The following is a 249,798-nucleotide window of genomic DNA, read 5'->3' as shown; positions in this document are numbered from 1 at the left end:
CGATCGCACTTTACCAGCATAAGCCAGTGACTTCACGTGGCCCCACAGAACCTCCACGACCTTGGAGGCCAATTGACAGGTTAATTTCTCGAAATCAATTTATCGCCAAAATTTTGATTTCAATAAATCGATGGTACGCCATCCTGTTTTAACCATCACCCCCGGATCAATGTCATCCATATTTTCAAACAAAAAATCATTGATTATGGTGCGGCAACGATCTCCATTGACCACGAGCTCCGGCATCATTTTTGAATATCCAACATAAGTGCTCGATAAATTGGTTATCTAGCCAGATCCAGTGTTTCCATTCGTCTCAGTGACCCCCAAATGACAGCAACTCCCTGGCAAGGGGATTTGGTTGATCAATTAGTTTTGACAGGTACGTTAAACTGGAGAGTTTATTCTCCTCGCGTATTATGGGGACATTGAGATCCCTATAGATTTTACTATTGCGAATGTACCATGGGGCACCTGTTATTGTACTGGGACCGAATTCGTGATCGAATGAACTACGTATCGAAAAATGATTTCGATATCGTAATTATAACAAAATGTACTAAATTTCATGCTCGATATCGAATGCCGTAATCCCAAATCAGAAAATTACGATCAAATTTACTCGATATCGAATGCGGTAATTCGGCCCCTGAACAGTTCTAACTGCTTTCTTTGCAATTTTTCAACGTTAGATGAGGAGGCTTTTCCCCATAGCTGAGTGCCGTATAGCCATACAGGTTTTACCATTGTCTTGTACAAAAGTACTTTGTACTCCAAGTCTAGAGTAGACCAATTAGCCAGTGCAACTGAACTGACTTTAATTTTGCTTCAATATGGTGGGTCCATGTTAAGCGGCGATCAAGATGGATACCAAGATATTTAACATGGCTCTGTGGAGGACAGTAAATGTAACGTAAGTAAACTTTGTTGAATTGACTTTTATTTTCCATTTGTCCAGCCATTCGCCACATGTGAGACTGGAATTGTTCCAAAGCTATTGAAGGGTTTCCTTGTATGCTTACAAAAGCAGTATCGTCCGTAAATGTTGATGTGTAAATCAGATCTACATTTGATTTCCAAAGTTAATTTGTATAATTTTATAGCGTAGTTCAAGCGTCAGTCAATTCATGATGATTTCCCAGATTATACTGATCGTAAATGTCAAAAAGTGAGTGCAGTATGACAGTTCCTTTTAACAGTTAACCCTTTCGTAAGTTCTAATACATAAAATTATGCATTTTAGTACAGGATGGTTATTTTAATCACAATTAGACTCATTTATATCTCCTTGAAAAGCGATGAAATTTTAGTTTTCTTTGTTGTTTATCTCCTAAAAAAAGTCTCAAATGCATATTTTAACTTATTGGCTACAAAGAGATCATAGATATTTTTACATGGCTTTCATAAACAATTTTTCATTTCGCGATCATAACTGGCATATCGAGGTATAAAGGAAAACCATGCAATTGAACTCATTTTAGAAACACTTTATCAATTTTGATCAGGATAACTCGAAAACATCCACTTCAGGCATTTTGTAATATGCTGAATAGAGTGACAATCAGTTGTATGGAAAAAAATTTTTGTTAAAATTTTGAAGAGTGCCGGGTGGAATATTGTGACACTAGGCCTAAATGTTAGGTGCTGAAAATTTGAGCCAAATCGGGCAACGATTTCTGGACGCGCATCGAGGTCAAAGTTCAGATATATGCAGAATTTTACTGTTAATATGGAATAAATAGGTGAAACTCGTTAACTTTCTGCATTGTTTTCTAGAAATATGTAGATTTATTTATATTAATGAATATTACATTAAAAAAAAATTTTGGAAATTAACCCTGTATCTCCTTTGGTTCAAAATGACCCAAAAACTGTATTATCGCCAAAATTAGAGAAAAATGCAAATTTTTCAGTTTTTGAAAAAAGTTTGCTACTAAATAAATACTTTTGCAATTGAATGCAAAAGAATCGAAATGTGTACGTAATTATCGTTGTAATAAGATATAAATGACAAAATTTGATTAAAAAATTTTAAAGTTATTACAAATTCGCCAGACCATTAACGTGTTTCAGGCCACATGAACAAAAAATTTAGGAAAAAAATTAAGATATTTCGAGAAAAATTAAAATAAAAGCTCATTTTTACTTAAAATATGTCCGTATTTACTTGTATATGAGTTTTTGTCTTCGTAGGATACCGTTAACCTATTTGCAGGTATGGCCAAAAAAATAATTTTTTTTAACGGCTGTTTCAAAACTCCATTTTCAAATTTTTAAAAATTTTGTTAAACAAATTTCAGATTTTTTCGATCATCACATTGGGGTTTATTGAGATCAAAATAGGGAATAAAAATATGAAAAAATTATGTCAATACCTCTTACAGTTTTTCCGTACCTGCGATTTAAATTTTGCGTTTTTCAAGAAAAACTAATTTTTTGTCCATATTTAGGCGAATGAGTCCAACTTCCTTACTGTTATACATTTTAAGTAAAACCTATTCATAATATTATAGTCCTTGTAATTCTAAATATGTTCTGAAAGTTTTACTAAAATCGGAAAACGATAACCTTTAAATCGTGAAGGTCAAAGGTCAAATTTTTCAATATTTGGAATTTCTAATGAAAAGATAGCGAAATGTTATATATTTTTGGGCCGATTTTCATGAAACTTGAGGAAAATATATATTAGGGTCTAGCATTTACAACAACAGTGCAAAAATGGATTTTAACCTTTAAGAGGACTTGGGGTCAAAATGGTTGTGTTTTTCGTGATTTTAAAAGTTGAGGGTAATTTGGACCCCAAGTGCTGCTAAGGGTTAATTTCCATTTTTGTGATGGTTTTTTAAATTCTGGACTTTATGTTATATTTTCCTTAATTTGCATTAAAATCGGGCCAAAAATATATAACATTTCGCTATTTTTTCATTAGAAATTCCAAATATTGAAAAATTTGACCTTTGACCTTCACGATTCAAAGGTTATCGTTTTCCGATTTCAGTAAAACTTTCAGAACGTATTTAAAATTACAAGGACTATAATATTATGAATAGGTTTTACTTAAAATGTATAACAGTAAGGAAAAATGGACTCATTCGCCTAAATATGGACAAAAAATTAGTTTTTCTTGAAAAACGCAAAATTTAAATCGCAGGTACGGAAAAACTGTAAGAGGTATTGACATAATTTTTTCATATTTTTATTCCCTATTTTGATCTCAATAAACCCCAATGTGATGATCGAAAAAATCTGAAATTTGTTTAACAAAATTTTTAAAAATTTGAAAATGGAGTTTTGAAACAGCCGTTAAAAAAAATTGGCCATACCTGCAAATAGGTTAATGGTATCTTACGAAGACAAAAACTCATATACAAGTAAATATGGACATATTTTAAGTAAAAATGAGCTTTTATTTTAATTTTTCTCGAAATATCTTAATTTTTTTCCTAAATTTTTTGTTCAAGTGGCCTGAATCACGTTAATGGTCTGGCGAATTTGTAATAACTTTAAAATTTTTTAATCAAATTTTGTCATTTATATCTCATTACAACGATAATTACGTACACATTTCGATTCTTTTGCATTCAATTGTAAAAGTATTTATTTAGTAGCAAAATTTTTTCAAAAACTGAAAAATTTGCATTTTTCTCTAATTTTGGCGATAATACAGTTTTTGGGTCATTTTGAACCAAAGGAGATACAGGGTTAATTTCCAAAAAATTTTTTTAATGTAATATTCATTAATATAAATAAATCTACATATTTCTAGAAAACAATGCAGAAAGTTAACGAGTTTCACCTATTTATTCCATATTAACAGTAAAATTTTGCATATATCTGAACTTTGACCTCGATGCGCGTCCAGAAATCGTTGTCCGATTTGGCTCAAATTTTCAGCACTTAACATTTAGGCCTAGTGTCACAATATTCCACCCGGCACTCTTTGAAATCTAAAAAAAAAAAATCGGCTGTCACTCTAATGCTGAAGCATTAAAAATCACATGATGCCAAATTCAGTGGGTTCGCCAATTTTATACATTTGAGCAGAACTGTGAATAAACACGACCATTTGCTTATATTGAATTTGGAAAGATAAACAGCTTCTTAATTTTCAGGTCATGATCAACAGATCATTAGAGATTGAGCCAAAACTAAAGGCATCAGCATGTTAATACTGTACAAGCTGTCGAAGAGGAGGAGACTCTCCCAACTATTCTTGCAATGTCCTGCTCTGACAAACGTGGAACCCCCTTCCTCTCAAGGATGAATCTTAGATCCATTCATCAGAGAACCTTGGAAACAACGGATGTTGAATAAGTATCTTGATGTTTACTTCTTGGGCATCACAATGATCAGTTTTGAATGAACCCAAGTGAGCTGCTTGATGAGTGGCTGTCCATTGGACCTGACCTAATGTTAAATGTAGTATTGGTACGAAGGAAAGACACAGACGCACTAATAAAGACGTCAGATAAATTAGGCCATATGCTTCTTGCCGTTGAACAGCAATTATTTAATTAATCTCAAAGGATTCGAGAGCAGATTTCCTCCTAGGTAGTAAGTCTGCAGTACAGTTACCAGATATACCTTCCGTATACTTAATAGAAACAGAGCCAGCTCAATATATATTCTCAAAGACATGCTCGTAACTGTTAGTGGAATCTCCCACCTGTAAACCAATATTAAAAAATCCCTCTGTTATGATAGTACAATTCAAGAGATCGTTAAAGTGATAGTCGATGTTTCCTAAAAAAAACTACGTTAAACAATTCATTACGGAAATATCTACAGAGTTCCTCCTGTCATATTTGCTATGTCATGGATATCGATTTCAAAAACGAAACGATTTGAAATCGAAAATGGATGTTCTGAATTTCTATTTTGTCCATTGTTTAAAACTTCATGTTGAATGCATGTGATTCGAATTTATCTCCAATCATGTCGAAATATATGTTTTATACCGGAGCAGACGACGATAAATTTCCTGAAATCCTTCTTGAAGCCAGTGAAATACAGTAGAATAGAATGGTGATTCGATTTATATTAAAATCATTGGAGATTTGGTTAAAAAAAACTGATATGATATGATTCACCAATTGGTTATGTGTTAAAATTGAAAATATGAAATTGGACGATCATTTGCGACCCCATAAAACTTATATACGAGGGCGAGTCAATAGCTTCGTGACCTTTTGAATTTCCCGCTTATAAACAGAAAAGGCATCACTACTCCTGTCAACAGGCATCTCTTAGTTGACTCTTGTTAAAATTTGAACAAGCTATGTCATTTACTTTTTTGTGTTTGATAGCCTTTGATAGCAGACTACCGCGTGACTTGAGGAGAAAAGTGAATTTCGTGTGATCATTAAGCATTATTTTTTGCAGAAACAAAACATCACTTACACCAAGGCTGAGCTTGATACATACTATGGGAACTCTGCACCCAACAAGTACGGAAGATGCAGAATGTTCTGTATGCCCAGTTGAGGTTTCTACGCCAGAAAAAATTCGCGATATGGTGTTGGTCGATCGGAGGAAGCCATATTTATCTCACATGGCTCAGTGGTTTCAATTTTGAATGATCACTTGGGTATGAGAAAGCTTTCATCATGATGGGTGCCGCGTATGCTCACAGTCGACCACAAAAACACAATCGTGTGCCAACTTTACAGGAGTGTTTGGCGTTATTCAACCACAATATGGAGGAGTTTTTGCCGTGGACGAAACATGGATCCACCACAACACACTAGAGACCAAACAGTATTCAAATAAGTGGGTTTATCGGGGTGAATCGGTCATAAATGCCTAGTGATTTGACTACAACAATGAATCTTATTTTTTGGAAGGGATAATCAAATTGTAGAAATTTTGGACAAAGTGTATAGAGCTCAAAGGAGTATATGTTAGAAAATAAAATAATTGTTTATTAAAAAAAACCTGTGTTTCATTCAAAAAGTCACGGACTTAATGACCCGCCCTCGTACATAACAAATATAGAATTCTGTTGGAAAAGTTTTTGTTAAAAAAAATAGAAGTGCTTAAGTTATCACTAGTTCCAGAACTGCCATTAAAGAATCATTAATATTTGATGGATTTGGGCGCTACGAACAAAGTCCACAATGAAAAAAGTCCCCAAACCACAAATGAATTAAAACCCCAAAATTGGGGGCTTAATTCATTATGAATTAAAACCCAAAAGTTCTAAATGAAATAAATCCCCAACCAAAGGAACTAAACCCCCAACCAAAATGAAAATGAAACTAAAAACTTTTTGCATTGCCGGACTTCGGCCGGGCGCAAAGGTTTTCTGGGGTGTATCAAAAACCGGCTTCGCCCAGAATGCGCAATGCAAAATAACTTCTCTGAGCGAAGCCAATTTTCGATACACCCCAGATGAGGAAACCTTTTGATAAACCCCAGAGTAATTTCATTATGAATTAAATCCCCAATTTTAGAAATGAAATAAATCCCCAAAAAATGAAAAACCCCTAAATTTCGTTGTTGGTTTTTTCTATATACAATTTTGGGGCCTTAATTCATTTGCGGTTTGGGGACTTAGTTCGTAGCGCCATGGATTTGAACATTATACAATATAATAATGACTCTCGAATGTGATCTTTTCTAAATTAAACCTTGAATGGTTCAAATGTAAGTGGAATATTGATTTGAATATTTGAGTGTAACTAAATGCATTTTGCATATTCCTTGATTAATAAATATTACAAAAATTCCTATTTCAATTAATTAATTTAATAATTTTTATATTCATTTTTTTAAAAAAACAATTAAAATTTATTTTGTTTTTCTAAAATTAAATTTAATTTAAATAACTTATTTTAGCCGACCAAAAACGCATTTTTTTATAAAATTATTTTTTATTAGCAAAATTTTTGACAAAAAAAAACGAAACAAACCAAAAAACACTTACACCCAAAAAAAGCAATGCTTAAATCTTTAAAAATTAACAAAAAAAATACAATAATTTATTAATTGATACAATGCTTATACAATATTTACAAAACCAACCAAAACAAAAAGAACTATTTCTAAACTAATTTTGTTAAAAAGAAAAGCAAAATCATAAATATATTTATTGAAAACAATACAATAATTGGCATTAATTAATGAAAAAAAACAAAAAAAATTATATAAATTATTATTGAAAAAAAGAAACAAAATTATAGCAAATGAAAAACAAAACATATTTAGTCATTAAATAAGTAAATACAACACATTAAGAAAAAAAAAGTATTATTGAAAAATTATAGCAAAAATAAAATAAAGTTTAAATGAAAATTATAGTGAAAAATAAAAAGCTAAGAGAAAATTAATAAAAAAAAATATATAAAAAACAAACAAGTGGGTAAATTTTATTTTAAAAAATCGTATTAGCAACTAGATCGTTTGAAGCAATAGATTTATTCCATATAAAGTTTTAGCTGTTTGAAAAAGTGATTTCAAAATTACTTTTAAGCTTTTTTTAAATATTTATATTAATTCATATAAACTTGTTTACTATTATACCGTTACTTATTTTTAAAAAAAAAAATATAAAAATTAATTGATTTGCTTTCATTATATAAATCTTTAACATATGGCAACTTTGTTGATCAAAGTTATTTCGCTCAAATAAATGATTAATTTTCTCTCTCCGAATTTATTTCCAATCCCTCTTTCTTCTCATTTTTTATCTCTACTTACTTATCTTTCTCATTCTCTTTTGTTATAAATAAATACTATAACCACGAATTATAATTAAATCAAAATTTAGTTGATGGTTTAATCAACATGTTTGTTTATTTTTGTTTTTTTCATATACTTAAGAAAATGCTCTGTTTATATTTTTGAGGTTGCCACTCTTACTAGGTTTGTTTTCAATACAATCAAAAATGTTTGATATTTAAGAATTTATTAATGTCATTTTAGTAAAAAGAACAACTACGCACATATTTTAAAATCGATACAATTTTATAAAAACTAGTTTTGTCTGATTAAATTAATTCAGTGACGTTCCTATAATATTAAACCGGAATGTTTATTTCATTATCGTTGTCATATTTAAGGTATTTATTAAAAATGTTCAAGAAATCGATTTTCTGTTAAACAATTTTCTGAATTAAATAGCAAATATTGCACGTGCCGGAATGACAAAAAAATTATTGAAAACATTTGTTTGGAAATTTGAAATTTACTTTAATAAAACATTCCGCTAACAAATGTTAGTATTGTTTACCTACTTTTATCGATATTAGAGTTAACTTGTTTATATAAAAATGTTAATGGGATTGTCTCTGAACGTTACCAACAAAACACACCTAATATTATTGGAAATAAAAAACATTTACCTTGAAGTTTTGCATAGTAAATTAAATATTTATCATTACTCTTTGTTAATCACACAATGCCGAGTCAAATCGTTCCAAGTCAATAGTAGAGTTGGGAACTTTTACAATTCAATCGGATTAACGATATGTAGGATGACCACTAGTTACATAAATAGCTACATGGCTAGTTATTTGGACATGTGCGTGACCTCATATTGATCCTACATATATATATCCTAATAGCTGGTCCGAAGTAGCCAACACAATGAATTCACATACCGGTTACATATAGCTAGTTACCTTACTAGCACCTTACGGTTTACTTGATTAACTAGCTAGTTTTTAATATGTACGGGTCTAAGCTGAAACTAATTGACCTCAAATAGTTAGTTAAAAAGACAGCTCCTAGACTATTCAACAACCGATTGCTTGTAAACAAACCTTCATCCAATTACTCTCCTATATACTATTACTTCTGGTTTGGTAAACTACACTCTACATTACTTAGAGACACTAAAGTGACAATTGACTTCACGCTACATTACCTGGGATGTATAAAGTAACTAATTGATTTCTCTCCGCACTACAAAGTTCACATGACAAAAATATATACATTGGAGTGATCAGATATTAGTGACAATTACTGCCTCTAACCCCCATTTTCGCAATATCTGATTATCGGTTTTCGTAACGATAAACCTCCAATTAACATTTTTTTTGTATGAGAACTGTCAGTTTATCGTCACAATAAAAAATAACCAGAGATTGAGAAATTGGGGGTAGGACTACTTGTAAAACTGCTGCAAATGATTCTGAAAGATAATGAACGATATACAGTAATCTTTCAGATATAATGGATTCATAAAGAATATATAATTAAATTAAAACGAGAAGTTTTTCTTTTTCTGCTCACCCCCATTAACACGAAGCCTGGTTATTCCTTAACTAATAGTTATACTGTCGGTTAAAATTATTTTTGTATGAAAACTGTCAGTATAACTATTAGTTAATACATAACCAGCTTTCGTGTTACTGGGGGTCAGTAGCTTAATTGTACATTTTACATGTGGTAGCCAACCAGATAAGGATACGCCGGGATGTCATTGTAACATCTTCATATTAATGTGCTTTGGGAACACGCCTCTTCTTAAAGTCATAATACATACAGAGAGCCTCAAAAGTGAGTTAAGTTTTTAATTTTTTTAAGATAATGAAAATCATTATAATCCGACTTAAATCTTTTTTTTTCAGAGCTGAATTTATTATTTAGCCCAATCTCCAACAAACCGAAACTTTTAAGTTTTAATCGGTGGATAGATTTTAGGATTTTCATTATATTAAAAAAAAATTAGCTGAAAAGCATTCACAATTAAAGTTATAAGTGCAAAAGTGGGGTTACCCCAAGCTATTTATTGGTATGCTCTGTGCAAAAACGATTATTTCAGCTCCATCTGCTTTAGAATTCTAAAAGGTAGCTTACCCCACTTTTGTATTGATATTTGTAATGTAAGGACTGAACAGCAACCAAAAACAAATTGTGAGTTACACCACTTTTGCGCTGATGGCCTGCCACAATTATGATATTGACAAAACTATGGAAACGTAAGTTTAAATTTTGCAAACATTTTCTGGCCCTTTAGTGACGCAAAATTTTGTTGGATATCCCTTGTTTTTATACACTTCGCCATGATAAAATTTGGAAAAAACTTTTTCTTAAAAAAATTAAAAACAATTCCGAAAATAAAATTTTTTTTTTTATAAAAAAATTTCGAAAAAAAAAATTAAAATTTTTTTTACCAAAAAATATTTAAAAAAAAAATTATTTTTAAGTACAATTTTGTGAAGGGTATCTAAGATTCGGTTCAGCTCTCTTACTTGTGTATTACTGTTTTTTATTCATAGCCAGAGCTAAATTCAATAAAATCTTAATTCGGAAATAAAAAAATGTCAGCCATTCATTCCATAAATCCATTCCCAAAATTCTTTCATCGTTGGATTAATACATAACAGAATTCACTCAACCTTTAAATGATTAAATGTGTATACCCAGCATCAATAAAAGTAGGAGGTATCTATATTGTCTTATAATATTCGGACTATAGCTGATTAAAGTCCCCATAGAAGAATATTACACTCTTACTTGTTATTAATTCAAATTTTATTCCAAATCGAATGAAAATATTTTTAATTCATATTCAGCCCAATTATGAATAAAAAATTCCGCGGGAGTTTGTTTACCGGGAGTTTTTACCCATTGAGTTTGAATATGAAAAATGTGAAAAGAGGAAAAGCTCCCGGGGAATTTGTATTCATAATTGGGCTGATTGTTCGTTTTAGTTTAAAATCATTTACAAAATTAATAAAAAAGTTGCCAATCTATTTGTAATAGATTTGAATTGAAGAAAAATTTAATCAGACAATAAACTTTATTAAGCTATTTTGAAATGGATTTGAATTAAAGAACATTTTAATGATTAAAAAAGAAATTAATTATAGGAATTAAGTCAAATCTCTCACCGCCGAACCATTACATCAAGTTTGGAAACAAGAATTAGTCCTAAATCTGAAAAATATGTTGGATTACAATATCGAATTCGATAGTTCGAATTCTAAGCGAAAGACAACTGATTCGTTCGCATATACATATATGAAGTTAGTGAAACCTAAAATTTGTTTTCTTTCGTTTAGAATGTGAACGAAATCTTTCATTCCATATTGTTAAGCAGTTAACTATTTAATCATTCAAGATTTCTTTAACTCAAATGAATTAACAAAAATGTAAGCATTTTATTCAAAAATGAATGAATTATATTCCAATAAAATACTTTGAATAAAGTTTAATGGAATAAACTGCTGACATTTTTTTTATTCTGAATTAAGATTGGAATGATTTAAGTTTAAATTGAATTAATTAGTTCAAATCTCTGTTACGTGCCCTGATCTCCAGAATTTTCATTGTCTAAAGTACTTCCAACATTATTTTAATTGTGGTCTTTACATAGAAAATACAACCTCATCATATGAGTGTACTTTGCGGGTACGCCTCTTCTGATCGAATGATAGCTTTTTGAAATCTGGAAATATTTGTTAATTTTAAAAAATTTAACAAATATAAGAATAATAAGAAAAGAGCTGGAATAACCGTTATATTTTATTTCAAAATTTACAAAATAGAAATTAAATGAGTAATAGGGTTGTGGAACTACCAGATCACAAAATTCCCAAATTCATAACAGAACTAATTTTTATTATATTTGTAACAAGGTTGTCTACCGATTCGAAATGGTTAAAATATAACGGTAACGCTAATTTGGACTATTTCGGTAACAATATTTTAGCGCTAACGGTAATTGCAGTTATTTCGGTAACGGTAGCTTAGCGGAAACGTTATTTGATGTTATTCAGGTAACGGCATTTTAATGATAACGGTCATTTCATCCTGAATTAAATTAACAATAAAATTTACAAAAACTAAAAATATGTTTGCAATAAACTCAATTATTGATATCACAAATTTGTATTTTTCTAATTTAAATTATTTACAGAATATATAGGTAACGTAATTGCAGTTTGAATAGTAAATTTATGTCGCTTTATTTGATATTTTAATAGTTTGTCACATTCTGTGTCAAATTAGTAGCTGGTTAGAAAATGTAATTTAAATCAAATAAACTAGCTAAGGGTGTTTAAAAAAATCTTATCAGAAAATTTCGTAGTTCAAGTTCCACTCGTAACAGAAAATAATATTATTTTTGTTAATTGGAGAAACATATTTATGAAATAAACTGTTATTTTATTGAGTATTTAAAAAATCTATTAAAATTCCAGACAAATTGGACCAACATAAAGGAATGTACAGAATCAATTTAAATTTAAATTAACTTACCTTCCATATATTCATAATTTTCTATACTCCATCCATAACTGGCAATAACATTTATCCAAAATGGGAATTGGATATCTCCATTAACAATCTGGCCACTCCATGATGAATGTTAAACATATGTTTATTTACTCCAACGTTAAAGTACTTTAGTTTTTTGTCAGTCTCACTAAACATGGCAACTATAACGGACGAGGAGTGGCAACAATATAAGGTACGATCGATCAGATATTTTTCACTGACTGGCACATGTATTTATTTGTCCAATTTGTATTTACATTTGAAATTATACAAGAAAACCGAAACACACTAAAATTCTTTATATAATTTGCAGCTAAAAAACAATAAAGTTTATACGGATGAAGCCGAAGAGGAGCGGAGACGTGCCATAGTGGCTCAGCGCAAGAAAATCATCGACGAGCATAATAAGAAGTTCAAAGATGGTGAGGTTGAATGGTCGGGACGTCTTAATTCCATGTCCGATTATACGGATGAAGAACGATCAAGAATGCATGGTTTTAGAATGACATGAAACTTCTGCGTACAACAGATAAGAAAACAAATTATTTTCTGACATTTGTGAACGAACATGTTTTTAGTGTATTTTTTGTAGTTAATTAAAGTCTAATTTTTATATGTATTCACTTACTTTAAAGAAAAACACTTTTAATTTTAATACAAATGTTTTATTTTTGTTTCTACTACTACTCTATTGTAATGAAGATGATAAAATGTAAACAATAATAAAGATTACTTAAATTTAACAGAGTTGGTGTGTGTGTGTCTTTTACATGTTGGCTGATGGCTGTTAAACTCACAGCCAACGAGTTGCTGTTAAGTGTTTACAGTGTGAAATTACATGATGAAGTCAATGTAAAAGTGATAATGTTAATTTACAGTAGCTAAACAACACAGCACTGTGGACACTAAACAGTGCGACAAATTCAATGCAGCATAAAATTATGTATTAGAAAAATTATTTTCATTTAAATTTATTTAAAATACACTTTGTACTTGTTTGTATGCATATGCTGCTTTATGTATGCATGTGTGTGTTCATTTATGTCTAAATTTATTTATTTGTTTGTTGTTTTCATTCTATTCATTAGAATTGTTTTTTTTTTATATATTTTCAAAATACTTGTTGTTGAATGACATTGGCAAGCAGCGACAACATATGGCACCCAGCTAATATTTCAAATTCATTATCTAAATATTTGCTTATACACAAATTAAAGTAAATACTCAATATAATGGTATTTAAGTACAATAGATAAAATAAATTGAAAAGCAAATATGAATGTTTTTATTTTGCCAGACAAAAGCCGGATTTATTTACAAGTCTCAATTTGATTCCAAAAAAAAAAATTATAAAACTTATTTATGGAGCGAATATTAATCATGTAGTGTTTTTAGCGGGTATAGCAAGTGAAAAATAAAAATTGTGTCAACCGGCTTTAAAAATTTTACCTTTTTCGACTCTGTACCGCAGAACCCATTTTTGATATAGGTATAGTATGATTTTGTGTATGAAAATAACTTTAAGCAATTGGTAAATTGGCAAGTGCGTAAATCAATCCAAAAACGAAAATGTTCGAAAAGATTTCCTTTCGAATTGAATTATGGAGTAACTCCTGTTCTGCAAAGAACTTACTAATTAGAAAACCCATTCCGCACAGAGAAACAAGCCGACGCACAGTGTTGCTAATATTGAAATAGCGGCCAAAAGTCTTTTTTTGCCGCCAATTTTTAATTTTAAATACTCATATTAAAGTTAACACCTGAGAACTCCAGAAGCCAAAAATTCAGGTCTCTATGTAAACATTTTCTATGTAAACAGGGTGATTCAATATGCACCTTTTTATTATCTGACTGAAAAGTAGGATTTTGTTATAAATTTTGAAAATTCAATCACTTATTTACAAAAGGGATTTTTATGAAGTAAACAGTTTTCGTTAACAAGCTTAAATTTCTCAACAATGTTGGTATAAACATAAAATTGAACAGAAATAACTTCAATATAGATATAAATCATACGAAATAATTTCATGGCGATCTGTCCATAATTAGTCATAGCTCCCATATAAGACCCGCTTCCGAAAATCACTTTAACGAGCATAAATCTATTAAAAATGTTGGTAGCTACACAAAATTCAACAGAAAAAACTTTCATGTTGACATAATTAGTCATAGCTCCGATATAAGGCCCTCTTCCGAAAACACTTTAATGACCATATCAATGGCTTTAGATAGAAAGGTTGTATCTCGTTTTTTTTACAAAATTTTTTTACATATTCTGGTAGACAAAACTCAAATAGACCTCCCTTAAAAAATTCAGTTTCCTATGTTGACGAATAACAGATTTACAGTAATTATAAAGAAGGCCTAACTCATTTAAAAAATCGTTTGAAAGAAAAACCCCTAATTCATTTAAAGTTGAATGCAAATTTTTTTTGGTTTATATTAAAACACACAACTTTTCTTAAAATATTTTTTTGATATATTACAAATTTTTAGTTGTTTTTTTTCAATTTCACTTTCTGATATTATTGAGTTTTTTCCTTGTCCTGCAAAGTAACTAAAAGTTGAGATACGACCTTTCTATATTAAGCCATCGATATATCTTTTAACAATGTTGGTATACACAACAAATTCAACACAAATAACTTTCATATAGACATAAATCACATGACCTAATTTCATGGCGATCAGTCCATAATTTGTTTAGCTCCCATATAAGGCCCGCTTCCGAAAATTATTCACGAAAATAAATTATTGAAATTTTAAAGAAAAATTATTTTGCTCATTTTCTTAGTTTAGAGTATTATTTGGTTAGATTGACCGACCATTTTTTTTTGTTATTATTATAACTCTACTACTATTTTATTTATTAAATTTTATTGGAAAATAAAATATTTCTAATAAAAAAACTTTTCTAAAAAAATAAAAATTTTATTTAAAATTTTTTAATTATTCGATAAAAAGATGGACGCAGAAATACTTTTATGTTCTACAATACAATAAATACTCAATTTTTTGTTATAAGAATCATATGCAAATTGCAAAAAAAAATGTCTTACTTAAATTAGGGATAATTATTCTTAACCCATAAATGCAGGATTTTTACTTTTATTTTTCTATAAATTACATATCAAATATTTATTTGATTTTTATTTAATATGTATATTTCCTATAGCTTTAATTTGATTTATAATTTCTTTAGCTGAGACTTATCGTAATCCATTTGATTTTGCTGAAGGAGAATCTAAATTAGTATCAAGCTTATTTTCGTCTAAAGTTAAGTGGAACTGGAATGTAGACAATTGGCAACAATATGCGTTTAAGGGTTAAGAAAATAACCATAAATTTTCTAGTCATCAAAAGTGAGTAAATACCAGTGAATTTTTTGATTTTTTTTTCAGAACCGAATCTGTTATTCAGCACAAACTCCAAGAACCCGAAACTCTTTGATTTTAATCGATGGAAAGATTTTAGGATTTTCATTATCTTAAAAAAATTTAAGCTGGGTGTAGATGAAAAATCGAGGTTGTCCTGTTTTTTTCCTTAGACATTTGTAGGCCGATTTTCTCGATTTTAAATAGCAATCGAATCGGGTTTATAGCGGATATATTGATGTATGTAGTAATTAATTTCAGCAGACATACATACTGTCAGACGGACATGGCTATATCGAATCCGCTATCTACAACGATAAAAATGGAATGACATACTTATATATACCCTTGCCACTCATAGTCAAGTGTATAAATAGATTGTTCAGTCATGGGAAATCCATGGAAATTAAGCCAAAAACAAGTAAGAGAGCTATATTCGGCTGTGCCGAATCTTATATACCCTTCACCAAGTTATACTTTAAAATACAAATTTTAAATATTTGTAGGTAACCAGATTAATTTTTTTCCAAATTTTTTTTTGATTTTTGGAATTTTTTTTTTCGAATTGTTATTTTAAATTTTTAAAAAATGTTGGTTTTTTAAATTTTTTTTTTGGTGAAAAAAAAATGTCGGGTTAAAAAATATTTTTTCCGATTTTGACCCAATGTAGGTGCAACTTACTATGGTCTTAAATACGTCTTTGAAATATCTATCATTAGATATCCATATTGTTATATTATAATGACAGATATAGGTCGAAAATCGAGATTGTCCTGATTTTTTCCTCATATCTCAGACCGATTTTGCTGATTTTAAATATTAAACTTCTCGAAAGCATGTCTGACAGAATCATTGAAGATTTGGATCCCGAAGATATCTGGGGTCATCAGAAAATTGATTTCAATAGACAGACATACGGACATGGCTTAATCGACTCCTCTATCTGTAAGGAATCAAAATATATACTCTATAGGGTCGGAAAATTATTTTGTGGAAATTACAAACGGAATGACAAACTTATTTATACCCTTCTCACGAAGGTGAAGGGTAAAACTTTTCAAATAATCGGTCAAAATTCATTTTATATTATAAGACTGTTACAGTTACAGAGCTTTTCAGATACTTGACATATATGTTGTTGCAATCTATGTGGGGTTATTTGAATTCCTCCTAAAACATGTATTTGTTAAAAGAACTAGTCCTATAGTCGGTAAACAGTATCTGGGACAACCTAACCTAAAAAACACATCTGGTTACTTTCACATTTAAACTGAAAATAACAAACTTCTAGGTATGAGAGACTAATAACGATCACTAATAACGATTTATTTTTTAATTTTATAAATAAATGAATGATCCTCCTTCTCCGCTATATCATTTTAAAGACAATATTTCCAGCTTTCAAATGAAACCAAAATTTATTAATTGTTACATAGTTTCCAAGTTAAAGTCAACAAAACTAATGACCTGTAAATGTGTACATTTATTTAGTATTTTATCTCTGCTTAAAAACTGTCACTTTTTCTGTTGTTATTGCTGAAATATTGATCAAAACAATGACAACTATATGCAAACATTGACATTATTTTTAAAACAATTCAAATCTATGATAATATGTTTATATTTTTGAACAAAAAAAAACTACTCAAGTTAAATTTTTAATTATGTTTATATCTTGAGGTCCGAATTTTCAAAGTGTAATTCGAATTTGTGCAGGTATTTTTTAAAAATAAATCAAGAAAAGCTATTTATAAAATATTTTCAAGGGGGTTAAATTGAATTGAATGTTTGAGACATATACATATGTATATAGTATGTTTATGTGTGAAAAAATATGTGGAAAAGTACCAATAAACATAAAATTGATTGTCAAAAACTTCTGTAAAAAAACCTAAGTATTGGAAATGTGTTAGTAAACATAAATAAATGGAAATATTATCTCTAAAATGATTAGTATATTTTGTAGTTATTATAGCTTCCGTATGTGTATATAGAAGAGTTTAAAACATGTTTATAAATAGTGTCTCGCCTATATTGGTCTACTTAATTCATTCTCGAATCCATTATTTTTAAATTTTTTCCTATTTGATATTAAAACTTTTCGGTTTTTGGCGGGGGGATTTATTGTTTCACCCCCTGGTACCGTGTTTGACTATTACTAGCTCCTATACTATGTAAAAAATCTCTGCGTTAAATTTGTTTCAATTGTTTTAAATGTACGTACTACTTTCGCAAGTCTAGTCCCGTGACTGAATATATCACTTTAATGGTCTAACATTTATCAATATTAAAATTCATTCACTAATTTGCCAAAATACATATACAATACTAAATTAATTTTAATCAAATTTTTCTTATCTCCGAAATTGGTTATTTACTATCACTATTAAGCAACTTAGTATTTGTGGACCCCAAAAAAGTACTAAAAACTTTTCAGTACTATTTAGCTATCTCCGATTTATATTGCAAATGCTCTAAACTAGAGTCAGACATAACAGTAAATATTAATATGATCGGTGTTATCACAACATAGAGCACAGTGTTGCTTTTAATTACACATGTCAACAAATAAAAAAACAAATTTTAGTGCGGAGAAACCGTTAGTGGTTTTGTATTAGGTGTGTATTGGTGACACCTATAATGATTTTAAATTTTTTCTCTACGTGCAGCTTTGGATCTACCTTCATTTTTCAATATTGGCTGTCATATTTTTATGGATATGGATAGCCTTATTTTGAAAGTTTAGCTTTTTTCGTGATATCAATTCGCGATACGTTGGTAAGAAGTGAACAAATAAATAAAACAAGCAAAATATAAATATTAGCGATACGCACTACAAAACAATTAAACAAATAAGAAAGTAAAACATTTTACTGAATAACAAGCAAGAAAGCGATTTTCGGCTGTACCGAATCTTATATACCATTCACAAAATTATACTTAAAAATATATTTTTACTAGCTGACCCTACAGACATTGATCTGTAGGGAGAGGGAAAAGGAGCTGTGATCACAGCTCCTTTTCTTGATTAAACGCCTATTGGCCAAGTTATTAGCGAATTTAGATATTTTGAATTTTTATATAAAAAATCGATTTTTGGTCAAAAATATGAGTGATCACCAGGGAAACCAAAATATGCAAATGCATTTTTTTTCTGGAGAGTCTAATGAGCACATGGATAAGATATTTACTCGTTTCAGAACTATTAAAGAATTTTGGCATCGATTTGTTAGTGCATATTTTTGCATATTTTACCCTTAAATGCATATTTTTGCATATATTTGTTTTAAGAGCATATTTATGTCATATTTTTGCGTTTTTAGAGCATATTTTACTGTTTAATAGCATATTTCGACTTTATCAAAAACAAATTTTGCCTTACTTATTTTTCGCTGTTGTGTTCCAGCTTTTTACTTCCTTTGTTTAAAATTCAAAATTGAAAAATAGATGGCTTTTCACCAAAAAAAAAATTAAAAAACAAACATTTTTTTTAAAAATTTAAAAATAAAAAAAAAACAATTCGAAAATTTTTTTTTTCCAAAAAATGAAAAAACTGAACAAAAATTTTTGTTCAGCTAAAAATATTTAAATTTTTTATTTTGAAGTATAATTTGGTGAAGGGTATATAAGATTCGGCACAGCCGAATATAGCTCTCTTTCTTGTTTTAATATAACATAAGCACTATTTTAATAATAGCTCCATCTAAATATCAAATTTTAGTTCTAATTCAAACTTAACCGTTCTAAGTGTTAAAGAAATATTGTCTTTTAAATTTGCTCCTATAACATCAGTTGATGTCGAAAAACCATTTTCTATGTATAAAAATGTTTTCAGATCCAATAGACAACGATTTTTATTTGAAAATTTAAGTCAACATTTTGTAATTTATTGCAATAATAACCTAATTGAAGAAGTGACTTCATATTTATATAAAATATCATCAAAAAATACCACTCGATGCCTTTTCATACCTTAAGTTCCTATAGTTTTTATGTTGTACTTATTTTTTGTTATACTTGTATTAGTTCATGTTATTTTTGTTTATTTTATGTTACTTTACCTTTTTAGAAATAAATTGTATTGATTTTTTTTAAATAAAAGTATATTTTTTGGTTAAAAATTATATAAAAGTTTGTTTTTTCAAAAGCATATTTTTTAAATTTTAAGAGCATATTTTAAAATTTTTACTGCATATTTAAAGCGCTTAAAACGCTTTTTTTAGAGCATATTTCCGGTTTCCCTGGTGATCACATTTGAGTTTTTATATAAAAAATCGATTTTTGTTAAGAACTATGAGTGATCACAGATTAGCGAATTTAGATATCTTGAGTTTTTATATAAAAAATCGATTTTTGGTCAGAAATATGAGTGCTCACAGATAGAGCTCCTTTTATTAAGTCAACGCTTTTTGGCCAAGTTGTTAGCGAATTTAGATATTTTGAGTTTTTATATAAAAAATCAATTTTTGTTAAGAAATATGAGTGATCACAGATCGAGCTCCTTTTCTTGATAAAACGCTTATTGGTCAAGTTATTAACGAATTTATATATTTTGAGTTTTTATATAAAAAATCGAATCGAGCTATTTTTTTTGATAAATCGCTTATTGGTCAAGTTATTAGCGAATTTAAATATTTTTTCCAAAAACTATTTTTGGTCAGAAATATGGGTGATCACCACTGTGGTGATGTAGGGTATAAATAGATTAGGGCCTAGTATTACATAGCATAAAATAAACACAGATTTCTCGGCTTTGCTTCACCTTAATTGGGAGCAGTATTTAATATTTTTTTGCATTAAACGATGTATTTTCCTTTTCAAAACATTAATCGTCCAATAACTCAATTGTGGATTTTTTGTTGCTTGACTGGTTTTTGAAATAAACAACATATGTAGGGTAAATTAGGTCTTTGTTCCGGGGCATTAAAAGGTTAGAGCTCCCTAAATCAAGACTTATAAAGTGGAAACTTATAATACTAATCGATCTTTAAATTCAAATGGAGGCAGTTGAATGATTCTTACAAAATAAATTGCTTTGTAAGAATTTGAGTTTGACCGATTTGGACAAAAGAATCAAAGTATCAAAAAATATCAAAAACTGTTATAAACACAATATTTCGCTCAACATTTCTCTCTCGGTATTAAAATTATTTAAAATTTTCTTAATTTGGAAAGATCTTTGAATCATTCTATTTTAAATTAATTTAAAAATTTGGGTTTAATTTTAACAAAGACATTTAAAATATTAAATCCTTTTGGATCCTTTTTCTTTTCTTTTTGGTTTTACGGTTTAAGATGTTGGAAGCAAAAAAACTTTTAAGACAATAATTCAACACCAAGATAAAGAAAGAATAATATGTATAATAAATGCAATATGTTTATATTTTTTGTGTATTTTATAAACATTTTTTTTTAGCTAACGGCCAACAAATTGTTCTGGCTCATTGTCTTTCGTTCCTTGGCAGTAAATTCCATATCCTTCAAGTTTGTTTTTTATTTTGTTCGACAGACATGTTTGACATGCCTTAAATCCTTTTTACTTAAATGTTGTTTTTTTTTGTTTGGTGTAGCCCTACATTGGGTGAGTTGAGTTCATGGAATAAAAAGAAGGTTGAGATTAGAGGCACATCACAAGGCGGAGGAAGCCTTCTCAGGATCAGTCCTTATTAAAGTAGAATTTCTTCCAAGTGATCTTCCTCGATATGCATATACATCAATATCGCAAACACTGTCCTTGACTAAACTGATGATTGAAAAAGGGAAACGGACACTGGCTTCTTAAATTTTTGTTAAATCTTTGATGAATTTAACCTTATGGTTTCTCTCCGATTTGCCGATCCTCGAAGAATCAGACAATTAAATATTGAGGCGTTGACTATTGACTATCGTGGACAGCATCAATCAAGGCTCTCAACTTCAACGTAATAAAATCAAAAAGTCTTCTCAATTGTATTTACTTCCTGCTCAACATAGACAACACCTTGTCGAGTTAGTAAGTGTTCGAGCAAAGGGACATTCATATTCCCATGGTTGCGGTATAGAACATGATTGATGAATAGGCGTTAAAAGAGACGAAATTCTGGCTCTCTCTGGGACGACTCTGGCCAAGAAATGTATGGAAGTAGAAGATTGAGGATCGCCGACTAAGATATCTTGGTTCTGGTTTTTAACTTATTGACAAACAATACCATAAACTCAATATACTTCCTATAAAATGTAAAGTTGAAAATAGAAACCAAAAGAGATGTTTAATGTTGTATGGTCATGTTGAATGGTCAATAATAAAATTGAATTGTCGTTGTTGCAGCTCTCTAATGTTCATTGTGTTTATAACCAGAATCCTTCAAACACCACATCAATATCTTGAAGGCTTTTTATATTATTCCAACGACCAACCCAACAAAATCTTATAATATTCTTTGAGTCCTTTACAAAATAAAAAAGAAAAAAAAATAAAGACAAATTGTAATTTATCCTTATTTTATTTATTTCTGCAAAACCTCAACTATTTCATCAAATTGTTTTTGTTGCAGATGGCTGTGTATTCAAAACATATGACAATTTACTCTTATATCCTTTATGTTTTTTTCCTTTCTCTTTTTTTTTGTCATTGTCATCAATATTTTATATGCAAATATATATATGTATATCAATCCTTTTTTATAATATTTTATGCTTAAAATACATAGAATTTTATTTTTTCTTATGTTGGATACTTTATTGTTATGGTGAATAAATATGGCACACAATTCATCTTTGAATGTCTTAGAAACTTGTATCTTGTTGAAGTAACATTTCTATTTTATTTCTTTTTGTAAAATTGTCAAAAATAAAGGATTCCGTTTGGATACATACATGTTTGTGTTGTTTTGATAGCTTATTGAATATTTATAAGCACCTTATTTTCTATACAATTGGTCAGATCAAAGTGTTTCAATTTCATTTCATTTTCTTTATTTTAATTTGTTTTCGTTTATGTTTTATGGTCATATGTTTGAATGCTTTTAAATTCACACGTTTTTATACAAGGGTATATATATATAAGTTTGTCATTCCGTTTGTAATTTATACATTTTTCATTTCCGGCCCTATAAAGTATATATATTCTGGATCCTTATAGATAGAGGAGTCGATTAAGCCATGTCCGTCTGTCTGTCTGTCTGTTGAAATCAATTTTCTGAAGACCCCTGATATCTTTGGGATGCAAATCTATATAAAAAAAATTAAATGTCGTTCGTTGGTAATTGCATCAGTAGAGAACGGCCAAACCGATTTAGACAATTTTTTTTTTAAATGTTGCTCATAGTCCAAGTTAGGTTTTTACGGAATGAAAAATTGACCATGCCCACTTTTTTCTATTTATCTAAAATCGGAAAAAGGCTGTACCGATTTAGCTAATTTTTTTGTTTAAATGTTCATAGTAATCCAATTTAAGTTTTTACTGAAAGAAAAGTCGATCACTCCAATTTTTTTTCGATATAGCTAAAATCGCAGAACGCCTGGACCGATTTAAGTAATTTTTTTAATGTTCGCAATAGTCCGCAAAAGTTTTTAAAGAAATAAAAATTGTCCACGTCTACTTATTAAATACATCTGCAAAATATGTACATAGATCTGTGATCACTCATATTTCAGACCAAAATTCGATTAACTACATATATTAAAACTCACTATATCTAAAACCGCTAATAACTTGGACAATAAGCCTTTAATCAAAAAAAGGAACTCGATTTGTGATTAATTATTTCTGGCCAAAAATCGATTTTTTATATAAAAACTCAAAATATCTAAATTCGCTAATAACTTGGCCAATAAGTGTTTAATCAAGAAAAGGAGTTCGATCTGTGATCACTCATATTTCTGACCAAAAATCAATTTTTTTTATAAAAACTCAAAATATCTAAAATCGCTAATAACTTGGAAAATAAGCGTTGAATCAAGAAAAGCAGCTCGAGCTGTGATCACTCATATTTCTGACCAAAAATCGATTTGTTTATATAAAAACTAACAATATCTAAGTTACATCTTCAATATCTATAATTAACCAGATCAATTTTGTTTTGGACATTTTCAACCGCATCTCGAAAAATGAGTGGATAAATGGACATACATATGTCATCGGCATAATCTTAGTCCTTGAAAGCCCCCGTCCTTATAAGCCACACTAATACCTCTCTTATGATGGCTTGTTGCTTTCCGGATCATAGCATTGATGACGCAGTTAAATAGGAGAAGATAAACTACAGTTTTTACTAAGATCTTGTCTTCAATAATTCTGTCAGACATGCTTTCGATAAGTTTGCTATTTAAAATCAGCAAAATCGGTCCACAAATGGCTGAGATATGAGGAAAAAATCAGGACAACCTCGATTTTTGACCTATTTTGACCTATGTATATCTGGATTACTAAGTCATTAATATAGACAATATGGATATCCAATGATAGATATTTCAAAGACCTTTGCAACGACGTATATAAGACCATAGTAAGTTGGACCTACAATGGGTAAAAATCGGAAAAAATATTTTTAACCCGAATTTTTTTTTCACAAAAAAAAAAAAAAATTTTAAATTTTAAAAAAAAAAAATTTAAAAACAATTCGAAAATTTTTTTTTCCAAAAAATGAAAAAACTGCAAAAAAAATTTTTGGTTCACCTAAAAATATTAAAAATTTTTATTTTGAAGTATAATTTGGTGAAGGGTATATAAGATTCGGCACAGCCGAATATAGCTCTCTTACTTGTTTTTGTATAATATTGATTGTTAGATATTGACCTGAAATTTTTTTGTAAGACCAAAAATTAACTTATCTAAACAAAACAATATAGCTCGGAATAAATGTGGATCAAATTGTTTCTAATATTTGCAATCCTATTAAAATTTATTAATGAAACTTAATGAAATTTTCAACGTTTTTTATGTTTGTCATTCTAAATAACAAGGTGTAAAAAACCTAAAAATTGGAGCGAAAATCCCAAAAATGGTATTTTTTACAATTTTGCCTATAGGGTCCACATTTCCTTCGCGGCTGGAAAAATATTTTGGGGATTAATAGGGAATACATCTATGTTTCCAAAGCTGCTTTTTGTTTTCTGATCCCAGCTTTGGGATTTTAGAACATGTGGCCCAAAGTTGAATTTTTGATAAAAAAAAATAGGTCAAATTCCGAAGGGCGTAGGGGCGACATATTCGAAAAATAGGACATATTTTTTATATAGAAATGTTCTTCGTAAAGATACCTTACAGAAAAACATAAAATTGTTATATCTTTTTAAATAAAGTTTTTTTTTTAATAAAAAAAGAGTTAAGTCACATTTTCGCCCAAAAAACAGAAAAAATCTACTATTTTTTTTTATTTTTAAATTGAAAATCGTTTATTTTTGGATTCATAATAGATATTGCTCTGAAATATTTTGTATATTATTGGTAATTTAGTTGTCTAACCAACACAAAAAATTCTACTCCATTGGGTCCAAAAGTACGCCAATATTTTCAAAAAAAGCGGGCCAAGGTATGGCAAAATTTTAAAATTTCAATTTTGAAATGTCTATAATTCGGAAATTATAAAAGATAAATAGCACACGCAAGCATGTTTTTACAAGACTTAGCCGCTTTCCAAATATATAAAAATCTTTGAAATTGGATGGGAAAGAAAAAAATGGCACGTTGAGCCCCTATAGCGCCGCCCCTGGAGCATTTGCAGATCCCATTTCAATAACATAAACTCGAATACTCTGCTCCACTGTGCAATGTTTGTCAGGCCATCACCGTCAACGGCGAGCGCTATATGTCGATGACTACCAACTTTTTTTTTTCTTCTTGGACCAGCCCTCAGGGGATGACCCCTACTCATGCAAAGCATTGTGTTGGAACTAGGAAATTAGGGAGGGAGAAAAGATGGATTAATATTTATGGACATTCAATTTGAAATTTCCTACATTGAAATACCAGGAAAAGAACATCAAAAGAACTAATTTTCCCTGTAGTGTGTTGTACGGTCCACATGCCAATCGAGCACAAAGAGATAAGTTCTTGATGAAAAACGCGTATTACATACAAATCTGGAACAAGTTCTCTAATTTCATCAGAACAAATTCCATTTTAGTACCGAAAGAACAATGAACCGTAGCCCACATTTCGCCGGTACTCCAGCCAATCAATAGAATTGGATACCCTAATGTTACCAATAATCACCTTGGCCATCTCCTGTACGCGGTCGAGAAGCTCTAAAATATATATATATAAATCTATAGATTTTAAAGTACCGGCTCATACATGGAAGCTGTATTCCATTTTCGGTCGGATATAGGTGGTGTAAATAGTGAGGAGATCAGATGGAGTGAAGTAATTCCTACATCTTTTCAGAATATCGAGACACTTGAATGCTTCTTTCGACACTTGAAAAATGTGTTTACACCACCGGACATCACATTGTATTTTCATGACCAGAACATCAGGAGCGACTGATTCCACAATTTTACAACATCAGGGAATCATTCATTTTTTGCCTCATTGTCCAAATATCCGACAGCCATGATCTATAACTAAATAAATGTGAATGGCAAATGATGCTGTCATCTGCAACATAATAGATGGGGTTGGAAGTTTGAAGTAAATGGTCATTTAGAAATATAAGGAATAGAGTAGGAGAAAAAACGTAGCCGTGCAATACTGAATCAGTATCCTGTTTGGCCAAAATGAACTCACAACCAAATCATTTATTTGCATGAACGAAGACGTTTAATCTACTGATGTTAATCTTCGACATATCCGTCAGGTCAAGCAAAAAGAGACAATCCAGCGTCTCGAACCTCCGATCTGTTAGCGTCGGACAATGGCACATAAGTTGCACAGCAGCCTCTTGCTCATTTTAGAAACTTCTACAGATGTTATGATGTCGTGGATTCAATCCAAACGAGCACTTATCACGCGGAATGTTCGTTAGAGTGATTGACCGATTTGTGTACCATCTCATTCGAGATTGATCACACAGCTAATCAATAATATGCTTACATCATAAAAGAGGTACACCGACAAATCAATGTGATTAACTGGTACAGCTGATTATCTGGTATGAAGCCATCGAGAACCAAATTGATTTTAGTACTGCTTGCCTATCAGTGTTGATCCAAATATCAACCTTATATAGCAGATAAAACCTTAATCCGTTCATGGCCGAAATCTTAGGCTATAAAACAATGCATTGGTTTGGAAGTCTGAACGACATAGTCCGAGCAATATAAGTGTTTCCATCCATGGGGAGATTTTGTCATTTCACGGTAAAGTCTACTTTGAAGTGAAGCTGTTAGTTAAGTAAGCAATATTGTCTGGGATTTCTCCCAGACTATCAAGCACAGAATACCCTTGAGCATGACAGAGTTGAGAGTAACACCTTTGGCTATGCTATAAGCATCATGACCAAAAAGACCTTTTGATGACTTTTAATCATAAGTATCGAAGTTCGAACGATAATTGGCTATCAGAAGAGCACCCCACAATACAAGTGCAATATATCGAATGGAATTGACCACCATTTCGAAGGGCCTTCTATAGTTCTTGTGGGCACTTCCCCAAGTCTTCCATATGGTCAGAAATATATGTGATCACAAATCGAGATCCTTTCCTTGTTTAAACGCTTATTGACCAAGTTATTAGCGAATTTAGATATTTTGAGTTTTTATATAAAAAATCGATTTTTGGTCAGAAATAAGAGTGATCACTGATCACAGATCGAGTTCCTTTTCTTGATTAAACGCTTATTGGCCATGTTACTAACGATTTTATATGTGAGTTTTTATATAAAAAAAATCGATTTTTGGCCAGAAATTTGAGCAATCACAAATCGAGCTCCTTTTCTTGATTAAAGGCTTATTGACCAAGTTATTAGCGAATTTAGATATTTTGAGTTTTTATATAAAAAATCGATTTTTTGCTAGAAATATGAGTGATCACAGATCGTGATCCTTTTCTTGATTAAAGGCTTATTGGCCAAGTTATTAGCGATTTTAGATATTGTGATTTATAATATAATTAATCGAATTTTGGTCTGAAATATGAGTGATCACAGATCGATGTATTTTGCAGATGTATTTAATAATTGGACGTATTAGTGGACGTGGACAATTTTTATTTCTGTAAAAACTTTTGCGGACTATTGCGAACATTTTTTCAGTAAAAACTTTTCTTTCAGTAAAAACTTAAATTGGATTACTATGAACATTTAGACAAAATATTAGCCAAATCGGTATAGTCGTTTTCCGATTTTAGATAAATCGAAAAAGTGGGCGTGGTTAATTTTTCATTCCGTAAAAATCTAATGAGCATCATTTATATAAAAAGAAAATTGTCTAAATCGGTTCGGCCGTTTTCTACTGATGCAATTATCAACGAACGACATTTCATTTTTATTTATATATGTAGATATAGGAAGCGTAATATTCCATATATTGATAAATATGTATTGCCACATTGATTTATTTTGGCTAAGGACAAATTTAGATGCTTGCTCTAGCTAAATTCTAGAAATTTGAAGACTAGTGACTTGATTGATAGCTTCAGGACAACAGATTTTATATTCATTATTAAGTCTTTAAGTGTTAGTAGAACCATATTATTCAAAGTGTTTTGAATTTTATGGTTTGATAACACTCGTCTTCAAAATGATGTTGAAGAATAAATATGATTTCAAAAGCAAAAAATCGTATTTATTTATTTACATACCAACTTTTATATATGAATGCATTAAAAAAAGCTGAAAAATTTAATTTGTTATTTGTAAGAATTACTTTAAAAACCAAAAGATCAGAACTAGTTTTGTTTATCCTTCAATACAATTTTCTTTTTCTTATAACTCGCACTTATTTATAACCTATTCTAGCATAATAATTGCTCTATCACATTTTAAATTCATATTCATCATTAAATTGACATGGTGGAAATAATTTTACCAACAATAGAAAATAAAATTGAAAGTTTTCAATACCAAACAAAAGGAGAAAAAGGACGAACAAATTAGCTCAATGATAATCTAAAAGTAGCAATGATATCTATCGTACATAAAAATACAAGTACTATAATAAAAATCACTTAATCGCTTCATTTAAAAACGCCCCTTTGGCACGTCAATACAAAACGGCAGCAACAGCAGCAGGAGTAACTACCACAACAGCAACGACCAAACACCAAAAAAAAAAAAAAAATCCAACCCATTTTCTATTTACCACAACAGCAACCAGAGAGAACTCAACAATTCATTCAACCAACCCACCCATTAAATCAAACAGCAACAACAACAAAAAAAATCATCTATATCATCATGCAACTTTACAGCTTCCAAACTCAGGCACACACAGTCATATACTCAAATCTATATAAACCCATTTTTAAACGAATGTACTTGAAAAGAGTGGCAAGAATCTTAAATGAGCGGGGGTGAGGAAGGTAGATGAAGAGCTGGAAAAAAGTTGGTTCTTAGAAGCAATTGTTTGTAATTTAACCCGTGCAAACCATATAATAGTCATTGCATCCAACAAGGAATGTTTTTTTTTGTGTGTGGGAGAGTGTGTGGAAAATCGACATTAAACTCACGCGATAAATTTTGACGATTCTGAGGATGTTTGTTAAACAGAGACGTAGTAAAAATAAATTTAAATGTAATAAGATTAAGAATTATCATTATTCATAACCGTTTAACCAGTTATTTGACATTACTGATCTCATTGATCGAGGTTATTTAAATGAGAGGTTCAGGACATTATATTTAAACTCCATAAAATTTGATTTTTCTGTCCTATATAAACAATACTTCAGCAGATAGTTTAATTTAAATATAAAACATTTGGAAACTATCTAGTAAAATCGCAGCATATGAATCTTAGGCGTTGGGACACTACTGAGGTCAATGTTATTCGGTTCCTTTAAATGACAATTGTCAAAATTTTCAGGATCTTGAGCTAGATGAGACAGACTTTCATTTTCTTCGTGAATGTTCGGTTCATTTTGTAACTTGGGAAAAGACATGCTCCATGACTCATCTGAGGTATCAGAAAATGATTTTATCAATATCATGGCTAACACATGCATGAGTTGCATCTAATACTTGACTTGGGAGTGGCCAGGAATGATTCCTTTCAAAACCTCCGGCCAGGTATTCCCTGGCAAATGGTTAAAATAACACCTCAGGACAGTAGGAGATAACTATCTGTGAAACTTAGCTTTTTTACCAACAGAGTGTCCCGAATGGCTTGATCACCATCTCAGGAAGTAGTAGGAAGAATATAAGTATAGCCTTCGAAAAACATATAATAAACGCCTGTCGGGAAGGCAGCTGGCAGCACCAGGATCGGATACGGAAGCCTAGTCAGCTAATTCGTCTTAAAATTAAATGATTACCGAAACCGAAACAAAACGATCAGATTTACTGATGACGACTTTTAGCATGAAGAGCCGTAACATGGAATGTTAGAACGCTAATGGAACAATCGCGTCTGGCTCAACTTTGCAAGGAGTTTATGAGCTACAAACGACTACTTCTACAAGCGAAATGAGATGGCCTGATACGGACGAACAATCAATAACAAATGGACTCCACGCATTATACTTTGGTAAGGCAGCCAACGAAAATAGAGCATCTGGAGTTGATTTTTTTCTCTCCAAGGAAGCACATAAAGCTCTTATTAGTATGAAACCCTATTCTGGCCGCATAATAGCAATAAGACTACGTACAGGTGGCAGACATCTCACATGCATCCAATGCTATGCGCCCATTAATGTTTCCGAGGTTGAAGTGATCCTCTTGGATCGTGCAATAACATCCACGAATCGTGGTGATATTCTGGAAGTAATGGGCGACTTTAAGCTCAAACCGGACCCAACAACACTGGTCTTGAAAGCATTATGGGGGTGCGTTGCTTAGGCAGGAGAACTGTTTGTGAACATGTGAGCGGAAAACAGTCTGGTCATAGAAGGCACTCTGTTTCCACACAAAACAAAGCACAAATTAGCCTCACCATTAGAGTGTCCCTTAGAATTAAATGTTTGAAATGTTGAAACGGTACCCGCTGAATACTTTCGCAATGACCTAAAATACTACCAAAATTTTTTGGTCAAATATCAAATTTTTCAATATTTGGAATTTCTAATGGAAAGATAGCGAAATGTTATATATTTTTGGGCCGATTTTGATGAAACTTAAGAAAAATATAACATCAAGTCCAGTATTTACAATAACAGCACAAAAATGGAAATTAAATTGAAATCCAACAAAACTAATTATTCCTACTTAAATCAGGATCATTTCATATAGTCTGTTATTCGTAGCCCTTTCCTCCACGTCTCTGTTAATGATGATGAGTGGTTTAAGGGCAAAAATGACTGACTGCTGAATGACTGAATGAATGGTTGAGTTTATGGCTGGCTGGCCGACTGACTGTATGGCTCTTTGGTTTGGTTTGCTGTGCCTGCAAATGTATAGATGTTGATGTCTCCGTGTGGTTACTGCAAAAACACGTGGTCCAGCTCACATGAAGGTATTAACGCGTAACAACGATGCATGATTAACCTTGAAGTGCACAAGAAAAACACAACACAATACAATACTCAACAGACACGAACATTTCATGTTGCTGATGATGGCGATGATGACGACGATGATGATGTTTGCGTTGGTGTCTAAAGGAAGTAAAGAAAAGGGATGCACATCTCTTACAAATCTCCAGAACTGATGTAATGCACTAAAACATGCAAACTGTGGTTTCACTTGCTGTCTTTACACTCAGCAGATAGAACAGTTTTAACTTAAATAGATTTCATGTACGAATATCTGTTACTTAGGTTGCAGATGGAGGATATCAGTGGGTGAAATGAAAATTAAGCTGAAATTTTGGATTACATTTTATAAAGACTTACAACCATTGATGCTAGGTTTGAACTAAATGAAGACCTTTGATTTAAGCTAATACTGAGCTATAAAATACCTGTAATTGAAGCTAATGCAAAGCTATCTAATCCCATTCAATTGAAGCTAATGTTGAGCTATACCAACAGCTGAGATTGGGCTATATATTGAATCTAATGTAGGACTATGAAAAGTTTCACTATATTTAGACCAACGATTAAAGATATTGTTGGAGTCAATAATGACCTACGATTGAAGCTAATCTTGGGTTATATGAAGATCAATGGATAATTTAGGACTATATAATGACCTACAATTAAAGCTGGTATTGGGTTATACAAAATCCTAATGCTAATGCAGTACTATATAAAGTCATACGATAATCTACGATTAAAGTCCTTGTTACACTATACAAGACCTACAATTGAAGCTAACCCAGGACAGGCGCGGATCTAGGGTGTTGAAAATAAATTTTTTCCCACTCCAAAATCAAAAGTTTTAATATCAAAAAAAGAAATGGTTGACCTGGATCCGTGCTTAACCTAGGACTATATAAAGCCAATGCAGAACTTTATAAAGACCTACGACTAAAGTTAATGTTGTATTACTTATATGAAGATCTACAATTGAAGCCAGAGTTGGATTTAAAGATCTATAGTTGAAGCTAATACCGGACTAATGACCAATGATTGAACTATATAAGGGCCAATGATTGAACTAATGTTGGAATTAGGGTTTTTATCCCGGGAGTTCCCGGGAATTTGCCAATTTTTCATTACCCGATTCCCGGGATTTTTAGTCGGGATTCCCGGGAATTTAAATCTGACGAAACTACAAAGAAAACAAGTTAGAACTCTTTTTTTTTTAAAAAAAAAGTGAAAAGTTTTTTTACAGTTTTTCGTTTATATCTCGGCAATAATAGACCACTTATTATTTATTTGGGGTTTTTCGAATGACCATTTAAAAAAGCATATGAAATACTGCACCATCTAGAAATAAAGGTGAATAATCTTCAATGTGAAGATTGACTGGTGCGAATTATTCCAGAAAACACCAGTAGAACAAAGGTCCCTACTTTTGATGGCGGCACACCATTTGGTATTTTCAAGTATAGAATCGATTTTGGCCTTGAAAGGAAACACAGCAATAGTCCTTGGTAGGAATGACAGATTTATAATGAGTGTGTTTTGCAGATGTTGTATTATAAAAATTCACCTTTGAATCCAATAAATTGGAAATTTTCGAGATCAACATAAATTTTATCTCTTAACTATTCAGTTAAATTTGTTGATAAAACTAAATGAAGTAAAAACCTTTTAACTCAATTTGTAGTAGATTTGAATCAACAAAAATTTAATCATTCAAAGTTTGAATAAATTCTGTTATTAATTAATTTCAAAATTAATTCAATTTAAATGAAGCTTTTGAAGAAAGCTAAAGAACTAGATATTGGGAATGAATTTATGAAATGATAGGCTAGCATTTTTTAATTACGGATTAAGATTTTGGTGAATTAAGCTCAAATTGAATTAATTACTACGAAGCTCTATATATAATGATTATAACACTAAGTTTTTATATGAAATTTTGCTATAATATTCATAGCTTACAGTATTATTATATTTCGGGAATAGCCGGGTACCCGGGAATCAAAAAAGGTCGGGAAATGGAAAACCCTAGTTGGAATCCTACAATTGTAGTTAATGTTGGACTATATAATCACTTACTATTGGATATAAGTTGGGCAATATATAGACCTGCAATTGAAGATAAAGCTGGACTATATACAGATCTAATATTGGACTATATAAAGACCTACGATTGAAACTAAAGTTGGGCTATATAAAGCTCTACAAATGAAACTAAAATTGGGCTATATAAAGACTTATGATTGAAGCTAAAGTTTGGTTATTTAAAAAATTAAATAAAGATATACGTCTAAAGCTAAACTTGAACTATATAAAGATCTACTCTCGAAGCAAATGTTGAGCTATTAAAGGCCTATAAACGAAGCTAAAGTTTTACTATATAAAAATTTACGATTGAAGCTAAAGTTGGGCTATATAAAAACGTACAATTAAAGCTAATGTTGGGTTATATATAGACCTTCGATAGAAGCTAAAGTTGTGCTATATAAAAACCTACGATTAAAGCAATAGTTGGGATATATAAAGACCTACAACTGAACCTAATGTTGGACTATATACAGACCTTTGATCGAGTCTAAAGTTGGACAATAAAAAACCCAAGATTGCAGCTAAAGTTGGGCTCTATAAAGGCCTACAATTGAAACTAATTTTGGACTAAATACAGAGCTACGATTAAAGTTAAAGTTGGCCTATAAAGATCTTTAATTGCAAATGACAAGTTTCTTCTTAATCGTTTCCTACATTTTACATCCTTTTCAATTTCAATACTTCCTTTATCCATTTTACATCTTCTATGTGTGTACGTTTTATTAGAGTTATATTCTGTTACTTTTCACATCCACTTAAGTTTGAGGTCAGTCACTTGAGTTCTCTAATGCGAAAAAGTTCATGCCATTAATGTCATGTTCTAAAAAGGGTTTTACATGCAGCTTTATTACATTCTTACATGTTGTGATGCGATGTGGCTTCCTTCTATGTGTATTTGATTTTAACCATCTACTCGTTTTCCATCTGTAGCCATCAAGCCAATTTTTAATTTTTTTTCTTTGTGTCATTTTAATGTCTAGTGTTCGTTTTTTTTGTTTCATTAATTTTTGTCATTTTGTTTGTCTAGTTGTTAACGAGTTTTTATGGACATTATTTAAGTATCCTGGGTTTTTTTCTATGTTTGTTGTCCGGAAAAAGAGGGTTTTTGTTGTAAGGATTTAAAATTAAATTATTAATGTCACGTTTTTTAAAAAGGAGTTTTTTGGGAAATGTGAAGGAAATATATTAGGAAGTATATGGAACTTTATGCCAAAAAGGAACTTAACTTTAATAAGCAAAAAACTTATATAATTATGAGAATGCCAGCATATTAATTCGTTTTGTCTATTAAACAAATTTGTTCCTCGCATTAGATATCGCTATATTTCCTTACAATTTTGTTTTCAGCTTGGAAATACGACCGAAGGGAATCCAACATTACGAGAATGACAAATCATAATTTCCAACAACATCGAATAATTGTTTAATAAGCTAATGTTGTACTATATAAGGATCTGCAATTAAAGCTTATGTTGGACTATATAAAGACCTACAATTAGAGAAAAAGTTTCACTATAAAAAGACCTACGAGAAAAGCTAATGTTTCACTATTTAAAGACCTACAATTAAAAGTTGGACTATATAACTCTAGAATTAAGGCTAAAGTTGAGCCACATAAAGAGCTACGATTAAAGCAAATTTTGGACTATATAAAGACCTACAATTAAGATTAAAGTTGAGCCACATAAAGACCTACAATTAAGATTAAAGTTGAGCCACATAAAGACCTACGATTGAAGCTAAAGTTTCACTATTTAAAGACCTACGATTGAAGCTAAAGTTTCACTATTTAAAGACCTACGATTGAAGCTAAAGTTTCACTATTTAAAGACCTACGATTAAAGCTAAAGTTTCACTATATAAAGACCTACGATTAAAACTAAAGTTTCACTATTTAAAGACCTACGATTAAAGCTAAAGTTTCACTATTTAAAGACCTACGATTAAAGCTAAAGTTTCACTATATAAAGACCTACGACTAAAGCTATAGTTTCACTATTTAAAGACCTACGATTAAAGCTAAAGTTTCACTATATAAAGGCCTACGATTAAAACTAAAGTTTCACTATATAAAGACCTACGATTAAAGCTAAAGTTTCACTATTTAAAAACCTACGATTAAAGCTAAAGTTTCACTATTTAAAGACCCACGATTAAAGCTAAAGTTTCACTATATGAAGACCTACGATTAAATCCACTGTAGGGCTAGGTTATGTTAACAGCCAGGCCTCTAGTAGAAGCAGGAAAGAGAACAGCTCACTTGGATAGAGATGAAAAGAGAAGAGGGAAGTCAGCTAGAGTAATGGATTAGAAGAAATGTATCTCTTTCCGTCCCCTCCTACACAAATGTGTAGGTAAATTTAACGTAATTTGTAGAGACATTTATATGTATATTTTGTACGATTTTTTCTTACTGTTTTAAATGTCTCAATATTATTTATTTCTTTTTCATTTTGTAATATGTTTTTGTGCGATTTACTTTAGTATTTTGTGTAAGGGATAGAGAAGAAGGTCAGAAGAGGAGAAGTAAGGAGATTAGTGTGCACTAGTCATTTGACGGATACTAGGTCACCCCGTGGAGATTCCCATGTCCGACGTGAGCACCCAATTGCTAATAAAGGCATTGATGCATTCTAACTTCTGAATACTACTGAAGGAACGATGTCCCAGAAACCTGATGCGTAGATCTCACAATGTCGAGCAATTACAAAGAATATGAAAAATGGTCTCATCCAGAAGTCAGATGTCGTTATAGGGCTGGCCAAATCATACTTAATTGTGAGCGTGTCAGGCCAAGGATATATGTTGACCGCTCTCGGTTTAGTCGGGGCCATATCATTCTGGTAATCATACAGGTAGGTTAACACCCCCATCTTGTCTGAGCCAGCTCATAGTAAAAGTACCAATGAGGACGATTGTTGATTGTCTCCCCTTCCTATTTAAGGATGTCCGGCATTCCTTGACTTTGTTCGATGTTGTGTACACACCTGTCATCAGCATCACAGTTGCCTAAAATATCTCCCTGTCCAAGTTCCCAAATTAGTACATCTGTACGAATGTCTCGCCATCTTATTTAAGGAAGCCCGGCATTCCTGTGATTATGTTCGATGCTGTGTTCACACCTGTCAGAGATTTTATTGTGGCTTGACTATCAGTATATATATGAATATCCTTGCCTGATATCTTGTTATAACTGAGCCAGTTAGCCTACCTTTTAATAGCCGATATTTCAGCTTGATAATACTTCATTCATTTGGAATTCTAAAAGATAACCGATTTCCGTATTCCTGAATGTAGACACCTCCGCCAACTCGATATCCCTTTCAAGAATTGTCCGTATAAACTGAGAGACTCGTTGTGTCAAGTGTCAAGAAGGTCTTTCCATTAATTCCATGTTAAATGGAATTGAGAAACCGAAGTTTCTCGAAAGGACGGGCCTGGGAGTGCAATAATCAATATTATCTACAAGATCCGGTATATTTCCGATTATAGTGGCATGGCAATATTTCATAGTGGTATGATCCATATTTCCATGCACCAATCCCATTTAGCCTGTGTTCCATTTTTCTGGCCATTAGTTTCACAGGGATCCAGTTTAATATTGTAAACAGCGAATTTGTTACAGTCGTCATTAGGGCTCGTGTTATCAGGATTGTCATTCTCCTTAATACTTTATCGAATAGCATTCAGAGACTTCATAGAATAATATCGGCTTGGTGATCGTATCAAATAGCCAATACACCTGGATCTATCTACAGACAGCATTTAATCGGAGTAGCGGGAAATAAGTATTTTTGTACTTCTTTGTGAACAATACAAGTTCGGTTTTGCTTGGGTTCACACTCAGTCCACTGTCAGTACTTCACCGACTTAGTCTCCAACCGCTATGATATCGTGCCCAAGTGAATACCAGAGACTACCATTGCTACGTCATCCGCATACGCTACTGTATTATAACTAGGGTTGCCAGCCTGGCTGGACTTGGCTGGATTGTCCAGCTTTTTTTATGCCTGTCCAGTTTCAAGCTAAAATTTCATTTGTCCAGCTAAATAGAAATTTTCGACATAATATCTATATTATTTATTACTTCATATTTACTTACTACTAAGAAGAAAGGAAAAAATAAATGCCAAAAAGTTTTAGGGGAATACGTTTCATATGGAATTTCTGATAATGACGACAATGAAGAAGAATATAAAAGTTAAGGATTATCAGAAGCATTTTTATATTTTATGCAAAACTTAATGAGGAATTTCATACAATATTTTAGCTCTTGAGAATGACTCTTGTACAGTTTTAGAGTTGCTCGATATAATGACCGTACTAATAAATAGCCTCAAAAGTAGAAAACAAATTTTTTGGCACCAAAGTTAACAGCATTTCGAAAAAAATGTTTCCTAATGAGCAAAAAACTTTAAGGGCCATTATTACAACTTGCCGTTATAGTTAAAGTTACCTTTAAGGGTACCTTTTTCTATTGATTAAAGTTACCTTTAACTATAACGGCAAGTTGTAATAATGGCCCTAAGACTGAAGTAGAAGACTTTTTAAAAACAGCGGTCAGCTATTTAGAAAATCGTTTTTTTAAAAAATAGCATTTTTAAATTTAAAAAAAAACATATTTTCTTGGGTAGTTTTACAAAAACTTCCGCAAAACCTTCAAATATCTGAAGAAATAGATAACGATAAACTATACATATATCGATTACTGCAGCCTTCGTGAAGTTTATAAACAAATACCAAGAGATTTGTCAAATGATATGGTCCTATATTTTTACCAAACGTGAAAGTAATGATTTTAAGAAAAGTTGTATGTATCGTATTTTCAATACCAGTAAGCATAGCTTTTTGTGAAAGACTTTTTACTACTTTAAACAATCTTTATACTAAATAAATATACCGAATGTCATTCGACCTGATTAGAGCTGAAATATTAATACGAACGAATTTAGAGGAAGTTTGTAAAGATTTTCAAAATGGTTTACAAACCTCTAAGTTGGGAATAGGCCAAAATCCGTAAGTTCAAAAACGAAATAAAGTGGCAGTGTTTTGTATTTAATAATATAAATATGTATATGACGGACTGAACCGAACAATTTTAGGCATAGTTAAATAAATTTTAAGGAATGCAATGAAAATATTTTATTGTGATTCTAAATTTTTAAATAACTGCTAAAAAAAACACTTTTTGTAAAAACTTGAAAAGCGACCAAGTGGGGGTTGTAACGCCCGTTTTCAAAGATTTTGAAACACCCTCAAAATTTTGAGTTATTTTGAAAAAACTGTTTTACGATAGGTCGTAGTTCTCACACATTTTTAGAACGAAAAAAACAGTTATGGTTATGGAAAGGCAAAAAATTAAGCTTTCATAAAATTTATGCATAAAATGTAAGAAAATTTTATATACACAGAAAAAAGTTTCAACATAAATATTATGGCGCATATTCATAAATCATAACTAAAGTCGGAACTAGTAAAACAGAAACTAAAAAATAGTTCATAGATAGTTGTAGATCTTATTCACAATTCATAACTAGCTTAGTTACTGCTTTGACATGTAGAGAAAACAAAATATCGATAATATTTCGATCGATATATACTGTAATTAATTAAAAGGCTTAGAAAACTATTAAAAAACTATTTTTGTTCTCTAAAAAGTACATACAAAATTTATAGTTGTAATTTGTATGTAAATCAATTAAAATAAGGGCATGTAAAATTAAATTTTTCAATAGAATGTTGTTGAGAAAAAAAAAACACATCTCTAGATTATTTTGTTTTTGTATACATGTATTAAAATGAAATCAATCAGCTGTTTTTTTGTAGTGTATTAGTAGTTGGCATTTAGTTACAACTTTACCCATGATTAAGTGCTAACTAATTGTGCTGAAAGTAACCAATTGTGAATAACTTAAATTGGTACTTAAAAAAGTTAACAATTGGTGATCGTTTATGAATATGCGCCTATGATTCGATTTCATTGATTTCAATTCATAACATTTATAAATAATTTCTTAAATAGTATGATATGTTTTGGCTTGAAAAATATAATTTTAATTTCATTTATATTTTTATGTTGTTCAAAAATGTTTGAAATTTTTCATGGAAAATTTTTAGTTTTTTTATGATTTTCAGCTACAAAATGAGACAATATGCGCGAAAATGATTAAATTGATTTAAGTGGATGAAATGCTTTTATGTTTATGAATGTTTTATTATGTTTAATGATAATTTTTAAGTTTCAGATATTCTTTATTTATCTTAAAATATTGGCAAATATATGAAATATACAGAAAGTCAGTTGATAAAGAAGAATTACGGTTGAAGCAACCAAACTATAGTTCCCCCTTCCAAAATTGTGTACCCACAACTGTAAAATTGGGTCACTAAGGTAGAATCATTCGATTGGCAACAAATTCGGTTGCTATCACGAATCTGTTTTCTCTGTGCATATATGTATGTTGATTACAATGGATAAAAATATATTTTAATAAAAATTATTTACACAAAACCAAAATTAATATTTTCTCAGTAATTTTTTTAATGTCCAGTTTTTTTTTGATTTGTCCAGCTTTTTAGACCCCTATGTCCAGCTTTTTGCAAATCTGAATCTGGCAACCCTAATTATAACCCTACAGACATACATTGCCGTCAAGGCTTTGGTTATCCTTATTAGAGTATTGGGTTTCCAGTATAGTTTACTGATCAGAATAACTGATCAGAATAACATACAAGTATTTACGCTGTCCGAGAGTCTTAGTTCAACTCCATTTAATCGGGGTAGCGGGAAATAAGTATTCTTGTACTTCCTTGTGAACAATACAAGTTCGGTTTTGCTTGGGTTCACACTCAGTCTACTCTCAGTACTCCACCGACTTAGTAAACTGAGTGTATTCTCCAACTGATGTGTTATCATGCCAAGTGGATCCCAGAGACTGCCACTGCTACGTCATCCTCATAGGCCACAGTCTTATAAACCATGAGATACAATTTTCTGAGCAGACAATTTACGGCCAGATTCCACAGAAGTAGTGATAATAAAGTGTCTTTCCCCTTTTCAGAGCGAATGATCATAAAAAAAGGTTCATGATCAACATAACAATTGCTTGGTCTAGACCGTGATCTTGTAGAGCTAATCATATAGTTGCAGATTATGCATTATTAAAGGCTCCTTCTATATCCCGAACGGCCACTAATGTAAAATTGAACAATGTAGAACTATATTAAGACCTAATGTCTTCATTTAAATGCCGAAATCCTATCAGGAATCAGGAAGTTTTTTATAATTTTGAAATTTTTAAATAAATATGCAATTTAACATCACAATTGGTCAAATTTGGATATTTTTTTTTAATGTTTATTTATTTATCGAATCTGCCTTACTTAGGCCTGACAATAAGTAATAAAATCTTATAACTAAAATTAAAACTAAATGCTCTCTGACGGGAGCTTTGATGTTCATATGGGCCACATCTTAGCGGGGTGGTAGATCGGCTCTACGAAGCCTTGATCTTGTTTGGGTCTGTGTGAGATGTCTTGCAAGCGGGTTCGGGTGGTTTCGCAATTTCATGATGTATTTCTCGCGGACATTCTTGAATTCATCTTTAACTAACGGTAGGTCTCTATGGATGTTTAAAGGTGCACCTGTAATTGTTCTAAGAATTCTCGATTGGGCCCTCTGTATAAGTTCAATACTGGAATTACTGGCCGTTCCCCACAATTGGATTCCATATGTCCAGATTGGTTTTAAAACACATTTATACAGGATGACTTTATAGTCAAGGCTTAATTTTCATGTGAAGTCTCATGGCTTCTATATGACGACGCCAAGTAAGTCGTCTATCCAAGTGAAAACCAAGGTATCTAACAGTATCTGTCTGTGGAATGTTTATGTTATTTAGTGTGATAGGTGGACAGTCACTCCTTCTGAGAGTAAATGTGATGAGTTTACTTTTGAGTTCATTTACTCGTATTCTCCAGTTATTCCACCATATCTCCACGAGTCTCAGATAATTGGCCGATTTCGTAGAAGCTACCTACGGATCTGCGAATGTTGATATGGTAAGTCTATCACACACAGGCAAGTCAGAAGTATATATCAAATAAAGTGTTGGTCCGAGAACACTTCCCTGTGGAACACCAGCTTTAATTTCATAATTTACTGTTACATTATCGCAATATTTCACTCTAAAAACTCGGTCTGATATGTATGACTCCAGCAATCGATGCGTACTTGGTGGCAGTAGACACTTAATTTTGTGAATTAACCCCTTATGCCACACCTTGTCGGAGGCCTGGGCGATGTCCAAAAAGATAGCACAGCAGTATTTTTTATTTTCAAAAGATTTTCTGATCTCTCCAGTCAATCGATTAACTTGTTCAATGGTTCCATGTTGTTCACGAAAACCAAATTGATGAACTGGGATAATATTTTGGTTATTTAATTATTGCATAATTTTACATTGCAATATTTTCTCAAATAACTGATATGCATGGCAGTAGACTTATAGGTCTGCATGAAGACGGCATTGTTAAATCTTTTCCTGGTTTAGGTATCATTATGATCTGAGCAATTTTCCAATTAGTTGGGAAAACGCCTAGTCTAATGATCGCAGAAAGCAATACAGATAGCACGATTATAGCTATATTCGGTTGGTTTTTAATCATGGATGGCGTAATTTTGTCATATCCTGGAAATATTTTTATATTTATGTTATTTTTGATAACTTTTCGAACGTCCTCGGGATATGATCTGATATGATCATCCGCTGTCTCATGAACAGGAGGATTTTCCAGTACAAAATCATTGTTGGGTGGATTTGGCTTAAATATCTACATTACGTAGGTGCTCGGCAAAAATTAATGCTTTGTCCTTAGCATTTCTTGCCCAATTACCGTCAGATTTTCTCAACGGAGTTTTTCCCTCTACCGGTGGTTTGATGTTACGTGTGGCTTTCCAAAGAGAAAAGTTCGTATGTTTAGTATTCGTCAAACTCTCAATGTATCTTCCACTCTCTTCTAGTCTCCAACCGCTATGATATCGTGCCCAAGTGAATACCAGAGACTACCATTGCTACGTCATCCGCATACGCTACTGTATTATAACTAGGGTTGCCAGCCTGGCTGGACTTGGCTGGATTGTCCAGCTTTTTTTATGCCTGTCCAGTTTCAAGCTAAAATTTCATTTGTCCAGCTAAATAGAAATTTTCGACATAATATCTATATTATTTATTACTTCATATTTACTTACTACTAAGAAGAAAGGAAAAAATAAATGCCAAAAAGTTTTAGGGGAATACGTTTCATATGGAATTTCTGATAATGACGACAATGAAGAAGAATATAAAAGTTAAGGATTATCAGAAGCATTTTTATATTTTATGCAAAACTTAATGAGGAATTTCATACAATATTTTAGCTCTTGAGAATGACTCTTGTACAGTTTTAGAGTTGCTCGATATAATGACCGTACTAATAAATAGCCTCAAAAGTAGAAAACAAATTTTTTGGCACCAAAGTTAACAGCATTTCGAAAAAAATGTTTCCTAATGAGCAAAAAACTTTAAGGGCCATTATTACAACTTGCCGTTATAGTTAAAGTTACCTTTAAGGGTACCTTTTTCTATTGATTAAAGTTACCTTTAACTATAACGGCAAGTTGTAATAATGGCCCTAAGACTGAAGTAGAAGACTTTTTAAAAACAGCGGTCAGCTATTTAGAAAATCGTTTTTTTAAAAAATAGCATTTTTAAATTTAAAAAAAAACATATTTTCTTGGGTAGTTTTACAAAAACTTCCGCAAAACCTTCAAATATCTGAAGAAATAGATAACGATAAACTATACATATATCGATTACTGCAGCCTTCGTGAAGTTTATAAACAAATACCAAGAGATTTGTCAAATGATATGGTCCTATATTTTTACCAAACGTGAAAGTAATGATTTTAAGAAAAGTTGTATGTATCGTATTTTCAATACCAGTAAGCATAGCTTTTTGTGAAAGACTTTTTACTACTTTAAACAATCTTTATACTAAATAAATATACCGAATGTCATTCGACCTGATTAGAGCTGAAATATTAATACGAACGAATTTAGAGGAAGTTTGTAAAGATTTTCAAAATGGTTTACAAACCTCTAAGTTGGGAATAGGCCAAAATCCGTAAGTTCAAAAACGAAATAAAGTGGCAGTGTTTTGTATTTAATAATATAAATATGTATATGACGGACTGAACCGAACAATTTTAGGCATAGTTAAATAAATTTTAAGGAATGCAATGAAAATATTTTATTGTGATTCTAAATTTTTAAATAACTGCTAAAAAAAACACTTTTTGTAAAAACTTGAAAAGCGACCAAGTGGGGGTTGTAACGCCCGTTTTCAAAGATTTTGAAACACCCTCAAAATTTTGAGTTATTTTGAAAAAACTGTTTTACGATAGGTCGTAGTTCTCACACATTTTTAGAACGAAAAAAACAGTTATGGTTATGGAAAGGCAAAAAATTAAGCTTTCATAAAATTTATGCATAAAATGTAAGAAAATTTTATATACACAGAAAAAAGTTTCAACATAAATATTATGGCGCATATTCATAAATCATAACTAAAGTCGGAACTAGTAAAACAGAAACTAAAAAATAGTTCATAGATAGTTGTAGATCTTATTCACAATTCATAACTAGCTTAGTTACTGCTTTGACATGTAGAGAAAACAAAATATCGATAATATTTCGATCGATATATACTGTAATTAATTAAAAGGCTTAGAAAACTATTAAAAAACTATTTTTGTTCTCTAAAAAGTACATACAAAATTTATAGTTGTAATTTGTATGTAAATCAATTAAAATAAGGGCATGTAAAATTAAATTTTTCAATAGAATGTTGTTGAGAAAAAAAAAACACATCTCTAGATTATTTTGTTTTTGTATACATGTATTAAAATGAAATCAATCAGCTGTTTTTTTGTAGTGTATTAGTAGTTGGCATTTAGTTACAACTTTACCCATGATTAAGTGCTAACTAATTGTGCTGAAAGTAACCAATTGTGAATAACTTAAATTGGTACTTAAAAAAGTTAACAATTGGTGATCGTTTATGAATATGCGCCTATGATTCGATTTCATTGATTTCAATTCATAACATTTATAAATAATTTCTTAAATAGTATGATATGTTTTGGCTTGAAAAATATAATTTTAATTTCATTTATATTTTTATGTTGTTCAAAAATGTTTGAAATTTTTCATGGAAAATTTTTAGTTTTTTTATGATTTTCAGCTACAAAATGAGACAATATGCGCGAAAATGATTAAATTGATTTAAGTGGATGAAATGCTTTTATGTTTATGAATGTTTTATTATGTTTAATGATAATTTTTAAGTTTCAGATATTCTTTATTTATCTTAAAATATTGGCAAATATATGAAATATACAGAAAGTCAGTTGATAAAGAAGAATTACGGTTGAAGCAACCAAACTATAGTTCCCCCTTCCAAAATTGTGTACCCACAACTGTAAAATTGGGTCACTAAGGTAGAATCATTCGATTGGCAACAAATTCGGTTGCTATCACGAATCTGTTTTCTCTGTGCATATATGTATGTTGATTACAATGGATAAAAATATATTTTAATAAAAATTATTTACACAAAACCAAAATTAATATTTTCTCAGTAATTTTTTTAATGTCCAGTTTTTTTTTGATTTGTCCAGCTTTTTAGACCCCTATGTCCAGCTTTTTGCAAATCTGAATCTGGCAACCCTAATTATAACCCTACAGACATACATTGCCGTCAAGGCTTTGGTTATCCTTATTAGAGTATTGGGTTTCCAGTATAGTTTACTGATCAGAATAACTGATCAGAATAACATACAAGTATTTACGCTGTCCGAGAGTCTTAGTTCAACTCCATTTAATCGGGGTAGCGGGAAATAAGTATTCTTGTACTTCCTTGTGAACAATACAAGTTCGGTTTTGCTTGGGTTCACACTCAGTCTACTCTCAGTACTCCACCGACTTAGTAAACTGAGTGTATTCTCCAACTGATGTGTTATCATGCCAAGTGGATCCCAGAGACTGCCACTGCTACGTCATCCTCATAGGCCACAGTCTTATAAACCATGAGATACAATTTTCTGAGCAGACAATTTACGGCCAGATTCCACAGAAGTAGTGATAATAAAGTGTCTTTCCCCTTTTCAGAGCGAATGATCATAAAAAAAGGTTCATGATCAACATAACAATTGCTTGGTCTAGACCGTGATCTTGTAGAGCTAATCATATAGTTGCAGATTATGCATTATTAAAGGCTCCTTCTATATCCCGAACGGCCACTAATGTAAAATTGAACAATGTAGAACTATATTAAGACCTAATGTCTTCATTTAAATGCCGAAATCCTATCAGGAATCAGGAAGTTTTTTATAATTTTGAAATTTTTAAATAAATATGCAATTTAACATCACAATTGGTCAAATTTGGATATTTTTTTTTAATGTTTATTTATTTATCGAATCTGCCTTACTTAGGCCTGACAATAAGTAATAAAATCTTATAACTAAAATTAAAACTAAATGCTCTCTGACGGGAGCTTTGATGTTCATATGGGCCACATCTTAGCGGGGTGGTAGATCGGCTCTACGAAGCCTTGATCTTGTTTGGGTCTGTGTGAGATGTCTTGCAAGCGGGTTCGGGTGGTTTCGCAATTTCATGATGTATTTCTCGCGGACATTCTTGAATTCATCTTTAACTAACGGTAGGTCTCTATGGATGTTTAAAGGTGCACCTGTAATTGTTCTAAGAATTCTCGATTGGGCCCTCTGTATAAGTTCAATACTGGAATTACTGGCCGTTCCCCACAATTGGATTCCATATGTCCAGATTGGTTTTAAAACACATTTATACAGGATGACTTTATAGTCAAGGCTTAATTTTCATGTGAAGTCTCATGGCTTCTATATGACGACGCCAAGTAAGTCGTCTATCCAAGTGAAAACCAAGGTATCTAACAGTATCTGTCTGTGGAATGTTTATGTTATTTAGTGTGATAGGTGGACAGTCACTCCTTCTGAGAGTAAATGTGATGAGTTTACTTTTGAGTTCATTTACTCGTATTCTCCAGTTATTCCACCATATCTCCACGAGTCTCAGATAATTGGCCGATTTCGTAGAAGCTACCTACGGATCTGCGAATGTTGATATGGTAAGTCTATCACACACAGGCAAGTCAGAAGTATATATCAAATAAAGTGTTGGTCCGAGAACACTTCCCTGTGGAACACCAGCTTTAATTTCATAATTTACTGTTACATTATCGCAATATTTCACTCTAAAAACTCGGTCTGATATGTATGACTCCAGCAATCGATGCGTACTTGGTGGCAGTAGACACTTAATTTTGTGAATTAACCCCTTATGCCACACCTTGTCGGAGGCCTGGGCGATGTCCAAAAAGATAGCACAGCAGTATTTTTTATTTTCAAAAGATTTTCTGATCTCTCCAGTCAATCGATTAACTTGTTCAATGGTTCCATGTTGTTCACGAAAACCAAATTGATGAACTGGGATAATATTTTGGTTATTTAATTATTGCATAATTTTACATTGCAATATTTTCTCAAATAACTGATATGCATGGCAGTAGACTTATAGGTCTGCATGAAGACGGCATTGTTAAATCTTTTCCTGGTTTAGGTATCATTATGATCTGAGCAATTTTCCAATTAGTTGGGAAAACGCCTAGTCTAATGATCGCAGAAAGCAATACAGATAGCACGATTATAGCTATATTCGGTTGGTTTTTAATCATGGATGGCGTAATTTTGTCATATCCTGGAAATATTTTTATATTTATGTTATTTTTGATAACTTTTCGAACGTCCTCGGGATATGATCTGATATGATCATCCGCTGTCTCATGAACAGGAGGATTTTCCAGTACAAAATCATTGTTGGGTGGATTTGGCTTAAATATCTACATTACGTAGGTGCTCGGCAAAAATTAATGCTTTGTCCTTAGCATTTCTTGCCCAATTACCGTCAGATTTTCTCAACGGAGTTTTTCCCTCTACCGGTGGTTTGATGTTACGTGTGGCTTTCCAAAGAGAAAAGTTCGTATGTTTAGTATTCGTCAAACTCTCAATGTATCTTCCACTCTCTTCAGTCTTCTAGTAGCGATGGACAGCCTCTGCTTTGCAGCAGGCGATCTATTTTGTTGCCACTCTCTTCTAAGCTTTCTCTTTTCGAGAAGCAATCGTTCAATATCTGAATTGGAAATATGCATTTTTGGCTTTTTAGAGATCTCGATCCTTGAATGATCCACGGCCGAAATAATTAATGACGTGAAGTCATTGGAATCTTCCTGTGATCAGTAGGCCAGTATGTTGGTTGGCCAGGGGATATGACATCCAAGCAATTCTTAGTGTCAACTTTGTAGAGCTGTCTTCCTCTAGGTTTAATTAGCCGTGAACCCCAGCATGTGTGTTTCGCATTGTAATCACCACATGCCAAGAAACGATCTCCTAAAGTTTCAAAGAATTCTTCAAATTTGTCCTTAGTCATCGAAAATCATGGGGGGCAATATATTGAACTCACTGTAAGATTTCCAAATAAACATTCCAGTCGTATGGAAGTTGCTTGACGAAATTTATTACTTTAAACGGATTTATGACAAGTGAAAAGGGTGTTCAGAGGACCCAATATATTAGAAGGCCCCAAAGGTGATCCAGCTCCATTGGATCCTGTTGGTCATTAAGGTAATGACGAGCCACCGGTATGTGTTAATTTATTTTGGAAATAATTCATTATCAATTGGCATCCTTATTTTTGCTATGGGATCCCAATAATATGTGATCCGGATGATATTCGATGGTTTTTTCATTCCAAAAGCTTTCATTGAAATCGTTATACAAAAAAGGACGAACACAATAGCAAATGATTAAAACAGAAATCCATATTGAAATTACTTCAACAGCCTGAATACTTGCTTTTACCCAAAACCGTTTATCAGAAAATCATTTATTTGAAATATAAAAACCAATTTAATGTTTAATATTTAATTTTTATTTACTAAATTTTATTATTGCACATTTTCATGTAGTTTATTTTTTGGTTTTAATACTAATACTATTTAATTACTTTAACATTTGTTGTATGTATTTAATATATTTTTTTGTCACTTATTTGAATACTAAAGTTAACATATTAAGAAGATTATTGTTTTATTATTATTATTAAATATATAGTCGTTATATTTCAATTTATACAAACTAGAATTATTAGTTAGTTTTATATTTTTAAATATTCATAAAGACAACAATTTGTGTTCAATTAATTTAAATTTTTGAATACGTAAAACAAAATAAAATAAATGTTCTAATAAATATTGTATAAATGTAGTTAAAAAAATATCAAAGCAATTTTTTACAAAACAAATCATAAACGCTAAAAAATAATACTGATATACTGTTAAATATACATATATATTTTGAAATTCAATTTAAATTCAAATTCACGAGAAATAAACGCTTAAAGCAAAGTTATTTTTTCATTATTTCTAAACTCAACGTCATCAAACATCATCATCATACCCATCATTATCATCATCGTTGTCCTTTTCTTTGCTAGTTTACCACAAATCATCCATCAAATAAACCGCGAAATATTTTTTATAATAAAAAAAATGAAGAAAAACAATTGCAAAACATACGCGTTTTTTTGTTTTATAACGAAAATACTTGATGGAATGAAAATTCTAAAAAAAATATTATATATTTTAAACAAAAACAAAGAGATTGTAAAAAAATAGCCAAAAGGATATAAAGATATTTCTAACGTTTTATCAAATCTAACCACAAACTACTGTCTATACGGTGGAAAAAATAAAAGGTAATAAAAAATGTAGCTAAATGGCGTAATGTTGGCAGCACAGGCATTAAAAGTTTGGAAGGGGGGGGGACCAAGGGTAGTTGTGGTTCTATTTGGATGAATGTATGTGGAAAATTGAAGGTAAACACAATTAGCAAACTCAATTTAGGAACTCCCTTTCCCTTGCTTTTAAAGGCAAATTTAATTACAATATTTTAAAGAAAACATAGGAAATTTTGGGTTAAGTTTCAGAATTCAGACTTCTAAGATTTGGAATACCACAATTACTTTTAACTATTTCTGCTTTATTAAAAACAAAATTTCTAAATTAAAATTCAATATTCTAACAGGAACGCTTTAATGTTCTTACTTTTTAAATATGACCTTTAATTTCCCTCAAATTTCTATTCATAATTATTACTTCTCCTGTTGTTGAATACCATTCAAGGCCCCCGAAATAGCTGAATTACCCCCCACACCAGCTGCCGTGGCTGTTGGTTCCATAGTATACATATCTCTTAACAATCTCGCTATTGGCACATTACCAATAGTTTCCTTAAAGAATAAACTTTCTATAGTACATGCTCGTATTGTTCTCAACGAGGGCAGCAGCAGCAATAAACGTCCAAATCGTGTAGCTTGTCTCGGATATCTCAGTCTAACATGATCGGTTAATATACACTGAGCTTGATCTTGTAACATTTCGACGGGCTGTATATCACACAGACCAGGTACATCGGGTGTAAATAAAGCTATGGCCTTCATACAACCCACTTCACTGCCATCCGGTGCTATCTGACGAAATCTTAAGAGTACATCTTGTATGGTTTTGATTTCCGCTTCGGTTTGATCGTCTTGTGGCAGACGCTCTTTGATCATGGGTGATTCGAAAATTGGAGCTAGATCAAGAGGGGTGATCCATTGGGCTAAGTTGAGGAGGAATAACTCTTTCCAAGATTCCTGAAAATAAAGAGAAAATAAGAAAATCAGTTAATAACAAGGAATCTTAAGACAAGTTCAAACGAAAATTTGTATTAATAGATCAGTTTTAAGAGTGTTTTAACTAAAAGGAAATGTGGAAAATTTCACTTCTCTGCTGACTTTGTCCCATTTAAAATTTCTCTGACTTTTATGGCGTTAAGTTCAAAGATATATATAAGCAGCTGATTTCGGTGTATCGGACATTTGAAAAAAGCCTGAATATTTAAAGTTATGGGGTTCCAGTAGCAGCTGTAAATTATTATTTATTAAAAACAGTGCGAAATCGTTCAAATCTGTCTGGTTATAACTTGGAAAAATCTCAGTGTTAGTAAAGCGACTTCACTTTAGATTACTTAGAGACACTAATGTCACTTCACGCTAGGTCACATAAGATATATACAAATATCACATACGTGTCACATGACCCAAAATATACAAATTGGAGTCAGCCAAGTGATCAGACATTACTGCCTATCAGAGCTGTAAATGAATCAATCATTTTTAAAATAATTCGCGAATTAATTCTTTTCGCACAAAAAAATTAATTGAATGAAATATGAGTCAATTCAAATGAATTTGGTAAAAATTGATTGCAATTCGTTTCCAATTCAAATGAATTTGTCAAAGTGAATTGCAATTCATTTGAATTGAATTCATTTTGAATTAATTCAAATGAATTAGAAAAAAGAATTAACAATTCATTTTCAACTCATTTGAATTGATTGAAATTTTAATTGATTTTGTAAATAAATCTACAGTAATCACTGTCGCACAGTGGTATGAGAATAAAAAAAGAGGGAAATAAATCTGTAACTTCTAAACCCTTACGCCGATTTGAATGAAATTTCACATACACAAAAAGAAAGTGTAAGTTTTGAATTTGGACCTCATGACCCCACCAGGAGCGGCACCAGGGGTTCCCAAAATAGGACACCTCGGGTATGTTCAATTTTTAAAATGATCCTATTTCTTCTATTACACATACAGAATCTCCTCGCCGAGCACTAGCTATCAATTATCTCTTATAGCTTAGGAGATATTTGCATTTGAAAATTTAATTTTCAACATTTTTATCCACCCTACACCAGTTTTTTGGTGACCGCGGTTCCAAATATTCTCCGATTTTATCCATTTTTCTTTTATAGGATTAACAATAGATCCACATATCAAATAAAGAAAGAAGTGTTTAAAAATCATGACTGAGTCCAAAGTTACATGCATTTGAATATAAAAAATTAAAAAAGGCGATTTTTCGCAATTTTTTGGGAAAAAAGTACTTTTATCTAAAAATTTTCTAAGAGGATGTATAATGAATTTGTACTTTTTGAAAAGCTAACTTTACGCCAAATATTTTAAATGAAAAAAACATTTATAATTTTTGATACCGACGGGAGCAGGTCCATTCAAAAAATGCTTATTTTTATGTAAAATTCAAATTTAGGGCAAAAATTCTCAAATCGCATACTCGATATCAAAATATAGTAACCTATATTAGATGGCCCAATAAGTTCTTAATTATTTTGTAAAGGGTTCCTATAACTCCGCCCCTATTATGGATATTATAGCCAAAAAACGAAAAAATCCCATTTTTGGGATTTTTCAAGATTTTTTAGGAATTGCGGGATACTTGATTACAAATTTCAAAATTTGTTTTTATTTTTCCATTTTAAATAGAAAAATCTACATAACTGTGAAATTTCATTAAAAAATATACATAAATACAAATTTTATTTCAATTTGAAAAATTTGTATCTATGCAAAATTCAATAAAAAACATTTTTTGTCATATTTTTCAAAAAAGTATTCCATGAATTTTTTAATTGTCAAAAGTTATATACATTTTTGAAAAGTAGACAAAATCCTCTATCCATTGATATATAACATGTCTACCTTATGTTTTTTACGTGTCAAATTAATTAGGGAAAACTTAACAACTCGCTGAGAATTTACCTAGCACTGTTATTTACATTCATAAAAATGTTATTATGTCGGCAACATGCGACATGTCGTTTTGTTATTCAACTAATTTTTTATGTAAAAGAAAGCAAGGATTACTCTTTCCCATAATATACTGGAATTGTCAGGTAGCGGAGGAATAGGAATTGTTAGGTATAGGCGAAAATCCTATCAAAATGGGAAATTTGTTTTTTTGCTAAAAGAAAATTAACTAGCAACTTTTTATTCATTTGAATTGCAATCCATTGTTCTAATTCATTTAAATGAATTCAAAATCAATTCAAATGGATTGGAACTTTCGTATCTTCTTTTTATCTCTGGCTCAAACCTATATAAATAACTCTTGAAACTAATCCGAAGATAAATTGATTATTTAAGAACTCTATAAAAATAAATGATTTACGAAATATATAATTGAACAATTCTCGATAAAAGATTTTTATAATCAAGGCGATCATCCATTCTTCTTATACACAAATCCAGTTATTAACCTCTTCAGACCTGAATTTGAACCGATTGATGTAGTAGATTTTTTATATATCGGCTGTGTCGTAAAGATATCTACAACTTAAAATAAAACAACGTACACAAATTTGTACCCAAGGTCTGAATAGGTTGGAGATTGGACCAATATTTTATATATTACTAGTTTACCGCCCCAGCTTCGACCGGTAGCTATTTACTAATGTTAATTCTTCAAGTTTCTCCAACCCTCATAGACCTGCCTGTTCTTATTTATTTGCTTCTATGACATTTGCCTCGTTTACAGTTAAATGAACGATAATGTTTAGCCACTGATTCCTATGATTGCCGACCATTGATGTAAATACATTCAATCCGGATTGTCATAGAATCCAATCATTGTCGGAATCGGTTTTGAAAACGACAGAAAAAGTACATTGGTCTCGTGCATTAAATTCTTTATCGATTAAACAAAAAATTACATTGGATTTCATAAGTCTTCGACAATGATTGGATTCTATGACAAACCCTAATGATTGATAATTTTTCAGAACAAATGGCTCGAAACAATCTTCTATAATAAACAAACAAAATTAATTCAACATTTTTAATATTTTCACTGAAAAGAAGATATTCCTTCCTTTCCGAACTGATACAAAACACATCTTGTTAAAGATCCCTATAATTAACACCAAAAAAAAACTTTTAAAGCTTTAACTGTTTAAAGTCATGAACAAAAAAAAAATCGAAAAGCGAACAAAAGCTTACCTGCAACAATAATATTTGATCACTCCTTGACAAGGTTTGAAATGGCATTAAACATTTCACCCAACGCACAGCCATGAACAACAAACGGGCCGTAGTCTCCTGCAACATTTCCCAGGACAACAAACGTGAATCCAAGCCAATTAATTGTTGTGGCAACGGTGGAAACAAAATGGAATTGTGTACTTGATATTGAATGATTTCCTGACATTTATCCGGACTAAGCAGCAATTCAATGAAACCATTTTGACGTGCAGCATACAAAGCAGCGGCAGCATGTGTATGCTGGCTATGTGAGGCTGTTGAGGAAGAGGAGGTAGTCGACGAAGAGGGTGGAGGTGGTGGTGGTGGTTGATGGCCTGGTGTTGTTGGCTGGCAAGTTGTAGGTGTTAGAGTAGCTGTGGCCTGTTGATGGGAAGAGTTGGGTGGTAGTGATGGTAGTGCTACTAAACCAATATGAGGGTTCGCTTGTAGGGATGCAATATTGTGCAGGGTTGTGGGTGACGAACGTTTTTGTATCTGTGTAAAGGCTGTCAGATGTAATGGTGATTGGGCCAAGCGAGTGGGCGAGGAGGAAGGTGAGGCATTGAGCAGGTTTAAATTACGATTGTTATATGATGAGTTGTTGTTATTATTATTGTTGTTGTGATGCTGGTGGAGGTGGTGATGATGGCTCAAACTAAGAGGACTATTTAAAATAATGGGCGAATGTGAGCTTGAAGTACGATTGGTGTCTGTGGGTGATAGGGGCTCTTGTGGTCCTGGTGAGTTGCTGGGCGACATGGGTGGTGGAGTAGCTGAAGGTGTTTCAGTTTCAACATTTACTCTAGGCGATTCACTGCCCAATGAAGAACGTCCACCTACCGATGATATTGATTGTATTGAAGCTGTTGGTGAGGGTGATGAATAGTTTTGATTCATGGTTTTATTATAAAACTCTAAACTGTTATTGCTGGCGGCACCAGCACTACCCGCTGAGGAGCCATCACCACGACTGTTGGTCAAATCATAGGTGGGTACTCCACTGTTTTGGTTATGATGATTAAGCGTGGATGCGGAAGATGTTGGCACTATATTGTTGGCAGAGCCTGCCAAGCCCGGCAATTTACTAGTAGCCTCGGCTATAAGATTGTGATGCATTTGAGGCAGTAAGTGTGGAGGAAAAGCCAAATGAGGCGGTGGCACATGTTGTCCTCCCCCGTTGGTATTGGGTCCCAGGCCAGGATGGTGGAAAGCTGTAGGATGGGGTGGTCCATGAAAACCAGCCGTTGGATGATGTGTAGAAATATGCGATGTATAATTAAAAGAAGCCGAGACATTTGTAACCAAAGATACCGGTAAGTGGGCTGCATGTGCATGATAGGGACCATGAGGATGGCCCGCCAAACCATTCAAATGATGATGATGGGCATGATGATGAGCCGGATGCTGATGATGCTGATGATGCAGCTGAGGATGTAGTTTTGGTTTTCGTGGTCCCCTTTCATGTTGTACCGCTAAAAGAACAAAACAAAATTTAAAGTAAAATTTCCATATGCTAAATTCTCATCTAGTCATCATTATTTTAAAATTAACTTATTTGTATAACTGTAGTATCATTTTATTTTATTTATTTATTTATGTTGTTAAAAAGTAGATTATCACAATTATCTACTTGAATAGATTTTCAAACACCCATAACAATTTGCCCTTTATTCCTCTTTATCTTTGTTCATAATAAGAAGAGGGTTGGTTGGTTGGTTGCATGTTTCTCAGTCATCGTCAGTATTTCTTTTAGCGCTGACTTTGCGCAAGTTGTAAGAAACCCCAGCAACAGCAAAAAAGTAGCAAAGTAGAAAATTTTCAAAGGAATTGCCAGCAAAGTTTGTTGAAGAAATCAAAATGGCGCTGAGGTTTGAGTTTTTGATTTATTCCCGGTGTATGTGGTGGTGGTACGTCTTGAAAAGGAAAAGTTTTTTTGTTTAATTTAATACTTTTTAATGTGTGATGTTTGAATTTGCATACGGGATGTTGTTAGTTAGTGTGCGAGAAGAATTTGTCAAGAAATTTACTTAATTTTTTGTGGGTTAGATAAATAAGAAACTTTGAAATCTTTTTGTTAAATAGAAAAAACACAAAAGATTTCAATTTGTTGTGGATGAGGAATGGAAAAATCTGCAGGAAAATTTAAGCGAATTCATGAAAGTAACTAAAAAAAGAAAGTAAAGTCGTTTAAGTCCATATTTTACCCTACATTTGATAACTTGTTTAGAAACAAAATGTATCAGATTGATATTTTTGCTCAATTTTTATAAACGAAGGAATAAACCACCAGATTTTTTCAAATTCGTATTAAAAGCTGAACAAATATGAGGAAAATAACACATCTTTCAAACGTAATATTGAAAAGTTCTCGATAAAAGTTTAATACGATCAAGGAGACCTATGAATATCTATCTTAGTTTATTGGGTCATAATTACCCTAAAAAAATTATTCGACAACTTTTTTTTAGATTTTTAAAGTTTGCCTTTGCAATTTTTATACCCTTCAACTTCGTAGAAGGCTATATATAAGTTTGTTATTCCGTTTGTAATTTCCACAATATAATTTTCCGACCCTATAAAGTATATATATTCTGGATCCTTATAGATAGCGGAGTCGACAGACAGTATGTCTGTCTGTTGAAATCAATTTTCTGAAGACCTCAGATATCTACGGGATCCAAATCTTCAATAATTCTGTCAGACATGCTTTCGATAAGTTTCCTATTTAAAGTCAGCAAAATCGGTCCACAAATGGCTGAGATATGAGGAAAAAACCAGGACAACCTCGATTTTTGACCTATATCTGGATTACTAAGTCATTAATATAGACAATATGGATATCTCATGATAGATATTTAAAAGACCTTTGCAACGACGTATATAAGACCATAGTAAGTTGGACATAGAATGAGTCAAAATCGGAAAAAATATTTTTAACCCGAATTTTTGTTTTTCACCAAAAATTTAAAAAACCAAAATTTTTTTTTAAAATTAAAAAAAAAAAATTTTAAATAACAATTCGAAAAAAAAAAATTCCAAAAAATGAAAAAAACAACTTTCGGAACAAATTAATTTTGTTTACCTAATATTTAAAATTTGTATTTTGAAGTATAATTTGGTGAAGTATAATTCGGAGCCACTACATGCAATTTTGACAAGGCTTGAAATGACATTAAAATCTCACTAAATGTTCAAACTGTAAGCCTATGACGGAATAATTTTTGAAAAGTTTAAGAAGTTTGATTTCCTGTATGGCTATGTATTCTAACTGGGTGTTTTAAGGTTGCATTTTCTGAAAGCTTAGATCATCAGCTATAATTCCTACAATGATTATTTTGTAATTGAATCTGTAGTTTATTATTATACCCCTCACCATGAGTGGGAGTTTGTTATTTTGTTTATAATTTCCACATTTTTCATTGGCGACCCGATAAAGTATATATATTTTGGATCGTTATATATAGCGGAGTCGATATAGCCTTGTCGGTCTCTCTGTTGAAATTAACGTTCCAAAGCCCCAAAATAACTTGTATACATGATTGATAAATCAAGATTATGCACAGCCGAATATAGCACTCTTACTGCTCCAATAAAAAACTAATAATAATAAAAAACCAATTGCTGAGGCGACTCAAGTATGATGTGCAGCATTACATACATCTACTGCTATACAGAAATATAAATTTTCAGAAAAATGCGACTTTGGGATGTGCACTTAGGACACAACATGTTCAACATTTTCAGCTAACACTAATCTATTGAAGTTTACAACTTCAGGGAAAACTTTATTTTATTTCAGCTTCGGTTCTTTTTTACGGATTTCGGTAAGGTGCATCATAACATTCTACTGTATAGATTAGACAAACCTAGCTTTTCACCTATAATCCTTAAATCCCACGTGGGGCTACCTAACACAAGGACAATTTCATAGTTTTTTTTATTATCTCAAGAACTGCCTGAAGCTGCCAGAAAATTATATCGGAATACCATTGACACGAGGAAACGAAGATTCTCCCATTCGTGAATGCCAGTGGAAGGGTCATCCAAACTACAATATTATGGATCAAAAAAGAAAGACCCGTGTCTCTCAGTTTTGTACTTTTTATTATTTTTGCAAAAAAGTGGTAATTTTCTCAGGCTCATAACTTGCAAACAGTTCGGAATTTTGATTTACTCTCTGAGGCAAAGTTGTAGCCCTTGTCATAAAGAAAAAAAATTGTGAACATATAAAATCAGATTTCAGCAGCTCATAATAGATAGAACCCTTTTGCTCCCACCAAATACAGAGCATTACCTCAGCGGCACATTTTTCAAATTAAAGAAAAAAAGCAAAACTTCCGCAAAATGATACTGTTGGTACAAAATTTGCAATTTTCGAAACAAAAAAAAATATTTTTTGTAAAAATTAAGTAAAATAAGTAAAAATTATATCAATTTCGTTGTCATTTCGTTATCAAGGTATTAATGATGGGAACCCAAATAATTTTTCTTTTACCAAAAAGTATATAAGCTTATGTACTTTTTTCAAACTTCTTAACATAGTATCTTTCTTTCATTTTTTACAAAATATATTTCTTTACTTTTTTCTATATAATTTAATATGCTCATTTCGCGCCCAGAAAACAAAAAATAAATGCCTTAAGACTTTTGAACAGATTTTTTTCTCGCCTTTTTTTTATTTGTCACGCTTACTTAAACCCTTAGTTAAAATTTTGATGAGTCAAAAGTTTTTTTCTGCAGAGTTTTTGTTAATATTTGCTACTTGTGAAGAATTCATTTAATTTTTTTTCCAACAGCTTTTACTTTTTGCTAACAAAGTCTGCTGATGTTTGCTCTTAATTGAAATGTTTGATCTTTAAAAGGCTTTGAGGCTTTTTTATGGCAACAAAAAAATAATAAAACTTTTTTTTTAAGGTTGAAATGTAAAAAGACTAATAATGTTTAAATTGAAATTAAAAGTTACTTAAAATTATTAGAAAATTAAATTTTATTTTTTAAAAATCTGAACAAAATTTTGGATAATTTTCAAAATTTTTTTAATTATTACAAGAAAAAACTGAATTTAACTTTACTAATCTTTAAATATTACCTTTGTTTCTGCTTACCACTTAAAAACTTCTTTCTAAACATGATCTGTGGAAAATTTTCTTAAATTTCTTCTTTCCACTTTTACCCCAAAAACCACAATTTTGTGTTGACACCACCACCATCACCATCATTCTTTAAGAGCATGAAAATCTTTAAGTTTCCATCTTAAGGGTAAAATTTACACATTGTTTTATAACAACAATAACAAAGTATTACCAGACAATATAGAAAGGCTTATAAGCCTAAATATATGCTATGCTTTACTAACTTGTATTTATTTACTAAACACTTTAGCAAGACTTTTGAGAATTTTGTGTTTTCATTTGTTTATATTCTAAGAAATAATTTGCCATATAAAGGACATTATGGCATTTTAACATTTTAACATAAAATATTTCATGTAAATAAAGACTTATAGAGAGAGATAATAAAGACAGTAAAAGTTTCCGAAGAATTTAAAGAAAACTAATTTAAAATAAAAGATGTTTGAAATTTATGCTTCAACGAATTTAGTTCAATTACTATTGCTTTTATTAAATAAATATGTCTTTAAAGTCAAATTATAAATGTTTTATAGAAAATTAATTTTAAAGCTAAAATAATTTCGTATTTATTTAAAGTAATTATTTATGGTTTTTTTTGCCTAAAAGTATGTACAAATTGATGCTTAACTTTTCAGCCTAAAAGTAGACTTTTTAATTGAAATTGTGTGCAATATTTATAAACTCCAAGTTGTTTATATTCGGTAAAACAATTCGTTTTAATTACAAAAACTCAAAAAAAAATTAAAATTTTTATTTTGAAGTATAATTTGGTGAAGGGTATATAAGATTCGGCACAGCCGAATATAGCTCTCTTACTTGTTTTTATTTTAGTTTTGTTTGCCTAAAAGTAGATACAAATTCATGTTTAACTTTTCAGCCTAAAAGTAGGCTTTTTAAGTGATATTTTGTAGAATCTTTCCAAGGAGTTTAATGTGGGTAAAACAATTCGTTGTGATAAATTTCAAATAATTTTCCAACACATTCCCCCTCCTTCAACTTAAAGCACACTTCTATAATTCTCATTTTTGTTACTGTTTTTGTAAAGGTGTGAATAATGTCAAGTGTTTTCTTTACATTTTGTCTACATATGATTACGTCAGACTATCAGTTACAAAAAATAAACATTTAAATCCCCTTCTCCAGAGTAGTTTCGTAAACATCAAACTCTTCCTGGCCTTTTGTTTAGTAACCCGTTTTCTTTACATACATCATACATATGACTATGACATACACGATTAGCAATGGATTAAAATGTCACCCCTCTCTATATGTATACCCATGGATGTGTGTGTGTGTCAACATTTGTAGTTGATTTCATGTGTATTTCCCTTTCCTCATTTTAATTACCCAAACAAATAAAAGTCACAATGATACGCCCTCTACATGTACAATGTTAATAAATGTATAGATCCTATATGTTGGCAAGGATGTCCCCTGAAAAAAGGATTGAAACTGTTCCGAAATTTTGTGAAAAACTTTAAGTTACAGGCCATAACTCTCCTAAATTTTAACCTAACACATTCTTGAAATATTCGATATATTTTAGAAATAAGTTTTAAAGGAGCACCCCTTATTTTTACACATATACATGTATAGCTCTATATGTACACTACAATATCCTTTAGTATTTGTCATAAAATGTGTATATTTGGTTGGTATAATGGTTATACAATCATCTGCGCACATGTGTTCCTGGTCCCACGTTCTGTTTAAATCATTTCTTAAGAATTTATTGTTGCGTTGAAGAAGAACAGGAACGAAACAAAAAAGAGGTTAAAAACTGCACAAAAGTTAAAAAAATGGTTTAATTAAGTAAAGGAGTTATTAATGCCAAACAAAAATTAATTCCAGCCGAAAATAAAGAACAGATTAAGAGATTTACACAACATTTGTTAAAAGAGTTTTCCATACAAAACATAATCAGACAATTTTGAAACTTGTTTTCCTATAGAAAACAATATTATGATTGTGAAGATGTTTTCTATAGAAAACTGCATCAGTTCAAGAAGATGTTTTCTATAGAAAACTGCATCAGTTCAAGAAGATGTTTTCTATAGAAAATTCATCAGTTCAAGAAGATGTTTTCTATAGAAAACTTCATCAGTTCATGAAGAGATTTTCTACAGAAAACTTCATTTGTTCGAGAAGACGTTTTCTATAGAAAACTTCATTTGTTCGAGAAGATGTTTTCTATAGAACACTTCATCTGTTCGAGAAGATGTTTTCTATAGAAAACTTCATCTGTTCGAGAAGATGTTTTCTATAGAAAACTTCATCTGTTCGAGAAGATGTTTTCTATAGAAAACTTCATCTGTTCGAGAAGATGTTTTCTATAGAAAACTTCATCTGTTCGAGAAGATGTTTTCTATAGAAAACTTCATCTGTTCGAGAAGATGTTTTCTATAGAAAACTTCATCTGTTCGAGAAGATGTTTTCTATAGAAAACTTCATCTGTTCGAGAAGATGTTTTCTATAGAAAACTTCATCTGTTCGAGAAGATGTTTTCTATAGAAAACTTCATCTGTTCGAGAAGATGTTTTCTATAGAAAACTTCATCTGTTCGAGAAGATGTTTTCTATAGAAAACTTCATCTGTTCGAGAAGATGTTTTCTATAGAAAACTTCATCTGTTCGAGAAGATGTTTTCTATAGAAAACTTCATCTGTTCGAGAAGATGTTTTCTATAGAAAACTTCATCTGTTCGAGAAGATGTTTTCTATAGAAAACTTCATCTGTTCGAGAAGATGTTTTCTATAGAAAACTTCATCTGTTCGAGAAGATGTTTTCTATAGAAAACTTCATCTGTTCGAGAAGATGTTTTCTATAGAAAACTTCATCTGTTCGAGAAGATGTTTTCTATAGAAAACTTCATCTGTTCGAGAAGATGTTTTCTATAGAAAACTTCATCTGTTCGAGAAGATGTTTTCTATAGAAAACTTCATCTGTTCGAGAAGATGTTTTCTATAGAAAACTTCATCTGTTCGAGAAGATGTTTTCTATAGAAAACTTCATCTGTTCGAGAAGATGTTTTCTATAGAAAACTTCATCTGTTCGAGAAGATGTTTTCTATAGAAAACTTCATTTGTTCGAGAAGATGTTTTCTATAGAAAACTTCATCTGTTCGAGAAGATGTTTTCTATAGAAAACTTCATCTGTTCGAGAAGATGTTTTCTATAGAAAACTTCATCTGTTCGAGAAGATGTTTTCTATAGAAAACTTCATCTGTTCGAGAAGATGTTTTCTATAGAAAACTTCATCTGTTCGAGACGATGTTTTCTATAGAAAACTTCATCTGTTCGAGACGATGTTTTCTATAGAAAACTTCATCTGTTCGAGACGATGTTTTCTATAGAAAACTTCATCTGTTCGAGAAGATGTTTTCTATAGAAAACTTCATCTGTTCGAGAAGATGTTTTCTATAGAAAACTTCATCTGTTCGAGAAGATGTTTTCTATAGAAAACTTCATCTGTTCGAGAAGATGTTTTCTATAGAAAACTTCATCTGTTCGAGAAGATGTTTTCTATAGAAAACTTCATCTGTTCGAGAAGATGTTTTCTATAGAAAACTTCATCTGTTCGAGAAGATGTTTTCTATAGAAAACTTCATCTGTTCGTGAAGATGTTTTCTATAGAAAACTTCATCTGTTCGAGAAGATGTTTTCTATAGAAAACTTCATCTGTTCGAGAAGATGTTTTCTATAGAAAACTTCATCTGTTCGAGAAGATGTTTTCTATAGAAAACTTCATCTGTTCGAGAAGATGTTTTCTATAGAAAACTTCATCTGTTCGAGAAGATGTTTTCTATAGAAAACTTCATCTGTTCGAGAAGATGTTTTCTATAGAAAACTTCATCTGTTCGAGAAGATGTTTTCTATAGAAAACTTCATCTGTTCGAGAAGATGTTTTCTATAGAAAACTTCATCTGTTCGAGAAGATGTTTTCTATAGAAAACTTCATCTGTTCGAGAAGATGTTTTTTATAGAAAACTTCATCTGTTCGAGAAGATGTTTTCTATAGAAAACTTCATCTGTTCGAGAAGATGTTTTCTATAGAAAACTTCATCTGTTCGAGAAGATGTTTTCTATAGAAAACTTCATCTGTTCGAGAAGATGTTTTCTATAGAAAACTTCATCTGTTCGAGAAGATGATTTCTATAGAAAACTTCATCTGTTCGAGAAGATGATTTCTATAGAAAACTTCATCTGTTCGAGAAGATGTTTTCTATAGAAAACTTCATCTGTTCGAGAAGATGTTTTCTATAGAAAACTTCATCTGTTCGAGAAGATGTTTTCTATAGAAAACTTCATCTGTTCGAGAAGATGTTTTCTATAGAAAACTTCATCTGTTCGAGAAGATGTTTTCTATAGAAAACTTCATCTGTTCGAGAAGATGTTTTCTATAGAAAACTTCATCAGTTCATGAAGAGGTTTTCTATAGAAAACTTCATCAGTTCATGAAGAGGTTTTCTATAGAAAACTTCATCAGTTCATGAAGAGGTTTTCTATAGAAAACTTCATCAGTTCATGAAGAGGTTTTCTATAGAAAACTTCATCAGTTCATGAAGAGGTTTTCTATAGAAAACTTCATCAGTTCATGAAGAGGTTTTCTATAGAAAACTTCATCAGTTCATGAAGAGGTTTTCTATAGAAAACTTCATCAGTTCATGAAGAGGTTTTCTATAGAAAACTTCATCTGTTGGAGAAGATGTTTTCTATAGAAAACTTCATCTGTTGGAGAAGATGTTTTCTATAGAAAACTTCATCTGTTGGAGAAGATGTTTTCTATAGAAAACTTCATCTGTTGGAGAAGATGTTTTCTATAGAAAACTTCATCTGTTGGAGAAGATGTTTTCTATAGAAAACTTCATCTGTTCGAGAAGATGTTTTCTATAGAAAACTTCATCCGTTCGAGAAGATGTTTTCTATAGAAAACTCCATTAGTTTCTAAAGATGTTTTCTATAGAAAACTTCATCTGTTCGAGATGATGTTTTCTATAGAAAACTTCATCTGTTCGAGAAGATGTTTTCTATAGAAAACTTCATCTGTTCGAGAAGATGTTTTCTATAGAAAACTTCATCTGTTCGAGAAGATGTTTTCTATAGAAAACTTCATCTGTTCGAGAAGATGTTTTCTATAGAAAACTTCATCTGTTCGAGAAGATGTTTTCTATAGAAAACTTCATCTGTTCGAGAAGATGTTTTCTATAGAAAACTTCATCTGTTCGAGAAGATGTTTTCTATAGAAAACTTCATCTGTTCGAGAAGATGTTTTCTATAGAAAACTTCATCTGTTCGAGAAGATGTTTTCTATAGAAAACTTCATCTGTTCGAGAAGATGTTTTCTATAGAAAACTTCATCTGTTCAAGAAGATGTTTTCTATAGAAAACTTCATCTGTTCGAGAAGATGTTTTCTATAGAAAACTTCATCTGTTCGAGAAGATGTTTTCTATAGAAAACTTCATCTGTTCGAGAAGATGTTTTCTATAGAAAACTTCATCTGTTCGAGAAGATGTTTTCTATAGAAAACTTCATCTGTTCGAGAAGATGTTTTCTATAGAAAACTTCATCTGTTCAAGTAGAGGTCTTTCATAGAAAACTTCATCAGTTCGAGAAGAGGTTTTCTATAGAAAACTCATCAGTTCGAGAAGAGGTTTTCTATAGAAAACTTCATCGGTTCGAAAAGATGTTTTCTATAGAAAACTTCATCTATTTGAGAAGATGTTTTCTATAGAAAACTTCATCTCTTTGAGAAAATGTTTTCCATAGAAAACTTCATCTCTTTGAGAAGATGTTTTCCATAGAAAACTTCATCTCTTTGAGAAGATGTTTTCCATAGAAAACTTCATCTCTTTGAGAAGATGTTTTCCATAGAAAACTTCATCACTTTGAGAAGATGTTTTCCATAGAAAACTTCATCTCTTTGAGAAGATGTTTTCCATAGAAAACTTCATCTCTTTGAGAAGATGTTTTCCATAGAAAACTTCATCTCTTTGAGAAGATGTTTTCCATAGAAAACTTCATCTCTTTGAGAAGATGTTTTCCATAGAAAACTTCATCTCTTTGAGAAGATGTTTTCTATAGAAAACTTCATCTCTTTGAAAATATAGAAAACTTCATTAATTTATAAAGAAGTTTTCTATATAAAGCTTCATTAGTTTCTAAAGAGGTTTTATATTTTATTAGTTTCTTAAGAAGTTTTCTATATGAAATATCGATGTGGTTTTCTTTGTGATTTTCTCTGACTTTTCAAGCTTTTAAACTTTATACAACTTTCTTTATTTTCTAAATATGAAAATAATGAACAACCAACATCTGTTTCATATTAATGATCATCATTTAAGAAAATACAAATTCATGACAAGCAACAGTTCAGTTCAGTCGTTTTCACATTCATTAATTTTCCAACCCCTCAAATAAAACTTCAATGTGTAGCGTTTTTCATTTAATGGCCCATGGATAAAACGCACCTTAACGAATCTCGACAAGTATTATTTGTAATTTTACGGTTAATATTTTTCAATTGTTTGTGTTTTATTATACGCGTATTGTAATAAACAATAAACAATTGTAATACAATTGTTATTAAGTATTTGCCTCATTGTTTGTTTTTTTTTTATCAGATAATTTTGTTTAAATAAATGTTTTCTTTTCATCATCATCTCAGCTTAATGATTTTACAGATATAAAGAAGTGTAACAACGCATTCAAATAAAAGATATATGTAACTATTACTCGTAAATACAAAATAAATAAATTCTTTATTTGATAATTATTTGTAACAACAGGAGATTTGAAAAAGTGTAGTAGCTACATTTTCATTTCACTGCAAGTGAAAACATCCCTCTTCGGCTTTCAGGTTTATTTTGGTTTTGTGTCTATTAAAGAAGGTATAAATTTTGATATTTTCAATTCAAAGAGTGTTTTGAGTAAAAAAATAAGTAACGAGTTAACGGGTGTGAATTTTCCCATCTGTATTTGTAGCTTTTATTTCTTTTGATTACAGTTTTGTGCATCAAAATTCTGGGAACAGAGTTGTTAAAGAAAGAGTTCTTTAAAATAGCATAGACACAAATTCTTAAATAATTAAATCAATTGGAAATTGACACCATAAAGAATATGTGCCATATCCACGATCTGTATGTTAAAATAATCTTTCCGAAGCCTCCAAATAACTTACAGACATGATAGATACATCAGCAATTTTTTAAATAGGAAAATAGGTCCACAAATGGCGGAGATATAAATAGAAAACTACGACTACCTCGATTTTTACCTGTTTTAATATTTATCTGAATTGGTAAGTCATTAACATATAAAATATTTATTTCTACAGATAGACAATTCCAACGACGTAAATAACGCCACAGAAATTCGTACCGACAATGGGTCAAAATCGGGAAAAATATATTTTCACCCAAAAACGTATTATCAACCAAAAATCAGTTTACTCCTAAAATGTTTTTTTTAGCAAAAATGCTTTTCAATCATTATCTTAAAGATAACTTTGGTGAAGGTTAGGTACCATGGCAGCCACTCATCAAGCAGCTCACTTGGGTCCCTTAAAAACTGATTCCATTGTGATACCCAAGAGATAAACACCAGGGTATTTATAATACGTCCATTGTCTTCGAGGTGAACCAAGCGGATTCTCTGATGAAGAAGTGGATTCGTCTTAAAAATCTTAGATTCCGAGGATACGTTCCCACAAGTTTGTCAGAGCCGGGCATTGGTAGAATAGGTGGGACACAGTCTCCTCCTCTTCTTGATTATGACAGCTTCTACAGTGGTTGTACCGTAGGCACAATTTTCTAGCATGTGTCTCAATTATACAGTGTCCTGTAATAAAGGAAACAATTAGCCATATTTGCTTGCGACGGATTTCCATAAGTAGATTCGTCCTCGACTTCGTTATAGCACAGGAGGGTTCATTGGTCCACCGGTTTTGTGCAGTCTCATATATTCTCTGCTGTACAACCATCTTGCATTTTACAAGGGAAATACCAGAAAAGGGATCGATCGCCTCTTACCCTGATTTCCAGGGACCAATATAAGCGTTATCCTAGAATGTCTCGCTGTCTCATTTAGGGATACCCGACATTTATCGGTTAACCCGCTATTCCGTTAATGGCAGCCTTGCTATCAGTAAATATACATATATCTCCAGATATTTTGGTCCCAAAATTCTCAATAAAGAAACCTCCACAAGTCTTATTAGCCGTTTTATGACATCGTCAGGAGAGAAGAGTCCGCGCAGTCATATATCCTTGTTCGGGATTATAATATGGAAATTCATGACGAAAAAGGTTTTGCGATGCAGCATATTTCCATAGTAATTCAGTATATTAGAGTGCTAAAGGTCCTTACCAGACCACGAAGAGCATACAGTCTCACAGCAGAATTGAAAGACATTTGTATCACCATCAGAACAACTGGTAACCACTGGAGAAATAGTAAAAAGTGCCTTAGAGGAGGTAGACCTTATAGCGCCTGCAATATGTAGTCCTTAAAACTCGTTCAAAGGCCTTCCGGTGAGTAGCATTCTCCAAGGCGTGCCACCAAACTAGTACTCCATAAAACAAGATGGGTTTAACAACTGCTTTCAAGATCCAATTGATATCCTTCGGCATAATACCCCAGTTAGTACCAATTGCCATTTTGCAAGCATATATGGCCACATAGGCCTTTTTAATCCTTTTCTGAATGTTGATATTCCAGGATAATATTTTATCTAGAATGATACCAAGGTACTTTGCAACTAGATATTGTATCCAGAAATTTACGAGATATTAATACCGCAACATCAGCATACGCGACTGTTTTGATCCTTCTGCTATCCATTTTTAGCAGCAGGGCATTCATAGCCATATTCCACAGAAGCGGTGATAGTACACCTCCCCGCGGGGTTGCACGATTGACTTGGTGACGGGTGTATTAGATTTGGCAGAACGAAATATAGTTCTCTTACTAGTTATAATTAAATAACTTATTTTTTTTAAATAAAACAAAAACGGTTTTGGATATCAATGAAATTCTTTATTCCTGTGAAAGTACGTTCGATTCCATTATGTATGGAACTCGATTTCTTTTGCATGGCCACCACGTTCACGCTTGCAGAAGTCCAGACGATGAATCCAATTTTCGACGGTTTTCAAGCATAATTCGGCCGATAATACTGAAATTTCAAGTTTGATATTCGTACGAAGTTTATCAATCGTCGCTGGCTTGTTGGCATAGACCATAGACTTGACGTAGCCCCACAGGAAATAGTCTAACGGCATCAAATCGACTGGACCATTTCGTGAGATAACACGTTCTCCAAACTTGGTTTCCAATAAATTGATTGTGACATTCGCTGTGTGGCTTGTGGCGCCGTCCAAGTCCATATCATCCAATTGGGGTCAAAAATATTCTGTTATCATTGAACGGTAGCGATTCCCATTCACAGTAACGTGCCGGTCTTGATCATCACGGAAGAAGTACGGCCCAATGACGCCGCCGGCCCATAAACCGCACCAAACCGTAATTTTTCGGGATGCAATGATGACTCATGGAGTACGTGTGGATTGCTGTCTGACCAATAACGTATATTGTGCTTATTGACGAAGCCATTCAGCCAGAAATGAGCCGAAGATGATTTTTCGATCAAAATCCGCTCTTAACGTTGAGGCCACTGACTCCGAATTTCGGTAGTAAATTTTAATAATTTCGACTCGTTGTTGGCTCGTATATCTTTCCATCATGAAATGGCAAACCCTACTGAAGAGAAATGTCAAAAGAGCGGCAAAAAATATGGCGTCGTTTGCTGTTCCTATCGGTATATTTTTGTAGCGTCCCTGTTGAAAAACCCTTTATATCTGAAGTATAAGGATCAATCACTGAAATTGGCGGTCCTTAGTACTGTTTCATTTATCCATTCATTTATTATTCATAACTCCTCTGTGAAATGATATTTGGTCTGACTTTTCCAATAAATTTTGTTAATGTTTGGCTCATATCCTTTAGATTCCCTTCCTTTAAATAACTGATACGGCTGCTAATGTTTATCTTACCAAACTGACATGTATTCCTGTCATTAATTTCTCTGCTTTAGTTTCTATAGCTCCTATAGAGTAATATTACTGTTGGTTTCCCTATAAAACACTATCCAGAAAACTATCGTTAAAACATACCCCACATTCTACCACCTCCATCTGACAGACCCACAACTCTTAGCATAAAATTCTGACATTTTTGCTTTTTGGTCTTTTGGTTGTATTGAAAACAATTTGTTTTGACATTGAGTAGAGAATTGCGTGTTCTTTCAGCATCATCATCATCATCCTGAAACATCCTTGCTGACCCCACTCTCTCTCTCTCTCTGTAATACTAATAATGATGCGTGGCTTTTTTCTTTTGTGTTCTTTAGTCTTTCGGGTTTTTCCTTTCTTGGTTTTTGTTTTTATTCATCCACGCTTAATTAATTGATTAGCTTTGCTAAATCGGTCAATATGGATTTTTGTGTGTGGGTTTTTTTTTCTTGACTAATTTTTGCCTTTATTTTTTCACCCTCCTGCTGAAGTAGTGAAAATTTGGAGCAAAAAATTCACAAGCATAATGAGCTGCTAATTAGATTTGAAATGTTTTTGTTTTCGGCTTTTTCTTTATTAATTTTGGGTCGTTTTTGTGCATAGTTTTTATATTTGTAAATTTAGCTTGAATTTGGTGTTTGTGTGAGAAATGTTGCAGATGATTACATAAATTTGTAACAAATTTTTGGGAACATTTTTGGAAAATTTGGTTTGTTGAGAAGTTTATAGATACAAACATGATTTGAGGTCTTATTGAACTAAACATAAAGTAATCAAAGTGAAATTTTGATTTTCATTGATTAAAAAGATGCAATTCAGAAATTGAGTGTTAAACATTTTCAAAACCTAAGAAATTATTGGCTGGATGACCTGAAAATCATGGATTTACAATAGATGGCGTATCTGGTTTTTGTTTTTAATAACTTATATGTCATTTTGAAAGGTAAATATCTCTCATTTATTCCCAGTTATGCCCGTAATTTCAACAAATAGATATCTATTAGTGCTTAGTTACTTATGGAGTAAAAATATTAGGTAATTTTAACCCGTAGATATTGATTTGAAATCAATGTCAAGTTACCGTTTAGGTAAATTTATCTACTGGTTATTTTACAACGTAGATACCTATTTGTTGAAATTACGGGCATTAGTTATTGAACATTACAGTATAAATAATAGGGTATTCATTCGACTAATGATCGTTCGATTAATCGAATAATTTCTAACGAATAATTATTCGAACAATCTAAAAATGGCCATTTTCGAATAACGAATAATTCGAACAATTTTATGTAGAATAATCGAATAAAACGAATAAATGTTCATATATATTTAAATTTATTAAATTGCTTAAAATTTTTCATAATTTCAAATTTAAATAAATAATAATGACTCACAAAAATTTTATTAGCCCAATTCACAATTGATGTCGTAGTGTTGTAGCGTTGTATGTCATAAATATTTTTCAAACAAATTTTTCGAAACAAAAACAAAACATTAATAAAAAAAATTACGACATACAACGATACAACGCTACGACACCAATTGTGAATTGGGCAATTGTTTCTGAAATTCAACAAATAACTAAAGACAAAGGGGCTTTTGATCACTGTATATGAGTGTTCCGATAGCTCCTTCTATAAATATATAAATATTACTGCAAGAAGTTACAATTCTAAAAACAAATCTTTCAAAATTTTTAACTTAGGACTTGAACCAATGAAAATAAAAGGTACGGAATAAAATATTTGTTATTTAGCTGGCGAAATATTTGAAGAATCGTAATTAATAATCAAAATTTTAACTTAGATTAAAGTGGAGTTGAATGTGATGGAGAATGTGATTTTGAAACGGTCGTCGAAAGTGATATTGAGGTTGACATTTATAATGATTACATTGAAATAGATGAAGGCCATGATCTTAAAATATATGTATATAAGTGATGTTATTAACCGAGTACGTAAGTAAGTGTTGCAAAATATTTAATAAATCGAATGATAAACACAAATATTGCAAACTAACGTTTTGTTGCAAGAAAAGCATGGGGTTCGTCTTATACATGATGTTGAACATGGTTGAACATCTTTGTCTAACATGGTAATCAACTTTTTGCGTATTTGTAAATGCGTCAATCATGCACTGCCTGACTTCAAAATAACCAAGTTCTTAAGACGTTTATATTGTATTTGAATTCAGGATCATGTCCAACTAGCTCAAATTTTGTAAAGCATAGCTCCAAACGGAAACTAAAGGGTTTGCTAGTCAATTGTTTTGTAGATTGTTCGGGAGTTAATCTGATCAGAATATTTTTGTTGAAAATTTAATAATGGACTTTGTTTTCGAATGTTTTTTACCATTATCAATACTTGAATTGTTAACTTAACGTCATTTGTTGTTTTTCTTTAACAATAAAAAATTAAAAAACCGAAATCAAAACTACATTCTTTACTTTTTTAAAAAAATTAAAATTATTCGAATAATTCTATTAATTTTAAACGTGTGATCGAATTATTCGAACAAATTAAAATCTCTTATTCGAATTATTCGTTTTATTCGAACAAGAGAAAAATCGAATAATTCGAATACCCTAATAAATAACGTTTATTTTTGCTTCGAAAATGTCGAATTTTGTGCCAACAAAGCGTTATATGCGGGAAGTTTTGCTTTAGAAGAACTCCGATTGCTCACCGAAGCTTATGGTGAGTGTGTTCCATCGGTTTCAATGTGCGAGAGATGGTTTGTTCGACCTGGTCAGCCAAAAAAGTTTAAAGTCCAAGAATTGGAGGCATTATTCCATGAAGATTGTTGGCATACTCTACAAGAGCTTGCAAAATCAAAAGCAGGAAAATTGGGTACCATATGAATTGAAGCCGTCCGACCTTGGTATATCTCAAATGCTGTTTGAACGCTATAAAAGAAAATTATTTTTGCACCGAATCATTTCTTGCTATGAAAATTGGATCCATTACGATTACCCGAAGCGATTACCATGAAGCTAAGAAAATTATCTGAACTTGGTGAAAGCAAAATTTTCTTATCTATTATGAGCTCTGATTCGTTTGAAGCGAGCAATGGGGTAATCATAATATTCCATCATGACAAGACTCGGCAACATGTTGCAATACCTGTTCAAAAGTATTTGGAATGAAGTTGGGAAGTACCCGCTTTATATTCCAGATCATGCACCGTAAAACTACTATTATTTTGGGTCGATCAAGAACGCTCTCTCTGGGATACTCTTTACATTGGAACAAAGCATCTGATATTGGCTTGATTCGATTTTGGTATAAAAAGTTGAGCAGTTATTTTGGCTCGGAATCCATATGTTGCCAGAAAGATGAGAAAAAGTCATAGCTAATAATGACCAATACTTTAAATAAATTTATATTGTACAAATGTTTCAAAATAAAAGCTAAACATTTAAAAAATCCAGCATTTTTAATTCATACACCAAAATAAAAATTCGAATTTCATCAAAAAAATAAATGTAATTCCGAAATTGAATGTTAAAGATTTTCAAAATTTAAGATATTAGTAAAATCCTCTCATATTCCCAAAGACAATATTCTGAAAATTCAACTCTTCCTGTAGAGAGTTTACAAATTTCAAAGAAATTTGACCAGTAGTTTAAAAGTTACAAAGTTATTAGCACAGTGCAAAGTTTGGTACAATTTACTTAGTTAAATTCTTTTATAACTTAATGACATATCAAACCTGATATATAATAATTCTACTGAAAAACCATGCAACAAATAAATAATTCTAACAAAATCAATCCTCTCCCTTCACCACCCACCTACACTCTATTATATCCAGATCAAATAATTAATCTTTCAATCTATAAATAGATTTTAAAACCATTTGAATTGAGCAGACATTAAACATCTTTATTAACTTAATCCCTGAAACTGTTTATCAAGATAATTTCACCCATCATTTGACATCACTTTTCAACCGTTGATGTAGTAATTGTATAACTTCTAAGAGTCCTCTTCTTCCACATATTTTACACTGCAAATCATTTACCAAAAGATACATTTAAATAAATCCTACTTATTTGAAAGCAAAAAAATAAACATAATAAAAATAACGCGTAAATCCTTAAAAAAGAAGGTAAACTACATACTGCAGAGAGATAGAGAGAAAGAGAGACATTTTTTAACAAATGCTTGTACAAATACCATTAAATGTGTCATCATAATTTGTTATGACCCCCACTTTCTGTTATTCGCCTTTTTAAAAATGTCAAAATACCATTTTTTATTTTTTTATACTGGCTGCTGTTGTAAAACTGTATAAAAAGAAGTTGTAACGTTCATATTGTTTGAAAGATGTTGATGATGTTGAGAATGCTATTAGCATAAAACCACTTGAATACCAAACATTTACCAACATTTATTATAAGCTCAAGAAATGTATGGAGACGTCGCGTAAAGTGACATTGGTTTGATGGTGGGGGTTTGAAGGGAATTGTATGACTAAGATGAATTTATGGTACCCTACATACAAGCCAAAAAATCGACCAAATTCGTGTGTATCCAACCTGATGCATTAAGATGTATCATAAGGTCTGATGATGTGTAGTTCCTGATATGCTTGATACTTCTAATATATGTTTGAGCAAGATTTTGTGCCTTATAGCACAAAGAGCTGGGCATAAGATGAAAATATGGTTCCTAATTTCCATAAACTCTTTTTAAAGAAAATCAAAGTCCGTTTGCATCTGTACCGACAATTCAATTTCCTGTTAATACTGACATAATCTTCGAAATCTCTTCTCCGTCTCTAATAAAAGTTTTATAGAGAGTTTCTTGTTATAAGCAATCCAAGTATATATAAGCAAGCCAAACACCCCAGGTTCGATCCCTGGCATAGGACGAAAAATTAAAATCATTATTTTCGAGTTTTTAAAATTAACCTCCTCCACTATACCAAATACACAGAGGGCGTTGATTCTAGGCAAATACAGATGGCAGCACCATTACCCTGGACCAGCTACAGCAGACCAATCATCTACTTAGCTGGAACAACAACCGATTAACGAAACTGACACAAGGCAATAATAACAATCGATTGAATCCTTATGGCAACATCATACATGTATCCGAAGACTCACTACAGCAGACCAATCATCTACTTAGCTGGAACAACAACCGTTTAAACTGATACAAAGAATAACAATGAATTTAATGGCAACATCGTACATGGATACGCACGATACTCCAATAATTAGGACAGTGCAATCTACATGGGAAATACGCGAAAAACAACTGCAACAATTCGTATAAGAGATGCTTCGTGGAAGCCAAATGCCCCCAAGTGGGGTAATGGAGAAAAAGAACAAAAATTACATCGTGCAACAGTCATTTGTATGCATGGACAGCTCGGTACATAAGTGAAAGTAGAGACCATTCATAATAACAACTGCTCCTTTTTCGCGAGCTCTCACAGATCGATAGATCATAAAGATTGTATTTTACAACCCAATAACGTATTTTTATTGCCATCAAACAACGTGTGTCGAGGTCTCAAGAAGAGATCAAAGTGCATCATAAATCTGTTCAATCATATTCAAAAGCGAATTTCTTTTAACGCAATTTTATGTCCCCTAAAAGATGGGGAGGTATGTTGATTTCGTCATTCACATAAAAATATTGGTGGTAGGCCCTTATAAAATTCTAAGTCTAGCTATTTCCATCCTTTTGAAAAAGCCTCATTTAACTAAAAATGTTCTGTTGATCAGAAATTTTCTGTATTTCTGATCAAAGATACTTCGTTCTTATTATTTCAGATAATATCGGCCAAAATGTTTACGAATGTCGTACATAGATCGAACGTCACTTTTTGCCGAATTCGGAAACCGAACCGAACGTTCAGTCGAATGGTGGCCTATTTTCATATAAACATGAGCCAATATTTCAAGACAATAGCTTTTCATTATGACGAAAATGAACTTTATAATTGTGGCGAATTAAATATTATCGATATTGTCAAATGGTCTATTCAAACTCTTGTTAGGTTTCAGTCAGAAATAATCAGAATAACAACGATATTTACTGAAATTGAGAGTCTAGGAACTGAACTGATTCACGCAAAAATTAATAGATTTTTAACAGAATGTATTGGGTGTATGACTTAAAACTGCGGGATTTTTTCAAATGTTATTCAAAGTATTGGCCATTGTTTACTGTGACCATTTCCCATCTTTCTGGAAACATATGGATTCCGAGCTAAAAGAACTGCTCATCTTTTCAGGCGAAGAACGAATCAAGACAATTTGAGATACTCTGTTCCAAAGTGAAACGTATCCCAGAGAGAGCATTCTGCATCGATCGAAACAAATAGTAAACGGGTGAGGCAAAACTTCCCAACCACTTCATTCTAAATATTATTTAACAAGTTGCGTTTTTCGGCCAATGTTTGCTTCAAACGAATCAGTTGCGTTCGTTATAGGTTCCTCGTGATGGTCTGTTCTGATTGCAGCAGCTGATAATAGATAAGACCCTTTTGCTCCCAACCAATACAGAGAATTACCTACGCGCCATGGATATTTGACTTTGGTATCGCTTCGACGGGTTGGCCTGGATTCATGTACTATCTCTTAAACTTCGGGTTATCATAATGGATTCATTTTTCATCGCCAGTAATGATTCGGTGCAAAAATTATATTCTTTTATAGCGTTCAAGCAACATTTCGGGTATGCAAAATCGTATTTCAACGTCTCTGGGCTTCAACTTGTATGGTACCCAATTTCTCTGCTTTTGGTTGAATACTGGGACAATTCTCCATTCAAAGGAATCAGTTGCATTCGGTACAGGTCTGGTCAGATTTCAGCAGCTCATTATAGATACGATCCTTTGCTTCCACCAAATACAGAGACTTACTTAAGCCCCATGGATATTTGGCTTTGGTATCGATATCGATCCTGGCTTCACGTACGATCTCTTACGCTTCGGGTTATCGTAATGGTTCCATTGTTCATCGCAAGTAATGATGCGGTGCAAAAATTATTTTCCTTTTATAGCGTTCAAGCAGCATTTCAGACAAACAAAATCGTATTTCAAGGTCTCTCGGCTTCAATTCATATTCCCTGCTTTTGGATGAATTCAGCTGCAGTTTTGCAATTGCTGCTTGAATAGCTCCCAATGATTTTGCAAGCTCTTGTTGAGTTTGAAAGCAATCTTCCTGAAGTAATGCCTTCAAACTTTTTCGGCTGGTCTGGGCAATCTTTGCCTTTCGTGTATGAAAATAACAAACCATATCTCTCACATTGAAACCGATGGAACACATTTACCATAAGCTTCAGTGAGCAATCGGTGTGCTTCAGTGGCACCTTTTTTCAAATTAAAGAAGTAAAGCAAAACATCCCGCATATGACGCTTTTCGAAATTTTGGAAGCAAAAAAACTTTGTTGTTTACACAAAGTGAGAATTAATGAGAGATATGTACCCTTTAAAATGACATATAAGTTATTAAAAACAAAAACCGCTTTCAAAAGAAGCGCAATATATTGTAAATCCCGCATTTTTAAGTCACCCGATATTAGAAATCATTAGATCTTATAGAACTTTTAATCAGCTTTTGATTTTTATTGATTTTTCACAAAAATTGATTTTGAACTCTATTAAATGTATGAGAATTTCAGATTTTGCTAAAAGATCTTTGTGGAATAAATGGAGTTATGAACTTTACAATTTAGTTTAAGAAATATAGCTAAGCACTATGTAATGCTGAAGGCAATTAATAGTCATTAAGCAAAATCCTACAAGTGTTGCAAACCCCACAAAGAACTCTACACTTCTATACCGCAAAAATTATGTACTCAAAAAAGTAACAAATCATAAATACCACGACAAAAAAAAAATAAAAAGAAAATATGTTCATCATGTTATATTTTCCCATAATAACTTATTTGCTTTGCATGTCAACGCAAGCCAAATAAAAAGGAAGTATGAGGTTTATGTTTCTACTGCTTCATACAGCTCCTGATGATGATGGGTATCAAGCAAATGCTTAAAATCTACATCACTTGCAATTGGTAACACAAACATCAGTCAACAAACAAACAATACTGACAGACAAATTTATAAAGGCGAACGAAGGAAAAACGCCATCTTTATCACTTTAATAAAGAAAGGAAAAAAATACAACCATCATATTTAACATACAATTTTTTTTTTCGTTTTTGCCACTTTTTTCCAACATTTTCTTTTCATTTTCATCATCAAAAAGTATGATTGTCATCATTATTCACTTGAATAAGCTTTAAAGCTTTTTCATTATATGTATAAGGATGTATGAATATAAGTATGTACTGTGAATTTGTAAGGATCCATCCACATTGCTTTTGGTTTGGTATTGGTTGGTGTAAGGCATTGAATATATTTTTAAACCAATAACAAATATACTGACAATTATATTCATTTAAACATGATTATTAAATGTCCTTTTGTTACATTTCCTTTTTATTGCTAGGACCTTTTTTATATATTTAATACAGCCTTTTCAACTTATTGTAAGACAGTTCTATTGTAAGCATCTTTGTGTAATTTTCATTATTGAATTATTTTGTTTTCGTTTTTAAGGAATCGGAAAATTAAAAGGTCACTAAACGTGGAGATTAATTATTTAATACAGTCTCCTTGTTTAAAGGCATAAAATAGCAACATTTTAAAAGATTATAAAACAGAAATTCGATCAAAGTTTTCAAAACTCTTTTGAATTTTGGTTGTACTATTATTTTCAATTGATTTTATTAAGCATTCAAATTCTTGTTCGTCTATTACTTACCAAAAACTTGGTGATGACTTACAATAGCCCCGATAGACTAGACGATATGGACTATTTAACTGAGGGTTGTGGGTTCTATTCCCACCAGAGACCTTGGGTGTATCTGCAGACAAGCAAAACGCTTCGCAGTTTATAAAAAATAATTATTGAATAATATACGTTTCAATGATTATTACATACCATACTCATTACTTTGAAGTAGTCTAATAATGAGTTCTATATTATGTGATACAGTTATAAAAGCTTATTTACTATTAGTTCATAAGTTCGTTACCCTATCGTACCATAGCACAGCACAGCAGAAAATTTATACAAATTTTTTAGTATGAAAAAGTGCAATATTTTTGATGGGCGGAGTTTTAAAGTGGCATATTTTTGAATCTAATTGAAATTTTTTTTGTAAGACCAAAAATTAACTTATGTAAACAAAAAAATATAATTCGGAATAAATGTGGATAAAATTTTTCCTAATATTTGCAATCCTATTAAAATTTTGATACAAATTTTAGTTTTAGAATCTCAATAAAAATGTAATATGTAAAAAAATCTTTATTTATTGACAAAACTCAATGAAATTTTCAACGTTTTTTAAAATTGACATTCTAAATAACAAAAAAAATTGTCAAAAGTTGAAAGGGAATCCCGCAATTCCTAATAATTGGAGCGAAAATCCCAAAAATGGTATTTTTTACAATTTTGTCCATAGGCTCCACATTTCCTTCGGATCTGGGAAAATATTTGGGGATAAATAGAGAGCACATCAGGGTTTCAAAATCTGCTTTCCGTTTTCTGATCCCAGCTTTGGAATTTTAAAACATGTGTCCCAAAATTTAAATTTTTATAAAAAAATAGGTCACATTCCGAAGGGTGTAGTGGCGACATATTCCAAAAATGGGACATGTTTTTTATACCAGAATGTTCTCCGTAAAGATACCTTACAGAAAAATATAAAATTGTTATATGTTCTTAAAGAAAGTGTATTTTTAATACAAAAAAGAGTTAAGTCACCTTTTCGGCCAAAAAACAGCAAAAATTAATAATTTTTTTAAAAAAAAAGGAGTGGCAAAATTTTAAAATATAAATTTAGAAATGCTTATAACTCAGAAATTATAAGAGATAAATAGCACACGCAAGCATGTTTTTTCAAGACCTAGACCGAGCGCTTTCCAAAAATATAAAAATATTTAAAATCGGATGGGAGACAAAAAAAATTGCACGTAAAAATTTTACATAGCGAAGGTACCCTACTTTGAGCCCCCATAGGGCCTCCCCTGGATAAGTTCTAGGGCCCATTTTAATAACTTAAACTCGAATACTCCTTGGCTACGCCCAAGTTAAATTTTATACCGATCGGACTAGCCGTTTAGAAATGCCAGATTTATTTCCAAAAAAATTTTGATTCTGCCCCACTGTGCATAGTAATAACAATAAAAGTTTATGGCTTCTGTGGGTTGTTACAATCAATCAGAGCTTTGAATTAATTAATTTAATTTGAGCTTAATTTACTAAAATCTTAATTAGCATTTCAAAAATGTTATGAATTCATTTCATAAATCCATTACCAAAATCGTATTCTTAAGCTTCATTCAAAGGCTTTAATTTAAATAGAATTCATTATTTCATATTTGAATCATTAAATTTTTGTTAATTCATATCTAATATAAATGGAATTAAATTATAACTTTTTAATTCAGTTGTTTTGTTTTTAATCATTTTTAAAATGAATTGAAAACAAGTAAGGCTGTGCCGAATCTAATATATCCTTCACCAAATTATACTTCAAAATACAAATTTTAAATATTTTTAGGTAAACAAAATTTTTTTTTTTTTCAAAGTTGTTTTTTCTTTGAATTGTTATTTTAAAAATTTTTTTTTTTGGTGAAAAAAAAATTTCGGGTTAAAAAATATTTTTTCCGATTTTGACCCATTGTAGGTCCAACTTACTATGATCTTATATACGACGTTGCAAAGGTCTTTGTAATATCAATCATTAGATATCCATATGACTTATTAATCCAGATATAGGTAAAAAATACGTCAAAAATAGAGGTTGTCCTGGTTTTTCCTCATATCTCAGCCATTTGTAAACCGCTTTTGCTGATTTTAAATAGGAAACTTCTCGAAAGCATGTCTGACAGAATTATTGAAGATTTGGACCCCGAAGATATCTGGGGTCTTCAGAAAATTGATTTCAACAGACAGACGGACTCCGCTATCTATAAGGATCCAGAATATATACATATATATACTTTATAGGGTCGGAAAATTATATTGTGGAAATTACAAACGGAATGACAAACTTATTTATACCCTTCTCACGAAGGTGAAGGGTATAAAAATTGACTTAAGTCTTTTTTTTAATAGATTTGAATTGAAGAAAAATTTAATCATTCAATACATTTTTAAAGCTATTTTGTAATGGATTTGAATTAAAGACAATTGGAATGATTCAATAAGGGCTTAATTCTATAAAGAATGAGTTATTAAAGGAATGATTTCATCATATTTGAAGTGGAATGGAATTAGGCCTATTCATTAACGAAATGGTTAAGAGATAACATTTAATTTGATTTCGAAAATGGAACTAAGAATTAATTCTTATTCTCTTACATTGTTATTTTCACCTTTTGTTCATAAAACACTATTGTTTGCTTATGGTTCTATTATGTTCATCCTTTTATTTTACTATTGTGTTAAAGATGGATCTTACTAAACGTCCTTATAAAAAAAAAAAAATATCAATTTGCTTAAAATTTCTGATGAATAATTTCTCGACTTCAACGATTCTGTAGACAGCACAGATGAAAGTATTGATAGCGATGACAGTGGTGCTGATTCCACTTATGTATGTTCCAAAGACGAAACACCATCTCCGAAAATACATGCCCGCGCTTCGTGCTTTGTGATTGAAATGATTTTTCCTACCGTTTTAAAATGGTTCCGGAGATAATATCATTTCACCTGTTACACCGGTCATTGGAGCTACCTTACCTTTGGAGATACCTAATTTCGTCCTGATAACTTCTACACGTCGAAGCCGCTGTTAGTCTATTTACGAACCAGAGTAAATTTATGGTTTGAGCACAATGAGAGATATTATGTTTTTGGTCATATTTCTTGTTGATCATGGAACAGCGAAATGAACAAAGAGCAGATATGATTTTAAGTAGAATATATGACCTCAATCCATGGAATTGATGTGAATACTGTATTATCGAAGGATAACAAATGTGTCCGCCCGTCATCGACATATGCAGGTATTGAACGTTTCAGGAGAACCAATCCTGGTGAACAACAATTCCTCTGTTGATAGAAAGCAGAAGAAATTAATCGAAATCAACCAATTATTCGAGAATAAAATGATCTTCAGGCAATAACATGATTAGGTTGTTCTACCATTTTTTGGACATGGTCTCTACAAAAGCATTCATTTTATCTGCACGCCGATGATGCCAATGCTTCCAAAAATATGTCCGATAAAGAACTGATTTTACAACTTCCAGATTTCCTTAAGGAAATATCTGCTAGACTTGTTTCCTTCAAAAATAAACGGTCGGTAGGACGACCATCTGCTCCAAATCTCGATGAGCTTTTATCACTACAGCCTGGCATATCAGGTGTTGGGAAAAGAGCTGATCATCAAGTTGCTGATGTTTGGTTCGATTGTTTGGGTGGGAAGAAACGACAAAAAGGTCGCATTTGGAACATACCATGTTCCAAATGCGACCTGCCTTTATTGTTTCGAAAATAATGTGTATTTTAACTTTTTTAACTGTTTCTTTTTTCGCCTGAAAATTAAAACTTACGGTGCTATAGACTATAGTTACTTGAAAAAAAAATTATTGGCTTCATCGGATAATTTGTATGGTCTTGCCGGTAAGAGGGTTAAATTTCAATTATGAATTGTCTTAGAAAAATCAAAATCTTGAGGAATAAGAGATCTTAAAATGATTTATATGATCTACATTTTGAAGGATTTCTTGCCATTTAAGTGTTTTTAAAGCTGTAAATTATAACATTATTTAAAAACTTTGAAATATGTAGCTTAAATTTAAAACTATCTGCAGCACAAAACCCTTTTCTATTTCCACCTCTCAACAACTCAAACACAAAATTTAAAGTTTTTCAGTTTTTCTCTACCATCTTCTTCCCCAGCGACAATCTCTGCATTCGTTGTGTCGTTGTTGTGGTATAAATTTTAATCCGCTTTTAATGTTGACACTGACACTTTACTTTTCCGATGTCACACACTTGTAGGCTGAAATGTCAAATTGGAAAAAAGCCATCACCACCCTTTTTTTCGTATTTTGATTTTTGCAGTCAGTTTGGGTGAGCAAAGCCAAAAAGAGTGCGTGAGAGTAAATGACTGAGTAAGTATGGATGTGTTGATGCAGGTGTAGGAAAATGTATGCACGAATGTGCTTCTGCAATTAAGAGTTTTCATGAGAATTTCACATGTTGAGGAGGATTAAAAACAAAATTTTTCATTATCATCAACATCAATATATGTAATTCTACATACGAGAGAATTGGAGTAGGAGAGGAGAAGTGTTTGTAATGTAAAGTAATATGTATGATACATTGTATATGTATAATTAAATGTCGGAAATACTGAGTCTCTGTTTTATTTTTTCCATTTGGCAAAGAGTTTGAGTACTTAGTTTAAACAATAAAGTATCTGACAGTGTTTATGGCTTAAACTTTTTGTTGTTTTTGTTTTGGAAAAAATATGATGGCACGAAGTGAATAAATATTTTAGTTCAGGTTTTATACAGATAATGCAAAAGTTATTACGAGGATTATGGATGTCAGGAGTTCATTAATTTTAAAATACAATACATACTTTTAATCAGGGGTCATATATGTATGAATACATACATATGTATAATGGATTCTGTTTTTTTATAATTTTTAAATACTTCCAAACGTTAATTCAAAATATATAAATATTTTTTACCCATCATTGGGATCAACACTAGTTACAAAATTAGTTTTGACGTGTCCTAGGAGGAAGCCAAGTGACCGTACATCAATTACAAACAGTAAACTTCACAAGAGTGAATCGACTGACAATCGACTCTCCAGTAGACTATAAAGTGACTACACTCTAGATTACTTAGAGACACTAAAGTGATGACTGACTTTAGCTGTATAAAGTAACCAATTGATTTCATAGTGCATTACGTGTCAAATGACCAAAAAATACAGTGCAAAAAAATACAGATAATACAATGAAATCTTTTCCAAATATTTTACTAATGAGTTAAAAATACAAAAAAAAACCTATATTCCGATATGACGAATCTTAAATAACTTCAACAAAGTATACACAAAGATAAAGATTGAAAGCAATTTTTATTAAAAGTAAATTTTGTTGGTAAAATATTTTTTACGAAACAGCAAATTCGGATAAAAAAAAATATTTTCCCCGGTTTCAATCCATAGGATATGTTAGGTTATGAAGGCAGCCGGTATTACCAGCTCAATTGCGTCCATGAATTGGCCCCTTTGTGATACCCAAAGGATCATGCTCAGGTCCTGAAGAGGTCCTTAACATGTCGGAATGAACGAATCCATCTACATCTAGATCAGTGGTACGCAAAAAGAGGCATTTAATTTGTGTGCTCTTTTGGGTAAAAAATAAAATATCCACAACAACATCAAGAAACTGAATGAATTGTGTGAATTTTTACGCTCTATTACGCTCTTTTGTTCACATTCGGGTTGTTTGACGAAAATCATCGTAACCTCAACAATATGAACGCCTACCATGGATCTAGATAGATCCGCTAGGCCGTGCAAAAAAGGACTACCTATTGTCGTAGTCCATGCTCTCGATAGAGCAGGGCAAAGACAGAGAAGATGTTCAACCGTTTCCTCCTCGTCCTCATCATGGCAACATCTACAGAAATCATATATGGAGTGTTCAGTCTCCTAGCATGCGCACCAATTAAGCAGTACCCAGTAAACACGGATATCAAAATTCGCAGCCGAGCCCGTTATAGCCCCGTGAGGGACATTGACCTATGATGTTCAAAAAAGTGCCATGTGAGACTCGATATCGAGCAATTTGTCAAACTAGACCATCTGAGCTGAGCAGATTCAAACAATTTACGCTGTGTGAGTGATGTACATCCGGATAGCGATAAACCAATCAATATCGATCTCGTCAGAATGCAGACGTGAGCCTTTTTTGATTAGTTCATCCGCAATAGTATTGCCAAGTACACCAGAGTGACTCGACACCCAGAATAACTCCAGGTTAGAATGTCTCGCAATCTCGTTAAGATCTGAATGTCGAATAGACACCAGAGATGGATTTGTTAGCATGCTTACTGACAGTACATCCAGTATACCGCTCTTTTGATGTCTGAAATCTCAGCTTGAATTAAACTGCATTGATGCTGTAGCCTGAAACACACCCTAAAAAAAGGGGAATATATAATATAGAAGTGCTCTTAAGGGTTAATTTCCATTTTGTACTGTTATTGTAAATACAAGACTTCATTTTATATTTTTCATAAGTTTCATCAAAATCGGCCCAAAAAAATATAACATTTCGCTATCTATCCATTAGAAATTCCAAATATTGAAAAATGTTACCTTTGACATTCACAATTTAAGGGTTAACGTTTTCCGATTTTAGGAAATCTTTCAGACTATATTTAAAATTACCTGGACTATAATATTGTTACGAAATTGTACTTGAATTCAAATATAACGATTTTAATGGCTGATTTAAAAGTAACATAATGCTTTCAAATAACAGTGCTGTAATAGCAAACTGTAACATATCTGTGGGCATTATTAAATAAAAGCTTTCAGTTGATTTGATCGTAAGTTGGCAACGCTGTATTCGATTTCGAATATTCAGTTAAAGAACATTGTAGAAAGTACACCACAGATGGCGTATGTATTAGAAACCTCTAGACAGTTAAAGAGCTTTCTAGATGGTAATGCAGTGTTATAAATAGTGGCAGAGGTTGCAGTCGTGAGTGAGTTTATCAGAGACGCTTTTCGAATAAACATCATCTGAGTGACTTAAAGTGTGTTGTGTTTTTCAAGTAAATTCGTGTACATTATAAATTGTGTCTGTAATTCTGAGAATTTATAAACCTGTATAAAAAACATTGAATGGCTATTTAATTCTGTTGTTGTTGTACATTTTAAATAAATAAAGAGTTGTTACAATTTTTAAACTACTAAACGGCTTTTATTTGCAATCAAAAGTATCCGGTTTATTTAAAGGAAATAAACCAGCGTTTTGAAAAGGTTAAAACGTAACAATATTCTGAACAGATTTTACATAAAATTAATAACAGTAAGGAAATTGGGCTCATTCGCCAAAATATGGCCAAAAAATTAGTTTTTCTCGAAAATCGCAAAATTTATATCGCAGGTACGGAAAAGCTATAGCAGGTATTGACATACTTTTTTCACATTTTTATTCCCTATTATGTTGTTAATAGATCCCCATGTGATGATAAAAAAATTCTGAAATTTGTTTAAAAAAATTTTTAAAAATTTGAAATTGGAGTTTTGAAACTGCAGTTAAAAAAATATTTTTTTTTGGTTATACTTGCGAATAGGTTAACTGTATCCTATGAAGATAAAAACTCATATACAAGTAAATATAGATATATTTTAAGTAAGAATAAACTTTTGTTTTAATATTTCTCAAATATTTTAATTTTGTTCCTACAATTCTTGTTCTAGTGGCCTGATACACGTTAATGGACTGGCGATTTTTTAATAACTTTAAAATTTTTTAATCAATTTTTGTCTTTTATATCTTATTAGAACGACAATTACGTACACATTTCGATTTTTTTAAATTAAATTGCAAAAGTAATTATTTAATGGCAAAAATTTAAAAAAAAAATTAAAAAAATGCATTTTTCCCCTTGTAAATGCACCTCAAAACTAAATCGAAAGTCGGCACGGGTTGCCCTTCTTAGAACAAGCTAAAAATATTTTTGGTGGTATTTTAGGTCATTACGAAAGTTTTCAGTGGGTACCGTTTCAACATTTCAAAAAATTTAATTCTAAGGGACACTCTAATACATACATATATAATTAGAATCATAACATTTTCATAAAATTACATTAAATTTATTTGCACTTTGTTAATTTAAAAATTTCTTATTTAAAATCGTTGTAAATAATACTAAAATTCTGCGTGATATTGTCATTCGCTTTAATCATCCCTAATAAACACGTGTAAAATACTCACGCACCACCACTCAGCCATTTAAACTCCCACAACATGCACTACAACAACTACTGAAACTACAACAAAATACAATTTTAAATTAAGTATTCGCCCCCTGGTCTACCACACAACACGTTAAAGCTTAAGAGAATGAGAGAGAACAGGAGTATATGATGGATGTGCGTTTGTATGGTTGGGTGTTAATGATGTTTGAGTCTATATGTCACAATATTATGTTGACACAAAATATCCTTCGGCAAAACATTAATAAATCATTCAAAAATGCACTTTCAGACTTTCATCATCAGCAACAATATGTGTATGAGTCGGTATATATGTATGTATGTAAATACCTATAAATAAATGTATAAATTTATGTATTTTTTTTTAATTACTAAGTACTTGTTATATTTAAACATCAACTGCAGCAGAAAAAAAAATCTGTTAATGAAAATATTTAATATTTATATATTTTTTGGACAAAATAAAAAAAAACTTTTAATAAAAATTTAATAAAACATTAAATAATTGTGTATTATTTAATGAAATTATAATCGTAACTAGACATAAATATTAAATAGCTAAAAGCCAAAATTCAATGTCAAAGTAAGTGATTTTTGTTTTCAAATAATTTTTTTTTGGTTTGGTTTGTTTGGTTGATTTTTTTTTTTTTGTGTTGCCTGCCATTGTTGATGTTGGCAATAAATATCAAAATGTTAAAAGAAAACGTGCCTTTTAGGAATTTTGTGGCTTTTGACTGTATTTGAGTATGTAGACAATAGTTTTTTTTCTGGTTTCCTTTTGTTGTTCCTTTTTTATGATTATTTTTATTGTTGTCGTTGAAGTTTTTGTTAGATTCTGTCATGTGTAACAACAAACTATTTATAGAACTGTGTAAACAAATATGTATGAGGTGACCACATATGGTTAATTCCATAGTAGAAAAATATAAGGTAGTTTCATTCTCTCTTTATTTTTTAAAATTCTACGTCTGACATACTTAAGGATTTTGACGTTTTCGTTAAAATAGTAATACCATATTAATTAAAAATTTTCCCATATATTCTTTGAAGTTTGTGAAAAAATTAATACATAATTTTCATTAATTTGAAGAATATTAAAAAAAATATAAAAAATATTTACTATCAAATTGGGATCAAAGGTAAGATTTTCATTTTCAAATATTTCAAAGCTAATTTGTGAACATTATTTTAAGATTTAACAAACATGAGTTGCATTTTCCCCAACTGCGAAAATACCACTTATTTTTGCAAAAATTCAAATGTAAATTTTTTTAAAGTCCCTACATTACCTAACAAACTACAACAGTGGCTGGATGTACGTAAAACTTGTCAGAGGGTGGATTATACAAACCAAACTCCAGTCTTTTGGAACGTTAAAATTATTTTTTTTTTAAATTTAATGAAAATTCTTTGTCAGGTAGCCCAAATTATATAGCGAATGTTAGGAATTGAATCATTAACTTCCAACACAACATACTTAATACATTTTTATTTAAATACTAAATTATAAATTACACATTTTTTGTAAAAAATTTCTCTAAAATAAAAATAATTTTTAGGAATGTGGCAACGCTTTTTATAATGCTCACAAAATAAGGAAACTTCAAAAAACCTTATTTGAAAAAAAAAAATTTTATTGAAACTACCTACCAAAGTATAACAAGTAGTCCAACTCTTTGACAGCAGTACCTAACTTTATACATGTGTTAGTGAAAAAGTACCTAAGTCTAAATATGTGTTAGTTACAAAAATGTATATGTGTTGGTGCCTTTTGAATTTTCACCAGACACACAGAGTTCCAAAAAAATGTTTAAATTTAAATTTATTTAAATTTTGTTCTATTTTCAATACCAAAAATTGAAACTCTGTTCTATATTTTAAAACCTACCACAAACAAAATAAAACATCAAAATTAATAAAAAAAAATATTTTTTAGTTTGTGCGAAATGGACGTGCTTCGGAAAAGAAAAAGTGCTAAATGTGTTGAAAAAAATTATAAAATAATGTGTATTAGTGAATTTACGCATATCATACTATATTTATTGGACAATTTGTAGTTAAAATTTCGAGACTTTTGATGTGTATAATTCTCTCACAAGGGTGTTGAATTTACACAGTACACGTATATGTGAGAGAGTAAATTTATAAAATAGAGAGTTGGACTACTTGGTATACTTTGCTACCTACTATATTTTTATCATGGTTAATTCTTCTTAATTGCGATAAGATTTTTATTCTGTTTATAATTTCTTTAATATTTAATTGCATTCCTATAATGTTTATAGAATATTTTATGAATCCTAATCCTAAAGAGAACTAATTATGGGAGTTTTAATTTAGACATATAAAGTTTTTAGATATCTTAAAGACAATAATTATCAAAATCATTCCACAAATGTTTGAGATATGTATCTTTTATATATATTTTTTTAATAAACATATTGCTACGTTTTTACTTTTTAAAGACGGTGGTTTATTTCCTTTAACTAAACCTGATTCTCCCAATTTCAAACAAAAGTGATCAGTAGTTTAAAATTTGTAACAATTATTTAAATTCTCTACGAGTTTTTAAGTTTTCCCTAATTAATTTGCCACATAAAAAACATAACCCCCTGTCTATACCTGATAAATTTTTATCATGATAAACGTCAAAATGGCTGTCAAGATACAAAATTATCAAGTATAGTCTCCATCAGTAGTTTAAAATTTGTAACAATTATTTAAATTCTCTACGAGTTTTTAAGTTTTCCCTAATTAATTTGCCACATAAAAAACATAACCCCCTGTCTATACCTGATAAATTTGTATCATGATAAACGTCAAAATGGCTGTCAAGATAAAAAATTATCAAGTATAGTCTCCATTTATTAGTATTATTGCTTCGTTATGACAATATTGTTAGTGCTTTTGTACAGACAACTTTGTCTTGACAACAAACGTCATTAATTGTTATGATCAGGGAAACCAAAATATGCAAATGCATGTTTTTTCTGGTGAGTCTAATGAGCACATGGATAAGATATTTACACGTTTCAGAACTATTTAAGAATTTTGGCATCGATTTGTTAGTGCATATTTTTGCATATTTTACCCTTAAATACCTATTTTTGCATATATTTGTTTTAAGAGCATATTTATGTCATATTTTGCGTTTTTAGAGCATATTTTACTGTTTAATAGCATATTTTGAGTTTATCAAAAACAAATTTTGTCTTACTTATTTTTCGCTGTTGTGTTACAGGTTTTTACTTCCTTTGTTTAAAATTCAAAATTGAAAAATAGATGGCTTTTCACCAAAAAAAAAAAATTTAAAAAACGGAAATTTTTTTTTTAAATTTAAAATAACAATTCGAAAAATTTTTTATCCAAAAAATGAAAAAAACTGAAAAAAAAATTTTGTTCACCTAAAAATATTTAAATTTTTTATTTTGAAGTATAATTAGATGAAGGGTATATAAGATTCGGCACAGCCGAATATAGCTCTCTTGTTTTAATATAAAATAAGCACTATTTTAATAATAGCTCCATCTAAATATCAAATTTTAGTTCTAATTCAAACTTAACCGTTCTAAGTGTTAATCAGTTGATGTCGAAAGAATATTTTCTATGTTTAAAAATGTTTTCAGATCCAATAGACAACGATTTTTATTTGAAAATTTAAGTAAATTTTTTTTGGTTAAAAATTATGTAAAAGTTTGTTTTTTTAAGAGCATATTTTTTAAATTTTAAGAGCATATTTTAAAGTTTTTACTGCATATTTAAAGCGCCTAAAACGCTTTTTTTAGAGCATATTTCCGGTTTCCCTGGTTATGATAAATATTTTTCAAGTATAGACAGGGGGTAACATAGTCATGTTATATATCAATGAATAGGGGGTTTTGTCTATTTTTCAAAAATATATATAACTTTTGACAGTTGAAAAATTCATGGAATACTTTTTTTAAAAATTTAACAAAAAATGCTTTTTATTGAGTTTTTGCAAAGATACAAATTTTTTAAATTGAAATTAAATTTTTATTTATGAATATTTTTTAATGAAACTTTACAGTTATATAGATTATTCTACTGAAAATTGAAAAATAAAAACAAATTTTTAAATTTATAATCAGGAATCCCTGAAGTGTTGAAAAATCTCAAAAGTGGGATTTTTTAGTTAATTGGCAATAATATCCATACCAGTTGTGGAGTTATCGGAACCGTCTACTAAATAATTAAGAACATATTTGGCCATCTTAAATGGGTTACTTTATTTTGATATCGATTATGCGATTTGAGAATTTTTGCCCTAAATTAGAATTTTACATAACAAATAGGCGTTTTTTGGATGGACCAAGTCTCCTCGGTATCAATAATTTTAAAATTTTTTTTCATTTTAAATATTTAAAGTAAAGTTATCTTTTCAAAAAGTATAAATTCCTAATACATCTTCTTAGACATTTTTTAGATAACTTAAAAAGAAAAAAAAGTAGGTTTTTTAACATATTTTATTTAGTTATTTATTTAGTTTAACATATACATACATTTGTTGTTAGTTTAATAAAATAAAACTGGAGAAAATCGGGAAATATTTGCAGCCGCTGTTATTAAAAATGTGGAGTAGGGTGGGTTAAAATTTTGAAAATTTTATTTTCAAATGCGAATATTACCTAAGTTATAATAGATAATTGATAGCTACACAAGGTTTTTTGTAGTGCTCGGCGTGGATATATGAAATAGGATTGTTTTAAAAATTGAACATAGCCTAGGTGTCCCACTTTGGAGACCCTTGACTGTATATATGAAATAGGAACACAGACGAAGAAGTATGATCGTTTTAAAAATTGAATATACCCGAAGTGTGCTACTATGGTGGGGCCCATGCTGTCAAAATTCAAAGCTTAATCAAGACAACATTTCTTCTTTTCGCATGTCAAATTTCATTCAAATCTGACAAAGAGCTTAGAAGTTATAGATTTATTTCCCTGTTTTTTTCATATACCGCCTACGCTATACTGATTCACTCACAACTCGCTGTTTCTATTTATATACACAGTGCCATCTTCTAGAAGTCTCATGAATAATCTAAATGAAATACGAGAATGTCCTATTTCTACAATGATCACGTAGAGCTCTTAAAGCTATTTCACAGTTTTCATACTTATAAACAATGTTAATAACAGCGTGTTATCTACATTGTTGATAAGTAGATGTTTCTACCGATGAAAATGTTTCTAAACATTATGAGTGTGATTTTGGAAACAGCCAGATCACAGAAATTTCAGAAACCCATTGTAGTTTATCTGTATTAATTCTATTCAGTTTTTCTGCAATCAAAATGATTTTAAACAAAACCCTTGATTTTCTAACTTCTTCGATTTTCCCAAATCCAAAAATCTATTAGAAAACTTATTTTTTTTTTTTAACTTATGGATATTAATTTCAGCAGGTCACCTTTAAATATTTACTTTCTGTGTTTTCAAAGTAAAAACCAACCTAGTTTTTTATGAGTGTGAGATACTTGTTCCTTTTGCTACCAAAAAAATAACAATATTTTTGCAAACAAAAAAAAAAAAGAAAACAAGCTCAAAAAAGGCAAAATTGTTACAAGGAAAATGGCTTATCACACCAACAAATAACAATACATGGTTTTCTTTTCAAACACTTCACTATGGAAGAAATTCTGAGTTTATTGAAAGATTTGTAACATATGTCAATGTCGTAGCTATTGTGAGGTAAAAAATTAGTTTGATATCACCGTATTTCAAAAGCCTCCTAATTATAACTTTTGCCTTCACTATAAATCTAATAAGGTTTTCTGAATCACAGAATTTATGTACCCGGAAAAAAGTATTCATTACCAAGTAATGCAAACGGTTCTTAGTAGTCATTGAAAAGTATGATATCCAGCAATTGCAGGTCATTACAAAATTTTTGCAAATTTTATACGATTAAATATTGCATGATTTTAGTATTATGACATTTAGAGATGTAATAGTTTGGAAAAACTCTAAGTGTAGGGTACTTAAATACCCATTGTAGCAATCAAAGTATGTTGTCATACATATATGACTCGGATATCTTTTATGTAATGTTTTCTAGTTGTTTTTTTTTTTTTGCAATGTTAATATCATGTTACAACATTGTTTTGTTTGTTCTTTTGTCAGAGTTTTCTTTTTTTCCCAATGTATTGCTTTCTGTAAACCATTGTGTAAATTTTTCCCCAATTATTTTTTTTGGTTTTGGGGGAAATGAATTCGTTATTAACAGGGCAAGTTTAACTATGACATACACAAATTCACAAACGGGAATGCATAGAAATATGCAGACAGTTTATATTTTTCGCAAATGTCGAATTTTGCTTTACTTCCTTATTTTGAAAAAAGAGCTTCTGATGAATGAGTTCCATCGACATAGATGACAACTAGATAGGTAACTGAGAGACGAAAACCTATGTCTGTTTTCAAAGTAATTTTTAAGTAATTTTTAAGCTTACTGCTTTTTGATGAAAAATCTTGCCCTGGATATTAAGGATTTCCTTTATATTTTATGTTATGTACTCATACATAGAACATTCGTAAATGATTTTATGTATGTGTAAAGTTTACAGAAGACATGTTCAAGTTTAATATTTTTTACACTGTGTAAAAATGCATACACACATATTTTATAATATTGATGAAAAAAAGCCAATACACACTATATATGAGACCATCAGTGCAAAAGTGGTGTAACCCACAATTTTTGTTGTGAGCCAACTTTTGGTATTCAAAAGCAGATGGAGCTGAAAAAATCGTAAAAGTGGTGTAAGTTACCCCTACCAATAAGTTCCAAAGTTACACAATTTTCACACAAGAGCAGCTGATTTATTAAATCCACAATAAATTCAAGTTTGCGAATCTAAATTGTCGCACATACTTATCAGAGTTGTGCAAGCAAATTTCCATATATTATAGTTCATTTGTGAGAGTGTAAAAATGCAGTTTTTTAGTAATTTTTTTATACCCATCACAAAAAAGCTGGTGGGAGTTTTTTGATTTTGTCATTTTGTTTGTAAAATATCCCACTATTTATTGGTGGTAGAACCAAAAGGTCCTTGTAAAATTCTAAGACGATCTAGTTATGTCCGTCTGTCTGTTGAAGCCACGATAGGGACTTTTTTTTTAAGGGGACGATATGTATCCAAAAATAGTTTGAATCGCTAAAAATTGTTCGATAAAAATATATGAAAACCTTTTGTTGGGACCACTAATCATATTTTGATCCTAATAACATTTAATATACTAAATAACTTTCATCATACTTTTGTCGGATATTGTTTTATATAATAATTGAAATGATTCAAACCATAGAGAATAGACATAGAGCGGAAACTTCTGTCAAAGACCTAACTCAGTTGTCAGAAACCTAAGTGATGAGAATGTATTAGTAGAAAAATATATGTGAAAACAAAAACAATATTCTTATGTGTGATTATTTTGAGTAATTTTTTTGTTTGAGTTTTTTTCTCTATGTGTCTCTATGATCCAAACATTTATAAATATCGGTTTATTTATTTAAAGATAAATCATTTGAAATTTAAAAAAATACAAATTGAAAATCAGACAAGTAAGAAAGTATAGTCAGTCACTCAAGTCCGACCATATAATACCCTACACTGAGTATATGAGCAAATCATTTTTATTTTAAAATTTCAATAACTTATTATGGGAGCTATGATAAATTATGGAGCGAACGACATGAAAATGATTTCTTAATTTTGTTAAATTTTTTATTTTGGATTCCAAAATTTGTATGAGATTTATGCTCATTATGGTATGGTCAATTATGGAATTATCCTCAAAAAAATTAAAATGTGATTTCTTTTTATATAAAACTTATTTGTGGTGAATTTTGTGTTGATACCTATATATATATATAAATCAGACATTTATGTAAAAAACGTCCTATTTCGGAAGGACAATTGTATGCAAAATAATGGATTGATTTCAAGCAGTTTCAATAGGCTTCGTTGTTTGTGCCAAATTTTATCGAAATATCTTCCAAATTGCAACCTGAACTATGCGCACAAGTTTTCAGAAAGTGATTGTGAGTCGATCGGTATAATTTAAGGTGGTTTTGAACTAATATTTTTAGGCGTTGCAAACATTATCACAAACCTAATATAAACAAGTAAGAGAGCTATACTGTTCCGAATCTTATATACCCTTTATATACTTCAAAATACAAATTTTAAATATTTTTAGGTAAACAAAATTTATTTTTTTTTCCAAAGTTGTATGAAAAATACAACTTTGGAAAAAAACATTTTGGAAACATTTTTTTTTCGAATTGTTATTTAAAATTTTTTTTTTTAATTTTAAAATTTTTTTTTTTGTTTTTTAAATAAAATTTTTTTTTTTTTGTGAAAAAAAAATTCGGGTTAAAAAATATTTTTTCCGATTTTGACCCATTGTAGGTCCAACATATAGACGTCGTTGCAAAGGTCTTTGAAATATGTATCATTAGATATCCATATTGTCTATATAAATGTCTTAGTAATCCAGACATATGTAGGTCAAAAATAGGTCAAAAATCGAGTTCCTGGTTTTTTCCTCATATCTCAGCCATTTGTGGATCGATTTTGCTGATTTTAAATAGGAAACTTCTCGAGCTGACAGAATTATTGAAGATTTGGATCCCGACGATATCTGGGGTCTTCAGAAAATTGATTTCAACAGACAGACAGACGGAAAATTATATTGTGGAAATTACAAACAGAATGACAAACTTATATACCCTTCTTACGAAGGTGAGGGGTATAAAAATTGTAGTTTTTGAGAACAACATTTTAAATAAAAACTTTTTTTCATTTAGTAAAATTTAGTGATCCCACTTTTTGATAACACGATTATCTGATCTGGCTTTTTCAAAATATTTTCCTCAAAATCCCAGTTTTTGATAAATTCATACCAAACATATGTCTCATAATGTTTCAATACCATATCATAAACGTTTTTATATATCGTTAGAAACTGTAAAGACATTGATGTATACCTATATTCTTCATCAGTAAATATGTTTTTACTTGTCTTATTTCTTCAATAACGATTTGACATTTCAATCGTTTTCAAAAACATTTAAATGCCATTTTCACCAGAAAAAATTGGAAGCCATCTAAAAAAAATATCTTTCATTAACCCCACGATATATAAACGTACGAAGATGGTAAACACTTTTCCACTTTCAAGATGGGATAATGCATGTAATCCGCTATTAGATTGTAGAAAATTTGCGTTACGTTGTTGTCAGATGCCTTTTAAGCTTAAATACAAATAAGGATACTCTCGAAACACACACGCACACATATATTTTACCACTCCAATTACTACTCTTTTATACAGTAAAAGTAAAATAGCACAAGTGGTGAACATAATTTTATAATACGGCTCTTTGTTTCATTCACTCTCTTTCGATGGCTCTCTACTCTAGTTTGCTCCTTTTCACCCACATGCACATTTAGAGCATTATTTAGTTTTTTTAAATGTGTTAAATTTCTCACGTATTTGACAGGATTCTTTTGTTATTTTGTTTTGTTTCCTCTTTTCATGGACTATTTATTTGAATGTTGTTGTTGTTGCTACTTAATATACATACATATGTATATGTTGCAGTGCGTGTATTTGTTTATAGTAAATTGTTTATGTACAATAGAATGTTTTTATTGTTGTTGTTGCTTTTGTATTTGTACTGGACCTAATCGCTTTTGTGTCTTTATGCTACATTTAATATTGGCTTAAAAGCTTTAAAGTTACCATTGTCTAACATTTAATGAAATATTTTTGAAATTATTCCAATAAATACGTTAAAGGCAAACATGTACTAAACACATAATACTCGTGCTAAACCAGAAAACTTGTGTTAAATCGATTGAGTTTTGTTGTTTTTTTTTTTTTTTTGGTATTTGAAAAAGGTCAACAAATAATAATTGAATATTTGCAATAATCCATGTCATGTTTGTTATTTTGATCCTTAATCATTAAAACAAAATGAATTTGGAATTTAGGTGATGACAAATTTGGAAAGGAAATTTTTTGCAAAAAAAACTGTTCTACATTTTTATAAAAAAACCTAAGAGCTTTAAGTTATGAAATAAATGTTATAGAAAAGTTGACACGATTGTACTTTTTTTGATACTACAAGGGCGGGTAAATAACTCCGTGACTTTTTGAACTGCTCCTGTCAAAAGGCATCTGTCAGTTGAACAATCAGAAAAAATCTATCATTCAAACCAAGGATATGCTAAGGTATAGGAACTGTGCACCATCAAGTTCAATTATAAAAAAGTGGTTTACTTCGTTGTGGCCGTACAAGCACGAAAGATGACGAACCTTCTGGACGCCCAGGTGAGGTCTCTTCAGCCGAAACTTTTGAAAAAATTCACGACATGGTGTTGGCCGAACGGAGATTGAAAGTGCGAAAGATTGTGGAAGCTATAGGCATTTCACATGTCCTAGTGGTTTCAATTTTGAATGATCACAGATGGTTGGTTTTGCGCCGTTCCACAACCGTGAACGAAACATGGATCTACCACAATAGACCAAACAACAGTGAAAACATTGGGTTTATCGGGGTAAATCGGCACCAAAGTAGGCCAAGGTCTGGGGTTGTCACCCAATAAAGTCATGGCGACCGTTTTTAGGCTGCGGTAATCCCCATTGACTACCTTCAAAAGGTTAAAACAATCAAAGGTTAAAACAACTCAGTATGTGGATTTAATGACCGCATTTGACCAAGAAAGTTGCGCACATGTCCAGTTTCATGTCAAAAATCCATGAATTGATTTAGCTCGAGTGAATACTTCTTCTTTCCAAACATGTAGAAATGGTTGGAAGGAAAGAGATTTGACTCCAACAATTAAATCATCTCACAAACAAATACCTATTTTGATGGACTCGACAAATCTTAATTATGCAAGGGATAAAATAATTGCCGAAACGTGGGATAAAGCTAATTTTGGTGAAGAAAAAAGTTTTGTGAAAAAAATTCGGTGAATGAATAATTAGGATTAAAAAATATTTTTTGCCGATTATGGCGTTATATTCGTCGTTAGATAGGTGTTGGAAATGCATTTCATTTGATATCCACTTTTTTAATGTTAAAGACATTGTAATCCAGATATTGGTAAAAAAAAAAATAATTAAAAAATCGATTTTAACCAGGACTAGGATTTAAACCAGGACTTAGCTATATTGTCTGGGGTAGCAAATGAAAAATGTGAAAATTACAAACGAATCCATCCTCCTAATATCCACTCTTAATAGATCCGCTAAACCGTACATAAAAGGACCACATTGACCTATGAAGGTCGTAAACGAGCCATGAAAGCCTCGATACCGAGCAATTTGTCAAACTAGATCATCTAAGCTGAGTGATTTACAACAAGAGAGCGATTTACCGACCAAATTATCAATCTAGTCGATACTATTGCCGAGTACCCCAGAGTGACTCGGCATCCAGAATAACTCCGGGTAAGAATGTCTCGCCATCTCGTTAAGAAACACCCGGCATTCATATACTAATCAGTTTGTCGAATGGACACCAGAGAGAGATTTAATAGCAGGTTTGTAGTCATTACAATTTTGGATATTCACACCAAATAACCTAGAACCTACAGTTATTTTGATAGAAAATTGTGTGTATAACAGTTTCTTTTATGGAATTTTACATACATAAGAGTTTTTTCTACAGAAAATGTTGTGTATAACAGTTTTCTATCTAGAATATTTTGTGTATAACAGTTCTTCTATTCTCTATTTTCTATAGAAAATTTTTTGTTTGAAATAGTTTTATATGGAAAATTGCATGTATAACAGTTTTCATTTAGACAATTATGTGTATAATAGTTCTTTTGATAGAAAATTATGTATATAACAATTTATTTATGGAACTTTATATTCATAACAGTTTTTTTATATAAAATATTGTGTATAACAGTTTTCTATATAGAACATTTTGTGTATAACAGTTTCTTGATAGAAAATTCTTTAAAATTGTATGTATAAAATTGTTTTCTATGGACAATTATGTGTATAACAGTTCTTTTGATGGAAAATTGTGTGTATGACAGTTTCTTTTATGGAAAATTGCATGCATTTTCTATAGAAAATATTGTGTATAACAGATTATTGATAGAAAATTCTCTGTAGATGCTTTTGATAGAAAATTGTTTGAATAACAGTTCCATTTATGAAATTTTGCTTAAATAATAGGTTTTATATAAAAAATATTGTTTATAACAGTTTTATATATAGAACATTTTGTGTATAACAGTTTCTTAATAAAAAAATTCTCTATTTTCTATAGAAAATATTGTGTATACAATTATTTTCTATGGAAAATTGAAACAGTTTTTATTTAGACAATTATGTGTATAACAGTTCTTTTATTAGAAAATTGTGTGTATAAAAACTTCTTTAATGGAATTTAGCATGAATATTAGTTTTTCTATAGAAAATTTTGTGTATAACAGTTTTCTACATAGAACATTTTGTGTATACATAATAGTTTCTTGATAGAAAATTCTCCATTTTCTATAGATAATTTTGTGTATAGAATTATTTACATTGGAAAATTGTATGTATAACAGTTTTTATTTAGACAATTATGTGTATAACAGTTCTTTTCATTGAAAATTGTATGTATAACAGTTTCTTTTATGAAAAATTGCGTGCATAACAGTTTTTTTATAGAAAATATTGTGTATAACAGTTTATGGATAGAAAATTCTCTGTTAATAGTTTATTTTAGGAAAAATTTCCAGAAGATTTTCTATAGACAATTCTTTTGATAGAAAATTGTGTGTATAACAGTTTCTTTTATGGAATATTGCTTATATAACAGTTTTATATAGAAAATATTGTGTATGACAGTTTTTCTTGATAGAAAATTCTCTCTTTTCTATAGAGAATTTTATGTATATACTTGTTTCTATGAAAAATAATATGTATAACAGTTATTCTATAGACGATTATGTGTATAACAGTTCTTTTGATAGACAATTGTGTGTATAACAGTTTCTTTTCTGGAAAAATGCATGCATAACAACTTTTTCTATAGAAAATATTGTATATAACAGTTTTATATATAGAACATTTTCTGTATAACAGTTTCTTGATAGAACATTCTCTGTATAATAGTTTATATTATGAAAATTTTCTGTATAACAGATTTTGGGTTCAATATTTTTGTGTATAACAAAATGGAAAATTGCCTGTAGTTTTTCTATTAAAATTGCGGATATAACATTTTTTCTAAAGAAATTCTTTTATATTCAAATAGCGAACACTCTCCCCATGTTTTTACACCATTCATTGACCATAAGGAGTATATGAATCTTGGGAAAGAGATTGAACATGAATGAATAAGTCATATTGACAACATATGAAAACCTATTTTAAACCGCCAGACGTAGGATTTGAAAGAATATTTGAAAACTTTTTAACATTTCTTTATTGCTTAAAATAATCTTAAAAATTTCGAAATATTCATTTGTCAAAAAATATGCCATTTTCCTTGAATATTAATATTTTTACCAAAATTGCCTTTGGCCTTTATTCAATTCCCACTCAGTTATTTAATCATTAACAATAGATACTTATTTTCTCATCATTATCCCTGTGGTTTGTAACATTTACATTTTTAATTACAGTCACCCAGAAACTCTCTCTATCATTCTCTCGCTTACCCAGTCCCAATCGAATATGTATTACAAATAATAGCAAACGCAATATACATATAACGTTGCTCATCTTTTACGTCTAATTAAAATGTTTTGCATAATTAATTCTATTTTCTTAAATAAAACAATGAAAATAATGTGATTTGTATGGTGTTTGTTATTTTAACACCCAACAGCAAAAACTTTTACTTTTACATTTTGAGTAATTTTTAGTTGCTGTTTTAAGGAGTGAGTAACAAAGTAACTTACCATCTTTGTTCATGGCAGATTGAAAACATTTTGCCAGCCGACATGCTCTACATTGATTGCGATGAGTTTTATCCACGGGACAGCGGCCCTTCATATCACCAGTTGCTTTACAAGTGTAAATGCGATTACGATGGATGCTGCGTTTAAAGAAACCGGAACAACCTGTAATGGAAATGTAATATCATTAACATTATTTATTTTTATAAGTGTTTTTATGGGATAATGAATTAATTATGGGATTTGTTTTGAGCGATAGCGAGTGTTGAGCAAATTTCACACATTTTAAATAATTACAGTGGGCTGGTTTCGAATACTTTTTCTGTAACAGCTAAGCCACATAGGGATAAACAGAATCTAAATCCTTAATATGAAATACTAGAGATAAACTATTTCCCCAAATAAACGAAACAAATAAGAGTCTTATATTCGGTTCTGCCGAATCTTTTATAACCATCCATAAATATGTAGTTTAGGCCTTCTATGGGGACTTGAATCAGTTATGGTCCGAACTATACATAATTTTATAGAGTTATTCATTACATAAAACTTTAAATGATTTATGTGGAAATTAATGTTAATATCATTTTATATTTATTGACAATCAAATATTTTTTATAGTGGGGTTATAGGTCAATTATGGCAATTTTTTATGTGCAATTTTTGAAATTTTTTTTAAATGTCAAGCGGGGCACCCGGTGGGTTAAACTATACCGTTATTTTGAAAATGGAGGAGGTTGCGTAACATATATTCGCGTAACTCAAAAACGATTTAGTTTATTGAAAAAAATTAAAAAACCGAAATTCCGCAATGAAATTTCCTTTAAGAAAAGCTTATTAATTATTAATCTTCGTCGTTTTAGAAGTAAACATTTTTTTGGCAACCACAAAATTATTGTTTAGCAAAATTTCAAAATTTTGGTTTTTTAAAACGGCATGAAAAATTGGAAAATGCTGTTAATATTTCCTAAGCGTATAGAAAATAAAGTTCCAAACAAAACAAGCACAAGCATTGTCGACTATTGCAGTACTAAACATAGAAAACAGTGCACGATATAGCTAATTACTACAAGTTATGTATCTTATCTTTTCTTTTGTTAATAAAATTAAAAGTTGTGGACAGATTTTAATCACATGTGTGAACAAAATGAGCTTTATTTAAAGGTAATTTTATTGCGGAATTTCGGTTTTTTCAGTTTATTCAAGATACCATTTTCGAAATAACGGTATATCTCGAAAATTCGAGCTAACCTAAAAAAACGGTTAGCACCATTGAATTCAGCGTACGTACCCGAATTAGTGTAACCCACTTGGTGCCTTTCTTGTGTCAATTTCGAGCACAGTGTTATTATAAGACAATTATTAATGTTCATGTTATTTTCTGAGGGGGACCTTGTTTGGGGACTAGAGACAAATCATCATACTAAAAGTATGATTTCACAGTACTTACAGACGGACGGACATAGCTAGATCGTCTTAGAATCTTATGGGTACACAAGATATATACATATACTCTTTGGTTCTACTACCCATAGTTCGATATGTTACAAACGGAATGACAAACCTTTTTTGATGGGGATATAAAAATATGCAGGGGTTCTCAGATAGCAATTGTTTTTTGTTGGAGTCCACAGAGTACGGAAATACTTATAGTTTTTCGTAATTCTTTTCGAATGATTACATTTCAAATCAGAATATATATAAACAAATTTAAATCAGTATTATTGTTATTATTTAATCTAAATATAAATATCCTTGGAATAATTCCTACTTAATTCCTGTAAGAAATTCCAATTTGTACTAAGGCCTACTGAATAAATATTTTTGTTTGTTTTCGTAACACATAGACAAAAATTTTGATCAGGACATTATTCCCACGGGAATATCTGATCATAGGGTCGCGACCTTTAACTTCGGTGTATTACCCCAATAGAGTTTCCCAGTAGGGATGAATGGGTTGGATCCGATCAACTGTTTGATGGGGGTGCAGTTTTTACTGATGGTTACAAGACCCAGCAGTTAGTCAATGTATCCCTTAAAGACAGTAATTGTCACAAATGTCTTATCACTTGGCTGATTCCAATTTATATATTTTGGTCATTTGACACGTGTGTGTACTTTGTAGTGTAGAGTGAAGACAATTGGTTATTTTATACATCCCAAGTAATCTAGCGTGAAGACAATTGACACTTAAGTGTCTCTAAGTAATCTGGAGTGTAGTCACTTTAAACGTTTTGTAAGTAATTCGTAAAAACTGATTTAATACAAATTGTGTTAATATAATTCTCATGCAGTTTATTTTTATTTTTGCTTAAGTATACTGATATCCCATGCAACATAGCATGAAGTCAATAGTCACTTTAGTGTCTCTTAGTAACCTATGGTGAAGTCACTTCAAATTTTTGTACTGCACTTTATTTTGCCCCCCAGAAACGTTGACTACTTTCGATCAGCTATCATATAGTCATATTGTAATCAAAAGGATCAATTGACCCCCTGCTTAGGACATGCACGTGTTAAAATAACTAGTCAAGTAGCTGATCAAGTAACCAGTTACAAAGCTAGTAAGATAACTGACGCTATATAACCATTATGTGAATCCAATGCGTTGCCTACTTTGAACCAGCTATTAGACAGTCGCATTGTAATCAAAAAGGGTCAATTGACCCCCTGCATAGGACATGCCCGTGTTAAAATGACGTGGCTATTGAAGTAACTAGCTCCCACCCTAAATGATAGGTAAAATCACTATTTTGGTACTGTCTCCTAGAACTGTTGGGGATGGACTTTGGTACAGAGGTCAACAGCGATATTAAATGGTCATATAGACTATATGACGTGGGGTCTGTAGTGAGTATTTATGTGGACAGTCAGGCGGCACTTAATGCTTTGAAATGTTATTTAATACATTCTAGCTTATTGGAAGACTGCAGGGGAAGAATTATTGGTACACTACTTAATCAGATTGTGTTGGGTACTAGGACACTGTAACATATAGGGAAATTAGGTAGCAGATGAACTGGCCAGACATGCCTCAGATCTAGACCATGGTACCAGGGAACGGGAAGTAAAACCTCCGATTTGTTACTACTACAGGCTAATATTTGAATAGTAGGACGGATTGTCAAGTGTCCAAAGATTTTTGGCCAAAACTGGATGCAAAGGCAACCAAAACACTAATTGGGTGGATAGGTGTATTTTCAGAATTCGACTAGGAGTGATAACTGGTCACTGCTCAATTGGGGCCATCGTAGTTAAATAAGATAATAGCACACAGATTTGTTGTAGGGTGTGTGGAGATGTAGAGGAGTTGGATACTGTGGATCATATAATGTGCAACTGCCCGAGACTACAGAGTCATAGATGTAAATAGCTAGGTAACAGATTTCTAGATGAACATGGGAGTGTTGCTGGCTGTAAATTGAGTAACATACTATGTTTTATCAGGGGAATAGGTTGGATATTTAATGGATATTCTACAGTGAATTCAAATCCGTAACCACTTTTTCCTTTTTATGCAGATTTCGATTTCTTTTTGTTATCTCTAACACACTACCTTTCTTCTTCTTTCTTTTTTTTATTTTTTTCAGGAAAGACATGCTTTTTCTTTTTATCGGACTCTTGAAGGGAATCATAATGGTATCCGAGTGGAAGTGCACACCCCTTCCAAACTAAACTAACAACTGAATTTATTGTAAATCAGAGCTACGAACGGAAGTATTGAGTATATAATACATTGATTTCCGATTTTTATAGATGCTCACGTCGTGAATTGTGCCATTTAGTGTAAAAATACGATTGTTAAAGTTTTAGCTCAATCGGACTTTCCCTTCCCGTGCCGAAAGTGCCACGAAGTTTTAAAATGACTACTACTTTTTCTCATTTTGACCTCACTTATTTTCTCAACTATTCAGGCATCTCTTGAACTTTACACCATTTTGAAACATCTGACATCTACTAGTTAATTGTTCATTACTAATCATGTATTACAGCAGAAAGTAAAAATCTGGGAATCCCAATTTTGGTTTTGACTTATAGAGAAATATTAATTTAAAGCAGGGAAGCGCAAAAAGAGAAATTGTAGTTAGTGTGCATGTATGGGTTAAAAATAAAAAATCGCAACAACATCAAGCAACAGAATGAAATATTTGTATTTTTACGCTATATTGTTTGCAACTAAATGAGTTATTTATTATTATTATCTTTCTGCACGGGAAGGCATAGTCCGATTGAGCTAAAACAATCGTAACAGTAAAAATAACAATTCTAGACGTGAGCACTTAAACATTTTAAGAAAAAAATTTTGCCCTTTCACAAAAACCACCATAATAATACATATTCTCTAATGTCTAGTTATTTGACTGGCAACAATTAATAGACTTTTAGACAATCTGGCACATATTTCTCTAACATTTTTTTATTATACTCTTTAGGAAGTGGTTGTTTTACTCATCAGAAGTAATCTATTGCAGAGTGTACAGTAAGTTTGAAATTTCATTTGAATATTACTTAAAGGACTAGCTGCTTTAGTTGAAATACAATTTTAATTGTTTTTTGTCTAAATTGCCACTCACTGTCCTCTATTTCTTCATTTCCCCTTAGCAATTAGTTATGTTCTGAACCATGGTACAAAAATATAGCTAAAAGTTTAAAGTTTTACTTATCCGAAATATTCTACTGTATGACAAATTTTAGTTCTAATCATAATTGTTAGTAAAAGGATGGTTAATTTACATTAACTCTGATTGAACTAATAAAAATAATTTTCCACTAAGATGAGATCAAAAACCATAAAATTTATTAATGCAATATATTTCTGAAAAAAATGTGCTCGTTTACTTTTGGAATGCATCACCAAATTGAAGATCAAGTCAGTTAAATGATCGCCTATAATATTTTTTTATTGGCTTTTAAAAATATATATACTGTCTGAATAACACTACGCAAAATTAATTATTTTTTGAATACTACTTACCATCACAACTGTAAATGCCATAATGTTTACCCGAACTGCGATCACCGCACACTTTGCAAGGTATATCCAAAAGGCGATCACCTACAATAGCAAAAGAAAACAAGCAAAAAGTTAAATAAGACTCATTTGTAAACCAAAAATTTATAAAAATATTTTAAAATATTACAAAAGTTCTCTAAACCTTTGTCTAATATGTTTAATACAATAAAACTAAAACATGCAAAAAACCCCTTTTCCACCTAAAACTGACGTCATATTTTGCTACTTCCTTTTGTCGCCATTTTAGCATCCTTTTTTTTTGCTTTGCTTTGCTAATCCTTGACAATTTTGCAAGCACGTAAAACATTTTAAAAACTTAATTCCTTTTTAAACATTCAACCAGGAAGAGACACTTGTCAAAACACTGGAACCACGCAAACCGGCAAAATCTTATGTCCGAATATAAACAATGACAATTGACATATTGTCTTTGTTTTTCCTCACTGATCCCTTCTATAGCTCAATGACGCGTGCTGGCAAATGTTTGCACCCTTGTTAAGAGTCGTGTGTTCCCAATTATACACTGAGGTGTTAGAATTTTGTTTTATTTGTTGCTTCCACTTTGTTGAGAGTGTTTGGGTGAAAAGGGGTGATGGTGGTGTGGTGAGTGTCCTTTTTTTCTGTGTGTGTGTTGGTCCTTCGCTTGCTTATGTTAACTGGTTTGCCAATATCTAATGCAGTCATTATTCAAGTGGCTTTTTCCTTTTTGTCTTCATCATTATTCCCTTTGTGGTTTTGTGATTTTTAAAAAGTTTTCTTTGTGTCTTTGTTGTTCTTTTGAAAAGTAAACTATTTCGTTTTCGATTTAAATTGTGTTTTTGTTTTTCTTTCTTGTTGTGAAATTGTGTGATTTGTTATTTTTATGACTATTTTGCATGTCAAGCTAGCATATTTTTTTAAAAATTATAAATTTTAAAATAATAGTTATTGTTTATTTAAGAAATCTGAATTTAAATTCTAAAATAGTTCTCAGGGGTTGGGTTCATGAATTTAAATAAAATTCTCATGGGAAATTGAAAACATAAACAGTAATTTCAATGTTATTTTTATATTTAACTTTGTATAATGTCTTTTAAATCTTGATTTAAATACTAAATATTGGTTTCAGTCTTTCTAGATTACATTACTGTCGATCAGTACATTTCGAAATCCTTGACAATCAGTTCGAACGTGTGAAACAATTTAAGAGTTTGGATCCGAGTAAATTTCTTAATATAAGAGGAGTTCAGTATTTGGTGCGACCAGAGCTGTAAAATAATGTTGAATAAATGTTTGAATCATTCATGTAACGAATTGTAATTATATAGTTTGGAGGGTATTAAGCGTTTGTGCTGGTATTTGCAACGCCCAAAAATATTAGTCTAACAGCCACCTTAAAGTTTACCGTTCGACTCAGAATCACTTTCTGAGTCAATTAAACGATGTCCGTCAGACTATCTGGATGGCTGTTCATGTAAAACTTGTGCGCAAAAACAGTCGCAATTTTGAAGATATTTCGCTCAAATTTTTCTGGGAAACTGGCTGAAATTTGTCCATTAATTCATTATATCCCCCATACGAATGTTCTCCAGAAATAAGACTTTATCGGTCATAAATGTTTAATTTATATAGGCATCTACAAATTTCGCTCCAAAATAGTTTTATATATACGGTAGTCATGCCATCTAATTTTATACTGATCGGTCCATAATTAAGACACACTTCCGAAAATCACTTCAACAAATATAAATATCATATAAAATTTTGGTATCCGAAATAGAAAAAAAGTTCATATAGAGGTAAATCGCGCGACCTAATTGCATCGCGATCGGTCCTTGATTAAACATAGCTCCCATATAAGGCCAACTTTCGAAAATTAATTTAACGAGCATAGAACTCTTAAAAATGATGGTATTCAAAATAAATTTAACAGAAAGAGGTTTCATATCGAAAGAAATCACGCAACCTAATTTCATGGCGATTTGTTCGTAATTGGTCAAAGCTCCCATACAAGGGCTGCTTCCGAAAATGACTGCAACGAGCATAAAACTCTTAAAAATGTTGGTATCCAAAAACAATTTTCAAATGTATTTCATGGCGATGGGTACATTATTGGTAGAAAGATTGATTTCTTTATGAAAACTCTCTTCATATAAAATTATACACATACAATAAGGATTAACACAAATCGATGTCGGAACATTTTTTTTTTTTGAGTACACCACCATTTGTCATAGACCTTATATTGGGCTTAAATATTAAAAAAATCTGTCTATAACAAAATAGATTTGAAAATTATATTCGGCTGTGCCGAATCTTAAGTCTCCTCCACCTAAATATAGCGAGAATTTCTCATCAATTACGTTATTTAGAAGAGTTTTATGGGTGTTATAGAGATTTTCGGAAATGGTCACATATGGCCCGATATTCGCCAAATTCACTGTGTATAATTTTATTTCGATATCGATATATTTAAAATATTTATAGAGGTTAATGTGTTTTTCGGAAGAGGACCTTATATGGGAGCTATTACCAATTACACAGGTCAACAGAAAAAAAAGCTTTACTAACCACTATATAGATTTGATGTATCATGGCTAAAATCCAAAAATGGTAAAATTTTTCAATTCTATGGATAGATTTTTTTTAAAAAATTTGTAAGTAAAATTATAAATTTTGTTAGACGTTTCTCCACATAATTAATGATAATGCAAAAAGGTTTAGTTCGATGTTATTAAAATAAAAATATGAAAGTTGAGATTTATATAAAATTTAATCCTTTTATATATTGCGTTTCAATTGGCGCATTAGTTTCGGAGTTATAATAACAAATTGAAGCAAAAAATATATTTTTTACGTTGAAATAGCAAATTTTTCTGTTTTAAAAACTCATGAAAAATCGAAAACGGCAGAAATGGTTTAGGTTTATTGCTTTATCGCAAAGCCACATATAATAGTTACAAAATGAGATATCGGTCATAAAAATCGATTGATTTTTTTTCGAATTTATTTATTCACAATTAAATGGATTCGCTCATTTTCACAAAATTTTAGTTTTTTGTTTGATATACATACATAAAATTGAGTAGTTAATATTCTTCTTTCTATTGAATGAATTTTGAAAACATTTTCCTCATACTACGTACAAATTTTCACATACAGTAGCCCAAGAAAGTCTATATACAGGAAAAATTATTATGTTACTTTAATTTAAAGCAGTTTTTTTTTAGTTTTTTTTATGAGATATATAATATTACATGTCTTATGTCGATTTTAGCAAAAAAAAATTCAAATAACGCCCAAAAGTTCGCCGTTATTTTAGTTATTGATTCTGAGTGAAATAGAGCAAAATTTATTCTCGATCACGCCTACTTTTGGTTGGGCGGGGCTATTAAGTTTCGTAATATTTTGAACATTAAAACCCAAAAAACCCAAAAAAAATGTCGTTATTTGACTCAGAATCAAAAATTCTAATAACGGTGACATTTTGGACGTGATAGGAAATGTTGCTACACCCGACTTAAGTGATGTTGTTTTAATTTTTTTTAGTGTGAATTTATTTTTTTAACAAATATATTTTATTACTTTTAACTTACAAATACAGCTTTCTACGAAAGAAATTTAATTTGAATTCCTGTATGTAGACTTTATTGGGCTACTGTATATATTGCTTTTCAATCGGCTCAGTAGTTTCGGAGTTATTACATCAAATTGAAGCAAACAATATATTTTTTTATATGAAAATAGCAATTTTTTTTTGTTTTAAGAAATCATGAAAAATCGAAAACGGCAGAATTTTTTAAGATTTATTGCGTTATCACAAAGCCACATGTAATAGGATCAAAATGAGATATGATCATAAAAATCAATGGATTCTCTTCGAATTTATTCGCAATGAAGTGAATTCGCTCATTTTCACAAAATTTTATGTGTTAAACAAGAATCCATCAATTTTTAAGATCAATATCTCATCATCAGGACAAAAAATATTTTGTGTTGGTTAAAATATTAGAAAATTTAAAAAAAACAAGTAAGGAAGTATGGTCGGTCAAGCCCGACCATATAATACCCTACACCAAGTAAATGAGTAAAAATATTTTTCTTTTAAAATTTCAATAATTTAAATTTTTGAGTGATTTTCGGAAGTGGGCCTTATATGGGGGCTATGACCAATTATGGACCGATCACCATGAAATTAGGTCGTGAGATTTATGTCTATATTAAAGTCAACTATGTTGAATTTTGTGTGTATACCAACATTTTTAAGCGATTTATGCACGTTAAAGTGATTTTCGGAAGCGGGTCTATATGGGAGCTATGACTAATTATGGACCGATCGTAACAAAATTTGGTGGCATGAATTTTGTATATATAAAACTTATTTGGAGCGAATTTTGTGTAGATACATAGATAAATTAAACATTTATGACCGATAAAGTCCAATTTCGAGGGGACATTTGTATGGGGGCTAGGTGAAATAATGGACCGATTTCAGCCAGTTTCAATAGGCTTGGTCCATGGGTAGAAAAAGTAATATGTACCAAATTTGATTCAAAATTTCAAAAGCTAAATAAGGTTCAAACCCTATACCGATTTTTCATATTTTTTAATGGAAATATTTAAATAATAAACGAACAAAATAATTTTGAAAGAGTTCACAACTAATTACATAGTAATATAACAAAATTGAGAAATTTTCGAAAAGTGGAGTTAGGTCTTTTAGCTTTTGACACATCCATATATAGATGATCAATTGTGCTGATCTGATGGAAGTATTTATAAGACATTTATGAGTATTTAAGTGATTTTCGGAAGTAGACTTTGTATGGGAGCTATAGACAGATATTCATAAAATATAGTAGTATAATTTTTGGATATAAATTACTGATATGTTTATAATGTTGGTTTGATATCAATATTTGTTAGGTATTTATAAAGGTTAATGTATTTTTCGTATGTGGTCCTTATATAGGACCTATGATCAATTATGGGCCGATCTTCATAATTGAAAAATTCGGTACAGCAGTTTGCATATATTTGAGAATTATTTATTCAAACTTTTACCTGATATTATTAAGTGATTTTTGCGTACATATTTAGGTGATTTTCGGAAGAGGACTTTATATGAGAGTATGGTCAAATATGGACCGATCTGAAACAAAATATGGTACATCGATTCCTTTTTGCTTTAAGTACCATAAAGCCATATTCCGTGAAAAAATGTGTATGAGGGATAGGAGAAATCATGGACCGATTCTTACCATTTTCCACAGAGTTCTGAAAAATTAATGAGTGAAAAAGTTCATGGTGTTCTCCGCAATGAATTTATCCAAAGTAACAAAAAACACATGAAAATTATTAAAATTGTTGGAGGTTGTCTAACATTTTACCGAACATGAAACACTAATTTCTCTGGTTATCTTCATCCAAATGCAAAACAATGTAATATCATTATATAATTTGTAGTACTTAGATGCAAAAAATTGATTTAAAAATGCAAAGTATTTCAAATTTAAATTTAATTTCTTTTATTTCAACTTAAAAATGAAGAAAAACATTCAGCATTTATGTTAAAAGAAAATACCGTCGGCTGTAGAATTTTTGGATAAAATACTGTTGTGTTATTATAAAATAATAAAGAAAAAATTCATGCAGATACTATGTATTAAAAATTGTATTATAATATTCTTTTTAATTTCTGTGCTAAAAATCTTATAAAATATCTTAAATTTATTTAATTAATAAAACAAATATAAAGAAAAATTTACTATAAACCGTCGGTGAATTTGAATACACACCACTTCCGGTACCCATCTTGCGCTGATGGAAATATTTAAAACTTAGGGTATCCAGGATGAACTAGTTATTTAAACAATTTTTACACTTAAAAACACTTTTTGTGTAATTAAATCAAGCACTTATTAACAATTATTTTTTTAAAAATTATTTTATTTTGTATATTATTTTAATTTAATATTTTTAGCTTTTTCTTTTTGATTTCAATAATTTCATAAGAATTTTTGGAATTTTTTTATAAATCAAAGAAACTTTTTTTTTCATTTGCACATTTTTTTAACCGTTTCCGTTAAATTTTTGCTTTATTTTAGTAAATTTTAGAGTTGCTTTGTTAAAAAAAGCTTTTATCCGTTTTTTGATGTTAACGTTACGATTTGTTTAGAGCTACAGAGACCACCAATTATAAAAGTGAAGCAGCCAGAGCCAAAATCCTAGTTTACGAGATGACGATAGTGAGGATGCTGTGCTGTCTGCTAAACGACTATTTGACAGCAGAGCAGCAAAACAAAATATAGAACAACAAAAAAATAAAATTCTATAACAAAAAAAATCTAAAGCCAAACCCACACTCTTGATGGTCCTCAGCAATCACCCCCTCTCATCAACAACCACCGCTCCAGATACACAGACACACACTCACACATTTAAGTAACAAGCTAACACACCACTACAACCACAAGATACTCAAAGCATGTTCTGTTCAGTTTAAGGATATCAAGGAGCTACACCAACAACAACAGCAGCAACTACCAGAAAGTGCGAAACAAACACCAAAAAAAAAAATCAAGAAAAAATAAACAAAAAAGTCGACAATTTCGAAAAGCCACAAAAATATTGAATATATGTAAGAATGTGTGTGTGTGTTTCAGATATAAAGGACCTGTGCGACAACATCTACTTACCACCCACTTTGGCTACAAAAAAAATCGCACCCTTACAACTTTACGACCTTTTTTCAGCTTCAACATACATTCACTCAGCCAACCGGAAAACGCCTCTTTTTTTCCCAGCAAGCCCACGTTGTTGTATTCAAAACGATTACAACAAATCAAACTTCCTGCCGCACTTACAAACTCATCATCACCGTCTTCTCTCCATTTTATATATTTTTTTTCTGTTCAGTTCTGTTCGCCAGCAGAGGTCAGGCTACAACGTTTCACTTACATTCATCTGCTAAAGAATTACTGTTGTATTTTTGGGTAGAAATGATGATGGCTTTTAGACAGAAATTCACCACAAAATGTCAAGTACGATGAAAAAGCTACTAATGTCATTCACTCACACTTCGTACTTCATCGTACATTCAACATTTGTAACAGACTCCTTCCTTATTTGTGTCCATGAGCTCATCCTAAAACACACACACTCTCACTCACTCATATATTTTATTATTTATATGCATGGGTGTGTGTGTGTGTTTGCTCCCATGTAAATGTGTTTGTGTAGTTATTTTTATTATTGTTGTATTTGTGCGCCTGATTCGGTAAATAAGCCAGACATTTTTTTGATTTTTTTTTCTCGTAATTTTGCTTCGCAGTTGGAGCCAAGCTGGATTACCAGTTGCAAAGTCAATTAACAGGGGCGTTACGCATTGAATTTATGCTTATTTTGACTATGGTAATTAATTAAACAACGTCACTGTCTCTGAAATAGGTTGATATGGTTGATATTTGACAGTGGGACTAGTTGGGTTAAATGGAGGATCACGAAATTAACTGTGTATAGAATACTAATTGAATTTGTAGAGGTCATATTCTCCCTATGATCTAGGAGTTAAGCTAATACTAATATTGGTTATCCATAGGTATATCTCAGATGTTTAGCAGATTTCGATTGTATTACCTATGTATATATTAAATGCTGTAATTGCTCTATCCCGAATAAACTGTGCAGTCCTTTAATCCTTTAGTTCACTACTAGTTGAGTTCACGAGTCAAGCTCATAATCCCATATCGTGAGAGATTAAAAACATCATTTCAATAAGTCCGCAATTTACCTGCTCTTAACTGAAAGGGCAATACTGCTTCTGTCAACAGGCATCTGTCAGTAGACTCCTGTAAACATTTAAACAAGCTGCGTCATTTAGTTTGTGTTTGAAAGCCATTGATAGGAGACTACCTCGTGACTTGAGCAGAAATTGGAAAAAAAAAAGAATTTCGTCTGCTCATTAAGCATTATTTTTAGCGGAAAAAATCTTCACTCAAAGCAAGGCTAAGCTTGATAAATACTATGGTAACTGCATTATCAATTTCAAAATAAAAGTTGTAGATGCTGAACGTTCTGGACGCCCAGTTGAGGTCTCTTCAACCGAAACAATTGAAAAACAAGTAAGAGTGCTATATTCGGCTGTGCCGAATCTTATATACCCTTCACCAAATTATACTTCAAAATTTTAAATATTTTTAGGTAAACAAAATTAATTTTTTTTTTGCAGTTGTTTTTTTAAATTTTTTTTTCGATTTTTATTTAAATTTTAAAAATTTTTTTTTTGGTGTGAAAAAAAAATTCGGGATAAAATTTTTTTTCCGATTTTGACCCATTGTAGGTCCAACTTACTATGGTCTTATATACGTCGTTGCAAATGTCTTTGAAATATCTATCATTAGATATCCATATTGTCTATATTAATGTCTTAGTAATCCAGATATAGGTCAAAAATAGAGGTTGTCTTGGTTTTTTCCTAATATCTCAGCCATTTGTGGACCGATTTTGCTGATTTTAAATAGCAAACTTCTCGAAAGCATGTCTGACAGAATTATTGAAGATTTGGATCCCTAAGTTATCTGGGGTCTTCAGAGAATTGATTTCAACAGACAGACGGACATGGCTTAATCGACTCCGCTATCTATAAGGATCCAGAATATATATACTTTATAGGGTCGGAAATGAAAAATGTAGAAATTACAAACGGAATGACAAACTTATATATACCCTTCTCATGAAGGTATAAAAACACGATATGGTGTTGACCGATCGGATATTGAAAGTGCGAGAGATTATGGAAGCCATAGGCATGGTTTCAATTGTTAATGATCGCTTGGGTATGAGAAAGTTTTCCGCAAGATGGCTGCCGCTTTTGCTCACAATCGGATGTACAAAACGGAACACACATGTGCAGTTTCCATGGGAAAAATCTATGAATTAGGCTATGAAATGCTCCCTCTTTGACCCAAGTGACTATTTCCTGTTTCCAAACCTGAAGAAATGGATCGGCGAAAAGATATTTGACTGCAACGATGCAATCATCTCACAAAAAATACCTATTTTGATGACCTCCACAAATCTTTTTGGAATTGATAAAAAAATTGGAGAAACCTTAGACAAAGTGCTCAAAGGAGACTATGTTGAAATTACACAAAGAGGACTGGTGGTATCTAAGAATACAATGTTCATTAAACAAACCCTTAAATATCCTAAGTCGCCATTTAAGGATAGTAATATCCCAGAAGTTATGCTGCTTGAAAGATCACAATTTCAAATAAACAATTCCTTAAATATACCAAGAGCACTTAAAACATCTGAGGTTTTCTCCTTGCCAGCGTTACAAATCGCTTTATCTGAGCCCATGTATAACGTTCCAATGGCGAACCAACGATGACTCAAACAGGGAATCGATATTATTTCTAAAATATCCATTAGAGTTACCAAATAATAGTTTTGGACCGGTTTATTTCAAAATATTTTATTTTAAAGATACACAGTGCCATAGTTATTTTATCATGTCATCATTGGACTGACTCGTAGAGTTCTAACTCTAGTATCTGTAACATTCACTTTCCTTAAACCGTATAAAACTCAACTCCTGCGATATTGCGTTTTCCTTATCCCAATGAACTTGAAACATTTTTAAGATCATATTTAGATATTTACATGTAGGAGTGTTGTATTCTGCTGTGCCGATTCTCTTATATCGACTACCTATATAATATTGGCACCCGATTTGGTTAATTTTATACGGACATTTAGTTTTGGTTGGACAGAAATTCTCCATTTTTCAATACCAAACATTTCTGATCAACAGAGAATATTTGGGAAAAATGTGAAGTGTACCTTATCTCCCTGTTAACATTGATTACTGCACTCCCTTAACCTTTATCGACATACGCTTCTCTGTATCGTTGGTGGGTGAGTTACATTCGTCTAGGGACACGTTTGTCATTTATATAGATAACTCCAAGTCTGCGGTTGGTATGGGTGGTGTTTTCTATATTCCCCATTTTCAGAAGGGGATGTGTTTCAGGATCAATGTAGTGTAATTCAAGCTGAAATTTCAGCGATCAAAAGGGCGGTACACTGGATGAAGTACTATAGGTTTTTTGGTGTGAATATCCGAATCTGTAATGACAGTAAACCTGCTATCAAATCCCTATCTGGTGTCTACTCGACATCCAGATTGGTACATGAATGCCGGGTATCTCTTAACGAGATGGCGAGATTATCTAACCTGGACTTATTCTGGGAGCCGGGTCACTCAGGTGTACATGGCAATGCTATTGCGGATGAATTGGCCAAAAGATTCTCACGTCTATCCTATTATCGCTATCCTGCTGTAAATCACTCATACAGCGTAAATAATTTGAGTCTGCTCAGCGCAGATGGTCTAACCTGACAACTTGATATTGAGGCTCACATGGCCCATTCTTGACCATTATAGGTCAATATCCCTCACGGGACTATCACGAACTACGTTGCGAGCTCTGATATCAGTGCTTACTGGGCACTGCTTGATTGCTGCGCATTCTAGGGGACTAAACACTCCATACAATGACTTCTGTAGAAGTTGCCATGATGAACGCGAGGAGGAAACGTTTGAACATCTCCTCTGTCATTGCCCTGCTCTATCGGGGGCTCGGACTGCGACAATATGTAGTAATTTTCTGCACGGCCAAAAGGATCTATCTACTGTGGATGTCAGGAATATAGATTCGTTCATTCGTGCGTCAGGTTGGTTCGGCACTGAACCCATTAATCTCGGTGAATTAATCCACCGCATCTGCCTTGAGGCTAAGTTTATTCTATATAATTTTGCTAACAAAATCAATGTCGGGAAAAGTTAAGTTTCCTCAATATATCAGACTCACAGATAAAAATCTAGATGCTTCATAAAAACATATTCTCTATCTATTAGGGTATTCGAATTATTCGATTTTTCTCTTGTTCGAATAAAACGAATGATTCGAATAAGAGATTTTAACTTGTTCGAATAATTCGATCACACGTTGAAAATTAATCGAATTATTCGAATAATTTAAATTTTTTTAAAAAAGTAAAGAATGAAGTTTTGATGTCGGCTTTTTAATATTTTATTGTTAAAGAAAAACAAAAACTAACGTTAATGTTAACAATTCAAGTATTGATAATGTTAAAAAACATTCGAAAACAAAGTCCATCATTAAATTTGCAACAGAAATATTCTGATCAGATTAACTCTCTTTAGTTTACGTTTTGGAGCTATGCTTAATACAATATACTCGTTTTAAATTGAGTAACTAATTCTTTAGTTTAATTCTTTTACTATTTTTAAATTATTTATAACAAATTGTATTATACATTAAGCTCTATCAACGTTGCCGAATCTTTGCTTAATAAAGTGGTCTTGGGGAATTACACAATAAAGGGAATCTGTCCAAAGTTTGAATTTTGATATCATTGTCAGTGAACGTGGCTAATTTGGCCTTCATCTAGTTCAATGTAGTCATTATAAATGTCATCCTCAATATCACTTTCGACGACCGTTTCAAAATCACATTCAACTCCACTTTAATCTAAGTTAAAATTTTGATTATTAATTGCGATTCTTCTAATATTTCGCCAGCTAAATAACAAATATTTTATTCCGTACCTTTTATTTTCATTGGTTCAAGTCCTAAGTTAAAATTTTTTAAAGATTTGTTTTAAGAATTGTAACTTCTTGCAGTAATATTTATATATTTATAGAAGGAGCTATCGGAACACTCACCTTTTGTCTTTAGTTATTTGTCGAATTTCAGAAACAATACAATTTTTGTGAGTCATTATTACTTATTTAAATTTGGAATTATGAAAAATTTTAAGCAATTTAATAAATTTAAAAATAATGAACATTTATTCCTTTTATTCGATTATTCTACATAGAATTGTTCGAATTGTTCGTTATTCGAAAATGGCCATTTTTAAATTGTTCGAATAATTATTCGTAATGAATACCCTACTATCTATATATTTAACATATTGTTACGTTTTAACCTTTTCAAAACGCTGGTTTATTTCCTTTAAATAAACCGGATACTTTTGATTGCAAATAAAAGCCGTTTAGTAATTTGAAAATTATAACAACTCTTTATTTATTTAAAATTTTCAACAACAGTCACTCAATGTTTTTTTTATACACGTTTATAAATTCTCAGAAATACAGACACTTTATAATGTATACGAATCCACTTGAAAAATACAGCACACTTCAAGGCACTCAATTGATGTTTATTCAAATAGCGTCTCTGATAAACTCACTCCCGACTGCAACCTCTGCCACTATTTATAACACTGCATTACCATCTAGAAAGCTCTATTTCTACAATGTTCTTTAACTGAATATTCGAATTCGACAGCGTTGCCAACTTACGATCAATGGTCAACTGAAAGCTTTTATTTAATAATGCCCACAGATATGTTACAGTTTGCTATTACAGCACTGTTATTTGAAAGCATTATGCTACTTTTAAATCAGCCCTTAAAATCATTATATTTGAATTCAAGTACAATTTCGTAACAATATGTGCTAAACGCTTTAAAAATTGTATAAACATGTTTAAAAACAGGATAATCGATTTTTGCTGAACATGACAAAATCAAAGCTATTTTATGTTCGATTCAAAATATTTGACATCTCTGACCACTGTAACCTTATTAAACCAAGATTTTCGTCTTGTATATAAAAGAAGAATAATGCATTAAAAAAATGAGCAGAGAAAAATACATAAAAAACGTATGTAGCAAACACAACACAAGTTTAAGAAGAGGCGTGACAAAAATTGCGATACATACCCCAAGATGAAAAGTAAATAAAGTCAAAATAGCACAAGAATCAAAAATATAAGTAGCTACAACTATGTACAAGAATAAAAAAAAAATATCATGGTTTATAGTTACATACATACTTCCTAAAAAAGAAAGAGGGTATTTTTTTTACTTTAACACGTTGACGCTCACCTCAAAATTGACGAATCCACCCAAAAACACACTTAAATTTTTTTGGTTATTATTTAATTTTAAAGGTGTTAGATGAAGATTTCATAATTTTATGATAAAATTTTGCATTTTCTAAAATTTTTTTATAAAAAAAGTTAGACGTCTATAGCCGTCATTTGTTTTTCATAATAACCATTTCTCTGATATACAAATTACGGCTTTAGACGTCCTGGTATTCAAAAATATTTTTTTGAAATAACTGAAAAAATTCATGATTTTTATTAATTTTAATTAAAGTTATTTCATCTTTACATAAAAAATAAAAAGTTCAGTTCTATATCTTTCTATTCATATTTAAATTTAATAAACTAACAAGTTTAATATGATTATGATAGTATTTATGTATATTTTATACAGATATGTGTTTACTAACAATAAAGTAAGTGATACGGCTCAAAGCTTTCGGGACATAAAGCTGGTTTTTCAGGACATGTTTTACACCTGTATTTTGTCTCTTTTCGGAATTTGTTTTTTGTGCAGTTCCTGCAACGGTAAAATGTGTTAGTTCTTTTATAGTTTTCTGGTGTCAGAATCTTCTCAATGTAATGTTGTTCAGATAATTTTAAAAAAGATGTGTTGGATGTCCTTTGTGGTCTGCCATATGACACATCAGCTGGTTACCATCTAAAATATGTTTTGGTAATCTTATAAGGGATTTTACAAGAGATTCCCTAAACTCAAGGAACTTTACATTTTTATGAAATTTTTTATACAAGTAATACGAATTCCAAACACATAAGTCTAAAATGTGAAAAATTATTACCAACGGATACTCTTTTTTGGAGAAGAATAATACGAGATAATTCGATCGCATCTATCAATGCCCAAATATGTATATCGTCACAAATAGGTAATAACTAAAACCTTCACTGATATTTAAAAAAATACAGTTAGAATTATCAACAAAACCATAAACAAACATTTACATTGTCCAAAAGTAAGTCAGACTCAAAGAGAGGCTAAAAATAATAAATAAATTATTGACGTCTATGCACGTCATTAAAATCTACAAGTACTCTTATAGCAACAAAATCATAAATCTAAAAATAAATGAAATAATATAACTGTAATATTTTCCTTTTAAAATAGTATTGAAGGAATTGGTAGAAAGCTAAATCACACAGATTTATAGTTAAAATATTGTTTTATAACTTTAAATATTTATAACGGTTATAGACGTCGTTTGCATATATTTGCACTCGGACACGACGTCTATAGACGTCATTTACGTCAACGTGTTAAGCCAAAGAAGCCTGCTGATAGGGGTTGATTTACTGACTCAAAGGAAATGACTTATTTGTTGTTGTTGCAAATGTCTTACATGTATTTGTATTAGTATAAATATCTAATTACAACTTATTTATGAAAACCAAGGAAACTCATACACACAGAAAACAGATTCGTATTCACAACCGAATTTGGCGCCAATCGAATTTTGTCGGTTGCAAGTACTATCATTCTATTCAGTTGCAATGACTGAATATATTTGTATATACAATATCCCTTTGCTGAATTAACGATACACACAACTGTTCGAAAATAATAATTCAGTGGTAAGGACTGAAAGTATCAGTTGGAACAATTAATATATTTTTTGTTTTGTCAAAATACATACACACATAATTTAATTATTTTTTTGTGACTCTTTATTCGTTTATACTAAAATTACATGTAAATATGCTACATATCTAATTATATCTAAACATAACACAAATAATACTAAATGATTCTTAAAATAAGAGGATCTTGCGAAGGTTGGAACAGGCCCGTATTTCGTTTTTTGTCCTATATATGAGTCGTCCATCACAGTAGGTACCAACATTGGAGACATGTTCAGGTTTCATTAGGCGCGAAGCAGCAAAGCATTTGATTTCTGCGTTTATGACAAGTGTTGAAGATACAGTCACGATTTTTTTCTCTGAAATAATGTTAAAAAAGCTATAGAGACATTTTAAATTTATGTACAAAAATGTATTTAGATGGACCTAATTAATAATGAAGAACTTACCTTCTCGTTTATAATTATTACTGGTTATTTCTTCTTGTACAATAAATTTAATTATTTTGATTATTCACTTTATTTTAATAATTCTTTTTATAAAATGACAAAAAACTTAAAAAATTTTCCATTGGTTGACAAACTAGTATACTTGTATATCATAATGGAATTTTTCGTTTGCAACCATCAATATGCTGAATATAATTCGGTAGTGTTTTCCGAATACATTAAATTAAGTTTAGTAAAGACACAAACCGGTGTTTTAAGGCTGCTTCAACCATATTTCAATTGCAATTATGGTTTTACGATTCTTATTACCGAAATTCAGTTAAATTTATAGTTATTTAATAACTACAATAAATATTCGATATATATTATTAAATTTTAATAATCATAACCGATTTCCAACAAATCTGTTTTCTGTGTGTATGTATCAAAAAGGCTTCTAAGAAGGAGGAGTTTAGGTACAAAAAACAGGCCTAATTATAATTAATAAATTAAAACAAACAGAATAAAACATTAATACAAATAGTATTTGTGTTTCTTTATTTTAAATCAATATTGCAAAATTTCTTAAATTTCACTATATCTTAACCCAACCTTTCAATTGATTTTTTAATATCTTACCATTGATTTTTTTCTATTTGTGCTCTTACTTCTTCCATGTGATGTAGCATAAAACTTTGCTGTGGTTATATTAACCAGTAAGGATGCAAAGTCATTTAAGGATCCACTTCACTCGTTATGCTCGTAAAAAACAACAAAAAAAAAGCTACAACAAAAAATATAGCTCCCATACAACAGCAGACATTCCAAAAAAGTATACAGATAACAAAAAGCCAATTCACTTCGCTCATTTCCCTAACATACTTCCAACTTCAGCCTGACACCCCCCCCCCCCAACCACACATACATATCCTGGCTGCCTTAATATCCCCATGCACACATTCCCATACCCTTTCCACAGTTCACCCAACTACACACATTTGATTGTATACCATTACAGTCAAACGAATTTGTGGCATCAAAAAGTCGCTTTTTTTATTATGGTTCTTAATATCTGGTTATACAAGGACTCATTCCATATTTTCATTTATGTATAGAGAGTGTTGTACTTACCAATACTCTGACACATTTGGGTAACAATGTATTGGTTGCAAAAACTCCACCCTTTTTGTAGCGTCCATTTTTTAAAAATTACCAGCATGCGCTCTAAATAGTGGTGAATAAGTTGAATGTGTTTTCTCTATGTTAGAAATGTCTCTTGACTTTTAGGCAGAGAGTGTGAGATGAAGGATGTGTTGAAATAACGGTAATGTTATATTACTGATAACAGCTGATTTGTTTTAACTTTTTGATTTGTTTGGTATTAAAGTCACGTGATTGACTTTTACATACATACTATGTACAGAGGGACAGTGGGTTAAATGAGTTATGTATATGGTGAAAAACATGAAATAGAACATCTTACATATATTGCTAAATATTAATTAGTTGGCTACTGATTTGAAACTATTAAAAGGACACGGTAAATAGCTTAACTCTGTGAATTTTATAAAAAATTAAATGAATATAATTAATAACGGAACTTTTGCCATTTAAATTAATATTTACTTTGTATGGGAAATGCAACGCCCACTAATCCCATTTTCGCTTATTTTCAGCGAATAAGAAATTGATTCCTAAAGAGTTTAAATAATTCTACAATTATAGTTCTTCAGATATTCGAAACTAACTATTTACTTTTTATGAGATATGCCACGCCCAATAATCCAATCCCACGAATTTCCAGCAAAACTATGTAAAATGATAAGAGAGCCATTCAGACACAGTTTGAAGAATCTGGCAATTATAGGTCTCAAAATATTTAGAAATAAATCTTTACTTCCCTGTTCCGATACTGCCCATTTTTATACCCTTCACCTTCGTGCGAAGGGTATATATAAGTTTGTCATTCCGTTTGTAATTTCTATATTTTTCATTTCAGAATCCTATAAAGTATATATATTGTGGATCCCTATAGATAGCGGAGTCGATTAAGCCATGTCCGCTGTCCGTCAGTTTGTTTTTTTAAATCAATTTTCTGAAGACCCCAGATATCTTCGGGATCTAAATCTACAATAATTCTGTCACATATGCTTTCGAGAAGTTTCCTATTTAAAATCAGCAAAATCGGTCCACAAATGGCTGAGATATGAGGAAAAAACCAGGACAGCCTCGATTTTTGACCTATTTTTGACCTATATCTGGATTACTAAGTCATTAATATAGACAATATGGATATCTAATTATAGATATTTCAAAGACCTTTGCAACGACGCATATAATAAGTTGGACCTACAATGGGTCAAAATCGGAAAAAATATTATTTAATCCGAATTTTTTTTCATCAAAAAAAAATTTAAAAAACAAAATTTTTTTTTTTAAATTTAATAAAAAAATTTTAACAAAAAATTAAAAAAAATGTTGTTTACCTAAAAATATTTAAAATTTGTATTTTGAAGTATAATTTGGTGAAGGGTATATAAGATTCGGCACAGCCGAATATAGCTCTCTTACTTGTTTGGTTAAACTTCGTGCAGTGATAAGAAGTTTCAGGACTTTCACAATTACAGTTCTTCAGATATTCGAAATTAATAATTTACATTGTATGGGAGGTGCACACCCACTAATCCAATACCACCTTTTTTCACCCAAATGTTAAGGTTGCTATTCGGACAACACCATTATAGTTCTTAAGATATTTAAAAATAACTATTTACTTTATATGGGAGGTGCAACACCCCCTGTTCTGGTCAATGCCATTTTTAGTTAAACTTCATGTAGTTATAAGAAATTGATTCGTATAAAGTTTTAAGACTGTGATAGTTCTGCAGATATCTGAAAATAACTATTCACTTTGTATGGGAGTACCATGCCCATTTATCCAATCATGTCCATTTGCAGCCAATTCTTGCGAAGTTTTGCGGCTTTTACAATTATAGTTAAGCAGATATTTAATAATAACTATTAACGTTGTATGGGATGTGCCACGCCCACTTAAAATTTTGAAATAAAAAGTACCCTATTGTTCTTTCCAGATACGGAGAAACTTACAGTAATTTCAAGAGCATCGGTCCCGTGGTTTAGCCATCCATAAAGCACAAATAAGCAAACAGACATACATTTATTTGTATATGTATATGGGGGATTTCATGTCATGACTTTTGAAATCGATATCTTCCGATCGCAATGATTGGATAGTAATTTAGACACAATTTTTCAACAAGGTGGTGCCACGCACATTTATCCAATCTTCCCCATTTACAGCCAAGCTGCATACAATACCTAAGTAAATCCCTCGAAATTTCGCGGCTTTCACAATTATAATTCACCTGATATCCATAATAACAATTTATTTTGTATTAGAGGCCACGCCCACTTAAAATTTCGAAAACAGGAGTAGCATATTGCTCCTTCCAGATATAGAGAAACTTACAGTAAACATTTCAAGAACATCGGTCTAGTGGTTCAGCCACCTATAAAGCCTAAATTGTAAACTCTGACAAAAATAGTGTATCAAAAATTCATCCTCCTCCTCACTGTAAGGACTCCCATTAGTCTTCTCATTTCAAAATATCTGATAGATATTTATCTAGATATTCTCATAATAATAAAAACAGCAGATTCATGTTCACTATCAGGATTATCAGATGTGATGATTTCTCGGCGATTTTCAAACGTAAGTGGGATCAAAATATAACTTTGGGCGATTTTTTGCAAATTTTAAGAACAGCTTTTTCTGTGAGTTCTATTCATATTTATAGGAAATATCATAAAAACCGATGGTATTTTCAGCGTTCCTGGACTAATGTTTCTTTAGAAGCGTATTTATACTCGATTTAATTTTTTTTATATAAATTATTCAATATGTAAAAATTGAATTCAATTCAATATGAACCATAGAGAATATTTGGGTACATTTTTATTCCCCTAGGACCTTCTCTCTATTGGTTTGAATAGTAAGTGTTGTATTATATAAATAAGGTTTTACCAACAGAGACCTGATGCAAGGATAAGCAAGTGCCCCATTTTTCCCATCTTCTTCTCTTCCAAACTACTGCAATATTTATAGTGTTCTCTTGTATATTCTAGATACTCCAATTGGATGTCTTGATTTGTTCGACATTTGTTTCATCCCACAATTTGTTTGTTTGTACTCTAACCTGGACACCTCATGCACTGGAAAATTGAGAATTGGAGAGACAATTTCAGAAGATTTTTATTTTTTTTGCTGTTATTCAGTTTAATAAAGTAATTTCATATCAAAGCAATACACAATTTCTTATTGAAGGAAATTGTATGCCGAATTCATATAACTGAACTCGTTCTCTATTGAGATAAAAAGTAGTTCTGGGTTGATTAACAACTAGCGCGCCTTTGTCATTATTTCTTTAGTGCAATCTAGCCCGTTTTTATTTGTTTGCATTCGACAATTTTTAGTTTCGCTCTGACTATTGTGTGCTGTAGATCTTGGTCTTTTAATTTGAAAAACCCTTGTAGAGACCATAGAAAACTCAACACTGATACTGGTGGAGTACCATTTATAACTCAAATTAGGAATTGTAAAGTACCAATTATGAATCAACATATGAACTGGTAGTCCTACCATTATCCGTCTTAATATAAATATGAAGATTTGAGCGTTCCAGCTTCATATATGAGGAGCCGCAGAACAAAAGGTACTTTTTTGAAAATTTAAAAATTTTGGGAAATTGATTTTTTCTAGAAGATTTTAACCAAAATATTATAAAAATACCAAAAAATCAATTTGTAAAAAATTTCGAAAAAGTACCATTTGTTCTGCGACTCCTCATACGCCAATAAAGCTCGACTAGGGACCCTGGCATTTTGAATATGCAGAAAATCGGTCAGGAAAGGACTGTGTTTGGTGTTATACACGGTGTTATATTACTTCTTCAAGTAAGCCAATTTATTGGTCGAATAAAGTAAATAAGTAAGTTCTTTCTCCTGTAAACCAGACATTAGGAACAATTTAAAAATTAACTAATACTCAGATAAGAGAGTATTAAATGATAAAGTGAGAATGCGGATTTCTATGCCCCTTGGAGTAGAGTAGAAAATATTGTTCGCTTAACACATTGATGAAATCCTTAATTGTTTTCAATGTGTTAAGATGTGTTGCTTTATTAGAAATATGTGTTTTTAACAACTTTTTAGTAGGACCAATGGGCATATTTAAAAATTATACAATTTAAGTAATTAAATGCCTTATATTAGTTTTTATTTAAGGCATTATGTTGAAATGAATGCAAAGAAGACACTTCTTTTTAAAACAAATACACGAATAAACGACAAAAAGTGTGTGCCAACATATTTCTTACTGCATAAAATCACAAAAAATTATACTGAAAAGCTTTACAAACATTAAGAACAAATTTTTATTTTCTTTATATTTTGGTGGAGGTTTTTTTTTTGCTAAATATGAAAAATAAAAATCTTTTCATTCTTTCTAAATTAAGGACAAAAACACAGGACATTAAAACAAATGATAAATCCCCAGCAAATAACAGATATAAAAAAGAACAGTTAACAAAAATTAATGGCCGTTTTTTTAGAAAAAAATAAATTTTTTAAAAACATTTAAATGTAGCTGAGCATTACAATTGTTTTGGTTTGAGCTTAGTTTTTTTTTTCAACATACACTCACAGAAAAATGTTAAATATTTTAAATATAATAGATAAAATGGGTTGAAATAGAAGAATTTAATAATCAAACAAGTAGGAGTGCTAAAATCGTGAAAAACTAATTTTGGTGAAAATAAAATTTTGTGGAAAACAAATTGTGCTAAAAAATAGGTGGAAAAATTGAGGTAGTCGTGGTTTTTGCTTATATATTCATGAGACTTCTAGAAGATGGCGCTGTATATATAAATAGTTATAGCGAGATGTGAGTAAGTCAGTGTATCGTAGGTGCTGTTAGAGTTAACATCTACCTTATTAACAGTGCGCTTTTAAAGTTTGTAATAAAATGTGTGTATTAAAAGAGAGTTAACAATTTCTTGGTGCTTTTATTTTCAATTCAAAAGAATACGATTTATTTAAAGGAATTAAACCACCGTTTTTAAAAGGTGAAAACTTAACATTATTAAACCTGCCAGCTGTTGTCGGACTTTACTAAAAAATCTGTTGTTTATAAAAATCTTACTATTTTTTGATTTCTGTTTCTTATTTTATAAATAACTCCTGAAGGCTGTGAGTGCCAACCACAGTTTAGTTTTTTTTTTTGTTGCAATTTTCTTATTATTTCAAATTTCCGAATAAGGGTGGAAAATAAATTCCTTAAGAATTTTTATAAACCTCTTTCTCTGAGTGTAATGGCTGCATATGAATGCGTTTAACACCAGCAACTGAACAAAAAAAATGCTTTATAAACAAAGAACAAATACAAAAATTCACAGCGAACAGTTAAAAAAATGTCACAAATATTTATTTAATGGATTTATAATGTTTCATATTCTAATTGCTGTGGATAACAAAACACTGATGGTTACGTGTCTTGGCAAAAATTTTAGAGTTTTAAATAAAAAAAAAACAAACAAAAAATATAATAAAAACAAAGTTATCATAACTAAATAAATTCATCATTTAAACCAATTTTATTTATATTTCAATATAGGTAGGTGGTAATATTATTACATATTGACAAATAAAATTCAAAACAACGTAACAACAAAAACCGATATCCAATAATTGATTAATAATGGTGAATAACTTCAACAAAATTCTATAAAAATTAAATCTTAAATCTCAAATGGTTTTAAGAGGTTTATATCTGAAATAGAGTTAACATCTAAAATGATGTTACGTTGTTTTGCATTTTAGCTAACGTAATTTGGAAATATGTACATATTATTCAATTTTATTCACGAAAAGAGAAAAAGAAATCAACTGTGAATCGCTCTTTGCCGCCCACGATCCAATGAGTAAAAACTGCATAATCCCCATTAGCCAGGGGCATCCATTTCAATTTCTCCATATCTATGCGCATACGATTCATTAACACATTTTCCTAAGTAAAATAAAAAATCATTATTTAATATAAAATTAATAGTTTGAAGCTTAAAACTGTAACCTAAATCTTGTTTTCCAAATATTTAAATTAACCCTCTAACCCGCAAACTTTATAAAGCTAAAAAAAAGTTGTCGAATAATTTTTAGGGTAATTATGGCAAAATAAGCTCAGAACAGCCATCAGAAACTAATTTGGAAATTAAGCTTAGTAACCAGGTGGAAAAAGGTGAAGAGTGCCTCAGGGTACTGTTGCCGGTTTAGGTGTAAAAACCAATAACAAAAAAATTTGTCGACCACATCATCTAAAAATTTTAATTCACAGGAATACATTCCAGCACATGTCCGGTACATACCAAATTTTCAAAAAGAAATTTCCATGTGAATTCTATTTAAAAAAAAATATATTTTTAATAAATCTCCGCATTACACTTTTAATAAAAAACAAGTAAGAGAGCTATATTCGCTGTGCTGTGTCGAATCTTATATACCCTTCACCAAATTATACTTCAAAATTTAAAATATTTTTAGGTAAACAAAATTTAATATTTTGTCCAGTTGTTTTTTTCATTTTTTTGAAAAATTTTTTTTCGATTTTTTTTAAAATTTTTTTTTAATTTTAATTTTTTTTTTTTTTTTTTAATTTTTTTTTTTTTTAAATTTAAATTTTAATTTTTTTTCCGATTTTGACCCATTGTAGGTCCAATTTACTATGGTCTTATATACGTCGTTGCAGATGTCTTTGAAATGTCAATCATTAGATATCCATATTGTCTATATTAATGTCTTAGTAATCCAGATATAGGTCAAAAATAGGTCAAAAATCGAGGTTGTCTTGGTTTTTTCCTTATATCTCAGCCATTTGTGGACCGATTTTGCTGATTTTAAATAGCAAAATTCTAGAAAGCATGTCTGACAGAATTATCTGGTGTCTTCAGAAAATTGATTTCAACAGACAGACAGACGGACATGGCTTAATCGACTCCGCTATCTATAAGGATCCAGAATATATATACTTTATAGGGTCGGAAATGAAAAATGTAGAAATTACAAACGGAATGACAAACTTATATATACCCTTCTCACGAAGTTGAAGGGTATAACAAGTAAAAGAGCTATATTCAGCTGTGTCGAGTCTTATATACGCTTCACCAAATTATACTTCAAAATAAAAATTTTAAATATTTTTAGGTAAACAAAAATTTTTTTTCCAAAGTTGTTTTTTTAATTTTTTGGAAAAAAAATTTTCGAATTGTTTTTTTAAAATTTAATTTTTTTTTTTAAATTTAAAAATTTTTTTTTTTCAATATATAGCGAAAAAAAAATTTTGTTGAAAAAAAATTCGGGTTAAAAAATATTTTTTCCGATTTTAACCCATTGTATGTCTAACTTACTGTGGTCTTATATACGTCGTTGCAAAGGTCTTTGAAATATCTATCATTAGATATCCATATTTTCTTTAATAACTTAGTAATCCATATATTGGTCAAAAATAGGTAAAAATCGAGGTTGTCCTGGTTTTTTCCTCATATCTCAGCCATTTGTAGACCGATTTTCTCGATTTTAAATAGCAATCGAGCCGGAAGAATTCCGGAGATATTGATGTATGAATCGTGTATATAAGTATTTGGGGGCTTCGGAAAGTTGATTTCAACAGACAGACAGACGGACATGACTCGACATGAATCGACTCCGCTATCTATAAGGATCCAGAATATACATATTTTATAGGGTCGGAAAATTATATTGTGGAAATTACAAACGGAATGACAAACTTATATATACCCTTCTCACGAAGGTGAAGGGTATAAAAAAGGTGAAGTCAGTATCGGTTTATTCAAATAAAATATGTTTTCATTTAGTCACTGACTACATTTGATTTGCTCTGCGTTAATTGCAGTTTTGTGTTGATCAGTTAAAAAGCTATAAATAAGTTAAATTAAATTAGTAAGCAACAAATGTTTTGGAATTTTTACAAGAATAAAATTGGTTTACAAAGTATTTTAAGTGAAAATTTACCAAAACAAAAAGTTATTGGTAAAAACACTACCAAATCCCGGAAGATCAGGAAAAGAAGAGCAGCTGAAACTGCTGCTGAACGCGAATCGCGTATTCAGAAAATCGGTAATGGGTATCTACGTCTAGAGACGCGATAATAGAAAGAGAATGCTAATCGCATCTTGTGGAAAATCGCGAAAGGTCATCTAAATGTAGAGCTGCTGAAACTAGGGCTTTTATCCCGGGAATTCCCGGTACAAATTTCCCGGGAATTTTGCCAATTTTTCACTAGAACTCTATTATTTTCACCAAAAAACACTGAAAAAACACTCGGTAATAATAGACCGCTTATTATTATTTATTTGGGGTTTTTCGTATGAAAATTTAAAAAGTGAATTAATTATTTATAGAATTTATTTCTTATTGAATTTTTTATTCAAATCCATAACAAAATAGCTTCAAAAATTTATTAAGTGATTAAATTCTTCTTCAATTCAAATCTAGTACAAAAAGGCTTAAGACAATTTTTTCAAGTAATTTTGTAAATCATTTGATTTAACAAAAATTTAATCATTAAAATTTTGAATAAATTCTATTATTAATTAACTTTAAAATTAATTCAGTTTAAACAAATCAAAAAAATTAAATATTAGGAATGGATTTATGGAATGAAAGGCTGACATTCTTTAATTACGGATTAAGATTTTAGTAAGCACAAATTATATTAATTAATTCGAAGCTCTGATATTTAATAATTATGAAACTAAGTTTTTATATAAAATTTGGCTATAATATTCCTTATATATTTCGGGAATAGTCGGGTACCCGGGAATGTGGAAAAAAATTTACCGATTCCCGGGAATCAAAAAATGTCGGGAAATTAAAAACCCTAGTTGAAACGTAAAGAGAACGCGGCGAATCACGGCTTCAGCAAATGCGTCGCAGTGCATCTGCATCGAGAGCTGCAGAGATACCCCAACAGCATATGAAAAGACTAGAAGCCAATTGCTCACGAATGGCTCGATCATGAGAAAGAATCGATTTAAAGTTGGCGACATTTCATTACAATAAGGATGATTGAAGCAATTTTGAATTTCACTAAGGAACGGGAAATTTGCTCTGCCACAAATTATTGAGCCGCTTCTTAGTTACATTTCCGGTGCCACTCCGATTTCCAAGCACTTCCTTTAAAATATCCGAAAATAAAACTCATGCTAAAAAAGTTCAAGGCCAAATGTACCACAGAATTGGATCGTTGCTCCCGTTACCCAATGATGATGCGGAGTTCCTTCAAATTTATTTCACTGGAAATGAAGCTACAGAAGCCGAACACCGTTGCGCAATCAGTTCTGAAGCAATGTTACACAGCAGCCTTATCCGACAGCTGATTTACATTTGGAAAATTCATGTTTTTCACACGATCAATTGCTCCCGAGTTGGCACACCAAATTATTTATATATTTTTACTCCAAATAAAAAAAGAAGAAAGATGTATTCATAAATATAATATCCCATTTGCCTTCAATACATTCGTTTCTCTTTTTTTTATAGATATCTGCAACAACTTTGTCATGAGACTACCACATCCGAAGTCATGTCGAGAGAGTCCGTGATTTAGTTTTGTACGACACTGTATATTAAGGTTGTAGGGCCAGCAACGCAGACCGTGTTCAGCTAGTCTAGGATAAAAGCTAAATTGGTTCCATATAAAGATCTACGGTTGAAATCATAAGCGTATCTAGGCTATTATTCCCTTCCCAAAATGAAAGTCACACTTTCCTCTTCATCTATGTTATATATTGTTAAAATTTCGTAATCTATTCAAAGTATACATTTAAAGAAATGTATTAACCCCCTTTCTATACCTGATAAATTTGTATCATGATAAACGTCAAAATGGTTGTCAAGATAAAAAATTATCAAGTATAGTCTCTATTTATTAGTAGTATTGCTTCGTTAGGACACAATTGTTAGTGCTTTTGCACTAACAATTTGTTGTCACAGTTGTTGTCGCAGACTTGACAACAAACGTCATTAATTGTTATGATAAATATTTGTCAAGTATAGACAGGGGGTAAGGAATATGAATTCGGCTATTGAAAAATATCAATACACTTACAAAAAATTTAAAAAAATAAGGCAGCAATTAAAATAAAGAAAAAATATTTGGGGTGAGCAGATGCGAGTCTGGGGGGGCTTTGATACCCCAGCCCTCCCCTATCTACTCCAATGGTTGAAGTTGAATTCTCTACGATTGAAGTTAAATTGCTTCTATATAAAGATCAACGAGTAAGGCTAAATTGGTTCTTTATAAAGTTAAAGCAAAATTGGTTCTACACACAGAAAACAGATTTGTTGGAAATCGGTTATGATTATTAAAATTTAATAATATATATCGAATATTTATTGTAGTTATTAAATAACTATAAATTTAACTGAATTTCGGTAATAAGAATCGTAAAACCATAATTGCAATTGAAATATGGTTGAAGCAGCCTTAAAACACCGGTTTGTGTCTTTACTAAACTTAATTTAATGTATTCGGAAAACACTACCGAATTATATTCAGCATATTGATGGTTGCAAACGAAAAATTCCATTATGATATACAAGTATACTAGTTTGTCAACCAATGGAAAATTTTTTAAGTTTTTTGTCATTTTATAAAAAGAATTATTAAAATAAAGTGAATAATCAAAATAATTAAATTTATTGTACAAGAAGAAATAACCAGTAATAATTATAAACGAGAAGGTAAGTTCTTCATTATTAATTAGGTCCATCTAAATACATTTTTGTACATAAATTTAAAATGTCTCTATAGCTTTTTTAACATTATTTCAGAGAAAAAAATCGTGACTGTATCTTCAACACTTGTCATAAACGCAGAAATCAAATGCTTTGCTGCTTCGCGCCTAATGAAACCTGAACATGTCTCCAATGTTGGTACCTACTGTGATGGACGACTCATATATAGGACAAAAAACGAAATACGGGCCTGTTCCAACCTTCGCAAGATCCTCTTATTTTAAGAATCATTTAGTATTATTTGTGTTATGTTTAGATATAATTAGATATGTAGCATATTTACATGTAATTTTAGTATAAACGAATAAAGAGTCACAAAAAAATAATTAAATTATGTGTGTATGTATTTTGACAAAACAAAAAATATATTAATTGTTCCAACTGATACTTTCAGTCCTTACCACTGAATTATTATTTTCGAACAGTTGTGTGTATCGTTAATTCAGCAAAGGGATATTGTATATACAAATATATTCAGTCATTGCAACTGAATAGAATGATAGTACTTGCAACCGACAAAATTCGATTGGCGCCAAATTCGGTTGTGAATACGAATCTGTTTTCTGTGTGTATATAAAAATGTATGATAGAAGCTAAATTGGTACTACATACGGATCAGCGATTGAATATACATAAACACGACAATAGAAGCTTAATAGGTTAGTCAAAACTAATGGATATTTGACCAGATATTTAATAACGGTAGCAAACCTAGGTTTTAAAACACATGTTTATTTTCCATCACATAATTTATCTGCACTTAATTTACTCACGCTTATAGGACAGGATCGATTTATGTTGGTATATTTTTCAATTTGTTTATATAAATAGTCAATCATGGGAAAACTTGAACGTTTCGCTAAAAATTTGCAACTTTCAAATGTAGTGTCTTGAAATAAATATGGATTGTATTTATTATTCGAACGTTTGTATAAGCCAACCTTACCCTGAAATTAAATTTTTTTTATAAAACAAAGAGCATTAATTTACACAAACTATTAATTGCCAATAAATGAAAATACTTACTACAAGTTTTGTAAGTTCATTAGCAAAAGTAATATTTATGGTTGTTTCCGATATCCAACGTGATATACGTTTATTAAAACATTTTGTAATATTGACAAAACTTGGATCCAGATTTTTACATTTTATTGAAGTTATATCTAAGTGACCACTAAATACCTTTAAAACGACAAAAGCAATTCAAATTATTTTTCATTTATTGTTGGTTAAATATTTATTTTATTATTCGTACATTTATTATAATGGAAATTATAATACAAAAACGCAAAATAGTTTTTTGAAAATTGTTTAATAGCATTTTAAAATATGTATAAGTTTACATTTCAAATGCTAAATATTGTGTTGAGCAAAGTATATGCTGTGATTTTAATTTGGCTTCATTAATTGGCCGTTCATTTTGGCTCAATTAAATCTATGAAATAATAATAATTTCACTGTATTAAAATAATTACTATTTTTATAATATGTAGGTATGTACGGGTATATGTCTGATACTTTAAATTGCTAAATTTAAATAATTGACTCTGGATGTAAAAACACAATAAGTGTACATTAGTGAGTGTGATTATTCGAATTTGTTTTCAAAAACCGAAATTCGGTTATCTAAAATAGTAAATAGCCTTAATGTCGGTTAAGGTTTATTGTCCAGCAAATGATGAATATGACAATAATAATGTCAAATATATATGCAACTCCTCCTCCAATACTTCTTCTCTAATAACCCGCATCGAACTAGACAATACACTACAGGTAATTTTACCCATTTTTGAGGCAAAAAGTAATTTTTTGAACTTTCATGAATTTATTTTTTGTTGTTGGTATTTGATAAAGAAAACATTAAAGCAAACAACTGCAAAATTTTGTTTTTGAGCAAGTCATTGTTTGTGAGCAAAGTGTTGAAATCAGTATATACAGTGCAATTTGTTCAAATTTTTAAGTTTATTTAAATAGTGAAAAAACAAACAGAAATTTAAATTAAATATGGCAAACATAAGTGATAGTAAGAGCTTAAAATTTTAAGAAAAATATTTTATAAAAACAAATGTTTTTGGCGAAAAAACTCATGCTTCTGACATAACCCATAATTTTATAATATTTTCTGAAAAATTAACTTTGGATAAACTTTTAAAAAGTTGGCCGAATTTGGCCGGGTTTAAACAATCAGAAACGTGTTAAATGTGGAATTTTGTGTTTAATTTGTCAATTTCATGTTGCACTTTTTGAGAAATATCATTTTTCGTAGGCAGCCTCCGCTTGCAAAATAACGAATTTGCGGAAGTTTGGTTGGATGAAGAAAAGAAAGAGGAGAAGAATGCTGCTGTTTTTTTTTTGAATAAGGAATAGGCTTAAGTGAAGGAAAACATATTTTTTTTGATGTTTTGGAAATAAAAATGGATCCGCCATTTTAAATTTGGAAAATTTTACCTCAGATTCGAAATCAGCAATCGTCAATACCTACGTATATCGATTTTCATGTAAATCAGAAGTCATTTTAAAATTTACGCCGCCATATTGGATCCACCATTTTGAATTTGAAAAGTTTTACCTCAGATTAGAAATTAGCAATCTTGAATACTCCTGTATACCAATTTTCATGTAAATCACAAAGAATTTTAAAATTTAAGCCGCCACATAGGATCCGCCATTTTGAATATGAAAAATTCTACCTCAGATTCAAAATCAGCAATCGTGAATACACCCGTATACCAATTTTCATGTAAATCAGAAAACATTTTAAAATTTAAGCCGCCACATAGGATCCGCCATTTTGAATTTGAAAAATTTTACCTCAGATTCGAAATCAGCAATCGTGAATACCCCCGTATACCGATTTTCATGTAAATCAGAAGTCATTTTAAAATTTACGCCGCCATATTGCATCCGCCATTTTGAATTTAAAAAATTCTAGCTCAGATTCGAAATTAGAAACCTTGAAAACCTCGTATACCGATTTTCATCTTGTTCAGTGTTTCCTTATAGTTTTGTCCACAAAAATGGGTAAAATTACCTATAGTGGATTGGAGGGACATTTAGTCAACTTAAAGAACTATGATTTAAGTAAAATTTAAACCAATTAAAGAACTACGATTGAAGGGAAATTTAAGAACTACGATTAAAGTAAAATTTAAACCAACTAAAGAACTACGATTTAATGGAAATTTAGTCAACATTAAGAACCACGATTGAAGGGAAATTTAGTCAACTTAAAGAAATACGATTGAAGGGAAATTTAGTCAACTTTAAGAACTTCGATTGAAGGGAAATTTAGTCAACTTAAAGAAATACGATTTGAGGGAAATTTAGTCGACTTAAAGGACTACGATTGAAGGGAAATTTAGACAACTTAAAGAACTACAATTGAAGGGAAATTTAGTCAACTAAAAGAACTACGATTAAAGTAAAATTGAAACCAATTAAAGAACTACGATTGAAGGAAAATTTAGTCGACTTAAAGAACTACGATTGAAGGGAAATTTAGTCGACTTAAAGAACTACGATTGAACGGAAATTTAATCGACTTAAAGAACTACGATTGAAGGGAAATTTAGTCAACTTAAAGAACTACGAATGAAGGGAAATTTAGTCAACTTAAAGAACTACGAATGAAGGGAAATTTAGTCAACTAAAAGAACTACTATTAAAGTAATATTTAAAGCCATTTAAGAACTACGATTGGAGGGAAATTTAGTCAACTTTAAGAACTACGATTGAAGGGAAATTTAGTCAACTTTAAGAACTACGATTGAAGGGAAATTTAGTCAACTAAGTGAACTACGATTGAAGGGAAATTTAGTCAACTTAAAGAACTACGATTGAAGTGTAGTCATCTTAAAGAACTACTAGACAACTTTAGAAATTTAAAGAACTACAATTGAAGGGAAAATTCGACAACTTACAGAACAACGATTGAACCGAAATTTTAACAACTTAAATAACCACGATTAAAGCAAAGTTTAGACAACTTTAAGAACTAAATTAAGAACTACGAATGAGGCAAACATTTTAAAACTTATAACCGGTCCACACTGTGAAACATTTGCTGCAAAACAAAAGAGGAATGAAAAATGTTGAGTATGTCATACACAATTATTCGTTCGTATTCGTACTGTACAGAAATGTCAAAAACTGAAAAGCAAAAACTTCACTGGGTGAAGTTCACAAATGTTTCTCAGTGTGGACCGGGACATAGAACTACGATTGATGCAACATTTTGACAAATTAAGGAAATAAATTTAAAATAAAACTACTCTGATTTAAAATTTTATTTAAAATTTTATCTAAAATTTATTACTTAACTATTTTTTAGAAAATTTACAAACTCTTTTCTTTAACTTAACTATACAGACTCTCTCAGCTTAGAATTTAAAAACTTATAAAATAATAAATGCTTGTAAATTTTTAATGAACAGAAAAACAACTTATTTTAAGTATAAAATGGCAGTCAAAAATTAAAACTTAACTGTTTTTCTTAGAAATAAACTTAGTTTTCTTAAACTAACAAACAATTTGGTATACAGAGATTCAAAATTTCAAAATTAAAATAAACATCTATTTAAAACAAACGGGACCAACTTGGAAACCAAAGGCTTGATTTTCTTTGCCATAGTCCGAGGGCAAAAAATCGTTAAGTGGCAAATAACTTAAACGTTTTGTTGTAAAAAGTAAAACGGTTGATCCCGAAGCATGCGTATTCTAGAAAAATGTATAAAAGGAAATTTATTATTTAGTAAAAATTATTAAAAATTACATTTATAATTTCGAAACTTACCGCACACTCATCTTTAACCACTTCCGGTTTAAGACCACCCTCCTCCACTGTTATTTCCATCTCATTATCACCCATAAATTTGAGCGCCTTTTCGAAATTATTGTGTGTACGATCATGCCAGGCCACTGAGTTGCGACAGTAGTACGTAAAGTTTTGATATGCTTCTTGTGATAAAAGTTTCAAGAAAGTCAATTGAACTACTCCTATGCCATCATAGCTTATTTTGGCACCACCCTGCATTTGCGAAAACCATTGTTTTTCATTGCCTAGGCGCATGGGCACCAGAGGTCTTTCCGATGTATGAACATCGGGATATATGCAGGTTTCTCCATTACTTGACATTTTACAATAAACCTTAATGGCATCGTCTGGCATACCGCCGTTAGGATCAATCCAATACCAATCGTCTTCAAACTGGGCATGTGCATAATACAAGTCGCGACAAGAACGACCAGGGTTATCTTGGGTGCCTGTGGGTTTCCGAATTTTATCCATTTCTTGGCGCATGCCATATATAGCATTGTACATATCCACTATTTTGTCAGAAGCCTCAGATGTTTCTAATTTCTTCTTTTTCTTGCGTTTTGTTTTCTTCTTATCTTCGTTGGATCTTGCCACAGGACTTGAAAATACACCCATTAGTTCATTTACATCATCATCGTCTTCAATTGCGGCTGATATGTCAACGTCTCTGCGACGTCTGGTTTCTGCTTTAGTAGTGGAATATTGTTGCATTTGGAATAATAGTTCGGGCGGTATCATGGGCGCTTCTGCGGGTGCTCCTGGTACACCAGGTGGGCCGGGCGGTCCTAATTCACCCTTATTGCCAGCTCGACCATCAACACCTTTGGGACCAGTTGGACCATGCATGCCCGGCAAACCAGGTGGCCCATCATTACCTTTATGACCAACAGGACCCAATGGACCTGGATCACCTTTGGGGCCTTCTGGTCCATGGGGTCCTCTGAAGCCTCGATCACCCTTTTCACCTTGTTCTCCTTTAATACCCGCCATACCAAGTTCACCACGATGGCCCTTTTGACCTCTTCTGCCTCTATCGCCTTTGGGTCCTGCCGGACCCGGTAAACCAACTTTACCTTCTTTACCCTCCGGTCCAGCAAGACCTGGTAAACCGATGTCTCCTACTATGCCTTGCGGTCCTCTAGCTCCACGTAGACCTTGTACGCCAGCAGGTCCTTGAGGACCGATCATGCCTAAAGGTCCTTCAGGACCTAAATCACCTTTATCACCCTTTTCTCCATGAGGCCCAGTTGGGCCTTGCATGCCAGAAGGTCCTTCAGGACCCTGTTTACCTGGTGGTCCTGTCTCTCCTATTCTACCTTCGGGACCTTGTTCACCTGGTGGTCCAAGTTCACCCGGTTTACCATCCTCACCTTCAGGACCAACATCGCCTTTAAGTCCCACCAAACCTGGCTCTCCTCTAGCACCAGGAAAACCTCTTGGACCTATATCACCTTTAGGACCCTCTGGACCAGCCACACCGGGTCTGCCTTGAGGACCTACAGGTCCCGATTTACCTTCTTCTCCTTTAGGCCCTGCAATACCTTTCTCTCCGGCACGTCCAGTTGGACCAACAGGACCCGGAGGTCCCTGAGGACCATCAGCTCCTGTTAAACCAGGAAGACCACGTGGTCCAGGTTTTCCTTGATGCCCAATTGCACCTGGAATTTTTACAAAATAGTATATACATTTACCATATTTACTTTTTAAGTTAGAATAACATTAATAACTACCTTTTGGTCCTCTGCGACCTTGATCACCAGGTGGACCTGGAGGCCCAACGGGGCCCATTAAGCCATCATCTCCTCTTTCACCTTTAACTCCAGCTGGACCGGGTAGACCTTGCAAACCGGTTTTTCCCATGAGACCAGGCAAGCCCTGTTTACCATCTTCGCCCTTAATACCACGGTGTCCTTGTTCGCCCGGTGGACCCTTTTCACCAGGAGATCCTGGTGGGCCAGATTCTCCTCTAGGACCTTGAGGTCCAGCGGGACCAGCAGGACCCTAATTAAAAGAAACAAATAATATAAAATTACACTATACTTTTCATAAATCTTACTTGTTCGCCTTGGTTTCCTTTCAGACCCTTTTCTCCAGGTATTCCAGCCTCTCCTTTGTCACCATCTTCACCTGGAGTGCCCATAGGGCCTGGTGGTCCTGGTAAACCTCTAAGTCCAGTTATTCCATCTCTACCCGCTGGACCTATAGGGCCTCTTTCACCAACTTCACCTTTAGCTCCTGGAGCTCCGGGATTTCCAGGATTACCTTGATTTCCTTGTGGTCCAGGTAGACCTAATTGACCAGGTACACCAGCTTGTCCTTTGTCGCCCGTTAAGCCAGGACCACCTGTCATACCTTGTTCGCCTTTTAAACCCGGAAGACCTGGTTGTCCTTGATGACCTCTCTCTCCTGGGAAACCTGGCAGACCGGTAGGGCCTTGGGGACCTTGATTACCCATAGGGCCTACTGGTCCTTGGGGACCTTCTTTACCAGATTCTCCCGGTATACCAGCTTCTCCAGGTTGTCCAGGTAAGCCTGGTATTCCAGGTTCTCCAATTGGCCCCATTTCTCCGGGAGCACCTCTTGGTCCAATAACACCCAGCTCTCCAATAGGTCCAGGTTTACCTGGTTCCCCCTATAATATAGATTCATAATGTAATATAAATTAGTTGACTGGGAAAAATACAAGATTTTTAACAACACTAATTTGGATTTTATTTTTAATGGTGAAAATCCTTTTTAAATTAAAAATGTAAAAAACTTATTTTTGCATTCAGGAATATAAACATTGAATGAAACTAAACTGTACATACATTTCATTATAATTTCCTTTACACGTAGCTCATATCTGATGTTAAAAATCATTTTAATTTTATTTATCTAAAAACAATAACATATACGCGGTCTCTGGTATTGAATTCGAATATTAACTCATATAGTGTAAAGGAAGATTTAAGTATAAGTTATAAAACAATTATAAACTTACTGGTTGACCTCTTTCACCGGGAGGACCATGTGGTCCAGTTTTACCATCAGATCCTGGTACACCTGGCATTCCAATAAAACCTCTAGGTCCTTCAGCGCCTTGTGGACCTCTTTCGCCTTGTATTCCTGGGGGACCAGGTTGACCACTGTCACCTTTGGGACCGGTGCTGCCATCATTACCACGTCTACCTCTAGATCCTCTAAAACCTCTGGGACCAGTTTCACCCCTCTCACCAGATGGACCTTGCGGACCTCTTTCGCCTTTAATACCAGCTGGCCCCGTAGCACCGGTGGCACCTTTGTCTCCTTTATCACCTGAAGGTCCAGGATAGCCTTGGAAACCTTGTGGGCCTTGTTTGCCTTTCTCCCCTGTCAAGCCTTGTGGACCAGTTTCACCTCTTGGGCCCTCAAAACCTTTCGGTCCCTCAGGGCCTTCGGGGCCAGGAGCTCCCGCAGCACCGGCTGTACCACGCTCTCCTGGTACACCCATATCACCTTTTTCTCCATCAATACCACGATCACCTGCATCACCTTTGTCTCCCGGAGGTCCTCGAAGACCATCATCACCTTTAGAGCCACGAGGTCCAGGAAAACCTACAGGACCTTGCACACCTTGTACGCCTTGATCACCTTTTGGTCCTGTTTGACCGGGAGTACCTGCTACACCTGGAGAGCCATCAGCTCCTGGCAAACCGGGTAAACCAGGTTTACCGCTTGGACCAGGTATGCCAGGTGGACCAGATTTTCCTAGAGGACCAGGAGATCCAATTGGTCCCTGTGAGCCTTGTTGTCCTGGTGCACCGGGTTGACCAGTTGGGCCAGTGTTACCTTTAGAACCTGTTTGACCTTCATTACCTTGAGGCCCCGGATTTCCAATAGGTCCGGGAAAACCACGTGGGCCAGGGAAACCTCTAGGGCCCTAAAATAAAAAGCTCAGTTTTACAATTTTCTAGAACACGTATACAATGATAAAACTTACCAATTCACCTGGCAGTCCAGGTAGTCCTGGAGGACCATCTTCACCAGGATGACCTTCTACACCTTGTTGACCTTTTTCACCTCTTTGTCCAGGACTTCCACGATGTCCTTTTTCTCCTGGTATGCCCATTGGACCAATGGGTCCTATTTCACCTTTAGGACCTTGAGAGCCTTGGGCACCACGTTCACCATCTCGCCCAGAACGGCCACGTCTGCCTTCCCGTCCCTGTGGGCCGTTGGGACCACGAAGGCCTCGTAAACCCTGTAGCAGATAAATATTCTAAATGTTAAATAAATATTTGGTGGAAATATGTTTTATATGACTTACTGGCTCACCAGCATCTCCAGGTTCGCCTTTTTGTCCTTGAGGGCCGGTTAGTCCAGGTGGACCAGACGGTCCGGTTAAACCTGCTGGACCTTCGGGGCCACGTAAAGCCATCTACAATATAAACATTATTAATTGGAAAACTCTGTTTACTTTCATAATTACAAAACCTACCATATGTTGAGAAATCATTTGTCGTAAAGCTTCAGCTTGTGGGTCAGGGCCCTTCTCATTACCACCACTGCCACCTGGAACTGTCTAAGAAAACAACAAAATTAACTTTGTTTAAATTTCAAATTACAAAAAAACTTACTGGCACCACAAAAACATGACCAGCGGGACCTTGAACTCCATCTGATCCTGGTAAACCATCACGGCCAGGTTCTCCTTTTGGGCCTCGATCACCTGGTGGACCTGGCAAACCTGTATAACCTCTAGGTCCTGGATAGCAAGGTGAACTACCAGCCTCAAAGGGCCTATCATATGTTGTGACATTAAAAGTTGTATTTCTATTAGTTGCTTCATTTCCCAAATCGATGGGATTGGTGAAATCTATTTCGCCAGAAAATTCTTCTTTCGATGATTTCTTAGATTTCTTTCGATCTTTTTTAGTTTTTCGAGTTTTTGTAGTTGTATCGTTATTTGGTAGCTGCTCGGCTCCCAATTCATCTGATCCCATAGTTGGATCTAACGTTTGTGTGCCTTCTTCACTTGTTAAAGGAGTTTCACTGAAATTTATTACACCTTCATAATCTCCATCAATGCCATAATCATTATCTGAAATTTCAGCTTCTTTTTTCGTGTCATTGGAGTGGTAAGAAGTACCAAATCCATTTGAGGCACCACCAGATAATCCAAAATCAGTTCTTGGCCTTAAAGGTGCTGCATTTGAAGCACCCGTTCCCAAAGAAAATCCTGTTTCTTTTGAAGTATCACCAATTATGCCTAAATCCAATGTCGGTTCTTGGTCAGCAGTTGACAGAGAACCATCGTTTGAAATATCACCTGCCAAACCAAATTCGTAGTTCGCAGACTTGCCATCCCCTGATGATCTGGAGCGTAAGGCATCTCCACTTAATGAACCGGAACTTGAAGAACTTGAATAACTTCTTGATCTAGAAGAGCCAGATGCATTTCCTCTACTTCCAGCTCGGCCATGCGAAAAACTTCTACTGCCCTTTGTACTGTCTTCGCCATAAAACGATTCATCTATACAGGGTGTCACATATTTTGTGCAAACTTCATAGCCAGCTTCCGGAGTATTCCATATGGACATCATCTGAACATCGCCCATAAAGAAACCATCATCATTACTCATTTGTACACCTGTCAAAATCAAACCATTTGTGGCAATTGAACTGCCCAAAGTACGATCCAATCGTCTTGTTACTTGCTTCGTACAATCCAAATTCAAAGTAGCCGAACTGCCCTTAACACTTAAACCAATACGATGCCATTTGTCATCAGTAATACCAATACCAAAATTAATATCATTGTGTTGATTAAAGCCCGCATCTATTTGTTCGTAACTAAATTGTATCTGTGGACCAATACTGAGCGATAGCACTTCTTCACTTTCTTCAGAATATATTGTGAATATGGGTGCTGATGTTTGACTGTTGCGATTGCTGCGTATAGCTAAAACTATAGAGAAATCTGTGGGAAAACCATCAGGAAAAATTTCCGATGTTTGCACCGTTAAGATGGCATCTTTGTCTACGTTGTAGGCGGGTGATTTATGCAGCTGATATGGATTTCTCTCCATGCCACACATGCCAGGAACTGCTGTTATACCCGGTGGTAACTCGGGAAAACCGAATTCTTTAATAAGATCAATTTGGTCTGCAAGGAGAAAGTATTATTTTATTAGATATATTAATAAATATGTAAAGGTTCTATAAGTAGGTATCATAAATAGGAATTAAATGAGAATATAAGTCCACAATGTTCAGTAAATTGTCCTGTAGTATCCTAAGACCGCTCTTTTCGATCGATAGAAGCATCTGAGATTTACCCCTGAATAGAGTAATAAACAGTTTCGACTATCTAACCCAGATAAATCACCCCATTGGCGAGCGAATTCTGAATCAAGCCAAGTATTTATCTTCTCTATAGCGCTATAACAGTAAAAGGTTCCGGTTCAATGAAACGGCGCTGGACCCGCTGTTGGCAAACAATCCATTGCACGTATGATCTGCGAACATTAGCGATCGAATTCTGATTCAAGCCAAGCATTAATCTTATCTCTAGCATACTCGATAGCGATATACCAGTAAAAGGTTTCGGTGCAATGAAACTGTGCAGGAGCCTCTGTTGGCCAAACAATCGTACCCTTCGTTTCCATTGCACATATGACTAGGCGAATAGAATATCCATTCGAATTATGATCGTTCTATAAATCGAAAAAATGTTACGATTAATTATTCAAGAATTTAAAACGTATTGTACCATTCTCGAATAATTCGAAAATCGTATGAAGATTAATCGAATACTTCTTATTTTTTTTATAATTTTCAATTTAAACAAGTAATAATCTATTATATGAAGTACACAGTAACTTGTTCCACTCAAAACAAATGGATTTCACTCAAATAATGATTTCCCATAAGAATAAAACCAAGTTTTTCTTAAAAACACTTAAAAAACAAGTGAGAGATTTATAGATAGCGATGTCCGTCCGTAAATTGAAACCAATTTTTCGAAGCTACCAAATAAGTTACATACATACATGATTGAAACATCAATATATGTATATGCAATAATCCCGCTTAGGTAGCTATTTCAATTCGGGTAAATCAACCAACATATGGAGAACAAATTAGATATAACCAACGCATCGCTTTACTTCTTTAATTAGAAAACAAGTGCCGTTGTAGCACACCGATGGCTTACCGAAGCTTACAGAAATGATGATTTGGACATGGAAGACAAATTTCGCCCAGGCCAGCCTAAAAAGAAGATTGTTGTCAAACTCAACATGAGCTGGCAAAATCATTGGGAACTACTCAAGTAGCAATTTCAAAATGTTTGTGAGCAGCAGGATTCATCCAAAATTGCGGAAATTGATTAGCATACGAATTGTAGCCGAGTGACCTTGAGAGACGATTTTGCATGTCCGAAGAGATGGTTTGTTCGGTTCGAAAGTGCTGATGGAAGACAAAGATCTCGCAGGCTAGCCATGAAGATTAAGAATTTGCAATCATTGGGAACTACTCAAAAAGCAATTTCAAAAGGGTTTCGATCTGCTGAATTCATCCTAAAGCACGTAAATTGAAGCCGAGAGACATTGAAAGACGATGTCCGAAATGATACTATAAAAGAAAATCATTTTGCGCCGAATCATTACTTTCGATGAAAAATGGATCCATTACGATAGCCCAGCTAACCAGCCGAATCGACACCAAAGCCAAATATTAATGGTGCTAAAGTAATGCTCTGTATTTCGTGGAAGCAAAATGGTCCTTTCTATTATAAACTGCTGAAATCTAACATAGGGAACCTGGACGAAACGCAACTGATTCGTTTGAAGCGAGCATTGGCCAGACATGAAACCGAAATATTCCACCATGACAACGCTAGGCCACATGTTGCAATACCTGTTAAAAACTAGTCTAGACCTTGAACCGTCTGACTACTATTTGTTTGGATCGATGCAGAACGCTTTATCTGGTATACGCTTTATCTGGTATAGCCTCAAAAGATGATCAGTTCTTTTGGCTGGATAATTTGCCAGAAAGATGGGAAAAGGTCATAGCTAACAATGGCCAATACTTTAAATAAATGTATATTGTACAAATGTTTTAAGAAGCTAAAAATATGATTTAAAACTTCAGCCATAGAGAAATATACATAGAGCGGAAACTCTCCTGTCAAAGACCTAACTCAGTTGTCAAAAACCTAAGTGGTGAGAATGTATTAGTAAATAAAAAATGTGAAAACAAAACTCGTATGTGTGATTATTTTGAGTAAAATTTTGGTTTAAATTTTTTTCTAGTTTCCGCTCTTGTTGTTTCTCTATGACTTCAGCGTTATTTTAAAAATCCAATATTTTACATTTGGGGTATTCACACGGTCTGCTATTTGTCATAATGTCCTATTATATTATAATAGTTGTTGTTGTGTTTTAAACAAAAAAAGTATTATTTTATGACAGACCAATAAACATATGTAGTTCAAATGCTCTTTATAGTTTAGACCTTTTTTGTTTGAAACACAACAAACATTTGATTAAACTATCATAATATATTACGACATTATGACAATATGACCTAATAGCAGACCGTGAATACCCCAATTATTTAAAAAATGTTACAATTTTAAACACGCATTTTTGAAATTTCTTTTTTAATTAAACTATGCAACAAATTTCGGGTCATCGCCGCCAGCCTCAACAACTCCAATGGGAAATTAAAGTTCACCATTAACTTGACAGAACTGCCAAAGGGTTTCTGAAAGTTAGCTCGAACTTCATTTTTATGGCCTCTTGAAGTTGGGCCGTTTTTTACCATTTTTTGGACTATGAGTGAAAATTGTATCAAGAGGCCATAAAAAAAAATTCCAGCTAACTTTGGCACCCTTTGACAGTTCTCTTTAATGGTCTACTTTCATTTCCCATTGGAACATTTGAGGCTGGTTTTTCTTGTTGCACAGTGTTATTAGTTTTCTATCCGACATAAATCTCTACCACAAAAACTCAACAAACCAAATGAGGATTTCGATAATCTTCTCTTTAAAGCTTACTGACACCTTTTTATACCCTTCACCTTCGTGAGAAGGGTATATATAAGTTTGTCATTCCGTTTGTAATTTTCACAATATAATTTTCCGACCCTATAAAGTATATATATATATTCTGGATCCTTATAGAAAGCGGAGTCGATTAAGCCATGTCCGTCTGTCTGTCCGTCTGACCGTTGAAATCAATTTTCTGAAGACCCCAAATAACTTACATACACGATTCATACATCAATATATCCGAAATTCTTCCGGCTCGGTTGCTATTTAAAATCGAGAAAGTCGGTCCTCAAATGACTGAGATATAAGGAAAAAACCAGGACACCTCGACTTTTTACCTATTTTTGACCTATTACTAAGTCATTAATATAGACAATGTGGATATCTAATAATAGATATTTCAAAGACCTTTGCAACGACGTATATAAGACCATAGTTGGACCTACAATGGGTTAAAATCGGAAAAAATATTATTTAACCCGAATTTTTTTTCACCAATTTTTTTTTTTTTTAAATTGTAAAAAACAATTTCGAAAAAAAATAAAATTTATTTTACCTAAAAATATTTAAAATTTTTATTTTAAAGTATAATTTGGTGAAGGGTATATAAGATTCGGCTCAGCCGAATAAGCTCTCTTACTTGTTTCTGTGTAGAACTGTAGGTGAACAAAACTTCATCAACATGATCTTTTAACCAAGCCGTAACCAACAACTGATGCCTTTATGTTATATGGACTTTAAAAACAGTAACTATACACTATATCTAACCTAACCTAGGAAGGAACGTGCAGAATGGCGCCTAGAGCATAAGTCGGACCAGATAATGAGAAAAAAAGTAATAAAATGGCATAAAATAATGCGAAATTTACTTTTTTCAAATATTTTACATTTACCTATGCTTAAACTAGTGCTATCCAAAAGAAATACCTATAAAACGGTCTTTTCCAGTTTTATTTAAGTATTTGTTTAATTTGAGGAAGTTTGAAACACTTTTTATTAAAACTTTTTTAAAATAAACATATTTTTTCGTAATTTTTCCCATAAATTCATAACAAATACGAGTTCAGTAGTCTTTATATGTAAGTAAGTATATGATGCCATAAAAAGTATGTACTTATGCAGTACAGATACAAAGTACGTTTGTTCTTAATTGCCAAAACATCGAAGTAATAAAATAAAAATAGCAACAATAAAATAACAACAATATTATGACTCGTGTTAAGAATTCATTGATGAGTATTTTATATGAGAATTTATTAAAATCAAGTCAAATGGCATTACGAACAGCTAGAAACTAGGTTCCATATGATGTCCATTCAGTTAAACGGCGAGTTACAAAAAACACACACATGTTTTGCTATAAATATTTACTCATACAAAAGATGTTAGAGATGAAAAATTGCAAAAAAAAGCAATAGAAAATTGCATCGCATCAACATACAAAAAACAAAAAATGTCATTAATAAAAATTAATAGAAAAAATATTTTAATGTTTCCGATTTCCCCATTTAGCCAGCAATAATGTGAGTGCAGTAAAGTGTTTTTGCTTCTTACTTAAATTTAAAATAAACAATTATAAATTTTTGCCAAATGCCTTGTGAAAGTTATTAGGGTCAGGCGGGTTTTTTTAGCACAATAAAAGGGGCTATTAATTTCTGGAAGGAAGAATTAAAAATGTGTGATGTTGCTAAACAAAATTTGTAAAACAAAATAAGATTCTGTTTTAGAATAATTATATTGTAATAAATTCAATGAAAAAGAGTATTTTTTAACTTTATTGTACTAAAATAAAAAAAACAAAAATTACTGACTCCGGGAGTTTCACATAAAGTGAATGACAATGCAATGGGAATTTGCCCAAACTTTCAATAAATAGGTTAACATAAAAAAGTTCTCAAGAAATTTGTATTTTTGTAGTATTTCATTAATATACACACAGTTACTAAACTATACGTACGATCGGCTTTTTGGGCATTTTTTAAAAAATCTATATATTTAAAAATACAAGGCCTGAATCATTCATGAGTGTAGGGACTGGCTATATTCTACCCTCTATCTTAGATATTAATGAAAATAAGTTTTTAATGGCAAATATTTTGCAGAAAATAAACCCACATTTAAGTATAAATTTAAAACAAAACAGCTATTATATACCCTTCACCAAATTATACATCAAAATAAAAATTTTAAATATTTTTAGGTAAACAAAATTAATTTTTTTCCAAAGTCGTTTTTTTAATTTTTGGAAACTTTTTTTTCCAATTCTTTTATTTAATTTTTTTAAATTCTAATATTTTTTTTAATATTTAGCGAAAAAAAAAAACTTTTGGTGAAAAAAAATACTGGTTAAAAAACATTTTTTCCGATTTTGACCCATTTTAGGTCCAACTTACTATGATCTTATATACGTCGTTGCAAAGGTCTTTGAAATAACTATCATTAGATATCCTTATTGTTTATATTAATGACTTAGTAATCCAGATATAGGTAAAAATAAGTCAAAAATCTAGGTTGTCCAGGTTTTTTCCTTATATCTTAGCCGTTTGTGGATCGATTTTCTCGATTTTAAATAGCAACCGAGCCGGGAGAATTCCGGAGATATTGATGTATGTATCGTGTATGTAAGTTATTTGGGGGCTTCGGAAAGTTGATTTCAACAGACGGACAGACAGACGGACGGACATGGCTTAATCGACTCCGCTATCTATAAGGATCTATAATAATGTGGAAATTACAAACGGAATGACAAACTTATATATACCATTCTTAAGAAGGTTATACCCAAAGTATACCAAGTAGTCCAACTCTCTATTTTATAAATTTACTCTCTCACATATACGGGTACTGTGTAAATTCAACACCCTTGTGAGAGAATTATACACAACAAAAGTCTCGAAATTTTAACTATAAATTGTCCAATAAATATAGTTTGATACGCGTAAATTCACTAACACACATTATTTTATAATTTTTATCAACACATTTAGCACTTTTTCTTTTCCAAAGCACGTCCATTTCGCTAAACTAAAAAATATTTTTTTTATTAATTTTGACGTTTTATTTTGTTTGTGGTAGGTTTTAAAATATAGAACAGAGTTTCTATTTTTGGTATTAAAAATAGAACAAAATTTAAATAAATTAAAATTTAAACATTTTTTTAGAACTCTGTGTGTATGGTGGAAATTCAAAGGGCACCAACACATATACATTTTTGTTACTAACACATATTTAGACTTAGGTACTTTTTCACTAACACATGTATAGGGTTAGGTACTCCTGTCAAAGAGTTGGACTACTTGTTATACTTTGGTTATACCCAAAGTATACCAAGTAGTCCAACTCTCTATTTTATAAATTTACTCTCTCACATATACGGGTACTGTGTAAATTCAACACCCTTGTGAGAGAATTATACACAACAAAAGTCTCGAAATTTTAACTATAAATTGTCCAATAAATATAGTTTGATACGCGTAAATTCACTAACACACATTATTTTATAATTTTTATCAACACATTTAGCACTTTTTCTTTTCCAAAGCACGTCCATTTCGCTAAACTAAAAAATATTTTTTTTATTAATTTTGACGTTTTATTTTGTTTGTGGTAGGTTTTAAAATATAGAACAGAGTTTCTATTTTTGGTATTAAAAATAGAACAAAATTTAAATAAATTAAAATTTAAACATTTTTTTAGAACTCTGTGTGTATGGTGGAAATTCAAAGGGCACCAACACATATACATTTTTGTTACTAACACATATTTAGACTTAGGTACTTTCTCACTAACACATGTATAGGGTTAGGTACTCCTGTCAAAGAGTTGGACTACTTGTTATACTTTGGTTATACCCTTCACCAACAAATAAATTTATTAACATTTTTGTAATTTCTCTTTGTTATAATAAGTAAGAAAGTATAGTCGGTTACCCTACACATTTTTCTTTTAAAATTTCAGTTATGTATTTATTTTTGTTATTTTCGGAAGTGGGCCTTATATGGAAGCTATGACCAATTATGAAACGATCGCTATGAAATTAGGTCGCGTAATTTTTATACCCTTCAACTTCGTGAGAAGACATAAGTAAGTGGAAAAAAATTTTCACTCGAATTTTTTCTCACCAACAAAAAAATTTAAAAAAAAAAATTTTAAATTTAAAAAAATTAAAATAACAATTCGAAAAAAAATTTTACAAAAAATGAAAAACAAAACTTTGGAAAAAAAATTTTGTTTAACTAAAAATATTTAAATTTTGAAGGATATATAATATTCGGCACATCCGAATATAGCTTTCTTACTTGTTTAAACTCCCTTGCTATTAAATTATCTTGCGTGGAGTAGCTTTTTAATATTTATCACAGTTAGTGTTTTTCTTCAATCCTTTCACACCATAAGACTATTTGGATAAAAGTCATCATTTTGACTATTTAATGTGAATCAGTTAGCGCCAGAAAAACATATTTTGAAATTAAAACCAAAAAACTTTTAACAGGAATTTTGGTCGTAAAGTGCAAATTTTCGTTCCCCATACTCATGTTTATTGATTATATGTATATCAATACACGCAACAGGAATAATGATTTTATAACTTTTTGTAACAAAAATGCAATTTTATACTTAAAAACATTTCTGCACAATTCTTGAACACAGTACCAAAATAAAACTGTAAATTTTCAAAGACAATATAAAATAAATGCTATAACCGAACTTAATTCAATCTAAACACATTAATAAGAAACACTTTTACGAACTAATTAAAATTAAAATGGCACCCATTCTTTTTTTCGTTGTTTAGTTATTCAATATTTTCGTTTTGGGACACCGATGTCCCCGTGGTCGTCAAAGGGTTAAAATCGCTTATTATTTTGGAATTGAAATGTTCGGAAATTTTACTAACTATTTAAAAAGCTTATAATATTATTTTGAAAGAACACAACTTTTTCCAAAAAGTTTCCATTGATTTGTCTTTGCTAAGAAGTATAACCACATTCGTATAAATGTATTTGAATATTATTTTTAAACTTTCTTCAAGAAATTTAAAAGTTTCCATTGTTTTGCCAATGCTAAGAAGTATAACCACATTCTTATAAATGTATTTTTGTTAAACTTTGGTAAATGCTCATGTTTTTGAAAATTGAAATTACGGAACATAGTTTTCAAAAAAAAAGTTTGCATTGTATTGTTACTCAGTGTATATTATTTAATATTCAAACAGAATGAAGTTTCACTTTCCAAATTACCACTTCACCAATCTTCTCTAAAATTCTTTAAAACTTTTCAATCCTTTCATGGGAAACTCAATACAATGGCTTTTCATATTTACAATATTACTAAACTATGTCAAACTATGTGCAATTTAATTGATTGATTAATGATTGTTCATGAAAAATTGCCTTTGTTGTGTTCTACTAAAGAACTTGACATTAATTTGTTATTCTTTAATTCTTTTAATAGAATTGCAAACAAAATATTGTTGTAATAGTTCTAATGACAAAAACATTACTTAAAACCATTAGGATCATAACTGATAAAATCATAAATGCTTTAAACGAAATTAGGGCGTCAAAATATTAAAATTATTAAGAGCTGGCGACAAATTTTATTAATCTACTAACAATTAGTAGATACATACAGCATAAATATAGAAATTAAAGACATTAGACATGAAGACACAAATTATGTGTTCATATATTTAATAGAAACAAAAATTATTAAGAATTGCAATTTTATTACTCTTTGTGCAATGGGAAAATATATGTTTATAATACCGGAATTCACTCTTCATAGTAAACTACCCTTGCAAGCATAGCTAAAATACTACAGTTTGCAAGATCACATCAAAAATGTATGTGCAAATTTAAAAGACTAAAAATTATTGCAAATATCCTAAAATTTAAATTGAATTGTCATTAAATTCATCCTTTTTCGAATTTTCTCACTTTTCAAAAATCGAAATTCGTGAATAAATCGCGAGTTTTTCAAAATTAGAAAATTCAAAATGTCTCCATGATGGTGCTAAATATGAACAAATTTCTATCTTCTGCCGAAAAAAACATATATTTTTTTATAAATCGTTCATGAAATGAATATTTAAACACTTGGAAATTACTTATAAACAAAATAATTCGAAATCCATTTATAAAACAAATTTTGTATGGAACCTTTGATAAATTTAAAAAATTGTTTGTGAATATGGTGATATTTAAATGTATTATTTTATGTATATGTATGAAATACCATCATACATTTCGAATAAAAATTGTTGGACAGTTACACTTGGAATACAGTTAATTTGAAATACTTTCATCATAATTTATTACGTACGTTAACGGCATGTGTCAAAATGTGGCAATTGAATAGAATTACTTTGCAGTCATTTACGTCATTTATGGCAACATACATATCAATGGAAATATGGAAACAATTTCACAAACTAATCAAACACTTTTTTATTTATGATACAATATTTTAGTTGCAAGTTGTTACAGTAACTTTTAATATTAGTTTACGTCTAACTATTTATGGATTCTTTTTTTTTTAAAGTTTAATGTTAATTGGAATGGTTGGCTGAATTTTAAAAAAGTTACAAATGTCAGTCTGTATATTTACAGTTTAGACAACATTCGTTATAGAATTAGCTATCGTATCGAAAAATAATTTCGTTATCGAAATTATAATGAAATGTATTAAATTTCTTGCTCCCTAAATGAAAACTACGATCAATTTTATTCCATGTCGAATGCGGCAATTCAGTTCCAGTTTAATTTTCATCTCGTACGTTAAAATACTTCTCAACTTATCATACAATTTCGTTAGTCTATAATATTTATTAATTCTTAAGAGATTTTTGGTTGATTTTCATTCGGATTAAGCGAGATACGTACGACCGGTTTGGATGAATTTAGGACACCCAATGGACTCACATTGTGAGCCCAGGTCAAGTGGTGTGGGGTTTCTTATGACAAGGAATGCGAAAAGAGCCCTTATAACTTGGAAACCTTTTTCGGACAGGGTTATATCCGTCAGGTTTCACACTCGCGCACATAATGTTACGTATGTATATCCAATGTTATGCCCCGACAGTAGCCTCCGACCCTAAAAGCAAGGAAGAATTATATAATACCCTTGATAAGGCAATTAATGAGAGCAACCGAAGTGCCATGTGTGCAAACAATCTGGTCGCTATTCCAGACAAGAGAAGAATCCATAAATTGACTTTGGTCTCCACAGACCAAACGAAATCGGCGATAAGCGATAAATGGATATATTCTCTATTAGATGTGCAGACATGGCAAGTGATCACCATCTTCTAGTCGCAAGGATTCGTATTCGAGCTACCGGCAATAGAGGAAGCATGCGATCTATAGACATAAATAGGCTGAAGGATGAAATATGCCGCTGCATATTCCGAAGCCTTGAGTTGGATCTTGCCAAGAAGTTGAGCTAACAGAATGGAAAGGGGTGAAGTCTATATTGGAATCTATATTGAAGTCTGGAATGGAACCTGACACTCGATATAAGAAACGTTCTCGAATAGAGTGGATCTCCGATGAAACCTGGTGAGTAATCAATCTACGGAAAAATTTGATCTTATTAGAGCTCGAACTCGTAGTATTAAACTACACTTGCAGACACATTATAACGAGCTCGATAGAGAAGTGAAACGTAGTGCTCGTCGGTATAAAAGGAGATGGTTGGATGAAATCAGCAAGGATGCACAAATCGCAGGAGATAGTCAACGTACCAGCAATATGTATATATCTCTGAGGAAACTCACGAATGGTTATATGACGTCGCAAAGGCCCCTAAGAGGTGCGAACGGCTAACATGCGACGACAGAAGAGCAACAGGTTGAGGTATGGACAGATCACAATAGCCGAATGCTCTAGGGGAATGTTCGTCCTTTACAAATGGAATGCGTATGTCAGTCTCACGTGGATGACCCATACATCGTTTTCGCATGTCCCACCATTGAGAAGATCGCTAATTCAATTTGCAGTCTCAAATGAATCTCTGCTTAGCTCTTGAAGTCCGACCCACATAAAAAAATACTGCCAATCATTCGAACATTCTGGGAGAGCGAAAATCTCGACAACGAGCTGACTGAGGGCGTAATAATAAATATACCAAAAAATGGTTTTACGGACCCTAATAACAGGAGCGGCATTACTCTACTATGCGTGCTTAATAAGGTAATAGCCCAGATAATTTCAAAAATGATTTCCGACAGGGTAACACCATCTCTAAGGCAGGAACAAGCTGGATTCAGACCCCATAAGTTCACCATCGACCAAACAGCCTACGTGTTTTTGTATGCTTCATATACGTCGAGAAAGCATTCGATAAACTAAACCACGATGTAATTTGGAGTTCTTTGGCATGTAGGAGAATACCTCTCAAACTTATACGCCTTATAAAAAGCTTATACCGTAATGCTTCTTGTAGAATAAAACATGGCAAATTGCTGAGTGACACTGTGAGAGTTGGTTAGGTGTCCGACAGGGATTTGATGGACACGATCCTTGGAAGAGCCTTCGATAACGGCAGGGGCATATTGTGGGGATTGCAGTGTTGCCTAAACGATATTGACTATGTAGACGATATTTGTCTAGTGGCTCACAGCTACTCAGATCTCGCGGCGAACTACGAAGCGTAAAGCTGGCAAAGGAATCAGCAGGTTTGAAAATTAATTTCATGAAGACAAAAACTACGCATTAATGCAACCTTCCGGAATTTATTTGCAATTGGTGCAAGCGAAATAGAAGATATCAGCCAATTCTGCTATCTTGGGAGCATAATATCTACGTACGGGAAATCGGGTAAGGACATCGAAAATCGCTTGGATGGAGAGTATTTATGGAAAATTTCAGCCAGCTAGCTCATTTCGTGTATTCAATAGATAGACATATCTAGATCGCCATATAATCTACATCACATTTTGTTTGATGTTGAAGGGGTAAAAGAGAAGTTTGACTTTTCTTTAAATAATCTGTGTCGAATCTTAAAGATTTATAACAATTTGCGTATTAAAAAATGTTTTCCCAAATTTTGACCAATTGATAACAAATACGGATTACAAAATATAGTTCTGAATTTTTGCTTATATCTCAGCAATTTCTGAGCCGATTTTCCAAATTTAAATAGCAACCGAACCGCAATTATAGCATTGCATAATTCCAAAATCTATTTCAAAGGTTTGAAAAATTATCAACCCAAATTAAAGAGTCGGAAACCGAAAAAAAATTCTGTACGATAGTATACTTGGTATTTGAATCAGATCGGAAAGGCTTAAACTATATTTAATAAAACTTAAGATAATAAAGAAGTGAGAACGTGATCCAATTTATTTATCTATTAAACAGTATATTATTATATAACTTACCTTCCGCATGTGCAATTCCAAATAAGGCAATTATACAAAATCCAATCCAATACGACATTTTAGCAGTATTTTTAAAATGTTGATGATTTCCAATTCGCTGCCATCTGCCTTTCATAGTGACAGAGGCAATATTATTTAAAATAAATAACTATATTATGCACAATTGTTTACAATTAAACATCAAACGTTAATTTAAATTTATTAAACAATTCCTTGTATAGTGCAGTATATCAATTAAACATGATGCTCATAAAAATAACTAAAAATATAAAAAAAATTATACCATAAAAAACAATGAAAATTAACACCGATAAGAAAATTACAAAACAATTTTAATTTTGTTAAGAAAAGGGAATTCCTTAAATGACTTTTAAACTTTATATTACAAAACAATCACAGTCTGACATAATTAATACGTCATAAACATGTCTTATCACATTGACCTAGTCCAAAATTTAAATACAACTTAACATATGTGTGTGAAATGAAAATGATCATTACAAAAATCCACCACAATTATGAAATTTATTATCATTTAGGCTAATTACAGCATTAAAAAGATTAACACGATCGGCTGCCGGCCGGCTTATAAATATTTATACTAGTGTTTGTAGCACTATCACTAACAGCTGTTTATTTAATTTCACTTTTTTATTTAATTTCATTTCATAAACAGAAATAATGACCTCTTCTTAAAAGACGACAACAATACTCTCAACAAAACCGGGAAGCCGAATTTCAAAATGAATGAATGTCTGTCTCATTTAAAATGCGATAACATTTTGAACTTTTTTAGAAAATAGTGCAGCATTATCACATATTTTTTTGAAGAATTTTGGAAGAAAGCATAAAAGTTTCACTATTTTATACACAAAAATTATACAAATTGTTTTAATTTAAAGGAAATTTTCACAGTTTTCAAGGAAAATTCATAAAATTTAATATTTTTGTTTTAATTTAAGCATTTGTTTTTAAAAAGTTTTAAATTTTCTTAAAAAAAAACGTTAAAAGCCATGTTTTTGAAATGATGACATCATTTCCGGTTTAAGAATTTCTTTAATAAATTCTTATTTAAATAATTATTTACAGTTTTTGTTTTCTATTGAAGCACTTGTTATTAATTTCTAATTTGTTTTTATTTAATTTAAGTTTTTTATTAATTTTTATTACATTTTCTTTTTTACCACTTTTTTTTGTATTATATTGCAAATTTTAATATTTTTTAACACTTTTTATATTTTCCGTTTTTAGTACCGACACCACCAACCGCCAAGCAGGAACTGAATCTAAGTTTTCAATATGATCTTCAAAATAGTTTTAAAGTACTTGTTATCTTTGAAAGAAATATTATAATTGACTGCAACATTGTTGTCTTCGAAGAGAATTTATGATGTGTAAGAGAATATTTTAAATAAGAGAATTTTATATAGTAAATTGTTTTATTAATAAATAAAATTGGCGAATTCTAGTTTAAATGCGAAACAGGATTTCGACTTTTAGGATACTTCTAAAAAAACGTTACTTTTAAAATGGACTAGGGTTATGTAAGTATTCCACCTTAAACTTGCTAAGCTAAGCTAAATTCTTACACCACATATGGATATTTGGAGATTACCTGAACTCAACACCATTATGATATTCTGAGAAACAATGTGCGGACGAAACAGACCTTTTATGCAATGAGCTCTAACAAATTTTGGACCGATCTGTAAAATATTTAACAGATTTCTTTTTACATACATAAATCTTACTTGTATTGAATTTTAATTTTATTATAGGCTTTTATAAGCATTTTGGGCCGATTCTCTATATTTTTTTTTGTTCGAATTAATAATATCTGTACGGAATTTTGATGACATAGTAGTAATACAATGACAAATTTTCCAAACATTCAATTAAAACTACAAAGTAATTTGTATTTTTTTTGTATTGCTTCAATATATTGTTACGAAATTGAACTATCTATTTGAATTTAACGATTTTAACACTGGTTTCAACATCCACCATCTTTTGTATATATTGTCAAAAGCACAGTTCTGCTAACATTAATTGTTAAAGCTGCTAACATTCTAGATTTGTCCGTTAGATAAGTCATGAAACTTCTAAAAGATGCCGCTGTGTATATAATAGTAACAGCAAGTAACAGTGAGAGTTATGTAAATTTAAATAAATAAAGAGTTGTTACTAAATTTAAACTACTGATCGCTTTTATTTGCAATTAAAAGAATACGGTTTATTTAAGATAAATAAACCACCGTTTTTAAAAGGTAAACACGTAACAATTGGTGGGATTGCAAAATAAAAAGCAGTCATAAAGTTTGAAGAACTAAAAGTGAGAATTGAGGGAATTGAGTAAGTTGGAGCTACCGACAGCAGGTAACAAAGCAGGATTGCAAAAGAGGCTGATAGATAAATTCGTGAGCGGCGTGATATTGACATCGGAGTATAAAGAATATGTTAATGAAGTTCAAGAAACTTCTATAACCAACAACGAGAAACTTATTTCTGAAATTCAATAAACTTCTAGAGTCGACAACGAGAAACTTCATTCTGAAGTTCAAGAAACTTCTACAGTCTACAACGGCGAACTATTAGTAGAAATGGAATCGAAATTTCACGAAAGTTATAAAGCAACAGATGAGAAACATCAAGAAATTTGTTTGGTTATAAACAGCATAGTGGATTCCTTTGACAAAAAGGTGTTCGACTTAGAGAGCCACCTAGAAATACAACTTCAATAGAAAACTGTCCGTCTTAGAGAATGGTGTTGATAAAAAACTGCATGATCTAATCAAGGTAAATAACCTTCAATATCAAGATGGACCAGTGCGAATTATTCCAAAAACCTCTAGTAGAACATGTTATTAAAAGTTTTCAAGTTCCAGTTTGATACACTTGCCAAGAGTTGCATCGAAAACGACTTGTTCCAATTTAAACCTATTTTACTCAATAGTTTAAACAAATTTTCGCATAAGCATTGAAATTTCAATAACATTTGAAAATAATGTCACAAAATTTAATTTATTTCCAAATTTTTTCCATGCCTATAAGCTGAATTTTTCAAATCAAAATTTTTAGTTAAAAAAATAAAATTTTAAATAATTCTTTCTTAAAAAAAGTAAGTGAGTGTAATGTTTAAATAATGTAAGACCAATAAAAAGAAAATCTCTTATTTGCAGAAATTTCAAAAACAAATTTAAAAATGTGTGACCCATGCTGCGGACCTTGCCCACCCTGCGGACCTTGTGGTCCCTGCAGTCCCTGTGATCCCTGCTGTGCACCATTTGAGGTAAGTGGAAATAAATTAATAAATATCGATGGTCACATGAGATGATAGTCATCATTTACGTGACCATCGCTACATTAATAAATCATAAAATCTTCCAAGCCAGCCTTTTTTTAAACTTCGTCTTCTCCATTTACTTTATGTTCTATTATCCAACATCAAATGCTGGTGGTGCTTCATCACAATGGTTAACAGTGCTCTCCAAAATGTTACAATGGTGCCCAATTAGATGCCATACCACAATGTGCACCACGCATACCACCACCGTTACCCAAATCTATAACGGTTCAGCAACCGCCCCGATTGATTTGTAAAAAACGTGTAGTTTTTACCGAAAAAGTTATACCCGAACCTATGGTCGTTAATCGTTGTCGCCAAATAACTATACCAAAAGTTGTCGACACAACTAGAGTTATTAAAGTGCCCAAATTAACGTGGGTCTCGCAAATGGTGCGAGAACCTAGAGTTATATATTATCCCTCAATGATACCAGATCCCTATGTTGTTTGCTATCCCAAACGTATATGTGAGCCCAGAGAAGTTTGCCAATCGATACTGTGTCAGCCCAAGCCCCAAACATTGGATGTTCCACCACCACGGGAGTATTGTTGTTATCCAACAGGCCCCATTAATTATAAATCTAGTGCTGCTTGTCCACCTTGTCCTATCGGACCTAATTCGCCTTGTGGCCCCTGCGGTCCTTTGCCATGTTTCTCAACGAATCAATATCCGTTGTGTGAGCCATGTGGCCCGTGTGGACCCGGTGGTCCTTGTGGACCCTGCGGTCCTTGTGTACCTAACTGTGGACCATGTGGCATGACGATGCCTTCAGGACCTTATGTGCCCACGCCATGTGGCCCCTCTGGACCTTGCGGACCTTGTGGACCATGTGGACCATGTAAGCCTTGTTTTCCTGGTTGCCCTTTTGAAGCACCAGAATGTGGACCTTGCTATCCATGTGCCCCCACTCCTTGGAATACGCATTGTGGTCCTTGCGGACCCTGTGGTCCTCAAGTACCTTGTGGTCCCTGTGGACCCAGCATAGGACCCTGTAATCCATGCGGTCCCGCTTGCTAGGCTTTGTCTTCATGTCTTTATAGTTAAACTAACGAAAATCGCATCAATGTTTTTAACTGGTGATGGAATATTGTCAAGGTGAGTTGAGTGGTTGGTTTTACCTTGATTAGCTTCTCGTATCAAGGTGGCTTCCTTCCACCTTGACAATAGCCGAGAACCAAATCAAGCATTGATCTTATATATTTGATATAAACGAATAAAACAAATCCCTATCTTTCTCTTTTATAGCCCAAGGCCTGTCGTAGTCGTGAATTACGCTGCGGCATTATGTACACCACATGTGATTGCATCAAACGTAACGGCCTTCAGGACAAATGTCCACGTGCTTTATGTCAGGGTCGTTCGGCTTGCATGTGTTTTCCAACGCCCGGTTGTTGTCCTGCCTCATTTCCTTTACGATATGCTAACGTAACTATGGGTGTTAAAAGACGACGTTGTGTTACTTCTTGTCCATCGCCACCAGCTTATGGAAATTGTGACATGCCATCAGCTTGCTGTGGTCCTTCGAATACACCCTGTGGTGCACCATCACCAATACCTTGCTCACCTTCGCCGTTATGTTGTCCTCCTTTGCCGGAGGGTGGCATACCTGATCCGCGGGTTTGGAATGCCTGCAATACGCCAGCCAGCTATCCATGTAAGTTTTGTAACAACATTTCAATCAGTGGTTTTTATTTGAATTTTGTTGTCATTTGCAAACGAAGGGGCTGGTATAACTTTTTCAGAAAACTACGTTTTATATTTTATTACAATTTTTAAAATTTAACATAATGAAGTAATTTTTGAGACAAAACATGATATTTTTAAATTTTTAAATAATTTTTACACACAAAACTTAAATTTAATGTGAAATTTTTATATATTTGGTCGAACCATGGTGGTATGTGTGTGTTAAGTCTTCCATTCTCAAATTTATTTTGAATTCATAAATTTCGGAATTGAAGATTTTTCGAGAAACAAATTTTTGATTTTTAAAACTTTATTGCAACGATAATTTTTAGGCGATCAGAGTCGATTTTGTAATTTTTCATGTAAGTTATGGATTCTTTGTTAATATTTGCTTACATTTCAATAAGTATATTTCTGAAAAGGCATATGTCCCACTCGTTATTTGGCGAGATCAGGTGGACCTTGCAAATGGCCATGTGCTTGCAAAGCCCACTGTTATGATACCAAGCCAAAGAGTTGCTGTTGAGGAAGAAAAATAATAAAACAATTAAAATTTTTAAAAATGAACAAAAAAATCTTTTAGAAACAAGTATGTATTTTAAAAGAAAAATTCAGATTCAAACCATTAATCGTTACTTTAGTATATTTTAATTTTTCCATTTTTAATAATATTTTTTTACATTTAATAGGTGGCTTTTAATATCGTTCAATCTTGAAATATCGGAAATTACAGCAAATTTTGCAGAAAAGTTGGGAACATTAAAAAAAATATTAAACATTTTGGTGACAAATTATTTTTATGTGAAGTAATATTTAAGTTTAAATATTTTATATAAAAAAAGTTTTCTTTTTGTTTTTTTCTTTTTTAATAAAGGCTTGATGTAATATTACTACTATATTAAAACATTTAGACTTATTTTGAAAATTGTGATTTGAAATCACAAAGAATGTGTTGGGCGCACAAATATTTTTGAAATTATTTGATTTTAAAAAGTGACTGTCGATTTCAAATCACTTGCTTATTTATTTTTTTTTTTTGGAAATTCCATTCCGGATTTAGCTGGACAATTCAAAGCTGCTTGCCATTGTAATAAGTATTAGTAAATTGACGAAAAATATTTACTGAAAAATATAATTTTCTTAATTATCGCCCATGTTCTGGAAAACGCAGCGTTTTCAAATCGCTTAGGGTTTGGAAAAAAGCAAAACACATTTCTGCATGTTCTGAAAACCATGCGATTTGCTATTCGTTTCAGTATACATTAGCAGTTTGAAAACGCAAAATTTCTAGCGCTTTCGTTTGTCAGAACACGCGTTTGGCGTTTTCAAATCGAAGTTTTTTGAAAAGCGTTTACTTGTGATTTTGGATAATTAAAATCACACCAAATAATCACCCTTATCGTGGTTGGCGTAAACTTCATACGCCTACGACAGTTTCGTACTAGATTAAAGAAACACTTTGCATTTTATCTTTAATCTAGTACGAAACGTAAGACGTTTACGCCAACCACGATAAGGTTGAATAAATATGATTAGAAATATAAACAACGCCTTGCGTATGTTCTATGCCGATTCGAAAGGAAATCTTTTCGAAATCCAATGTATTTATCACTTATTTTCAAACATTTTCGTTTTCGAATTGAGTTATGCAGTAACCGCACAGGTGATACGACTTTAGACCGAAAAACGGGAGATGTATTTATTACTTCCGATTTATGTGATTATTTGAAAAATGTTTATATTTTTTATCTTGAAAGTAAGATTTTAGTTCAAAATTTATTCAAATTATTTCAAATCTTAGTATTACTTCCATCACAAACTCCGAAATTTACCCGAAAATATTTGTAATTAAAATTAGGCTAAAAAACTTGTACTACATACTGCAATCTATTGATTTATTAAAAATCTATAATTTAATAATCTAAAAAATACATTTATCCTATTCACCAACCTTTCTAAACATTCACAATAGCTTAACAATAACTTTGACACACTTACCAACACTGAACAAAAATGTCATGCTTCTCAGTTAAATGTCAGAAATGAACTGTCATTAAATTTGGAAGAAAAAAAATTTCACACAGGCGACTCAAACGAATAGCAATTTATTTTTGCAGGTGTTGCCTTTTTTGTAAAAATAATCAAGAAAATTGAATAAATCTTTATTAAATTCTTACTCAAAGAAAAGCAAACATTAAAATGGAACAAATGGATATGGAATTAAAAAAGGTAAGTGATCTATGATGGCAAAAACTACCATGCAATGAAATGAGTCACTGCGGCCAGATTTCCAAAGGATGGCAATTGATTTGACACAAATTTTTCATTGCTTGCGACCTTTACTTACAGGCATTCACCGAAATGCAAATAAATAAAATTGAGACAACCAAGAAAATTAATATGATTGATATGAAGTGTGATATGGTGAAGACCGGCAAACAAAAATATCAATTGACCGAAAAGGGTACCAGTGATTTAACACAGGATACTAGGTAGTGTATTTATACCATAGATTCTTTAATCTTAATAATATATTTTTCGCTTTCCAGAGTTTATTTATCGGTAGGCCGTATGTTTGTCTTAACCAGCGTCCAGGATATGCGTGGTGACTTAAAAGCTAAACAAGAAAAATGTGATAAGGCCATTGAATTGCTGAGCAAAAAGAAGGAATTTTTGGCGAAATCACTTAAGGATCAAGAAGATGGCTTACGTGAATTAGTGCAACAACGTAAAGAAGCCGAAGCCACCAAATAGATGTGACAGACTCAAGCAATCATAAACATTCATTTTCATATTATGTTTCTTTTGCATTTAAGCTTTAACAACTCAACCACGTATATATAACACGATAAACAAAGTTTCAATTAAAACAAAAAACGAATACCACTTTTGTGTTTAAGAAAAAAATTAAAGTCAGTTTTGTTCTTTTTCTACAAAAGTTTTTTTTTTGGTGTTATATGTATTTTCTTTTTATGCTTTTATAAATTCGTCTAAACTAAAATTGGCATATGATACAAATTCATTGCCCAAATTACGCTCATGTTCAGGTTGAAATTTACATTTATTTACCGGCAGGCTAGCAGTCAACCAGGGTTCCACAATTTCGCCCGAACAAAATATGATTTTGCCTTGGGGTTTTAGAAGATTTTTTATAATTTTAGATATTTTTGTTATGCATTCTTCCGAGAGAAAGGGTGGATCTGCTATAATTAGGTCGAACTTATGCCAGAGTTCTGCAAGGTAGTGCTCATTGTCACCTTCATTGAAATCGTAAAAAACAAAATCATCTCCATAGGCGGAAAAGCGTTTGTCAAATTCAAAGATTTTTACTGAAATGAAAGAATTTTTAGAGAAATTAAAAAATATTAATATACAAAATCAAATTAGGCACTTGGTTTTCTACCACCAAAAGTTAAGAAATTTGCATTGATTTGTTATATTTAACTAATAAAATGTTTAAAATTTAACAGAACTTACCATTGCCATGTATTTCTTTAACAGTAGCGTATAAAGATGGACTTGATAGCAAAGCAATACTATAGGCAGATTTATCCGCTACATCCTCTAGCAATTGACTGACCGCAGATCCCAAACTCTTTTTGGTACTCGTACTATACCAAAATTGACTTAATTGCTACAAAAAAATTAATTAGTTTTAAAGAATAATAATCACACACAAACCCTACCCAATCCTCTTCAAATTCGGCTTCTGTACCCGCTTTTTGTTCAATTTTGTCCAATTCCTGTTGTTCGCGTTGAGCCTTTTCAGCCAAAAATTGATTTAAAATGGCTAAAGTATCAGCCGGTAAAGCAATATCCTCATCATTCATGGCAACAAGAGTTTAAATAAATTAATCTAATATATATTAATAAATTTAAAGTAAAATTAACAAAATATAAACAAAACTTTGTTTATTACTGCACGCTTAAAAATAACCTTAAAAAATAAATAAACTTTGTTTTTGTTTACATTCATTGTGAATTGTTTCTGCTAACAACCCTGTTTTTGTACAGAGTTCTATTTTGTAATTCTTTTTGATAATTTCCACGACTCTGGAACGGCAACCCAAAAAAATCTTGCTTGTCAATCAGACCTTTCAAACATCCTATCTAATTTACATGGGTCTATGATAAGCAATGAGTCATTTTGTCAGTCTGCTAAGGATTACATGTGTGAGGTGACTGTTTGAAGAGGTTTTCAGTCGCAGAATTTGTTTTTCAAAAACAATTTGCTCATTTTTTTGGAATGTTTTAAATGAATGTGCAAATTTTGCGAAACAAATCAGTTGTAAGAAGTGCGTCGAAGGATTAAAGGCCTAATTGGTTTGTACGTTCCATTCCGTAATGAATCAGCTGTTTTGTTTTTATCTTATGGGAAGTTATGTATGTCGTTAGTTTTTCTGTAATTGTAACGTTACGGATGAATCTGTTGAAAACAAAGTTGTAGTATTTTTAATGTGTCGTGAAAAAATGCTTTAAATGTGATTAAATAATAATACGTTACAATTGTTAATATAAAATAAGTAAAGTTTTTTTTGTTTACATTGTGAATTGTTTTTGCTAACAACCCTGTTTTTTCCTAACAAAAAAGTTTGAGAAGTTTTGCTTAAATATGACAATTATTTTTTATTGACATTTTCCTATTGTGACTGTGAAAGTTTTTTTTACAATAAAAACGAAAACTGACGTGTGTGTGCGTAAATAATTTCTTAAAACGCGGACGTAGTAATTTCATTTTTTTAATTAACATTATTTATTAAAAAGAAATCAAAGAAATTAATAATATTTTAGTTTATTACATAAAAAAGGACAAGTAAGTGTTGTTTTCAAAATCGAAATATTATTTTAAAGAGATAGTGCAACAAAACTAAAGGAATTTACAACCAGTGGTTGTTGGTGATTTTTTTCTAATTATAAGCCAATAAATGTTGGAAAATTGCCTGTCTGCTTTAGAGGGGTGAAGCTAATCAGAAAATTTGTATATAATGGAAGGCGCACACAGCGTAAAAACAATAGTGCACTTTTTATAGTCAGGTCTTTAACGAAAAAAAATATCTAACCAATTTAGGTCAATAAAAACAACAAATTAAAAATTAAACCTTAAATGATGATAATCTACGGCGACAATGAGGTTAAATTTTTTTAATGACACAAAATGAAATCATAAGACAAAATCAAGACTCATTACAATAGAGTATGTACATCCAAAAAAAGTGAAATTTGTGTATGCTAATAGTTCAACGATCTTGAGTACAATTTTGTTAAAATTCATTTCGATTTCGAAATTTTCACTACCCTTATAAATAAATTTCCGCTTTAAATTGAGCCCTTATTTTGTAGTGATTTCAAAAATAATTTAATTTAGATGAATAGTTAATTTTCATTACTTCCTATACTACTAACTTTAAAGTTAAACAATTGAACTTTGGAGTTTAGTTTTTAATGTTTACTTAAATGTTATAGATACGGTTTTTCGAATGTTTAAACACGCAATTGTTTGCATTTAATACTATTAATTATAAATAATATACATATTGTAAATATATTAAGAAACTAGTTTACATTAAAACATTAAAGAGAGGGGGGTATATGCGTTTATTTTGTAACAATCAGCTCTATTCGAGAAAATTGTTATGAAAATGAATTTGCAAAAAAAAAATTAAATATTAATAAAATAAATTTTATCAGAATTATTGAGCAAAATTCATAGGATTACGTGTCTTTTATTTTTGTGAAATTATATGTTGTTGTTGTAACGAGTCTGTCATTGTTGAAAGTTCTTCCCTGGGAAATGAAATTTACGGTTGATACAACTGTTGCACAGTGGGATCAATCGCAAAAAAAGTGTTAATAAATTTAATTTTCTAAACTACTGGTCCGATTGCAAAATGATATATGAACGAATCCTAGGTGAGGGCAAAGGCCATAGAGAATTATACATAGAGACAAGACACTCCGTTTTGTAAAACAAAAATACAACAAATTATATATCTGATGCAATAATAAAATACATTCACTAACATGTGTTTTGTTATTGCAAGAGTTAGGTTTTTGACAATTACGTTTCACCTATTTTGTTAACCCATGTCATAGGCTTTAAGAAAATTATATTTGTAACCACCCTGTTAGAATACAATGTAATATACAGAGTGTGAAAGTCGACCACCTCTGTTTAGGAAAAAATTGAACAGATTTCAATAAATGAAACTTTGTATTAAAGCAAGTGGAAAAGTAAAGAAATTTCTGTTTATTTCAATATGTTAACTTTTATAGTTTGAAAGATATTTAAGTTTAAACTTACATTTTTTACCTTGACTTTATTTAGTTTTTTCTCTCTTTCGGCATAGCTGAATATAGCTCTCTTACTTGTTTTATTTAAAATAATTTATTATAGGTGACTAATTGTTTAAATTTCCTAACGCAATTCTCTTAGGAATGAAATTATTATTGTTTAACAACAACCTAGTAAAATTTATGAAGTATTTATACAATTGATTAGTTCAAAGGTATTGATATCAAAGCCTTTATGATACACAATATTAATTTAAATTAATTTAAAAATCCAATTTGTATACTATAAAAAAAAACTGGTTTTTAATTGCAAACAGACTTGCAATTATTTTCCTTTTTTAAATTAAAAAAAACTGTTTAAATTTCTTCTGACCTAAATAAATTACTATGATTTAAAGTTTACATTCATTAGCTTTACCTCCTATGACCTCCTTTTATTCATAAATTGTACAACCCTCTTCTATAAAATGCATAAAAAAGTACTTACCGGCACCCCCATGCTACAAACTCCAATTTAACAAACATTTTCTAACATAAATGTAGCAATAATAGCTGGGAGTCAATCGTGAGAAGGAAACAAGCGTCTATTCTCTTATTATATGTACAAAGTAACTAACTTATCGATTGTTTAAATTATTAATTGAATGTATAAACAACTGTTCGAAAACGCATGTGTACCTATTTAGGTATTTTAAATTAAAATGATTTGACATAATTTACATGGGGGATTTGTTTTTGTTTAATATTATTGATGAGTTTTGAAATTAAAGATAAAATAAATACAATTGCTTAATTGAATATTAATAGTAAATTTTTAGAGTCCGACCGAATATTCGGTTTCGAATTAGGCCATAAATTGGCCTAACAGTATTATGTTAAAATTTGGCCGAATGCCGAAACTTTTTAAAGTAAAAACATAGATTATGGAATTTTAAAGTTGAAATAAGTTAGGAATATAATTAACAGAATACATTAATTTAAACTTTGTTGTAAAATATCTTTAGCTTCCTGTAAAAACTTTTCCCTCAAAAAAAACTTTTCAGTTCTAGATGAAAAACAAGACTAATGAGTCCATAATTTAAAATGCGCTGAAAAAACATGCTCTAAAAAATTTTTTTTTAAGAAATTAATATTTCATTTGAAAAATTTCGGTTTTGTTCGAATACTGATTTTTTGGCCGAATATTAGGTTCGGTTTCGGTCGGACTCTATAAATTTTATATTTTGCTTTGTAAGTTATTACATACTTTGTTATCTGATAGGTAGAATTTATAAAATAATATAAAATGCAATGTTTTTTAATTGTTTAATAATGATGATGATGAAATTCTAAATATCGTCATCTAAAACGTAAATGGTTCTAACTAACATTTTAATAATTGTATAGGTGAAGCAAATAACTAAAGTAATTAAAATGGAAAGTATTGTTTTAAATTTTATTAATAAAACTGCTAGTTTTAATAGAATGAGTCCTAATTTTTTTGAGTTATATCTTTGAATGTTTTGCATCAGAATCAGCAAATAATCGTTTTATATATTTTTGTTAGTAAGAACTGTTAGCGTTTTATATAACGATATTTGGTATTGTAATTGTTAGAAGTATAGGAAAAAACAAGTAGCTGTATTTTAAATATCAATTATTATTTTATTTTACTTAAATTTACTGTATTTTATCTGTTATTTCTACTTTTATATAAATATGTAGATTTGTTTAACATTTGATTGTTTTCATTTAATATTACATCCATTTTATTTCAATATTGCTCATTTGCTGCAACAACGTCATAATTCAAAAAAAGTCGTTTGGAGAAAAACGGCTTTGAATGTTTTATGACATTTTACTATTTCTTAAATAAATTTTCAACAGATCATGCGATTTCAGAAATAAAACCTGATTTAAATAGTAGATGTTAATATCTTTCTAATTTAATTTTGACGTTTATATCTTTCTAATTTAATTTTGACGTTTAAACCAAAAAACACCAAAAATAATAGACTTTTTTGAAAACTGATAAAACTATATGAAAGACTAAAGAACCCGGATTTTGAGTTATGACGTTGTTGCAACAAATGGGCAATATATACTTTTTCCTTCTTGCTTTATAATAAGTTTTCTCTTTAGTCTAGAAACTTTATGATTTTTAATAATTTAATTGTTCATTAAAAATATACAAACTTGTTATAAAGTTTTTTTTTTAATTGCTATTAAATAATGTGTTTGTATTTTATTAAAATTTTACTTTTACATATAATTTAAATATCTTGTCTGGCTTTTTAGTTTAGTGTTAAATTCAAAAGCAATTTAATTGTTGTTTTATTAAATTTAAAAAAGAAAAATTTTAATATTTAACAGTTATATATAATGAAGTACATATTTTTACTTATAATTATTGCAAATGTAAAATCTTATAAAATGTTTAGTTTTAATATAATAACCAGAATTTTATAATGATATTTTTTTTAGTAATTATTAATATTAATGTTAAACTTATGCAGCATTGAATTTATGTTAAAGTTTACATAAAACAAATTGTGATTTCCTTTTTAGTTTTCAAATTCATAATTTCAAATTTGAATGCTAACTAACGAGTAACTTTCCCTTATTCATAATTTTTGTTTGCCAACTAGCAACGATCTGCAATCTTACAAATTTACTTACAAAAAATTTAGCAACTCTATAGGCGACAGTACTGTGTATTAATACTTTTTAAATAACATTATTCCTATAATCTGGATTGATTTTTGAGAACCGATTAGAATTTTCACCCTGAGAAAACTCCATTATGATAGTAATTGTCAGCAGTGGTGATGGAGTGACGTGCTGTAGTGGTATATTTGGTTGGATGCATTGGAAACATACTCTAACCTTATTACAAAATCAATCTTTGCATAATTTGCATAGATATTGCGTATTTTGTGTAGAGATTGTTTTTGTAATTGGGATAGAGTGTGACCCTTTATGTATTCATACTCATGAGATTATTTGAATATTGAGCTTGTTAATTCGATGCATCTTGGAGGTTGGTCCATTTATGTTTTAATAATGTGGCACTGACCCTTTATGTTAGACTGCTACAAGTAAAAAATAAAATACATAAATAAAAATGAGAAAAATGTGTTTACATATAGTTGTATGAGCCTGAAAATTATAAAAGTACATGTATGTTCTCAACATGCTAATACTATTTCACATATGTAATTCCATTCCGATCGAAAGTGGAATTAATTCCGTATTTCGCTTCTTCAGAAAAAGTGAAACGAAGATTTCTTCCGGAAGATTTTTCTTTGTAATTATTTGTTTTTCTAAAATTTTTAATAAATTTCTGTACCAAAAACTTCACTTTCATTTTAATATAAAAAAACGCTGTCAAATTAAAATAAGAAACGAAATCGATCGGAATAAAAACTACGGAATTGAAACCATTCCGAACAAAATGCGTAGCAGGTCTGTATAAATACATTTATAAAAATAATAGTATTTATAATAGATTTTTGTTTGAAATTATCAGCTTTGAATCAAGTTCTTCGAAAGCGCTTTAATCAGGTGTTTTTTCTTAAAATTGTCACACTTGGAACTAGTTCTACAGAATCGCTAAATAACTAACAGATTTTCATAAAAGTGGTTCTAACTAGTTCGCAACTTCGTAATCAGAGAAATTTTAATTTTAGAAAAAATTCAATATCAAATTGACTTGTTTCTTAATTTTTTTAATTGATTTTATGAACTAATGTAGTCTAGAACCAATGTGTTACTTAAGAATCACAATAATGTTCCACAGAACGGGTTCAAGAATTGGTTGCAATATCACTAGTTCTATGGAAGTTATCAAAGATTCTTTTAAAGCGGTTTTTATTTTTAACAAATTCTAAACATTTGCCTGGTTAGTTTTAGTTACAAGCAGAGACCGAAAATAACGGGTTCACTTTCATTTCAATGGTAAATTCTCATTCGCAGCCATTTAAAAATTATTTTTTGTGATATATCACTGAGAGAGTGATTTATTCGAGAACATTTTAGGTTTGGGGTTGAGAGAAACAGAAAAGAAACAAACACAAATAATCTGGATGAGTGATTTATAATTTATTTTTTTCATAAAGGTCGGCTTGTGACTTATTTGCGAACATGAAAAATAAATCGCAAAAATGCATTTGATGCAAATCAACGCTTACATGTATAAAATCTATCAAAAAATTAATAACAAATTGAAAACCATTCCCATTTCTGTTACTCAGACTTCATTACTTCATATTTATCATATTCTTTCCACAATTTGTTAAAAATTACTAAAAATATGATATTGTATGTAAATAAAAGAGAAAGTAACAGTTATTAAAAACAATAACAAATGAATTGTTTATCTCACATCAAATCATTAAAAACAACAAAAACGAATAAAGGTCATACCAAACCATTTAAATAAAAATCATTTTATAACTGTTATTTGCAGTAATTTATTTTTATCACAAAAATATAAATCACAATTTGGATTTTTTGGTATATGGATGAGTTATTTTCGAGCTCTGGTTACAAGTTATTTTGTTTGACCCTTTATAAAGTATAACAGAAACATAGTATACATTTAGATCCAAAAAGAAACATACTTTATGATCTCTTAATTTTTGCTCATTACTTTTATGTGATCATTTATATTATTGTCATTTCTAATTAACTATATTTTTAAAAACCATTTAATATTCATAATATAATTTTTGTTAATTTATTTTATATTTTGTTTCTTCTAACCGGCTTTTTTGTTAATTCAGTTTTTATTTTCTCTACTCTACTTCCACTTTCATGGGTTTTATGATGGTATAAATAAAAAAAATTTTTTTTTTTTTTTTAATTTAATCACTTTGTAGATAAAATGTTTAATGATAACATGTACTAGGTATTTTGTTAGTGTTATTTAGCTATTTGGAAGGTTTTTTTTTCATACATTTATTATTTGTTTTTATATAATGTCTATCTATGTACTTTTTCAGTTGTTTGCCTTAGCTTAAAGTATGTATGTACCTGCAGTTATTTACAAATATTTTTATTTTAACAATTGCTTTTTAACCAAATTTTCGTTTGTGTCTGCTAGTTTTGTGTGTTAATGAACAGTGGTCGGTTGTAGTGATATTAGTTCTAAGGAAAAGTTCAAACAAAATATTTATTTTTTTTAGTTTCGTGGCTCTCTATAGAAATAATAATTTAAGTAAATGTATGTAATAACAAGAGTAAAGAAATAGTACAATTCATATAATTATAATTTTTAGTCGTAAAAAAAATTTGAGTTTTGAATGAAATTAACTACACCATTTCCAATTGTATTTCAGAAGTTTCTAATTGAATTTCAAAAATTCTTAATTATATTTCAGAAAATTCCATTTAAATTACAGAAATTTCTTAGTATAATAATATTCCTAAAAACATCAAACATGTCGTTGCTGTTACCAGATTTGAGGTCTTTTTTGCCTCATACTAAAACATTTGTATTAACCCGCGTACTTATGACAATAATATAACAAGTAAAATATTTTCTTATCTTGTTTTATTTGTCCTTACTTGCGTATCTTAGGAAATTATAGTATTAATACAATGTCAATTTAATTAAAAAATTAACTGATAAAACAATAGCGGTATTCACAATGTGGAGTACTTGGCCTAGTAAAAAAGCAGAAGAGCTATTTATTGAATTTTGATATTGTGCTATTTTACTACATTACTAGGCCAAGTACTCTACATTGTGAATACCGTTAATATTTAAAAATTGTGATTGCTAACAAAATATAAAAAAAAATTTAAAAGTAACTCGAAATAAATTCGATACCAGTTATGTTAGAAAATACTTCTATATAAAATAATTTAATGCGATAAATTTCTTTTGGATATAATTTCATTATCAGCAATAAGATTTACGTATTTCCATAGCATAAATACGTAGAACGGAGGGAGAGAGAAGTGTCAATAAAAAAAAATAAAACAGAACTGCTCTTTTGTGTGACTCAATAACAAAATACGTTGAAATACATTCTCATGAATTAGGTTTTTGACAACAGACTTAGGTTTTTAGCTCTCAGTTACCTATATGATTATTTCATTTGGTAACATATTAATTTATCAACTTTTATTAACAAATACTTACTGCCTGTTCCACAATGTCGAAAAAATTTGTATGAAAAACACTGTTTTTAGAATTCTTTCGAATAGTTTTCATACAAATTTATTCGAATCATTTTTCTTTCGACATTGTGAAACAGGCATTTAATTGATTTTTAATTCGAGTAATATTTTTATGATTGAATTAAGAGCGAAACTTACATATTTGCATTCACATATACCTTTAGATGGTAGACAGATAAATATTTTTATTGAAAAATATTTTTGGTGAAAAACATTACATATTTTTTTGGTAAAAACTAATTTTTTGTTAAAAAAAGTTCGGGTTAAGAGATATTTTTCCCGATTTTAACTCATTGTCGGTCCGAATTTCAATGACGTTGAAAAAGCCTTTTTGAAATGTCCATCATTAGATATCCAGTTTGTCTATGTTAATGACTAGGGGGAGGATTTTCATGCATTTATTATTGGAAAATATGCTTCAAAAAAATCAAAATATGACATAAAATTTTAAAAAATATGCATTTATATTTTTGTGCAGAAAGATAAAATAATTAACTATGGATGTCGCAATGTCCAAAAAAACACACAACAGTGTTCCCAGCTGTTAGGACTTTTATAATTACCTATACCAGGAGTAAAATTATAATTGTTCTTTTGAGAAAATGATGTATAAAATTATATCTTGGTATGATACTTGTTCAAAGCCATAATCTTTAGAGCTTCATTTTGCGACTTGTCTTTTAAAACCATCAAATCACCAACCTTCATTTTCATCTCGTATGTGCTCTTTCTAGTTCAGAGTTTATACATTCCATGTAACCTAGTGTAGAGACAATTGTCACTTAAGTGTCTTAAGGTAATCTATAGGGTAGCCACTTTAAACGTTAATTGCGTAGTGCATTTGTGTCTAAGTTATCCAATATGATCAATTGAACCTAAGCTTAATACATGCACGTGTTAAAATAACTAGTCACATAGCTAGTTATGTAACTAGTTGTCACCCTAAATGATATGTAAAATCACTAGTTCAGGACAGTCTCCTAGAACTGCTGGGAAATTAGTGTCAGGACCGGTAATTGTGTATGTGAAGTTACAAAATCTTATAAATCGAAACTGCTTTGAAAACAGATAGGAATGTTTTCGATACATTTAATGAATTGTTGATACTTAAAAAAAACTCTAGACTTTTTTGAAGCTAAATGTTTTGAAATGATAATTTTCAATAGAGAAATGAGGAACTTAATGCCAGTTTTTCAGTGTCGAAAGATGTTAGTCGATAACATTTGATAATATTTCTATAACAAATTCGACAAAAAAAACATTTTTTTTCTAAAAAATTACATTTCTATTAAAAACTTGGATAATATGCATATAAATATGCATTTTGAAGTAAAATATAACAAAATATGCATTATCAATAAAATATGCACTAACAAATCGATGCCGGATAGATAATTAGTCTACATTGTATTTAGACGTTCGAGAAAAAACATGCATTTGCATATAAATCCGCTCCCTATTAATGACTTTGTAATCCAGATATGGAACAAAAATAGAGGTAGTTGTGTTGTTTTTATTATATCTTAGACATTTGCTGTTAAATTTCAATGGCGTTTTATAGTGATGGAATGTAATATTCAAAAATTGTTAGCAATTGAAGGCCTTTTGACATGAAAGATTTTTAAGAAAGTTTTTTCATATAAATATCTTTTCATAAATCTTTGTATAAAAAGTTTTTTAAAAGTAAAAAAATTACATACAAAATTTCAAAGAATCTTTTTACATAAAAAAGCTTTATATACATTTTTTATTTTAAAAAAAAACTTTTTAAATAAGCAGCTTCTATCAAAAGGCTTTTTACATAAAATGGTTTTTATATAAAAAGGCTTTTATATAAAAAGGCTTTTATATAAAAAGGCTTTTATATAAAAAGGCTTTTTAACTAAAATAGTTTGGACCATTTTGTACATAAAAATCTTCTAGATAAAAAAATATATTACTTAATATTTTTCACAAAATGCAGTTTATTATTAAGAATGCTTTTTTACAGAAAAAATCTCCTTTAAAAAATATATTTTATTGCATACTAAAAGTATAATTTTACTTGTTTTTACATACAAAATTAACAATTTTCTTTATACTTCTCTACTTCCAGATCAAATCAAACAAAATGAGTAACGAAGCAGAAGATCATCAACAAGACAATGGCACATCATCGTCAAATTCGACAACACCACCACCAACACCCCAACCAACAGCTAATGTACCCGCCAAAATGATTGAACACTTCAAGGCAAATAAAGTTGATGGTGCCATGTGGTTGTTGCGTTTGCTTGGCATTGTTTTTGCCATTGGCTATGTGTTGCCCATATTTGGCAATCAACAAAGTGCTTTTAACAAAGTCTTACTCTCAAATGCTGCGGTCTCGGCGTTGCGTTTGCATCAGCGTTTACCCTCCTTTACCTTCTCACGTGAATTTTTGGCACGTTTGTTTGTTGAGGACTCATGTCATTATCTAATGTATTCATTGATATTCTTTAATGTTCAACCAACACTATTGATATTGGTACCCATAGTATTGTTTGCTGTATTACATGCCTCCAGTTATTCATTGAAATTGTTGGATGTAAGTGAAAAGGAAAATCATTGTTACAAAGCGAATTAGTAACTAATTTTAAATTTAATTGCTTCTTTGTTTTAGATTATTGGTCAAAATTCCTGGTGGGGTGCACGTTTCTTAATCTCTTTGGTTGAATTTCAGGCAGCTAATATTTTGAAAGCAGCTTCTTTCTCCGAAATCTTTATTATGCCCTTGGCTGTGATATTGACTTTTATGTAAGTTGCTTTATTTTATTTTCGTTAATGTGTTTTTGAATAACTTAATATATTTATTTTTTTTATTACAGGGGAAGAGCTGGCCTTATGACTCCCATTGTCTACTATCATTTCCTTGTCATGCGTTACAGTTCTCGTCGTAATCCCTATACCCGCAATGCTTTTGCTGAATTACGCATGACCGCCGAAAGTTTAGCTGCTCGCTCACCTCCCGTTGTGGGGAAAGTGGTTCGCGGTGGCATTGCTTTTGTCACTCGTTTAGCTCCCGCACCCCAACCAGCCCCAGCGCAATAAACCTAAATCATTAAATATTTTTTATACATCCCTTATGTGAAACATAGTGTATTTTAGAAATATGAATTATTCATTCTTTTTTGGATTAACCTTTGATGAACAAGTTTTTACATTAATCTTTGAATAATAATTTTTACATTGTTTTGTAGTAAAACATCATCTGTACTTCCTTTTCTTTATATATTTCACTATTTATGGTTGTTTCTAAAACTCTTCTTTCCTTTTCATACATTCTTCTATGATTTGATCAAGCAACACTCTCGGTTTCTTTGAAATAAATCTTGAAATATGTATTTAATTATAAATGAATTGTTTTATGTTGAAAATTTCTTTCTGGCATTGAGCGTTAAAAGTCATTTTGTTGTGAATTTTCTATAATTATGTATTTTAAAAAATCTTGAGAGGTATTATTAATTCTTTTTTTCATTATATAATAATTATATTTAGTTACCAAGTAATTGTATTGAATTTTAATTGAAAACTAATTTTAACGAAAAAGAAAAATAAGACCTATTAATAATTTATTGACCTTATTTCGAAATAAAATTTTTGTCGTGGGAACAGTTTAAAAGTAAAAAAATAATTAATTGAGTTTTATTCGGCAAATTAAAAAAAAAACAATAAATTCCAAATCATGATACAATAAAAAAAGTGGGGTTACCTTGTATATTTGTATCATGTTCCAAATTATACCAATGCGAAATTATTTTAAATTTAAAAAAGGTGTGATGTATATATTATTTCCGTTTTTATTTTGTTAAAAATTTTTCAACCCAATTATGAATAAAAATTACGCGGGAGTTTTTTCCCTTTTCTTTTTTTAACATTTAATTTGAATGGGCAAATTGGAAAAGGAAAAAAAGCTCTCGGGGAATTTTTATTCATAATTGGGCTGTTTATTTGAATACTTCTCCATATTTTTTGCTTAATTCTTTTTAACCATTTGTTATTATTAATCCGGAAAATATTTGGGAAGTAATATGTTTCAAAATTTCTAATTATCTTAACAACAAAATAGAAATCGCCGGTGAAGGTCGCAGAGAAAAACTCGTAACGGCGCATAATTGTTTTGGTATCGAAATTTTTAGAATGTTTCTCAATATTTTTATGAGCAAGGTAAATTTATATAGGAGAAAATCTTACTCATAAATTTAATAAAATGTTAGAAAGTTCTATGTAATGCTAAAATAGCAAAGAACAGAAATTTTTCAAAAACGAAACATTGTCAAATTGATCTGCAAATCACACGATTTTATATATTTAAAATTTAAATATATAAAATAGGTTTGTTTACTCCAAAAAACAAGGAACAAGTAAATCATGTGGATTTGATTTAAAGAACATCGAAATGTGTGAAATTGTTTAGAAAGAAAACATTACTCGGTTTTCACGACAGGGAAGAATATGTTTTAAATGCAAAATGTTATTCTTAGAATATTTCATAGTTTCTATGAACTTGTTTTTTTTAAATATTTTTAAAAATTCTACTTCCTTATACATATGGGGCATTTCATGTCAAGTGAACCAACTTTTGAAATCGATGTCTTCCGATCGGGATGAAATTTGCACCAAGGTTAGCTCTATTGGATAGTAACTCAGACACAATTTTTCAACAACATCGGTCGAGAACTCTCTGAGTTATAGGGGGTAAAATTTTGACAATTTGGTCAAACAGGGGTTTGTTCTTATCCATGTAACTTATTACCTATTGTTCTTAGCAAAATGTGTCCCAAATAGTATAGATAGCTATTTCTTCGATCTTTCGAAAAAAAATATTTAAAAAAAAAAATAAAAAATTTTTAATATTTTTTTTCCGAAATCAAAAACTTTTTTGACTTTTTTTTAAAATACGCCCTTTTTTTTTTTTTTTTTTTTTTTTTTCTTAAAATAAAGTTTAGATATTTTCCTTGAACACCTACTTGGTCGCTTAGTGGGATGCGAGTGGGATATCTATCAAAATAAATATTTTGTAACTCAAAACATAAAATTTTTGACTTTTTTTGCAAAATCAAAAACTTTGTTGACTTTTTTTTTTCAAAATGGACCCTTTTTTAATCTTTTTTTTTAGGTCAAACAAAAGCTTAGATATTATCCTTGAAGACCCTTTTGGTCGCTTAGTGGGATGCGAGTGGGATATCTATCAAAATAAATATTTTTTAACTCAAGACTTACAATTTTTGACTTTTTTTTTTGCAAATATGATTTTTTTTCCAAATGGGCCCTTTTTTTAAAATTTGTTTGTAGTCAAAAGAAAGCTTAGGTCCATTCCTTTAAGATATTTTTAGTCCCTTAGTGGGATGCGAGTGGGATATCTATCAAAATAAATATTTTGTAACGCAAGACATACAATTTTTTAATTTTTTTTTGCAAAATCAAAATTTTTTTCCAATATGGGCCCTTTTTTAATTTTTTTTTTTTGCTCAAAAGAAAGCCTAGGTCCATTCCTTTAAGATATTTTTAGTCCCTTAGTGGGATGCGAGTGGGATATCTATCAAAATAAATATTTTGTAACGCAAGACATACAATTTTTTAATTTTTTTTTGCAAAATCAAAATTTTTTTCCAATATGGGCCCTTTTTTAATTTTTTTTTTGCTCAAAAGAAAGCCTAGGTCCATTCCTTTAAGATATTTTTAGTCCCTTAGTGGGATGCGAGTGGGATATCTATCAAAATAAATGTTTTAACACAAAAATTGTATGTCTTGAGTTACAAAACATTTATTTTGATAGATATCCCACTCGCATCCCACTAAGGGACTAAAAATATCTTAAAGGAATGGACCTAAGCTTTCTTTTGACTACAAAAAAAATTTTAAAAAAGGGCCCATTTGGAAAAAAAATCGTATTTGCAAAAAAAAAAGTCAAAAATTGTAAGTCTTGAGTTAAAAAATATTTATTTTGATAGATATCCCACTCGCATCCCACTAAGCGACCAAAAGGGTCTTCAAGGATAATATCTAAGCTTTTGTTTGACCTAAAAAAAAAGATTAAAAAAGGGTCCATTTTGAAAAAAAAAGTCAATAAAGTTTTTGATTTTGCAAAAAAAGTCAAAAATTTTATGTTTTGAGTTACAAAATATTTATTTTGATAGATATCCCACTCGCATCCCACTAAGCGACCAAGTAGGTGTTCAAGGAAAATATCTAAACTTTATTTTAAGAAAAAAAAAAAAAAAAAAAAGGGCGTATTTTAAAAAAAAGTCAAAAAAGTTTTTGATTTCGGAAAAAAAATATTAAAAATTTTTTATTTTTTTTTTAAATATTTTTTTTCGAAAGATCGAAGAAATAGCTATCTATACTATTTGGGACACATTTTGCTAAGAACAATATGTAATAAGTTACATGGATAAGAAAAAACCCCTGTTTGACCAAATTGTCAAAATTTTACCCCCTATAACTCAGAGAGTTCTCGACCGATGTTGTTGAAAAATTGTGTCTGAGTTACTATCCAATAGAGCTAACCTTGGTGCAAATTTCATCCCGATCGGAAGACATCGATTTCAAAAGTTGGTTCACTTGACATGAAATCCCCCATATATATTTTTTTTCAATTTCAATTTATAAGACCTGAGAACCTCTGGACTATATTTTTGTTAAATTTCATCAAATGATGAAAAATCACGAGATTTCAGACCTGTTGCATTTTCAGGAAATATATGTATGATAAACGCAGTAATCAGCATTTATTTACGTTCATTGGTTTTTATTGAGAACAAACCTTAATTACATAATTTTTAAACACTTTATCACACCACCAATTGTATGTATAACACTGAATTTCCTTATGATATGATACATTCATAAAATATTTCTGTTTTTTATTAAATATATAGTCTCTTATAAACTTTCTCCTCTTTTTAAGCATAATTTGCCGAACGACAATCATTCCATGTTCTCTCCATTTCATCACTATCACCAAATTCATGGGAAGCTATTACAAAACGATAGCTATCGGGGCCACTATAACGGGGACGATGGAAATGAAAGTTACCGCAGTGTGTTAAATGCATGCGAGCCTTAAGAGCCAATATGCCCAGGTAAATATCATCGAAACGAAAATGTTTTGTATACTGACTCACATAGTAGAGATCAATGGCGGCGGCACGGGATAAAATAAAAGCTCCTGCCGTCACATAAGGCGGCCATTTATTAAATGGATACTCTTTTAGAGTAACATGCCATTTACTGAATTTATGGCGTAGGGGACGAGTCTGGAATACAAAACCACCGAAGAGTCTTTCATGTTGAACTTTGGCTTTATGCTCCCACATGCTATTCAGTGAGACTGCATTCTCAGGATATAAGGTAGGGTGGGCTATGAAACGTAAAACGTTTTTCATTGAGACATAATAGTCGTCATCAACGAACATGTTGTATTGGGCCTTTTGGCAGTTTTCTACCAACCACTTGAGACCCATCATTGTCTTAATGGTATTGTTAAAATAAGCATCTATAAAATCTGATTGTACTATATCGCCATACTGTCTGGCCTCCGTGTCAGCAATGTCCATCAAGGAACTGCTAGTACTGGCACCCAATAAAAATACTCTCCTAATATGAACATCGGAAAAACGTTGTTCATAACCCCAGGTACGTCTAATGGCATTGCGTCTCTTTACATTTGGCAATGCCGATTTTATCAACAATGTTAATTGTGGTTTTTCCGCCTTAACCAAATCGCATTGGCGTTGATGTAAAAATGTGTAATTATAAAAATTTATTGGTTTTGGCACAATTTCACCGTCTTCCAGGTGTGTTCGTTTATCTCTAATGGCCTGGGCATATTTCAGTACATCACCTTCCAGGGGATAATGGAAATACTTTTCATATTGCAATTCGAAAAGGTGAGTGAAAACACCAAAGAAATCCAATAGAAATAATAGTGCTATGAAGGCTGCATATTTGTTAATACGTATATTTTTAATTTTCATGTTGTTGTAGTAATTTTTATTTGCTAATTAAATTAAACTTTTCACTTTAATATCATCACAAAACAGAAAAAAAAATTATATAGCAGCTGCACCCACTACTACTCACGAAAACAAAACAAATGTCACAGCCAAGGTAAATTAATAAAGTAGCGACAGTACTACAACAAATACAACATTTACAAAAACCACAAGCAATTTTGTTTTTGGTTTAAGGTCTGAGCTGTCAAAGTTGCCTGTTGTTGTTTTTGCTTTTGGGCTTGTTGTATTTTTCGCCACAACAACCACAAGTGAATTGACAGTTCAGACCAAAGTAAAAAAAATAGTCAGCTGTTCTACTGAGTCTACTTTATTAATTTACTTTGGTCACAGCTGTGAAACCAGCTGTTTGTTGTTTTAGTCGAATAGACTGACTCATAAATTTTTTAGTTTTACCAACAGAATGATTCAAAGTTATAACATGTATGACCGTTATTTTTAAATTGAGTAACTGATAAGTTGTGATTTTACGATAGTTGTAGTATAAATGTTTTGGCAATTTTTACATACAAATTTGGAAAACTATATGTTTTTTATAAATTAAGAAATGTTAATATCATACAATACAATAATACGTTGGAAATAGGAGAGGTTAGTTTGTAATTATTGTAGCGATATTTATCATTGACTACCGTTACCGAAATAACTTCAATTATCGTTTCTCTTTTCTTTTTTTTAACATTGAATAGGAAAAAAATAGTTATTGATTGCTTAAAAATAGTTGATTGGCCAAAGGTTGTCAACATCTGCAACAACTCTGCAATTTTCACCAGCGGAGCAAAATCTCCCAGCATTGCTGCTCTGCATTCTTTAGATCCGTAATCATACTGAGATCATTAGATAGCTATCCAACAGGCTGCCGTACTCAATTCGTGACCTTTCTAGACGGTGTTACGGGTCTGGTCCTAGGTAATATTTACGCGTACCATCAGCACTAGTATGCCAACCTAGGGTTAAACTAGAATATGGCAATTGCATCATCAGTTGAGGTATTTTATCCTAAGAAAATAATAGAGAGGTGCGTTGTTTTACGGAATATATTTACGAATCTACCTTCTGCTCTCTGAATGACGATGAGGCCGCATGAATTATGGGTAACTTTGTTAGCTTATCAGACATCACGATAGCGTGTCCGGGTCTAATCAACTGAGCAATCTGGCGAGCAGTATTTTTTTCTATGTTCAAACCGCTTACCGATTGTATGGATCGACTTAACGATTTCTTCGTTTCAAAACGACTTAATTATATCAACCAAAAGGAAGCATACCGACACGACATCATAGAATCCACCAATCGCATCTTGAATGATCTTCTGATACCCTCTAAACTATTACCGCAGCATCCGCTCGCTTGATTCTATCTGGTAAACTAAACAGCAAAAACAGTGTACACAAGCGTGATGTCCTCCGAAGTACCAAACCTGACGATCGGTCACCTGAAACGCGATATTAGCTAGTTGCTAAATAAGGACAAGCGAAAAAAGGTTGGATCACTTAAAAAGCTACAACTTGAGTTCAGGCAAGTTTGCTATCCCTCCAACCAAACCGTGAACGGCTGAGCAGCCTGAAAGCGACAATGCGTAACGAAATTTTGTTAGCAAACTTTCCATCCAATCTTGAACACTCCAAAACCGTACACGCCAATTGATGATATAGAGGCCATCAATACAATCAAACCATTCAAGACATTTATTCCAGTAGGTAAATCCATGCTGATGTTCAAACATCTTGTCGAGTTTAGTACCTGAGTCTCAAAGCTGTGAAGGATGCGTAGAGTAACAGTCTTACATGACGATATCCCTTTTGACACTCTTCTGCTGCCCGTTGACCCTTCACCTACCAGCAGCTCATCACGAGCATGGATTCCGTAAAATACACAGCACTACCACTGCATTAACCACCACTGCCAGACAGATCTTAATTCGGCACTTATTCACTATGCGTAACCTGCAACTATAACCATATAAGTATCCGGCTACATTCTTCACCACCTGGAAGAAGTTCTCAATGCGCAGTACTTGAGGTTCTTCGAAAAACAAGAGTATTTCTGCCACAACTAAGTTCGTGATGGAGCAACAGGTTAAGTACTTATTGGTCCCGCATAGACAGATCCACCGCCTATTTATGCAATTCTTGTGATCCGGGTCCTTATAATACCACCAACACTACATCTCTTCGTCCAATTGATTTATGGACTAACCCAGTAAAAGTATCACAATTGCTTGGCATGGACCTCGATACTGAACTGAAAATCTACTGAAGTCTTTACTTAACCCATTCAAAATTTTGGATTGTTATATAGAGTAACATAATAAGAAATTTAAATAATAAATTTGAATCATGTAGTTATTTAAAGTAGGCGTCCCTCCTCAAGCAAAATGTGTATATGTTCATGGACTTCAACTCAACTTTGCAGAGGTTTTAAATGATTATAAATGCTTGGAAAAGTGATGCTAAAAAAACTTTGTCTTTACATAAATCGTATAAGCATATCGATTACATACCAAACCTTCAAAATATGTCTATTGTCATCAGCAATAACATCTTCCACCAAATTCAATTCAAAGAAAAACATTAAGAAAAACATGGTGGTGGAAATTCATAGAAGAATGGCACAGTAGCAATGAACTGAAAATTATATTAAAAGCTTTTTTTTGTTATATTTCATACCAAAATGAAGAAAATACAACCAACCGAATTTTCCAACGAAATACGGAACTGTGTCAGTGTCAATGACCGTTACAAAATGTTTGGGGAACAAAAAAAACAATACACTATAGTGAAATGAAAAAGAAAACAAACAAAATGACTTCTAGATGGCGAATACGAAAAAAAAACTCGACATTAAGAAATATGAAACGAAAATGAAATAATGCACAATTAATATTAAATGGGAATAATTTATTTATAATAAAAAAATAAGCACCAAAAATAAAACAAAAAAAAAAACTAATGATTTCATAAAATAACAATGAGCACGGTATGCGATATATTGTGTTACAAATTATGAATAATAATGAAAATAAATAAAATCTGGAAAAAAAATCTAAAAAAGCGTTTTCTCAGATCATTGAACTTTTGAAATTAATTTAAAACTACTGTATAAACGAAAGTGTTATTTATAGGGGAACGAAAAGAAAACACATTTTCAATTACTATTGAAAATATTTTGATCTACTTGGCCGTCATTAAAAATGTATTTAAAGTATTTGAAAGAACAGAAGACATCAATTAACATGTTTGTTTTGTGTTTTGTTTAACACTTATGATAATTTGTTCCCTTAATTACCAGAAATTAAAGTACACATAAGAAGACTTGCGGTATTATATATCTACACCGACTCTATATCTACACTATACTTTGTAAAGATTTAGCCAAAAAAAACTCTACTTTCATCAGTCAGCCAAATTGAAAATGGAAAATCCAAAAAGCTTTATGATGAATTCGATAATCTATATAATCTAGAAGGATTTTGGACTAGACTTAAAATTATATATGTTTGTACTCCTTCAGTCAATCTCGAAGACCCCAAAGGACTTTCGCAATAATTCAGTAAGAATCACTATATTTGAATTTAAGATAAGTAAATTTTAAAGATTAAAATAACTTTTTCGAGATTAAATATAATTTACTTTCATAAACTTTGGTACATTGGAATTACTTTTAATAGAAAGACCAAGGTCTAGGTCCACAAAAGAGCTAATTGATATAAGCATACATGATTGTAAACATAAAACATTTAGAATTTTCAAAAACTATAATTTGATGAAAATATGCTGGAATGTTTCAAATAGTTTTCAAATAACTATAAGTACCTATATGTATGTAATATAAATAAAGAAGTACATTGATCTAAAAATGTTTTCATTTATTAACATGTTTTGCCCTGACTTCCTTCATTTATCCAAATTGTTTATTACTCGTACTATTATTTGTAGTTTGTTATTTTTTGGTACTTATGTGCCACTTAATAATACTCCCAATATTTTCATTTCGATTCCAACGTTATCATAACCAGGGCAACCAAAAATATGCTCTAAAAAAAGTGTTTTATGCGCATAAAATATGCACTTAAAAACTAAAAATATGCTATTAAAATATAAAAAATATGCACTTAAAAATAGTTGGTTATTGCTTGATTTCAAAATTTCATTAAAAAAATATATATGAAGTAAATAAAATATTGAGCTCATAAATTAAAATTGGTTATTATAGGATTAAATTTCGATTTTAGTGAATTTGGCACTACCTGCAAATAGTTTGATTCAATTCATTTGTCATGTGTCCCAATGTTTAAAGGATCCCTACTGAGGATCAATTTCTCGAAATGTTTCTATTCTATATGAAGCTTTAAAAACTTTTTTACCATTTAAGTAATGTTTCAAAAACTCTATGAATAGCCTGTGTCATTTTATGGTAAAAATTGCAATGGATTTTGGAGCATTCATCATGTATCTAGATTAATATCTGAATACGGCTTCTAAAATTTAAATAGAATTATAAAAAAGCCATACAATAGTGGAATGACTGCAATTAAAAAAATATAAAAAAACTTTTTATTCAAGTTTTATCATTGGGACTCAAAATTCCCATGTTTCTTCCTTTCTTATCCATTGTATCGTTACAAGTTATGTAAATATATATATCAATGGGTTTTGAACGCGAAATTTTCGATGGATCTTAATATTCTGAACATCTGTTGAATACTTATTCAACTTTACATTAGTGGTAAACTATTAATGCCCAACCATAACTGTCTCAAGCTGCCTTAAATTCCTTCTTTTAAATGTATCCAAAAATTTGTTATGAAGTTGCCCATAATAACATACAATTTTTGAATTTTCTTTTAATTTTTTACGTATGTGTGTGTATATTTTTAATTTAATTGAAATATATGGAAACTAAGCACCCTTAAGTCAACGAAAATTCTATGAAGATAAGTCGATTATAGGTACTCTATTTTTGTATTTAAGTAGCTTAGATTGGACCTCAATAAAATAGTAAAATATAGAAATGAAAAATTACAATACAAACAATAAAATTATATCAGGAAAATAAAATAATGAAAAATAAAAGAAAATATGCAAAAATATGTAGTTATGAGTTAAATATGCAAAAATATGCTATAAAACGCAAAATATGCTAAAATATGCAGTAAAGAGCAAAATATGCAAAAATATGCACAAACAAATCGATGCCAAAATTCTTAAAATTGTCTGAAACGGATATAAAACTAACTCATATGTTTATACGACGCACAGCAAAAAATATGATATTGCATATTTTTGGTTGCCCTGATCATAACATTTTAGTAGGTCTTCCACACCCACAGCAAACATAAAGAAAACAGCAATGCACTCACAGAAATAGTAAAGTGATTTTTTGGAAAATGAATTCTATTGGATCAAAGTAATCAAACCATAAAAAAATATATTTTAAGAAGATCTTGATACGAAGTAGTGGCATTTCTACGGATGCTATATACATAATCGATTAACTTTTACGTAAAATATCGAAAAACCATGTATTTTATTTTACAAACGTTCTGATTAGATCAAAAGTTCGAAGAGTCAAACTGAAACCTTTAAAAATAATGAACCCTATTTTTAAATATAAACATGTAAAGAAAATCGAATGTGTTCCATCGGTTTCAAAGAACGACAGATGGTTTGACAAAAGCATTTAAAATCATTGGGAGCTACTCAAGCAGGGAAATTGGCTACCATACGAATTGAAGCCGAGATACCTTGAAAGACTATCTTGCATGTCGAAAATTTTCACCGAATCAGTAATTGTGAAGACAAATGGATCCATTGCAATAACTCGAAGCGTAATAGATCGTATGTGAAGCCCAGCCTAATCGACACCAAAGCCAAGTATTCAAAGCCATATCCATGGCGCTAATGTAATTCTCTGTATTTGGTGGGAGCAAAAAGGTAATAGCTGCTGAAATCTGACCCGACCATCACAGGTAACCTGTACCGAACGCAACTGATTCGTCTGAAGCGAGCATTTGGCCGATTAACGCCGAGACATGAAACCGTAAAATTTCATCATGACGACGTTTGGCCATATCTTGCAATATCTGTTAAAAAGTATGTAACATGAAGTGGTTGGGAAGTTTTACCTCACCCGCTTTATAGTCCAGACCCTCGTTCGATCGATGCAGAACCCGCTCTCTGGGATACGCTTCACTTTGGAACAGAGTATCCAATAATTCGTTCTTGGCCTCAAAAGATTAGTAGTTCATTTGGCTCGGAATCCATATGTTGCCAGAAAGATGGGAAAAGGTCATAGCTAATTAAAAATTTATATTGTACAAATGTTTCAAAATTAAAGCTAAACATTTAAAAAAAATCCCGCATTTTTAAGGCATACTCCTAATAATACTTCAAAAAAGGTTCGCTATGTTTATGTTTAAACCGAATATTAGTTTCTTTGACAAATATTAGGTTAATTTGAGTTCGTCCGAAACAGAGGTTTCGGCCACTCTCTGGCCTTCTTCATAATCCTACAATCATTAGTAATCGAAACAATATTGAAACCGCGGTCAACGTATTGCCAAATGGAGACATTGGAGAAAAGGTCACCATTTTGGTCTTCTGAGATTGCTAGGCGATCGTAGGGAATGTTGCACACGAGTTAATAAGGTGTATACAAGTGAATTTAAAGAACAAGGAACGCGAAACGCAAATCTTGGTTGTCCTTCTGAAGTAGCTAATTTGCTAATTATACTTAGAAGGGAAATTTCGTACTTTTTTTCGAGAAAGTACCGCATCTTAATGCAGTGGAACTCAGGCTCTCAGACAATGCGAAGTATCTGGGAATCATTCCGGATTTCAATCTTTCCTGGAACCTGAACATCAAGCAAGGTCAGCGAAGGAAGATATTGGCATATATACATGCAGAAGAATCATAGCAACAGAGGTATCAATCCAAAGAACGCGAAATGAATTTTTGACATGCTCATTAAGCCCATAATAATATACAGTGCTCTGGTTTGGTGGATCCAACTTTAGCGGAGGAGCCTTCGGATATCTGATGTGTGTGCCTTAATTGTTATGATGCACTGACTGTCGTCCAATATTATGGTCACAAAGTTGGTCCCGAATTCATTCAGTACCATCGGAGTATGGAGGTACTGAAGGTACATGGAGGTACTGAATCCACATCTGAGATGTGGATTTAAATTTTCTGCAAATATTGACTATTGGCCTTCGTGGACAGACTTCGAGACAGATTTTCTGTAGCGATCTCGGGATGGTAAACTTCAGAAGGGGACAATTTCTTCATCTATACAGATGTATCCAAATCTGCGGTTGAGCTGGGTGGTGTCTCTTATATTCCTCATTTTCGAAAGGGACTCAGTTTCAGACTGCGATATCAATTCAGCGTTATCCAGGTTGAGATTTCAGACATCAATAGGACATTACACTGGCTCATGTACTACAGGATATGTGATGAAAATATCTAGATTTGTGCCGCCAGTAAACCTGCAATTAACTCTCTCTCTATGATGTCTATACGACATCTAGATTGGTATATAAATGCTGAGTATATGTATATCACTTAACGATATGACAAGACATTCTAATCTGGAGTTATTCAAGGTGCAGCATCATTCTGATGCTGTGGACAAAACTAGACAGTATTCAAGATGTGGTGTTGGTAGTTGGTGTTCCGCTTTCTTGCTGTAAGTCACTAGTACAGCAGAAAATTTTTCTAGTCTGCTCAGACCAGGGGCCGAATTCGTAATCAAATGAGCTATTGTTTCGAAAAATAAAGTCGATATAAAAATTATCGAATGAGCTATCGTATCGAAAAATAAAGTCGAATGCGATATCGAATGCGGTAATTTGGCCCCAGATGATTTATGTGGCCCAGGAATACCATAATTCGACGTCGCGGATGGGTTTCTCACGAGATCGGCTACCAGTTATGGTAGCCATATTGACATGACACTATTTAATAGGTGAGTAATCGAGGATATTGTATTTTCCTACTAATGACTTCTGCAGAAGTTGTTATGATGCTGACGAGAAGGAGATGTTGGAAAACCGTCTCTACCATTTACTTTATCGAGAACTAGAATTGGGCAGTTCATTTCTACACGAGCTAACGGATATATCGGGTTGATTCGGAACCAAACAACACGCGGTTATGCAAAACTCCTGATTTAAAGACCGGAACATAATCCTTTTAGGGTATCACAATTGTATTATTGAGGCATATCCTCCTTGATATGAACAACTGGAAGTGAATATCCTACGACAATGTGATATTAACGTGACCAACATTGGAAAACCGTATCTTCCCTGTTCAATCGGGGACTAGAATTGCGATATTGGGCAGTCCATTTCTGCACTACCTAAAGGATATATCGGGATGATTCGGTACCAAAACACACACGGTTATGCAAAACTCCTGATTTAAAGATTATTTTAGGGAATCACAACTGTATGTATCCTTGCTATGGACATCTGGAAGTGCAAATGACATATCCTATTACGAAATGATATCAACGTGGCCAAATAAGCGCTTTGTTGGAATCCATTCCAAGCTTGAAGACCCTGCACAACATTGATACGTTCTAATGAATCTGAAATCTATGCTGAATCATAATTCTCTGTGCACAATGATTTGAAGAAAATCATATTCTAAATCAAAAGCCGGAGAAATAAAATGAAATGATAAAATTTTCCTGAGTGTACACTCACTGAGATTGTAAAGTGCAGTGGTGGGTGGTAGTTTTTTTTTCTGAAAGAACTATGGGGTAGTTGGGTTGGAAAACTTAATTTTCGTACATATTTCATTTCTCGTGTGTTTGGTGGTAATGAACGAAAAACATTTTTTATTTCTGTGTTGTTTTCTTGACATGTTTGTTTCGTTGTGAAACGAGTAATTTCTTAAATTTTCCTAAGACAGTTTTTTTTCTGAAGACTAAAACCACCAAATGAATACTTTACATGAATGAATCAAGAAAAAGAGTTCAATGAACTTTGAAAGCTTTTTTTCAGTAAATGTTGGTTGGTTTTCTTTCCTTCAAGTGTTCTTTTTTTGGCTCGTATGGTGATGATGGTGGTGTACAACTCACTTTTAATTTATTTTTTCCATATACATATATTTTTATAGGTTTTTTTTTTTTTTTGTTAAAGGAATATTTATGTAAAATGAGAAAAAATTGCTGAAATATAAGAAGTATAAAATAAAATAATAAAAAAATAAGTAATTGAAAGCGGAGAAGTTCATATAAAAACAAAATTATGGTCATGATGAGAGAGTGGTTGCAAAAAAAAAGGAAAAAACGGGACAGTGAGAGAAATTTCAAGTTGTAGGAAGTTTGTTTATATTTAAAAATATTAAGGAACACATAAGATGAGCATGTCATACTCGTGTCGTATTGAGATTGATGGACACATGGTAAAAATTCATTTACATTTACTAGAATGGATTTCTGAAAAGACGAACAGTGAGACAAATAGGCTGAAGGAAGTTGTATACTTATAAAATAAGAAAAGAATGTCAAACCCGTCGTATTGAGATTGATGGACACATGGTAAAAATTCACTTACATGGATTTCTTTGACTACATTAAGTAATGAGTACACACTTGCGGTTACGACAGCCCAATTTGCTACATTCCAAGACAATTATTCATTTAGTTGTATTTATTAACAGCCTGGCCAACGATGTCGAAAGAAAAATGGGTCGAAAAAATTTGTATTGATTGAAACAAATAGGAGTAGGACGGGACACGGTCTGGACTATAAAGCGGGTGAGGCAAATCATCTTTCTAAATAGTTTTTAACGAGTATTGCAACATGTGGAAGAGTGTTGCAATGATGGAATATTACGGTTTCATGTCTGGCCGTTTTCCGGCCAATGGTCGCTTCAAACGAATATTTTGCTTTCGTTACAGGTTCCCTGTGATGTTCTGTTCAGATTTCAGCAGCTCATAATAGATAGAACCCTTTTGGTCCAAATACAGAGCATTACTTTAGAGCCATGAATATTTGGCTTTGGTGTCGATTCGGCTGGTTGGCAGGGCTTCACATACGATCTCTTATGATTCGGGTTATCGTAATTTACCCATTTTTCATCGCAAGTAATGATTCGGAGCAAAAATGATTTTCTTTTATAGCGTTAAGGCATCATTTCGTATTTCAAGGTCTCTCGGCTTCCATTCGTGTGGTACCCAATTCCCCTGTTTTTTGATGAATCCAGCTGCTCGCAAACGTTTAGAAATTGCTGCTTGAGTAGCTCAAAATGATTTTGCAAGTTCTTGTTGAGTTTGACAACAATCATTACGTAGTAATGCCTCCAATTATTGGTGTTGAAAAATTTTTGGCTGGCCTGGGCGATCTTTGTCTTCCGTGTCATCCGTCTTGCGGATGTAGTCGTGGTTGATGTGGGTCCCGGAGCGGATTTTTTGTCGGCAACCTTTCTCCGTTTAGGCGATTTTTCTACCTCTGTCTGAGAGCGATTGCGCTTGGACCTCTCTGTGTCTTCGGCTGCTGCCTTTGATGTGCTGGGTACGGAATCCAAAAACTTTTGGTACTCATCTACCACAGCCTGGTATTTGGCGCGATCTTCCCCATCACGTTCATGGGGGGCACCACTGGCAGCATTCTTGTCAATCTTGTCAAGAATGAATAGCGCCTTGGTGTAATGGGATTTGAGGATGTCTTTCTGACTCTTCCTCTTTTTTCTTTTCTTCTTCAATTTGTCGTCAGCCTTGGCATTTGATTGATGAGGAGCATGTGTCGAGTTTTTGGAGGGCAGTAGAGTGCTGCGACGGTCACCCACTCTGCCTGACATTGCGACCAAAGTCTCATGACTAGAGGCTAGTAGGTCGTCTTCTGAAGAAGATCCGAGATCGTCGGTATTCTTCAGGAGGTTGTTGTTGTTATTTATGTTGTTATTGTTTGGATTAATTTTTGGACCCACGAGTAGGCATGTAAGGGGATGGACCATCGGCGGTGACGGCGTACATAGACGGACAGAAATTACAACCGGTCCGTGTCATAAGCACCGGAGGGGAGCTGTTATCGACTAATCTTCTTTAACCTCTAATTAGCCATTCAGGTTCTAGGCACTGCTACCAACCACGTTAACCTTACAAGTGGGTGAAAAGAAAGGACGAGAGAAAGAGGAAAGAACAGTTTTGGTCCGCGGGTTGTAACACAAGAAAGAGAAAGACAGTGCTATCACTAGGCGATCATTTGTTATACAATATGTCGCCAGTTATAGCATCGTCATAACATGAATTATATCTTACTGTGACCATTTGTTATAAAATGTATCACAGTATTATGATAGTTGGCTATCCGTTTTACAGACCTAGCTATGTCAAGAAGTTTAGACCATTTGTTAGAAAATGTGTCTCAAGATATTGACATCGCTCGATCATTTGTCAGGGCTAATGACCTGTTGTATAAAACAGTATCACTAGACTAGATAATTACTCCCCCTATCCGCCACCTAGGACGCGTCCGATGGGAGACTGATAACTCCACACGGTTTTGTTGGGTACAGCAAAATCTTGAGTCAAGGGTAAAAAAACGGGGTTTCGTACCTTTACGCACTTATACTTATAAGCCCGTAACTTAGTTGAATATCAACTGATGTTAAGTTTCTCAGCGGATTTAGAAAGAAGAAAATCCTTGAGCAACTTCAAATTTTGTATGACCATATTAACTTTATCAGTTACACCTTAGTAGCCTTTCTGTAAATTACTCAACTATTAACAAATATTTTCGAGTTTCCTCAAACTTTATCAAAACTATTACATCTCAAACTACACTAAACTCCCTTACATCACTTACACTCTGACTCTTTTTCCTCAAGTTCCCCTCCTTATATTTACACAATTTCTTAAAATAAATAACAAAAAAAGAGTGCGAGTACTCTCAACACTTGAGAGTACAACCAACATCAATTTTATTTCAATAATATTGCGTGACCTATTTTTTCATAACATTTTTTTGTTAACGAAAAAGTTCAAAGACCTTGCTTGTATTTACGAAACTTAACAACAACTAAATACTACAACAACTTTAATAAACACATTTGTGTGTAGTGAGTGGCAATTACACATGACACAGCCTAGAGTACAAAAGGGGCGAAAGAAAGAGAAACAGAGTCGTACTATTTTGTTATTTATAGGATTTTCTTTTACTTTTAATAACATAATTGTCAGAAATGTTTGACAATTAGAGTGACATTTATGTGAATGTTTATTTATAAACTCTTTTGTTTACTTTAATTGCTCTGACTTTATGTACAAAAGTCTTTATTATCTGTGCGAAATAAATACGTAGTTTTCTTATTTCAATATTAAACATAGCAATTAAAATATTTTGAATAAAAACTTGATGTTTTGTTTATTATTATTTTTGCCTTACAGTGGGTGATAATATATTTGGTAGGAATTAAGTTAAAGACAATCCAATAATGTTAATAGTACTGGCAACTTTAACCAGCATCCCGATTTGTCATTTAAACCAGTTGCTACTGAGTCATACCATGTCATTTCTTCCACTGCACTATCGGAAATATAAGCTATTTTTTCAACAAACGTCTCGAACCATTTAAATACACTAACTCTCGAAAATAACAGGAGACAATTTTTTGTTCTTTCAGATTTTTGGCAAAATGTTAAGGTTTTAATTTTGGCGAAAAAAGGCGCCATGCTACCTGACGGAGACATAGATTTCCTATGTGGAATTCCGTTATCCAAATGCAGGCTTTACATTAGTAACGTCTACTATGAGCTCGCTCAGACAAGATGGGGTTGTGAACCCACATGCACTGTAACCAGAACGATATGGCCCCGAATGAATCGTGGACGAACAACATATCTTCTTGGCTTGACACACTCACAATTGAGTGGTGTAGTGGGGGCCACTACCTGACACTGCACTTTTGGCAAGCACGTGAGGAGACTTGGCTTGCCCTTCGACTTCTGCAGAAGTTGTCAAAACGAGGAGGAGGATGAGACCATTTTTAATCTTCTTTGTCACTGTCTGGCATTATATGATCTACGCTTAAGGTTTCTGGAACATCGTTCCCTAAATAGTCTCTCTGAGCTCTCGAATATGAGGCTAGTGGGCATTAATGCCTTTATAAGGAATAGTAATTGGTTAAAAAAGACCAGACATGGGGATCTCCTTAGAGTGGCCTAATAACCGCCAACTCATTGGTACGTAATTTAAAATCTCTTCCCTCTATCTTTCTTCGGACAACATCCTCTCAACTTTTCAATCTTCCCCTTCACTCTTTTCACTTCTATCTGTCCCTCTTTTTCTGACTTTCTACTTTCAGGTAACACAAAGTGGAGCCACGTGAGCTGCTCTTCTTTTTTCTTCACTTCGCAGATGCCTGGAAACCTTACCTTAAGGTTTTAATTTAGTAGATGCATTATGAGTTACAAGTTTTATTAGCGAATTATTGTTATAAAGCCAAACAGCAGGCCTTCAAAGACACAATCATAGGATAACATAGAAACGAGACGTAATTGTCAAAAACCTAAGTCTGTTTCAAAAACCTAACTCTTGCAACTACAAAATACACGCTAGTCAATGTATTTTTTATGTATGATTTTTTGTATTTTTGTTTGACAAATCGGAGTGTCTCGTCTCTATTTATACTTCTCTATGTACACAATTTTTATGCCATTTTATATTCATGAATGAATGATTTGATCAAAGTTTAGAAAAATGTTTTTTTTTTTAGAAAATTTGCAAATATTTGCAACTGAAATTAATTTTGGAAGATAATAGATTGGTCTAGAGAACTATTATGGCTAGCATATATCATCATTCTTTTGCAAGTCTAAATAAAATTCATAATTTCATTAGTACATCTTAAGCTCACTTTAATTTCACATTTATAATTGTAAAGTTTATTATTTTTTAAAAACAATCAACTTTTATTAACATATTTTTTTATTTTTCTTAGGTCTAACAGTCTAATAACTAAAATTAAAACCATTTGCTTTCTTCTAAGAGCATTGATGGACAAATGATCCTCACCTTAGCTGTAGATCGGCTCTACGAAGCCTTGATTACGTTTGGGTGTGAAAGCGGTTCGGTTGGATTCCATATGTTCAAATTAGTTTCAAAACGTTTATAGTCAAGGCTTAATTTTGATTGGTCACTGATCAACCAGTGAAGGCTAGAAGTTTCTATCTTTTGAAGTTACGAGTTTACACTGTAAGATTTTTCGAACAGCTTTTAATTATAACTTGAATTCATATTGATTCATATTGCTGTAGCAGTTCCACTGTTGTCCAGAGTTTTTTATGGGAAAACTGACCCCTGATTTTATTAAATTTTCATGGAAAATTCAGCAGTTTTCGGTCTTGCCGGAATACAAATACGACCTTTAAATCATAATGAAATGTGATGTAATATCTAATTTACATACTCTATTTTACATACTCTATTGACGGTATCAGTCTTCCTTTGAAATTGGCATTGATGACTGTCGTATAAACTCTCTTCCGGCACAAAGTATACAGAGATGGCAATTTTGACGTTTCAAGAAAAAAAGCCAAAATCAGTTTCCTAGTGCAGCTCTGTTGGAAAGAGAAGGCTCATATGGAGTGAGACCAATCCATAATAGACCCTACAGACTTAATTATATCCGCTGATGGCATCATCGGACCTTATTTCTTAAAAAATTTTGCCGGAGCTTACATTACACTCAATGGAGATCGTTACCGCACTATGATCAATGATTTTTTGTTTGAAAATACGGATGACACGGTTGATATGGTTTCAAGAGGATGGCGCTACGTGACATACGTTGGCCTCAACCATCGATTTAATGAAATCAAAATTTTGCGACAACTTGATTTCGAGAAATGGGCCTGTCAATTGGCCTTCAAGTTCGTGCGATTTGATATCTCTCGAATTTTTCCTGTTGGGGCCATGTGAAGTAACTGCTTTATGCTGATAAACCAGCAACAATTGACATCTTCGAGGCCAACATTGTTAGTGTTATTCGAGACAATCGGCCAGCAATGCTCGAAAATTTTGAACATAAATTGACGTCCAGACTGTGCTTCGTCAAGAACAGTCTCGGTGGCCATATGCCCGAAATCATTTTCAAATGTTAATGCCAGATCTTTCGAATAATTTTTTTATGTTATTAATGGAGAAATACACACAAATTCTCCAGGTTACTTAAATATCTTATATAACATTCGAGAGGCCTCAGTTTCTTCTTTCTAAATCCGCTGAGAACCCACTTAAAATTTTTTACCCGTAACTCAAGATCTTGGACTTGTTTGACAAATTTCAAAAACTGATTCTTGTGCTCATGTATTTTATATTTAGAGCATAGAGTTATCTGTGTTGTTCAAATCGTTGTATTGGAAGTGCAGCATAAGTGACATCTTTATAGCCATGACGCTCTATTCTCAGATATAGATTCTAAAACAAGCACACCCCCTAGGGTGTTCCTATAATAGTAAAAATGAGAGAAATAGTATCACCCAATACTAAGAGGAGAGTTAGGAATCTGAAGTTTCCTCACTGTCGATAATGGTTTAGTATTAGGTGAGGTACTATTGACCTGGGATAACATAAATTTGTGAACTCTTTTGGATATTGCTACAATAATCGACTGGTATTATCATCTGAATCGTTTTATTTATGAATGTGGGTCTAACTTTCAGTTATCTGACTTGGTTTACACAGAAGCTCGTCCGTTTCGGTTTTGTTTACGGAAATTGTGTTCAAATCTCTAAAACGGCTCATACACGAATCCAGCAAGAAGGAAGGCACTATCAAATAATGGTGTAATCCAACTGACCGCGTACTTTTTTAGCAGAACACAAACGGTTTCAACGACTGTAGGATATCTTAATAGGACAAGGGTTTACATGATAAGATGTCAAGGTATTAAGAAGACTTTCTGAATGTTGAATTTCCCTTTCTTTAAGAGAAAGATTTTGGAACCATAATAACAAGACCTTTGCTATTAGTAAAAGGTTTCCATTTTATTGTTTCTTAAATATCACACTTTTCCAAATACTGAATGATTTCAGTGCAAATATATTTATGTATCTAGAAATCATAAAAAAAGAAGAAAAAAACTCCAATTTTACAAAACTTTCCATAGAATTTTTACTCATTGTAGATACTTTTTTTATACAACTACAAATTATCAAGGGGTTTATTTCCTTTACACATAACTTCAATACTAAAATCCCAAAGCTTTTTACTTTACTTTTCACAAAACTTCCATTTAGTAGTTACATATTGAATTTTACCAACCATTAAGCAAATACGAGTAATATTTACTTTCCTCAAAGTTTGGGGGTTGCAAATGCATACACGAGTTCTTTTGCATTTATGGGGGTGGTGATAAGGGGGTGGTTTGAACAACTTTTCATTTTCTTTGACCTATTTTATGGAATGTTTATTAAACTGTCACATGCACACATATCGCAAGTACCGGCGTATGTAGTATGTTTAATATCCAGACATTTATTTATTTGATGTAACTATTTTAGATATTTTTGTTGTTGTTGTTTTACTGCTGTAATTTAGGTTTTATTGCATATAGGAAGTTTTTACTACAACTATTATTTTACTGTGACTATAATTTTACTATAACTATTACTATTACCCTCCCTGTATTTATTACGGCAACATGGTCTGCAATTTGTTAGATATAAAAATTATAAATTTGTCTTCATTTTCTGGTAAATTAAAAGACATTCCTTTAGTTGTCATTTTATGCCTTATTGTTTAATGGAGTGTATAAAGCCAGGGAGAAGGAGATATTACATTTGCTATTGATTGCTATTGCAGAAAAATATTATGTTAAATCGACAGCAGTTTTTTAAGAGAGAAATATCTAACTTCTGCTTATTAATTTGTTTATAAAAGATGCGGTTTTTATTTGCAATGCCCGACAGTGTATTAAATATAGAATCTACTCTTTAGGACAATTGATAGCAGAGAAATCGCCCAGAAAGAATGACCCTAGTTATTGCTTCTTTCCTATTATTAAAATCGTGATCATTCGTCCCATTACTTAGTCTGGGCCAACATCCTTGTACAGTTGGGTCTATTAATAGCCTATTGGGTATATAAAATGCAAGTTATATTTGCGTGAAGTCTCTCTCATAAACGGTGAGGAAATTTGAGGTTAAGAAGTACATTGTCTGTCAAATTATGAAATGTTTATGCAGTATGAATTTATGAAATTTCAACAATAAAACCCTTTGGACCCAAGGATTGTTTGTGAATTATCTTTTTAGGAAGCGGCGTAATTACTCGATTTAGCGGTGTCAATTGGCCGCATCGTTCATGTGATTTAATGCTGATGGACTATTTTCTCTAGGGCCATTTGAAAGACCGGGTTTACCTGAATATACCACAATTGACGCTCTTAAATATGATATTCGAAGCTGTAGTGACGAGATACGTCTACCGACGTGCTGCAGGTGGACATTTCCTCGACATCTTATTTCCATTGGCATCAATGAATTGGTCCAAAAAAGTGTGTTTTTAAGCCAATTTACTTTCAGATTTACCCACCGATGAAATCTGGTCTATTTTCCAGATTCATTCGGACGATCATTAGATCATTCTGGTCGTTACTGATATTTGTCCAGTCTTGATATCTGAGGATTTTGCTATTAATGGAGTTTGGGAATGCTGAATTCTTTGGAGCCTTTCAGACTGCTTTCTGTTGATGTATAAATGTATAGGATCCAAAGACAATGAAATCATCTATTTGAATGTGTTGAAAGATCACAACTTCAGCCACCTGCTAACTCCCTGATTTAATAGGGCGATTATAGGATCATTGGAGATGGCACCGCGAATGTAGTTACTCTTTAGTACGGATATTTGTTCGTGACATCCTCCCATATCCGAGGGCTTTGGTAGATCATTGAGTTAGCTGTTGCTGAAATATGATATTCGAAGCTGTATTGACGAGATAAGAGACGCTTTTTTGCGAAATGTTCAAAATTTTGTGAAATGAGCGTACGTCTACCGACATACTACAGTTGGACATTTGATCCACATCTTATCCCATTATTAATTCCCATGTCTCCACTTTACATTAGTATCAATGAATCTGTCCAAAAATTGTGTCTTTAAATATGTTCGAAGAACACTTAAAGAGCACAACTTCAGCCACCTGCAAACTTCCAGAATAATTCAGACGGTCCTTAGATCATTGTGATCGTTACTGATATTTGTTCGTGATATACTCTTGATATCTGAGGGTTTTGGTATGTAATGGAGTTTGGGATTGCTGAATTCTTTGGAGCCATTCAGACTGCTTTCTGTTGATGTATAAATGTATAGATGATTTCATAGGAAAGACAATGAAATCATCTATTTGAATGTGTTGAAAGATCACAACTTCAGCCAACTGCTAACTCCCTGATTTAATAGGGCGATTCTAGGATCATTGGAGATGGCACCGCGAATGTAGTTACTCTTTAGTACTGATATTTGTTCGTGACATCCTCCCATATCCGAGGTGACATCCTCCCATATACGTAGATCATTGAGTTTGCGGTTGATGAATTCTCTGAAGTCAAGCAGACAGCTTTCTTTTGAAGTATAAATGTACAAGAATCAAAGACAATGAAATAGTTAGGCGATCCTGGAAAATAATTATGAATTCTGATTCACTGAGCTAAACTCGTCAATATGTTCTGGTCAAATCTAAAATTTTAAAGCCAGATTTCAGGTTATGTTTTAAATACACCCATGGCTAATGGGAAATAGACCTTCTAAAGAACTGGCTACTGCCAGAACATAAATATTATTAAAGCTCAAATGCAGTTACTCATCATCTGACGGCTATACCTTGTGTCAGATGTAGAATAAATAATTCTTTGCTACACATGATGATGAAGTTTATTAGTTCAAACGTAGATCTTTATTGCGTTCAATGTTAGATTCCATCATTGGTCTTTATATGTATAGCTCAACTTCGTATTCAATCGTATGTCTTCATATAGTCCCATATTCGGACTATGTGAAGTAGGTATTTATGTAGTACAACTTTACCTTCAATATAGTCCAACCTTGCATTAAGTCGTAGGGGTTTGTACAGTCTAAACTTGGCTTCAATCGTTGGCCTTTATATATTCCACAATTTACTCCAATTTTGACTTCAATCGTAGGTCTTTATATAGTCCAATCTTGTATTCAATCGTAGGTCTTTATATAGTCCAATCTTGTATTCAATCGTAGGTCTTTATATAGTCCAATCTTGTATTCAATCGTAGGTCTTTATATAGTCCAATCTTGTATTCAATCGTAGGTCTTTATATAGTCCAATATTGTATTCAGTCGTAGGTCTTTACATAGTATAACTTTAGCTTTAATATATAGTTCAACCTTAGCTTGATCCATAGGTCTTTATATAGTCCAACCTTGACTTTAATAGTAGGTCTTTACGTAGCTTTAATATACATATAGTTAAACCTTGTCTAAATTCATAGGTCTTTATATCGTCAAATCTTTATAAAGATGTTTTTGAAATACTTGATGATTTAATTGGTCCTATAAGTCATAATAAGGGTTTGTGATTTCCCAAACCTTTCAAATTTGTCAAGAAGGTTAATAAAATAATCGCATTCAAGGATAGTCACAGGATTATAAAACGAAGAGAATTTATGGTTATATCCCTATTTCGAATTTATTTATAATCATTTCAACAAATCTGATGTGGATGACAATTTTTAAGGAAAGCCAAAAAAATTTAATTTAAAGAAAATGTAGAGGAATAATCCAGCAATGTCCGCTTTTCCCAATTTTATTTTTATCTTTCTCTCATTTTTATGCGAATAGTTACCTAGCGATATTGCCAATTTGTCATCGAAAATAATTTCCTTTCCAAAAATACTTATTATTTGTATGTGTATTGCATGACTAAACGTGATTTCTTAAAGTATGTACTTACAAATTCATCTTTATTTGATACCACAGTGCTAGTGTTTATAAAACAATTTCAAAAAAATTACCTACGATTTGTTTTTCTTTGAGTAGTGTTCAATAAAAATATAAATAAATAATTCTTATTACCCTCACTAACGCATGACACCTAACATGTTTTGTCTAAAACGATTTGACATTTGTAAATTAGTGTTTTGATGTTACTTCTCTATTTGACAGCTAACTAATGAAAATGTCATTCTCAAAATTAAGGTAAATCCATTAAGATAGAAATTTCCTCAACAACAAAAAAACTAGTATTTTTGGTAAGAAATTTGTTTTTCTTTGGGGAAATATCACAATTCACAATAGGGGGATATATTTATGCGTAATATATTTTAAATTTTGTTCCAAATTTCCCTTTCTTCATTAAACAAAACTCACTCCAACTGAAGAAACAAACTCACAAAAAACTTATTACAATGATGGGAGTCAAAATAGAAACAAAATATCAACAAAACGGGAGAAAGAGGAACACAAAATGACGTAACATATAAAATGTGTGCGTATGCGTTGTTGTTTTGTTTACAAGTGCGTGTTTGTATGAATTCAATACAAAGCGAATTCGCTTTGCTCAAAGTTTTTATTATTTTGTAATATGTATTTGCCGTTGTTGTTTTTGTGATGACAGTGAGTAAGAAGACAACAAACTGAAATAAACAACAAGCCACAACAACAACATATTTGCCGGCCAATGACCCTACTATCAACTAACGGTGCTATTAGTAAATATACATATGTATTTACATAGAATGTTGTGTGTATGTATGTATAAATAAGTTTATTTTGAGTATTTTTGAGGTGTCGTTGTTGCCTATTTCGGAAGTTTAGTTTTGTTTATTTATTTTTTCTATGGGTGTGTATCTCAGTGTATGTATTTTTGTATACAATGGCGTTTGTTTTGTTTTCTATAAGGAAAAGCTCCATTTTTATTATCTTTGTGTTCCATAAATAATATTTAGTTTTTTTTACGAATTTTATTGCATTTTTAGTTAATAATTATAAATCATTTAAAATTTATTAGTAAATTAAATAGAAAATATTTATATTTAATAACTTTTGTAATTTGATTTTTATTTTTGAAATTTTTAATAATTTTTCTTAAGAAAAATAAAATTTTTATTACAATTTAGTAGAAGTTTATTTTTAACATCTTTTTACGAATTTAGCCTTTGGCTTGTGTTATTTTTGGTTTACATATCTGTTTTCAAATATTACTACGCATTTTATTGATTTTCTTATACATACATATTTCAAACTCTGTGTCCCCCTAAAACGCACTTTCTTACAGGGATGGTGTTTTTTTTTTCTAATAAGAACAGAAACCATGTGTTTTTAAGAGGAGTTTAAGTGGTCTTGTTGGTTTGTTAAAGAATTTATGCTAGCTTTTTTTATTGTTTATGTTTTTAGTGTGTACCTACTGTGTAAGAAATACAGGGTGTCGAAAGAGATGTTGATACTTTTCGTCAGAAGGGTATATACAGCGGTGGCCACCAATTTAAGACAAATACTTGAATTTTTTTCATCAACTGAATTTTAAGTGCGATAGATCCAAAATAAAAGGACCTCTAAGGGTATGAAATTTATTATTAATGTTTCTAGTTTCTGAAAAATGTTTGGAAAACTCGGTAAACATATATGGACAAAGATATGTGGAAATACGTTGACCCACGTCAGCGAACATCCGCTGTCAATTACATGATATGACCGAAACTAATGGAAATAAAAAATTTGGTCCGAATATTTTATAATAATAAAATTATGATATAAATTTGAGAAAATATGTTTATTTAAAACAAGTAAGGGAGCTATATTCGGCTGTGCCGAATCTTATATACCCTTCACCAAATTATACTTAAAAATATTTTTTTTTAAATATTTTTATTTAAACAAAATCAAAATTTTTTTTTTAATGTTTTAAATTTTTTTTTTCCAAATAGGTATGTTTTAAAAAAAGTTTTTTCAAATTTTTTTTTTTAAATTTCTTTAATTATTTTTTTGGAAAAAGATTTATGACAAAAAAAAATTTTTGATGAAAAAAAAATTCGGGTTAAAAAATATTTTTTTTCGATTTTGACCCATTGTATGAAATATCTATCATTATATATCCATATTGTCTATATTAATGACTTAGTAATCCAGATATAGGTCAAAAATCGAGGTTGTCCTAGTTTTTTCCTTATATCTCAGCCATTTGTGGACCGATTTTCTCGATTTTAAATAGCGACCGAGCCGGAAGAATTGATGTATGAATCGTGTATGTAAGTTACATATTTGGGGGCTTCGGAAAGTTGATTTCAACACACAGACGGAGAGACGGACATGGCTATATCGATTCCGCTATCTATAACGATCCAGAATATATATACTTTATGGGGTCGCAATTGAAAAATGTGGAAATTACAAACGGAATGACAAACTTATATATACCCTTGCCACTCATGGTGAAGGGTATAAAAATGCTTGTATTTATTTGTTATTGTTTAAATTTTACATATCTGCAAACACGATTCTTAAGATTAGCTAACCCTCTATCAATATTTTTAGTTTTAAAATTTAATACAGATTTGATATTTTATAGAAAATTTAATTTTAAATTGCATCCACGTTGCTTTGCAAAACACTTTTTATTTCTTCAACACCCTGTATTATCAGGTTAGCCAAATATGTACAAACAATACAACTTAGCCTCATCCATTCACACACACCCTTTGTTTGTTAAAAATTTCTAACAAAACATAAAAAAAAACAAAGATGTGTATTATCAAACCAAAACACCCCAAAAATAATTTACAAAACTTCTTAAATAAATATAATAAAAATGCAAACCATGCCTGTTTGTGCTGCCATAAACGCACAAAAATAAAAACAATAAAATTATTTCAAAAGTTGACATAGGAAGAAACAGCAACAACAAAATAAACTAAACTCTGGAATACAGACGGAAAAAAGCCCAACAAATATGTAGTAATAAGAAAATGCGTAAAATAAACATTATGTTAGAGAGTACATGAAGGGTGTTGATGTAATTTGACTTAGTTATACTTTTTTATGTGGTACTTTATGGGAAACGCAATACACATTTGAACATTTTCTTACTAGGGCATATTTACTGATGATTAGGAAAATCTGTTCGTGAGAGAGCTCTACTATGGTATAGTGCTTAAACTAAGTTTGTTATGGAGTTTGAAACACAAGAATGGAGGAAAACGTTTAGCAGCATGATTGTCAACTGAAGGATTCAATTACAGCAACCAAATTTTGTAATTCTGGTTACTAAATAAGTTTATTTTTTGAGTTTTGAGCATTTAATACCATTACGTAATTTATAAAGTTACACCACACAAATGTATGAACCGATCTTGCCAATTTGTGGTTCGTCCGATTCCATTTACATACTTTAATATAAATAAAATAATAGAGCTTTCTTTCTTTAATGGTGGAGTGTCTGAAGAGCCCGACTCAGTTGTACAGGATAAGATGGGATTTAAGCAGTTCTTAAAATGGGGGACGCCAAGGTGGATATGTTCCAAGCTTGTTCATGAAGCTTGTACAGGTATGTTACTATCTGAATTCCGTCAATGACGCAGAAATATAGATTAATCAGCAGTGTTCAAACTTAAGGCTTTTTAATTCATTGGTAACAAACTTTGATGTAAACGGGTTCATGACCTCAATAAATCTATGTCTAAATCTTGTCTAATTGCTCAAAACATGCTGATATTTCTCCTTGATCAAAGCTTAGATCTTCAGAATTTATTAAGCAAAGTGGCATAACATTAAATCTCAGGACCAAACGATGTTAGTTTTCTCACGGCTCATAACTATAAATGATAAGAGCCTAAGATGAGATCTGATATCACTGACAGAGGTGAGCATATCATAGATTTCAGTTAAGAGGTATTTGTGCGAACATAACTGGATACTCTTTGGGTCAGGACTACATTGCGAGCCAATACCATGCTTCAGCAATCCAAAAAGAATGAAGTGGTTTAAGTACAATGATATTTAAACTCACACTCAGACAAATTTAAGCAATCGAATATACTGGTCTTAATAACATTAAGGGAATCTTCAGTAAAAGAATTGTCAAGGCATTTTAAGTTTCCCTCAAACAAGTCAAGGGAGAGCTCTACAAAGAATTCACTCTCATTCATGTACCATCAATTGTTATGAAAAAAATAATAAATATATAACCGAAAAATGTATGGTTCATGTTTTAGTTGTTTGAACTTTGTGCTCCATGTAGTTCAGCAGTTGAGTAGGACAGATTTTACACTGCAGTTAAATATTCTTATTTTTGTAGGTATGTAGATATTGTTCGCTCGCCAGACTTTATATAGCGAGTGAAATGCTATGTAAAGAACCTCCATTCTTCGAAATGCGACTACCCAAATAGCAAAAAGAGCCAACGTCCTCAATTATGGCTCCATGTGGTGAAAGAAGAGTTGAGTTGGTGGTGCCAATCCGCATGAGTTTTGTCTTTGACTTAGAGTCTTTTAATTTCAGCAGAATCTACTGTATTTCGTGGTATGTTGGGGGAGATGTTGATGTTGGATGAATGGGTACGAAAAAAAACTGGGTCTCGAAAAAGTTACTGTTTGGTGTGGATTTTTGGTTGACCGATGACGCCGGTCCATATTTCTTTGAGAACGACGTTGGCCAGGCCATCACCGTCAACGATGAGCGCTATAGGTTGAAGATTTTCCACTTCTTTTGGCCTGAATTGGATGATATGGACACCAACGAAATATGGTTTCAATAGAACACACGTGGAGGTGATGTGAACTAGCCACCATGTATGAGCGTATGATTTAACCCCGTAAGACTTTTTCTTGTGGGGTTTACTTAAGTCTTAAGTCAATATAACCCATGCCATCCCTCAAATTCTGCCTGATTTATGCGCCAGATTTATGGAAAATTTAACATTTCGAAAGCACACCACCCAGCGGAGCCGCGGCTGATGTTATATTCCATATATAATAGAATCGAGAGGCCTTTCAATGAATGTTGATCAATTCTCACACACACTGTTGATTTATTTAAATTCAAAGATAGGAAGCGCTTAATGACAAATACGATCATAAAAAAACTACGAACAAATGATCTGTTTTAGAAATCTCTTCGATTAAAAATCTTTTGCAGTTTCTGTCACCTCTAAAAATATGGTTGTTCCATCATATATTAATAACATTCTTGTAGCATTTAAATCTCATTTAACAATAGTCCAATATCTTCCTTTAACCTGATTTCCTATCATTTTGGATATTTAGTCACTCTTGGTAGAGCAAACTTATTATTGTAATATAAATGTATGTATTTACACAAACTTTTATTTGACATTTTATTGAGTATCAGCAATATAAAATCTTTGATATCTGGAGGTTGTGAAAAATCAGGCAATTCATACTAAAAAGAACTTAATGGAGGAATTTCTGTGAATCAATTGATAATACTAATGGCTCCTCAAGATTTATAAAATTTCTGAATAGGTCGGGTAGCGAATTGCGGCACAATCGGCCACATCAGAATCTCATGAAGAATTAATAGTTTTGCATTATCTGCTTCTAAAATATTCGAGCTCTGAAACTTTTTTGCATTCGAAATGGTCAGTTTAAATAATGTGTATTCCACTTTAATTTCACTTAAATATAGATATAAGCAGCGTTTAATAAAACCTTAAAGATACTTAATGTTTTAAAAGACCACCACACCTTAAATCCCCTTTCAAAACTTCTATTTTTTTTACTTCACCTAATACTGCAATTCAAATTCGTTCCACTCCAAAAATAAAATTGAAACTCATTTAAAACACTGTATGTATTTATGTATTTTCTTTCCTTTTTAATATTCAAACACCGGTATTTGTTGTTGTTTTGAATTTGTTCTTCTTCCGTTTTCTAAAGGGGGGATGATAAAGTTTTTGCATGATATCCGGCTGTTATCTAAATGTTTATATGACAACTTCTTTTAATGTGGCAAGTAGAAAGTAGCTTATAACCGGCTTTCTTATGTGTATAGGCTTGAATTTGGCAACGGGAAGGGTTGTTTAGCAAAGGAGAGTTGAGATGGTGTATTCCAACACTAAACCCCCACAAAAAACTTACACGTGTGTCATTAACATGTTCTCTTACTCTGTTTAGCCACTTTTGAGGGGGTTGTTTAGAAAGAAAGTTAAATGAAAAGCTTTTTATTTATACTTTTTTCACTTTCTCTTGAAAGCTTTTCATATTATTGTTATTGTTTTGGTTTTTCCTTTTATGTTTTTTTATTCAGTTTTGCTCAAAACCTTGAGTTTTTCTTTGCCAAGTTCAATGACCTTGCAAAAATTTCCATTACCAAAGAAAAGTGAAATTTCCCGTTTTTTTTTTTGAGTTGGGTTTGAGGGTTGACATTTCACTTTTCTTGTAGAGTCAAAGTGAGTGAAATGGGTAAGAGAAAATGGGGGCATGCGCTTTCTTTTATTGAATGTGTGTGTATGTGGTTAGAAATTTTAGGGATATAGTTTTTTTAACCGGCCGGGTTTTACTTTTCATTATTTTTATTATAACTATTGTAAATAAAAGTACCTACATATTAATTTATTCTGTAATTATTTCCAGGTGTATTGTAGCTTACAATTATAAAAGTAAATAGTAGCCTACAATGGAGGGAATTGTCACCTCTTTACCTTAAATGTTTTAGCTTACATTGTTATAATTTTTTTGTAAATGATTTTTTTTTATTACTCGTATCTTACGCGTGTAATATTGTATTTACTTTTTTCTCCGAAAAACAATTATCGCTTGGGAGACTTGTGTTTAAGTGCAAATATTCCTATCAGCTAGGCTAGGAGTTGATTGTTTTAATTTTAATTTCTATGAATCACTTTATATTACTTGCTATAGCAGACAGAAATATTTAACAATACTAATTTATTTTATGCGAGAAATGGTCAACAAATGATTGTGGAGTTTATGACTAGAGTTTTTATACCCACCATCAAAAAAGATGGGTATATTGATTTTGTCATTCCGTTTGTAACACATCAAAATATTTGTCTCATACCCTCATTACAATATATATTCTGGGTTCTCTTAAGATTCTAAGAAGATCTAGCTATGCCCGTCCATGTAGCAGTTAGTTGAAAACACGATTGGGCCCAAAAGAATGTTGGCTGACATTTTCCACAAATACTCTCTGATGATTTCACCTAGCCCCCATACAAATATTCCCCAGGAATACTGTTTTAGTTTTCATACATATGTTAATTATGCGGCAATCCTGATAAAATTTTGCACAAATTAGTTCTAAGTACTCTGAATTTATACTGTAAAGTAAGGCGAAAATCGAGCAACATTTTTTCCTAGTTGACATACAAGGTCCCCCTCAGAAAATGACTTGAACATTCATAATCTTCTTTAGATATAAATACAAGGCCTGACTTACTCACTCACTGACTAATCAATGCCCAGGCCAAACGGCTTAAGCTAGAGACATCAAATTCGGTGCATAGGTACTTTTTCCTATGAGCAGATCCACTAAGAAGGGATTTTTTTAAATTCGATTCAAAAACGACTAAAATCTGTAACATAATATCTTCGAAATTCAGAAAGCAAATGAATGCCAACAAAAAGTAAGCGGACACTTGTATAATAATTTTGTGATAATTGTATTTTAAAGGATAAAAATATAATTTTGGTACTTTTTTCCACGGTTACGAAATGGCTCAAAAACTCGTACATATTGCGGTTGAACAACGCCAAACACAATTGTGAAGTTGTCACACGAAGAAACGCGGCACAAATCTTGCGGAAAGCTTTGTAATATCCAAGTGATCATAAAAATATTTAAACCACTGAGGCATGTGAGGTGTTTATGGCTTCCACAATCTGTCGCACTTTCAATTTCTGATCGGCCAACACCATATCGTGAATTTTTAAATGTTTGTCCGGTGTAGAAACCTCAACTGAGCGTCCAGAACGTTTGGCATCTTCCGTGCTTGTACGGCCACAATGAAATTCAGTAAACCACTATTTTACAATTGAAATTGATGGTGCAGGGTTTCTATATTAATAATCTGGCTTAGCCTTGGTTTGAAATTCACTTTTTTCCATTTTATCCTCAAGTCACGCGGTAGTCTGATGGCTATCAAACACAATGACTGTCAAACACAATTTGACATGAGTCAACTGGCTTATGTCTGTTTTGGTATAATCCCGATTTCAGATCTTTTGTGGCAAAATTGCTTCAGAAAGATTGTACATTTTCTCGCAGTATTTTCTCTTGATCAGTCATGTAGCAAAGGCTCGTTTTTACTGAAAACGTTGGTGAATGTACTGAACCAATATTGAAACCTATCTTTCGATGAATTCAATACATCCTTTCCAGATTGCTTATTAAACTGGGAAATCCGCTATGATAGCCATTCGTCAAATGACGACATTGATTAAGGCTTTAGGTTTTAATTATATAGTGCCATGTGCGTTTATCAACTTTCAGGGGGGGTTTCGGCAACTTATCGTATGAAGGAGTTATTGTAAAGAAAGGGTATTCCGTATATTATAACAAACTGGATACTAGATGTGCTGTCATCTAGAGTTATTAAGTTGGACGTAAGTGGATAATCGAAGGTCTTTTGATCAGCTTTTGGAGCTGTCGACAAATTGGTGTGGACTCTGGTCACCGAAGAACTTTCGACTCTGGCTATGAACTAGCTGATTGTCTTGTCAACAGGGGCGATCGATGCTCGTTTATAGGTCCTGAACCGTTCTTTGGCATCCCACGTGGATACACTATGGAACGTATTCGTTATTGGGTTGAATCGGAATTTGCCAGTTTTTGGGGTAATTTACCAGGACTAAGGCAGTCCAAATGATTCATTACCCTATCCAGAAAGGGAAAGGGTGACTTGAGGATACTTATTGGATTATTCACCGAACACTGTAGTTTAAAGTATTACCAATTTATGTTAGGTAACGTTGAGAATGAACATTGCAGGTTTTGTGGACTTCATGCCGAAACTTCTGAACATGTTCTATGCGACTGCCCAATGCTGGCAATACGCAGAACGAAATGGCTCGGAAGGACCTTAATGGACCTGGGAGACGAAATTGATATCTCACCAAATAGAATACATACTTGGCTTTATACGTAGCCTAAATATGTTAGGAAGAAAAATCTATGGCTGAACTAAATATCCTTTGGGTCGCAGTGCGTAGAGAATCACTAATAATATAATAGTAATAATAATATAACAATTAAGATTCAAATTATATATAGATTCAATTATAACAAATTATACTTCAAAATACAAATTTTAAATATTTTTAGGTAAACAAAAGTTTTTTTTTAATGTTTTGGAAATTTTTTTTTTCGAATTATTTTAAAATTTTAATATTTTTTAAATTTTAAAACAAATTCGGATTAAAAAATATTTTTTCCGATTTTGACCCATTGTAGGTCCAACTTACTATGGTTTTATAAACGTAGTTTCAAAGGTCTTTGAAATACCTATCATTTGATATCCATATTGTCTATATTAATGACTTAGTAATCCATATATAGGTCAAAAATCTAGGTTGTCCTGGTTTTTTCCTCATATCTCATCCATTTGTGGACCGATTTTGCTGATTTTAAATAGGAAACTTCTCGAAAGCATGTCTGACATAATTATTGAAGATTTGGATCCCTGTCTTCAGAAAATTGATTTCAACAGACAGAAAGAGAGTCAGACAGACAGACAGACATAAGGATCAAGAATATATATACTTTATAGGGTCGGAAAATTATATTGTGGAAATTTAAAAGGGAATGACAAACTTATACATACATGTATACCCTTCTCATGAAGGTGAAGGGTATAATAACATAGTCTTCCGTACATATGGTTATACCAAAGTCCTAATAAATTGGTAACTGGTGGGAAGACATAACTATATCGAAAAGGACGCAGGCTCTTGATAAACCTCCCATATAGTGCATGGAAAGGGTGTTGACTGTCAACCTATTTTGTCAGATTGTGCCATTGTGAATTGTTCTTAGACTCATCGAGCTGAATTTGATTAAATATGAATTAATGACTGATCTCAGTTCTGAAATGAGGTATAATATCTTTTGGTAGAATGTAGGCATAAAACATAATGGTTTTGCACTTGACAGGACCTTCAATTACATTCCAGCCAAGCTATTGGTAATATATGTCTATTTGGTAGAATTTGGGAGTTAAATATACCTCCTTAGTATTAGGTAAAATTGTTAGTGAAATAAATAGTGGAACATGTGATTACAAGATTTCTACTTGATCTCATAGAGCCCATGAGGACCTGCCCAACCTATACCTTGGGTGATATCCAACTATAACCGAGGAAAATCCGGTCGACCTGGTTGGACACATGTGAATTCTCGGGATCTTTTGGAGTGTATTAGATTATCGAACTAAAGGTTTCAGTGGTCGGATCAAGCATGGTGGATTTTTTATGGCTCCAACTTTTAAAGGGATATTCCTATGGGCACTTGGCCGTCAATCTTTCTGGCGGAATATAACTTTTATTCTAAACCCCATTAAAAATAAAGTCTGTTATTATTAGTTAAAAATTTAAGCAAAATAATGAGAAATTTCTGAGGGAAAATATAAATCAATATTAAGACCTAAGGTTAGTGCCAGCTACAGGTTAAAATATTATTATTATTAATGGATATTTAATATAAATAACACTTAAGTTGAAATTTGTCAATATAAACAATATTGACTAATTGTTTGTTTTGATTAATCTAAAATCTGTATTTTTTAAAGTACATAAATATAAATTTATTTTTACAGTTTAATTTAAAATGCTAATTAAGACAAAAACTTGGGTCTAATTTGTCAATAAATCATCTAACATTTTTAAATTTCCATTTGTGTGCAAAAATATAAAAAAAGAAATTAAATTTATACAAAAATTAAACAACATTGTATTACAAATTGTAAATAAAAAATAATTGATTTATATCTGCATGTGTGCATTTGTATAAGTACTCGTGGGTATTTGACAAACGTACTCGTATCTGTCTGAACAAACAACTGTTGATCAGGCTATCATAGAATATTCTGAATGACAACCAAGAGTGTATTTGTATGTAGGAGTCACATGCATGAATGCAGCTAGAAACTCATACAATGAAAAGGCGAACAGAAATATAAAAAAGTCAACGAACGTTTAAAAACTATTTTGTAAAGTGTGTTAAATACAATGCACTCAATTCAAATATAATTATTTGCACGGGTATGTAAGTATATACAATTGTTTAAATATAAATACATACTTACATGCAAACATACTTATACAGAATACAAACCCCCTCAATTTAAGTCATATAAACCCTAAATTATTGCAACAATGTTGCAGGCTAGAGGATGTCAAACCTTTGGTTTAAAGTAGTGCCTGAATAGAATTGGAAATTAGTGATTTTTTTGTGTAAAAAACGCAAGAAAAGTGATGGCGGATCAAACCTCCATGTCGTAATGTGGTTTGATCCGCAATGAATGATATTCATAGCATTACAACCACGAATGCGCTTGATGTACTATTTATATACTCCTAATTATACTGACAAAGAATATGTTAGGGAAGGTATGAACTTGGAAATTCATCAGCATTATACTTTGCACCTGAAACAACAGTAAGAAGATTCAAAATTGAAGGCGAATCAAACCTCCACGTCGTAATGCACGAACGTCTTTGATACAGTCACTGCATTCCTTTCAAATGATATTCCTAGCATTACAATGTCGAATGCGCTTGATGTACCCTTAATTATATTGGATTAATTGGATCCTGCGACTAGGCAGGATCTCAAAAATTCATCAAGCTGTACTTCGCAATGAAGTTAATTTATCTGCAGCAAATACTTCTGTATCTAATGAATGAACTCTTTATATGATGCTAATCAATAGTGTCAACGTATGCACAGTAGGGTAGAATCAAAATTTATCAAAAATATGAACTGAACTATGAACTGAACTGAACTATGTACTGTACTATAAACTGTAATATGAACTGAACTATGAACTGAACTATGAACTGAACTATGCATTATGAACTGAGCTATGAACTGAACTATGAACTGAACTATGAACTGAGCTATGAACTGAACTATGAACTGAACTATGAACTGAACTATGAACTGAACTATGAACTGAACTATGCACTGAACTATGAACTGAACTATGAACTGAACTATGAACTGAACTATGAACTGAACTATGAACTGAACTATGAACTGAACTATGAACAGAACTATGAACTGAACTATGAACTGAACTATGAACTGAACTATGAACTGAACTATGAACTGAACTATGAACTGAGCTATGAACTGAACTATGAACTGAACTATGAACTGAGCTATGAACTGAACTATGAACTGAACTATGAAATAAACTATGAAATAAACTATGAACTGAACTATGAACTGAACTATGAAATAAACTATGAAATAAACTATGAACTGAACTATGAACTGAACTATGAACTGAACTATGAACTGAACTATGAACTGAACTATGAACTGAACTATGAACTGAACTATGAACTGAACTATGAACTGAACTATTAACTGAACTATGAACTGAACTATGAACTGAACTATGAACTGAACTATGAACTGAACTATGAACTGAACTATGAACTGAACTATGAACTGAACTATGAACTGAACTATGAACTGAACTATGAACTGAACTATGAACTGAACTATGAACTGAACTATGAACTGAACTATGAACTGAACTATGAACTGAACTATGAACTGAACTATGAACTGAACTATGAACTGAACTATGAACTGAACTATGAACTGAACTATGAACTGAACTATGAACTGAACTATGAACTGAACTATAGACTGAACTATGAACTGAACTATGAACTGAACTATGAACTGAACTATGAACTGAACTATGAACTGAACTATGAACTGAACTATGAACTGAACTATGAACTGAACTATGAACTGAACTATGAACTGAACTATGAACTGAACTATGAACTGAACTATGAACTGAACTATGAACTGAACTATGAACTGAACTATGAACTGAACTATGAACTGAACTATGAACTGAACTATGAACTGAACTATGAACTGAACTATGAACTGAACTATGAACTGAACTATGAACTGAACTATGAACTGAACTATGAACTGAACTATGAACTGAACTATGAACTGAACTATGAACTGAACTATGAACTGAACTATGATCTGAACTATGAAATAAACTATGAAATAAACTATGAACTGAACTATGAACTGAACTATGAACTGAACTATGAACTGAACTATGAACTGAAATATGATCGGAACTATGAACTGAACTATGAACTGAACTATGAACTGAACTATGAACTGAACTATGAACTGAACTATGAACTGAACTATAAACTGAACTATGAACTGAACTATGAACTGAACTATGAACTGAACTATGAACTGAACTATGAACTGAACTATGAACTGAACTATGAACTGAACTATGAACTGAACTATGAACTGAACTATGAACTGAACTATGAACTGAACTATGAACTGAACTATGAACTGAACTATGAACTGAACTATGAACTGAACTATGAACTGAACTATGAACTGAACTATGAACTGAACTATGAACTGAACTATGAACTGAACTATGAACTGAACTATGAACTGAACTATGAACTGAACTATAAACTGAACTATGAACTGAACTATGAACTGAACTATGAACTGAACTATGAACTGAACTATGAACTGAACTATAGACTGAACTATGAACTGAACTATGAACTGAACTATGAACTGAACTATGAACTGAACTATGAACTGAACTATGAACTGAACTATGAACTGAACTATGAACTGAACTATGAACTGAACTGAACTATGATCTGAACTATGAAATAAACTATGAAATAAACTATGAACTGAACTATGAACTGAACTATGAACTGAACTATGAACTGAACTATGAACTGAACTATGAACTGAACTATGAACTGAACTATGAATTGAACTATAAACTGAACTATGAACTGAACTATGAACTGAAATATGATCGGAACTATGAACTGAACTATGAACTGAACTATGAACTGAACTATGAACTGAACTATGAACTGAACTATGAACTGAACTATGAACTGAACTATGAACTGAACTATGAACTGAACTATGAACTGAACTATGAACTGAACTATGAACTGAACTATGAACTGAACTATGAACTGAACTATGAACTGAACTATGAACTGAACTATGAACTGAACTATGAACTGAACTATAGACTGAACTATGAACTGAACTATGAACTGAACTATGAACTGAACTATGAACTGAACTATGAACTGAACTATGAACTGAACTATGAACTGAACTATGAACTGAACTATGAACTGAACTATGAACTGAACTATGAACTGAACTATGAACTGAACTATGAACTGAACTATGAACTGAACTATGAACTGAACTATGAACTGAACTATGAACTGAACTATGAACTGAACTATGAACTGAACTATGAACTGAACTATGAACTGAACTATGAACTGAACTATGAACTGAACTATGAACTGAACTATGAACTGAACTATGATCTGAACTATGAAATAAACTATGAAATAAACTATGAACTGAACTATGAACTGAACTATGAACTGAACTATGAACTGAACTATGAACTGAACTGAACTATGAACTGAACTATGAACTGAAATATGATCGGAACTATGAACTGAACTATGAACTGAACTATGAACTGAACTATGAACTGAACTATGAACTGAACTATGAACTGAACTATGAACTGAACTATGAACTGAACTATGAACTGAACTATAAACTGAACTATGAACTGAACTATGAACTGAACTATGAACTGAACTATGAACTGAACTATGAACTGAACTATGAACTGAACTATGAACTGAACTATGAACTGAACTATGAACTGAACTATGAACTGAACTATGAACTGAACTATGAACTGAACTATGAACTGAACTATGAACTGAACTATGAACTGAACTATGAACTGAACTATGAACTGAACTATGAACTGAACTATGAACTGAACTATTAACTGAACTATGAACTGAACTATGAACTGAACTATGAACTGAACTATGAACTGAACTATGAACTGAACTATGAACTGAACTATGAACTGAACTATGAACTGAACTATGAACTGAACTATGAACTGAACTATGAACTGAACTATGAACTGAACTATGAACTGAACTATGAACTGAACTATGAACTGAACTATGAACTGAACTATGAACTGAACTATGAACTGAACTATAAACTGAACTATGAACTGAACTATTAACTGAACTATGAACTGAAGTATGAACTGAACTATGAACTGAACTATGAACTGAACTATGAACTGAACTATGAACTGAACTATGAACTGAACTATGAACTGAACTATGAACTGAACTATGAACTGAACTATGAACTGAACTATAATACACAACAGATTTCAGAGCAATATCACTAATGGATACAAAAATAAACGATTTTCAATTTAAAAATTAAAAAAATAGTAGATTTTTGTTGTTTATTATTTAAAAAAATTTTTTTCTTTAAAAACATATAACAATTTTATATCTTTCTGTGAACATTTTGGTATAAAAAACATGTCCCATTTTTCAAATATGTCGCACCTGAGTCCTTCGGAATTTTACCTATTTTTTAACAAAATTTTAAATTTGGGCCACATATTCTAAAATTAAATAGCTGGAATCAGAAAACCGAAAGCAACTTTGGAAACCTTGATGTGTTCTCTATTTATCCCCAAAGGAAGGAAATGCGGACCCTATTGGCAAAATTGTAAAAAATAAAATTTTTGGGATTTTCGCTCTAATTTGTAGGAATTGCGGGATTACCTTTAACCTTTTGACATGTTTTTTTTTACACTTTATTATTATGAATGGCAAATTAAAAAAAAAAACATTGAAAACATAGAGCAAGAATAAAGATTGCTGTAAAACTCAACATGAGCTTGCAAAATCATTGGGAGATACTCAAGCAGCAATTTCAAAAGCTTTGCGAGCAACAGGATGCACACAAAAGCAGGTAAATAGGGTACCATATGAATGGATGCCGATAGACTATGACATTGATTCGTTATTGGCCTCATTAGATGAGCAATTCTTTTCGCTCAAAATCCATATGTTGCCAGAAAGATGGGAAAAGGTCATAGCTAATAATGCCAATACTTTGAATAAATTTATATTTTAAAAATGTTTCAAAATAAAAGTTCCAAAATTTATAAAAAAAATCAGATATTTTAAAAAACCAACAAAAATTTTATTTTAAGTAAATTGTTTGTTATAACTAGTTAATTATTTGCACTATCTGGGCCATAGCGAATGAGGCGTACTTAAGGTTTCTCCCTAAAACTATTTGTTTGAATGTGATATTCAAATATTGTATACAAATATAACAAGTAAGAGTGTTATATTCGGCAATACCGAATCTTGTATACCCACCATCAATATGTGAAAGATTTAGGTTTTTAAAAAACTTCTTTATGTCCAATTTCATTGTGATATTTAGTATTACTTATAAGAAAATTAAGAATGTTCAAGTCATTTTCTGAGGGAGGCCTTGTATGGGGACTAGGGACAAATGTTGTCCGTTTATCACCATACTTTACAGTATAATTTCAGAGTATGTACATAGAATTAATTTGTGCAAAATTTTATCAGGATTGCGGCAAAATCAACATATAGAGCCCTTAGCGCCAAATTATCGTAAGCGACATTTTCAAATTTTTTTTTTTATTGCAAAAATTAAAATGTTATGGACCGACTGATGTTTATAGGGGGTAAGATTTTATCGTAAGTTAATGTTTACATTTTACAGTAAACAAATTTTATCGTAAGCGACACATAGTGGTATAGAAAAAAAAGAGGGAAATAAATCTGTAACTTCTAAATGGCTAGATTGGTTTGAATGAAATTTCACGTGAGCAAGGAAGAAGAGTTGTCGAGTTTAAGTTCTGAACGTGGACCTCATGGGCCCACCAGGGACGCGACCAAGTCTCCTCAAAGTAGGACACCTCGGGTATGTTACATTTTTAAAACGATCCTATTTCTTCGTTTGTGTTCCGATTTCAAAAAAAATTACACATATAAAATCTTTTCATCGAGCGCTACCTAGTCGTAGCTATCAATTATCTCTTATAGATTAGGAGATATTCGCATTTGAAAATTAAATTTTCAACATTTTTACCCAACCAGTTTTTTGATAACAGCGTATCGAAATATTTTCCGATTTTCTCCAGTTTTCCTTCATTAGAATAACAACATATGTATGTGTCAAATAGAGAAAGAACTGTTTAAAAAAAATGACTAAGTCCAAAGTTATATGCATTTCAATTTAAAAATTTTAAAAAGCCGATTTTTCGCTAATTTTTTGGGAAAAAAGAACTTTTTTTCTTTTTAAGTTATCGCAAAAAAATTATAAGATGTATAAGGAATTTATACTTTCTGAAAGCTAAGTTTTCATAAAATATTTTAATTCAAAAAAAAATTAAAAATTTTTCTTACCGAGGGGACCAGGTCCATTCAAAAAACACCTATTTTTTATGTAAAATTAAAATTTAGGACAAAAATTCTCAAATCGCATATTCGATATCAAAATATAGTAACCGATTTTAGCTGGCCCAATATGCTTTTAATTATTTTGTAAAGGGTTCTGATAACTCCGACCCTGGTATGGATATTATAGCCAAAAAACTAAAAATTTCCATTTTTGGGATTTTTCAACAGTTTTTTGGGAATTGCGGGATTATTGATAATAAATTTAAAAATTCGTTTTTATTTTTCCATTTTAAATAGAAAATTTTACATAACTGTGAAATTTCATTAAAAACTATTCATAAATAACAATTTTATTCCAATTCGAAAAATTTGTATCTATGCAAAAATTCAATAAAAAACATTTTTTGTCATATTTTTCAATAAAGTATTCCATGAATTTTTAATTGTCAAAAGTTATAAATATTTTTGAAAAATAGACAAATAGCTTGAACGAAATTATATTATATCCTTCCTTCTGCTGTAAAATTTGTGTTTTGTCGCTTACGATAATTTGGCGCTAAGGGCTCGATATATATGACTGTTCAAACAGTATTCTGGGGAGACATTTGTATGGGGGCTGAGTGAAATCATAAACCGACATTTGCCATTTTCAAAACAAACCTTATCAACGAGAGTATTTGTGGAAAAGTTCAGCCAGTCAGTTTGGGCCCTATTGAATTTTCAACAGACAGACGGTCAGACGGATGAACAAGCTAGATCATCTTAGAATCTTATTAGGACCCAGAATATATATACTTTTGTGGGTCTGCGACAAATATATTGATGTGTTACAAAGGGAATTACAAAATCAATATACTCTCCATCTTTGCTGATGATGGGTATAAAAATATGTGCCAACACAAGCAAATCAAACCCAATACGTAGTACTATATACATATTTCGTTTTCAGTATTCATCGTTGCTATAAAAAAAAACTTAAACAACTGCAAGTCACAACAACAAATTTGCAACAATGTATTTCATATCGAAATGGAAAACTTTGAACCAACCAAATAAATGAAATTAAGTCTATTCGCAATACAATGTTGCTCATATCGCGTCAGTGTAACAACAATTAGAAATTTGTTTAATTTGTGCAATTGTAATGGTTAGACACTTGCACTTATACTAGAAAATATTATAGAATATTTCTAACTAATTCTATGGCGCATGTGTCCTTGGCCTTGTATTTTACTACCAGCAGATAGAAAAGTTCATTAGCCCCTTTAGAGACTCGACAACCGAGAGACAGACGTTGGTCGTTACGTTCACTGCACTTGTGGACGTGTGTTTGTAAAAAAAAAAGTATTTCAAAATGTTGTAAATTTTGTTAGAATGTGTTTTTCTTTTCTCTTCTATTGTTGTTAATTTCTTTACTACTTACACAAGTTTGAGAACACACTTGACGATCACATATATGTATAGAGGAATGAGGTAGTGAGTATTATTAATAACCCAGCAGTTAAGCAAGTAGTCAATGTATCCGTTATAGATAGTAATTGTTACTAATATCTGATCACTTGGCTGACTCTAATTGCTATATTTTGGTTCCTTTGACAGATTGTGCTCTTTGTAGTGCAAAAAGAATTCAATTGGTTACTTTATACATCCCAGATAATCCGGCGTGTAAACAATTGTCTCTTAAGTGTCTCTAAGTAATCTACAGTGTAGTCACTTTAAAGGTTTATTTTGTACTGCATTCTTTTGTGAGTAATTCGTACAATTTGGGTAGATATAATTCTCATACAGTTTATTTTCTTTTTGCTTAAGTATACTGACATCTCATGTAACCTAGCGTGAAGTTGATTGTCACCTTAGTGTCTCTAAGTAATCTAGAGTGTAGTCACCTTAAAGGATTATTTTATACTGCACTTTATTTTACCCACCAGAAGTAAGCTATTGCAGAGTTGTCGGAGGAAGGTTTGTTTACAAGCAATCGGTTATTGTACTGTCTATTATATGACTTTTAAACTGACTATTTGAGGTCAATTAGCACCCACACATGTTAAAATAATGAATTATGTATCTAATCAAGTAGCCAGTATGGTAGCTAGTAATGTAACTGGCTCTATGTAAAATTTAGTATAAATAAAGCCACGATTGCTTAATAAAATTTAGTATAAATAAAGCCACGATTGCTTAATAAAATTTAGTATAAATAAAGCGATTGCTTAATAAAATTTAGTATAAATAAAGCCACGATTGCTTAATAAAATTTAGTATAAATAAAGCCACGATTGCTTAATAAAATTTAGTATAAATAAAGCGATTGCTTAATAAAATTTAGTATAAATAAAGCCACGATTGCTTAATAAAATTTAGTATAAATAAAGCCACGATTGCTTAATAAAATTTAGTATAAATAAAGCCACGATTGCTTAATAAAATTTAGTATAAATAAAGCCACGATTGCTTAATAAAATTTAGTATAAATAAAGCCACGATTGCTTAATAAAATTTAGTATAAATAAAGCCACGATTGCTTAATAAAATTTAGTATAAATAAAGCCACGATTGCTTAATAAAATTTAGTATAAATAAAGCCACTATTGCTTAATCCAATGTGTTGACTACTTTGGGCAGTCTCATTGTAATGCAAAAGGATCATGCAGCTGTAAAACAATTATTTACGTAGCTAGCCCCAAATGATACCTAAAATCACTATTTCGGTACAGTCTCCTAAAGCTGCTGGGAATAGTCTAATACAATTACTAATGAATTGTGTTTGCATTTGCATTTTGTACTTAGACAAACAATATTAATATATTTTAGATTTATATTTTTTTTGTTTCATTTTAGAAAATGTCATATTATTTCATTATTTTTTGTATATTTTTTCTTTAATAAATTTTTATGGGTTTTTCAACTTGGAAGTCATTAAATTAAATGCATTTTTTTTGTGCAAGTGTTACAATAGACATTAATAATTTATATTAATGTAATTTTTTTTTTGTAATTGTGACATTTTCTTCGAACTATTTAAAATATCAAGGTTTTGTATGTAATTTCCATATATTTAAATAATTTTTAATTTATCTTATTTTTAAAAAGATGATGGAATTATTGTTTTTAATAGTAAACAAATTTTTAATTATATATTTAAAAATATTCAATAGATCTAGAAACGGTATTATTTTAATGATTTCAGAAAATTTGTTTTTTTTTTATCGTTCCATATACATATTTATTAGAGTATTCAATTAATCGGGTTTCTGGTTTAATCGGTTAATCGAGCAAATAATTAATCGGGGTTAACATTTAATCGGTTAATTTTAAATTAATCGATTAAATAGAAATTTAAATTTTAAACTGAAAATATATCTACGAATTTTCAGTACTTAATTTTAAAATAGACAAAACATAGCAATTCAACCAACAAATAATTAATTTTCTTTAGTTTTAATAAAACTCGACTCTCTCGCTGTTTGTAGATGTTAGTGAAATCGAAAGTAAGGCATGGTTCAATGGTAGAAAGCATATAAAAATCTCCATTCTACCATTTAAGTCCTTTTTGGATTTTTAAGATTTTAAATACTTTTAATAATTTCGATAATTTCCGATAAAAACTTAATTCCGTAGTGTCTCCAGTTTCGTCTATTATCATGTTCTCAACCGACAAATACATGTCAATTAAATATGTCAGTTTTTATACTCACAAAACATGATTCTTGGATGTTCGAACAAATATGTAATTTTACTTTGGCATTTGAATTAAAATGGAAAAATAAATACAAAAAAATATGTAAGTGCAAAAAAAAAGAAATTTCGGTTAATCGACACAAGTTAATCGGTTTATTTGTTATTTGAAAATCGCCAATTTTGAATTATTCGAACAGTTAACCCACAAAATTAATCGGTTAACCGATTGAATACCATAATATTTATTGAATCTGTATTTAATTAGACCTAACAATAAGTATATAAAGACAAATACAAACTTTTGAATTACTGGAGTGAAAAAATCGTCAAAATCTTATTGACCGATTTTATTGAAACTCGGTATGAGATCTTTGTTTGTTTCTGAAAATGTATGTACCAGAAATTTGGATTTTTTATGGATAGGAAAAATTTTACGCGGCAAAATCGATTTGGATTGTATGGGCAGTGGGAGTTGGGCGTGAACGATTTTGATCAAATTAAATTTTTTTTAATTTATTCTATAATTCTCGGTGCCAAATAATTTTCCCACAAAAATGTATGTAGCCATATTAAAACAAGTAAGAGAGCCTTCACCAAATTATACTTCAAAATACAAATTTTAAATATTTTTATGTAAACAAAATTTTTTTCAAAAGTTGTTTTTTTCATTTTTTAGAAAAAAAATGTTTGCGAATTGATATTTTAATTTTTTTTTTAATTTTAAAATTTTTCCGAAGCCCCCAAGTAACTTACATACACGATTCATTCATCAATATCTCCGGAATTCTTCCGGGTCGGTTGCTATTTAAAATCGAGTAAAACCAGGACAACATTTTTTTTTCGTATTGTTTTTTTAAAATTTTTTAAATTTAATTTTTTTTTTAATTTTAATTTTTTTATTTTTCAATATTTAGCGAAAAAAAAACTTTTGGTGAAAAAAAAAAAAAATCGGGTTAAAAAATATTTTTTCCTATTTTGACCCATTGTATTTCTAACTTACTATGGTCTTATATACGTCGTTGCAAAGGTCTTTGAAATATCTATCATTAGATATCCATCTTGTCTATATTAATGACTTAGTAATCCAGATATATAGGTATTATTATCGAGGTTGTCCTAGTTTTTTCCTCATATCTCAGCCATTTGTGGACCGATTTTGCTGATTTCAAATAGAAAACTTCTCGAAAGCTTGTCTAACAGAATTATAGAAGATTTGGATCCCAAAGATGTCTGGGGTCTTCAGAAAATTGATTTCAACAGACAGACGGACATGGCTTAATCGACTCCGCTATCTATAAGGATCCAGAATATATATACTATATTGGGTCGGAAAATTATATTGTGGAAATTACAAACGGAATGACAAACTTATATTGTATACCCTTCTCACGAAGGTGAAGGGTATAAAAGGGTATATACATCCTGCCATTTTAATTAAAAAACGAAAAAAATTAAAACTTAGCAAAAACTTGCAGCCTATATTTGAACTTGACATAGATAACAATCCATTTAAACAAACTATGTAATTAGTTAACCGAATCCGGTCGAATCCAGCCTACTTTTATTCCACACAAAATTGGATTTCATATCTAAAAACCCTTTCACAAAGGACATTTTCTTTTTCCACTGTTAAGCACTAAAACATACAATCACAGATCACAAACTAATTATTTTTGTTTAATACATAACTTTTAATTAAATTGAAATCGCAAATCTTAGTAAAAAATTAAATATTTAATTTTTTCTTGAATTCTGAAGTTTAAAAATTTCGCTAAAGCGCCGCTAGATTGGGTATTTCGGCCACTGTGGGATGACATAAAGTTAGTCATATTCTGATTAAGAGAGGTTATGTTTTGTGTAAGTGCCTGCATTAAGGTTTCAATTTATCCTGTATTCTGAGGTATATAAGTATTTTAGCTGGACGACTTTAAAATACTAACATAAGATTTGGTACCAGAGAGAACTATCATTTTCGTTCGAAGGATAATTTCCACTTTTTATAGGATAATCCATAGTCTACGTACTTTCATTCATTTGTTCTCATTACAAAAAGTTTATTTGTAATTTCTTAAGTGACATGTAAAATCGTTTAGCTCTTTATTTTCTGCACTGAGATCAAGACCAAAAAGATGTGCTATTTCTACTCCAAAAATCTATTAAACGAAATGAACTATGGGAATTGAATAATTGGGGGTGTCAAAAGGACGGTATATGCGGAATCAATAGACAAGTCGAGTAGTCGATTAAGCCATACATCAATATTTTCGGAATTTTTCCGGCTCGGTCGAGAAAATCGGTCCATAAATGGCTGAGATATAAGGAAAACCAGGACAACCTCGATTTTTGACCTACATATATCTTGTTTATCTAAAAATATTTAAAATTTTTATTTTGAAGTATAATTTGGTGAAGGGTATATAAGATTCGGCACATTTTAATTTCACTATCAATGTTGTTTCTGTTATCAAAATCAATGATTTAAGAGATAGTTACACAAATTAAGCTCTTCTACAACGTGCTTTAAGTAAGTTTTGTCTTCAAAATCTTCTCAAATTGAATTGCTATCATTTATTTATATTACAGTCTTCCGTACTTATATCTATAGCTACTATTTCAATTACAAAATTTGCTGATAATTTTTATTTAAATCACAATCTTCAGCTCAATAACTAATTATAGTTTTTCAAGTATTTCGTAACTTTCATAACTCTTTTATTTTATGTTAAGTCATTTTAATAACATTCTGTCTGCACTTGTTTTTTAAAAAAAAACTTTCGTTGATTTTTTTTTGCAACTTTTAACCAGATGTTTTTTTTAAGTTTTTACTTCCGATGATGATGTAATTTTAAAAGATTAAAATATTTTTAAGTCCTTTTCTTGTTTTTGTGTAATAATTACAGCAGAACAACAAATAACATTGAATAACGAACGATGCTAATTGATTTTGAACGCATGTAAACAGTTTAAAAATAAAATTCTGTTTTAAAATGAACATATCTTTACATACCAGTACACCAGTACAGATTTTGCATTTCAGTAATGCGGAACTGCAAATAAAAACAAAATATTTTTGATTTCTTTTCTTTTTTCTTTGTAACACTTTAATATGAGAGTTGCCAAATAAGTTGTTTGAAGATTTTTAAATTATGATTACAGGTATCAAGAACTTATCAAGTTCATAAAACTACTAGCTTAACCCGGTGAGCTGTGCTACCCCTATCGTAGTAAAATTAAAAATGTGAAATGAATTTATAAATCAGATATAGAGTGGTGATATAGTCGAGATAGAGCAGAGCTATAGTAGAGATAGAGTAGAAATAGAGTAGAGATAGAGTAGAGATAGAGTAGACATAGATTAGAGATAGAGTAGAGATAGAGTAGAGATAGAGTAGAGATGGAGTAGAGATAGAGAAGAAATAGAGTAGAGATAGATTAGACATAGAGTAGAGATAGAGTAGAGATAGAGTAGAGATAGAGTATAAATAGAGTAGAGATATAGCAGAGATAGAGTAGAAATAGAGAAATGATAGAGTAGAGACAGATTGACGATGGAGTATATATAAAATAGAGCTAGAATCCATACGCTAATTATGTACTCACTGAACTTCTCTTTTTATACCCTTCACCTTCGTGAGAAGGGTATATATAAGTTTGTCATTCCGTTTGTAATTTCCACAATATAATTTTCCGACCCTATAAAGTATGTATATATATTCTGGATCCTTATAGGTAGCGGAGTCGATTAAGCCATGTCCTTCTGTCTGTTGAAATCAATTTTCTGAAGACCCCAGATATCTTCGGGATCCAAATCTTCAATAATTCTGTCAGACATGGTTTCGAGAGGTTTCCTATTTAAAATAAGCTAAATCGGTCCACAAATGGCTGAGATATGAGGAAAAAACTAGGACAACCTCGATTTTTTACCTATTTCTGGATTACTAAGTCATTAATAAATACAATATGGATATCTAATGATAGATATTTCAAAGACCTTTGCAACGACCATAGTAAGTAGGACAATCAATGGGTCAAAATCGGAAAAAATATTTTTTAATCCGATTTTTTTTTTCACCAAAAAAAAAAATCAAAAATCAAATTTTTTTTTTTAAAAAAATTTAAAAAAATAATTTTAAATTTAAACAATTTTAAATAACATTGGAAAAAATTTTTTTCAAAAAAATATAAAAAAACACTTTGGAAAAAAAAAAAATTTTGTTTACTTAAAAATATTTAAAATTTGTATTTTGAAGTATAATTTGGTATAGGGTATATAAAATTCGACACAGCCGAATATAGCTCTCTTATTTATATTAATTTATACTGACTTATGGTAAGTAAAAAAGCCTGTTCTATGACTGCTGCTGCACAACCTTCCAAACTTCTTCTAACTACTACGATTCCAAGCACAAATTCCATTCCTTGTGATATCGCAAATCGGTATAATAATCTGTACAACCTCTTTCAAAAATATTTCAAATGGAATTTGTTTAAATTTCATTAAATTCAAAAACCAACCCCTTTTTATTATACAGTCATTAAAAGAAAATGCAAGTATAATTGCAAAAATAAACAAAATTTTGCATTTCAAACTAAATTTACAACAAATTGACAAAAATAAAAACAGCAATAATTAAAACATTAAACCATCAACAGCCTTCGCATACACAGACAAACAATTATATTCAGTTGCAAAATGTTGCCATAAAAAATATTAAAATAAAATGTTTATGAGCAATATTTTTGTATTAATATGAGCGAAAAACTTTAGGTAATAGTCGACTCAAGGGATTGACAAAGACAAATATTCTGTCAATGATAAATAAACAATTAAAAAATGCAATTTCGGAAAATCATTGTTTTTGAAACTCTCGGCAGTAGGGCTGATGATAAAGTAAATGTAGAACTACTAAATTTTTGGCAGGATCTTTGTAACATTTGAAATGTTACCAAGGAATTAAACTTTTCGGGACGACAAGTTTAAGTACAGTTGAACTATAGGGTTGTAAAAGAACCATTTCAAGATGGAACGTTTTCCAAATATGAACCGACTTTAAAGCAAGAACTCCTTCAAATGTGGACGATTCTTAAACAAATGTTAATACTTCACAATTACTGGCTTTATCTGTACATAATTTGGAATGTTAGTATGTGTTGCGGAAATAACAAATGCCATCATAGAAAGCGCTACTATGTGAAAAATTAGCTGGAGGCTTAGAGAGGTAAAACATAAACACTAGCGGCGACAGAATCCTGTCCTTATTGGCACCTTGTTTAACTCTTGAGATACATTTATCTAATCCTGCCACTCACATAATTCACTATCCATCTCTTCGTACTGTTGGGCATTGTGGACTGTTGGATGACCCGGAAGTGTGTGGCGTGACTGAAAGTGTCGAAGGCCTTGGACAGGCCAAGAGCTCCTAGTATAGGCCATTCACAAGAGTCTGCTGCTGGTTTAAGCCCTATGATATCCGATTGACTAAAGCGAATAATGCTGTGGTGTTGTGCATTTTGCAATATCCACGCTGGAGACGAGCTTCTGATAGTCCACAGGTCAGCTGGGGAGGAAGAAGAGCTTCGAGTGTCTTTGCTACAGTTGACAGGAGATTGTTCTTCACTTGCGATTTTCCTGGGTTTTAACAACGAGATCACTCTTCTTACTGATAGTTGTCCACTCACCAAAGTGTTTAAGCATTTAGAATGCTTCGGGTCCTATGACCTTTGTAATCTTGGATGTATTGATGGCCTCTGCAACTTATATGACAGCGTATAAAGTTGTGATGTGCGTTGCGAACAATATTCATTTTCGCCTTTTCACTCTAGACGTGATAGATAAAAAGCCGGATAAAAGCGCTAGTTCAATCTTTAGAGTCGGATATGGTGGTAACAGCAATCTTAATGACGACCCTATCATCTTTCTTCGTCATGTAGAGTGACCACAACTTGCGAACTCCCGAACTCAAGTTTCATTTCTTCAAATTATCCAGCCAATTGTTCCGCTTATCCCAATTTATCAACCTGCTGATATCATGGTTCAGCTGAGCGATGCATGGGTCATCAGAGTTGGTACTTCGGATGTCAACACGCTTATCTGCTATTGCCGGAAAGTGTGGCCGCACATTCGAAAAGCGAAATGAATTGAGTGGCAGCTGCGGTGACTCCCTTTATCTTGTTTTACGTTGGTATTCCATTGATATGGTCGGTTAATTCTCAGAAGCCAGTCTTCTTTCCTTTGGTTGATGTAAATTTGGCTTTCAGACACAATAAAATTTGTGTGTCTATTCAGGCAAACGATTATGGGTAACTGGTCTGATCCCAGAGAAATTGAGCAGCATACCATGATTCGCTATGGTGATCTCCGGTGAACTAGCGCAATTACCCATAATTCGTGCATCATCATTCAGTGTACAGAAGTAGGATTCATCAAACTTTTCCACCAGCGTCGTACGGTCTTCCCCAAGATTTGAGTGAAAGGACTGATGGTGTAACACTAAACGGCTAACACCATCCAATAAGGTTCTGATATCGGGAAGGAAGCCTGTGTTTCATTCTTCCTTTCTTCGTTAACAATATTCTGAAGGCTTCCCTAGGGAGAAGGGAACTGACACAGAAGTAGTTATTTGACCGGTTCATCCTACAGAAGTTGGATTCGTCAAACTATTCCACAAGCGACGATCTTCTGTGGTCTTCCCCAAGACTTAACACTAAATGGCAATGGAAGGGTAATAGTAATTCTAGGCACATAGTGACAGGTCACGGAACTAACCCAAACGAACATGATCTTTTGGTTACAAAATGGGACCAACATAATCTTCGATAGGTATAGTTTTCGAAGGTTGGCCGACCAAATTGGCAACAAATTTTTTTCAAATTCTTTGTTGATTTTTACAAGTTAGGAGTCTAAAACGTTTCCACATTTGACACACATTTCCGCAAGTTAGTTATATTCTCCGCTACTGAGATTTCATGTTGTGTTGTGTTGGTTGGTTGATTGTCTTGGTACTCTGCAAACAGTCAAGTAGAGTCGATGATAATGGGGAAGGTACTAAATCCAACCTATATCGGTGAGCTATATCAGTAGGTTATCATCGAGCCCTCTGTGTAATGCTTCAATTAATCCGACAACTACTAAAGAGCCATGTAGGGAAACAAACTGCACATAAATACTATTAATTTCAAAGTCCACCAGAAAACAACAGACACATTTTAACCATAAATTTAATATTGCTGTTAAATATTTTTAACAGACAAAAAAAATCTTAGCAAAAAAAATTAAAATTAAACTTTTTATTAGTGCAACGACAACAACAACACCCGCAGCTGCTTAAAAATCAAACGACATCAGCAAAAATAACGAACCATACACAACATAAAAATTGAGATTTTTATTGTTGCATGTGCTGGCAATAAATGCAACTCTTTCCTACTGCACTCCACTCCAACCAACCATCAACACAACAACACTACAGACGGACAGACAGACACTCTACAGCACTGCATCAAACGAACCTGAAAGAGGTTGTGTTTGAGTTTTCAACATTAAAATGTGTGTGACGTCATCATCATCATCATGCCTTAATGGTTTCATGTTCAGTAAAAGCTTACTTTCCTGCACATTGTATGCATAATCAAAGAGCTGTTAAATGAGAAAAATGCATGAGGCAGTGCAAGAGTTTTCAACAGTCAGAAACTAAGGCACGTGTAGTATTTAAAGCGGTCATTGAACTTCCTAGTTGTTGTTACACATGCCGACAATTTTCAAGACAACAGCAACTATAAAAATACAACAACAACCACACACAGTACACAGCACTGCAGTTAAAGCAACACACCACACACTTTATTTTTGTAAATGCAAATGCACACTCACCCATACACTGCTGCTGCTGCTAGTCAATCAACTCACTCATACATTGGAAACTTCATGTAATGGCGACTGCACTTAAAAAAAAACCCCCCCACCCCGTTCAATTATTTTCGAAAAAACGTACTCATAGTCCACTTATTGATGATAATGATGATGATAGAGAGGTGGGAGCATGTTTAACTGCACTGATAGAGTGTGTTTGTGTGTGATAGAGAATTCTCCTAAAAGTATGAGTATGCAACTGAGTGTAATTGAATTGTTGTTGCTGCTCCGTTCTATAACAAACGGCTGCAATGCAGAGAACTTTTTTAATATTGTCTGTCTAACAATTCTGGTGTATGGGTGATTGGCTGGTGTTTTTATTGTGTCTCCGTGTCTGGTGCAGTATCTAGTTTGGTATGAGCTAGAGAAGAGAATGTGAGAGATTTGATAACTATATTAGTGTTGGTTGGTTTGGTGTATTGAAAAATGAACGAAAATAAAACACGACAACGACAACGAAAAAGCTCCAAGTTTATTAACTCACACACTTTTATGTATATTGAGGCATAAAATGCATTTAGAATTGGATCAGGAGCGTATTAAAGATTGATAAATGTTTAATGATTTATACAATATCATGATTTGCAAAATTCATTAGTTGATCAATGATCAGATACATATGCATAACTTACTTGTCGATAGATTTATGAAGCTATAGAAGATTGAAAGACTAAAAAGCCAACCTTTTGTTGTTGACTTCCTCTATGGTAAAGATGTAGGATGAGTCTTTTCACCCCAACATTCCATGGTGGCTAATCCTTACTACTATTACCTTTTGCAACTTAAGTTCTTTAGTTGGCAAGTTGTGGTCTACAGTTCGGTCTCTCTCCAACCCGATGAAGAAAGATGATAGGGTCGCGATTAAATTTGCAGATACCACCGTATAAACGCGTGCTCTTTTACGAAAATTTATTCAGCACCCCGATCTATATGATCTTCCAGTCTCGGACACACCACAACTTTACACGCCAACTAAAGTTGCAGAAGCCATCAATACAACTAAGCCTTCATAGGCAATAGGACCTGACCGAATATCTATGCTGATGCTATGTTTATCTCAATGAAATCAATAATATCTTCATTGCACGTAACCTGCAGTTATAACCAACGACGTCATCGGCAACACTCTTCACCACCTGGACGAAGGAGTTAAACTCAACATTGGCATCATTGTCGACGGCGTACAAATTCCGACAGTGAATTGGCCTGATCAAAACGGACCATCACAGGCTGCCTTCAAATTACATCCGAAGGAAACACCTTCACGAGGAAACTGAGGTTCTGCCGGTCAAGCAACATAACGTCATGTTGACGAAACTGTTCGTTCTGGAATGTCACCGGACGAGTCACCCGATCTACATGATCTTCCAGTCTCGGACACCCCACAACTTTACATGGCAACAAAAGTTGCAGAAGCCATCAACACAGCTAGCTAAGCCTTCAAAGGCAATAGGAACTGACCTATGCTGATGCTATGGTTATCTCAATAAAATCCACAATTTCTTCATTGTACGTAACCTGCAGTTCTCAGCAACGACGTCATCGGCAACACTCTTCACCACCTGGACGAAGGAGGTAAAACTCAACATAGGCATCATTGTCGACGGCGTATAAATTCCGACAATGAATTGGCGTGATTGCACACGACACTGCAATCACGCATAAACTGTGAAATAGGAACAAGGTCCTCAAGGCACTAGCCGGCAATATTTGGGAAATGGACAAAGAAATCTTGCTAGTTACCTACAGTGCTCAACAATGCTGATTCGGTGGGGTCGCCTTCGTTGAGTGTTACTCATTGGAGAACTATTCAAAGCTGTCAAAACGCAGTCATAAGGACCATCACATGCTGCCGTCAAATTACCTCCGAAGGAAACACCTTCACGAGGAAACTGAGGTTCTACCGGTCAAGGAACGCAACGTCATGTTGACGAAACAGTTCGTTCTGGAGTGTCACCGGAAGAGTCATCCAAACTTCGACATAACAGAATGGACCTATGTAATTACGAGGGGAGCATACAGAGGTATGTACAGGATCCATTTGATCGCCGCTCGTATATGACAGCTTTGAACGACATTAATAGAGACGCCAGCAATGCAGCGGTAGCAGGATACCGTATGAATTAGGGAAATTCTGAAAATTTTTCGCATTAACAAATCCCTACATTTTTGAAGCTCCCAAAATACTTAGAAAGCTAAATTTCAGCATACTTATAATACTAATCTCTCTTCAAATCCAAACGGCGACAGAGGTCTACCTTGCTTTAACAGTATTATAATAAATTAATTCCGGGGGACAATTGTATGGGGTAGGGGAAGTCATGTACCATTTTTCAATAGCAAACAAAGTTTATCAACAGAGAGTATTTGTAGCTTCTTTCGTTTGTGCCCTATCATGTTTTAAACAGACAGACAGACGGATATTTTTTGTTATAAAATAAAACAATACTTTTATATTTTAGGAAACAAACATTTTCGACAAAAATTCTGCAGTTTACATATTAAATAACTTTTAAACGAAATACCGAAAAATTTCGGGAATCCCGGGATTCACATTTCTAAAATCCCGGGATTTGTAATACCCAGTCCCGTTTAGAATCCCTAGTATGAATGTAGTACTTGGAGGTCGCCATCACCGATAGCAGACGCCGAGAAGATTCTACAGCGTAAAACAAAAGAAGTTCTGGCACAGCTAAGATCAGGTTGGAGCAACAGGATTAATGCCTTTTAGTCCCGCATAGACCGTGACGTCCTCAACTTATACTCAGCATGTGGTCAGGGTCCTCATGACACTCTCCATATATTTAACTGTTCAGCCAACCCTCTACGTTCTATGGATTTATGGACTCATCCAGTCGAAGTAGCACAATTCCTTGGACTTGAACAAAATGCATAACCCCCTGATTGAGTATTGTAAAATTATTTATGCTTCTACAATAACAACAACTATTACACTCATTCGTTTTCGCCAAAATCTTTAAAAAATACCCCAAAAATCGTTTATCCATATTGTGGAAGAGGGCTAAATTTAAGTCAAGAAAATCTAGCATCTTCTTAAGGAAAGAGGATATATATATGACAATGTTATCTTTATCATCCACATAATGTCAAATTGATAAATTTATTGATAATTTAAAGAGCTTGGCAATCGTATATTTCCTTTTTAGGGCTCCTAAATTAGTATTGAAAGTCGGTTTGTATTCGGCAACATTCCTTTCACATGGAAAATAGGGAATGACGTCTTTATTTCATAAGATAACTATGATACGGGATGGCAAAGTACATAAAGGGAAGGACAAAACTCCTCCTATATACTCTGATAATACTCATTAGATTTGTCTCTTCGATAGAGATGTTTTGAACCTTTAAAGTATTATGAAGTTGTCATCTTCTGCAGAGGTTTCTCATTGATGACTTCCTCCAAAAATTTAGGACAAGGTAACAGGAATCTTTGATGGTATCATGATAGATGTTATGAATAGTGTTGCTTCTCCTTTCTTTTAGGAGTTTGGATTTTGCGTTACACAGAGAAAACAGCCCTTAGTTTATAAATAAGAAACCTAGTGAAAGCTTTAATGTCATAGAGACAACCCACAATTTACCTTCTTAAGCTAAACACAACAAGATCATTCAGTAAATCATCATACTTAAACACACTATAAGAAATATGCCAAATTATGTGTTCTTCCGATAAAAGTTTTGATATTCTAATCACCCTGGTGACGTCTCTCGATCACTATGAGAGTTCAATCTATAAAGACTCATTCTATAAAGACCTTAATGTTATAGGCTTTAAGAGATCACGATAAACCTACAAGATTATTCAGAGACACGACCCTATGAAAATACAAGTCAGGATGATTAAAGTTTTGATATTTTAATCGTATACCATATTCGTATCGACTGTTCGATCAGGAGTTCGATCTAGAATAGAGTTCGACAATCCACCATTTCCCCTTTTTATGATAAATCTAAGGCGTCTTCCAATAGCAAAACTACATTCGATTGGCAAGAAATTCGGTTGCTATTACGAATCTGTTTTCTCTGTGCAAATGAGTATTCTGATCGGGTAATGTTCCGCCTATTTTTCATTAAATGAGGCCTATTTCAGGATGATTGAGTACGTCAACCAACAAAATTGTCGAATTTGGGACGATACCAATTCACATGAGATCCAAGTGCGTCCAATGTATCCCGAAAGCCACTGCTTAGAATCATCGGTTCATATTTCTTTAAAAACGACGTTTGCCAGGTCATCACTGTCAACGGCGAGCGCTATAGGTCGATGATTACCAACTTCTTTTGAACTGAATTGGATGATATGGACACCAACGACAACGGCGCTACGTGCCACACAGCTCATGTCACATTGGACATTCAGCACGACATATTTGAGGACAAGGTCATATCACGTGTAGGTGTTGTGAACTAGCAACCGAGATCGTGCGATTTGAAGCCGTTTGACTTTTCTGGAGGGGTGTTCTTAAATCGGAGGTCTATGCGAATAAGCCACAAGCCACAGCGGCCCTCAATGACAACATTATCATGTCATCTATAAAATTCAGCCTGATTTATGCGCCAGAGTCATGGAAAATTGAACATTTCGGATGCGCGCCAGCACCCAGCCATGACATGGCAGACATTGGCATTTTGTTCCATATATAATGGCATCGATATGCCTTTCAAATAAATAAAAAATGACGATGATATCTCGCCCAGACTTTGTTTTATTTAAATTTAAAGAGAGGAAGCTCTTAATGTAATACTCTTTACAAGATCATTCAGTGACACAACCATGAGACAATGCAAATTCTGAAAGAAAATCCGACCAGTAAGCTGGTCAGTAATAAGTCGTTCGACATGCCTCTTCAAGAATTTATCAGAAACATAATCAAGTTACTATCAAAGGATGGTCTTTGTCCTCTTCATCGTACGTGAGAATTATAAAAGTTTTATTATTCTAATAATTTATTATACTGGAGCATATGGTAGTTCGACCAAAAGAATAATAATGTCCCTTTGTGAAATTTTATCATCCAAATTATATCCATTTCTCGAGGACTCTTTAGGAACCTCGTTTCATTTAATGTAACTCAAGGTTTTGCAGATGTTTGGCAAATTTTAAAAACAGATTCTTTTTATTCTCGAAAAAACCTACCAGAAAAATACCATTTCCGAAGTATTTCTACTCCATTCTGTTTTATATTACTGTGTTATATTTACATATATCCCCACAGTCAAGGGAAGTCCAATGGGGAAGACCAAAGTTAATCATTTGAGTCTATTTAATGAAGATTGTCAAATGAGGTCGTACGTCCACTTATCTAAGATTTTTATCTTCTCGATCTCTAGGTTCGAACTTTCCGTCTTTCTGCACGAACTATTTGAGGGCATGGTCATCTCACGTGGAGATGATGTGAACTGACTTCCGACATCGTGCGATTTGACTCCGTTAGACTTTATCTTGTGGGGTTTTCTTAAGTCGCAAATTCAAATTAAAATTTGTATTGATCAGAAGATCATTAATACTCTAATCCCTCTCAACTTGACACGCCTTTGGTTTTCGACTTAAAATGTATTATTTTTTTTTTATTATTTCTGTCTGCACACGCCAAAAAAGTTGACGCCTTTATTTTTATTTTTTCATTTTTGCTTTCTTGTTTGCTGATAATATGCATACAATCTAAGAATATTTATCCCAGTGATGAGTGTGTGTATTCAAATATAAATGTATTTCTAAGTTTGTTGCGCTAGCTTAAAAAAGGTGTATAAAATTGCCCTTGTTGTTTGTTAGTTACAACAAAGTTGTTGTAAATGTTAGTAAGCTTTTATTGTAATGCATTGCAAACCCCTAACCACCTGCCTGACCACCACTTCACACAAAATTTCCCAACAATTGGCAGTTGCCAATGAAAATGAAAATATTGTTGCCGGTTGCTAGTTGCATGCTTGTATTATGAATCTATCTATCTAACTATACTTCTAGTACTTGCTATTTCGCTTTAATTTATTTTGTTTGACTTTCTGTCTGTCTGTCAGCATTTGTTTGTTCGAGTAGCTGTCGTGTTACAATGTATAATTTATAAAATAAGATGAAAAAACACAAAAAATACTGAAAATTCATTTGGCAATGAAAATTGTGTAGAGAGGAAAAATAAATAAAATTAAATTTTTTACACGTGTAATGTTAACAACACCTTTGTTGTCCACTTGACAAAACAAAATATTTATGCATTCGCGTACATTCATAATTTTTACTTAAGAGTAATTAATATTTATGATGTTGTTTATTTTGCTTTTATTTTGTTTTTAAATTGAAGGAAAATATTCAAATGCTTTATGGCGATTTAAAATATTCTATAACAGTTTATTTAATGTTGCCAACATTTTTATGTGTGGATTTTAAAAAGGGTTTTTGTAAAGCCTCATTTAAAAAAAAACGTTTTCAAACTCAAGAAATTTTTACGAAAAATTTTGGGAAAAAATTTAAATTTTTCCAGATTTCAAAATGGGTGTCCTTAAGAGTAATTAATTATAAGGAGTTGCTACTGAACAGCACTTTTGGGTAAATTCATCGATCTAATTTTCCCTACATTATACCTGTCTTCACAAGTTCCGATCCCTAGTCCGAAGTCCGTTTTGAAAGTTTGATAGTCAGATTATTCAATTAATTTTTAGAGCGGTATACAGTAAGAAAAATCCAGTCTTGCCATGTATTAGATGGAAACGATCATGATCTGTTCAAAGCCTATGTTGCACTCGAAAGGACTTGCACTCCAAATACCAGTAGTTTATATTTTTTGTATATTTTACGAATATTTTCATTTAGATAGTAACCCACAATAATAACAATCCCGTACAGAATGGAACAAGATTATGGTCTATCTCTTGGTATAATGGGGCTATCCATCTATACGGATGGGCCCAAAAAAGGGAACAGAGTGGGCGGATGTGTCTACATTCCTAAATTTGAGATAAGGATGTCCTTTAGACTCCCAAATGGATGTAATATTCATCAGGCCTAGGTAAGTTTTTAGCTAAACGAACCTTCAGCAACCTCTCCGAATTGTCTGGGAAGGATTTAAGATGCATAAATGCCTTTATTAGGAAAAGCATGTGGTTAGTAAGACCGGACATGCAAATAGCGGCATGGTACTTTCTTTACTTACCATAGATACTTTGACTCGAATTTTGATATCTTTGCGAGTTGATTGAATCTAAAATCCTTTTCTTATATATCGAATGAAAATACCAACAACTGATTGAGAGAGTTATTTGGAAGCAAATCAAACATGCAGGAAATAAATCACTTACTGCCGAAATTTAATAGAGTAACCCCCAGTAACACGAAGTCTGGTTATGTATTAACTAACAGTTAAACTGACAGTTTTCATACAAAAATATTTTTTACCGACAGTATAACTATTAGTTAGGCCATAACCAGGCTTCGTGTTAATGGGGGTAAGTATTATACCAACGAGGGCGGGTCAATAAGTCCGTGACTTGGATAAAAAAATCATTTTATTTTGCAAAATAGTCTCCTTTGAGCTCTATACACTTTGTCAAACGTTTCTCCAATTTGTGTCTCCCTTCAAAAAATAAGATTTGTCAAGGTCATAAAAATATGTATTTGTTTGTGAGATGATTTCATCGTTGGAGTCATATCTCTTTCCGCCCATCCTCAAGTTTGGAAACAAGAAATAGACACTCCGGACTAAATTCGGAGAATAGGATGGATGAGGGAGCAAAACGTAGCCAATTCGTGAATTTTTGCTATGGAAACTTAACATGTGTGCACCCTTACATTGTCCTGGTGGAAAAGAACTTTTTTTTTTTTTTGAGGTCATTAAATCGACCCAATAAGTTGGAATAATATTCGCCATTGATTGTTTTACCCTTTTGAAGGTAGTTAATGTGGATTATACCGCGTACATCGCCGTGGTTCTGTTGGCTAAAAAAAACCCACCTGGCCTTCTTTGGCGCCGATTCACCACGAGAAACCTACTGTTTGGTCTCTGGAGTGTTGTCACACGATTGCGTTTGTGATAGATTGTGAGCAAAGCTTTCTCACACCCCAGCTTTCTCATACCAAATTGAAACCACTGACAGATGTGACACTTCACAATAGCTCGCACTTTCAATCTCCAATCGGCCAACTACATATCGTGAATTTTTTCAATTGTTTCGGGTGTAGAGACCTCAGCTGGACGTCCAGAACGTTCGGCATCTTCCGTGTATGTACGGCCACAACGAAATTTAGTAAACCACCTTTTTACCTTTGAAATTGATGGCGCAGAGTTCCCAAAGTATTTATCAAGCATAGCCTTGGTTGACACGAAATTCACATTTTTTCAATTTTCTCCTCAAGTCACAAGGTAGTCTGATATCAATAGCTATCAAACACAAAACTAAATGACGCAGCTGTTTTAAATTTTGACAGGAGTCAACTGATAGATGCCTGTTGACAGGAGTAGTGTTATCCTTTCAGTTAAGAGGCAGGAAATTTTAAAAGTCACGGACTTAATGAGTTTCCTTGCCCAATATCAATTTTCTTCTAAAATTATAAGAAGTATGACATCTTAAGTCATTGGATACTAATAATTTACTAAGTAACAGTCACTATAGCTTTCGTAGGGATATTTTACGAAAGACTTGCTAGCTTTTCTATCATATATTCGAAGCTGTTTCATTCACAGTTTTGGCGAGATGCAAGTGATGACTCAAGATGTTCGGAGAGTGTAGCATGGTGAACTTTTATTAAAAAATATTAATATTGATGCTGGTAATATATTCACATGATTTTAGCAGGGTATGAACTATAAATAAAAGATTAATTCAAGGCTTCGTCCTTCTCGTTTTCATAATTGTCTAAATAGGTTTCTATGTCTAGTAATTGAGGCAAATAAATGATACAACTCATGACGATCTTCAGGGATTAGAATGGGGTCGCGATAGATTTTTATGATTACAAGACTCATTGTTAACACGAAGACATACGACGAATTATATGATCATAACGTAAGAAAGCACCCACCATTGGAAACTTCTTTCAATTGTAAAAATAATGCCAGTGAATTTTAAACAATACTAGTGATACTTCTCTCAATAAAATAAAAACCCGATAAAAATTAAATTTAAAACTGAATTAGCAAGCACTGTGGTTCCATTGAGGTACTGATTTCTTGTAATACTACAGAAAGGTACTTAGATATTCCACCATGGAACCATTTCGAACTTGTTATGGGATGATCATTCGTATTCTTCTTTTAGTACTTAGGATTTCAGTGCAAGAACGACCTTCGATATTCACGAAAGTTGTTAGGACAACATTTGACAACAGTGAGATCCCTGGAGAATACACCATAACTCACACGATCGTTTAATTCAAGAATACTTTGCAAAATTTATTATAAACAAGTAAGAGAGCTATATTCGGCTATGCCGAATCTTATATACCCTTCACCAAATTATACTTAAAAATACAAATTTTAAATATTTTTAGGTAAACAAAATTTATTTTTTTTCCAAGTTGTTTTTTTAATTTTTTGGAAAATTTTTTTTTTTTAATTGCTATTTTAATTTTTTATTTAAATTTTAAAAAGTTTTTTTAGTTTTTAAAAATTTTTTGGTGAAAAAAAATTCGGTTTAAAATTTTTCTGATTTTGACCATTGTAGGTCCAACTATGGTCTTATATACGTCGTTGCAAAGATCTTTGAAATATCTATCATTAGATATCCATATTGTCTATATTAATGACTTAGTAATCCAGATATAGGTCAAAAATAGGAAAAAAATCTAGGTTGTCCTGGTTTTTTCCTCATATCTCAACCATTTGTGGACCGATTTTGTTGATTTTAAATAGGAAACTTCTTGAAAGCATGTCTGACAGAATTATTGAAGATTTGGATCCCGAAGATATTTGCGGTCTTCAGAAAATTGATTTCAACAGACAGATTGACAGGCTTAATCGACTTTATAGGGCCGGAAAATTATATTGTGGAAATTACAAACGGAATGACAAACTTATATACACTCTTCTCACGAAGGTGAAGGGTATAAAAATAGCATAGCACGTGGTAGCGAAAAACAAGCAAAGCGTCAATATGCAGAAAGGTTAATAAAATTAATATTAATATGTATAACAAAATAAATCCATTTAGAATAAATCATTTAGAAAATAATTTAAACGAGGCCAGAAATTTTTTGTTAATAAGTAGTAAGGTCAATAAAATTAATATTAATATGTATAACAAAATGAATCAATAATAAATCAATCATTTACAAAAATAATTTAAAACAGAACCAGAATATTTTGTTCTTAGCAATAACGTATAACAAACTATTAGTTAGCCAACCGATAGCCAAAGGAATTATTTCATCGAATTGCAACCATAGTTGTTATCCACTAGAAATAGTCGATAGGCGAAGAATTTATATCCTCGGATTAGAGTTTATATACACAATTAATGGTCATAACTATTATATTATAGTTGATTGATAGCTGAAGAAGCTCATTGGATTGCAGCCATAGTCGTTATTTACAATAACTATTCGTTAGGAGGGATACGAAGTATTTATCTCGTCGGAATATAGTTTGTCATAGCTATTATATTGTAGTTTATCGATACTGAAGAATCTGATGAAATAGGATTGCACCAAAGTCATTAGACGATCGAGAGGTGAAACATTTATCTTCACATTATCCAACTCAGTGTGGAAGTATTGAACTCGGATTGTTCCTCTGAGCCAACTAATCGTAACATTTGTATACGATGTATAGCCCCATTAACATATCGGAAACAAAATCAATCTTTTCCCGAAAAGACAAGACAGCTCTGTATTAAAGTAGATTTCATAAGAAGCAGACCCTTGAAGAATCTCGATGGATTAACCGCAGTAGTCCATCTTCGGATTATCTTTAGTAGTTTATATTTCTACTTTAAAAACTTTATAGGAAGTATAGCCGCAAAAACATATCAGAAATCGTTTTCCGAAAAGACAAGGCAGCTCCGTGTTAAAGTAGATTTCGTAGGAAGTAGACAATTGAAGAACCTGGGCGGACTAAATATTCACCGGATGAAAACGATAACGGCATCAAAGTTCTTAGTTTTATACCGCGTAAAGCTCCCAATCCCACGGACTAGGTTTGGCGTATTCACAATAACCGATTCAGCCCCGGAACGTATTGAACTCTGATCAGACGAGGTTTAAGCTCAATTTACTTTTCACTTGACATATTCCAGACAGAGACAGAGAGTTTCACAGACTCTGTCCATGTCTTCATAAAAACATTTCCAAACAACATTTCTTTATAAAACAAGTAAGAGAGCTCTATTCGGCTTATATACCCTTCAACAAATTATACTTCAAAATAAAAATTTTAAATATTTTTAGGTAAACAAAATTTATTTTTTTTCTAAAGTTGTTTTTTTAATTTTTTGAAAAAAATTTTTTTTTTGAATTGTTTTTTTAAATTTGTATACCCTTCACCTTCGTGAGAAGGGTATATATAAGTTTGTCATTCCGTTTGTAATTTCCACAATATAATTTTCCGACCCTATAAAGTATATATATTCTGGATCCTTATAGATAGCGGAGTCGATTAAGCCATGTCCGTCTGTCTGTTGAAATCAACTTTCCGAAGCCCCCAAATATAATATTTCTTCCGATTCTGACCCATTCTAGGTCTAACTTACTATGGTCTTATATACGTCGTTGCAAATGTCTTTGAAATATCTATCATTAGGTATACATATTGTCTATATTAATGACTTAGTAATCCAGATATAGGTCACAAATAGGCCAAAAATCGAGGTTGTCCTTGTTTTAGCAACCGAGCCGGAAGAATTCCGGAGATATTGATGTATGAATCGTGTATGTAAGTTATTTGGGGGCTTCGGAAAGTTGAATTCAACAGACAGACAGGCGGACATGGCTTAATCGACTCCGCTATCTATAAGGATCCATAATATATATACCTTCTCACGAAGGAGAAGGGTATAAAAAATGGCTTTACAGATTTTAAAAGTGGTGATCAATGATAGATCACTCATAGTCAAATGAGTAATATTCTCTAGAATTATATATTATGAGTTTGATATGCTCAGAAATGATCAAGTTTATATTAGGATTTTACTTTTAAAAACCACATCGGATGGATGTGTAAATGCTGACCACTAATATTTATTGGGTGTATGACTTAAAAATGAAGAATTTCCAATAGATGGCGTACCTTTTGAACGAGGTTTTTGTTTTTAATAATTTATAAATAATTTTGAAGGGTACATATCTGTTTGTTATTTCTACATTTTTCATTTCCGACCCTATAAAGTATATATATTCTGGATCCTTATAGATAACGGAGTCGATTAAGCCATGTCCGTCTGTCTGTCCGTCTATCTACCGGATATCTTCGGGTTCCAAATCATCAATAATTCTGTCAGACATGCTTTCGAGAAGTTTGCTATTTAAAATCAGCAAAATCGGTCAAAAATGCCTGAGATATGAGGAAAAAACAAGCACAACCTCGATTTTTAACTTATTTTTGGACCTGTATCATAAATATAAACAATATGGATATCTAATGATAGATATTTCAAAGACCTTTGCAATGACGTATATAAAACCATAGTAAGTTGGACCTACAATGGGTCAAATTCGGAAAAAATATTTTTTAACCCGATTTTTTTCGCTAAATATTAAAAAAAAATTTAAAAAAAAATTGAAAATTTTAAAAATTAAAAAAAACAATTTAAAATTTTGTTTACTTAAAAATATTTAAAATTTTTATTTTGAAGTATAATTTGGTGAAGGGTATATAAGATTCGGCACAGCCGAATATAGCTGTCTTACTTGTTTATTTCACTTAGTTATTGAACATTATAGTACCCGACTACTATTTGTTTGGACCGAACGCTCTCTCTGGAATACGCTTCACTTCAGAACAACAGGATGGAGCCACATGTGACACCATCAATTTACTAAGAGAAATAATTTCAAGAAATGTACGAGTTGACCAGTTAACTCGTTGATGCCACTGGGAATATATGAAGTTCTAATTCTATGCAGATAAATCAAAAACGATCGAACACTTGGGAACGAATATTCGACGACTTGTGCCAGCTCCAGAAATAGGTGATCATTTGCTACAAAGTGCTTTGTTCTTGAACTAATTTGATTGAATATCTCTGGTCTGGAAAGACCCGTACTAACAAGAGCACGTCTTCATAGAAAGAATTCCATAAAAATGGTTTATTTTATAAAAAAAAATCAAAATTAAGTCGGAAGTGATTAAAATGCAGCTTTAAGCAAAATTCTTTTATACGTTTAAGATTGTGCTACTTAAATTGTCATATCTGTAAAACAATCTAAGTACGTATATTTTTTTCTAAATGTCATTTATCAAAATTAGCTCGTACACTAATTATTTAAAGATTTTTTTTTATACGAGCATGTATTTTTAGAAGCAAAAAAAATTGATAAATGACTGCCTCAAGTTGATTTGCATTATCAGCAAACACACAAAAAACGAACACATCAGAAACATTAATTGTATAAATACGAAAATAAAAAATAACAGACAAATACAAATAATTAAACATTTAAATAACCGACATTACTGACATGATTCCGATAAACTTCACGTAATCTTAAATGCATGAAAACACAACAAAAATTGCAATAAACAATTAAATAATAAAAAAAAAGAAATTATATGCAACACGTGTAAGTATTTTCCTCTCCAACCCACTGCTGGCACTTGATCTGGCAATGATTACTTTTCCAGCATGGCAATAAATGCAAAAACTCGCCTATAGTTTATACTTCTTCCAACTGTCAACATGTTGCCTGACAGCTAGAAAATCTCTTTCTCTAAATTCAAAGTGTTTAAGCTGTCAGGTAGTTATTTATGTTAACAAACAAAAAAATATTTATAAATTTTATTATTTCCATTATTATTGTGTTAATAAGTTGTAAAAACAATATTTAATTATAGATTTATATAATTATATTTGCAAATATTATAATTTTTTTTAAATATAAACTCGTATGCTGTGAAATATGAAAAGTCATGCCTGTTTAATACACAGGGTTTGTATGAAATGATGTTATTTAAAACGAAAATATCAAGCTAATTAATTTTATTAATCAGAAATGTCAAAGACACAATTTCACAATTTCCTGTCAATAAAATGAAATAAATTTGAAACTGAATTGCAAAAAGAACTATTAAATTTATAAAGTGATACAATCACTTGGATCCAATACACTATTTGCTAAACCTACATAAAGAATTTTTGTCTAATATCATATTTATTTTATTAAAGTCAAGACAAAATGATTTATAACCCTTCCTTAAACACCCTGTTAATAACCCATATATGTATGTAGTTACTTGCATGTGGGGAGTTCCGGCACGTGTTCAGTATGCCTCCCTTTAGCTCCCTTGATTACAGCTAGCAACAGAGTGCTCCTAGTGGGGCACTCATTATATATATACTTTCATAATTGTACTTAGTTTTGTCTAACTTATCTTTATTTAACAAATTGCAAATATTCTCAGTATCACTTTTTCATTAAATTTTTTATTTTTTTTTACAAATAGTTGCTGTTTACATTAGAGTTTTTTCATGTAATGACACAAAATCACATAATTACTATGTCTGGCACTGTGCTGACCTATCGCCGGCCCTAATATAATAAACTGTCTTATCGGAAATATTTTCAATAACTTGAAGTGATAATAAAACTAGTTAGTAAATCAAGGCCATAATTCATATTATTCTGTTGCTGGTAATTTAAAATAAACAAAAGAAATAATAAATGTAATTGAAATGAAAGAAAATTATAAGGATTATTTGGTATAAAGCAGTAATAAATAAATATTTTCTTTGCCTTAAATTAAATTGATGATCAATGGCAGATCTCTAACGATCAAAATGATAATATTATGTACAATAATAGATAAGGAGTCTAATATGGCGGCATTGATAGATGTATATGTTCGGAAGAATTTTAGTTAATATATCGATTTTACTTTAAATAAAAACATTAAATGGGTAATCATCACTTCAAGGATGATCATGAATATGAAATAAAATTTTCAAATATAAAAAGATCGATCAAGTATTGCGAATTCATTATCAATGAATGATTCAAATCAGATGCAATAACTGCATAACACATCGCTTGTTTGTGCAGATTCCAGAAATAAGCGAAACTCCGACTTTTGCTTCAAAGTGGCTTGTTCGAATACATGTTTTCGATGGCCTTGAAAGGCCCGTACAGTCAAGTTCAATGCTCATATCACAGCTACAATGCTAATGCTCTATGTTGAAAGTACTCAAAAATACCGTCAACTTGTTCAAACTCACATTTTTGTATTGGATAATTATCCCGAAATAGATGACCCTTGCTACAAAGTACTTTGTTCGGGATCAAATTTTATTGGATTTCGTTATTCTTGAAATACTCGTACATACCGAATACTAGCTTTCGGGCTCGTATAAATAGATCAACAGCACTTTATTTGATACGATCTTTGAATAATCATTACGAATTTTTCCAGTAATGTTGCTCAGTTTTCGAAAGAAACGGTCAACCAGTAGCTACGAAGTGCTTCGTATATGTACAGGTTTTGTTGGATTTTGCTGTAGTTCAATTCATAGTTCAGTTCTAGTTCAGTTCTAGTTCAGTTCTAGTTCAGTTCTAGTTCAGTTCTAGTTCAGTTCTAGTTCAGTTCTAGTTCAGTTCTAGTTCAGTTCTAGTTCAGTTCTAGTTCAGTTCTAGTTCAGTTCTAGTTCAGTTCTAGTTCAGTTCTAGTTCAGTTCTAGTTCAGTTCTAGTTCAGTTCTAGTTCAGTTCTAGTTCAGTTCTAGTTCAGTTCTAGTTCAGTTCTAGTTCAGTTCTAGTTCAGTTCTAGTTCAGTTCTAGTTCAGTTCTAGTTCAGTTCTAGTTCAGTTCTAGTTCAGTTCTAGTTCAGTTCTAGTTCAGTTCTAGTTCAGTTCTAGTTCAGTTCTAGTTCAGTTCTAGTTCAGTTCTAGTTCAGTTCTAGTTCAGTTCTAGTTCAGTTCTAGTTCAGTTCTAGTTCAGTTCTAGTTCAGTTCTAGTTCAGTTCTAGTTCAGTTCTAGTTCAGTTCTAGTTCAGTTCTAGTTCAGTTCTAGTTCAGTTCTAGTTCAGTTCTAGTTCAGTTCTAGTTCAGTTCTAGTTCAGTTCTAGTTCAGTTCTAGTTCAGTTCTAGTTCAGTTCTAGTTCAGTTCTAGTTCAGTTCTAGTTCAGTTCTAGTTCAGTTCTAGTTCAGTTCTAGTTCAGTTCTAGTTCAGTTCTAGTTCAGTTCTAGTTCAGTTCTAGTTCAGTTCTAGTTCAGTTCTAGTTCAGTTCTAGTTCAGTTCTAGTTCAGTTCTAGTTCAGTTCTAGTTCAGTTCTAGTTCAGTTCTAGTTCAGTTCTAGTTCAGTTCTAGTTCAGTTCTAGTTCAGTTCTAGTTCAGTTCTAGTTCAGTTCTAGTTCAGTTCTAGTTCAGTTCTAGTTCAGTTCTAGTTCAGTTCTAGTTCAGTTCTAGTTCAGTTCTAGTTCAGTTCTAGTTCAGTTCTAGTTCAGTTCTAGTTCAGTTCTAGTTCAGTTCTAGTTCAGTTCTAGTTCAGTTCTAGTTCAGTTCTAGTTCAGTTCTAGTTCAGTTCTAGTTCAGTTCTAGTTCAGTTCTAGTTCAGTTCTAGTTCAGTTCTAGTTCAGTTCTAGTTCAGTTCTAGTTCAGTTCTAGTTCAGTTCTAGTTCAGTTCTAGTTCAGTTCTAGTTCAGTTCTAGTTCAGTTCTAGTTCAGTTCTAGTTCAGTTCTAGTTCAGTTCTAGTTCAGTTCTAGTTCAGTTCTAGTTCAGTTCTAGTTCAGTTCTAGTTCAGTTCTAGTTCAGTTCTAGTTCAGTTCTAGTTCAGTTCTAGTTCAGTTCTAGTTCAGTTCTAGTTCAGTTCTAGTTCAGTTCTAGTTCAGTTCTAGTTCAGTTCTAGTTCAGTTCTAGTTCAGTTCTAGTTCAGTTCTAGTTCAGTTCTAGTTCAGTTCTAGTTCAGTTCTAGTTCAGTTCTAGTTCAGTTCTAGTTCAGTTCTAGTTCAGTTCTAGTTCAGTTCTAGTTCAGTTCTAGTTCAGTTCTAGTTCAGTTCTAGTTCAGTTCTAGTTCAGTTCTAGTTCAGTTCTAGTTCAGTTCTAGTTCAGTTCTAGTTCAGTTCTAGTTCAGTTCTAGTTCAGTTCTAGTTCAGTTCTAGTTCAGTTCTAGTTCAGTTCTAGTTCAGTTCTAGTTCAGTTCTAGTTCAGTTCTAGTTCAGTTCTAGTTCAGTTCTAGTTCAGTTCTAGTTCAGTTCTAGTTCAGTTCTAGTTCAGTTCTAGTTCAGTTCTAGTTCAGTTCTAGTTCAGTTCTAGTTCAGTTCTAGTTCAGTTCTAGTTCAGTTCTAGTTCAGTTCTAGTTCAGTTCTAGTTCAGTTCTAGTTCAGTTCTAGTTCAGTTCTAGTTCAGTTCTAGTTCAGTTCTAGTTCAGTTCTAGTTCAGTTCTAGTTCAGTTCTAGTTCAGTTCTAGTTCAGTTCTAGTTCAGTTCTAGTTCAGTTCTAGTTCAGTTCTAGTTCAGTTCTAGTTCAGTTCTAGTTCAGTTCTAGTTCAGTTCTAGTTCAGTTCTAGTTCAGTTCTAGTTCAGTTCTAGTTCAGTTCTAGTTCAGTTCTAGTTCAGTTCTAGTTCAGTTCTAGTTCAGTTCTAGTTCAGTTCTAGTTCAGTTCTAGTTCAGTTCTAGTTCAGTTCTAGTTCAGTTCTAGTTCAGTTCTAGTTCAGTTCTAGTTCAGTTCTAGTTCAGTTCTAGTTCAGTTCTAGTTCAGTTCTAGTTCAGTTCTAGTTCAGTTCTAGTTCAGTTCTAGTTTAGTTCTAGTTCAGTTCCAGTTCAGTTCTACATCATTTTAAGTCAGTTTCGGGCATTGAGGCAGATCAATGGTCCTTCATCTGTCTCGATCTTAACAGCATCTTTCGAAGCATCCAGAGAGAAGAGGGCTTTTTTATTGGTTTTAAAATTTTCGTGAATAACTCTCTAACATTCGCAATAATTTGTTAATTATATTTTACTGCATTAAGATTCGATTCCGGAACCATTTCAATCCCTTTAGATTTAAGGTCGCATCACAGTCTAGAAAAAACTAAACCTCGCAATTCTTCCAAAAAAAAACAGCACAAAAATCGACATAATTTACTTAAAATAACCTCGTTAATATAAATAGTAATGACTTGTGTGCAATAAAAATAATTTTTTTATAAAAAAGTACCTTTAAACACTTGGTACTGTTTGGCTTGGCTAACTATAGTGCAAGTATGTCAGTCAGTATGTAGATGGATGGACGGATAGATACAATAATAAGTAATATAATGTTTGTCCGTCTGTTTGACGTGACTGCCTCCTCCCTGACTATATAAATATAATGAATATTGTATGAATTTATTTATATTGTGTATTCTGTATTGCACAACTATTATAGATTGCACTAAATAAACAAATAAATAAATAATAAATAACAAAACAAATGCTACAACTACAGTGTATAAGAAAGTTAAATAGCAACAAAATATACAAAATAATAATACAAAAAAAAAGTGTTTTTTTTTTATTATTTTGCAAAAATTTTCAATGTCAATGTCAGACATTGCCCACAATCAGATAATAAACACCATGTGCATTGCACTTTATAAGCGAAAATGCAACAACATCTACTAGTCGCAGCAAAGAAATACAACAAATATCAATCAGACAATGCACTTCAAACTCGGCTGCGCAAACAATAGATAGATAATGGCAACCAAACCAACACCATCACACAAAAACAGGAGGTGTGTGTGCAAGTGAATGTGGGTGGAGCGGGAGGTGAGTGTTTGCCATAGATCAGTGCGAAAGAGAATTTACAATAGAAATTTCATTATCACTTGCAATCAAATGCAATATAACTAACTACTATTAAATATTATTACGGAGAATGTCAAAGTAAATAGACACAAATTACTATAAAAAAAGACAATACAGCGCAAAACAAAAAAACTAAACAACTTGAACAACAAAAACATATTTGTAAAAATAATTTGTATATGTAAAATCTAATGTAAAGTCTGGGCCAGAGCTGTCCAAACTTGCAAAAAGTTAGGGAAACAAAAAATAAATTAATCGTATGATCTATACGAACGAAGGATCATTAAGAATTTTAACGGATACTTTTTTTTCTTCTTGGACCAGCACTCAGGGGATAAGCCCTACTCATGCAAAGCATTGTGTAGGAACTAGGAAAATAGGTTATGAAAGGGAGTAGTGTTTGTGGAGATTCGATTTGAACATTCCTACATTGAGAATGATAGGAAACACTTCAGTGGGAAGTTTGTTCCACATACGTACTGTACGGCTAAACAACGAAGTTTCCTGTAGTGTGTTGTGCGGTCCACTGACCAATCGACCACAAAGGATGTGATCTGCGGGTATCGGGAACAAGTTCCTTAAATTCATCATTCATTGTAGTACCGATAAAACAGTGAAACCCTTCCCACATTAAGTCGGTGCACCAGCGAATCAATAGAGTTGGATACTGTCACCAATAATCACCTTCGCCCTCTCCTGTACGCGGTTGGGTAGCTCCAAAATAGACTTTGAAGTATCGGCCCATACAGTTGTATTCCATTTTCGATCGGACATAGGTGTTGTAAATAGTGAGGAAATCAGATGGAGTGAATAATTCCTACACCGTCTCAGAAAACCTAGACACTTGAATTCTTCTTTCGACACCTCAAAAATGTGTTTAGACCATTTTCATTCCCAGAACATCAAGAGCCTCTGATTCCACAATATTTACACCACCCATAAATACAGATGAAGGTACTTGATAAATAACGGAGCCTTTGATAAGATCCCATCTATAACACCTCGTATATTGCGATATCTGAGAAAACTCGATTTAAATCGAGAGAGTTAATACCGACACCAATTTACTTTCGCCAAAACGGTGAATGGAACGATACCAATTTTCCGATAGGAAGGCTAGCAAGTCTCCCGTAGAGCGTCTTCTACGAAAGCCATACTGACGGTCGTTAAGTAAATTGTTGGACTCCAAATATTTAGCCAGATGGTAGTTTACCATACTTTCCATAATTTTGGAAAGTGCAGAACGAATTGCTATTTTTCAGGGTTAGGAATTGGCGTGGTATTAAAAACCTTTCAATAGACAGGGAACACGCCGGCACGGTATGAAGTGCTAAAAAGTTTAGCTACTGAACGAGCTAACGTCGAAGAGCACTACTTCGAGACCAGCTCTGGTATACCATCTGGCCCAATAGACTTATTTACGTTGAGATCCGATAAAACGCTTTTTACAGCACGAGCTCGAAAGAATAATACTCGTTCGAGTTCGGGCAGTGGTTGATCACTTTCCGGCAAGTGAGAATTACTTGCGAATAATTCTGCTAAAATGATAGCTTTATCGACCGAGTCAGTGAATATTTGGTCATCCTTTAAAAGAGTCGGAATTGAGGAACTAGCATTATGCTTTACTTCATACTTTTCCGGGTCTGAGGTGAGAAAAATGTC

General features: G+C 31.8%; 10 protein-coding genes across 15 annotated transcripts; 4 read left to right on the top strand and 6 right to left on the bottom strand.

Annotated features, from left to right (window-relative positions):
* The first annotated feature begins 12,364 nt into the window (after positions 1 to 12,364).
* LOC135950294 (cathepsin L-like) lies at positions 12,365 to 12,972 on the top strand. The gene is made up of 2 exons (XM_065499839.1): positions 12,365 to 12,418; positions 12,539 to 12,972. Exons 1-2 carry the CDS (start codon positions 12,380 to 12,382, stop codon positions 12,734 to 12,736), a joined length of 237 nt encoding a protein of 78 aa, XP_065355911.1. The 5' UTR covers positions 12,365 to 12,379; the 3' UTR covers positions 12,737 to 12,972.
* Positions 12,973 to 49,520: 36,548 nt separating this feature from the next.
* Positions 49,521 to 114,405, bottom strand: dsf (dissatisfaction). Its single transcript, XM_065500334.1, has 5 exons — positions 114,351 to 114,405; positions 104,433 to 104,513; positions 99,461 to 99,622; positions 53,271 to 54,763; positions 49,521 to 50,063 (listed from the first exon to the last, which is right to left on the bottom strand). The coding sequence occupies exons 1-5, from the start codon at positions 114,403 to 114,405 to the stop codon at positions 49,521 to 49,523; spliced, it is 2,334 nt and encodes a 777-aa protein (XP_065356406.1).
* An 11,989-nt stretch (positions 114,406 to 126,394) lies between these two features.
* On the bottom strand, positions 126,395 to 134,226 carry LOC135950805 (uncharacterized). Its single transcript, XM_065500333.1, has 3 exons — positions 134,161 to 134,226; positions 132,123 to 132,296; positions 126,395 to 126,544 (listed from the first exon to the last, which is right to left on the bottom strand). The coding sequence occupies exons 1-3, from the start codon at positions 134,224 to 134,226 to the stop codon at positions 126,395 to 126,397; spliced, it is 390 nt and encodes a 129-aa protein (XP_065356405.1).
* A 1,679-nt stretch (positions 134,227 to 135,905) lies between these two features.
* LOC135952248 (collagen alpha-1(XI) chain-like) lies at positions 135,906 to 154,800 on the bottom strand. The gene is made up of 10 exons (XM_065502099.1): positions 154,567 to 154,800; positions 140,764 to 142,292; positions 140,625 to 140,708; positions 140,454 to 140,564; positions 140,127 to 140,387; positions 139,149 to 140,066; positions 138,222 to 138,797; positions 137,896 to 138,166; positions 136,142 to 137,823; positions 135,906 to 136,065 (listed from the first exon to the last, which is right to left on the bottom strand). Exons 1-10 carry the CDS (start codon positions 154,679 to 154,681, stop codon positions 135,922 to 135,924), a joined length of 5,691 nt encoding a protein of 1,896 aa, XP_065358171.1. The 5' UTR covers positions 154,682 to 154,800; the 3' UTR covers positions 135,906 to 135,921.
* A 2,746-nt stretch (positions 154,801 to 157,546) lies between these two features.
* Positions 157,547 to 160,508, top strand: LOC135951240 (sperm mitochondrial-associated cysteine-rich protein-like). Of its 5 annotated transcripts, none has more exons than XM_065500854.1 (4): positions 157,547 to 157,684; positions 157,746 to 157,855; positions 159,158 to 159,566; positions 160,288 to 160,508. In XM_065500854.1, exons 2-4 carry the CDS (start codon positions 157,769 to 157,771, stop codon positions 160,296 to 160,298), a joined length of 507 nt encoding a protein of 168 aa, XP_065356926.1. In that variant the 5' UTR covers positions 157,547 to 157,684; positions 157,746 to 157,768; the 3' UTR covers positions 160,299 to 160,508. The 5 variants fall into 5 exon arrangements, 3 of the variants coding, with proteins under 3 accessions (XP_065356926.1, XP_065356925.1, XP_065356927.1); XM_065500853.1 differs by lacking the exon at positions 160,288 to 160,508 and adding an exon at positions 158,048 to 158,741 and having other exon boundaries at positions 159,158 to 159,310; XR_010575959.1 differs by lacking the exon at positions 160,288 to 160,508 and adding an exon at positions 158,048 to 159,007 and having other exon boundaries at positions 157,566 to 157,684; positions 157,747 to 157,855; positions 159,158 to 159,296.
* A 1,160-nt stretch (positions 160,509 to 161,668) lies between these two features.
* Positions 161,669 to 162,510, top strand: Pfdn1 (prefoldin 1). Its single transcript, XM_065501501.1, has 3 exons — positions 161,669 to 161,827; positions 161,948 to 162,090; positions 162,148 to 162,510. The coding sequence occupies exons 1-3, from the start codon at positions 161,798 to 161,800 to the stop codon at positions 162,350 to 162,352; spliced, it is 378 nt and encodes a 125-aa protein (XP_065357573.1). The 5' UTR covers positions 161,669 to 161,797; the 3' UTR covers positions 162,353 to 162,510.
* Positions 162,511 to 162,515: 5 nt separating this feature from the next.
* Positions 162,516 to 163,439, bottom strand: LOC135951777 (protein-lysine N-methyltransferase CG9154). The gene is made up of 3 exons (XM_065501500.1): positions 163,285 to 163,439; positions 163,076 to 163,232; positions 162,516 to 162,927 (listed from the first exon to the last, which is right to left on the bottom strand). Exons 1-3 carry the CDS (start codon positions 163,426 to 163,428, stop codon positions 162,569 to 162,571), a joined length of 660 nt encoding a protein of 219 aa, XP_065357572.1. The 5' UTR covers positions 163,429 to 163,439; the 3' UTR covers positions 162,516 to 162,568.
* Positions 163,440 to 164,251: 812 nt separating this feature from the next.
* Kr-h2 (Krueppel homolog 2) lies at positions 164,252 to 175,706 on the top strand. Of its 2 annotated transcripts, none has more exons than XM_065500791.1 (4): positions 164,252 to 164,411; positions 174,150 to 174,620; positions 174,696 to 174,829; positions 174,901 to 175,706. In XM_065500791.1, the coding sequence occupies exons 2-4, from the start codon at positions 174,165 to 174,167 to the stop codon at positions 175,121 to 175,123; spliced, it is 813 nt and encodes a 270-aa protein (XP_065356863.1). In that variant the 5' UTR covers positions 164,252 to 164,411; positions 174,150 to 174,164; the 3' UTR covers positions 175,124 to 175,706. The 2 variants fall into 2 exon arrangements, with proteins under 2 accessions (XP_065356863.1, XP_065356864.1); XM_065500792.1 differs by lacking the exon at positions 164,252 to 164,411 and adding an exon at positions 171,074 to 171,092.
* A 3,191-nt stretch (positions 175,707 to 178,897) lies between these two features.
* brn (beta-1,3-galactosyltransferase brn) lies at positions 178,898 to 180,105 on the bottom strand. The gene has a single exon (XM_065499644.1). It carries the CDS (start codon positions 180,049 to 180,051, stop codon positions 178,978 to 178,980), a length of 1,074 nt encoding a protein of 357 aa, XP_065355716.1. The 5' UTR covers positions 180,052 to 180,105; the 3' UTR covers positions 178,898 to 178,977.
* A 27,790-nt stretch (positions 180,106 to 207,895) lies between these two features.
* Positions 207,896 to 249,361, bottom strand: LOC135950804 (uncharacterized). Its single transcript, XM_065500332.1, has 2 exons — positions 249,191 to 249,361; positions 207,896 to 208,078 (listed from the first exon to the last, which is right to left on the bottom strand). Exons 1-2 carry the CDS (start codon positions 249,359 to 249,361, stop codon positions 207,896 to 207,898), a joined length of 354 nt encoding a protein of 117 aa, XP_065356404.1.
* Positions 249,362 to 249,798: the final 437 nt, after the last annotated feature.

Source organism: Calliphora vicina, chromosome 2, assembly GCF_958450345.1.
Source record: "Calliphora vicina chromosome 2, idCalVici1.1, whole genome shotgun sequence".
NCBI classification, from domain to species: Eukaryota; Metazoa; Arthropoda; class Insecta; order Diptera; family Calliphoridae; genus Calliphora; species Calliphora vicina.
Note: the sequence above shows the minus strand (reverse complement) of the source record. Positions and strands in the feature narration are given on the sequence as shown.

Coding starts and splice junctions, on each gene's coding strand:
- LOC135952248 (XM_065502099.1), bottom strand. CDS start 154,681: ATGAAAGGCAGATGGCAGCGAATTGGAAATCATCAACATTTTAAAAAT. Junction 142,293..154,566: donor TGGAATTGCACATGCGGAAG/GTAAGTTATATA, acceptor TTCTCCTTGCAG/ACCAAATTGATCTTATTAAA. Junction 140,388..140,453: donor CTGGAGATGCTGGTGAGCCA/GTAAGTCATATA, acceptor TATCTGCTACAG/GGTTTACGAGGCCTTCGTGG.
- brn (XM_065499644.1), bottom strand. CDS start 180,051: ATGAAAATTAAAAATATACGTATTAACAAATATGCAGCCTTCATAGCA.
- LOC135950805 (XM_065500333.1), bottom strand. CDS start 134,226: ATGACTTCTGATTTACATGAAAATCGGTATACGGGGGTATTCACGATT. Junction 132,297..134,160: donor TTGCTGATTTCGAATCTGAG/GTAAAATTTTTC, acceptor ATTTAATTTCAG/GGTAAGGTTGGCTTATACAA. Junction 126,545..132,122: donor ATCGATCCTGTCCTATAAGC/GTGAGTAAATTA, acceptor TATTTTACTTAG/GAAAATGTGTTAATGAATCG.
- LOC135950294 (XM_065499839.1), top strand. CDS start 12,380: ATGGCAACTATAACGGACGAGGAGTGGCAACAATATAAG. Junction 12,419..12,538: donor AGGAGTGGCAACAATATAAG/GTACGATCGATC, acceptor TATAATTTGCAG/CTAAAAAACAATAAAGTTTA.
- dsf (XM_065500334.1), bottom strand. CDS start 114,405: ATGACAAACGTGTCCCTAGACGAATGTAACTCACCCACCAACGATACA. Junction 99,623..104,432: donor TGGCATTTACAGTTGTGATG/GTAAGTAGTATT, acceptor TTTCCATTACAG/GTTGTTCCGGTTTCTTTAAA. Junction 54,764..99,460: donor ATCTGCCATGAACAAAGATG/GTAAGTTACTTT, acceptor TTGTTCTTTTAG/CGGTACAACATGAAAGGGGA.
- LOC135951777 (XM_065501500.1), bottom strand. CDS start 163,428: ATGAATGATGAGGATATTGCTTTACCGGCTGATACTTTAGCCATTTTA. Junction 163,233..163,284: donor CCGAATTTGAAGAGGATTGG/GTAGGGTTTGTG, acceptor ATTTTTTTGTAG/CAATTAAGTCAATTTTGGTA. Junction 162,928..163,075: donor TAAAGAAATACATGGCAATG/GTAAGTTCTGTT, acceptor CTTTCATTTCAG/TAAAAATCTTTGAATTTGAC.
- Kr-h2 (XM_065500791.1), top strand. CDS start 174,165: ATGAGTAACGAAGCAGAAGATCATCAACAAGACAATGGCACATCATCG. Junction 174,621..174,695: donor ATTCATTGAAATTGTTGGAT/GTAAGTGAAAAG, acceptor TCTTTGTTTTAG/ATTATTGGTCAAAATTCCTG. Junction 174,830..174,900: donor GCTGTGATATTGACTTTTAT/GTAAGTTGCTTT, acceptor TTTTTATTACAG/GGGAAGAGCTGGCCTTATGA.
- Pfdn1 (XM_065501501.1), top strand. CDS start 161,798: ATGGAACAAATGGATATGGAATTAAAAAAG. Junction 161,828..161,947: donor TGGATATGGAATTAAAAAAG/GTAAGTGATCTA, acceptor CTTTACTTACAG/GCATTCACCGAAATGCAAAT. Junction 162,091..162,147: donor GATTTAACACAGGATACTAG/GTAGTGTATTTA, acceptor TTCGCTTTCCAG/AGTTTATTTATCGGTAGGCC.
- LOC135951240 (XM_065500853.1), top strand. CDS start 157,769: ATGTGTGACCCATGCTGCGGACCTTGCCCACCCTGCGGACCTTGTGGT. Junction 157,856..158,047: donor CCTGCTGTGCACCATTTGAG/GTAAGTGGAAAT, acceptor AATGGTTAACAG/TGCTCTCCAAAATGTTACAA.
- LOC135950804 (XM_065500332.1), bottom strand. CDS start 249,361: ATGGAAAGTATGGTAAACTACCATCTGGCTAAATATTTGGAGTCCAAC. Junction 208,079..249,190: donor GCGAAAGTAAATTGGTGTCG/GTATTAACTCTC, acceptor ATTGTAAAATAG/TGGTTTACTGAATTTCATTG.